The sequence below is a fragment of the Pan paniscus genome, chromosome 6, assembly GCF_029289425.2.
Source record: "Pan paniscus chromosome 6, NHGRI_mPanPan1-v2.0_pri, whole genome shotgun sequence".
Lineage (NCBI taxonomy): Eukaryota > Metazoa > Chordata > Mammalia > Primates > Hominidae > Pan > Pan paniscus.
This window is the reverse complement of record NC_073255.2, coordinates 138520911-138809268: the sequence shown is the minus strand read 5'-3', so window position 1 is coordinate 138809268 and position 288358 is coordinate 138520911.

The window sequence follows — 288358 nt, the reverse complement described above, 5'->3', positions numbered from 1 at the left end:
AAAGAGGACCCACTTCACCATTTTGGGACCATTTGCAGGGGAGGCAAAATTGTGAGCTACACACTTAAAGAGGTGATAACCATAAGTTTGCAGGAAAAAAAAATTGGAGAAGAGAAGGATAACACTATCCTACGGTTTCTTCTGAAAATGGACGAAGGGAACAGCATTTCCATTTGGAAATTCTCTCCTGGCATTTCAATATTTATGGATTCTGAATTCTGAGAAAAATCAGTTGAGAAATTAGGAAAATGGGAAGGAACATTCTAATTTTCCTGTGAAAATTACAGCTTAATAGTCAGTATAGAGAACTTACTGGCTTGAAGAAATGCACTGACTTCAAGTCAAGCAAGATGAGGAAGCACTCACATGTGGAGATGAAAGTTAAGGTGAACAGGACAGGAGCAGTAAAGGAGCCTCAGTCAGACTTTCTTGTATCTGTTGCTGTGTTACAAGTGTGTGTTCATGGCCTTGTCCACTGCTAACAGTGAACCATTTCTGCAAATAAATATTAATGTGTTCATAGGCATAGTATATGTTTTACAAATCCTATGAGAGGTTTTCTAAGCAATGCCAAGTTTTAGAAACAAAATATGCCCTTAAATCGGCCATTTTGACAGTTGCTTCTTTCTAGTGGTATTCATCTTGCCAGGAGATCAGAATGTTATGTTATTTAAATGGTATTGGAGGGGATGATTGATGCCTTGTTTAACAATGTCATGTAAACAACGATTAAAGCATTAAGTATTTGTGGTGTTACCTTTCAATCTTCAAAGGACTTTTCTTTAGCATTTATTTTGTGATAGTATTCATTTCTTTTTAATGTTTTCTCTATTAATGCTATTGGATTTTATGATCTTGTTACAATATGTTGGCTCATAATAATAATAAATCATCATTTGTTATCAAATCTTTTTGAGACAGAAGACTACTAAAACTTTTCATATAATCCTGTTACAGAAAAAAACGACTATTTGCTTGTTATTATAGTCACTTATTATTTTTCAAAAACTTGTAAGTGAAGTGTTATGAAAATCATATGAATTTGGGAATTCCCAAGCATTCTCAGAAATTCTATTTCCTTGTTCCCAAATCCCAATGATTAATATCTGCCAGGAGTCGGAAAACAGTGAAAGGAAGTAACATCCTATGTTGGATACCTGGTAGGGTTAGTGAAGAAACGTTATTGCTGAGCTCTGTGTTACACTCACGAATGATGCCATTGAGGAAGTCACGCTTGTTGAAAGGAACGCAGATACACAAAGAGTTTTGCTGCTGTCTGTTGGATAAGAACCCCCTGGTCGATTTCAGCTCCTACTGCAAGTTACAAAAATCAATCCAATGATAAATGAAAAGTGCCCAGTGTGCTGGGAAATAACTTATTTTTTGACTTCAGAGGAAATTTTAGAAACAGTGCCAAGTGAAAAGTAAAAACAAACTATGAAGACGTTCATCAATTTCCCTCTGAAGCTGACAGCCGTATTTTAGCAGATGGAACTCCTACTATTAGCCCAACTCTTGGGTTGAAACAGTGTGTCCAGGAAACCCTATGTTAAAATGCAATGTGTTGGGGATATTGTTCCTCTATTTGCTTGAGTTAATTTTCAAATTAGTGTACTCTTGCTTAGCTGTGCTCTGAGGGAATGAACAAAAGATTGGTAAACTCTGATGGAGAATACTGGTCAGGCAGGGCACATAGAATCCCTGGGGATGGTGGTTCCTGACAAATGGGGGAGGAGGACCTGAGCCAGGCTTGGACTGGGCTGGAGGAACATGAAGATGGGATCTACTCACAACCCCCAAAACTGAGGGGTCCTGGTAACACATTATTTCACCCTCAGCCATGCAAATTCATTATTTTTATGGATAAAATAGCTTTAAAAAACTAATTTACATTGAAATATTAAAATATTTCTATAGAGATTAGAAATATTTATATAGAGGTTATTGGGAATCCCCTCCTAAAGCCCAAACATAAAAACTACCAAAAAAAAAATTCCGTGTAGGCTAAGATTGCAAATGACTGATGGAATGTCATTTAAATTAAACATGGAAAATATATTTCCTCTTTAATAAAGATATAAATTCTATTCTTTTTAGGAGCCTTCAGAAATGAAATTCAACTATTAAAAATGGTATAGAGAAGCCTTTAGAAAAGAAACTTTTCTTTTGCTGTATTATATATTAAAGAACTTTGAAGAGAATAGTTCTAAAGTGTTTAATAATCGATTACACTGATGTTTCTAGGTATTGTGAGGAACACCTAGAAATTAAATCTTCATCTTTGGCAGATCAGAGGCCTATTATTTTTAGGTAAAACAATTAAAATCTGCTTTTAATAAATCACAAATTTTGCAAGTTAGCCATTAATAGTAAGTGCTTTTCAAAGTTTGGCCCAATACATGAAAAAGCCCGAAAAACATACCTGCATTAGTTTTGCCCACCACCTTCTTATGCTGGCCTCAGGAGATTTATTAACAGCATCCAGTATTTTAGGTAGGCTGGATGTGGTGGCTCATGCATGTAATCCCAGCACTTTGGGAGGCTGAGGTGGGAGGATGGCTTGAAACCAGGAGTTCAAGACCAGCCTGGTCAACCTAGTGAGCCCCTCAGTCTCTCTGAAAAGAAAAAAAAATTTAGGTATCCTGTGGCTACCTCCAAAAACAAACTCCAGAGGAACTGAATTTTTTTTTTTTTTCATGTGTTGGGATAATGGCTTCATTTGCAGTTACTTACGAAGAATTTAAGGGTCAGTAAAAATATTTTTTCATCCTTAATAATATGAATTGTCTAATTTGTGTGTGATATAATGCTAGATATTGTACCAAAAGTGTTACATAGACGTAATCCATGCCCATTTTCAAAGATAATACTAATATAGAGAATAAGAATCATTATTATTGTAGTAATTATTATTTTAGTAATAGTAGTAATAATCAAAACAATTACATCAAACACTTATTAAACCCTTATTATGTGATAGATACTGTGTAAGCAATTTCCACATATTAGCTCCTTAAATATGATCACTAACCCCATGAGGTAGGTAGCATTATGTCCATTTTATAGATGCAGAAACTGAGCTTTGAAGAGGGAAAGCAACTTGCCCAAGGCCATGCAGGCAGTCACTTATAAGGGTGGGGAGCGAGAAGTTGAAGTCTGAGATGTAAGTTCACAGACACGAGTACACAAACACGTACAAGATACTCGTATGACATGTGGGGTTGCTTGAAATATGGAATTGACTTTCCCCAGCACAAGAAAGTGTTTGGACAGATTTCAAAGGGATCTACCACTTCCTTAGAGGACTGCCCTACGACATTTTTCCATGTGCTTTTCTGCCTCTTGTCCTATACTTTTGGCATTTCTTCTGCTCTTAGAGGCAATGAGTCAACAGCATATTTTTAGCACCTCCTGTGTGCATAGAAGTGGCCCCTGACTCAATGGGAGTGTATAACTACCATGGGCCAAATCAGTGTGCTTTCCTGTTAGCCAGGGGATTATAGAAGAACACGCTCCCCTGATTCCAACAGAACTTGCTGCCACTCTGATGTCTTCATTGTAAGACCTCTAAATGAATGTTCAAGAAATTCATGTTAAAGGCACGTGTCATATGTGTAACTTGTAAACATTTGTGTACTTGTCTCTGTGTCCTTACACCTCAGGCTTCAACTCTTGTTTTTACCTTTATCAATGACTACCTGTGTGCTGTGTGGCTTTGGACCAATTGCTCACCCCCTCTAAAGCTCAGTTTCTGCATCTGTAAAATGGATATAATGCCATATATACATAGATATAGATATACATACACCAATATATATACACACATATATATTTGTGTATATACATATATATATATATATAATATACAAACTGAAATATATAGTTATATAAATATTTCAGTTTAAGTTTCAAAAATCACTGGAGGGTATTTTTATAATACCCTTCAGCAATTTTACCTGCTGCCTTTGCACATTCTGGTGAATTTCTAAATGGAAGTCTGATAGAGATTAATCTTTTAATGCATCATAAATAAAAAAGAAAATCACAGAATGATGTAGCTGGAGAGGACCCTGGGGATCTAGTATTTCATGAAAGATTAATGTCCTTGATCTGTTTGTAAGTGTTTTGGAAAAATCTTCCATGGTCAAATAAAACTTGGCAATGTTGGATTAAAGTTAAATAGGTTTCTTTTTTCCTGAAGAACTTCATAGTCTGTAATATGCTAATATGTTTTGTGAATCTACAAGGAATGAAGTGTTTCAATGCTTATTTTACCCAGATTCTCATTTTGGGACAGGCTGGTCAAGCTGAGTCAGCTAGTATATTCTCTAGATGGAGATGATGGCTGATGCCTTTTTGAGAGTAAGAGAGTCCCCAGAGGAAGCAAGGGTATACCAGTTGCTCCATTTCATGCCAAGGATCCTCAGTCTTTAGAGGCTCAGAGAAGGCTGAAAGGCTACTCTAGGCTATCAGGGCTACCATTCATTGTGACCCATGCTACAGAGAAGCTTTGAGCTCAGTGCAAAGGAGTGACCAGCCCTTGAGAATCAGGAAAATTTATTTATTCCTGACCTAGTCCACTGAGGACATACAAGGAATGGGGCAGGAGAGTGTCACCAGCTATGGTTACAAGCTAGTCTGATTCTCTTTCATTAAGAAAACTGGTCCCTGTGAGTTTAGATTGGGAAGCACCAGGTTAAAAAAATTTTAGGCCAGGAGTGGTGGCCACTGTACTCCAGCCTGGGTGACAGAGTGAGAATCTGTCTTAAAAAAAAAAAAAAAGTTAAGTGATGTCTTCTGTTGAGGACCTCTCAGAACTTTTAATATGAAAGTGTGCATTGTGAAGAATGGGAATAGAGTGTACAGGAGTTTTAAAAGCTACTTGGTCATGAACCTCTTGCTTTGTGCAGATTGGAGGGGCACTAACATTCTGAGGAAAATATTTTGGGAAACATTGATCTAATCCAAACTTCTCATTTTACCAGCAAACAACTGTGGGGCCCTCTAAGTTTCCTTTCTCCATCATTGTGACAAATTCATTGGAATTAATTCAATTAAACCTGGGGTCAGCTTTGAAGAGATTTATTTAGCAGGTAAATCTGTTTTGTACATTTTGAGGGAGTTCTGAGTTTCCATAGTCAAAAACCACAGATCAATTTAACCAACCTTTATGGAATATCACCTATGGCCCAAAGACCCTTTAGCTACAGTGATGGTCTACAAAAATATAAACTGTAATTCTTGCAATACAGGAGATTAGTAATAATGGTAAATATAATGATGATGACACCATGAATAGCTAACATTTATTGAATGCCTTTCTATTAGTCAGGCACTTTACTAAGTATTTTAATCCTCCCAACAATTTATGAGGTAGGGATTATAATAATTCCCATCTTATAGTGAGGACACTGAGGTTAGGAAATTATCCTAGCCTAAATGTTAAGTATAAGCATGAATAGAAAGGTGTTATCAGCCTATAAGACATTCCTTTATGAGTGATACAAAGTCCTATATAAATTCAGAGAAAAGAAAAGTGGTTTTAGAAATCCTTGATCAGTGAGTGTGAAGCATGTGGTGGCCCGGTTACTGTTTGGTTGCCCATCTGTCCTCCCTCTGGGGATCAGCACCCCCTTACTTTGGAAGAATTGTTCTCCTTTTCACTGTAAGGTTCTTTCTGGCTATGCGATGGGGCACATTGCCTCAAACTAGCCCTGTTCCAGTCTTTGAGAACCTTGAAATTGGAACCAAGGGAAGAGGATTGCCTCTTGAATGGTAATTCTCTAAAATCTAGTCTGAGGTGCTGGTGCCTAATCCCTGGGTCTGTGGAAGGAGCTGGGCTGTGAGAGGGGAGAATGATGTTGATGTCAAGAGAGAGGCAGGTGCTAGGAGCAGAGAGATGGAGGCCTGGAGGGTTTCTGGGCTTCTCTGAGGCTTAGGGTTTAGATCATTGTCTTCATTACTGGAACAAAGGATTTACCATACCTGCTCTTCTGGGAATGAAACTGTCCTGCTTTGCAAAATAAAGTGTCATTAGAAAGAGATCTTAAAAACCCCACACCATAGACAGGTGCACAGATCCGTAGAAGTGTTAAAGTTCTGTGTGTTGGATGCTAAGCCAAGACTCTTAAGTATGTTCTAAAGAGAAACTGGTGTGTGTAGGCTGTGCACTCCCAGGGAGATAAAAAGTTAGGAACTTTATGGGTTGGGCTTGGTGGCTCCCACCTGTAATCCCAGAACTGTGGGAGGCTAAAGTGGGCAGATTGATTGAGCTGAGGAGTTCGAGACCAGCCTAGGCAACATGGTGAAACCCCATGTCTACAAAAACTACAAAAATTAGCTGGGCGTGGTGGCATGTACCTGTAGGCGGGAGGATCGCTTGAGCCCAAGAGGGAGAGGGTGCAGTGAGCCATGATTGTGCCACTGCACTCCACCTGGGTGACAGGAACTTTATGGGGAATGGGATCTTGGAGACTGAGTAGAGACTAGAGGAAAAAAGAAAAAACTACCTCCCCAACTGGCCACACTATTCTTTTAAAAAATGTTAATTGACAAATTAAAATTGTATGTATTTACGGAGGTATAATGTGATGATATGATATATGTATACACTGTGGAATAATTAAATCCAGAGAATTAATAGATTCATCACCTCAAAACCTATCTTTTTTGTGGTGAGAACATTTGAAATTTATTGTCTTAGCAATTTTGAAATACACAATACTTCATTGTAAACTACAGTCACCATGCTGTGCTGTAGATCTCAACAAAATGTATTCTTCCTGTCTCAACTAAAACATTGTACTCTTTGACAACATTTCCCCATTCCTCTCACCCCCTCCAAAACACCCATTCTTTATGTTGAAGAGAATGGCTAAAAAGTCCCAGCAGGTTTCAACTGACGGCTTCAGTGGTTGTCCCATCACACTTCAATATTATTAATAGAAAGGAGAGGGGCAATACATAATTCGGACAGGCGGAAAGTACCATTGTAACCACTTTCCTGACTTCACAGAAAAAGTCCTCTTGTTTTCATCTGTAAAATGGGAACTGCGTGAATACCATTCTTCTTTTCTTCAGCCTCCAAAGAAAAAACAGATGCAAAGCCTTTTATCAATTGCAAAACAGTATACAATGTGTGTTATTACTCACAGTTGTCTTACTGTGACCAAACACTTTATAAGCCTGTGGCAAGTCAGGCTTACTCTCAGGAAGTGGACAATATTTGGGGAAGGAGAAGCAGCAGGATCTTTCAGGACAGTAGCCTTGGTGGGTCCAAAAATTCCTTGAGCGAAATGGGAGACAAAACTTTCTTCCTGCTTTGGGGTTTATCCTGTTAGTCTTTTCTCTGTTCACTCCTATTTTCTATGGAGAATTTCCTGGTTTTGGAGTTTGGGTGTGTTTTATAGAGAGGAGGCAGAACATCTTTAGCTCCAGCAGAATGAAAGGATACATGCAAAGGAACCTAGCACAGTATGTGGTACCCTGTTCCCCTTTAACTTGGCTTTATTCATTCACTCCTGGTAGGGCATTAATAAGGGATTTAGCCCCCTCCTATTGAAAACGATTAATTCAAGGAGGAGTTCAGGCAGTGTGGACAGATACAGTGTAGGCCAAGCCTGTTTCTAAGGCAGGAGCTGGGTAGGGAGGGTGAGAAGGGCGAGAAGAATAGGGAAATATGTGTCGTCTGTGTTGCTGCTGTTGCAAACACCACAACAAACAAACAAGTGAAAAAAAAAAAAAAAAGAATTTTCCATACCGGAAAGTGTGCTGTTTTGGAGGAGGCTGGGGAAAGTGTGGATGGCTTGAGTGGGTCCTGTTGGATTGAAGTCTGACAGTGGTGATTCCCTTCAACAAATGGTCGGGGTGGGAGGGTACACACACACACACACACACACACACACCCCACACGCAGCGCCCAGCCTCCGATTTCAGCGCTGGCAGGAGATAACCATTCTTAGCTCGCCTTTCCAGGGTTATTTTTGGCTGAGGCTGTTCGCTGATGGCAAAAGGTTTCAGCCCCCTCCCAAATCCCTCCCCGTGCTTGTTCTAAAGAGAAACTGGTGCGAGTAGGCAGCACACTCCTAGGGAGACAGGGAGACGGGCCTGGCGCCGGAGAGGAACCCGAACTCTGACCAAAGTCTCGCCGCCCGCCGGCTGTTTTCTGGCGGAGGGTGTGCCCCGGAGGGCGGCGATCGCGTGTGAAGGCTGGGGCCAGGCGCGGGTGCAGGCATCACCGGGGTCGGGCTAGCAGGCCCTGGAATCAGGCTTTTGGGACACCCCGAAAGTGAGTCCAACTTGGGGAGAAACTGAGGGCACCTCGGGCGGTCTGGCAGCAGAGAAGGTGGGAGGGAGAAAACTTTACAGGAAGGCAGAAGCAATCTCCGCCGAGGGAGTCAGCGAGCGGCCGCGCGGAGAGGAGGGGCGGGCGGTCCCCAGGTGGGCGGGCGCAGGGCGCCGACCTGCCGGAGAGGGGGCCCGGGCGTGAGGCGGAGTCCTGGCGTGCGGCCAGGCTGGCGGAGGCCCCTGGCAGCCTGCAGATTCCCTCTGGCCCCGGGAGCCACAGTAGGAACGGCCAGGAGGCGCCACGGAGGGGGGCCCCATCCCGGTGCTGACAGTGCACACCGCGCCCTACGAGGACCGGCGGCCGGCCGGCGGCGGGGGTCTGTGGTGACCTACCGGCTTCTTCGAGGGCCAGCGCAACTACCTGCCCAACTTCATCCAGAGCGTGCTGTCGTCCATCGACCTGCGTGACCGTCGGTGCTGCACCACGGTGATGGGCAGCGACGGCAGGTACTTTAGCAGGACGGCCATCGAGATCGTGGTGCAGATGGCCGCGGCCAATGGGGTGAGTGTCCGGATGCCCTTCGCTTCCCACCATGCCGCCGCCATGCCCTCTCCTAGCCCTTGTCCCCATGCTGCCTCTGGGCCCAGCTGGGAGGCCCCTGCCCCGGCTTTGCTTCCTCACTCCCGCGTCCTCACCCTCCAGCGCCCCACTCCCGCCGTGCTCGCAGCCTCCCCGGCGCACCCCGGACACTGGGTTCTATTAGTACCCACCACCCCCAAAAGTCTTGAGGGGTGTCCGTCGTTCCTGGAGCCACTCCGGGCGCCCTGGACTCTTCTCCGACTCTGCACACATCCCGCACCTGCTCATTTTTCTTTCGGACATTCTCTTACCCGGCCCTGTAGATTCCAAGACAGCTCCCAGTTTTCCATATTGTTCCCAACGCGTTCACTGCCCACAGTCCCCACACAAACTTCTTTCCCAGGCTCACAACATAGTCCCTCTGCCCCGTGCCCTTTTTGCAATAATCTGCCAGTCCCCTAAGTCTTAGCTCTGCCTATTTAACAGTAGTGGTGTCTCAGAACACACACACACACACACACACACACACACACACACACGATCCCTGACATATTTGGCAAGAGTAGGCCCTGAAGGTTTTTAATATTTTGGTTTTTTAACCCAGTGGAATTACTGAATGATTTATTTAATTAGGGTAGGGATGGAGTGGATCCATTTGTTTGATGCTAAACAGCCTGAGCTCGCAGTTCCCAGGGGGCATATCTCTAAATGGTCTGAAACGAGATTTGCAGTGGTTTTCTTAATGCAATTCCCAACTTCTCTCCAAATGCCTTTTGACATTTGACAACATTTCATGCCTCTTCCCCTTTCGCTTTTCATCCTTGTTTTCTCTCCCTTCTCCCACGACCTCGGTAGTCTTCTGCAATCCAGATTCTCAGACTTCGGGTTTTTCTCCCTCTGCCCCTTTCCTCTCTGTCCTATAACTAGAAGCACCTTTTGGCATAGACCCGTATCCCAGTTTCCTCTTTCCCAGGTCCAGCAGTATCTCAAGGACATCTACAAGAGGGATACCTAACTTCAGGGGTCTCTGAATGATATGTGGGAAACATCGTCTAAAAAAGTAATTTTATCCTTATTCATGCAACCAGACCCACACTCATAGAACTTTTCTTTAAGAGGAGTGTCTTGCAGATGTATAAATGAGTGTTAACATCTTTAAAAGCGAAACTGCACAATTCCCTGGCATTTGAATTCCCTCCTTCCTTCCCAACCCTCTCCTTTTCATTTTCTCATTTATTATTAAAAACATTTTTAAAGGATCTCCATGCTTCATATTTATCTACTATAATTCCTCCTTCTCGGTGTTGCAGGGATGGGGAAAGAGGATTTTTTAAAAAACACAATAAAAAGCAATTGGGAGAAACAGGGCCAATGGTGTTGGGGTGGGTAGTGGAATTGTGATTTTTGACTCCAGTAGACAATGATGCTGGATATATGGGGTTTGATTTCTCTCTGGCTCCTCACTTGAGATTGATGAAGTTTGGCTAGAATCAGGGAGTTGAAGAGAGGTTGACAAATGGTCTTTCACTCTTCTCTGACAGGCTGTTCCTGTGGAGTGATGGAGAATAATGAGCCTTGGGAGAGCTATGGGAGCTCTCATACTCCTTCCCGAGCCAATTTTTTAGGGAGTGAGAGAAACATGGCCTGTCCAATACTTGTTGTGGGTCAAGATATTTTTGAAGCTACGGTTGTTGATTTGCATGGGAAAATTATTATGTCTTATTATTTCTTGTCCCACTTTACCATAAGGGCTCCTCAGCTTCTTACTTCAATGGGTCTTCCATGACACACACACTTTATTAACTCTAAGAGTGGAATTTATTTTAACAGATAATTAGCATAGGTCAATATATGCTGAAAATAGAGTCAAATTAAACCTACTAGCTGTTATAAAGGACAGATGACAAAATCCACATAGAAGCATTGACTCTTAAATAATCTGAAAGTACTACTTCTAAGAGGGGCGGGCATGGGTGAAGGGAATGGTGGACATGTTTCAGAATTTCAAATGCCAACTTTAACCAATCGTTTCCTCATTTTGTTCACCTTCTTGGGGGCTTATGCTAAAGTGAAGTGAATAGCCATAAGGCTGGCTTCAGGAGAAAGGTGGCCTAAAAGAACTGGATAATTATAAGCAAAATTGGTCTCGAATGATTGAAAATTGATGAGAATGTGCTTGTCTCCTGATTTGGCATCCTGAGTTAGACTCAGGAATACTGAACATGGATCCCAAAGGCTTTGGTCTTTTTTGATATCCTATTGGATAATCATAAGCAGGCTAGAAAAATAGGAAACTAGAATTTATTCTCTTTGAACTGACAAATCTGACCAGTGGGCTGCATTCTCTATATCTGAAAAATCTTGGTTTTGATTGAAAAATTAATTTTACAAAGCAATTTTCTTTTTTTCAATTAAATTTCATTTTTTTTTTGACTCAGGGTCTCACTTTGTTGCCCAGGCTGGAGTGCAATGGTACAGTCTTGGCTCACTGTAGCCTTGACCTCCCCAGATTCAGGTGATCTTCCCACCTCAGCCTCCTGAGTAGCTGGGGCTATAGGTGCACGCCACTATGCACAGCTGATTTTTGTGTTTTTACTACTCATAGGGTTTCTCTGTTGCCCAGTCTAGTCTCAAACTCCTGATCTCAAGAGATCTGCCTGCCTTGGCCTCCTAAAGTGTCATGAACCACCATGCCCAGCCTACAAAGCAATGTTCTAGGAAAAACTACAGTTACTCTTTGATTATGTAATTGCTGGAGAAGAAAAGCATGGCATTTCTAAAATGATGAACTATATTACTTATATTTTAATATCTCATAAAGTTTGAAATAGACATTTCAAACATAAACATGTATAAACATTTTTATAAATTATAAAATCAAAAACATTTTACAATTATTTTATTATAAAATTATTATAGAATCAAAAACATTATAAATTTAAACAACTTTTTTTAGAAATTTATTTTGGGATTTCCCATGGAGTGATGGAGAATAATGAGCCTTGGGAGAGCTATGGCAGCTCTCATACTCCTTCCTGGGCCAACTTTTTTAGGAAATGGGAGAAATATACCCTGTTCAATGTTTATTGTGGGTCAGGATATTTTTGAAGCTATAGTTGTTGATTTGCTTCAAACTTTAAAAAAAATTATTATAAAATTATGGGATGTAAAAAAATTTATTATAAAACTTTGAAATTTTCAAACTTTCAGAAAAGCAGAGAGATGAGATTAATGGCACTCACAGGCAAGCATAGAACATAGATTGTAAACATTTTGCTATATTTGTGTCATGACTATTTTTTGCTTGTGTTTGAAAGTATATTAAAGAAAATGATATTTTACCCCTAAATTCTTTAGTACAGATTTCTAAAAAAATAAGAACATTTTCCTGTATAGTTACAAAATCATCTTTTCAAACAAAATAAAAAATGGCTTTTTTATATCATTTATTACCCAGTCCACATTCAGATTTCCTCAATTATTATGAAATGTCCTTTTATTTTTTGAGACAAAGTCTTGCTCTTTCACACAGCCTGAAGTGCAGTGAAACAATCATAGCTCATTGCAGCCTCACACTCCTGGGCTCAAGTGATCTTCCTGCCTCAGCTTCCTGAGTAGCTAGGACTAGAGGTGCACACCACCATGCCCAGCTAATTTATTGTTTTTGTAGAGATGGAGGTCTTACTACGTTGCCCAGGCTGGTCTCAAACTCCTGGCCTCAAGTGATCCTTCCAGCTTGGTCTCCCTGAAATATCTTTTGTGGCTGGTTTGTTCAAATTAGTTTCTTCTAATCCAGGGATACACATTGCATTTGCTTATTTAGCTCAAGATTTTTTAACCTGGAAATTACCCATACTCTTTGTTTATGTATTTATTTAGTGAAATTGACTTGTTGAAAAACTAGTCAGTTGTCCTGTAGAATATTTCCCCTTCTGGAATTTTCTGGTTGCTTTTTATGGTGTCATTTAACTTTTCACTCTGTTTTTTCCTGGTTAACTGGAAGTTAGTTCTAAAGGCTTTTAGGCCTGCTATAACAAAATACCAAAAACTGGATGACTTATAAAAACAGAAATTTATTTCTCACAGTCCTAGAGGCTAGCAAGTTTAAAATCAAGGAGCATGTGGTTTTGATATCTGGTTAGGACCAACTTTCTGGTTCATAGATTGGCCTTCTTGCTGGGCCCTCACATAGTTGGAGAGACTAGCTAGCTCTCTGGGGCCTCTTTTATAAGGGCACTAATTCCAATCATGAAGCCTCTGTCCTTATGATCTAATGACCCCCTAAAGGCCCCACCTTTTAATACCAGCACCTTTGGGGTTAGGATGTGAACATATTAATTTGGGGAAGACATACACGTTCAGCCCATTGCAAGGTTTAGTTAGATTCAGGTTCAACTTCTTTTTTTAAAGACTATTTCATAGGCAATAATGTGTATTCACATCCCATCATTAGTGATGGTGAGATGATCGCAAGGTTAGGGTGATCACTGCCTCTCTCCTCTGCTATATTCCCCCTTGGGTCAAGCCAGTAGTCTGTGACGTGAACTTTGTACCATGTGTATATTCAGTTATATTCTGTATCAATAGTTACTTGATTGTTTTAGCATTTATTAATGATCCTTGCTTGAGTTGATTATTTCATTAGGGGTTTCAAAATGGTGAATTTCTAATTCTCTAATTCTATCTACATGTTTTAGCTGGCATTTTTCTATAAGCAGACCATTTTCTTCACAACTGGGTTATTTGGCTACCCTGAAACATAGTTCCTTCCGGGAAGGCAGAACATATGTTTATTTCTGTCTTTTAAAAATTACTGGTGTTTGGAGTGAAGATTAGGTGAGCTAACTACCTCCACAGGTGACAAATGAATTTTGTCTCACTTTTGCTTTTTTGAATATCACTGTGGCTGCTTGGATTTTTATATTTAATTTGAATGGATTAGGGAATAAATGAGAAGATAGGTTTTATCTGTTTCTGTAGTTTTTATGTGGCTGTGTGAACTTACTTTTAAAAATTCCCAGAAATATTTTAATTCCCCTTTAAAGATATAAACTATGTCATACTATAAAGCAAAAGAAAAACCAATCATGTGAAGAGTAAATAGTATCGTTTAAACGAATTGTGGTTAAGCTTAGTTTGTAACTCATTAGTTTTTTATTTTCTTTCTACTTTTATCTGCTTCAGAGCCTCTTCAGTGGTTTAGATCTTCTACGTGTCAAATTATTCTAATCTCTTAAAAAGTTTAAGAGCTAAAATACAACACAATGACTACAGGAGTGCCCTTGTCCTTTTCTGGGTAGGTACACCTAAGGCAACTTCTTTTTCTCTTCTTTGTTCTCTTCTTCTTTCTTATTCTTAAATCATCTTCAATATTGGACAGATGACAGCACTATGCCTGCCTCAAGATGTTTCTGACTTTTTCTTTTTCTTTTTTTTTTTTTTTTTTTGAGATGGAGTCTTTCTCTGTCACCCAGGCTAGAGTGCAGTGGCACAATCTTGGCTCACTACAACTTCTGTCTCCTGGGTTCCAGTGATTCTCCCAACTCAGCCTCCTGTGTAGCTGGGGTTACAGGCATGCACCACCACGCCTAGCTAATTTTTTGTATTTTTACCAGAGACGGGGTTTCACCATGTTGGCCAGGCTGGTCTTGAACTCCTGACCTCAAGGGATCTGCCTGCCTTGGCCTCCCGAAGTGCTGGGATTACACGTGTGAGCCACTGCACCCGGCCGTTTCTGACTTTTTCTAAAGTCTTCTTTCTCTGGAGATGACATTATATAATAGCACTGTTCAATAGAAGTTTCTTTGATGATGGAACTGTTCTATAATCTGCATTGTCCCAGCCACTAGCCATATGTGACTACTGTAACACTTGAAATGTGGCTAGAGCAACTGAAGAACTGAATTTTGCATTTTACTGAATTTTAATTAATTAAAATAGAAATGCAAATAACCATAAGTGGTTAGTAGCTACCATACTGGACAGCAAAGATCTATAATTCAGCATTTAAAATCGATTTTGTTTTGTTTTCAAAAATGGAGTCAGACTGTTACAACCCAAAAGAACTGTAGGTTAAATTAAGGTAAATCCCCAAATACTACATACACATTTGGGAAATCCAAACCAGATTTTTTCATGTGATAACCACACCCTCTTTTGACTTTAGCCTTGGAGGTAATGGAGTATGGCAGAAAAAACCCTGTATCAGCAGCTGGAAGACTCACCTTCTTTTCCTAGCTCTGCCATATATTGACCAAAAGAGTCAAAGTCCATTCAGATGGTTGAAGGGCCTTGGAATTTTGTTTTTGGTTTTCACAGACAAGTTGGAGGGCAGATGCGTTAGCCTCTTGAAATACCCAGAAACCACTTGTTTCCTCATCTAAAAATCAGGTATGACAGGATCATTTAATTATCCTGGAAATCAGATGAAGCACTGCATATGAAAGCACTTTGTAACATCGATAGCACTGGGAAATGTAAAGACCTTTTACTGAAATATAAAGGTGTATGGTCAACTGAATATATCTCAGATAGTTAGGATTTGACTGTATATATTGAATATAACCTGTAGTGGGCCCCTTGGTAAACAGCTTACAGTTTTGTTGCAAGTTTTAGCCAAGAGAAAATTTATTTGTTGACTAGTCATGCCCTTTATTGGCCACATGATGAGCAGCCAAGATATTAACACACAGTGCACCTTGCAGAATTCAAGAATGTCTCAGTGTCTTGTGAACTAGGAAGCTGAAATGCAGTGGTATGCAGAAGGCTGGCTCAGTAGGAGCCTTGGGAGTGTCCTCCAGATAGATGTTTGTGCAGGTTGTGTTTGATTCCAGTTGGCCATGAAAAGCTGGTTGCTCTAAAGAATGAGAATATACTTGGTTTTGCATTTACTAGAACTATCTGGGGAACAAATCTTGGGGTGGAAGAAAGAAGGGAGGGAGGGAAAGCTGTGCTTCAATACCTAGGGCTTCTTTCCTGGAATGGATCTGAGAATCTGGGATTGGGTGGCTAATATCTCATCTCTAGAAGGGAGAAAGAACTGGGTGGTGATGGCTTTGTATTTTCTATTGGAGTTCACTAGAGAATAGGTGAATGGAATGGGCTGCTATGATCCAGACATTAGGGAGGACAGGTTTGTGATACATTAGAAAACTTGAATGAGCCCTTCTATGATTCTCTCTTCCCTCTTTCTGCTTCCCGTTCTTAATCACCATCCGCAGGTTGTGGAATTAGCAAATCTATTATGTGAGCAATAGCAAACTTACAGGAGCCCTTGGCTCCATCTATCTCCCTGTTTGTGTCAGTTCCTTCTGGATGCTTTTAGTCTGTGGTCTTCATTCACTCTTTTTCTGGGGAAGTAAAAGGAGTGGGACAGATTATGAGAACAGCTGGGTACTCCCAGTTGTTGGGGTGGTTATTTTAAGCTTTGTTTAATGTGTCCAGAGACCCAGATGGCATTTTCAACTAAGCTGCTTTATTAAATCTTGTGATAAAGCATAGTGATGTTTATTGAAAAGGCAGACACGCATCAGCAACATTATGCGTGAAACTTGCTCTAAGAATTTTCTATAAAACATCTGTTCTCTTTGAGCCTTTTGTGAACTCTGGAAGTTTGCTAGTTTCTATACAGACTTGAGGACAAGAAGTTGGAACCCACTTTTGGAGATGTCCAAGCATAGGTATTGGAATCATTAATCCTAACCCTCTCAGTTTTAAGGCCCCGGATACCCTTCTGTTAGACAACAGTAACATGAGCAAGCACTGTAATAACCTTTAAACAAGATTATTTGGAAATAATGGACAAGAAAAATTAGTATAAATTGTTTGGGGATTTTAAAATTAAAGATAAAAAGCTAGGGCTTCAATGACCTGTGCCAGCCTATAGCCATAAGAGTCAATTTGCAAACACTCAAGATTTGGCCAATATGCCTCTACTACTTCTACTTAACACAGTCAAAGGGAAATTTTTAGAGTCTTTCATCTGATTTGACTCTCTTAGTTACGAATAAGAGGATATCTAGAATATATATGTGACTTGTTAAAATGAAAATCCACCTTCTCTGAGTCTTCAAATATCTTTCATATCTTACATTTTTTAGTCACATCAACTTTTGAAGTCATGTCCGTAGTTGTATGAAAAGAAAAATTTCAGGAACATTCAACCTCAAAAGTTCTTTTTCTTAGTCTGAAGTCGTAGAAGCATTTGACTTTTACTTTCTCTTTTTAAGTTGGTACTAGTAGGTATTTTGTATAAATATAATATTTAATTATTGCCTTTGTATTCTTTTTCTCTAGTAAACATCCTGGTTTTTAGCTATCAATATGTAGTTTTACATTTAGGGATTTCTAATGGAAAGAGAAAGGAATCTGAAATCAGAGGACGAGAGTTTATTCTACTTGACCAAACACATACACAATACTGGAAGGAGAGTTTTACAACAAATATTTAATATCCATGACATGTAAAACGTTTTTTGAAATCAAGAAAATTCAAACAATTCAATACAAATATCATCAATAATAACACATGAGCAGGTGGCCAACCTTATTAATAACCAGAGAAATATAAATTAAAACAATCCATCAACTTGTAAAAAAGATGAAATTACCCAGAGTTGGTGTAGGTGATGGAAAATTGTCATGTTTGTATACTGTTCATAGAAGTTAAATTGACATAACTTTTTGGTCAGGCAATTTGGAAGTATATATCTAAATTAATAGAGTAGTTTTCTAATAACCTGGGAATCTCTTAATCTAAGAATCTTTACTGTAGATTTTTCTAGAACAAATGTACAAACATCTGTGTACAAGGGTACTCACTGCAGCATTTTGCTAAGGAAAAACTCAGAAAAAATCTATATGTTCAACAGAGAACAGGTACATAATTTATGACACAACTGCACAATATACACCCCTAAAATAAAGGATATAAATTTATATGTAGTATGAAAAAGATGTGAATGATAGCTTGTTGGTGAAAAACAGCAATGACTGGAATATTGTGTGTAACGTAATCCTGCTTTTCTGTATATAATGTAGGCATAGAAAATAGGATTGAAAGGACATAGTCTAGTCAACAGTGTATATAGCTTGGGTGGAGGGGGTGTATAATGGGGAAGGAGAGTCCCTTTTCCTATCTATTCCATATCCATCTCTGGATTTAAAAGATCATACATGCATATGCATTACCTTCAAAATTAAAATGATAAAGACAAAAGGAGAAGCTTTGGATTTGAATCATGATACTACTGTTTGCAACTTCTATGACCGTGGGGTAGTCGCCTAGCCTCCTGGGGTTTATTTCCTCATTTATAAAAATAGGGAAAGTAATAATACTTGTCTACATATCTTCTAGGGTTGTTGGGAGGATTGAATGTGATAATGGGTTACAGCATTATGAATTATTTATTCATATAACACAATTATTATAAAAATAGTTTGCTCTGATTAAAATAAAAGAAGGACGAGATCGTGTGTGTTTTTCAGTCCCAGTAGCTTTACTAACCAGAAAGCACCTGCTGATGTGGTGATCACAGTTGCTTTGGTGCAGCTTCCTCTTGACTTTTGGCAATTCTCCACGCTGCTAGCTAAGGCTGAGGTGGCGACTGTGGAAGGTGTGATCTCCTACCCCTCCCAGCACACATTTGCGTGCATACTCACACTCATGCACACACAAACACACACATGCACACTCTATCACAGTACATGAGGTGGCAGCAGCTGCTCCGGCATAGACTTTCACACAACATAAAGGGCTTTTTTGGTGTGGTCTGTGCATTATTTCCTGTTAAGCATGAGCTGAGTCAGTGCCATGCTTTTCCATCTGAAACCTTTCTGAGGCTCAGGCTGTGTTAAGAGCAAACCCTCTCCCCTCCATGCCCACCCCATGGCCCTCTACTGAAGCCAGATCATAATCTGCTCATTTCATGAGGATTTTCAAACCGAATGGACTGGGCCATGTGAGAGATCACTGAAAGGAACAGACCAAGCAGAGGCTAAGAGACTCCACGCTAATCTGCTGAGTCATCTGAAAATGCACAGCTGTGGCAGCTCACGGTGCTTTAAAGTACTTTGGCAGGATGTTTGTTCAGGGGGCCTGTTCCTGCAGCCCTGCTGAATGTTTGGTTAGGAGGCATAATCATTTTTTGGACAGGATCTCCCAAATGTAAGGTGATAGATGCTAATGTGGAATATAATACAGAAGATACAGCTTGGATGTCATAAATAACAATAAATTGTTTAATCTTGCTGAGTTGTAAATCTATGATTGCCAGAGGTCTTTAGTTCACTGGAACATAGTATGGGGGCAGGGGCACTTAGCAAATAGGCAGTTATTATTTTCCAACCAGACAGAAACTGGTCTGATGAAATTTATCTAAAAAGGCATACACATGTATTTTAATTAATTGTGACAATTACTCAGAGAAAACACATGGCCCTAAAGAGGCTGAGGGTTTTTTGTTCTACCTATAAATGTATATGTATATTCACCTATATTCTCCCTATGTATAAGTAAGAGAATGAGATTTTGTTTTGGGGATATATATTTATACGTATCTATACAGACAGATATACACATACTTAATTTCTGTGTACCTGTTAAGGTGCGGTGACAGATGGAAAGTATTTTTAAGCATTTAGATAGCTTATTCTATAGCATATGTGTGCATATAGCCTCCCCATAAAGCTTTGTCTCTTTTCTGGATATATTTAACAAGAGGCTAGAACAGAGTCCAAAATGTCAGAAATGTTTGAACATTCCATAGAAATGAAGGAGGTGTTTCCAAATGACCTATGTTTCTATGGCAATAAATAGAACTTGTGCTGCGTTGGATGGGTCAGGAGTAAGGAATATAAACAGTGTAAGTATGGCTATTCCAGGCAGAAATCTACCTTGTAAGAGCAGGTTTGTGCAGTGAGCTTGACAACATTGATCAGTTAGCAGTCTGGTTCAGTACAACATTGATAAGGTAGCAAGACGGTTCGGCAGTGCCAGTCGGAGACACAGATGGGGACAATCAAAGAAGATGCAGGTCAGGACAAGGATGCAGACATGTACCTGTCACTACCATGGACTTCAGCAGCTTCTTAGTGAGCAGGTTCATGATCAAAGAAGAAAGACATCGTTGATATGTAAGCATGTTACAATTAATTTGCTGTTTAGTTACTAGCAAACTACATCCAGTTTTTAGTTTTTAGGGTTTTTTTTCTTTTTTCTTTTTTGAAACAGGTTCTTGTTCTGCCATCCAGGTTGGAGTGCAGTCGTTATCCAAGCTAACTGCAGCCTTAAAATCCTGGGCTCCGTAGATCCTCCCACCTCAGCCTCCTAAGAAGCTGGGACTACAGGTGCACACGACCATGGCCAGCTAATATTTCTAATTTTTTTGTAGAGATGAGGCCTTGCTGTATTGCCCAGGCTGCTCATGAGCTCCTGGCAGTGTAGATATTTCCATGTTTATACAGATGATGGTGTAGATATTTCCATGTTTATACAGATGAGTGTGTAGATATTTCCATGTTTTTAAAGATGGCGGTGTAGATATTTCCATGTTTATAGAGATGGCGGTGTAGATATTTCCAGGTTTATACAGATAGCGGTGTAGATATTTCCACGTTTTTAAAGATAACGGTGTAGATATTTCCATTTTTATACAGGTAGCGTAGTAGATATTTCCATGTTTACACAGATGGCGGTGTAGATATTTCCATGTTTATTGAGATAGCGGTGTAGACATTTCCATGTTTATACAGATAGTGGTGTAGATATTTCCATGTTTATAGAGATAGCGGTGTAGATATTTCCATATTTATACATATAGCGGTGTAGATATTTCCATGTTTATACTGATAGCGGTGTAGGAATTTCCATCTTTATAGTGATAGCGGTGTAGATATTTTCATGTTTATACAGATAGCGGTGTAGGTATTTCCATGCTAATACAGATAGCGGTGTAGATATTTCCATGTTTATACAGATGGCTGTGTAGATATTTCCATGTTTATACAGATGGCAGTGTAGATATTTCCATGTTTATGCAGATGGTGGTGTTGATATTTCCGTGTTTACAGAGATAGCGGTGTAGATATTTCCATCTTTGCACAGTTTGCGGTGTAGGTATTTCCATCTTTACACAGATAGTGGTGTAGATATTTCCGAGTTTACAAAGATAGCTGTGTAGATATTTCCATGTTTACACAGATGGCATTGTAGATATTTCCATGTTTACACAGAAAGCGTTGTAGATACTTCCATGTTTATACAGATAGCGGTGTAGGTATTTCCATGTTTATACAGATAGCGGTGTAGATATTTCCATGTTCATAGAGATAGCAATGTAGATATTTCCATGTTTATACAGATGTCTGTGTAGATATTTCATGTGTATACAGATGGTATTGTAGGTATATCCATGTTTATACAGAAGGTGTTGTAGATATTTCCATGTTTATTCAGATGACTGTGTAGATATTTCCATGTTTTGACAGATGGCAGTGTAGATATTTTCATGTTTATAGAGATGGCGGTGTAGATTTTCCATGTATATAGAGATAGTAGTGTAGATATTTCCATGTTTATACAGACCGCAGTGTAGATATTTCCATGTTTATAGAGATAGCAGTGTAGATATTTCCATGTTTGTACAGATGGCGGTGTTGATGTTTCCATCTATACACAGATTGCCGTGTAGGTATTTCCATGTGTATACAGATGGCATTGTAGATATTTCCATGTTTATACAGATGGTGGTGTAGATATTTCCATGTTTACACAGATGACTGTATAGGTATTTCCATGTTTATACAGATGGCGGTGTATATATTTCCATGTTTATAGAGATAGCGGTGTAGATACTTCCATGTTTGTACAGACCGCGGTTTACATATTTCCATGTTTATACAGATAGCGGTGCAGATATTTCCATGTTTGTACAGATGGTGGTGTTGATATTTCCATCTATACACAGATCACCGTGTCGATATTTCCATGTTAATACAGATGGCGGCGCAGATATTTCCATGGATATGTAGATGGCGGTGTAGATATTTCCATGTTTATACAGATAGCGGTGTAGTTATTTCCATGTTTATATAGATAGCGGTGTAGATATTTCCATGTATATACACATGGTTGTGTAGACATTTCCATATTTATACAGATGGCGGTGTAGATATTTCCATGTTTATACAGATAACTTTGTATATCCATGTTTATACAGATGGCGGTGTAGATATTTCGATGTTTATAGAGATAGCAGTGGAGATATTTCCATGTTTATACAGATAGCGGTGTAGATATTTCCTTGTTTATACAGATAGAATTGAAGATATTTCCATGTTTTTACAGATAGCAGTGTAGATATTTCCACTTATATAGAGATAGCGGTTTAGATATTTCATATTTATACAGATAGCGGTGTAGATATTTCCATGTTTATACAGATTGCGGTGTAGATATATCCATGTTTATACAGATGGCTATGCAGATATCTCCATATTTATACAGGGGGCTTTGTAGATATTTCTATGTTTATACAGATGGCAGTGTAGATATTTCCATGTTCCTACACATGACTGAGTAGGTATTTCCATGTTTATACAGATGGCTTTGTAAATATTTCCATGTCTATAGAGATAGCGCTGCAGATATTTCCATGTTTATAGAGATAGCGGTGTATATATTTCCATGTTTATACAGATCGTGGTGTAGATATTTCCATGTTTATACAGATACCGGTGTAGATATTTCCATGTTTATAAAGACTGCCGTGTATATATTTCCATGTTTATAGAGATAGCAGTGTAGATATTTCCAAGTTTGTACAGATGGCGTTGTTGATGTTTCCATCTATACACAGATTGCCTTGTAGGTATTTCCATGTGTATACAGATGGCATTGTAGATATTTCCATGTTATACAGATGGTGGTGTAGATATTTCCATGTTTACACAGAAGACAGTATAGGTATTTCCATGTTTATACAGATGGCGGTGTAGATATTTCCATGTTTATAGAGATAGCGGTGTAGATATATCCATATTTATACAGATAATGGTGTAGAAATTTCCATGTTTATACAGATAGCGGTGTAAATATTTCCATGTTTATACAAGTCACGGTGTAGATATTTCCTTGTTTATACAAATAGCGGTGTAGTTATTTCCATGTTTATACAGATAGTGGTGTAGATATTTCCATGTATATACAGATGGCTGTGTAGATATTTCCACGTTTATACAGATGGCTTTGTAGATATTTCCATGTTTATATAGATGACATTGTAGGTGTTTCCATGTTTATACAGATGGCGGTGTAGATATTTCCATGTTTATAGAGATAGCTGTGTAGATATTTCCATGTATATACAGATCGCGGTATAGATATTTCCATGTTTATACAGATAGCGGTGTAGAAATTTCCATGTTTATAGAGATAGCGGTGTAGTTATTTCCATGTTTATAGACATAGCGGTGTAGATATTTCCATGTTTATATAGATGGCGTTGTAGATATTTCTATGTTTATATCGATAGCGGTGTTGGTATTTCCACATTTATACAGATAGCGATGTAGATATTTCCATGTTTATACAGCTCGCGGTGCAGATATTTATATCTTTATACAGATGGCATTGTAGATATTTCCTTATTCACACAGATGGCGGTGTAGGTGTTTCCATGTTTATACAGATGGCGGAGTAGTTATTTCCATGTTTATAGAGATGGCAGTGTAGATATTTTCATGTTTATAGAGATGGCGGTGTATATATTTCCATGTTTATAGAGATAGCAAAGTAGATATTTACATGTGTATACAGATGGCATTGTAGATACTTCCATGTTTATACAGATGATGGTGTAGATATTTCCATGTTTACACAGATGACTGTATAGGTATTTCCTTGTTTATACAGATGGCGGTGTAGATATTTCCATGTTTATAGAGACAGCGGTGAAGATATTTCCATATTTATACAAATAACGGTGTAGAAATTTCCATGTTTATACAGATAGCGGTGTAAATATTTCCATGTTTATACAGATCACGGTGTAGATATTCCCATGTTTATAGAGATAGCGGAGTAGATATTTCCATGTTTATACAGATAGTGGTGTAGATATTTCCATGTTTATACCTACCGCGGTGTAGATATTTCCATGTTTATACAGATAATTTTGTAAGTATTTCCATGTTTATACAGATGGCGGTGTAGTTATTTCGATGTTTATAGAGATAGCAGTGGAGATATTTCCATGTTTATACAGATGGCGGTGTGGATATTTCCATGTTTATACAGATAGAATTGAAGATATTTCCATGTTTATACAGATAGCAGTGGAGATATTTCCACTTTTATAGAGATAGCGGTTTAGATATTTCATATTTATACAGATAGTGGTGTAGATATTTCCATGTTTATACAGATTGCGGTGTGGATATTTCCAAGTTTATACAGATGCCTATGCAGATATCTCCATATTTATACAGAGGGTTGTGTAGATATATCTATGTGTATACAGATGGCAGTGTAGATATTTCCATGTTCCTACAAATGACTGTGTAGGTATTTCCATGTTTATACAGATGGCTTTGTAGATATTTCCATGTTTAAAGAGATAGCGGTGCAGATATTTCCATGTTTATACAGATAGCGGTGTATATAATTCCATGTTTATACAGATCGAGGTGTAGATATTTCCATGTTTATACAGATGGTGGTGTAGATATTTCCATGTTTACACAGATGACTCTATAGGTATTTCCATGTTTATACAGATGGTGGTGTAGATATTTCCATGTTTATAGAGATAACGGTGTAGATATTTCCATGTGTATACAGATGGCATTGTAGATATTTCCATGTTTATACACATGACTCTATAGTTATTTCCATGTTTTTACAGATGGCAGTGCAGATATTTCCATGTTTATAGAGATTGCGGTGTAGATATTTCCATGTTTGTACAGATGGCGGTGTTGATATTTCCATCTATACACAGATGGCCGTGTAGATATTTCCATGTGTATACAGATGGCGGCATAGATATTTCCATGGGCATGCAGATGGCAGTGTAGATATTTCCATGTTTATACAGATAGCGGTGTAGGTATTTCCATGTTTACACAGATGGTGGTATAGATATTTCCGTGTTTATACACATGGCAGAGTAGATACTTCCATTTTTATGGAGATGGCAGTGTAGATATTTTCATGTTTATAGAGATGGCGGTGTAGATATTTCCATATTTATAGAGATAGCGGTGTAGATATTTCCATCTTTCTACAGATGGCAGTGTAGATATTTCCATGTTTATACAGATGGCCGTGTAGATATTTCCATATTTATACAGATGTCTGTGTAGAAATTTCCATATTTATACAGATGTCTGTGTAGATATTTCCATGTGTATACAGATGGTATTTTAGGTATTTCCATGTATATACAGATGGTGGTGTAGATATTTCCGTGTTTATTCAGATGACTGTGTGGATATTTCCATGTTTTTACAGAAGGCAGTGTAGATATTTCAATGTTTATAGAGATGGCGCTGTAGATATTACCATGTTTATACAGATAACGGTGGAGATATTTCCATGTTTATACAGAGAGTAGTGGAGATATTTCCATGTTTATACACATAGCGGTGTACATATTTCCATGTTTATAGAGACAGCGGTGTAGGTATTTCCATGTTTATACAGATAGCGATGCAGATATTTCCGTTTATACAGATGACTATGCAGATAATTCCATATTTATACAGAGGGCCGTGTAGATATTTCTATGTTTATACAGATGGCAGTGTAGATATTTCCATGTTCCTACACATGACTGTGTAGGAATTTCCATGTTTATACAGATGGCTTTGTAGATATTTCCATGTTTATAGAGACAGCGGTGCAGATATTTCCATGTTTATACACATAGCGGTGTATATATTTCCACGTTTATACAGATCGTGGTGTAGATATTTCCATGTTTATAAAGATATCGGTGTAGATATTTCCATGTTTATATAGACCGCAGTGTAGATATTTCCATGTTTCTAGAGATAGCAGTGTAGATATTTCCATGTTTGTACAGATGGCGGTGTTGATGTTTCCATCTATACACAGATTGCCGTGTAGGTATTTCCATGTGTATACTGATGGCATTGTAGATATTTCCATGTTTATACAGATGGTGGTGTAGATATTTCCATGTTTACACAGATGACTGTATAGGTATTTCCATGTTTATACAGATGGCGGTGTAGATATTTCCAAGTTTATAGAGATAGCGGTGTAGATATTTCCATATTTATACAGATAACGGTGTAGAAGTTTCCATGTTTATGAAGATAGCGGTGTAAATATTTCCATGTTTATACAGATCACGGTGTAGACATTTCCATGTTTATAGAGATGACGGTGTAGATATTTCCATGTTTATACAGACAGTGCTGTAGATATTTCCATGTTTATACAGACCGCGGTGTAGATATTTACATGTTTATACAGATAGCGGTGCAGATATTTCCATGTTTGTACAGATGGCGGTGTTGATATTTCCATCTATACACAGATGACCGTGTAGATATTTCCATGTTTATACAGATGGCGGCGCAGATATTTCCATGGATATGTAGATGGCGGTGTAGATATTTCCATGTTTATACAGATAGCGGTGTAGTTATTTCCATGTTTATATAGATAGAGGTGTAGATATTTCCATGTATGTACACATGGCTGTGTAGATATTTCCATGTTTATACAGATGGTGGTGTAGATATTTCCATGTTTATACAGATAACTTTGTAAGTATTTCCATGTTTATACAGATGGCGGTGTAGATATTTCGATATTTATAGAGATAGCAGTGGAGATATTTCCATGTTTATACAGACAGCGGTGTAGATATTTCAATGTTTATACTGATCGTGGTGTAGATATTTCCATGTTTATAGGGATGGCGGTGTAGATATTTCCATGTTTATACAGATAGGGGTGTGGATATTTCCATGTTTATAGAGATTGCGGTGTAGATATTTTGATGTTTATACAGATTGCGGTGTAGATATTTCCTTGTTTATACAAATAGCGGTGTAGTTATTTCCATGTTTATACAGATAGCGGTGTAGTTATTTCCACGTATATACAGATGGCTGTGTAGATATTTCCATGTTTATGCAGTTCGCTGTGTAGATATTTCCATGTTTATACAGATTACTTTGTAGGTATTTCCATGTTTATACAGATGGCGGTGTAGATATTTCCATGTTTATGGAGATAGCTTTGCAGATATTTCCATGTTTATACAGATTGCGGTGTAGATATTTCCATGTTTATACAGATCTCGGTGTAGATATTTCCATGTTTATACAGATCGTGGTGTAGATATTTCCATGTTTATACAGATAGCGGTGTAGATATTTCCATGTTTTCACAGATATCTGTGTAGATATTTCCATGTTTACACAGATTGCGGTGTAGATATTTCCATCTTTCTACAGATGGCATTGTAGATATTTCCATGTTTATACAGATAGCGGTGTAGATATTTCCATGTTTATACTGATCGTGGTGTAGATATTTCCATGTTTATAGAGACGGCGGTGTAGATATTACCATGTTCGTAGAGATAGCAGTGTTGATTTTTCCATGTTTATAGAGATAGCGGTGTGGATATTTCCATGTTTATACAGATAGGGGTGTAAATATTTCCATGTTTATACAGATGACAGTGTAGATATTTCCATGTATATACAGATGGCTGTGTAGATATTTCCATGTTTATACAGACGGCTGTGTAGATATTTCCATGTTTATACAGATGACTTTGTAGGTATTTCCATGTTTATGCAGATGGCGGTGTAGATTTTCCATGTTTATAGTGATAGCTGTGTAGATATTTCCAAGTTTATACAGATAGCGGTGTAGATATTTCCATGTTTATGCAGATCGCGGTGTAGATATTTCCATGTTTATACAGATCGCGGTGTAGTTATTTCCATGTTTATAGAGATAGCGGTGTAGATATTTCCATGTTTCTACAGATATCGGTGTAGATATTTCCATGTTTACACAGATTGCGGTGTAGATATTTCCATGTTTATATAGATGGTGGTGTAGATATTACGATGTTTATACAGATAGAGGTGTAGATATTTCCATGTTTACAGAGATCGTGGTGAAGATATTTCCATGTTTGTACAGATCGCGGTGTAGATATTTCCATGTTCATACAGATCGCGGTGTAGATATTTCCATGTTTTTACAGTTAGCGGTGTAGATATTTCCATGTTTATAGAGATAGCGGTGTAGGTATTTCCATGCTTATAGACATAGCGTTGTAGATATTTCCATGTTTATATAGATGGCGTTGTAGATATTTCCATGTTCATACCGACAGCGGTGTTGGTATTTCCACGTTTATACAGATAGCGATGTAGATATTTCCATGTTTATACAGCTCGCGGTGCAGATATTTATATCTTTATACAGATGGCATTGTAGATATTTCCTTATTCACACAGATGGCGGTGTAGATGTTTCCATGTTTCTACAGATGGCAGAGTAGTTAGTTCCATGTTGATGGAGATGGCAGTGTAGATATTTTCATGTTTATAGAGATGGCGGTGTAGATATTTCCATGTTTATAGAGATAGCAGTGTAGATATTTACATGTTTATACAGATGGCATTGTAGATATTTCCATGTTTATACAGATGACTGTATACGTATTTCCATGTTTTTACAGATGGCAGTGCAGATATTTCCATGTTTATAGAGATAGCGGTGTAGATATTTCCATGTTTCTACAGATGGCGGTGTTGATATTTCCATCTATACACAGATGGCCGTGTAGATATTTCCATGTTTATATAGATGGCGGCGTAGATATTTCCATGGACATGCAGATGGCGGTGTGGATATTTCCATGTTTAAAGAGATAGCGGTGTAGATATTTCCATGTTTACACAGATAGTGGTGTAGATATTTCCGTGTTTATACACGTGGCAGAGTAGATACTTCCATCTTTATGGAGATGGCAGTGTAGATATTTTCATGTTTATAGAGATGGCGGTGTAGACATTTCCATATTTATAGAGATAGCGGTGTAGATATTTCCATCTTTCTACAGATGGCAGTGTAGATATTTCCATGTTTATACAGATGGCGGTGTAGGTATTTCCATATTTATACAGATGTCTGTGTAGATATTTCCAGGTGTATACAGATGGTATTGTAGGTATTTCCATGTTTATACAGATGGTGTTGAAGATATTTCCATCTTTATTCAGATGACTGTGTAGATATTTCCATGTTTTTACAGATGGCAGTGTAGATATTTCAATGTTTATAGAGATGGCCCTGTAGATATTTCCATGTTTATACAGATAACGGTGGAGATATTTCCATGTTTATACAGAGAGCAGTGGAGATATTTCCATGTTTATACACATAGCGGTGTACATATTTCCATGTTTATAGAGACAGCGGTGTAGGTATTTCCATGTTTATACAGATAGCAGTGCAGATATTTCCATGTTTACACAGATGCCTATGCAGATATTTCCATATTTATACAGAGGGCTATGTAGATATTTCTATGTTTATACAGAAGGCAGTGTAGATATTTTAATGTTCCTACACATGACTGTGTAGGTATTTCCATGTTTACACAGATGTCTTTGTAGATATTTCCATGTTTATGGAGATACCGGTGCAGAAATTTCCATGTTTATACAGATAGCGGTGTATATATTTCCATGTTTATACAGATCATGGTGTAGATATTTCCATGTTCATACAGATACCGGTGTAGATATTTCCATGTTTATACAGACCGCAGTGTAGATATTTCCATGTTTATAGAGATAGCAGTGTAGATATTTCCATGTTTGTATAGATGGCGGTGTTGATGTTTCCATCTATACACAGATTGCCGTGTAGGTATTTCCATGTGTATACAGATGGCATTGAAGATATTTCCATGTTTATACAGATAGTAGTGTAGATATTTCCATGTTTACACAGATGACTCTATAGGTATTTCCATGTTTATACAGATGGCGGTGTGGATATTTCCATGCTTATAGAGAGAGCGGTGTAGATATTTCCATATTTCTACAGAGAACGGTGTAGAAATTTCCATGTTTATACAGATAGCAGTGTAAATATTTCCATGTTTATACAGATCACGGTGTAGATATTTCCATGTTTATAGAGATAGCCGTGTAGATATTTCCATGTTTATACAGATAGCGGTGTAGATATTTCTATGTTTATACAGACAGCTGTGTAGATATTTATATGTTTATACAGATAGCGGTGCAGATATTTCCATGTTTGTATAGATGGCGGTGTTGATATTTCCATCTATACACAGAAAACCGTGTATATATTTCCATGTTTATGCAGATGGCAGCACAGATATTTCCATGGATATGTAGATGGCGGTGTAGATATTTCCATGTTTATACAGATAGCAGCGTAGATATTTCCATGTTTATATAGATAGTGGTGTAGATAGTTCAATGTATATACACATGGCTGTGTAGATATTTCCATGTTTTTACACATGGCGGTGCAGATATTTCCATGTTTATACAGATAAATTTGTAAGTATTTCCATGTTTATACAGATGGCGGTGTAGGTATTTCGATGTTTATAGAGATAGCAGTGGAGATATTTCCATGTTTATACAGATAGCGGTGTAGATATTTCCATGTTTATACTGATCGTGGTGTAGATATTTCCATGTTTATAGAGATGGCGGTGTAGATATTTCCATATTTATACAGATAGGGGTGTAGATATTTCCGTGTTTATAGAGATGGCGGTGTAGATATTTCCATGTTTTTACAGATGGCAGTGAAGGTATTTCCATGTTTATAAAGATAATGGGGTAGATATTTCCATGTTTAAACAGATGGCGGTGTAGATACATCCATGTTTCTGAAGATGGCGGTGTAGATATTTTCGTGTTTATACAGAAGGCTGTGTAGCTATTTCTATGTACATAGAGATTGCAGTGTAGATATTTCCATGTATATAGTGAAATCGGTGTAGGTATTTCCATGTTTATAGAGATAGTGGTGTGGATATTTCCATATTTATACAGATAGCGGTGTAGATATTTCCATGATTTCAGAGATAGCGGTGTAGATATTTCCCTCTTTGCACAGATTGCCGTGTAGATATTTCCATTTTTACAAAGATACCTGTGTAGATATTTCCAAGTTTACACAGATAGCTGTGTAGATATTTCCATGTTTACACAGATAGCGTTGAAGATATTTCCATGTTTATACAGATAGCGGTGTAGTTATTTCCACGTATATACAGATGGCTGTGTAGATATTTCCATGTTTATGCAGTTCGCTGTGTAGATATTTCCATGTTTATACAGATTACTTTGTAGGTATTTCCATGTTTATACAGATGGCGGTGTAGATATTTCCATGTTTATGGAGATAGCTTTGCAGATATTTCCATGTTTATACAGATTGCGGTGTAGATATTTCCATGTTTATACAGATCTCGGTGTAGATATTTCCATGTTTATACAGATCGTGGTGTAGATATTTCCATGTTTATACAGATAGCGGTGTAGATATTTCCATGTTTTCACAGATATCGGTGTAGATATTTCCATGTTTACACAGATTGCGGTGTAGATATTTCCATCTTTCTACAGATGGCATTGTAGATATTTCCATGTTTATACAGATAGCGGTGTAGATATTTCCATGTTTATACTGATCGTGGTGTAGATATTTCCATGTTTATAGAGACGGCGGTGTAGATATTACCATGTTCGTAGAGATAGCAGTGTTGATTTTTCCATGTTTATAGAGATAGCGGTGTGGATATTTCCATGTTTATACAGATAGGGGTGTAAATATTTCCATGTTTATACAGATGACAGTGTAGATATTTCCATGTATATACAGATGGCTGTGTAGATATTTCCATGTTTATACAGACGGCTGTGTAGATATTTCCATGTTTATACAGATGACTTTGTAGGTATTTCCATGTTTATGCAGATGGCGGTGTAGATTTTCCATGTTTATAGTGATAGCTGTGTAGATATTTCCAAGTTTATACAGATAGCGGTGTAGATATTTCCATGTTTATGCAGATCGCGGTGTAGATATTTCCATGTTTATACAGATCGCGGTGTAGTTATTTCCATGTTTATAGAGATAGCGGTGTAGATATTTCCATGTTTCTACAGATATCGGTGTAGATATTTCCATGTTTACACAGATTGCGGTGTAGATATTTCCATGTTTATATAGATGGTGGTGTAGATATTACGATGTTTATACAGATAGAGGTGTAGATATTTCCATGTTTACAGAGATCGTGGTGAAGATATTTCCATGTTTGTACAGATCGCGGTGTAGATATTTCCATGTTCATACAGATCGCGGTGTAGATATTTCCATGTTTTTACAGTTAGCGGTGTAGATATTTCCATGTTTATAGAGATAGCGGTGTAGGTATTTCCATGCTTATAGACATAGCGTTGTAGATATTTCCATGTTTATATAGATGGCGTTGTAGATATTTCCATGTTCATACCGACAGCGGTGTTGGTATTTCCACGTTTATACAGATAGCGATGTAGATATTTCCATGTTTATACAGCTCGCGGTGCAGATATTTATATCTTTATACAGATGGCATTGTAGATATTTCCTTATTCACACAGATGGCGGTGTAGATGTTTCCATGTTTCTACAGATGGCAGAGTAGTTAGTTCCATGTTGATGGAGATGGCAGTGTAGATATTTTCATGTTTATAGAGATGGCGGTGTAGATATTTCCATGTTTATAGAGATAGCAGTGTAGATATTTACATGTTTATACAGATGGCATTGTAGATATTTCCATGTTTATACAGATGACTGTATACGTATTTCCATGTTTTTACAGATGGCAGTGCAGATATTTCCATGTTTATAGAGATAGCGGTGTAGATATTTCCATGTTTCTACAGATGGCGGTGTTGATATTTCCATCTATACACAGATGGCCGTGTAGATATTTCCATGTTTATATAGATGGCGGCGTAGATATTTCCATGGACATGCAGATGGCGGTGTGGATATTTCCATGTTTAAAGAGATAGCGGTGTAGATATTTCCATGTTTACACAGATAGTGGTGTAGATATTTCCGTGTTTATACACGTGGCAGAGTAGATACTTCCATCTTTATGGAGATGGCAGTGTAGATATTTTCATGTTTATAGAGATGGCGGTGTAGACATTTCCATATTTATAGAGATAGCGGTGTAGATATTTCCATCTTTCTACAGATGGCAGTGTAGATATTTCCATGTTTATACAGATGGCGGTGTAGGTATTTCCATATTTATACAGATGTCTGTGTAGATATTTCCAGGTGTATACAGATGGTATTGTAGGTATTTCCATGTTTATACAGATGGTGTTGAAGATATTTCCATCTTTATTCAGATGACTGTGTAGATATTTCCATGTTTTTACAGATGGCAGTGTAGATATTTCAATGTTTATAGAGATGGCCCTGTAGATATTTCCATGTTTATACAGATAACGGTGGAGATATTTCCATGTTTATACAGAGAGCAGTGGAGATATTTCCATGTTTATACACATAGCGGTGTACATATTTCCATGTTTATAGAGACAGCGGTGTAGGTATTTCCATGTTTATACAGATAGCAGTGCAGATATTTCCATGTTTACACAGATGCCTATGCAGATATTTCCATATTTATACAGAGGGCTATGTAGATATTTCTATGTTTATACAGAAGGCAGTGTAGATATTTTAATGTTCCTACACATGACTGTGTAGGTATTTCCATGTTTACACAGATGTCTTTGTAGATATTTCCATGTTTATGGAGATACCGGTGCAGAAATTTCCATGTTTATACAGATAGCGGTGTATATATTTCCATGTTTATACAGATCATGGTGTAGATATTTCCATGTTCATACAGATACCGGTGTAGATATTTCCATGTTTATACAGACCGCAGTGTAGATATTTCCATGTTTATAGAGATAGCAGTGTAGATATTTCCATGTTTGTATAGATGGCGGTGTTGATGTTTCCATCTATACACAGATTGCCGTGTAGGTATTTCCATGTGTATACAGATGGCATTGAAGATATTTCCATGTTTATACAGATGGTAGTGTAGATATTTCCATGTTTACACAGATGACTCTATAGGTATTTCCATGTTTATACAGATGGCGGTGTGGATATTTCCATGCTTATAGAGAGAGCGGTGTAGATATTTCCATATTTCTACAGAGAACGGTGTAGAAATTTCCATGTTTATACAGATAGCAGTGTAAATATTTCCATGTTTATACAGATCACGGTGTAGATATTTCCATGTTTATAGAGATAGCGGTGTAGATATTTCCATGTTTATACAGATAGCGGTGTAGATATTTCTATGTTTATACAGACAGCTGTGTAGATATTTATATGTTTATACAGATAGCGGTGCAGATATTTCCATGTTTGTATAGATGGCGGTGTTGATATTTCCATCTATACACAGAAAACCGTGTAGATATTTCCATGTTTATGCAGATGGCAGCACAGATATTTCCATGGATATGTAGATGGCGGTGTAGATATTTCCATGTTTATACAGATAGCAGCGTAGATATTTCCATGTTTATATAGATAGTGGTGTAGATAGTTCAATGTATATACACATGGCTGTGTAGATATTTCCATGTTTTTACACATGGCGGTGCAGATATTTCCATGTTTATACAGATAAATTTGTAAGTATTTCCATGTTTATACAGATGGCGGTGTAGGTATTTCGATGTTTATAGAGATAGCAGTGGAGATATTTCCATGTTTATACAGATAGCGGTGTAGATATTTCCATGTTTATACTGATCGTGGTGTAGATATTTCCATGTTTATAGAGATGGCGGTGTAGATATTTCCATATTTATACAGATAGGGGTGTAGATATTTCCGTGTTTATAGAGATGGCGGTGTAGATATTTCCATGTTTTTACAGATGGCAGTGAAGGTATTTCCATGTTTATAAAGATAATGGGGTAGATATTTCCATGTTTAAACAGATGGCGGTGTAGATACATCCATGTTTCTGAAGATGGCGGTGTAGATATTTTCGTGTTTATACAGAAGGCTGTGTAGCTATTTCTATGTACATAGAGATTGCAGTGTAGATATTTCCATGTATATAGTGAAATCGGTGTAGGTATTTCCATGTTTATAGAGATAGTGGTGTGGATATTTCCATATTTATACAGATAGCGGTGTAGATATTTCCATGATTTCAGAGATAGCGGTGTAGATATTTCCCTCTTTGCACAGATTGCCGTGTAGATATTTCCATTTTTACAAAGATACCTGTGTAGATATTTCCAAGTTTACACAGATAGCTGTGTAGATATTTCCATGTTTACACAGATAGCGTTGAAGATATTTCCATGTTTATACAGATAGCGGTGTAGATATTTCCTTGTTTATAAAGATAGCAGTGTAGATATTTCCATGTTTATACAGATATTGATGGAGATATTTCCCTGTTTATACAGATAGCGATGTAGATATTTCCATGATTGTGGAGATTGTGGCGTTGATATTTCCATGTTTATAGAGATAGCGCTGTAAGTATTTCCTTGTTTATAGAGATAGTTGTGTAGATACATCCATGTTTATACAGATGCCTGTGTAGATATTTCCAAGTGTATACAGATGACTCTGTAGATATTTTTATGTTTACACAAATGGCGGTGTAGATATTTCCATATTTATACAGATAGCGGTGTAGATATTTCCATGTTTATACAGATAACGGTGTAGATATATCCTTGTTTATACAGATAGCGATGTAGATATTTCCATATTTATACAGATAGTGGCGTAGATATTTCCATGTTTACAGAGACAGTGGCGTAGATATTTCCATGTTTACAGAGATAGCAGTGTAGATATTTCCATCTTTACACAGATTGCGGTGTAGATATTTCCATCTTTACACAGATAGCGGTGTATATATTTTGATATATGTACAGATCGTGGTGTAGATATTTCCATCTTTCCACAGATGGCAGTTTAGATATTTCCATGTTTATATAGATGACAGTGTAGATATTTCCATGTTTATACAGATAGTGGTGTAGATATTTCCATGATTATAGAGATAGCTTTGTAGATATTTCCATTTTTTATACAGATCGTGGTGAAGGTATTTCCATGTTTATACAGATCGCGGTGTAGATATTTCCATGTTTATACAGATCGCGGTGTAGATATTTCCGTGTTTATACAGATGGCTGTGTAGATATTTCCATGTTTATACAGATGGCGGCGTATATATTTCCATGGACATGCAGATGGCGCTGTAGATATTTCCATGTTTATACAGATAGCGGTGTAGATATTTCCATGTTTACACAGATGGTGGTGTAGATATTTCCGTGTTTATACACATGGCGGAGAAGATACTTCAATCTTTATGGAGATGGCAGTGTAGATATTTCCATGTTTATAGAGATGGCGGTGTAGATATTTCCATATTTATAGAGATAGCGGTGTAGATATATCCATCTTTCTACAGATGGCAGTGTAGATATTTCCATGTTTATACAGATGGTGGGCTAGATATTTCCATATTTATGCAGATGTCTGTGTAGATATTTCCATGTGTATACAGATGGTATTGTAGGTATTTCCATGTTTATACAGATGGTGGTGAAGATATTTCCATGTTTATTCAGATGACTGTGTAGATATTCCCATGTGTATACAGATGGTTTTGTAGGTATTTCCATGTTTATACAGATGGTGGTGTAGATATTTCCATGTTTATTCAGATGACTGTGTAGATATTTCCATGTTTTTACAGATGACAGTGTGGATATTTCAATGTTTATAGAGAAGGAGCTGTAGATATTTACAGGTTTATACAGAGAGCAGTGGATATATTTCCATGTTTATACACATAGCGGTGTACATACTTCCATGTTTATAGAGACAGCGGTGTAGGCATTTCCATGTTTATACAGATAGCGGTACAGATATTTCCATGTTTATACAGATGCCTATGCAGATATCTCCATATTTACAGAGGGCTGTGTAGATATTTCTATGTTTATACAGATGGCAGTGGAGATATTTCCATGTTCCTACACATGACTGTGTAGGTATTTCCCTGTTTATACAAATGGCTTTGTAGATATTTCCATGTTTATAGAGATAGCTGTGTAGATATTTCCATGTTTATACAGATAGCAGTGTAGATATTTCCAAGTTTGTACAGATGGCGGAGTTGATGTTTCCATCTATAAACCGATTGCCGTGTAGGTATTTCCATGTGTATACAGATGGCATTGTAGATATTTCCATGTTTATACAGATGGTGGTGTAGATATTTCCATGTTTACACAGATGACTGTATAGGTATTTCCATGTTTATACAGATGGCGGTGTAGATATGTACATGTTTATAGAGATAGCGGCGTAGATATTTCCATATTTATACAGATAACGGTGTAGAAATTTCCATGTTTATACAGATAGCGGTGTAAATATTTCCATGTTTATACAAGTCACGGTGTAGATATTTCTTTGTTTATACAAATAGCGGTGTAGTTATTTCCATGTTTATACAGATAGCGGCGTAGATATTTCCATGTATATACAGATGGCTGTGTAGATATTTCCATGTTTATACAGATGGCTTTGCAGATATTTACATGTTTATTCACATGACTTTGTAGTTATTTCCATGTTTATACAGATGGCGGTGTAGATATTTCCATGTTTATAGAGATAGCTGTGTAGATATTTCCATGTTTATACAGATAGCTGTGTAGATATTTCCATGTTTATACAGATCACGTTGTACATATTTCCATGTTTATAAAGTTTGCGGTCTAGATACTTCCATGTTTATACAGATAGCGGTGTAGATATTTCCATGCTTATACAGACCGCAGTGTAGATATTTCCGTGTTTATAGAGATAGCAGTGTAGATATTTCCATGTTTGTACAGATGGCGGTGTTGATGTTTCCATCTATACACAGATTGCCGTGTAGGTATTTCCATGTGTATACAGATGGCATTTTAGATATTTCCATGTTTATACAGATGGTGGTATAGATATTTCCATGTTTACACAGATGACTGTATAAGTATTTCCTTGTTTATACAGATGGCGGTGTAGATATTTCCATATTTATACAGACAACAGTGTAGAAATTTCCATGTTTATACAGATAGCGGTTTAAATATTTCCATGTTTATACAGATCACGGTGTAGATATTTCCATGTTTATAGAGATAGCGGTGTAGATATTTCCATGTTTGTACAGATGGCGGTGTTGATATTTCCATCTATACACAGATGACCGTGTAGATATTTTCATGTTTATACAGATGGCGGCGCAGATATTTCCATGGATATGTAGATGGCGGTGTAGATATTTGCATGTTTATACAGATAGCGGTGCAGTTATTTCCATGTTTATATGGATAGTGGTGTAGATATTTCCATGTATATACACATGGCTGTGTAGATATTTCCATGTTTGTACAGATGGCGGTGTTGACATTTCCATCTATACACAGATGACCGTGTAGATATTTTCATGTTTATACAGATGGCGGCGCAGATATTTCCATTGATATGTAGATGGCGGTGTAGATATTTCCATGTTTATACAGATAGCGGTGCAGTTATTTCCATGTTTATATGGATAGCGGTGTAGATATTTCCATGTATATACACATGGCTGTGTAGATATTTCCATGTTTATACAGATAGCAGTGTAGATATTTCCATGTTTACAGATAGCGGTGGAGATATTTCCATTTTTATACAGATAGCGGTGGAGAAATTTCCATGTTTATACAGATGGCGGTGTAGATATTTCCAAGTTTATACAGATAGCGGTGTAGATATTTCCATGTTTATACAGATAGCGGTGTAGATATTTCCATGTATACAGATGGTGTAGGTATTTGCATGTTTATAGAGATAACAGTGTAGATATTTCCATGTTTATACAGATGGTTGTGTACATATTTTCATGTGTATTCAGATGGCAGTGTAGATATTTCCATGTTTTAAAAATTTAGGTGTAGATATTTCCATGTTTATACAGATGACTGTGTAAATATTTCCATGTTTTTACAGATGGCGGTGTAGACATTTCCATGTTCATAGAGATAGCGGTGTAAATATTTCCATATTTATACTGATAGCTGTGTAGCTATTTCCATGTTTATACAGGTAGAGGTGTAGATATTTCCATGTTTATGCAGATCTCGGTGTAGGTATTTCCATCTTTCAACAGATGACAGTGCAGATGTTTCTATGTTTATAGAGATGGCGGTGTAGATATTTCCATGTTTATACAGACGGCGGTGTAGTAATTTCCATGTTTATGCTGATGGCGGTGTAGATATTTCCATGTTTATAGAGATGGCGTTTTAGATATTTCTATGTTTATAGAGATAGCGGTGTATATAATTCCATGTTTATATAGATAGCGGTGTAGGTATTTCCATGTTTATACAGATAGCGGTGTAGATATTTCCATATTTATACAGACAGTGGTGTAGATATTTCCATGTTTATGCAATTGACTGTGTAGGTATTTCCATGTTTATACGGATGGCGGTGTAGATATTTCCATGTTTCTAGAGATAGCCAAGTAGATATTTCCATGTTTATACAGCAAGCAGTGTAAATATTTCCAGGTTTATAGAGATAGCGGTGTAGATATTTCGATATTTTAACAGATAGCGGTGTAGATATTTCCATGTTTATACAGATAACGGTGTAGACATTTCCATGTTTATACAGATTGCTGTGTAGGTATTTCCATGTTTATGGAGATACCGGTGTAGATATTTCCATGTTTATACAGATGGCTGTGTAGATATTTCCATGTGTATACAGATGGCAGTGTAGATATTTCCATGTTTATATACCTGTAGGTGTAGATTTTTCCATGTTTATAGAGATGACTGTGTAGGTATTTCCATGTTTGTACAGATGGCGGTGTAGATATTTCCATGTTTATGGATATAGCCATGTAGATATTTCCATGTTTATACAGATAGCAGTGCAGATATTTCTGAGATTATACAGAGAGCGTTGGAGATATTTCCATGTTTATACAGATGGCGGTGTAGACATTTCCATGTTTATACAGATGGCAGTGTAGATATTGCCATGTTTATATAGATAGTGTTGTAGATGTTTCCATGTTTATACAGATGACTGTGTAGTTATTTCCATGTTTATACAGATGGCGGTGTAGATATTTCCATGTTTATAGAGATAGCCATGTAGATATTTCCATGTTTATACAGATAGCTGTGTAGGCATTTCCATGTTTATAGAGATATCGTTGTAGATATTTCAATATTTATAGAGATAGCGGTGTAGATATTTCCATGTTTATACAGATAGCGGTGTAGATATTTCCATGTTTATACAGATTACGGGGAAGATATTTCCATGTTTAAAGAGATAGCGTAGTAGATATTTTGATATTTGTACAGATTGCGGTGTACATATTTTCATCTTTACTCAGATATTGGTGTACATATTTCCATGTTTACACTGATAGCTCTGTAGATATTTCCATGTTTACACAGACATTGTTGTAGATATTCCCATGTTTATACAGATAGCGGTGTAGATATTTCCATGTCTATAAAGATAGCAGTGTAGATATTTCCATGTTTACACAGATAGTGGTGTAGATATTTCCATGTTTATGCAATCGACTGTGTAGATATTTCCATGTTTATACAGATGGCGGTGTAGATATTTCCCTGTTTCTAGAGAGAGCCAAGTAGATATTTCCACGTTTATACAGCTAGCGGTGTAGATATTTCCATGTTTATAGAGATAGCGGTGTAGATATTTTCATATTTTTACAGATAGCAGTGTAGATACTTCCATGTTTATACAGATTGCGGTGTAGATATTTCCATGTTTATACAGATTGCGGTGTGGGTATTTCAAAGTTTATGGAGATAGCGGTATAGATATTTCCATGTTTATACAGATGGCTGTGTAGGTATTTCCATGTGTATACAGATGACGGTGTAGATATTTCCATGTTTATACACATGGAGATGTAGATATTTCCATGTTTTTACAGATGACTGTGTAGATATTTCCTTGTTTTTACAGACGGCGGTGTAGATATTTCCATGTTTATACAGATAGCGGTGTGGCTCTTTCGATGTTTATACAGATAGCTCTGTAGATATTTCCATGTTTATAGAGATGGCTGTGTAGATATTTCCATGTTTATACAGATGGCTGTGTAGATATTTCCATGTTTATACAGATGGCAGTGGAGATATTTCCATGTTTATACAGATAGTGGTGTAGATTTTTCCATGTTTATACAGATGAATGTGTAGGTATTTCCAAGTTTATACAGATAGCGGTGTAGATATTTCCATGTTTACAGAGATAGCGGTGTAGATATTTCCATGTTTACAGATATAGCGGTGTAGATATTTCCATATTTGCGTATATTGCGGTGTAGATATTTCCATTTTTACACAGATAGCGGTGTACATATTTCCATGGTTACACAGATAGCTGTGAAGATATTCCCATGTTTACACAGATAGTGATGTAGGTATTTCCGTGTTTATACAGGTAGCGGTGTAGATATTTCCATGTTTACAAAGATAACGGTGTAGATATTTCCATGTTTATACAGATAGTGGTGTAGATATTTTCATGTTTATGCAATCGACTGTGTAGGTATTTCCATGTTTGTACAGATGGCAGTGTAGATATTTCCATGTTTCTAGAGACAGCCAAGTAGATATTTCCATGTTTATACAGCTAGCGGTGTAGATATTTCCATGTTTATGGAGATAGCGGTGTAGATATTTCCATATTTTTACCGATAGCTGTGGAGATACTTCCATGTTTATACAGATAGTGGTGTAGATATTTCCATGTTTATACAGATTGCGGTGTAGGTATTTCCATGTTTATGGAGATAGCGGTGTAGATATTTCCGTGTTTATACAGATGGCTGTGTAGATATTTCCATGTGTATACAGATGGCAGTGTAGATATTTCCATGTTTATACACATGTAGGTGTAGATATTTCCATGTTTATACAGATGACTGTGTCGATATTTCCATGTTTTTACAGATGGCGGTGTATATATTTCCATGTTTATGCAGATAGAGGTGTGGCAATTTCCATGTTTATACAGATAGCAATGTAAATATTTCCATGTTTTTAGAGATGGCTGTGTAGATATTTCCATGATTATACAGATGTCTGTGTAGATATTTCCATGTTTATATAGATGGCAGTGTAGATATTTCCATGTTTATACAGATGGCTGTGTAGATATTTCCATGTTTATACAGATGGCTGTGTAGATATTTCCATGTTTATACAGATAGTGGTGTAGATTTTTCCATGTTTATAAAGATGGCTGTGTCGGTATTTCCATGTTTATACAGATGGCGGTGTAGATATTTCCATGTTTATGGAGATAGCCATGTAGATATTTCCATGTTTATGCAGATAGCAGTGAAGATATTTCCGTGTTTATACAGATAGCGGTGTAGATATTTGCATGGTTACAGATATAGCTGTGTAGATATTTCCATAATTGCGCATATTTCGGGGTAGATATTTCCATCTTTACACAGATAGAGGCGTACATATTTCCACGTTAACACAGATAGCTGTGAAGGTATTCCCATGTTTACACAGATAGTGTTGTAGATATTTCCATGTTTATACAGGTAGCTGTGTAGATATTTCCATGTTTACAAAGATAACGGTGTAGATATTTCCATGTTTATAGATATAGCGCTGGAGATATTTCCATGTTTATACAGATAGCGATGTAGATATTTCCATGTTTATACAGATGACTGTGTAGATATTTCCATGTTTTTCCAAATGGAGGGGTAGATATTTCCATGTTTATGCAGATAGCAGTGTGACTATTTCCATATTTATACAGATAGCTGTGTAGATACTTCCATGTTTATAGAGATGGCTGAATAGATATTTCCATGTTTATACAGACGGCTGTGTAGATATTTCCATGTTTATACCGATGGCGTTGTAGATGTTTCCATGTGTATACAGATAGTGGTGTCGATTTTTCCATGTTTATACAGATGACTGTGTAGGTATTTCCATGTTTATACAGATGGCGGTGTAGATATTTCCATGTTTACAGAGATAGCCATGGAGATATTTCCATGTTTATACAGATAGCAGTGCAGATATTTCCATGTTTATACAGATAGCGCTGCAGATATTTCCATGTTTACAGAGATGGCGGTGTAGATATTTCCATATTTGCGCATATTGCGGTGAAGATATTTCCATCTTTACACAGATAGCGGTGAAGATATTTCCATGTTTATACAGATAACGGTGTAGATATATCCTTGTTTATACAGATAGCGATGTAGATATTTCCATATTTATACAGATAGTGGCGTAGATATTTCCATGTTTACAGAGACAGTGGCGTAGATATTTCCATGTTTACAGAGATAGCAGTGTAGATATTTCCATCTTTACACAGATTGCGGTGTAGATATTTCCATCTTTACACAGATAGCGGTGTATATATTTTGATATATGTACAGATCGTGGTGTAGATATTTCCATCTTTCCACAGATGGCAGTTTAGATATTTCCATGTTTATATAGATGACAGTGTAGATATTTCCATGTTTATACAGATAGTGGTGTAGATATTTCCATGATTATAGAGATAGCTTTGTAGATATTTCCATCTTTATACAGATCGTGGTGAAGGTATTTCCATGTTTATACAGATCGCGGTGTAGATATTTCCATGTTTATACAGATCGCGGTGTAGATATTTCCGTGTTTATACAGATGGCTGTGTAGATATTTCCATGTTTATACAGATGGCGGCGTATATATTTCCATGGACATGCAGATGGCGCTGTAGATATTTCCATGTTTATACAGATAGCGGTGTAGATATTTCCATGTTTACACAGATGGTGGTGTAGATATTTCCGTGTTTATACACATGGCGGAGAAGATACTTCAATCTTTATGGAGATGGCAGTGTAGATATTTCCATGTTTATAGAGATGGCGGTGTAGATATTTCCATATTTATAGAGATAGCGGTGTAGATATATCCATCTTTCTACAGATGGCAGTGTAGATATTTCCATGTTTATACAGATGGTGGGCTAGATATTTCCATATTTATGCAGATGTCTGTGTAGATATTTCCATGTGTATACAGATGGTATTGTAGGTATTTCCATGTTTATACAGATGGTGGTGAAGATATTTCCATGTTTATTCAGATGACTGTGTAGATATTCCCATGTGTATACAGATGGTATTGTAGGTATTTCCATGTTTATACAGATGGTGGTGTAGATATTTCCATGTTTATTCAGATGACTGTGTAGATATTTCCATGTTTTTACAGATGACAGTGTGGATATTTCAATGTTTATAGAGAAGGAGCTGTAGATATTTACAGGTTTATACAGAGAGCAGTGGATATATTTCCATGTTTATACACATAGCGGTGTACATACTTCCATGTTTATAGAGACAGCGGTGTAGGCATTTCCATGTTTATACAGAGAGCGGTACAGATATTTCCATGTTTATACAGATGCCTATGCAGATATCTCCATATTTACAGAGGGCTGTGTAGATATTTCTATGTTTATACAGATGGCAGTGGAGATATTTCCATGTTCCTACACATGACTGTGTAGGTATTTCCCTGTTTATACAAATGGCTTTGTAGATATTTCCATGTTTATAGAGATAGCTGTGTAGATATTTCCATGTTTATACAGATAGCAGTGTAGATATTTCCAAGTTTGTACAGATGGCGGAGTTGATGTTTCCATCTATAAACCGATTGCCGTGTAGGTATTTCCATGTGTATACAGATGGCATTGTAGATATTTCCATGTTTATACAGATGGTGGTGTAGATATCTCCATGTTTACACAGATGACTGTATAGGTATTTCCATGTTTATACAGATGGCGGTGTAGATATGTACATGTTTATAGAGATAGCGGCGTAGATATTTCCATATTTATACAGATAACGGTGTAGAAATTTCCATGTTTATACAGATAGCGGTGTAAATATTTCCATGTTTATACAAGTCACGGTGTAGATATTTCTTTGTTTATACAAATAGCGGTGTAGTTATTTCCATGTTTATACAGATAGCGGCGTAGATATTTCCATGTATATACAGATGGCTGTGTAGATATTTCCATGTTTATACAGATGGCTTTGCAGATATTTACATGTTTATTCACATGACTTTGTAGTTATTTCCATGTTTATACAGATGGCGGTGTAGATATTTCCATGTTTATAGAGATAGCTGTGTAGATATTTCCATGTTTATACAGATAGCTGTGTAGATATTTCCATGTTTATACAGATCACGTTGTACATATTTCCATGTTTATAAAGTTTGCGGTCTAGATACTTCCATGTTTATACAGATAGCGGTGTAGATATTTCCATGCTTATACAGACCGCAGTGTAGATATTTCCGTGTTTATAGAGATAGCAGTGTAGATATTTCCATGTTTGTACAGATGGCGGTGTTGATGTTTCCATCTATACACAGATTGCCGTGTAGGTATTTCCATGTGTATACAGATGGCATTTTAGATATTTCCATGTTTATACAGATGGTGGTATAGATATTTCCATGTTTACACAGATGACTGTATAAGTATTTCCTTGTTTATACAGATGGCGGTGTAGATATTTCCATATTTATACAGACAACAGTGTAGAAATTTCCATGTTTATACAGATAGCGGTTTAAATATTTCCATGTTTATACAGATCACGGTGTAGATATTTCCATGTTTATAGAGATAGCGGTGTAGATATTTCCATGTTTGTACAGATGGCGGTGTTGATATTTCCATCTATACACAGATGACCGTGTAGATATTTTCATGTTTATACAGATGGCGGCGCAGATATTTCCATGGATATGTAGATGGCGGTGTAGATATTTGCATGTTTATACAGATAGCGGTGCAGTTATTTCCATGTTTATATGGATAGCGGTGTAGATATTTCCATGTATATACACATGGCTGTGTAGATATTTCCATGTTTGTACAGATGGCGGTGTTGACATTTCCATCTATACACAGATGACCGTGTAGATATTTTCATGTTTATACAGATGGCGGCGCAGATATTTCCATTGATATGTAGATGGCGGTGTAGATATTTCCATGTTTATACAGATAGCGGTGCAGTTATTTCCATGTTTATATGGATAGCGGTGTAGATATTTCCATGTATATACACATGGCTGTGTAGATATTTCCATGTTTATACAGATAGCAGTGTAGATATTTCCATGTTTACAGATAGCGGTGGAGATATTTCCATTTTTATACAGATAGCGGTGGAGAAATTTCCATGTTTATACAGATGGCGGTGTAGATATTTCCAAGTTTATACAGATAGCGGTGTAGATATTTCCATGTTTATACAGATAGCGGTGTAGATATTTCCATGTATACAGATGGTGGTGTAGGTATTTGCATGTTTATAGAGATAACAGTGTAGATATTTCCATGTTTATACAGATGGTTGTGTACATATTTTCATGTGTATTCAGATGGCAGTGTAGATATTTCCATGTTTTAAAAATTTAGGTGTAGATATTTCCATGTTTATACAGATGACTGTGTAAATATTTCCATGTTTTTACAGATGGCGGTGTAGACATTTCCATGTTCATAGAGATAGCGGTGTAAATATTTCCATATTTATACTGATAGCTGTGTAGCTATTTCCATGTTTATACAGGTAGAGGTGTAGATATTTCCATGTTTATGCAGATCTCGGTGTAGGTATTTCCATCTTTCAACAGATGACAGTGCAGATGTTTCTATGTTTATAGAGATGGCGGTGTAGATATTTCCATGTTTATACAGACGGCGGTGTAGTAATTTCCATGTTTATGCTGATGGCGGTGTAGATATTTCCATGTTTATAGAGATGGCGTTTTAGATATTTCTATGTTTATAGAGATAGCGGTGTATATAATTCCATGTTTATATAGATAGCGGTGTAGGTATTTCCATGTTTATACAGATAGCGGTGTAGATATTTCCATATTTATACAGACAGTGGTGTAGATATTTCCATGTTTATGCAATTGACTGTGTAGGTATTTCCATGTTTATACGGATGGCGGTGTAGATATTTCCATGTTTCTAGAGATAGCCAAGTAGATATTTCCATGTTTATACAGCAAGCAGTGTAAATATTTCCAGGTTTATAGAGATAGCGGTGTAGATATTTCGATATTTTAACAGATAGCGGTGTAGATATTTCCATGTTTATACAGATAACGGTGTAGACATTTCCATGTTTATACAGATTGCTGTGTAGGTATTTCCATGTTTATGGAGATACCGGTGTAGATATTTCCATGTTTATACAGATGGCTGTGTAGATATTTCCATGTGTATACAGATGGCAGTGTAGATATTTCCATGTTTATATACCTGTAGGTGTAGATTTTTCCATGTTTATAGAGATGACTGTGTAGGTATTTCCATGTTTGTACAGATGGCGGTGTAGATATTTCCATGTTTATGGATATAGCCATGTAGATATTTCCATGTTTATACAGATAGCAGTGCAGATATTTCTGAGATTATACAGAGAGCGTTGGAGATATTTCCATGTTTATACACATGGCGGTGTAGACATTTCCATGTTTATACAGATGGCAGTGTAGATATTGCCATGTTTATATAGATAGTGTTGTAGATGTTTCCATGTTTATACAGATGACTGTGTAGTTATTTCCATGTTTATACAGATGGCGGTGTAGATATTTCCATGTTTATAGAGATAGCCATGTAGATATTTCCATGTTTATACAGATAGCTGTGTAGGCATTTCCATGTTTATAGAGATATCGTTGTAGATATTTCAATATTTATAGAGATAGCGGTGTAGATATTTCCATGTTTATACAGATAGCGGTGTAGATATTTCCATGTTTATACAGATTACGGGGAAGATATTTCCATGTTTAAAGAGATAGCGTAGTAGATATTTTGATATTTGTACAGATTGCGGTGTACATATTTTCATCTTTACTCAGATATTGGTGTACATATTTCCATGTTTACACTGATAGCTCTGTAGATATTTCCATGTTTACACAGACATTGTTGTAGATATTCCCATGTTTATACAGATAGCGGTGTAGATATTTCCATGTCTATAAAGATAGCAGTGTAGATATTTCCATGTTTACACAGATAGTGGTGTAGATATTTCCATGTTTATGCAATCGACTGTGTAGATATTTCCATGTTTATACAGATGGCGGTGTAGATATTTCCCTGTTTCTAGAGAGAGCCAAGTAGATATTTCCACGTTTATACAGCTAGCGGTGTAGATATTTCCATGTTTATACAGATAGTGGTGTAGATACTTCCATGTTTATACAGATGGCGGTGTAGATACATCCTTGTTTCTGAAGATGGCGGTGTAGATATTTTCATGTTTATACAGATTGCGGTGTGGGTATTTCAAAGTTTATGGAGATAGCGGTATAGATATTTTCATGTTTATAGAGAAAGTGGTGTAGGTATTTCCATGTTTATACAGACGGCAGTGTAGTTATTTCCATGTTTATACAGATATCGGTGTAGATATTTCCAAGTTTACAGAGATAGCGGTGTAGCTATTTCTAACTTTGCAATGATTGCGGTGTAGGTATTGCCAAACTTACAGAGATAGCGGTTTAGATATTTCCAAGTTTACACAGATAGCTGTGTAGATATTTCCATGTTTACAGAGATAGCATTGTAGATATTTCCATGTTTATACAGATTGCGGTGTAGGTATTTCCATGTTTATACAGATTGCGGTGTAGAAATTTCCATGTTTGTACAGATGGCGGTGTAGATATTTCCTTGTTTAAACAGACAGCGGTGTAGATATTTCCATGTTTATACAGGAAGCAGTGTAGATATTTCCATGTTTACAGAGATAGCGGTGTAGATATTTCCATCTTTTCACAGATTGCTGTGTAGATATTTCCATTTTTACACAGATACCTGGGTAGATATTTCCAAGTTTACACAGATAGCTGTGTAGATATTTCCAAGTTTACACAGATAGCATTGAATATATTTCCATATTTCTACAGATAGCGGTGTAGGTATTTCCATGTTTATACAGATTGCGGTGTAGATATTTCCATGTATCTACAGATGGCGGTGTAGATATTTCCTTGTTTATTCAGATAGCGGTGTAGAAATTTCCATGTTTATACAGATGGTGGTGTAGATAGTTCCATGTTTATGGAGATGTCGGTGTAGATATTTTCATGTTTATATAGATGGCGGTGTAGATATTTCCATGTTTGTAGAGATTGTGGTGTTGATATTTCCATGTTTATAGAGATAGCGCAGTAGGTAATTCCTTGTTTATACAGATAGTTGTGTAAATACATCCATGTTTATACAGATGGCTGTGTATATATTTCCATGTGTATACAGATGACTCTGTAGATATTTGTATGTTTACACAAATGGCGGTGTAGATATTTAAATATTTATACAGAAAGCGGTGCAGATATTTCCATGTTTATACAGATAACGGTGTAGATATATCCATGTTTATACAGATAGCGATGTAGATATTTCCATGTTTATACAGATAGTGGTGTAGATATTTCCATGTTTACAGAGATAGCGGTGTAGATATTTTCATATTTATACAGATCGTGGTGTAGATATTTCCATCTTTCCACAGATGGCAGGTTAGATATTTCCATGTTTATACAGATGACAGTGTAGATATTTCCATGTTTAAACAGATAGCGAAGTAGATATTTCCATGTTCATGAAGATGGCGGTGTAGATATTTCCATGTTTATAGAGATGGCGGTGTAGATATTTCTATGTTTATAGAGATAGCGGTGTAGATATTTCTATGTGTATAGAGATGGCGGTGTAGGTATTTCCATGTTTATAGGGATAGTTGTGTAGATATTTCCATGTTTATACAGATAGCAGTGTAGGTATTTCCATGTTTATACAGATAGCGGTGTTGCTATTTCCATGTTTATACAACTAGCGTTGTAGATAATTCCATGTTTATACAACAAGCGTTGTAGATAATTCCATGTTTATACAGCTCGCGGTGTAGATATTTCCATCTTTATAGAGATGGCAGTGTAGATATTTCCATGTTTATGGAGATGGCGGTGTAGATATTTTCATGTTTGTACAGATAGCGGTGAAGATATTTCCATGTTTACACAGATAGCGGTGTAGATATTTCCAGGTTTATACAGATCGTGGTGTAGATATTTACGTGTTTATACAGATAGTGGTGTAGATATTAACATGTTTATGCAGACCGCAGTGTAGATATTTCCATGTTTACACACATAGCGTGATAGATATTTACATGTTTATACAGATTGCGGTGTAGATATGTCCATGATTATTCAGATAGCGATGTAGATATTTTCATGTTAACACAGATAGCGGTGGAGATATTTCCATGTTTATAGAGACTGCGGTATAGATATTTCCATGTTTATACAGATAGCGGTGTAGATATTTCCATGTTTACGGAGATAGCGGTGTAGATATTTCCATGTTTATACAGATGGCTGTGTAGATATTTCCATTTGTGTACAGATGGCATTGGAGATATTTCCATGTTTATACAGATGGCGCTGTAGATTTTTCCATGTTTATACAGATAGCAGTGTAGTTATTTCCATGTTTATACAGATAGCTGTGTAGATATTTCCATGTTTACAGAGATAGCGGTGTAGATATTTCCATCTTTGCACAGATTGCGTTGTAAGTATTGCCAAATTTACACAGATAGTGGTGTAGTTATTTCCATGTTTACACAGATAGCTGTGTAGGTATTTCCGTGTTTAAAGAGATGGCATTGTAGATATTTCCATGTTTATATAGATTGCAGTGTGGTTATTTCCATGTTGTTACTGATAGCGGTGTAGATATTTCCATGTTTATACAGGTAGCGGTGTAGAAATTCCCATGTTTATACAGATCGCTTTGTAGACATTTCCATCTTTCTACAGATGTCAGTGTAGATATTTCCAAGTTTATACAGATGGCAGTGTAGATATTTCCATGTTTATACAGATGTCTGTGTAGATATTTCTATGTTTATGCAGATGGTGGTGTAGATATTTCCATGTTTATAGGGATGGCGGTGTAGTTATTTCTATGTCTATAGAGATTGCGGTGTAAATATTTCCATGCTCATAGAAATGGTGGTGTAAGTATTTTCATGTTTATAGAGATAGCGGTGTAGATATTTCCAGGTTTATACAGAGAGCGGTGTAGATATTTCCACGTTTTACAGATAGTGGTGTAGATATTTCCATCTTTATACAGAGAGCGGTGCAGATATTTCCATGTTTACACAAATAGCCGTGTAGATATTTCTGTGTTTACACAGATAGAGTTGCAGATATTTCCATGTGTATAAAGATGGCGGTGTAGATACATCCATGTTTCTGAAGATGGCGGTGTAGATATTTTCATGTTTATAGAGATGGCGGTGTAGATATTTCCATGTATATAGAGATTGCAGTGTAGATATTTCCATGTTTATAGAGAAATCGGTGTAGGTATTTTCATGTTTATAGAGATAGCGGTGTGGATATTTCCATATTTATACAGATATCGGTGTAGTTATTTCCATGTTTATACAGATGGCGGTGTAGATATTTCCTTATTTATACAGATATCGGTGTAGACATTTCCATGTTTATACAGATAGCGGTGTGGCTATTTCCATTTTTATACAGATAGCGGTGTGGGTATTTCCATGTTTATACAGATAGCGGTATAGATATTTCCATGTTTATAGAGATGACGGTGTAGATATTTCCATATTTCTACAGATAGTGGTGTAGGTATTTCCATGTTTATACAGATGGTGTTTTAGATAATTCCTTGTTTATACAGATAGTGGTGTAGATATTTCCATGTTTATACAGATAGCGTTGTAGATATTTCCGTGTTTTCAGAGATAGCGGTGTAGATATTTCCCTCTTTGCACAATTTGCCGTGTTGATATTTCCATTTTTACACAGATACCTGTGTAGATATTTCCAAGTTTACACAGATAGCTGTGTAGATATTTCCATGTTTACACAGATAGCATTGTAGATATTTCCATGTTTATACAGATAGCGGTGTAGATATTTCCATGTTTATACAGATAGCAGTGTAGATATTTCCATGTTTATACAGATAGCGGTGGAGATATTTCCCTGTTTATACAGATAGCGATGTAGATATTTCCATGTTTATAGAAATAGCAGTGTAGATATTTCCATGTTTATACAGATGGGTGTGTAGATATTTCCATGTTTATAGAGATAGCGGTGTAGATATTTCCATCTTTATACAGATAGCGGTGTAGATATATCCATCTTTATACAGATAGCGGTGTAGAGATTTTCATGTTTACATAGATGGCGGTGTAGATATTTCCATGTTTGTAGAGACTGTGGTGTTGATATTTACATGTTTATAGAGATAGCGCTGTAGGTATTTCCTTGTTTATAGAGATAGTTGTGTAGATACATCCATGTTTCCAGACGGCTGTGTAGATATTTCTATGTGTATACAGATGACTCTGTAGATATTTGTATGTTTACTCAAATGGCGGTGTAGATATTTCCATATTTATACAGATAACGGTGGAGATATTTCCATGTTTATGCAGATAACGGTGTAGATATATCCATGTTTATACAGATAGCGATGTAGATATTTCCATGTTTATACAGATAGTGGCGTAGGTATTTCCATGTTTACAGAGATAGCGGTGTAGATATTTCCATCTTTGCACAGATTGCGGTGTAGATATTTCCATCTTTACACAGATAGCGTTGTAGATATTTTCATATTTATACAGATCGTGGTGTAGATATTTCCATCTTTCCACAGATGGCAGTTTAGATATTTCCATGTTTATACAGATAGCGGTGTAGATATTTCCATGTTTTTTCAGATATCGGTGTAGATATTTCCATGTTTACACAGATTGCGGTGTAGATATTGCCACATTTATATAGATGGCATTGTACATATTTCCATCTTTCTACAAATGGCAGTGTAGATATTTCCATGTTTATAGAGATGGCGGTGTAGATATTTCCATGTTTATATAGATGGCAGTGTAGATACTTTCTTGTTTATGTAGATGGCGTTGTAGATATCTCCATGTTTAAAGAGACGGCGGTGTATATATTTCCATGTTGGTGGAGATAGTAGTGTATACATTTCCATGTTTATAGAGATAGCGGTGTAGTTATTTCCATGTTTATAGAGATATCGGTGTTGATATTTCAATGTTTCTACATATAACTGTGTAGATATTTCCATGTTTGTACAGATGGCATTGTAGATATTTCCATGTTTATACAGATCACGGTGTAGATATTTCCATGTTTATACAGATAGCGGTGTGGATATTTCCATGTTTATACAGATATCGGTGTAGATATTTCCATGTTTACACAGATTGCGGTGTAGATATTTCCATCTTTCTACAGATGGCATTGTAAATATTTCCAAGTTTATATAGATGGTGGTGTAGATATTACCATCTTTATAGAGATAGCGGTGTAGATATTTCCATGTTTATACAGATCGCAGTGAAGATATTTCCATGTTTTTACAGATCGCGGTGTAGATATTTCCATGTTTATACAGATCGCAGTGTAGATATTTCCATGTTTATACAGACAGCAGTGTAGATATTACCATGTTTATACTGATAGCGGTGTAGTTATTTCCATGTTTATACAGATTGCGATGTAGATAATTCCATGTTTATAGAGATGGCAGTGGAGATATTTCCATGTTTATTTAGATAGCGGTGTAGATATATCCATGTTCATAGAGATAGCAGTGAGGATATTTCCGTGTATATACAGATATCAGTGTAGATATTTCCATTTTTATAGGGATAGCAGTTTAGATGTTTCATATTTATACAGATAGCGGTGTTGATATTTCCATGTTTATACAGATTGCGGTGTAGATATTTCCATGTTTATACAGATAGCGGTGTAGATATTTCCACGTTTATACAGATGGCGGTGTAGATATTTCCAATTTTCTACAAATGGCATTGTAGATATTTCCATGTTTATAGAGATGGCGGTGTAGATATTTCCATGTTTATACCGATAACTTTGTAAGTATTTCCATCTTTGTACAGATGGCGGTGTTGATAATTCCATCTCTACACAGATGACTGCGTAGATATTTCCATGTTTATATAGATGGCGGTGCAGATATTTCCATGTAGATGTAGATGGCGCTGGAGATATTTCCATGTTTATACAGATAGCGGTGTAGTTATTTCCATGTTTATATAGATAGCGGTGTAGATATTTCCATGTATATACACATTGCTGTGTAGATATTTCCATGTTTATACAGATGGCGGTGTAGATATTTCCATGTTTATACAAATAACTTTGTAATTTTTTCCATGTTTATACAGATGGCGGTGTAGATATTTCGATGTTTATAGAGATAGCAGTGGAGATATTTCCATGTTTATACAGATAGCGGTGTAGATATTTCCATGTTTATACTGATCGCGGTGTATATATTCCAATGTTTATACAGATGGCGGTGTAGATATTTCCATGTTCATAGTGATAGCGGTGTTGATTTTTCAATGTTTATAGAGATAGCGGTGTGGATATTTCCATGTTTATAGAGAGAGGGGTGTCGATATTTCCATGTTTATACAGATAGCAGTGTAGATATTACCATGTTTATACAGATAGCTGTGTTGATATTTCCATGTTTACACAGATGGCGATGTAGATAATTCCATCTTTATAGAGATGGTAGTGTAGATATTTCCATGTTTATTTAGATAGCGGTGTAGATATATCCATGTTCACAGAGATAGCAGTGAGGATATTTCAATGTTTATGCAGATAGCAGTGTAGATATTTCCATTTTTATAGAGATAGCGGTTTAGATATTTCATATTTATACAGATAGCGGTGTAGATATTTCCATGTTTATACAGATTGCTGTGTAGATATTTCCATGTATATACAAATAGCGGTGTAGATATTTCCACGTTTATACAGATGGTGGTGTAGATATTTCCATCTATCTACAAATGGCAGTGTAGATATTTCCATGTCTATAGAGATGGCGGTGTAGATATTTCCATGTTTATATAGATGGCAGTGCAGATATTTTCTTGTTTATGTAGATTGCGTTGTAGATATCTCCATGTTTAAAGAGATGGCAGTGTATATATTTCCATGTTGATGGAGATAGCGGTGTAGATATTTCCATGTTTATAGAGGTAACGGTGTAGTTATTTCCATGTTTTAGCGATAGCGGTGTAGATATTTCCATGTTTCTGCAGATAACTGTGTAGATATTTCCCTGTTTGTACAGATGGCATTGTAGATATTTCCATGTTTATAGAGATAGCGGTGTAGATATTTTCATGTTTATACAGATTGCAGTGGAGATATGTCCATGTTTATACAGATATCGGTGTAGTTATTTTCATGTTTATACAGATTTTAGTGGAGATATGTCCATGTTTATACGGATAGCAGTGGAGATATTTCCACGTTAATACACATAGCGGTGTAGATATTTCCATGTTTATACAGAAAGAGGTGTAGATATTTTCATGTTTATACAGATGGCTGTGCAGATATTTCCATGTTTATACAGAGTTCTCTGTAGATATTTCCATGTTTATATAGATGACAGTGTAGATATTTCCAGGTTTATACAGATGACTGTGTAGATATTTCCATGTTAATACAGATGACGGTGTAGATATTTCCATGTTTATGGAGATAACGGTGTAGATATTTCCATGTTTATAGAGATAGCGGTGCAGATATTTCCATGTTTGCGCAGATGGCGGTGTTGATATTTCCATCTCTACACAGATGACCGTGTAGATATTTCCATGTTTATACAGATGGCGGCGCAGATATTTCCATGGATATGTAAATGGCGGTGTAGATATTTCAATGTTTATACAGATAGCGGTGTAGTTATTTCCATGTTTATATAGATAGCGGTGTAGATATTTCCATGTATATACACATGACTGTGTAGATATTTCCATGTTTATACAGATGGCACTGTAGATATTTCCATGTTTATACAGGTAACTTTGTAAGTTTTTCCATGTTTATACAGATGGCGGTGTAGATATTTCGATGTTTATAGAGATAGCAGTGGAGATATTTCCATGTTTATACAGATAGCGGTGTAGATATTTCCATGTTTATACTGCTCGCGGTGTAGACATTCCCATGTTTATAGAGATGGCGGTGTAGTTATTTCCATGTTCATAGAGATAGCGGTGTTGATTTTTCCATGTTTATAGAGATAGCGGTGTGGATATTTCCATGTTTATACAGATAGGGTTGTAGATATTTCCATGTTTTCAGAGATAGCGGTGTAGATATTTCCCTCTTTGCACAGATTGCCGTTTAGATATTTCCATTTTTACACAGATACCTGTGTAGATATTTCCAAGTTTACACAGATAGCTGTGTAGATATTTCCATGTTTACACAGATAGTGTTGTAGATATTTCCATGTTTATACAGATAGCGGTGTAGATATTTCCATGTTTATACAGATAGCAGTGTAGATATTTCCATGTTTATACAGATAGCGGTGGAGATATTTCCCTGTTTATAGAGATAGCGGTGTAGGTATTTCCATCTTTATACAGATAGCGGTGTAGATATTTCCATCTTTATACAGATAGCGGTGTAGAGATTTTCATGTTTACATAGATGGCGGTGTAGATATTTCCATGTTTGTAGAGACTGTGGTGTTGATATTTACATGTTTATAGAGATAGCGCTGTAGGTATTTCCTTGTTTATAGAGATAGTTGTGTAGATACATCCATGTTTACAGATGGCTGTGTAGATATTTCTATGTGTATACAGATGACTCTGTAGATATTTGTATGTTTATACAAATGGCGGTGTAGATATTTCCATATTTATTCCGATAGCGGCGTAGATATTTCCATGTTTATACAGATAACGGTGTAGTTATATCCATGTTTATACAGATAGCAGTGTAGATATTTCCATGTTTATACAGATAGTGGCGTAGATATTTCCATGTTTACAGAGATAGCGGTGTAGATATTTCCATCTTTGCACAGATTGCGGTGCAGATATTTCCATCTTTACACAGTTAGCGTTGTAGATATTTTCATATTTATACAGATCGTGGTGTAGATATTTCCATCTTTCCACAGATGGCAGTTTAGATATTTCCATGTTTACACAGATAGCGGTGTAGATATTTCCATGTTTTTACAGATATCGGTGTAGATATTTCCATGTTTACACAGATTGCGCTGTAGATATTGCCACATTTATAAAGATGGCGGTGTAGATATTTCCATCTTTCTACAAATGGCAGTGTAGATATTTCCATGTTTATAGAGATGGTGGTGTAGATATTTCCATGTTTATATAGATGGCAGTGTAGATAATTTCTTGTTTATGTAGATGGCGTTGTAGATATCTCCATGTTTAAAGAGACGGCGGTGTATATATTTCCATGTTGGTGGAGATAGCAGTGTATATATTTCCATGTTCATAGAGATAGCGGTGTAGTTATTTCCATGTTTATAGAGATATTGGTGTAGATATTTCCATGTTTCTACATATAACTGTGTAGATATTTCCATGTTTGTACAGATGGCATTGTAGATATTTCCATGTTTATACAGATCGTGGTGTAGATATTTCCATGTTTATACAGATAGCGGTGTAGATATTTCCATGTTTTTACAGATATCGGTGTAGATATTTCCATGTTTACACAGATTGCCGTGTAGATATTTCCATCTTTCTACAGATGGCATTGTAGATATTTCCATGTTTATACAGATGGCGGTGTAGATATTTCCATGTTTATATAGATGGTGGTGTAGATATTTGCATGTTTATACAGTTAGTGGTGTAGATATTTCCATGTTTATACAGCTAGCAGTGTAGATATTTCCATTTTTATACAGATCGTGGTGTAGGTGTTTCCATGTTTATATAGATAGCGGTGTAGATATTTCCATGTTTATACAAGTAGCGGTGTACATATTTCCAAGTTTATACAGATCGCGGTGTAGACATTTCCATCTTTCCACAGATGGCAGTGTAGATATTTCTATGTTTATACAGAGGGAGGCATAGATATTTCCATGTTTACAAAGATGGCGGTGTAGATATTTCCATGTTTATGCAGATGGCGGTTTAGATATTATCATGTTTATAGAGATGGTGGTGTAGATATTTATATGTTTATAGAGATAGTGGTGTACATATTTCCATGTTTATAGAGATGGCGGTGTAGGTATTTCTAAGTTTATAGAGATAGTGGTGTAGATAATTCCATGTTTTTAGAGATGGCAGTGCAGATATTTCCATGTTTATAGAGATAGTGGTGTAGATATTTCCATGTTAAAACAGATAGTGGTTTAGATATTTCCATGATTATACAGATAGCTTTTTGGTATTTCCATGTTTATACAGATAGTGGTGTAGATATTTCCATGTTTATACTGCTCGCGGTGTAGATATTTCCATCTTTATACAGATGGCAGTGTAGATATGTCCATGTTTATACAGATAGCGGTTTAGATATTTCCATTTTTACACAGATGGTGGTGTAGATAGTTCCATCTTTATGGAGATACCGGTGTAGATATTTTCATGTTTATAAATATGTCAGTGTAGATATTTCCAGGTTTATAGAGATGGCGGTGTAGATATTTCCATGTTTATAGAGATAGCTGTGTAATTATTTCCATCTGTATAGAGATAGCAGTGTTGTTATTTCCATGTTTATTCAGATGGCTGTGTACATATTTCCATGTTTATATAGATGGCAGTCTAGATATTTCCTTGTTTTTAGAGATAGTGGTGTATACATTTCCATATTGATAGAGATAGCAGTGTAGATATTTCCATGTTTATTCAGAGGGCGGTATAGATATTTCCATGTTTATACAGATAGCGGTGTATTTATTTCCATGATTATACAGAGAGACTTATAGATATTTCCATGTTTATACAGATCGTGGTGTAGAAATTTCCACCTTTATACAGATAGTGGTGTTGGTATTTCCCTGTTTGTACAGATAGCAATGCAGATATTTCCATGTTTATGCAGCATGGGATGCAGATATTTCCATCTTTATACAGACGGCAGTGTATATATTTCCATGTTTACACAGATGGCGGTGTAGATAGTTCCATGATTATGGAGATGGCGGTGTAGATATTTTCATATTTATAGAGATGGCGGTGTAGATATTTCCATGTTTATAGAGTTTGTGGTGTAGATATTTCCATGTTTATACAGATTGCAGTGTAGTTATTTCCATGTGTATAGAGATAGCGTTGCAGATGTTTCCATGGTTATACTGATGGCTCTGTAGAAATTTCCATGTGTATACAGACGGCAGTGTAGATATTTCCATGTTTATAGAGAAGGTGGTGTAGATATTTCCATGTATATACAGATGATTGTGTAGATATTACCATGTTTATACAGATGGCAGTGTTGTTTTTTCCATGTTTATAGAGATGATTGTGTAGATATTTCCATGTATATACAGTTGACTGTGTAGATATTTCCATTTTTATACAGATAGCGGTGTAGGTATTTACATATTTAAACAGATATCGGTGGTGATATTTCCATGTTTACACAGAGAGCGATGTAGATATTTCCATTTTTATACAGATTGGATTGTAGGTATTTCCATGTTTATAGAGGTAGCGGTGTAGATATTTCCTTGTTTATACAGATGGCTGTGTAGATATTTCCATGTGTACACATCGCAGTGTAGATATTTCCATCTTTATGCAGATGGAGGTGTAGATATTTCCATGTTTATACAGATGGCGGTGCAGATATTTCCATGTTTATAGAGATGGCGGTGTAGATATTTCCATGTTTATAGAGATAGCGGTGTAGATATATCCATGTTCACAGAGATAGCGGTGAGGATATTTCCATGTTTATACAGATAGCAGTGTAGATATTTCCATTTTTATAGAGATAGCGGTTTAGATATTTCATATTTATCCAGATAGCGGTGTAGATACTTCCATGTTTATACAGATTGCGGTGTAGATATTTCCATGTTTATACAGATAGCGGTGTAGATATTTCCACGTTTATACAGATGGCGGTGTAGATATTTCCATCTTTCTACTAATGGCAATGTAGATATTTCCATGTTTATAGAGATTGCGGTGTAGATATTTCCATGTTTATAGAGATGGCTGTGTAGATATTTCCATGTTTATATAGATGGCAGTGTAGATATTTTCTTGTTTATGTAGATGGCGTTGTAGATAACTCCATGTTTAAAGAGATGGCGGTGTATATATTTCCAAGTTGATGGAGATAGCGGTGTAGATATTTACATGTTTATAGAGATAGCGGTGTAGTTATTTCCATGTTTATAGAGATAGCAGTGTAGATATTTCCCTGTTTCTACAGATGACTGTGTAGATATTTCCATGTTTGTACAGATGGCACTGTAGATATTTCCATGTTTATAGAGATAGCAGTGTAGATATTTTCATGTTTATACAGATTGCGGTGGAGATATGTCCATGTTTATACAGATAGCAATGGAGATATTTCCACGTTAATACTCATAGTGGTGTAGATATTTCCATGTTTACACAGATAGCGGTGTAGATATTTCCATGTTTATACAGATGGCTGTGCCGATATTTCCATGTTTATTCAGAGTTCTCTGTAGATATTTCCATGTTTATATAGATGACAGTGTAGATATTTCAAGGTTTATACAGTTGACTGTGTAGATATTTCCATGTTAATACAGACGGCGGTGAAGGTATTTACATGTTTATAGAGATAGCGGTGTAGATATTTCCATGTTTATAGATATAGCGGTGTAAATATTTCCATATTTATACAGATAGTGGTGTAGATATTTCCATGTTTTTACAGATAGCGGTGTAGGTATTTCAATCTTTATTCAGAGAGTGCTGTACATATTTCCATGTTCATACAGATCACTGTGTAGATATTTCCATGTTTATACAGATAACGTTGTAGATTTTTCCATCTTTATACAAACGGTGGTGTAGATATTTCCATGTTCCTACACTTGACTGTGTAGTTATTTCCATGTTTATACAGATGGCGGTGTAGATATTTCCATATTTATAGAGATAGCAGTGTAGATATTTCCAGGTTTATACAGATAGCAGTGTAAATATTTCCATGTTTGTACAGATCGTGGTGTAGATATTTCCATGTTTATACAGATACCGGTGTAGATATTTCCATGTTTATACAGACTGCAGTGTAGATATTTCTATGTTTATACAGATATCGGTGTAGATATTTCCATGTTTGTACAGATGGCGGTGTTGATATTTCCATCTGTAAACAGATTGCCGTGTAGATATTTCCATCTTTATACAGATGGCATTGTAGATATTTCCATGAATATGCAGATGGCGGTGTGGATATTTCCATATTTATAGAGATAGCGGTGTAGGTATTTCCATGTTTATAGACATAGAGGTGTAGATATTTCCGTGTTTATATAGATGGCGTTGTAGATATTTCCATGTTTATACCGATAGCGGTGTTGGTATTTCCACGTTTATACAGATAGCGATGTAGATATTTCCATGTTTATACAGATCGCGGTGCAGATATTTATATCTTTATACAGATGGCATTGTAGATATTTCGTTATTCACACAGATGGCGGTGTAGATGTTTCCATGTTTATACAGAGGGCGGAGTAGATAGTTCCATGTTTATGGAGATGGCAGTGTAGATATTTTCATGTTTATAGAGATGGCGGTGTAGATATTTCCATGTTTATTGAGATACCAGTGTAGATATTTACGTGTTTCTACAGATGGCTGTGTAGATATTTCCATGTGTATCCAGAAGGCATTGTAGATATTTCCATGTTTATACAGATGACTGTATAGGTATTTCCATGTTTTTACAGATGGCAGTGCAGATATTTCCATGTTTATAGAGATAGCGGTGTAGATATTTCCATGTTTGTACAGATGGCGGTGTTGATATTTCCATCTATACACAGATGGCTGTGGAGATATTTCCATGTTTACACAAATGGCGGTGTAGATATTTCCATGGATATGCAGATGGCGGTGTAGATATTTCCATGTTTATACAGATAGCGGTTTAGATATTTCCATATTTATACAGATAGCGGTGTAGATTTGTCCAGGTTTATACAGATAGCGGTGTAGATATTTCCATGTTTATAAAGATAGCAGTGTAGATATTTCCATGTTTATATAGATAGCTATGGAGATATTTCCCTGTTTATACAGATAGCGACGTAGATATTTCCATGTTTATACACAAAGCGGTGTAGATATTAACATGTTTATAGAGATAGCAGTGTAGATATTTCCATGTTTATACAGATTACTGTGTAGATGTTTCCATGCGTGTACAGATGGCGGTGTAGATATTTCCATGTATATACAGATGGCGCTGTAGATATTTCCATGTTTATACAGATTGCAGTGTAGATATTTCCATGTTTATCCAGATATCGGTGTAGATATTTCCATGTTTACAGAGATAGAGTTGTAGGTATTTCCATCTTTGCACAGATTGCGGTGTAGTTATTTCCACAGGTAGCTGTGTAGATATTTCCATGCTTACAGAGATAGCATTGAAGATATTTCCACGTTTATACAGATTGCGGTGTAGTTATTTCCATGTTGATACAGATAGCGGTGTAGATATTTCCGTGTTTATACAGGTAGCGGTGTAGAAATTCCCATGTTTATACAGATCGCTTTGTAGACTTTTCCATCTTTCTACAGATGTCAGTGTAGATACTTCCAAGTTTATACAGAAGGCAGTGTAGATATTTCTATGTTTATACAGATGTCTGTGTAGATATTTCCATGTTTATGCAGATGGCGGTGTAGATATTTCCATGTTTATTGAGATACCAGTGTAGATATTTACATGTTTATACAGATGGCTGTGTAGATATTTCCATGTGTATACAGAAGGCATTGTAGATATTTCCATGTTTACGCAGATGACTGTATAGGTATTTCCATGTTTATACAGATGACTGTGTAGGTATTTCCATGTTTATACAGATGGCGGTGTAGATATTTCCATGTTTATAAAGATAGCCATGTAGATATTTCCATGTTTATACAGATAGCGGTGTAGACATTTCCATGTTCATAGAGATTGCCTTGAAGTTTTTCCCTATTTATACAGATAGCGGTGTAGATATTTCTAAGTTTATACAGATAGCGGTGTTGATATTTCCATGTTTATACAGATAGCGGTGGAGATATTTCCATGGGTATACAGATAGCGGTGTAGGAATTTCCATGTTTATAGAGATAGCAGTGAGGTTATTTCCATGTTCATACAGATGGCATTGTAGGTATTTCCATGTTTATACAGATGACTGTGTAGTTAATTCCAACTTTATACAGATGGCGGTGTAGATATTTCCATGTTTATAGAGATAGCCATGTAGCTATTTCCATGTTTATGCAGATAGCGGTGTAGATATTTCCATGTTCACAGAGATAGAGGTGTAGTTATTTCCATATTTGCACAGATTGCCTTGTAGATATTATCATCTTCACAACATAGCGGTGTACATATTTCCATGTTTACACAGACAGCTGTGTAGATACTTCCATGCTTACACAGAGAGTGTTGTAGACATTTCCATGTTTATACAGATAGCGGTGGAGATATTTCCATGTTTATACAGATAGCGGTTGAGATATTTCCATGTTTATAGAGATGGCGGTTTGGTGTTTCCATGTTTATAGAGATAGCCGTGAAAATATTTCCATGTTTATACAGATGGCTGTGTAGATAATTCCATTGGTATGAGGATGGCAGTGTAGATATTTCCATGTTTACACAGATGGAGGTGAAGATATTTCCATGTTTATACAGAAGACTGTTTAGATATTTCCATGTCTTTACAGATGGTGGAGTAGATATTTCCATGTTTATACAGATAGCGGTGTGGCTATTTCCATGTTTATACAGATAGAGATGTAGATATTTCCATGTTTATTCAGATAGCGTTGTAGATATTTCCATGTTTATACAGATAGCGCTGTAGATATATCCATGTTTATAAAGACCGTGGTGTAGATATTTCCATGTGTATACAGATAGCGGTGTAGATATTTACATGTTTATACAGATAGCGGTGTAGATATTTCCATGTTTACAGAGATCGACGTGTAGATATTAACATGTTTACACAGATAGTGTTGTAGCTATTTCCATGTTTATACAGATAGCGGTGTAGATATTTCCTTGTTTATAAAGATAGCGGTGTAGATATTTCCATTTTTATACTGATAGCGGTGGAGATATTTCTATGTTTATACAGATAGTGCTGTAGATGTTTCCATGTTTATACAGATAGCGGTGTAGATATTTCCATGTTTATACAGATAGCGGTGTGGCTATTTCCAATTTCTACAGATGGCACTGTAGATATTTCCATGTTTATACAGATGGAGGTGTAGATATTTCCATGTATTTACATATGACTCTGTAGATATTTCCATGTTTTTACAGTTGGCGGTGTAGATATTTCCACGTTTATACAGACAGCGGTGTGGCTATTTCCATGTTTATACAAATAACGATGTAGATATTTCCATGTTTATAGAGATGGCAGTGTAGATATTTCCATGTTTATACAGATGGCGGTGTAGATATTTCCATGTTTATAGAGACAGCCATGTAGATATTTCCATGTTTATACAGATAGCGGTGAAGGTATTTCCATGTTTACACAGATAGCAGTGTGGACATTTCCATGTTTATACAGATAGCGGTGTAGATATTTCCATGTTTATACAGATAGCGGTGAAGATATTTCCATGTTTACACAGATAGCAGTGTGGACATTTCCATGTTTATACAGATAGCGGTGGAGATATTTCCATGTTTTTTCAGATAGCGGCGGAGATGTTTCCATGTTTATACAGATAACGGCGTGGGTGTTTCCATGTTTATAGAGATAGCGGTGAAGTTATTTCCAGGTTTATACAGATGGCATTGTAGATATTTCCAATTTTATCGGGATAGTGGTGTAGATATTTCCATGTTTATACAGATGACTATGTAGCTAATTCCAAGTTTATACAGATGGCGGTGTAGATATTTCCATGTTTACAGAGATAGCCATGTAGATATTTCCATGTTTATGCAGATAACGGTGTAGATATTTCCATGTTCACAGAGATAGAGGTGTAGATATTTCTATATTTGCACAGATTACTGTGTAGATAATATCATCTTCACAGAGATAGCGGTGTACATATTTCCATGTTTACACAGACAGCTGTGTAGATACTTCCATGCTTACACAGAGAGTGTTGTAGACATTTCCATGTTTATACAGATAGCGGTGGAGATATTTCCATGTTTATACAGATAGCGGTTGAGATATTTCCATGTTTATAGACATGGCCGTGTAGATATTTCCAAGTTTATACAGATAGCAGTGTAGATATTTCCATGTTTATGCAGATAGCGGTGTAGATATTTCCATGTGTATAAGGATGGCAGTGTAGATATTTCCATGTTTATACAGATGGAGGTGAAGGTATTTCCATGTTAATACAGATGACTGTGTAGATATTTCCATGTTTTTATTGATGGCGGAGTAGATATTTCCATGTTTATACAGATAGCGGTGTGGCTATTTCCATGTTTATACAGCTAGTGATGTAGATATTTCCATGTTTATACAGATAGCGGTGTAGATATTTCCAAATTTATACAGATAGCGGTGTAGATATATCCATGTTTATACAGACCGTGGTGTAGATATTTCCATGTTTATACAGATAGCAGTGTAGATATTTACATGTTCATACAGATAGCGGTGTAGATATTTCCATGTTTACAGAGATAGACGTGTAGATATTCCCATATTTGCACAGATTGCGGTGTAGATATTTCCATCTTCACACAAATAGCGGTGTACATATTTCCATGTTTACACAGACAGCTGACTAGATATTTCCATGTTTACACAGATAGTGTTGTAGCTATTTCCATGTTTATACAGATAGCGGTGTAGATATTTCTTTGTTTATAAAGATAGCGGTGTAGATATTTCCATGTTTATACAGATAGCGGTGGAGATATTTCCATGTTTGTACAGATAGCATTGTAGATATTTCCATGTTTATACAGATAGCGGTGTACATATTTCCATGTTGACACAGAGAGGTGTGTAGATATTTCCCTGTTTACACAGATATTGTTGTAGATATTCCCATGTTTATACAGATAGCGGTGTAGATAGTTCCATGTTTATAAAGATAGCGGTGTAGATATTTCCATGCTTATACAGATAGCGGTGTAGGTATTTCCATGTGTTTAGAGATGGCAGTGTAGATATTTCCACGTTTATACAGATGGCAGTGTAGATATTTCCATGTTTATACAGATAGTGGTGAAGATATTTCCATGTTTATACAGGTAGAGGTGTGGATATTTCCATGTTTATGAAGATCTCGGTGCAGATATTTCCATCTTTCTACAGATGACAGTGTAGATGTTTCTATGTTTATAGAGATGGCAGTGTAGATATTTCCATGTTTATATATATGGCGGTGTAGTTATTTCCATGTTTATGCTGATGGCGGTGTAGATATTTCCATGTTTATACAGATGTCGTTTTAGATATTTCTATGTTTATAGAGATAACGGTGTAGATAATTCCATGTTTATACACATAGCGATGTATTTATTTCCATATTTATACAGACAGCAGTGTAGATATTTCCATGTATATACAGATAGCGGTATAGATATTCCCATGTTTACAGAGATAGCGGTGTAGATATTTCCATATTTGCGCATATTGCGTAGAAGATATTTCCATCTTTACACAGATAGCAGTGTACATATTTCCATGTTTACACAGATAACTGTGAAGGTATTCCCATGTTTACACAGATAGTGTTGTAGATATTTCCATGTTTATACATGTATCGGTGTAGATATTTCTATATTTATAGAGATGGCGGTGTAGATATATCCATGTTTATACAGATGGCGGTGTAGACATTTCCATGTTTATAGAGATGGCGTTGTAGATATTTCCATATTTATACTGATAGCGGTGAAGTTATTTCCATGTTTATACTGATGGCGGTGTAGATATTTCCATGTTCATACAAATAGCGGTGGAGATATTTCCATGTTTATACAGATAGCGATGTAGATTTTCCCATGTTTATACAGATAGTGCTGTGTACATTTCCATGTGTATACAGATGGCAGTGTGGATATTTCCATGTTTTTACAGATGACCGTTTAGATATTTCCAAGTTTTTGCAGATGGCGGTGTAGATATTTCCATATTTATACAGATTTCGGTGTGGCTATTTCCATGTTCATACAGAAAGCGGTGTAGATATTTCCATTTTTATATAGATGGCTTTGTAGATATTTCCATGTTTATACAGATGGCAGTGTAGATATTTCCCTGTTTATACAGACGGTGGTGTAGATATTATCATGTTTATACAGATGACTCTGTAGTTATTTCCATGTTTATACAGAAGGCACTTTAGATATTTCCATGTTTACATAGAAAACCGTGTAGATATCTCCATGTTTATACAGATAGCGATGTAGAAATTTCCATGTTTATAGAGATAGCGCTGTAGATATTTCCATATTTATACAGATAGCGGTGTAGTTATTTCCATATTTCTACAGATAGCTGTATAGATGTTTCCATGTTTATTCAGATGTTGGTGTAGATATTTCCATGATTTCACAGATAGCGGTGTGCCTATTTCCATGTTTATACAGATGGCAGTGTATATATTTCCATGTTTTTACAGATAGTGGTGTAGATATATCCATGTTTATACTGATAGCGGTGTAGATATTTCCATGTTTATACAAATTGCGGTGTAGGTATTTCCATTTTTATAGAGATAGCGGTGTAGATATTTCAATGTTTATACAGATGACTGTTTAGGTATTTCCATGTTTTTACAGGCGGCGGTGTAGATATTTCCATGTTTATAGACATAGCCATGTAGATATTTCCATGTTTATACAGATAGCTGTGTAGACATTTCCATGTTTATAGAGATAGCGGTGTAGATATATCCATATTTATACAGAAAGCAGTGTAGATAATTCCATGTTTATACAGATTGCGGTGTAGTTAATTCCTTGTTTATATAGATAGCTGTGTAGATATTTCCAAGTTTATAGAGATAGCCATGAAGATATTTCCATGTTTATGCAGATAGCGGTGTAAACATTTCCATGTTTATAGAGATAGCGGTATATATATTTCCATATTTATACAGATAGCGGTGTAGATATTTCCATGTTTATACTGATAGCCATGTAGATATTTCCATGTATATACAGATAGCGTTGTAGATATTTCCATGTTTATACAGATAGCGGTTTAGATATTTCCATGTTTATACAGAAAGCGGTGTAGATATTTCCATGTTTATAAAGATAGTGGTGTAGATATATCCATGTTTATAGAGACATCGGTGGAGATATATCCCTGTTTATACATATAGCGATGAAGATATTTCCATGTTTATACAGATAGCTAGGTAGATATATCCATGTTTATACAGATAGCGGTGGAGATATTTCCAAGTTTATGCAGATGGCGGTGTAGATATTTCCAAGTTTATACAGATAGCGGTGTAGATATTTCCATGTTTATACAGATAGCAGTGTAGTTATTTCCATGTTTATACAGATTGCGGTGTAGATATTTGCAGATTTATAGAGATGGCGGTGTAGTTATTTCCATGTTTATACAGATAGCGCTGTAGACAATTCCATGTATATAGAGATAGCGGTGTAGATATTTCCATATTTATACAGATAGCGGTGTAGATATTTCCATATTTATACTGATAGCGGTGTAGATATTTCCATGTATATACAGATTGCGGTGTAGGTATTTCCTTGTTTATATAGATAGCTGTGTAGATATTTCCATGTTTATAGAGATTGTGGTGTAGATATTTCCATGTTTATAGAGATTACAGGGTAGGTATTTCCATGTGTATAGAGATAACGGTGCAGATGTTTCCATGTTTATACTGATGGCTCTGTAGTCATTTCTATGTGTATACAGACGGCAGTGTAGATATTTGCATGTTTATAGAGATGGTGGTGTAGAGATTTCCATGTATATACAGATGACTGGGTAGATATTTCCATGTTTACAGATGGCAGTGTAGATATTTCCATGTTTAAAGAGATGGTGGTGTAGATATTTCCATGTATATACAGTTGACTGTGTAGATATTTCCATTCTTATACAGATAGCGGTGTAGATATTTCCATATATAAACAGATAGCGGTGGTGATATTTCCATGTTTATACAACGAGCGATGTAGATATTTCCATGTTTATACAGATTGCTTTGTAGGTATTTCCATGTTTATAGAGGTAGCGGTGTAGATATTTCCATGTTTATAGAGATGGCTGTGTAGATATTTCCATGTGTGTACATTGCAGTGTAGATATTTCCATGTTTATGCAGCTGGATGTGTAGATATTTCCATGTTTATAGAGATAGAGGTGGAGATATTTCCATGTTTATACAGATGGATGTGTAGATATTTCCATGTGTATACACATGGCAGTGTAGATATTTCTATGTTTATAGAGATGGTGGTGTAGATATTTCCATGTTTATACACATGACTTTGTAGATATTTGTATGTTTATACAGATGGCAGTGTAGGTATTTCCATGTTTATAGAGATAACGGTGAAGAATTTCCATGTTTATACAGATAGCAGTGTAGATACTTCCATGTTGATGGAGATTGCGTTGTAGGTATTTCCATGTTTATAGAGATAGCGTTGTAGGTATTTCCATGTTTATAGAGTTAGCAGAGTAGATATTTCCATGTTTACACAGATGGCTGTGTAGGTATTTCCATGTTTATACAGATAGCGGTGTACATATTTCCATATTTATACAGAACGTGGTGTAGATATTTACATGTTTATACAGATAGCGGTGTAGGTATTAACATGTTTAAACAGACCGCGGTGTACATATTTCAATGTTTATACAGATAGCCGTGCAGATATTTCCATGTTTGTACTGATGGCGGTGTTGATATTTCCATGTTTAAACAGATGCCTTTGCAGATATTTCCATATTTATACAGAGGGCTGTGTATATATATCCATGTTTATACAGATAACGTTGTAGAGATTTCCATCTTTATACAAACGATGGTGTAGATATTTCCGTGTTCCTACACATGACTGTGTAGTTATTTCCATGTTTATACACATGGCGGTGTAGATATTTCCATATTTATAGAGATAGCAGTGTAGATATTTCCAAGTTTATACAGATAGTGGTGAAAATATTTCCATGTTTATACTGATCGTGGTGTACATATTTCCATGTTTATACAGATACCGGTGTAGATATTTCCATGTTTAAACAGACTGCAGTGTAGATATTTCTAAGTTTATACAGATAGCGGTGTAGATATTTCCATGTTTGTACAGATGGCGGTGTTGATATTTCCATCTGTACACAGATTGCTGTTTAGATATTTCCATCTTTATACAGATGGCAGTGCAGATATTTCCATGGATATGCAGATGGCGATGTAGATATTTTCATGTTTATAGAGATAGCGGTGTAGATATTTCCATGTTTGTAGACATAGTGGTGAAGTTATTTCCATGTTTATGTAGATGGCGTTGTAGATATTTCCATGTTTATACCGATAGCGGTGTTGGTATTTCCACGTTTATACAGATAGCGATGTAGATATTTCCATGTTTATACAGCTCGCGGTGCAGATATTTTTATCTTTATACAGATGGCATTGTAGATATTTCCTTATTCACACAAATGGCGGTGTAGGTGTTTCCATGTTTATACAGATGGCGGAGTTGATAGTTCCATGTTTATGGAGATGGCAGTGTAGATATTTTCATGTTTATACAGATGGCGGTGTAGATATTTCCATGTTTACAGAGATAGCGGTGTAGATATTTACATGTTTATACAGATGGCTGTGTAGATATTTCCATGTGTATACAGATGGCATTGTAGATATTTCCATCTTTATACAGATGGTGGTGTAGATACTCCCATGTTTATACAGATGACTGTATAGGTATTTCCATGTTTTTACAGATGGCAGTGTAGATATTTCCATGTTTATAGAGATAGCGGTGTAGATATTTCCATGTTTGTACAGATGGCAGTGTTGATATTTCCATCTATACACAGATGGCCGTGTAGATATTTCCAAGTTTATACAGATTTTGGCATAGATATTTCCATGGATATGCAGATGGCGGTGTAGATATTTCCATGTATATACAGATGTCTGTGTAGATATTTCCATGTTTATACAGACTGCGGTGTAGATATTTCCATGTTTATACAGATAACTTTGTAAGAATTTCCATGTTTATACAGATGGCGGTGTGCATATTTCCATGTTTATAGAGATAGCGGTGTAGGTATTTCCGTGTTTATGGAGATAGCGGTGTAGATATTTCCATGTTTACACAGATGGCTGTGTAGATATTTCCATGCTTAAACAGATGGTGTAGATATTTCCATGTTTATAGAGATGGCGTTGTAGATATATCCATGTTTATACAAATGACTGGGTAGATAATTCCATATTTTTAAAGATGGCAATGTAGATATTTCAATGTTTACAGAGATGGCGCTGTAGATATTTCCATGTTCATACAGATGGCGCTGTAGATATTTCCATTTTTATACAGATAGCGGAGTAGATATTTCCTTGTTTACAGAGATAGCAGAGTAGATATTTCCATCTTTGCACAGATTGCGGTGTAGATATTGCCAACTTTACACAGATAGCGGTGTAGGTATTTCCAAGTTTACACAGATAGCTGTGTAGATATTTACAGGTATACAGAGATAGCATTGTAGATATTTCCATGTTTATACAGATAGCGGTGTAGTTATTTCCACGTTGATACAGATAGCGGTGTAGATATTTCCAGGTTTATATAAATAGCGGTGAAGGTATTTCCACGTTTATACAGATAGCGATGTAGATATTTCCACGTTTATACAGATAGCGTTGAAGATATTTCCACATGTATACAGATAGCGGTTTAGATATTTCAACGTTTATACAGATAGATGTGTAGATATTTCCACGTTTTACAGATAGCTGTGTAGATACTTCCATGTTTACACAGATAGCGTTGTAAATATTTCCATGTTTACACAGATAGCGTTGTAGATATTTCCATGTTTACACAGATAGCGGTGTACATATTTCCAAGTTTACACAGATAGCTGTGTAGATATTTCCATGTTTACACAGATAGCGTTGTAGATATTTCCTTGTTTATACAGATAGCGGTTTAGGTATTTCCATATTGATACAGATACAGGTGTAGGTATTTCCATGTTTATACAGATAGCGGTGGAGATATTTCCATGTTTATATAGATAGCGGTGGAGATATTTCTATGTTTACACAGATAGCGGTGTAGATATTTCCTTGTTTACACAGATAGCGGTATAGATATTTCCATGTTTATTGAGACAGCGGTGAAGATATTTCCATGCTCATACAGATGGCTGTGTAGATATTTCCATGTATATAGATATAGTGGTGCAGATATTTCCATGTTTATAGAGATGCTGGTGTAGATATTTCCATGTTTATGCAGATGACTGGGTAGGTATTTGCATGTTTATACCGATGGCGGCGTAGATATTTCCATGTTTATAGAGATAACGGTGTAGATATTTCCATGTTTATGAAGATAGTGGTTTAGATATTTCCATGTTTATAGAGATTGCAGTGTAGATATTTCAGTATTTATACAGATAGCGGTGTAGATATTTCCATGTTTATACAAATGGTGGTGTAGATAATTCCATGTTTATACAGATGGCGGTGTAGATATTTCCTTGTTTATAAAGATAGCGGAGTACATATTTCCATGTTTATACAGATATTGGTGTAGATATTTCCAAGTTTATACAGAGAGCGGTGCAGATATTTCCAAGTTTTTGAGATAGTGGTGTAGATATTTCCATCTTTAAACAGATAGCGGTGCAGATATTTCCATGTTTACACAGATAGCCGTGTAGATATTTCGGTGTTTACAGAGATAGATTTGCAGATATTTCCATGTTTAAAAAGACAGCGGTGCAGATATTTCCATGTTTATACAGATAGCGGTGTCGGTAATTCCAAGTTTATAAAGATAGCGGTGTAGATATTTCCATGTTTATAGAGATGACTGTCTAGATATTTCCATGTATATACAGATTTCCCTGTAGATATTTGCATGTTTATACAGATGGTGGTGTAGTTATTTCCATGTTTATAGAGATAGCAGTGCAGATATTTCCATGTTTATTCAGAGAGAGGTGTAGATAATTCCATGTTTATACAGATAGCGGTGTTGGTATTTCCATATTTATACAGATAGCGGTGTAGATATTTTCATGTTTATACCGCTTGCAGTGCAGATATTTCCATCTTTATACAGATGGCAGTGAAGATATTTCCATCTTTATACAGATAGTGGTGTATATATTTCCATGTTTAAACAGATGGCGGTGTAGATACAGCCATGTTTCTGAAGATGGCGGTGTAGATATTTTCATGTTTACACAGATGGCAGTGTAGATATTTCCATTTTTACAGAGATTTCGGTGTAGATATTTCCATGTTTATAGTGTAAGTGGTGTAGGTATTTCCATGTTTATAGAGATAGCGGTGTAGTCATTTCCATATTTATACACGTAGCGCTGTATGTATTTCCATGTTTATACAGATGGCGGTGTAGATATTTCCATGTTTCTAAAGATGGCGGTGTAGGTATTTCCTTGTTTATACAGATAGCGGTGTAGATATTTCCATGTTTATACAGATAGCGGTGTAGATATTTCCATGTTTACAGAGATAGCGGTGTAGATATTTCCAACTTTGCACAGATTGCCGTGTAGATATTTCCATTTTTACACAGATACCTGTGTAGATATTTCCAAGTTTACACAGATAGCTGTGTAGGTATTTCCATGTTTACAGAGATAGCATTGTAGATATTTCCATGTTTATACAGATTGTGGTGTGGTTATTTCCATGTTGATACTGATAGCGGTGTAGATATTTCCATGTTTATACAGGTAGCGGTGTAGAAATTCCCATGTTTACACAGATCGCTTTGTAGACATTTCCATCTTTCTACAGATGTCAGTGTAAATATTTCCAAGTTTATACAGGTGGCAGTGTAGATATTTCCATGTTTATACAGATGTCTGTGTAGATATTTCTATGTTTATGCAGATGGCGGTGTAGATATTTCCATGTTTATAGGGATGGCGGTGTAGTTATTTCTATTTCTATAGAGATAGCGGTGTAAATATTTCCATGCTCATAGAGATGGTGGTGTAACCATTTTCATGTTTATAGAGATAGCGGTGTAGATATTTCCATGTTTATACAGATAACGGTGTTGGTATTTCCATGTTTATACAGATAGCGGTGTAGATATTTCCATGTTTATACAGCTCGCGGTGTAGATATTTCCCTCTTTATACAGATGGCAGTGTAGATATTTCCATGTGTATACAGATAGCGGTGTAGATATTTACATGTCTATAGAGGTAGCGGTGTAGGTATTTCCATATTTATACAGATTGCGGTGTAGATATTTCCAACTTTATACAGATGTCGGTGTAGATATTTCCATGTTTACACAGATAGCAGTGAAGATATTTCCATGTTTATACAGATAGTGGTGTAGATATTTCCATGTTTATACAGATGGCGGTGTAGATACATCCATGTTTCTGAAGATGGCGGTGTAGATATTTTCATGTTTATAGAGATGGCGGTGTAGATATTTCCATGTATATAGAGATTGCACTGTAGATAATTCCATGTTTATAGAGAAATCGGTGTAGGTATTTCCATGTTTATAGAGATAGCGGTGTGGATATTTCCTTATTTATACAGATAGCGGTGTAGTTATTTCCATGTTTATACAGATGGCGGTGTAGATATTTCCTTATTTATACAGATATCGGTGTAGATATTTCCAGGTTTATACAGAGAGCGGTGTAGATATTTCCACATTTTACAGATATTGGTGTAGATATTTCCATCTTTATACAGATAGCGGTGCCGATATTTCCATGTTTACACAAATAGCCGTGTAGATATTTCTGTGTTAACACAGATAGAGTTGCAGATATTTCCATGTTTATAAAGATAGCGGTGCAGACATTTCCATGTTTATACAGATAGCGGTGTGGCTATTTCCATGTTTATACAGATAGCGGTGTGGGTATTTCCATGTTTATACAGATAGCGGTTTAGATATTTCCATGTTTATAGTGATGACTGTCTATATATTTCCATGTTTATACAGCTTTCCGTGTAGATATTTCCATGTTTATACAGATGGTGGTGTAGATATTTCCATGTTTATACAGATGACTCTGAAGTTATTTCCATGTTTATACATATGTCAGTGAAGATATTTTCATGTTTATAGAGATAACGATGTAGATATTTCCATGCTTATACAGATAGCAGTGTAGACATTTCCATGTTTAGAGAGACAGCGTTGTAGATATTTCCATATTTATACAGATAGCTGTGTAGATCTTTCCAGGTTTATACAGATAGCGGTACAGATATTTCCATTTTTATACAGATAGCGGTGTAGATATTTCCATGTTTATAGAGATGGCGTTGTAGGTATTTCCATGTTTATAGAGATAGCGGTGAAGATATTTCCATGATTATACAACTCGCAGTGCAGATATTTCCAACTTTATACAGATGGCAGTGAAGATTTTTCCATGTTTATACAGATAGTGGTGTAGATATTTCGATCTTTATACAGATGGCGGTGAAGATACAGCCATGTTTCTGAAGATGGCGGTGTAGATATTTTCATGTTTATAGAGATGGCGGTGTAGATAATTCCATGTTTATAGAGATTGCGATGTAGATATTTCCACATTTATAGAGAAAGCGGTGTTGGTAATTCCATGTTTATAGTGATAGCGGTGTAGATATTTCCATATTTCTACAGATAGCGGTGTAGGTATTTCCATGTTTATACAGATGGCGGTGTAGATATTTCCTTCTTTATACAGATAGTGGTGTAGATATTTCCATATATATACAGATTTCGGTGTAGATATTTCCATCTTTATACAGATGGCGGTGTAGATATTGCCATGTTTATACAGATGGCAGTGAAGATATTTCCATATTTATACAGATAGTGGTGTAGATACTTCCATGTTTATACAGATGGCGGTGTAGATACATCCATGTTTCTGAAGATGGCGGTGTAGATATTTTCATGTTTATAGAGATGGAGGTGTAGATATTTCTATGTATATAGAGATAGCAGTGTAGATATTTTCATGTTTATAGAGAAAGTGGTGTAGGTATTTCCATGTTTATACAGATGGCAGTGTAGTTATTTCCATGTTTATACAGATATCGGTGTAGATATTTCCAAGTTTACAGAGATAGCGGTGTAGCTATTTCTAACTTTGCAATGATTGCGGTGTAGGTATTGCCAAACTTACAGAGATAGCGGTTTAGATATTTCCAAGTTTACACAGATAGCTGTGTAGATATTTCCATGTTTACAGAGATAGCATTGTAGATATTTCCATGTTTATACAGATTGCGGTGTAGGTATTTCCATGTTTATACAGATTGCGGTGTAGAAATTTCCATGTTTGTACAGATGGCGGTGTAGATATTTCCTTGTTTAAACAGACAGCGGTGTAGATATTTCCATGTTTATACAGGAAGCAGTGTAGATATTTCCATGTTTACAGAGATAGCGGTGTAGATATTTCCATCTTTTCACAGATTGCTGTGTAGATATTTCCATTTTTACACAGATACCTGGGTAGATATTTCCAAGTTTACACAGATAGCTGTGTAGATATTTCCAAGTTTACACAGATAGCATTGAATATATTTCCATATTTCTACAGATAGCGGTGTAGGTATTTCCATGTTTATACAGATTGCGGTGTAGATATTTCCATGTATCTACAGATGGCGGTGTAGATATTTCCTTGTTTATTCAGATAGCGGTGTAGAAATTTCCATGTTTATACAGATGGTGGTGTAGATAGTTCCATGTTTATGGAGATGTCGGTGTAGATATTTTCATGTTTATATAGATGGCGGTGTAGATATTTCCATGTTTGTAGAGATTGTAGTGTTGATATTTCCATGTTTATAGAGATAGCGCAGTAGGTATTTCCTTGTTTATACAGATAGTTGTGTAAATACATCCATGTTTATACAGATGGCTGTGTATATATTTCCATGTGTATACAGATGACTCTGTAGATATTTGTATGTTTACACAAATGGCGGTGTAGATATTTAAATATTTATACAGAAAGCGGTGCAGATATTTCCATGTTTATACAGATAACGGTGTAGATATATCCATGTTTATACAGATAGCGATGTAGATATTTCCATGTTTATACAGATAGTGGTGTAGATATTTCCATGTTTACAGAGATAGCGGTGTAGATATTTTCATATTTATACAGATCGTGGTGTAGATATTTCCATCTTTCCACAGATGGCAGGTTAGATATTTCCATGTTTATACAGATGACAGTGTAGATATTTCCATGTTTAAACAGATAGCGAAGTAGATATTTCCATGTTCATGAAGATGGCGGTGTAGATATTTCCATGTTTATAGAGATGGCGGTGTAGATATTTCTATGTTTATAGAGATAGCGGTGTAGATATTTCTATGTGTATAGAGATGGCGGTGTAGGTATTTCCATGTTTATAGGGATAGTTGTGTAGATATTTCCATGTTTATACAGATAGCAGTGTAGGTATTTCCATGTTTATACAGATAGCGGTGTTGCTATTTCCATGTTTATACAACTAGCGTTGTAGATAATTCCATGTTTATACAACTAGCGTTGTAGATAATTCCATGTTTATACAGCTCGCGGTGTAGATATTTCCATCTTTATAGAGATGGCAGTGTAGATATTTCCATGTTTATAGAGATAGCGGTGAAGATATTTCCATGTTTACACAGATAGCGGTGTAGATATTTCCAGGTTTATACAGATCGTGGTGTAGATATTTACGTGTTTATACAGATAGTGGTGTAGATATTAACATGTTTATGCAGACCGCAGTGTAGATATTTCCATGTTTACACACATAGCGTGATAGATATTTACATGTTTATACAGATTGCGGTGTAGATATGTCCATGATTATTCAGATAGCGATGTAGATATTTTCATGTTAACACAGATAGCGGTGGAGATATTTCCATGTTTATAGAGACTGCGGTATAGATATTTCCATGTTTATACAGATAGCGGTGTAGATATTTCCATGTTTACGGAGATAGCGGTGTAGATATTTCCATGTTTATACAGATGGCTGTGTAGATATTTCCATTTGTGTACAGATGGCATTGGAGATATTTCCATGTTTATACAGATGGCGCTGTAGATTTTTCCATGTTTATACAGATAGCAGTGTAGTTATTTCCATGTTTATACAGATAGCTGTGTAGATATTTCCATGTTTACAGAGATAGCGGTGTAGATATTTCCATCTTTGCACAGATTGCGTTGTAAGTATTGCCAAATTTACACAGATAGTGGTGTAGTTATTTCCATGTTTACACAGATAGCTGTGTAGGTATTTCCGTGTTTAAAGAGATGGCATTGTAGATATTTCCATGTTTATATAGATTGCAGTGTGGTTATTTCCATGTTGTTACTGATAGCGGTGTAGATATTTCCATGTTTATACAGGTAGCGGTGTAGAAATTCCCATGTTTATACAGATCGCTTTGTAGACATTTCCATCTTTCTACAGATGTCAGTGTAGATATTTCCAAGTTTATACAGATGGCAGTGTAGATATTTCCATGTTTATACAGATGTCTGTGTAGATATTTCTATGTTTATGCAGATGGTGGTGTAGATATTTCCATGTTTATAGGGATGGCGGTGTAGTTATTTCTATGTCTATAGAGATTGCGGTGTAAATATTTCCATGCTCATAGAAATGGTGGTGTAAGTATTTTCATGTTTATAGAGATAGCGGTGTAGATATTTCCAGGTTTATACAGAGAGCGGTGTAGATATTTCCACGTTTTACAGATAGTGGTGTAGATATTTCCATCTTTATACAGAGAGCGGTGCAGATATTTCCATGTTTACACAAATAGCCGTGTAGATATTTCTGTGTTTACACAGATAGAGTTGCAGATATTTCCATGTGTATAAAGATGGCGGTGTAGATACATCCATGTTTCTGAAGATGGCGGTGTAGATATTTTCATGTTTATAGAGATGGCGGTGTAGATATTTCCATGTATATAGAGATTGCAGTGTAGATATTTCCATGTTTATAGAGAAATCGGTGTAGGTATTTTCATGTTTATAGAGATAGCGGTGTGGATATTTCCATATTTATACAGATATCGGTGTAGTTATTTCCATGTTTATACAGATGGCGGTGTAGATATTTCCTTATTTATACAGATATCGGTGTAGACATTTCCATGTTTATACAGATAGCGGTGTGGCTATTTCCATTTTTATACAGATAGCGGTGTGGGTATTTCCATGTTTATACAGATAGCGGTATAGATATTTCCATGTTTATAGAGATGACGGTGTAGATATTTCCATATTTCTACAGATAGTGGTGTAGGTATTTCCATGTTTATACAGATGGTGTTTTAGATAATTCCTTGTTTATACAGATAGTGGTGTAGATATTTCCATGTTTATACAGATAGCGTTGTAGATATTTCCGTGTTTTCAGAGATAGCGGTGTAGATATTTCCCTCTTTGCACAATTTGCCGTGTTGATATTTCCATTTTTACACAGATACCTGTGTAGATATTTCCAAGTTTACACAGATAGCTGTGTAGATATTTCCATGTTTACACAGATAGCATTGTAGATATTTCCATGTTTATACAGATAGCGGTGTAGATATTTCCATGTTTATACAGATAGCAGTGTAGATATTTCCATGTTTATACAGATAGCGGTGGAGATATTTCCCTGTTTATACAGATAGCGATGTAGATATTTCCATGTTTATAGAAATAGCAGTGTAGATATTTCCATGTTTATACAGATGGCTGTGTAGATATTTCCATGTTTATAGAGATAGCGGTGTAGATATTTCCATCTTTATACAGATAGCGGTGTAGATATTTCCATCTTTATACAGATAGCGGTGTAGAGATTTTCATGTTTACATAGATGGCGGTGTAGATATTTCCATGTTTGTAGAGACTGTGGTGTTGATATTTACATGTTTATAGAGATAGCGCTGTAGGTATTTCCTTGTTTATAGAGATAGTTGTGTAGATACATCCATGTTTCCAGACGGCTGTGTAGATATTTCTATGTGTATACAGATGACTCTGTAGATATTTGTATGTTTACTCAAATGGCGGTGTAGATATTTCCATATTTATACAGATAACGGTGGAGATATTTCCATGTTTATGCAGATAACGGTGTAGATATATCCATGTTTATACAGATAGCGATGTAGATATTTCCATGTTTATACAGATAGTGGCGTAGGTATTTCCATGTTTACAGAGATAGCGATGTAGATATTTCCATCTTTGCACAGATTGCGGTGTAGATATTTCCATCTTTACACAGATAGCGTTGTAGATATTTTCATATTTATACAGATCGTGGTGTAGATATTTCCATCTTTCCACAGATGGCAGTTTAGATATTTCCATGTTTATACAGATAGCGGTGTAGATATTTCCATGTTTTTACAGATATCGGTGTAGATATTTCCATGTTTACACAGATTGCGGTGTAGATATTGCCACATTTATACAGATGGCATTGTAGATATTTCCATCTTTCTACAAATGGCAGTGTAGATATTTCCATGTTTATATAGATGGCAGTGTAGATACTTACTTGTTTATGTAGATGGCGTTGTAGATATCTCCATGTTTAAAGAGACGGCGGTGTATATATTTCCATGTTGGTGGAGATAGTAGTGTATACATTTCCATGTTTATAGAGATAGCGGTGTAGTTATTTCCATGTTTATAGAGATATCGGTGTTGATATTTCAATGTTTCTACATATAACTGTGTAGATATTTCCATGTTTGCACAGATGGCATTGTAGATATTTCCATGTTTATACAGATCACGGTGTAGATATTTCCATGTTTATACAGATAGCGGTGTGGATATTTCCATGTTTATACAGATATCGGTGTAGATATTTCCATGTTTACACAGATTGCGGTGTAGATATTTCCATCTTTCTACAGATGGCATTGTAAATATTTCCAAGTTTATATAGATGGTGGTGTAGATATTACCATCTTTATAGAGATAGCGGTGTAGATATTTCCATGTTTATACAGATCGCAGTGAAGATATTTCCATGTTTTTACAGATCGCGGTGTAGATATTTCCATGTTTATACAGATCGCAGTGTAGATATTTCCATGTTTATACAGATAGCAGTGTAGATATTGCCATGTTTATACTGATAGCGGTGTAGTTATTTCCATGTTTATACAGATTGCGATGTAGATAATTCCATGTTTATAGAGATGGCAGTGGAGATATTTCCATGTTTATTTAGATAGCGGTGTAGATATATCCATGTTCATAGAGATAGCAGTGAGGATATTTCCGTGTATATACAGATATCAGTGTAGATATTTCCATTTTTATAGGGATAGCAGTTTAGATGTTTCATATTTATACAGATAGCGGTGTTGATATTTCCATGTTTATACAGATTGCGGTGTAGATATTTCCATGTTTATACAGATAGCGGTGTAGATATTTCCACGTTTATACAGATGGCGGTGTAGATATTTCCATCTTTCTACAAATGGCAGTGTAGATATTTCCATGTTTATAGAGATGGCGGTGTAGATATTTCCATGTTTATACCGATAACTTTGTAAGTATTTCCATCTTTGTACAGATGGCGGTGTTGATAATTCCATCTCTACACAGATGACTGCGTAGATATTTCCATGTTTATATAGATGGCGGTGCAGATATTTCCATGTAGATGTAGATGGCGCTGGAGATATTTCCATGTTTATACAGATAGCGGTGTAGTTATTTCCATGTTTATATAGATAGCGGTGTAGATATTTCCATGTATATACACATTGCTGTGTAGATATTTCCATGCTTATACAGATGGCGGTGTAGATATTTCCATGTTTATACAAATAACTTTGTAATTTTTTCCATGTTTATACAGATGGCGGTGTAGATATTTCGATGTTTATAGAGATAGCAGTGGAGATATTTCCATGTTTATACAGATAGCGGTGTAGATATTTCCATGTTTATACTGATCGCGGTGTATATATTCCAATGTTTATACAGATGGCGGTGTAGATATTTCCATGTTCATAGTGATAGCGGTGTTGATTTTTCAATGTTTATAGAGATAGCGGTGTGGATATTTCCATGTTTATAGAGAGAGGGGTGTCGATATTTCCATGTTTATACAGATAGCAGTGTAGATATTACCATGTTTATACAGATAGCTGTGTTGATATTTCCATGTTTACACAGATGGCGATGTAGATAATTCCATCTTTATAGAGATGGTATTGTAGATATTTCCATGTTTATTTAGATAGCGGTGTAGATATATCCATGTTCACAGAGATAGCAGTGAGGATATTTCAATGTTTATGCAGATAGCAGTGTAGATATTTCCATTTTTATAGAGATAGCGGTTTAGATATTTCATATTCATCCAGATAGCGGTGTAGATACTTCCATGTTTATACAGATTGCGGTGTAGATATTTCCATGTTTATACAGATAGCGGTGTAGATATTTCCACGTTTATACAGATGGCGGTGTAGATATTTCCATCTTTCTACTAATGGCAATGTAGATATTTCCATGTTTATAGAGATTGCGGTGTAGATATTTCCATGTTTATAGAGATGGCTGTGTAGATATTTCCATGTTTATATAGATGGCAGTGTAGATATTTTCTTGTTTATGTAGATGGCGTTGTAGATAACTCCATGTTTAAAGAGATGGCGGTGTATATATTTCCAAGTTGATGGAGATAGCGGTGTAGATATTTACATGTTTATAGAGATAGCGGTGTAGTTATTTCCATGTTTATAGAGATAGCAGTGTAGATATTTCCCTATTTCTACAGATGACTGTGTAGATATTTCCATGTTTGTACAGATGGCACTGTAGATATTTCCATGTTTATAGAGATAGCAGTGTAGATATTTTCATGTTTATACAGATTGCGGTGGAGATATGTCCATGTTTATACAGATAGCAATGGAGATATTTCCACGTTAATACTCATAGTGGTGTAGATATTTCCATGTTTACACAGATAGCGGTGTAGATATTTCCATGTTTATACAGATGGCTGTGCCGATATTTCCATGTTTATTCAGAGTTCTCTGTAGATATTTCCATGTTTATATAGATGACAGTGTAGATATTTCAAGGTTTATACAGTTGACTGTGTAGATATTTCCATGTTAATACAGACGGCGGTGAAGGTATTTACATGTTTATAGAGATAGCGGTGTAGATATTTCCATGTTTATAGATATAGCGGTGTAAATATTTCCATATTTATACAGATAGTGGTGTAGATATTTCCATGTTTTTACAGATAGCGGTGTAGGTATTTCCATCTTTATTCAGAGAGTGCTGTACATATTTCCATGTTCATACAGATCACTGTGTAGATATTTCCATGTTTATACAGATAACGTTGTAGATTTTTCCATCTTTATACCAACGGTGGTGTAGATATTTCCATGTTCCTACACTTGACTGTGTAGTTATTTCCATGTTTATACAGATGGCGGTGTAGATATTTCCATATTTATAGAGATAGCAGTGTAGATATTTCCAGGTTTATACAGATAGCAGTGTAAATATTTCCATGTTTGTACAGATCGTGGTGTAGATATTTCCATGTTTATACAGATACCGGTGTAGATATTTCCATGTTTATACAGACTGCAGTGTAGATATTTCTATGTTTATACAGATATCGGTGTAGATATTTCCATGTTTGTACAGATGGCGGTGTTGATATTTCCATCTGTAAACAGATTGCCGTGTAGATATTTCCATCTTTATACAGATGGCATTGTAGATATTTCCATGAATATGCAGATGGCGGTGTGGATATTTCCATATTTATAGAGATAGCGGTGTAGGTATTTCCATGTTTATAGACATAGAGGTGTAGATATTTCCGTGTTTATATAGATGGCGTTGTAGATATTTCCATGTTTATACCGATAGCGGTGTTGGTATTTCCACGTTTATACAGATAGCGATGTAGATATTTCCATGTTTATACAGATAGCGGTGCAGATATTTATATCTTTATACAGATGGCATTGTAGATATTTCGTTATTCACACAGATGGCGGTGTAGATGTTTCCATGTTTATACAGAGGGCGGAGTAGATAGTTCCATGTTTATGGAGATGGCAGTGTAGATATTTTCATGTTTATAGAGATGGCGGTGTAGATATTTCCATGTTTATTGAGATACCAGTGTAGATATTTACGTGTTTCTACAGATGGCTGTGTAGATATTTCCATGTGTATACAGAAGGCATTGTAGATATTTCCATGTTTATACAGATGACTGTATAGGTATTTCCATGTTTTTACAGATGGCAGTGCGGATATTTCCATGTTTATAGAGATAGCGGTGTAGATATTTCCATGTTTGTACAGATGGCGGTGTTGATATTTCCATCTATACACAGATGGCTGTGGAGATATTTCCATGTTTACACAAATGGCGGTGTAGATATTTCCATGGATATGCAGATGGTGGTGTAGATATTTCCATGTTTATACAGATAGCGGTTTAGATATTTCCATATTTATACAGATAGCGGTGTAGATTTGTCCAGGTTTATACAGATAGCGGTGTAGATATTTCCATGTTTATACAGATAGCAGTGTAGATATTTCCATGTTTATATAGATAGCTATGGAGATATTTCCCTGTTTATACAGATAGCGACGTAGATATTTCCATGTTTATACACAAAGCGGTGTAGATATTAACATGTTTATAGAGATAGCAGTGTAGATATTTCCATGTTTATACAGATTACTGTGTAGATGTTTCCATGCGTGTACAGATGGCGGTGTAGATATTTCCATGTATATACAGATGGCGCTGTAGATATTTCCATGTTTATACAGATTGCAGTGTAGATATTTCCATGTTTATCCAGATATCGGTGTAGATATTTCCATGTTTACAGAGATAGAGTTGTAGGTATTTCCATCTTTGCACAGATTGCGGTGTAGTTATTTCCACAGATAGCTGTGTAGATATTTCCATGCTTACAGAGATAGCATTGAAGATATTTCCACGTTTATACAGATTGCGGTGTAGTTATTTCCATGTTGATACAGATAGCGGTGTAGATATTTCCGTGTTTATACAGGTAGCGGTGTAGAAATTCCCATGTTTATACAGATCGCTTTGTAGACTTTTCCATCTTTCTACAGATGTCAGTGTAGATACTTCCAAGTTTATACAGAAGGCAGTGTAGATATTTCTATGTTTATACAGATGTCTGTGTAGATATTTCCATGTTTATGCAGATGGCAGTGTAGATATTTCCATGTTTATTGAGATACCAGTGTAGATATTTACATGTTTATACAGATGGCTGTGTAGATATTTCCATGTGTATACAGAAGGCATTGTAGATATTTCCATGTTTATGCAGATGACTGTATAGGTATTTCCATGTTTATACAGATGACTGTGTAGGTATTTCCATGTTTATACAGATGGCGGTGTAGATATTTCCATGTTTATAAAGATAGCCATGTAGATATTTCCATGTTTATACAGATAGCGGTGTAGACATTTCCATGTTCATAGAGATTGCCTTGAAGTTTTTCCCTATTTATACAGATAGCGGTGTAGATATTTCTAAGTTTATACAGATAGCGGTGTTGATATTTCCATGTTTATACAGATAGCGGTGGAGATATTTCCATGGGTATACAGATAGCGGTGTAGGAATTTCCATGTTTATAGAGATAGCAGTGAGGTTATTTCCATGTTCATACAGATGGCATTGTAGGTATTTCCATGTTTATACAGATGACTGTGTAGTTAATTCCAACTTTATACAGATGGCGGTGTAGATATTTCCATGTTTATAGAGATAGCCATGTAGCTATTTCCATGTTTATGCAGATAGCGGTGTAGATATTTCCATGTTCACAGAGATAGAGGTGTAGTTATTTCCATATTTGCACAGATTGCCTTGTAGATATTATCATCTTCACAACATAGCGGTGTACATATTTCCATGTTTACACTGACAGCTGTGTAGATATATTCATGTTTGCACAGATAGTGTTGTAGACATTTCCATGTTTATACAGATAGCGGTGGAGATATTTCCATGTTTATACAGATAGCGGTTGAGATATTTCCATGTTTATAGAGATGGCGGTTTGGTGTTTCCATGTTTATAGAGATAGCCGTGAAAATATTTCCATGTTTATACAGATGGCTGTGTAGATAATTCCATTGGTATGAGGATGGCAGTGTAGATATTTCCATGTTTACACAGATGGAGGTGAAGATATTTCCATGTTTATACAGAAGACTGTTTAGATATTTCCATGTCTTTACAGATGGTGGAGTAGATATTTCCATGTTTATACAGATAGCGGTGTGGCTATTTCCATGTTTATACAGATAGAGATGTAGATATTTCCATGTTTATTCAGATAGCGTTGTAGATATTTCCATGTTTATACAGATAGCGCTGTAGATATATCCATGTTTATAAAGACCGTGGTGTAGATATTTCCATGTGTATACAGATAGCGGTGTAGATATTTACATGTTTATACAGATAGCGGTGTAGATATTTCCATGTTTACAGAGATCGACGTGTAGATATTAACATGTTTACACAGATAGTGTTGTAGCTATTTCCATGTTTATACAGATAGCGGTGTAGATATTTCCTTGTTTATAAAGATAGCGGTGTAGATATTTCCATTTTTATACTGATAGCGGTGGAGATATTTCTATGTTTATACAGATAGTGCTGTAGATGTTTCCATGTTTATACAGATAGCGGTGTAGATATTTCCATGTTTATACAGATAGCGGTGTGGCTATTTCCAATTTCTACAGATGGCACTGTAGATATTTCCATGTTTATACAGATGGAGGTGTAGATATTTCCATGTATTTACATATGACTCTGTAGATATTTCCATGTTTTTACAGTTGGCGGTGTAGATATTTCCACGTTTATACAGACAGCGGTGTGGCTATTTCCATGTTTATACAAATAACGATGTAGATATTTCCATGTTTATAGAGATGGCAGTGTAGATATTTCCATGTTTATACAGATGGCGGTGTAGATATTTCCATGTTTATAGAGACAGCCATGTAGATATTTCCATGTTTATACAGATAGCGGTGAAGATATTTCCATGTTTACACAGATAGCAGTGTGGACATTTCCATGTTTATACAGATAGCGGTGTAGATATTTCCATGTTTATACAGATAGCGGTGAAGATATTTCCATGTTTACACAGATAGCAGTGTGGACATTTCCATGTTTATACAGATAGCGGTGGAGATATTTCCATGTTTTTTCAGATAGCGGCGGAGATGTTTCCATGTTTATACAGATAACGGCGTGGGTGTTTCCATGTTTATAGAGATAGCGGTGAAGTTATTTCCAGGTTTATACAGATGGCATTGTAGATATTTCCAATTTTATCGGGATAGTGGTGTAGATATTTCCATGTTTATACAGATGACTATGTAGCTAATTCCAAGTTTATACAGATGGCGGTGTAGATATTTCCATGTTTACAGAGATAGCCATGTAGATATTTCCATGTTTATGCAGATAACGGTGTAGATATTTCCATGTTCACAGAGATAGAGGTGTAGATATTTCTATATTTGCACAGATTACTGTGTAGATAATATCATCTTCACAGAGATAGCGGTGTACATATTTCCATGTTTACACAGACAGCTGTGTAGATACTTCCATGCTTACACAGAGAGTGTTGTAGACATTTCCATGTTTATACAGATAGCGGTGGAGATATTTCCATGTTTATACAGATAGCGGTTGAGATATTTCCATGTTTATAGACATGGCCGTGTAGATATTTCCAAGTTTATACAGATAGCAGTGTAGATATTTCCATGTTTATGCAGATAGCGGTGTAGATATTTCCATGTGTATAAGGATGGCAGTGTAGATATTTCCATGTTTATACAGATGGAGGTGAAGGTATTTCCATGTTAATACAGATGACTGTGTAGATATTTCCATGTTTTTATTGATGGCGGAGTAGATATTTCCATGTTTATACAGATAGCGGTGTGGCTATTTCCATGTTTATACAGCTAGTGATGTAGATATTTCCATGTTTATACAGATAGCGGTGTAGATATTTCCAAATTTATACAGATAGCGGTGTAGATATATCCATGTTTATACAGACCGTGGTGTAGATATTTCCATGTTTATACAGATAGCAGTGTAGATATTTACATGTTCATACAGATAGCGGTGTAGATATTTCCATGTTTACAGAGATAGACGTGTAGATATTCCCATATTTGCACAGATTGCGGTGTAGATATTTCCATCTTCACACAAATAGCGGTGTACATATTTCCATGTTTACACAGACAGCTGACTAGATATTTCCATGTTTACACAGATAGTGTTGTAGCTATTTCCATGTTTATACAGATAGCGGTGTAGATATTTCTTTGTTTATAAAGATAGCGGTGTAGATATTTCCATGTTTATACAGATAGCGGTGGAGATATTTCCATGTTTGTACAGATAGCATTGTAGATATTTCCATGTTTATACAGATAGCGGTGTAGATATTTCCATGTTTATACAGATAGCGGTGTGGCTATTTCCACTTTATACAGATGGCAGTGTAGATATTTCCATGTTTATACAGATGGAGGTGTAGATATTTCCATGTTTATACAGATGACTCTGTGGATATTTCCATGTTTTTACAGTTGGCGGTGTAAATATTTCCATGTTTATACAGACAGCGGTGTGGCTATTTCCATGTTTATGCAAATAGCGATGTAGATATGTCCATGTTTATAGAGATGGCAGTGTAGATATTTCCATGTTTATAGAGATCGCAGTGTAGATATTTCCATGTTTATACAGATAGTGGTGTAGACATTTCCATGTATATAGAGATAGCGGTGAAGATATTTCCAAATTTACACAGATAGCGGCGTAGTTATTTCCAAGTTTATGCAGATAGCGGTGTAGATATTTCCATGTTTGTACAGACAGCGTTGTAGATATTTCCATGTTTATACAGATAGCGGTGTGGCTATTTCCATGTTTGTAGAGATAGCGATGTAGATATTTCCATGTTAATAGAGATGGCAGTGTAGATATTTCCATATTTATACAGGTAGCGGTGGAGATATTTCCATGTTTATGCAGATATCGTTGGAGATATTTCCATGTTTATACAAATAGCGGTGGAGATATTTATGTGTTTATACAGATGGTGGTGTAGATATTTCCAAGTTTTTGCAGATAGCGTTGGAGATATTTCCAAGTTTATAGAGATAACGGTGAAGATATTTCCATGTGGATACAGATAGCGGTGTAGATATTTCCATGTTTAAAGAGACAGCGGTGTAGATATTTCCATATTTATACAGATAGCGGTGTAGACATTTCCATGTTTATTCAGATGGCGGTGTAGACATTTCCATGTTTATACAGATAGCGGTGTAGCTATTTCCATTTTTATACAGATGGCAGTGTAGATATTTCCGTGTTTATAGAGATGGAGGTGTTGATATTTCCATGTTTATACAGATGGCTGTGTAGATATTTCCATGGTTACACAGATAATGCTGTAGATATTTCCATGTTAAATAGATGACGGTGTAGGTATTTCCATGTTTATACTGATGGCGGTGTAGATATTTCCATGTTTACACAGATAGCCATGTATACATTTCCGTGTTTATACAGATAGCGGTGTAGGCACTTCCATGTTTATAGAGACAGCGCTGTGGATATTTCCAGGTTTATATAGATAGCGGTTTAGATATTTCCATGTTTCTACATATAGCGGTGGAGTTATTTCCATGTTTACACAGATAGCTGTGGGGATATTTCCATGTTAATAGAGATCGCCGTGTAGATATTTACAAGTTTATACAGATAGCGGTGTAGATATTTACATATTTATACAGATAGCGGTGTAGATATTTCCATGTTTATACAGATTGCGGTGTAGGTATTTCCATGTGTATACAGATGACAGTGTAGATATTTCGATGCTCATACAGATGGAGGTGTAGATATTTCCATGTTTATACAGATGACTGTGTTGTTATATCCATGTTTATACAGATGGCGGTGTAGATATTTCCATGTATATAGAGATAGCCATATAGATATTTCCATGTTTATACAGATAGTGGTGTAGACATTTCCATGTTTATAGAGATATCGGTGATGCTATTTCCATGTTTATACAGATGGCATTGTAGATATTTCCATGTTTATACAGATAGTGGTGTAGATATTTTCATGTTTATACAGATGACTGTGTAGATAATTCCATGTTTATACAGATGGCGGTGTAGATATTTCCATGTTTATAGAGACAGCCATGTAGATATTTCCATGTTTATACAGATAGCGGTGAAGATATTTCCATGTTTACACAGATAGCAGTGTGGACATTTCCATGTTTATACAGATAGCGGTGTAGATATTTCCATGTTTATACAGATAGCGGTGAAGATATTTCCATGTTTACACAGATAGCAGTGTGGACATTTCCATGTTTATACAGATAGCGGTGGAGATATTTCCATGTTTTTTCAGATAGCGGCGGAGATGTTTCCATGTTTATACAGATAACGGCGTGGGTGTTTCCATGTTTATAGAGATAGCGGTGAAGTTATTTCCAGGTTTATACAGATGGCATTGTAGATATTTCCAATTTTATCGGGATAGTGGTGTAGATATTTCCATGTTTATACAGATGACTATGTAGCTAATTCCAAGTTTATACAGATGGCGGTGTAGATATTTCCATGTTTACAGAGATAGCCATGTAGATATTTCCATGTTTATGCAGATAACGGTGTAGATATTTCCATGTTCACAGAGATAGAGGTGTAGATATTTCTATATTTGCACAGATTACTGTGTAGATAATATCATCTTCACAGAGATAGCGGTGTACATATTTCCATGTTTACACAGACAGCTGTGTAGATACTTCCATGCTTACACAGAGAGTGTTGTAAACATTTCCATGTTTATACAGATAGCGGTGGAGATATTTCCATGTTTATACAGATAGCGGTTGAGATATTTCCATGTTTATAGACATGGCCGTGTAGATATTTCCAAGTTTATACAGATAGCAGTGTAGATATTTCCATGTTTATGCAGATAGCGGTGTAGATATTTCCATGTGTATAAGGATGGCAGTGTAGATATTTCCATGTTTATACAGATGGAGGTGAAGGTATTTCCATGTTAATACAGATGACTGTGTAGATATTTCCATGTTTTTATTGATGGCGGAGTAGATATTTCCATGTTTATACAGATAGCGGTGTGGCTATTTCCATGTTTATACAGCTAGTGATGTAGATATTTCCATGTTTATACAGATAGCGGTGTAGATATTTCCAAATTTATACAGATAGCGGTGTAGATATATCCATGTTTATACAGACCGTGGTGTAGATATTTCCATGTTTATACAGATAGCAGTGTAGATATTTACATGTTCATACAGATAGCGGTGTAGATATTTCCATGTTTACAGAGATAGACGTGTAGATATTCCCATATTTGCACAGATTGCGGTGTAGATATTTCCATCTTCACACAAATAGCGGTGTACATATTTCCATGTTTACACAGACAGCTGACTAGATATTTCCATGTTTACACAGATAGTGTTGTAGCTATTTCCATGTTTATACAGATAGCGGTGTAGATATTTCTTTGTTTATAAAGATAGCGGTGTAGATATTTCCATGTTTATACAGATAGCGGTGGAGATATTTCCATGTTTGTACAGATAGCATTGTAGATATTTCCATGTTTATACAGATAGCGGTGTAGATATTTCCATGTTTATACAGATAGCGGTGTGGCTATTTCCACTTTATACAGATGGCAGTGTAGATATTTCCATGTTTATACAGATGGAGGTGTAGATATTTCCATGTTTATACAGATGACTCTGTGGATATTTCCATGTTTTTACAGTTGGCGGTGTAAATATTTCCATGTTTATACAGACAGCGGTGTGGCTATTTCCATGTTTATGCAAATAGCGATGTAGATATGTCCATGTTTATAGAGATGGCAGTGTAGATATTTCCATGTTTATAGAGATCGCAGTGTAGATATTTCCATGTTTATACAGATAGTGGTGTAGACATTTCCATGTATATAGAGATAGCGGTGAAGATATTTCCAAATTTACACAGATAGCGGCGTAGTTATTTCCAAGTTTATGCAGATAGCGGTGTAGATATTTCCATGTTTGTACAGACAGCGTTGTAGATATTTCCATGTTTATACAGATAGCGGTGTGGCTATTTCCATGTTTGTAGAGATAGCGATGTAGATATTTCCATGTTAATAGAGATGGCAGTGTAGATATTTCCATATTTATACAGGTAGCGGTGGAGATATTTCCATGTTTATGCAGATATCGTTGGAGATATTTCCATGTTTATACAAATAGCGGTGGAGATATTTACGTGTTTATACAGATGGTGGTGTAGATATTTCCAAGTTTTTGCAGATAGCGTTGGAGATATTTCCAAGTTTATAGAGATAACGGTGAAGATATTTCCATGTGGATACAGATAGCGGTGTAGATATTTCCATGTTTAAAGAGACAGCGGTGTAGATATTTCCATATTTATACAGATAGCGGTGTAGACATTTCCATGTTTATTCAGATGGCGGTGTAGACATTTCCATGTTTATACAGATAGCGGTGTAGCTATTTCCATTTTTATACAGATGGCAGTGTAGATATTTCCGTGTTTATAGAGATGGAGGTGTTGATATTTCCATGTTTATACAGATGGCTGTGTAGATATTTCCATGGTTACACAGATAATGCTGTAGATATTTCCATGTTAAATAGATGACGGTGTAGGTATTTCCATGTTTATACTGATGGCGGTGTAGATATTTCCATGTTTACACAGATAGCCATGTATACATTTCCGTGTTTATACAGATAGCGGTGTAGGCACTTCCATGTTTATAGAGACAGCGCTGTGGATATTTCCAGGTTTATATAGATAGCGGTTTAGATATTTCCATGTTTCTACATATAGCGGTGGAGTTATTTCCATGTTTACACAGATAGCTGTGGGGATATTTCCATGTTAATAGAGATCGCCGTGTAGATATTTACAAGTTTATACAGATAGCGGTGTAGATATTTACATATTTATACAGATAGCGGTGTAGATATTTCCATGTTTATACAGATTGCGGTGTAGGTATTTCCATGTGTATACAGATGACAGTGTAGATATTTCGATGCTCATACAGATGGAGGTGTAGATATTTCCATGTTTATACAGATGACTGTGTTGTTATATCCATGTTTATACAGATGGCGGTGTAGATATTTCCATGTATATAGAGATAGCCATGTAGATATTTCCATGTTTATACAGATAGTGGTGTAGACATTTCCATGTTTATAGAGATATCGGTGATGCTATTTCCATGTTTATACAGATGGCATTGTAGATATTTCCATGTTTATACAGATAGTGGTGTAGATATTTTCATGTTTATACAGATGACTGTGTAGATAATTCCATGTTTATAAAGATGGCGGTGTAGATATTTCTATGTTTATAGAGTTAGCTATGAAGATATTTCCATGTTTATAAAGATAGCGGTGTAGATGTTTCCATGTTTACAGAGATAGAGGTGTACATATTTCCATATTTACACAGATTGCCATGTAGATATTTCCATTTTCACACAGATAGCCGTGTACATATTTTCATGTTTACACAGATAGCGGTGTAGATATTTCCATGTTTATAAAGATAGCGGTGTAGATATTTCCATGTTTATAAAGATAGCGGTGGAGATATTTCCATGTTTATACAGATAGCGGTGGAGATATTTCCATGTTTATACAGATAGCGCTGTAGATATTTCCATGTTTATACAGACAGCCGTGTAGATATTTCCATATTTATACAGATAGCGGTGTAGATATTTCCATGTTTATACAGATAGCGGTGTACGTACTTCCATGTTTATAGAGATAGCGGTGTAGATATTTCCATGTTTATACAGATAGCGGTGTAGGTATTTCCATGTTTATACAGACGGCATTGTAGGTATTTCCATTCTTATACAGATAGTGGTGTAGATATTTCCATGTCTATACAGATGACTGTGTAGATAATTCCATGTTTATAAAGATGGAGGTGTAGATATTTCCATGTTTATAGAGATAGCCATGTAGATATTTCCATGTTTCTACGGATAGCGGTGTAGATATTTCCATGTTTACAGAGATAGAGTTGAAGATATTTCCATATTTGCACAGATTGCCGTGTAGATATTTACATCTTCACACAGATAGCAGTGTACATACTTCCATGTTTACACAGACAGCTGTGTAGATATTTCCATGTTTACACGGATAGTGTTGTAGATATTTCCATGTTTATACAGATAGCGGTGGAGATATTTCCATGTTTATACAGATAGCGCTGTAGATATTTCCATGGTTATACAGACAGCGGTGTAGATATTTCCATGTTTATACAGATAGCGGTGTAGATACTTCCATGTTTATACAGATAGCGGTGGAGATATTTCCATGTTTATACAGATAGCGCTGTAGATATTTCCATGTTTATACAGACAGCGGTGTAGATATTTCCATGTTTATACAGATGGAGGTGTAGATTTCTCCATGTTTATACAGATAGCGGTGGAGATATTTCCCTGTTTATACAGATATCGGTGGAGATATTTCCATGTTTATACAGATAGTGGTGGAAATATTTACATGTTTATACAGATGGAGGTGTAGATATTTCCAAGTTTACGCAGATTGCGGTGGAGATTTTTCCATGTTTATAGAGATAGTGGTGTAGATATTTCCATGTAGATACAGATAGCGGTGTAGAGATTTCCATGTTTATAGAGATAGCTTTGTAGATATTTCCATATTTATACAGATAGCGGTGTAGATATTTCCATGTTTATTCAGATGGCAGTGTAGATATTTCCATGTTTATACAGATAGCGGTGTGGCTATTTCCATTTTTATACAGATGGCAGTGTAGGTATTTCCATGTTTATACAGATGGAGGTGTAGATATTTCCATGTTTATACAGATGACTGTGTTGATATTTCCATCTTTTTACAGATGGCGGTGTAGATATTTCCATGTTTATACAGATAGCGGTGTGCCTGTTTCCATGTTTATGCACATAGTGATGTAGATATTTCCATGTTTATAGAGATGGCTGTGTAGATATTTCCATGTTTATAGAGATGGCAGTGTTGATATTTCCATGTTTATACAGATAGTGGTGAGGATATTTCCATGTTTATACAGATGACTGTGTAGGTATTTCCATGTATCTACAGATGGCGGTTTAGATATTTCCATGTTTATACAGATAGCGGAGAGCCTGTTTCCCTATTTATACAGATAGCGGTGTAGATATTTCTAAGTTTATACAGATAGCGGTGTTGATATTTCCATGTTTATACAGATAGCGGTGGAGATATTTCCATGTTTATACAGATAGCGGTGCAGGTATTTCCATGTTTATAGAGATAGCGGTGATGTTATTTCCATGTTTATACAGATGGTATTGTAGATATTTCCATGTTTATACAGACAGTGGTGTAGATATATCCATGTTTATACACATGACTGTGTAGTTAATTCCACGTTTATAAAGATGGCGTTGTAGATATTTCAAAGTTTATAGAGATAGCCATGTAGATATTTCCATGTTTATACAGATAGCGGTGTACATATTTCCATGTTTACAGAGATAGAGGTGTAGATATTTCCATATTTGCACATATTGCCGTGTAGATATTTCCATCTTCACACAGATAGCGGTGTACATATTTCCATGTTTACACAGACAGCTGTGTAGATATTTCCATGTTTACACAGATAGTGTTGTAGATACTTCCATGTTTATACATATAGCGGTGTAGATATATCCATGTTTATACAGACCGTGGTGTAGATATTTCCATGTTCATACAGATAGTGGTGTAGATATTTTCATGTTTATACAGATAGCGGTGTAGGTATTTCCATGTTTACAGAGATAGAGGTGTAGATATTTCCATATTTGCCCAGATTGCGGTGTAGTTATTTCCATCTTCACACAGATAGCGTTGTACATATTTCCATGTTTACACAGAGAGCTGTGTAGATATTTCCATGTTTACACAGATAGTGTTGTAGATATTTACATTTTTATACAGATAGCGGTGCAGATATTTCCATGTTTATACAGATAGCGGTGTAGATATTTCCATGTTTATAAAGATAGCGGTGGAGATATTTCCATGTTTATACAGATATCGGCGGTGATATTTCCAAGTTTATGCAAATTGCGGTGGAGATATTACCATGTTTATAGAGATAGCGGTGTAGATATTTCCATGTGGATACAGAGAGCGGTGTAGTTATTTCCATGTTTATAGACATAGCGGTGTAGATATTTCCATATTTATGCAGATAGCGGTGTAGATATTTCCAATTTTATAGAGATAGTGGTGTAGATATTTCCATGTTTATACAGATGACAGTGTAGTTATTTCCATGTTTATACAGATGGCGGTGTAGATATTTCCATGTTTATAGAGATAGCCATGTAGATATTTCCATGTTTTTACAGATAGTGGTGTAGAAATTTCCATGTTTATAGAGATATTGGTGAATATATTTCCATATTTATACAGATAGCGGTGTAGAGATTTCCATGTTTATACAGAGAGTGGTGGAGATATTTCCATGTTTATACAGATAGCGGTGTAGCTATTTCCATGTTTGTAGAGATAGCGGTGAAGATATTTCCATGTTTATACAGATTGCGGTGTAGGTATTTCCATGTGTATACAGATGACAGTGTAGATATTTCGATGCTCATACAGATGGAGGTGTAGATATTTCCATGTTTATACAGATGACAGTGTTGTTATATCCATGTTTATACAGATGGCGGTGTAGATATTTCCATGTATATAGAGATAGCCATGTAGATATTTCCATGTTTATACAGATAGTGGTGTAGACATTTCCATGTTTATATAGATATTGGTGATGCTATTTCCATGTTTATACAGATGGCATTGTAGATATTTCCATGTTTATACAGATAGTGGTGTAGATATTTTCATGTTTATACAGATGACTGTGTAGATAATTCCATGTTTATAAAGTTGGCGGTGTAGATATTTCTATGTTTATAGAGTTAGCTATGAAGATATTTCCATGTTTATACAGATAGCGGTGTAGATGTTTCCATGTTTACAGAGATAGAGGTGTACATATTTCCGTACTTACACAGATTGCCATGTAGATATTTCCATTTTCACACAAATAGCCGTGTACATATTTTCATGTTTACACAGATAGCGGTGTAGATATTTCCATGTTTATAAAGATAGCGGTGTAGATATTTCCATGTTTATAAAGATAGCGGTGGAGATATTTCCATGTTTAGACAGATAGCGGTGGAGATATTTCCATGTTTATACAGATAGCGCTGTAGATATTTCCATGTTTATACAGACAGCCGTGTAGATATTTCCATATTTATACAGATAGCGGTGTAGATATTTCCATGTTTATACAGATAGCAGTGTACGTACTTCCATGTTTATATTGATAGCGGTGTAGATATTTCCATGTTTATACAGATAGCGGTGTAGGTATTTCCATGTTTATACAGATGGCATTGTAGGTATTTCCATTTTTATACAGATAGTGGTGTAGATATTTCCATGTCTATACAGATGACTGTGTAGATAATTCCATGTTTATAAAGATGGAGGTGTAGATATTTCCATGTTTATAGAGATAGCCATGTAGATATTTCCATGTTTCTACGGATAGCGGTGTAGATATTTCCATGTTTACAGAGATAGAGTTGAAGATATTTCCATATTTGCACAGATTGCCGTGTAGATATTTACATCTTCACACAGATAGCAGTGTACATACTTCCATGTTTACACAGACAGCTGTGTAGATATTTCCATGTTTACACGGATAGTGTTGTAGATATTTCCATGTTTATACAGATAGCGGTGGAGATATTTCCATGTTTATACAGATAGCGCTGTAGATATTTCCATGGTTATACAGACAGCGGTGTAGATATTTCCATGTTTATACAGATAGCGGTGTAGATACTTCCATGTTTATACAGATAGCGGTGGAGATATTTCCATGTTTATACAGATAGCGCTGTAGATATTTCCATGTTTACACAGACAGCGGTGTAGATATTTCCATGTTTATACAGATGGAGGTGTAGATTTCTCCATGTTTATACAGATAGCAGTGGAGATATTTCCCTGTTTATACAGATATCGGTGGAGATATTTCCATGTTTATACAGATAGTGGTGGAAATATTTACATGTTTATACAGATGGAGGTGTAGATATTTCCAAGTTTATGCAGATTGCGGTGGAGATTTTTCCATGTTTATAGAGATAGTGCTGTAGATATTTCCATGTAGATACAGATAGCAGTGTAGACATTTCCATGTTTACAGAGATAGCTTTGTAGATATTTCCATATTTATACAGATAGCGGTGTAGATATTTCCATGTTTATTCAGACGGCGGTGTAGATATTTCCATGTTTATACAGATAGCGGTGTGGCTATTTCTATTTTTATACAGATGGCAGTGTAGGTATTTCCATGTTTATACAGATGGAGTTGTAGATATTTCCATGTTTATACAGATGACTGTGTTGATATTTCCATCTTTTTACAGATGGCGGTGTAGATATTTCCATGTTTATACAGATAGCGGTGTGCCTGTTTCCATGTTTATGCACATAGTGATGTAGATATTTCCATGTTTATAGAGATGGCTGTGTAGATATTTCCATGTTTATAGAGATGGCAGTGTTGATATTTCCATGTTTATACAGATAGTGGTGAGGATATTTCCATGTTTATACAGATGACTGTGTAAGTATTTCCATGTATCTACAGATGGCGGTTTAGATATTTCCATGTTTATACAGATAGCGGAGAGCCTGTTTCCCTATTTATACAGATAGCGGTGTAGATATTTCTAAGTTTATACAGATAGCGGTGTTGATATTTCCATGTTTATACAGATAGCGGTGGAGATATTTCCATGTTTATACAGATAGCGGTGTAGGTATTTCCATGTTTATAGAGATAGCGGTGATGTTATTTCCATGTTTATACAGATGGTATTGTAGATATTTCCATGTTTATACAGACAGTGGTGTAGATATATCCATGTTTATACACATGACTGTGTAGTTAATTCCACGTTTATAAAGATGGCGTTGTAGATATTTCAAAGTTTATAGAGATAGCCATGTAGATATTTCCATGTTTATACAGATAGCGGTGTACATATTTCCATGTTTACAGAGATAGAGGTGTAGATATTTCCATATTTGCACATATTGCCGTGTAGGTATTTCCAACTTCACACAGATAGCGGTGTACATATTTCCATGTTTACACAGACAGCTGTGTAGATATTTCCATGTTTACACAGATAGTGTTGTGGATACTTCCATGTTTATACATATAGCGGTGTAGATATATCCATGTTTATACAGACCGTGGTGTAGATATTTCCATGTTCATACAGATAGTGGTGTAGATATTTTCATGTTTATACAGATAGCGGTGTAGGTATTTCCATGTTTACAGAGATAGAGGTGTAGATATTTCCATATTTGCCCAGATTGCGGTGTAGTTATTTCCATCTTCACACAGATAGCGTTGTACATATTTCCATGTTTACACAGAGAGCTGTGTAGATATTTCCATGTTTACACAGATAGTGTTGTAGATATTTACATTTTTATACAGATAGCGGTGCAGATATTTCCATGTTTATACAGATAGCGGTGTAGATATTTCCATGTTTATAAAGATAGCGGTGGAGATATTTCCATGTTTATACAGATATCGGCGGAGACATTTCCAAATTTATGCAAATTGCGGTGGAGATATTACCATCTTTATAGAGATAGCGGTGTAGATATTTGCATGTAGATACAGAGAGCGGTGTAGTTATTTCCATGTTTATAGACATAGCGGTGTAGATATTTCCATATTTATGCAGATAGCGGTGTAGATATTTCCAATTTTATAGAGATAGTGGTGTAGATATTTCCATGTTTATACAGATGCCAGTGTAGTTATTTCCATGTTTATACAGATGGCGGTGTAGATATTTCCAAGTTTATAGAGATAGCCATGTAGATATTTCCATGTTTTTACAGATAGTGGTGTAGAAATTTCCATGTTTATAGAGATATTGGTGAATATATTTCCATATTTATACAGATAGCGGTGTAGAGATTTCCATGTTTATACAGAGAGTGGTGGAGATATTTCCATGTTTATACAGATAGCGGTGTAGCTATTTCCATGTTTGTAGAGATAGCGGTGAAGATATTTCCATGTTTATACTGATGGCATTGTAGATATTTCCATGTTCATAGAGATAGTGGTGTAGATATTTCCATGTTTATACAGATGACTGTGTAGATAATTCCATCTTTAGACAGATGGCGGTGTAGATATTTCCATGTTTATAGAGATAGGCATGTAGATATTTCCATGTTTATACAGATAGTGGTGAAGACATTTCGAAGTTTATAGAGATATCGGTAAAGATATTTCCATATTTATACAGTTAGCGGTGTAGATATTTCCAAGTTTATACAGATTGCTTTGTAGATATTTCCATGTTTATACAGATAGCGGTGTAGATATTTCCATGTTTACAGAAATAGAGGAGATGATATTCCCATATTTGCACAGATTGCCATGCAGATATATCCATCTTCACACAGATAGCGGTGTACATATTTCCATGTTTACACAGACAGCTGTGTAGATATTTTCATGTTTACACAGATAGTGTTGTGGATATTTCCATGTTTATACAGATAGCGGTGTAGATATTTCCATGTTCATAAAGATAGCTGTGTATATATTTCCATGTTTATACAGATAGCAGTGGAGATATTTCAATGGTTATACAGATAGCGCTGTAGATAATTCCATGTTTATACAGACAGCGGTGTAGATATTTCCATGTTTATAGAGATAGCGGTGCAGATATTTCCATGTTTATACAGATAGCGGTGTACATTCTTCCATGTATATAGAGATAGCGGTGTAGATATTTACATGCTTATACAGATGGCTGTGTAGATATTTCCATGTTTATACAGATTGCAGTGAAGTTATTCCCATGTTTATACTGATGGAGGTATAGATATTTCCATGTTTAGACAGATGACTGTGTATATATTTCCAAGTTTATACAGATAGCGGTGTACATATAATCATGTTTATACAGATAGCGATGTAGATATATTCATGTTTATACAGATAGCGGTGTAGATATTTCCATGTTTACAGAGATAGAGGTGTGGAGATTTCCATATTTGCCCAGATTGCGGTGTAGATATTTCCATCTTCACACAGATAGCGTTGTACATGTTTCTATGTTTACACAGACAGCTGTGTAGATATTTCCATGTTTACGCAGATACTGTTGTAGATATTTCCATTTTTATAAAGATAGGGGTGCAGATATTTCCATGTTTATAAAGATAGCGGTGGAGATATTTGATGTTTATACAGATATCGGTGGAGATATTCCCAAGTTTATGCAGATTGCGGTGGAGATATTACCATGTTTCTAGAGATAGCGGTGTAGATATTTCCATGTAGATACAGATAGCGGTGTAGATATTTCCATGTTTATAGAGATAGCGGTGTAGATATTTCCATATTTATGCAGATAGCGGTGTAGATATTTCCATGTTTATTCAGATGGCGGTGTAGATATTTCCATGTTTATACAGACTGCGGTGTAGCTATTTCCATTTTTATACAGATGGCAGTGTATATATATCCATGTTTATACAGATGGAGGTTTAGATATTTCCATGTTTATACAGATGACTGTGTAGATATTTCCATGTTTATACAGATAGTGGTGTAGATATTTCCATGTTTATACAGATGACAGTGTAGTTATTTCCATGTTTATAGAGATGGCAGTGTAGATATTTCCATGTTTATAGAGATAGCCATGTAGATATTTCCATGTTTATACAGATAGTGGTGTAGACATTTCCATGTTTATAGAGATATCAGTGAAGATATTTCCATATTTATACAGATAGCGGTGTAGATATTTCCAAGTTTATACAGATAGCGGTGTAGATATTTCCATGTTTATACAGATAGCGGTGTAGTTATTTCCATGTTTATACAGAGAGTGGTGGAGATATTTCCATGTTTCTACAGATAGCGTTGTAGCTATTTCCATGTTTTTAGAGATAGCGGTGAAGATATTTCCATGTTTATACAGATGGCATTGTAGATATTTCCATGTTCATAGAGATAGTGGTGTAGATATTTCCATTTTTATTTAGATGACTGTGTAGTTAATTCCATGTTTATATAGATGGCGGTGTAGATATTTCCAAGTTTATAGAGATAGCCATGTGGATATTTCTATGTTTATACAGATAGCGGTGTAGATATTTCCATGTTTATACAGATAGCGGTGTAGATATTTACATGTTTATACACATAGCGGTGTAGATATTTCCATGTTTACAGAGATAGAGGTGTATATATATCCATATTTGCACAGATTGCTGTGTCGATATTTCAATCTTCACACAGATAGCGGTGTATATATTTCCATGTTTACACAGACAATTGTGTAGATATTTCCATGTTTCCGCAGATAGTGTTGTAGATATTTCCATGTTCATGCAGATAGCGGTATAGATATTTCCGTGTTTATAAAGATAGCGGAGTAGATACTTCCATGTTTATACAGATAGCGGTGGAGATATTTCCATTTTTAAACAGATAGCGCAGTAGATATTTCCATGTTTATACAGATAGCAGGGTAGATATTTCCATGTTTATACAGATAGCGGTGTAGATATTTCCATGTTAATACATACAGCATTGGAGATATTTCCATGTTTATACAGATATCCGTGTAGATATTTCCATGTTTATACAGATCGCGGTGTAGTTATTTCCATGTCTACAGTGATAGAGGAGTAGATATTTCCATATTTTCACAGATTGCCGTGTAGATATTTCCGTCTTCACACAGATAGCGGTGTACATATTTCCATGTATACACAGACAGCTGTGTAGATATTTCCATGTTTACACAGATAGTTTTGTGGATATTTCCATGTTTATAGAGATAGCGGTGTAGACATTTCCATGTTCATAAAGATAGCGGTGTAGATATTTCCATGTTTATACAGATAGCGGTGTAGATCTTTCCATGTTTATACAGATAGCGGTGTAGATATTTACATGTTTATACAGATAGCGGTGTAGATAGTTCCATGTTTACAGAGATAGAGGTGTATATATATCCATATTTGCACAGATTGCGGTGTCGATATTTCCATCTTCACACAGATAGCGGTGTATATATTTCCATGTTTACACAGACAGGTGTGTAGATATTTCCATGTTTACACAGATAGTGTTGTAGATAATTCCATGTTCATGCAGATAGCGGTATAGATATTTCCATGTTTATAAAGATAGCGGAGTAGATACTTCCATGTTTATTCAGATAGCGGTGGAGATATTTCCATTTTTAAACAGATAGCGCAGTAGATATTTCCATCTTTATACAGATAGCAGTGTAGATATTTCCATGTTTATACAGATAGCGGTGTAGATATTTCCATGTTTATACAGATAGCGGTGTAGATATTTCCATATTTATAAAGATAACAGTGTAGAAATTTCCATGTTTATACAGATAGCGGTGTACATATTTCCATGTTTACACAGACAGCTGTGTAGATATTTCCATGTTTACACAGATAGTGTTGTGGATATTTCCATGTTTATACAGATATCAGTGTAGATATTTCCATATTCATAAAGATAGCGGTGTATATATTTCCATGTTTATACAGATAGCGGTGGAGATATTTCCATGTTTATACAGATAGCGCTGTAGATATTTCCATGTTTATACAGACAGCGGTGTAGATATTTCCATGTTTATACAGATAGCGGTGTCGATATTTCCATGTTTATACAGATAGTGGTGTACGTACTTCCAAGTTTATAGAGATAGCGGAGTAGATATTTGCATGCTTATACAGATGGCTGTGTAGATATTTAAATGTTTAAACAGATTGCAGTGAATTTATTTCCATGTTTATACAGATGGAGGTGAAGTTATTTCCATGTATAGACAGATGACTGTGTAGATATTTCCAAGTTTATACAGATAGCGGTGTAAATATATCCATGTTTATACAGACCATGGTGTAGATATTTCCATGTTTATACAGATAGCGGTGAAGATATTTTCATGTTTATACAGATAGCGGTGTAGATATTTCCATGTTAAACAGAGATAGAGGTGTATATATTTCCATATTTGCCCAGATTGCGGTGTATATATTTCCATCTTCAAACAGATAGCGTTGTACATATTTTATGTTTACGCAGACAGCTGTGTAGATATTTCCATGTTTACACAGATAGTGTTGAAGATATTTCCATTTTTATATAGAGAGCGGTGGAGATAATTCCATGTTTATACAGATAACGGTGTAGATATTTCCATGTTTATAAAGATAGCGGTGGAGATATTTCCATGTTTATACAGATATCGGTGGAGATATTTCCATGTTTATGCAGATTGCGGTGGAGATATTACCATGTTTATAGAAATAGCGGTCTAGATATTTCCATGTAGATACAGATAGCGGTGTAGATATTTCCTTGTTTATAGAGATAGCGGTGTAGATATTTCCATATTTATGCAGATAGCGGTGTAGATATTTCCATGTTTTTTCAGATGGTGGTGTAGATATTTCCATGTTTATACAGATTTCGGTGTGGCTATTTCCATTTTTATACAGTTGGCAGCGTAGATATATCCATGTTTATACACATGGAGGTGTAGATATTTCCATGTTTATACAGATGACTCTGTAGATATTTCCATGTTTTTACAGATGGCGGTGTAGATATTTCCATGCTTTTACAGATAGTGGTGTGGCTATTTCCATGTTTATGCAGATAGCGATGTAGATATTTCCAAGTTTATAGAGATGTCTGTGTAGATATTTCCATGTTTACAGAGATGGCTGTGTAGATATTTCCATGTTTATACAGATAGTGGTGTAGATATTTCCTTGTTTATACAGATGACATTGAAGTTATTTCCAGGTTTATACAGATGGCGGTGTAGACATTTCCATGTTTATAGGGATAGCCACGTAGATATTTCCATGTTTATGCTGATAGTGGTGTAGACATTTCCATGTTGATATAGATATCGGTGAAGATATTTCCATGTTTATACAGATAGCGGGGTAGATATTTCCAAGTTTATACAGATAGCGGTGTAGGTATTTCCATGTTGATACAGAGAGTGGTGGAGATATTTCCATGTTTATACAGATATCGGTGTAGCTATTTCCATATTTACAGAGATAGCGGTGAAGATATTTCCATGTTTATACAGACGGCATTGTAGATATTTCCATGTTCATAGAGATAGTGGTGTAGATATTTCCATGTTTATACAGATGACTGTGTAGTTAATTCCATGTTTATACAGATGGCGGTGTAGGTATTTCCACATTTATAGAGATAGCCATGTGGTTATTTCCATGTTTATACAGATAGCGGTGTAGATATTTACATGTTTATACAGATAGCGGTGTAGATATATCCATGTTTATACAGACCGTGGTGTAGATATTTCCATGTTTATACAGATAGCGGTGTAGATATTTACATGTTTATACAGATAGCGGTGTAGGTATTTCCATGTTGACACAGAGAGTAGTGGAGATATTTCCATGTTTATACAGATATCGGTGTAGCTATTTCCATATTTATAGAGATAGCTCTGAAGATATTTCCATGTTTATACAGACGGCATTGTAGATATTTCCATGTTCATAGAGATAGTGGTGTAGATATTTCCATGTTTATACAGATGACTGTGTAGTTAATTCCATGTTTATACAGATGGCGGTGTAGATATTTCCACATTTATAGAGATAGCCGTGTAGTTATTTCCATGTTTATACAGATAGCGGTGGAGATATTTATATGTTAATACAGATAGCGGTGTAGATATATCCATGTTTATACAGACCGTGGTGTAGATATTTCCATGTTTATACAGATAGCGGTGTAGATATTTACATGTTTATACAGGTAGCGGTGTAGGTATTTCCATGATTACAGAGATAGAGGTGTAGTTATATCCATATTTGCACAGATTGCGGTGTCGATATTTCCATCTTCACACAGATAGCGGTGTATATATTTCCATGTTTACACAGACAGGTGTGTAGATATTTCCATGTTTACACAGATAGTTTTGTAGATATTTCCAAGTTCATGCAGATAGCGGTGTAGGTATTTCCATGTTTATAAAGATAGCGGAGGAGATACTTCCATGTTTATACAGATAGCGGTGGAGATATTTCCATTTTTATACACATAGCGCTGTAGATATTTCTATGTTTATACAGATAGCGGTGTAGATATTTCCATGTTAATACAGATAGCGTTGTAGATATTTCAATGTTTATACAGATAGCGGTGGAGATATTTCCATGTTTATACAGATATCGGTGCAGATATTTCCGTGTTTATACAGATAGCGGTGGAAATATTTACATGTTTATACAGATCGAGGTGTATGTATTTCCAACTTTATGCAGATTGCGATGGAGATATTTCCATGTTTATAGAGATAGCGGTGTAGATATTTCCATGTAGATACAGATAGCCGTGTAGATATTTCCATGTTAATAGAGATAGCTTTGTAGATATTTCCATATTTATAGAGATAGCGGTGTAGATGTTTCCACGTTTACTCAGTTGGCGGTGTAGATATTTCCATGTTTATACAGATATCGGTGTAGATATTTCCATGTTTACAGAGATAGAGGTGTAGATATTTCCATATTTACACAGATTGCCGTGTAGATATTTCCATCTTCACACAGATAGCGGAGTACATATTTTCATGTTTACACAGATAGTGTTGTAGATATTTCCATGTTTATACAGATAGCGGTGTAGATATTTCCATGTTTATAAAGATGGCGGTGTTGATATTTCCATGTGTAGACAGATAGCGGTGGAGATATTTCTAAGTTTATACAGATAGCGGTGTGGATATTTCCATGTTTATACAGATAGCGGTGGAGATATTTCCATGTTTATACAGATAGTGGTGTAGGTATTTCCATGTTTATAGAGATAGCGGTGATGTTATTTCCATGTTTACAGATGGCATTGTAGATATTTCCATGTTTATACAGATAGTGGTGTAGATATATCCATGTTTATACAGATGACTGTGTAGATAATTGCACGTTTATAAAGAAGGCGGTGTAGATATTTCAATGTTTATAGAGATAGCCATGTAGATATTTCCATGTTTATACATATAGCGGTGTACATATTTCCATGTTTACAGAGATAGAGGTGTAGATATTTCCATATTTGCACATATTGCCGTGTAGATATTTCCATCTTCACACAGAAAGTGGTGTACATATTTCCATGTTTACACAGACAGCTGTGTAGATATTTCCATGTTTACACAGATAGTGTTGTAGATATTTCCATGTTTATTCAGATAGCGGTGTAGATATATCCATGTATATACAGACCGTGGTGTAGATATTTCCATGTTTATACCGATAGTGGTGTAGATATTTTCTTGTTTATACAGATAGCGGTGTAGGTATTTCCATGTTTACAGAGATGGAGGAGTAGATATTTCCATGTGGATACAGATTGCGGTGTAGATATTTCCAATTTTATACAGATAGTGGTGTAGATATTTCCATGTTTATACAGATGACAGTGTAGATATTTCCATGTTTATACAGATGGCGGTGTAGATATTTCCATGTTTATAGAGATTCCCATGTAGATATTTCCATGTTTATATAGATAGTGGTGTAGACATTTCCATGTTTATAGAGATATCGGTGAAGATATTTCCATAGTTATAAAGATAGCGGTGTAGATATTTCCAAGTTTATACAGATAGCGGTGTAGATATTTCCATGTTTGTACAGATAGCGGTGTAGATATTTCCATGTTTACAGAAATAGAGGAGTAGATATTTCCATATTTGCACAGATTGCCATTTAGATATATCCATCTTCACACAGATAGCGGAGTACATATTTCCATGTTTACACAGACAGCTGTGTAGATATTTTCATGTTTACACAGATAGTGATGTGGATATTTCCATGTTTATACAGAGAGCGGTGTAGATAATTCCATGTTCATAAAGATAGCGGTGTAGATATTTCCATGTTTATGCAGATAGCGGTGGAGATATTTCAATGTTTATACAGATAGCGCTGTAGATATTTCCATGTTTATACAGACAGCGGTGTAGATATTTCCATGTTTATAGAGATAGCGGTGCAGATATTTCCATGTTTATACAGATAGCGGTGTACATATTTCCGTGTTTATAGAGATAGCGGAGTAGACATTTACATGCTTATACAGATGGCTGTGTGGATATTTCCATGTTTATACAGATTGCAGTGCAGTTATTTACATGTTTATACAGATGGAGGTGTAGATATTTCCATGTTTAGACAGATGACTGTGTATATATTTCCAAGTTTATACAGATAGCGGTGTACATATAATCATGTTTATACAGATAGCGATGTAGATATATTCATGTTTATACACATAGCGGTGTAGATATTTCCATGTTTACAGAGATAGAGTTGTAGAGATTTCCATATTTGCCCAGATTGCGGTGTAGATATTTCCATCTTCACACAGATAGCGTTGTACATATTTCCATGTTTACACAGACAGCTGTGTGGATATTTCCATGTTTACACAGATAGTGTTGTAGATATTTCCATTTTTATAAAGATAGGGGTGCAGATATTTCCATGTTTATAAAGATAGCGCTGGAGGTATTTGATGTTTATACAGATATCGATGGAGATATTCCCAAGTTTATGCAGATTGCGGTGGAGATATTACCATGTTTATAGAGATATCGGTGTAGATATTTCCATGTAGATACAGATAGCGGTGTAGATATTTCCATATTTATACAGCTAACAGCGTAGAAATTTCCATGTTTATACAGATAGCTGTGTAAATATTTCCATGTTTATACAGATCACGGTGTAGATATTTCCATGTTTATAGAGATAGCGGTGTAGATATTTCCATGTTTATATTGATAGCACTGTAGATATTTCCATGTTTATACAGACCGCGGTGTAGGTATTTCCATGTTTATACAGATAGCGGTGCAGATATTTCCATCTTTGTACAGAGGGCGGTGTTGTTATTTCCATCTATACAGAGATGACCGTGTAGATATTTCCATGTTTATACAGATGGCGGCACAGATATTTCCATGGATATGTAGATGGTGGTGTAGATATTTCCATATTTATACAGATAGCGGTGCAGTTATTTCCATGTTTATATAGATAGCGGAGTAGTTGTTTCCATGTATATACACATGGCTGTGTAGATATTTACATGTTTATACAGATGGCGGTGTAGATATTTCCATGTTTATACAGATGGCGGTGTAGATATTTCGATGTTTATAGAGATAGCAGTGGAGATATTTCCATGTTTATACAGATAGCGGTGTAGATATTTCCATGTTTATACTGATCGTGGTGTAGATGTTTCCATGTTTATAGAGATGGCGGTGTAGATATTTCCATGTTCGTAGAGATAGCGGTGTTGCTTTTTCCATGTTTATAGAGATAGCGGTGTGGATATTTCCATGTTTATACAGATAGGGGTGTAGATATTTCCATGTTTATAGAGATGGCGGTGTAGATATTTCCACGTTTATACAGATCACGGTGTAGATATTTCCTTGTTTATACAAATAGCGGTGTAGTTATTTCCATGTTTATACATATAGCTGTGTAGATATTTCCATGTATATACAGATGTCTGTGTAGATATTTCCATGTTTATACAGATGGCTGTGTAGATATTTCCATGTTTATACAGATGACTTTGTAGGTATTTCCATGTGTATACAGATGGCGGTGTAGATATTTCCATGTTTACAGAGATAGCTGTGTAGATATTTCCATGTTTATACAGATAGCGGTGTAGATGTTTCCATGTTTATACAGATCACGGTGTAGATATTTCCATGTTTATACACATCGCGGTGTAGATATTTTCATGTTTATACAGATCGCGGTGTAGATATTTCCACGTTTACACAGATTGCGGTGTAGATATTTCCATCTTTATACAGATGGCATTATAGATATTTCCATGTTTATACAGATGGCGGTGTAGATATTTCCATGTTTTTATAGATGGTGGTGAAGATATTACCATGTTTATACAGGTAGCGGTGTAGATATTTCCATGTTTATACAGATTGTGGTGAAGATATTTCCATGTTTATACAGATCGCGGTGTAGATATTTCCATGTTTATACAGATCGCGGTGTAGATATTTCCATGTTTATACAGATCGCGGTGTAGATATTTCCATGTTTATACAGATAGCGGTGTAGATATTTCCATGTTTATACAGATGGCGGTGTAGATATTTCCATGTTTATACAGATAGCGGTGTAGGTATTTCCATATTTATACAGATAACAGTGTAGACATTTCCATGTTTATACAGATAGCGGTGTAAATATTTCCATGTTTATACAGATCACGGTGTAGATATTTCCATGTTTATAGAGATAGCGGTGTAGATATTTCCATGTTTATACAGATAACGGTGTAGAAATTTCCATGTTTATACAGATAGCGGAGTAAATATTTCCATGTTTATAGAGATCACGGTGTAGATATTTCCATGTTTATAGAGATAGCGGTGTAGATATTTGCATGTTTATACAGATAGTGGTGTAGATATTTCCATCTCTATACAGACCGCGGTGTAGATATTTCCAAGGTTATACAGATAGCTGTGCAGATATTTCCATGTTTGTACAGATGGCGGCACAGATATTTCCATGGATATGTAGATGGTGGTGTAGATATTTCCATGTTTATACAGATAGCGGTGTAGTTATTTCCATGTTTATATGGATAGTGGTGTAGATATTTCCATGTATATACACATGGCTGTGTAGATATTTCCATGTTTATACAGATGGCGGTGGAGATATATCCATGTTTATACAGATAACTTTGTAAGTATTTCCATGTTTATACAGATAGCGGTGTAGTTGTTTCCATGTTTATACTGATCGTGGTGTAGATATTTCCATGTTTATAGAGATGGCGGTGTAGATATTTCCATGTTCATAGAGACAGCGGTGTTTATTTTTCCATGTTTATAGAGATAGCAGTGTGGATATTTCCATGTTTATACAGATAGGTGTGTAGATATTTCCATGTTTTTAGAGATGGCGGTGTAGATATTTCCATGTTTATACAGATCACGGTGTAGATATTTGCTTGTTTATACAAATAGCGGTGTAGATATTTCCATGTTTATACAGATCGTGGTGTAGATATTTCCATGTTTATACAGATAGCGGTGTAGATATTTCCATGTTTATACAGATAGTGGTGTAGATATTTCCATGTTCATAGAGATATCGTTGTAGGTATTTCCATGTTTATAGATTAGCGGTGTAGATATTTCCATGTTTATATAGATGGCGTTGTAGATATTTCCATGTTTATACCGACAGCGATGTTAGTATTTCCGCGTTTATACAGATAGCGATGTAGATATTTCCATGTTTATACAGCTCGCGGTGCAGATATTTATATCTTTATACAGATGGCATTGTAGATATTTCCTTATTCACACAGATGGCGGTGTAGATGTTTCCATGTTTATACAGATGGCTGAGTAGTTAGTTCCATGTTTATGGAGATGGCAGTGTAGATATTTTCATGTTTATAGAGATGGCGGTGTAGGTATTTCCATGTTTATAGAGATAGCAGTGTAGATATTTATATATATACAGATGGCTGTGTATATATTTCCATGTGTATTACAGATGGCATTGTAGATATTTCCATGTTTATACAGATGACTGTATACGTATTTCCATGTTTTTACAGATGGCAGTGCAGATATTTCCATGTTTATAGAGATAGAGGTGTAGATATTTCCATGTTTCTACAGATGGCGGTGTTGATATTTCCATCTATACACAGATGGCCGTGTAGATATTTCCATGTTTATACAGATGGCAGCGTAGATATTTCCATGGACATGCAGATGGCGTTGTAGATATTTCCATGTTTAAACAGATAGTGGTTTAGATATTTCCATGTTTACACAGATAGTGGTGTAGATATTTCCGTGTTTATACACATGGCAGAGTAGATACCTCCATCTTTATGGAGATGGCAGTGTAGATATTTTCATGTTTATGGAGATGGCAGTGTAGATATTTCCATATTTATAGAGATAGCGGTGTAGATATTAACATCTTTCTACAGATGGCAGTGTAGATATTTTCATGTTTATACAGATGGCGGTGTAGATATTTCCATATTTATACAGATGTCTGTGTAGATATTTCCATGTGTATACAGATGGTATTGTAGGTATTTCCATGTTTATACAGATGGAGGTGAAGATATTTCCATCTTTATTCAAATGACTGTGTAGATATTTCCATGTTTTTACAGATGGCAGTGGAGATATTTCCATGTTTATACACATAGCGGTGTACATATTTCCATGTTTATAGAGACAGCGGTGTAGTTATTTCCATGTTTATACAGATAGCGGTGCAGATATTTCCATGTTTACACAGATGCCTATGCAGATATTTCCATATTTATTCAGAGGGCTGTGTAGATATTTCTATGTTTATACAGAAGGCAATGTAGATATTTAAATGTTCCTACACATGACTGTGTAGGTATTTCCATGTTTATACAGATGTCTTTGTAGTTATTTCCATATTTATAGACATAGCGGTGCAGATATTTCCATGTTTATACAGATAGCGGTGTTTATATTTCCATGTTTATACAGATCATGGTGTAGATATCTCCATGTTTATACAGATACCGGTGTAGATATTTCCATGTTTATACAGACCGCAGTGTAGATATTTCCATGTTTATAGAGATAGCAGTGTAGATATTTCCAAGTTTGTACACATGGCGGTGTTGATGTTTCCAACTATACACAGATTGCCGTGTAGGTATTTCCATGTGTATACAGATGGCATTGAAGATATTTGCATGTTTATACAGATGGTGGTGTAGATATTTCCATGTTTACACAGATGACTGTATAGGTATTTCCATGTTTATACACATGGCGGTGTAGATATTTCCATGTTTATAGAGATAGCGGTGTAGATATTTCCATGTTTATACAGATCACGGTGTAGATATTTGCTTGTTTATACAGATAGCGGTGAAGTTATTTCCATGTTTATATAGATAGCGGTGTAGATATTTCCATGTATATACACATGGCTGTGTAGATATTTCCAAGTTTTTACAGATGGCGGTGTAGATATTTCCATGTTTATACAGATAACTTTGTAAGTATTTCCATGTTTATACAGATAGCGGTGTAGATATTTCCATGTTTATACTGATCGTGGTGTAGATATTTCCATGTTTATAGAGATGGCGGTGTAGATATTTCCATGTTCATAGAGATAGCGGTGTTGATTTTTCCATGTTTATAGAGATAGCAGTGTGGATATTTCCATGTTTATACAGATAGGGGTGTAGATATTTCCATGTTTATAGAGATGGCGGTGTAGGTATTTCCATGTTTATACAGATCGCGGTGTAGATATTTCCATGTTTATACAGATAGAGGTGTAGATATTTTCATGTTTATACAGATCGCGGTGTAGATATTTCCATGTTTATACAGATAGCAGTGTAGATATTTCCATGTTTTTACAGATATCGGTGTAGATATTTCCATGTTTACACAGATTGCGGGGTATATATTTCCATCTTTCTACAGATGGCATTGTAGATATTTCCATGTTTATACAGATCGCGGTATAGATATTTCCATGTTTATAGAGATAGCGGTGTAGATATTTCCATGTTTATACAGATCACGGTGTAGATATTTGCTTGTTTATACAGATGGCGGTGTAGTTATTTCCATGTTTATATAGATAGCGGTGTAGATATTTCCATGTATATACACATGGCTGTGTAGACATTTCCATGTTTTTACAGATGGCGGTGTAATTTCCATGTTTATACAGATAACTTTGTAAGTATTTCCATGTTTATACAGATGCTGGTGTAGATATTTCCATGTTTATAGAGATAGCAGTGGAGATATTTCCATGTTTATACTGATCGTGGTGTAGATATTTCCATGTTTATAGAGATGGCGGTGTAGATATTTCCATGTTCATAGAGATAGCGGTGTTGATTTTTCCATGTTTATAGAGATAGCGGTGTGGATATTTCCATGTTTATACAGATAGGGGTGTGGATATTTCCATGTTTATACAGATCACGGTGTAGATATTTCCTTGTTTATACAAATAACGGTGTAGTTATTTCCATGTTTATATAGATAGCGGTGCAAATATTTCCATGTATATACAGATGGCTGTGTAGATATTTCCTTGTTTATACAGATGGCTGTGTAGATATTTCCATGTTTATACAGATTACTTTGTAGGTATTTCCATGTTTATACAGATGGCGGTGTAGATATTTCCATGTTTATGGAGATAGCTTTGTAGATATTTCCAAGTTTATACAGATTGCGGTGTAGATATTTCCATGTTTATTCAGATCGTGGTGTAGATATTTCCATGTTTATACAGATCGCGGGGTAGATATTTCCATCTTTCTACAGATGGCATTGTAGATATTTCCATGTTTATATAGATGGCGGTGTAGATATTTCAATGTTTATATAGATCGTGGTGTAGATATTACCATGTTTATACAGATAGCGGTGTAGATATTTCCATGTATGTACAGATCGTGGTGAAGATATTTCCAAGTTTATAGAGATAGCGGTGTAGATATTTCCATGTTTATACAGATAGCGGTGTAGATATTTCCATGTTTATACAGACTGCGGTGTAGATATTTCCATGGTTATACAGATAGCGGTGCAGATATTTATATGTTTGTACAGATGGCGGTGTTCATATTTCCATCTATACACAGATGACCGTGTAGATATTTCCATGTTTATACAGACGGCGGCTCAGATATTTCCATGGATATGTAGATGGTCGTGTAGATATTTCCATGTTTATACAGATAGCCGAGTAGTTATTTCCATGTTTATATAGATAGCGTTGTTGATATTTCCATGTATATACACATGGCTGTGTAGATATTTCCATGTTTATACAGATGGCGGTGTAGATATTTCCATGTTTATACTGATCGTGGTGTAGATATTTCCATGTTTACAGAGATGGCGGTGTAGATATTTCCATGTTCATAGAGATAGCGGTGTTGATTTTTCCATGTTTACAGAGATAGCGGTGCGGATATTTCCATGTTTATACAGATAGGGGTGTAGATATTTCCAAGTTTATAGAGATGGCGGTGTAGATATTTCCATGTTTATACAGATCACGGTGTAGATATTTGCTTGTTTATACAAATAGCGGTGTAGTTATTTCCATGTTTATACAGATAGCGGTGTAGATATTTCCACGTATATACAGATGGCTGTGTAGATATTTCCATGTTTATACAGATGGCTGTGTAGATATTTCCATGTTTATACCCATTACTTTGTAGGAATTTCCATGTTTATACAGATGGCCGTGTAGATATTTCCATGTTTTTACAGATGTCGGTGCAGATATTTCCATGTTTACACTGATTGCGGTGTAGATATTTCCATCTTTCTACAGATGGCTTTGTAGATATTTCCATGTTTATACAGATGGCGGTGTAGATATTTCCATGTTTATATAGATGGTGGTGTAGATATTTCCATGTTTATACAGATAGCGGTGTAGATAATTCCATGTTTATAGAGATAGCGGTGTAGGTATTTCCATGTTTATAGACATAGCGGTGTAGATATTTCCATGTTTATATTGATGGCGTTGTAGATATTTCCATGTTTATACCGATAGCGGTGTTGGTATTTCCATGTTTATACAGATAGCGATGTAGATATTTCCATGTTTATACAGCTCGCGATGCAGATATTTATATCTTTATACAGATGGCATTGTAGATATTTCCTTATTCACACAGATGGCAGTGTAGATGTTTCCATGTTTGTAGAGATGGTGGAGTAGTTAGTTCCATGTTTATGGAGATGGCAGTGTAGATATTTCCATGTTTATTGAGATGGCAATGTAGATATTTCAATGTTTATAGAGATAGCAGTTTAGATATTTACATGTTTCTACAGATGGCTGTGTAGATTTCTCCATGTGTATACAGATGGCATTGTAGATATTTCCATGTTTATACAGATGACTGTATATGTATTTCCATGTTTTTACAGATGGCAGTGCAGATATTTCCATGTTTATGGAGATAGCGATGTAGATATTTCCATGTTTGTACAGATGGCAGTGTTGATATTTCCATGTATACACAGATGGCCGTGTAGATATTTCCATGTTTATACAGATGGCTCCGTAGATATTTCCATGGGCATGCAGATGGCGGTGTAGATATTTCCATGTTTATACAGATGGTATTGTAGGTATTTCCATGTTTATACAGATGGTGGTGTGGATATTTCCATGTTTGTACAGTTGGCGGTGTAGATATTTCTATGTTTTTACAGATGGCAGTGTAGATATTTCAATGTTTATAGAGACGGCGCTGTAGATATTTCCATGTTTATGCAGATAACGGTGAAGATATTTCCATGTTTATACAGAGAGCAGTGGAGATACTTCCATGTTTATACACATAGCGGTGTACATATTTCCATGTTTATAGAGACAGCGGTGTGGTTATTTCCATGTTTATACAGATAGCGGTGCAGATATTTCCATGTTTACACAGATGCCTATGCAGATATTTCCATATTTATACAGAGAGCTTTGTAGATATTTCTATGTTTATACAGATGGCAGTGTAGATATTTAAATGTTCCTACACATGACTGTGTAGGTATTTCCATGTTTATACAGATGTCTTTGTAGATATTTCCATGTTTATAGAGATAGCGGTGCAGATATTTCCATGTTTATACAGATAGCGGTGTATATATATCCATGTTTATACAGATAATGGTGAAGATATTTCCATGTTTATACAGATACCGGTGTAGATATTTCCATGTTTATACAGACCACAGTGTAGATATTTACAGGTTTATAGAGATAGCAGTGTAGATATTTCCATGTTTGTAAAGATGGCGGTGTTGATATTCCCATCTATACACAGATTGCCCTGTAGGTATTTCCATTTGTATACAGATGGCATTGAAGATATTTCCATGTTTATACAGATGGTGGTGTAGTTATTTCCATGTTTACACAGATGACTGTATAGGTATTTCGATGTTTATACAGATGGCGGTGTAGATATTTCCATGTTTATAGAGATAGCGGTGTAGATATTTCCATACTTATACAGATATCGGTGTAGAAATTTCCATGTTTATACAGATCGCGGTGTAAATATTTCCATGTTTATACAGATCACGGTGTAGATATTTCCATGTTTATAGAGATAGCGTTGTAGATATTTCCATGTTTATACAGATCGCGGTGTAGATATTTCCATGTTTATAGAGATAGCGGTGTAGATATTTCCATGTTTATACAGATCACGGTGTAGGTATTTGCTTGTTTATACAGATGGCGGTGTAGTTATTTCCATGTTTATATAGATAGCGGTGTAGATATTTCCATGTATATACACATGGCTGTGTAGACATTTCCAGGTTTTTACAGATGGCGGTGTAGATATTTCCATGTATATACAAATAACTTTGTAAGTATTTCCATGTTTATACAGATGGTGGTGTAGATATTTCGATGTTTATAGAGATAGCAGTGGAGATATTTCCATGTTTATACTGATCGTGGTGTAGATATTTCCATGTTTATAGAGATGGCGGTGTAGATATTTCCATGTTCATAGAGATAGCGGTGTTGATTTTTCCAAGTTTATAGAGATAGCGGTGTGGATTTTTCCATGCTTATACAGATGGCTGTGTAGATATTTCCATGTTTATACATATGACTTTGTAGCTATTTCCACGTTTATACAGATGGCGGTGTAGATATTTCCATGTTTATAGAGATAGCTGTGTAGATATTTCCATGTTTATACAGATAGCGGTTTAGATGTTTCCATGTTTATACAGATCGCTGTGTAGATATTTCCATGTTTATACAGATCGCGGTGAAGATATTTCCCTGTTTATACAGATAGCGGTGTAGATATTTCCATGTTTTTACAGATAGCGGTGTAGATATTTCCATGTTTACACAGATTGCGGTGTAGATATTTCCATCTTTCTACAGATGGCATTGTAGATATTTCCATGTTTATACAGATGGCGGTGTAGATATTTCCATGTTTATATAGATGGTGGTGTAGATATTACCATGTTTATACAGGTAGCGGTGTAGATATTTCCATGTTTATACAGATTGTGGTGAAGATATTTCCATGTTTATACAGATCACGGTGTAGATATTTCCATGTTTATACAGATCGCTGTGGAGATACTTCCATGTTTATACAGATAGTGGTGTAGATATTTCCATGTTTATACAGATTGCGGTGTAGGTATTTCCATGTTTATGGAGATAGCGGTGTAGATATTTCCGTGTTTATACAGATGGCTGTGTAGATATTTCCATGTGTATACAGATGGCAGTGTAGATATTTCCATGTTTATACACATGTAGGTGTAGATATTTCCATGTTTATACAGATGACTGTGTCGATATTTCCATGTTTTACAGATGGCGGTGTATATATTTCCATGTTTATGCAGATAGAGGTGTGGCAATTTCCATGTTTATACAGATAGCAATGTAAATATTTCCATGTTTTTAGAGATGGCTGTGTAGATATTTCCATGATTATACAGATGTCTGTGTAGATATTTCCATGTTTATACAGATGGCAGTGTAGATATTTCCATGTTTATACAGATGGCTGTGTAGATATTTCCATGTTTATACAGATGGCTGTGTAGATATTTCCATGTTTATACAGATAGTGGTGTAGATTTTTCCATGTTTATAAAGATGTCTGTGTCGGTATTTCCATGTTTATACAGATGGCGGTGTAGATATTTCCATGTTTATGGAGATAGCCATGTAGATATTTCCATGTTTATGCAGATAGCAGTGAAGATATTTCCGTGTTTATACAGATAGCGGTGTAGATATTTGCATGGTTACAGAGATAGCTGTGTAGATATTTCCATAATTGCGCATATTTCGGGGTAGATATTTCCATCTTTACACAGATAGAGGCGTACATATTTCCACGTTAACACAGATAGCTGTGAAGGTATTCCCATGTTTACACAGATAGTGTTGTAGATATTTCCATGTTTATACAGGTAGCTGTGTAGATATTTCCATGTTTACAAAGATAACGGTGTAGATATTTCCATGTTTATAGAGATAGCGCTGGAGATATTTCCATGTTTATACAGATAGCGATGTAGATATTTCCATGTTTATACAGATGACTGTTTAGATATTTCCATGTTTTTCCAAATGGAGGGGTAGATATTTCCATGTTTATGCAGATAGCAGTGTGAGTATTTCCATATTTATACAGATAGCTGTGTAGATACTTCCATGTTTATAGAGATGGCTGAATAGATATTTCCATGTTTATACAGACGGCTGTGTAGATATTTCCATGTTTATACCGATGGCGTTGTAGATGTTTCCATGTGTATACAGATAGTGGTGTCGATTTTTCCATGTTTATACAGATGACTGTGTAGGTATTTCCATGTTTATACAGATGGCGGTGTAGATATTTCCATGTTTACAGAGATAGCCATGGAGATATTTCCATGTTTATACAGATAGCAGTGCAGATATTTCCATGTTTATACAGATAGCGCTGCAGATATTTCCATGTTTACAGAGATGGCGGTGTAGATATTTCCATATTTGCGCATATTGCGGTGAAGATATTTCCATCTTTACACAGATAGCGGTGAAGATATTTCCATCTTTACAAAGATAGCGGTGTAGATATTTCAATGTTTACACAGATAACTGTGAAGATATTCCCATGTTTACACAGATAGTGTTGTAGATATTTCCATGTTTATACAGGTACCGGTGAAGATATTTCCATGTTTACAAAGATAGTGGTGTAGATATTTTCATGTTCATAGAGATAGCGCTGGGGATATTTCCATGTTTATTCAGATAGCAATGTAGATATTCCCATGTTTATACAGATAGCGGTGTAGATATTTCCATGTTTATACAGATAGAATTGGAGATATTTCCATGTTTATAGAGACTGCGTTTTAGGTATTTCAATACTTATAGAGATAGCAGAGTAGAAATTTCCATGTTTATACAGATAGCGGTGTAGATATTTCCATGTTTATACACATAACGGGGTAGATATTTCCATGTTTACAGATATAGCGGTGTAGATATTTTGATATTTGCACAGATTGTGGTGTACATGTTTTCATCTTTCACAGATAGCGGTGTACATATTTCCATGTTGACACAGAGAGGTGTGTAGATATTTCCCTGTTTACACAGATGTTGTTGTAGATATTCCCATGTTTATACAGATAGCGGTGTAGATATTTCCATGTTTATAAAGATAGCGGTGTAGATATTTCCATGCTTATACAGATAGCGGTGTAGGTATTTCCATGTGTTTAGAGATGGCAGTGTAGATATTTCCACGTTTATACAGATGGCAGTGTAGATATTTCCATGTTTATACAGATAGTGGTGAAGATATTTCCATGTTTATACAGGTAGAGGTGTGGATATTTCCATGTTTATGAAGATCTCGGTGCAGATATTTCCATCTTTCTACAGATGACAGTGTAGATGTTTCTATGTTTATAGAGATGGCAGTGTAGATATTTCCATGTTTATATATATGGCGGTGTAGTTATTTCCATGTTTATGCTGATGGCGGTGTAGATATTTCCATGTTTATACAGATGTCGTTTTAGATATTTCTATGTTTATAGAGATAGCGGTGTAGATAATTCCATGTTTATACACATAGCGATGTATTTATTTCCATATTTATACAGACAGCAGTGTAGAAATTTCCATGTATATACAGATAGCGGTATAGATATTCCCATGTTTACAGAGATAGCGGTGTAGATATTTCCATATTTGCGCATATTGCGTAGAAGATATTTCCATCTTTACACAGATAGCAGTGTACATATTTCCATGTTTACACAGATAACTGTGAAGGTATTCCCATGTTTACACAGATAGTGTTGTAGATATTTCCATGTTTATACATGTATCGGTGTAGATATTTCTATATTTATAGAGATGGCGGTGTAGATATATCCATGTTTATACAGATGGCGGTGTAGACATTTCCATGTTTATAGAGATGGCGTTGTAGATATTTCCATATTTATACTGATAGCGGTGAAGTTATTTCCATGTTTATACTGATGGCGGTGTAGATATTTCCATGTTCATACAGATAGCGGTGGAGATATTTCCATGTTTATACAGATAGCGATGTAGATTTTCCCATGTTTATACAGATAGTGCTGTGTACATTTCCATGTGTATACAGATGGCAGTGTGGATATTTCCATGTTTTTACAGATGACCGTTTAGATATTTCCAAGTTTTTGCAGATGGCGGTGTAGATATTTCATTGTTTATACAGATTTCGGTGTGGCTATTTCCATGTTCATACAGAAAGCGGTGTAGATATTTCCATTTTTATATAGATGGCTTTGTAGATATTTCCATGTTTATACAGAAGGCACTTTAGATATTTCCATGTTTACATAGAAAACCGTGTAGATATCTCCATGTTTATACAGATAGCGATGTAGAAATTTCCATGTTTATAGAGATAGCGCTGTAGATATTTCCATATTTATACAGATAGCGGTGTAGTTATTTCCATATTTCTACAGATAGCTGTATAGATGTTTCCATGTTTATTCAGATGTTGGTGTAGATATTTCCATGATTTCACAGATAGCGGTGTGCCTATTTCCATGTTTATACAGATGGCAGTGTATATATTTCCATGTTTTTACAGATAGTGGTGTAGATATATCCATGTTTATACTGATAGCGGTGTAGATATTTCCATGTTTATACAAATTGCGGTGTAGGTATTTCCATTTTTATAGAGATAGCGGTGTAGATATTTCAATGTTTATACAGATGACTGTTTAGGTATTTCCATGTTTTTACAGGCGGCGGTGTAGATATTTCCATGTTTATAGACATAGCCATGTAGATATTTCCATGTTTATACAGATAGCTGTGTAGACATTTCCATGTTTATAGAGATAGCGGTGTAGATATATCCATATTTATACAGAAAGCAGTGTAGATAATTCCATGTTTATACAGATTGCGGTGTAGTTAATTCCTTGTTTATATAGATAGCTGTGTAGATATTTCCAAGTTTATAGAGATAGCCATGAAGATATTTCCATGTTTATGCAGATAGCGGTGTAAACATTTCCATGTTTATAGAGATAGCGGTATATATATTTCCATATTTATACAGATAGCGGTGTAGATATTTCCATGTTTATACAGATAGCCGTGTAGATATTTCCATGTATATACAGATAGCGTTGTAGATATTTCCATGTTTATACAGATAGCGGTTTAGATATTTCCATGTTTATACAGAAAGCGGTGTAGATATTTCCATGTTTATAAAGATAATGGTGTAGATATATCCATGTTTATAGAGACAGCGGTGGAGATATATCCCTGTTTATACATATAGCGATGAAGATATTTCCATGTTTATACAGATAGCTAGGTAGATATATCCATGTTTATACAGATAGCGGTGGAGATATTTCCAAGTTTATGCAGATGGCGGTGTAGATATTTCCAAGTTTATACAGATAGCGGTGTAGATATTTCCATGTTTATACAGATAGCAGTGTAGTTATTTCCATGTTTATACAGATTGCGGTGTAGATATTTGCAGATTTATAGAGATGGCGGTGTAGTTATTTCCATGTTTATACAGATAGCGCTGTAGACAATTCCATGTATATAGAGATAGCGGTGTAGATATTTCCATATTTATACAGATAGCGGTGTAGATATTTCCATATTTATACTGATAGCGGTGTAGATATTTCCATGTATATACAGATTGCGATGTAGGTATTTCCTTGTTTATATAGATAGCTGTGTAGATATTTCCATGTTTATAGAGATTGTGGTGTAGATATTTCCATGTTTATAGAGATTACAGGGTAGGTATTTCCATGTGTATAGAGATAACGGTGCAGATGTTTCCATGTTTATACTGATGGCTCTGTAGTCATTTCTATGTGTATACAGACGGCAGTGTAGATATTTGCATGTTTATAGAGATGGTGGTGTAGAGATTTCCATGTATATACAGATGACTGGGTAGATATTTCCATGTTTACAGATGGCAGTGTAGATATTTCCATGTTTAAAGAGATGGTGGTGTAGATATTTCCATGTATATACAGTTGACTGTGTAGATATTTCCATTCTTATACAGATAGCGGTGTAGATATTTCCATATATAAACAGATAGCGGTGGTGATATTTCCATGTTTATACAACGAGCGATGTAGATATTTCCATGTTTATACAGATTGCTTTGTAGGTATTTCCATGTTTATAGAGGTAGCGGTGTAGATATTTCCATGTTTATAGAGATGGCTGTGTAGATATTTCCATGTGTGTACATTGCAGTGTAGATATTTCCATGTTTATGCAGCTGGATGTGTAGATATTTCCATGTTTATAGAGATAGAGGTGGAGATATTTCCATGTTTATACAGATGGATGTGTAGATATTTCCATGTGTATACACATGGCAGTGTAGATATTTCTATGTTTATAGAGATGGTGGTGTAGATATTTCCATGTTTATACACATGACTTTGTAGATATTTGTATGTTTATACAGATGGCAGTGTAGGTATTTCCATGTTTATAGAGATAACGGTGAAGAATTTCCATGTTTATACAGATAGCAGTGTAGATACTTCCATGTTGATGGAGATTGCGTTGTAGGTATTTCCATGTTTATAGAGATAGCGTTGTAGGTATTTCCATGTTTATAGAGTTAGCAGAGTAGATATTTCCATGTTTACACAGATGGCTGTGTAGGTATTTCCATGTTTATACAGATAGCGGTGTACATATTTCCATATTTATACAGAACGTGGTGTAGATATTTACATGTTTATACAGATAGCGGTGTAGGTATTAACATGTTTAAACAGACCGCGGTGTACATATTTCAATGTTTATACAGATAGCCGTGCAGATATTTCCATGTTTGTACTGATGGCGGTGTTGATATTTCCATGTTTAAACAGATGCCTTTGCAGATATTTCCATATTTATACAGAGGGCTGTGTATATATATCCATGTTTATACAGATAACGTTGTAGAGATTTCCATCTTTATACAAACGATGGTGTAGATATTTCCGTGTTCCTACACATGACTGTGTAGTTATTTCCATGTTTATACACATGGCGGTGTAGATATTTCCATATTTATAGAGATAGCAGTGTAGATATTTCCAAGTTTATACAGATAGTGGTGAAAATATTTCCATGTTTATACTGATCGTGGTGTACATATTTCCATGTTTATACAGATACCGGTGTAGATATTTCCATGTTTAAACAGACTGCAGTGTAGATATTTCTAAGTTTATACAGATAGCGGTGTAGATATTTCCATGTTTGTACAGATGGCGGTGTTGATATTTCCATCTGTACACAGATTGCTGTTTAGATATTTCCATCTTTATACAGATGGCAGTGCAGATATTTCCATGGATATGCAGATGGCGATGTAGATATTTTCATGTTTATAGAGATAGCGGTGTAGATATTTCCATGTTTGTAGACATAGTGGTGAAGTTATTTCCATGTTTATGTAGATGGCGTTGTAGATATTTCCATGTTTATACCGATAGCGGTGTTGGTATTTCCACGTTTATACAGATAGCGATGTAGATATTTCCATGTTTATACAGCTCGCGGTGCAGATATTTTTATCTTTATACAGATGGCATTGTAGATATTTCCTTATTCACACAAATGGCGGTGTAGGTGTTTCCATGTTTATACAGATGGCGGAGTTGATAGTTCCATGTTTATGGAGATGGCAGTGTAGATATTTTCATGTTTATACAGATGGCGGTGTAGATATTTCCATGTTTACAGAGATAGCAGTGTAGATATTTACATGTTTATACAGATGGCTGTGTAGATATTTCCATGTGTATACAGATGGCATTGTAGATATTTCCATCTTTATACAGATGGTGGTGTAGATACTCCCATGTTTATACAGATGACTGTATAGGTATTTCCATGTTTTTACAGATGGCAGTGTAGATATTTCCATGTTTATAGAGATAGCGGTGTGGATATTTCCATGTTTGTACAGATGGCAGTGTTGATATTTCCATCTATACACAGATGGCCGTGTAGATATTTCCAAGTTTATACAGATTTTGGCATAGATATTTCCATGGATATGCAGATGGCGGTGTAGATATTTCCATGTATATACAGATGTCTGTGTAGATATTTCCATGTTTATACAGACCGCGGTGTAGATATTTCCATGTTTATACAGATAACTTTGTAAGAATTTCCATGTTTATACAGATGGCGGTGTGCATATTTCCATGTTTATAGAGATAGCGGTGTAGGTATTTCCGTGTTTATGGAGATAGCGGTGTAGATATTTCCATGTTTACACAGATGGCTGTGTAGATATTTCCATGCTTAAACAGATGGTGTAGATATTTCCATGTTTATAGAGATGGCGTTGTAGATATATCCATGTTTATACAAATGACTGGGTAGATAATTCCATATTTTTAAAGATGGCAATGTAGATATTTCAATGTTTACAGAGATGGCGCTGTAGATATTTCCATGTTCATACAGATGGCGCTGTAGATATTTCCATTTTTATACAGATAGCGGAGTAGATATTTCCTTGTTTACAGAGATAGCAGAGTAGATATTTCCATCCTTGCACAGATTGCGGTGTAGATATTGCCAACTTTACACAGATAGCGGTGTAGGAATTTCCAAGTTTACACAGATAGCTGTGTAGTTATTTACAGGTATACAGAGATAGCATTGTAGATATTTCCATGTTTATACAGATAGCGGTGTAGTTATTTCCACGTTGATACAGATAGCGGTGTAGATATTTCCAGGTTTATATAAATAGCGGTGAAGGTATTTCCACGTTTATACAGATAGCGATGTAGATATTTCCACGTTTATACAGATAGCGTTGAAGATATTTCCACATTTATACAGATAGCGGTTTAGATATTTCAACGTTTATACAGATAGATGTGTAGATATTTCCACGTTTTACAGATAGCTGTGTAGATACTTCCATGTTTACACAGATAGCGTTGTAAATATTTCCATGTTTACACAGATAGCGTTGTAGATATTTCCATGTTTACACAGATAGCGGTGTACATATTTCCAAGTTTACACAGATAGCTGTGTAGATATTTCCATGTTTACACAGATAGCGTTGTAGATATTTCCTTGTTTATACAGATAGCGGTTTAGGTATTTCCATATTGATACAGATACAGGTGTAGGTATTTCCATGTTTATACAGATAGCGGTGGAGATATTTCCATGTTTATATAGATAGCGGTGGAGATATTTCTATGTTTACACAGATAGCGGTGTAGATATTTCCTTGTTTACACAGATAGCGGTATAGATATTTCCATGTTTATTGAGAAAGCGGTGAAGATATTTCCATGCTCATACAGATGGCTGTGTAGATATTTCCATGTATATAGATATAGTGGTGCAGATATTTCCATGTTTATAGAGATGCTGGTGTAGATATTTCCATGTTTATGCAGATGACTGGGTAGGTATTTGCATGTTTATACCGATGGCGGCGTAGATATTTCCATGTTTATAGAGATAACGGTGTAGATATTTCCATGTTTATGAAGATAGTGGTTTAGATATTTCCATGTTTATAGAGATTGCAGTGTAGATATTTCAGTATTTATACAGAGAGCGGTGTAGATATTTCCATGTTTATACAAATGGTGGTGTAGATAATTCCATGTTTATACAGATGGCGGTGTAGATATTTCCTTGTTTATAAAGATAGCGGAGTACATATTTCCATGTTTATACAGATATTAGTGTAGATATTTCCAAGTTTATACAGAGAGCGGTGCAGATATTTCCAAGTTTTTGAGATAGTGGTGTAGATATTTCCATCTTTAAACAGATAGCGGTGCAGATATTTCCATGTTTACACAGATAGCCGTGTAGATATTTCGGTGTTTACACAGATAGATTTGCAGATATTTCCATGTTTAAAAAGACAGCGGTGCAGATATTTCCATGTTTATACAGATAGCGGTGTCGGTAATTCCAAGTTTATAAAGATAGCGGTGTAGATATTTCCATGTTTATAGAGATGACTGTCTAGATATTTCCATGTATATACAGATTTCCCTGTAGATATTTGCATGTTTATACAGATGGTGGTGTAGGTATTTCCATGTTTATAGAGATAGCAGTGCAGATATTTCCATGTTTATTCAGAGAGAGGTGTAGATAATTCCATGTTTATACAGATAGCGGTGTTGGTATTTCCATATTTATACAGATAGCGGTGTAGATATTTTCATGTTTATACCGCTTGCAGGGCAGATATTTCCATCTTTATACAGATGGCAGTGAAGATATTTCCATCTTTATACAGATAGTGGTGTATATATTTCCATGTTTAAACAGATGGCGGTGTAGATACAGCCATGTTTCTGAAGATGGCGGTGTAGATATTTTCATGTTTACACAGATGGCAGTGTAGATATTTCCATTTTTACAGAGATTTCGGTGTAGATATTTCCATGTTTATAGTGCAAGTGGTGTAGGTATTTCCATGTTTATAGAGATAGCGGTGTAGTCATTTCCATATTTATACACATAGCGCTGTATGTATTTCCATGTTTATACAGATGGCGGTGTAGATATTTCCATGTTTCTAAAGATGGCGGTGTAGGTATTTCCTTGTTTATACAGATAGCGGTGTAGATATTTCCATGTTTATACAGATAGCGGTGTAGATATTTCCATGTTTACAGAGATAGCGGTGTAGATATTTCCAACTTTGCACGGATTGCCGTGTAGATATTTCCATTTTTACACAGATACCTGTGTAGATATTTCCAAGTTTACACAGATAGCTGTGTAGGTATTTCCATGTTTACAGAGATAGCATTGTAGATATTTCCATGTTTATACAGATTGTGGTGTGGTTATTTCCATGTTGATACTGATAGCGGTGTAGATATTTCCATGTTTATACAGGTAGCGGTGTAGAAATTCCCATGTTTATACAGATCGCTTTGTAGACATTTCCATCTTTCTACAGATGTCAGTGTAAATATTTCCAAGTTTATACAGGTGGCAGTGTAGATATTTCCATGTTTATACAGATGTCTGTGTAGATATTTCTATGTTTATGCAGATGGCGGTGTAGATATTTCCATGTTTATAGGGATGGCGGTGTAGTTATTTCTATTTCTATAGAGATAGCGGTGTAAATATTTCCATGCTCATAGAGATGGTGGTGTAACCATTTTCATGTTTATAGAGATAGCGGTGTAGATATTTCCTTATTTATACAGATATCGGTGTAGACATTTCCATGTTTATACAGATAGCGGTGTGGCTATTTCCATTTTTATACAGATAGCGGTGTGGGTATTTCCATGTTTATACAGATAGCGGTATAGATATTTCCATGTTTATAGAGATGACGGTGTAGATATTTCCATATTTCTACAGATAGTGGTGTAGGTATTTCCATGTTTATACAGATGGTGTTTTAGATAATTCCTTGTTTATACAGATAGTGGTGTAGATATTTCCATGTTTATACAGATAGCGTTGTAGATATTTCCGTGTTTTCAGAGATAGCGGTGTAGATATTTCCCTCTTTGCACAATTTGCCGTGTTGATATTTCCATTTTTACACAGATACCTGTGTAGATATTTCCAAGTTTACACAGATAGCTGTGTAGATATTTCCATGTTTACACAGATAGCATTGTAGATATTTCCATGTTTATACAGATAGCGGTGTAGATATTTCCATGTTTATACAGATAGCAGTGTAGATATTTCCATGTTTATACAGATAGCGGTGGAGATATTTCCCTGTTTATACAGATAGCGATGTAGATATTTCCATGTTTATAGAAATAGCAGTGTAGATATTTCCATGTTTATACAGATGGCTGTGTAGATATTTCCATGTTTATAGAGATAGCGGTGTAGATATTTCCATCTTTATACAGATAGCGGTGTAGATATTTCCATCTTTATACAGATAGCGGTGTAGAGATTTTCATGTTTACATAGATGGCGGTGTAGATATTTCCATGTTTCTAGAGACTGTGGTGTTGATATTTACATGTTTATAGAGATAGCGCTGTAGGTATTTCCTTGTTTATAGAGATAGTTGTGTAGATACATCCATGTTTCCAGACGGCTGTGTAGATATTTCTATGTGTATACAGATGACTCTGTAGATATTTGTATGTTTACTCAAATGGCGGTGTAGATATTTCCATATTTATACAGATAGCGGTGGAGATATTTCCATGTTTATGCAGATAACGGTGTAGATATATCCATGTTTATACAGATAGCGATGTAGATATTTCCATGTTTATACAGATAGTGGCGTAGATATTTCCATGTTTACAGAGATAGCGGTGTAGATATTTCCATCTTTGCACAGATTGCGGTGTAGATATTTCCATCTTTACACAGATAGCGTTGTAGATATTTTCATATTTATACAGATCGTGGTGTAGATATTTCCATCTTTCCACAGATGGCAGTTTAGATATTTCCATGTTTATACAGATAGCGGTGTAGATATTTCCATGTTTTTACAGATATCGGTGTAGATATTTCCATGTTTACACAGATTGCGGTGTAGATATTGCCACATTTATACAGATGGCATTATAGATATTTCCATCTTTCTACAAACGGCAGTGTAGATATTTCCATGTTTATAGAGATGGCGGTGTAGATATTTCCATGTTTATATAGATGGCAGTGTAGATACTTTCTTGTTTATGTAGATGGCGTTGTAGATATCTCCATGTTTAAAGAGACGGCGGTGTATATATTTCCATGTTGGTGGAGATAGTAGTGTATACATTTCCATGTTTATAGAGATAGCGGTGTAGTTATTTCCATGTTTATAGAGATATCGGTGTTGATATTTCAATGTTTCTACATATAACTGTGTAGATATTTCCATGTTTGTACAGATGGCATTGTAGATATTTCCATGTTTATACAGATCACGGTGTAGATATTTCCATGTTTATACAGATAGCGGTGTGGATATTTCCATGTTTATACAGATATCGGTGTAGATATTTCCATGTTTACACAGATTGCGGTGTAGATATTTCCATCTTTCTACAGATGGCATTGTAAATATTTCCAAGTTTATATAGATGGTGGTGTAGATATTACCATCTTTATAGAGATAGCGGTGTAGATATTTCCATGTTTATACAGATCGCAGTGAAGATATTTCCATGTTTTTACAGATCGCGGTGTAGATATTTCCATGTTTATACAGATCGCAGTGTAGATATTTCCATGTTTATACAGATAGCAGTGTAGATATTACCATGTTTATAATGATATCGGTGTAGTTATTTCCATGTTTATACAGATTGCGATGTAGATAATTCCATGTTTATAGAGATGGCAGTGGAGATATTTCCATGTTTATTTAGATAGCGGTGTAGATATATCCATGTTCATAGAGATAGCAGTGAGGATATTTCCGTGTATATACAGATATCAGTGTAGATATTTCCATTTTTATAGGGATAGCAGTTTAGATGTTTCATATTTATACAGATAGCGGTGTTGGTATTTCCATGTTTATACATATTGCGGTGTAGATATTTCCATGTTTATACAGATAGCGGTGTAGATATTTCCACGTTTATACAGATGGCGGTGTAGATATTTCCATCTTTCTACAAATGGCAGTGTAGATATTTCCATGTTTATAGAGATGGCGGTGTAGATATTTCCATGTTTATACCGATAACTTTGTAAGTATTTCCATCTTTGTACAGATGGCGGTGTTGATAATTCCATCTCTACACAGATGACTGCGTAGATATTTCCATGTTTATATAGATGGCGGTGCAGATATTTCCATGTAGATGTAGATGGCGCTGGAGATATTTCCATGTTTATACAGATAGCGGTGTAGTTATTTCCATGTTTATATAGATAGCGGTGTAGATATTTCCATGTATATACACATTGCTGTGTAGATATTTCCATGTTTATACAGATGGCGGTGTAGATATTTCCATGTTTATACAAATAACTTTGTAATTTTTTCCATGTTTATACAGATGGCGGTGTAGATATTTCGATGTTTATAGAGATAGCAGTGGAGATATTTCCATGTTTATACAGATAGCGGTGTAGATATTTCCATGTTTATACTGATCGCGGTGTATATATTCCAATGTTTATACAGATGGCGGTGTAGATATTTCCATGTTCATAGTGATAGCGGTGTTGATTTTTCCATGTTTATAGAGATAGCGGTGTGGATATTTCCATGTTTATAGAGAGAGAGGTGTCGATATTTCCATGTTTATACAGATAGCAGTGTAGATATTACCATGTTTATACAGATAGCTGTGTTGATATTTCCATGTTTACACAGATGGCGATGTAGATAATTCCATCTTTATAGAGATGGTAGTGTAGATATTTCCATGTTTATTTAGATAGCGGTGTAGATATATCCATGTTCACAGAGATAGCAGTGAGGATATTTCAATGTTTATGCAGATAGCAGTGTAGATATTTCCATTTTTATAGAGATAGCGGTTTAGATATTTCATATTTATACAGATAGCGGTGTAGATATTTCCATGTTTATACAGATTGCTGTGTAGATATTTCCATGTATATACAAATAGCGGTGTAGATATTTCCACGTTTATACAGATGGTGGTGTAGATATTTCCATCTTTCTACAAATGGCAGTGTAGATATTTCCATGTCTATAGAGATGGCGGTGTAGATATTTCCATGTTTATATAGATGGCAGTGCAGATATTTTCTTGTTTATGTAGATTGCGTTGTAGATATCTCCATGTTTAAAGAGATGGCAGTGTATATATTTCCATGTTGATGGAGATAGCGGTGTAGATATTTCCATGTTTATGGAGGTAACGGTGTAGTTATTTCCATGTTTTAGCGATAGCGGTGTAGATATTTCCATGTTTCTGCAGATAACTGTGTAGATATTTCCCTGTTTGTACAGATGGCATTGTAGATATTTCCATGTTTATAGAGATAGCGGTGTAGATATTTTCATGTTTATACAGATTGCAGTGGAGATATGTCCATGTTTATACAGATATCGGTGTAGTTATTTTCATGTTTATACAGATTTCAGTGGAGATATGTCCATGTTTATACGGATAGCAGTGGAGATATTTCCACGTTAATACACATAGCGGTGTAGATATTTCCATGTTTATACAGAAAGAGGTGTAGATATTTTCATGTTTATACAGATGGCTGTGCAGATATTTCCATGTTTATACAGAGTTCTCTGTAGATATTTCCATGTTTATATAGATGACAGTGTAGATATTTCCAGGTTTATACAGATGACTGTGTAGATATTTCCATGTTAATACAGATGACGGTGTAGATATTTCCATGTTTATGGAGATAACGGTGTAGATATTTCCATGTTTATAGAGATAGCGGTGCAGATATTTCCATGTTTGCGCAGATGGCGGTGTTGATATTTCCATCTCTACACAGATGACCGTGTAGATATTTCCATGTTTATACAGATGGCGGCGCAGATATTTCCATGGATATGTAAATGGCGGTGTAGATATTTCAATGTTTATACAGATAGCGGTGTAGTTATTTCCATGTTTATATAGATAGCGGTGTAGATATTTCCATGTATATACACATGACTGTGTAGATATTTCCATGTTTATACAGAAGGCACTGTAGATATTTCCATGTTTATACAGGTAACTTTGTAAGTTTTTCCATGTTTATACAGATGGCGGTGTAGATATTTCGATGTTTATAGAGATAGCAGTGGAGATATTTCCATGTTTATACAGATAGCGGTGTAGATATTTCCATGTTTATACTGCTCGCGGTGTAGACATTCCCATGTTTATAGAGATGGCGGTGTAGTTATTTCCATGTTCATAGAGATAGCGGTGTTGATTTTTACATGTTTATAGAGATAGCGGTGTGGATATTTCCATGTTTATACAGATAGGGTTGTAGATATTTCCATGTTTTCAGAGATAGCGGTGTAGATATTTCCCTCTTTGCACAGATTGCCGTTTAGATATTTCCATTTTTACACAGATACCTGTGTAGATATTTCCAAGTTTACACAGATAGCTGTGTAGATATTTCCATGTTTACACAGATAGTGTTGTAGATATTTCCATGTTTATACAGATAGCGGTGTAGATATTTCCATGTTTATACAGATAGCAGTGTAGATATTTCCATGTTTATACAGATAGCGGTGGAGATATTTCCCTGTTTATAGAGATAGCGGTGTAGGTATTTCCATCTTTATACAGATAGCGGTGTAGATATTTCCATCTTTATACAGATAGCGGTGTAGAGATTTTCATGTTTACATAGATGGCGGTGTAGATATTTCCATGTTTGTAGAGACTGTGGTGTTGATATTTACATGTTTATAGAGATAGCGCTGTAGGTATTTCCTTGTGTATAGAGATAGTTGTGTAGATACATCCATGTTTACAGATGGCTGTGTATATATTTCTATGTGTATACAGGTGACTCTGTAGATATTTGTATGTTTACACAAATGGCGGTGTAGATATTTCCATATTTATTCCGATAGCGGCGTAGATATTTCCATGTTTATACAGATAACGGTGTAGTTATATCCATGTTTATACAGATAGCAGTGTAGATATTTCCATGTTTATACAGATAGTGGCGTAGATATTTCCATGTTTACAGAGATAGCGGTGTAGATATTTCCATCTTTGCACAGATTGCGGTGCAGATATTTCCATCTTTACACAGATAGCGTTGTAGATATTTTCATATTTATACAGATCGTGGTGTAGATATTTCCATCTTTCCACAGATGGCAGTTTAGATATTTCCATGTTTACACAGATAGCGGTGTAGATATTTCCATGTTTTTACAGATATCGGTGTAGATATTTCCATGTTTACACAGATTGCGCTGTAGATATTGCCACATTTATACAGATGGCGGTGTAGATATTTCCATCTTTCTACAAATGGCAGTGTAGATATTTCCATGTTTATAGAGATGGTGGTGTAGATATTTCCATGTTTATATAGATGGCAGTGTAGATAATTTCTTGTTTATGTAGATGGCGTTGTAGATATCTCCATGTTTAAAGAGACGGCGGTGTATATATTTCCATGTTGGTGGAGATAGCAGTGTATATATTTCCATGTTCAAAGAGATAGCGGTGTAGTTATTTCCATGTTTATAGAGATATTGGTGTAGATATTTCCATGTTTCTACATATAACTGTGTAGATATTTCCATGTTTGTACAGATGGCATTGTAGATATTTCCATGTTTATACAGATCGTGGTGTAGATATTTCCATGTTTATACAGATAGCGGTGTAGATATTTCCATGTTTTTACAGATATCGGTGTAGATATTTCCATGTTTACACAGATTGCCGTGTAGATATTTCCATCTTTCTACAGATGGCATTGTAGATATTTCCATGTTTATACAGATGGCGGTGTAGATATTTCCATGTTTATATAGATGGTGGTGTAGATATTTGCATGTTTATACAGTTAGTGGTGTAGGTATTTCCATGTTTATACAGCTAGCAGTGTAGATATTTCCATTTTTATACAGATCGTGGTGTAGGTGTTTCCATGTTTATATAGATAGCGGTGTAGATATTTCCATGTTTATACAAGTAGCGGTGTACATATTTCCAAGTTTATACAGATCGCGGTGTAGACATTTCCATCTTTCCACAGATGGCAGTGTAGATATTTCTATGTTTATACAGAGGGAGGCATAGATATTTCCATGTTTACACAGATGGCGGTGTAGATATTTCCATGTTTATGCAGATGGCGGTTTAGATATTATCATGTTTATAGAGATGGTGGTGTAGATATTTATATGTTTATAGAGATAGTGGTGTACATATTTCCATGTTTATAGAGATGGCGGTGTAGGTATTTCTAAGTTTATAGAGATAGTGGTGTAGATAATTCCATGTTTTTAGAGATGGCAGTGCAGATATTTCCATGTTTATAGAGATAGTGGTGTAGATATTTCCATGTTAAAACAGATAGTGGTTTAGATATTTCCATGATTATACAGATAGCTTTTTGGTATTTCCATGTTTATACAGATAGTGGTGTAGATATTTCCATGTTTATACTGCTCGCGGTGTAGATATTTCCATCTTTATACAGATGGCAGTGTAGATATGTCCATGTTTATACAGATAGCGGTTTAGATATTTCCATTTTTACACAGATGGTGGTGTAGATAGTTCCATGTTTATGGAGATACCGGTGTAGATATTTTCATGTTTATAAATATGTCAGTGTAGATATTTCCAGGTTTATAGAGATGGCGGTGTAGATATTTCCATGTTTATAGAGATAGCTGTGTAATTATTTCCATCTGTATAAAGATAGCGGTGTTGTTATTTCCATGTTTATTCAGATGGCTGTGTACATATTTCCATGTTTATACAGATGGCAGTCTAGATATTTCCTTGTTTATAGAGATAGTGGTGTATACATTTCCATATTGATAGAGATAGCAGTGTAGATATTTCCATGTTTATTCAGAGGGCGGTATAGATATTTCCATGTTTATACAGATAGCGGTGTATTTATTTCCATGATTATACAGAGAGACTTATAGATATTTCCATGTTTATGCAGATCGTGGTGTAGAAATTTCCACCTTTATACAGATAGTGGTGTTGGTATTTCCCTGTTTGTACAGATAGCAATGCAGATATTTCCATGTTTATGCAGCACGGGATGCAGATATTTCCATCTTTATACAGACGGCAGTGTATATATTTCCATGTTTACACAGATGGCGGTGTAGATAGTTCCATGATTATGGAGATGGCGGTGTAGATATTTTCATATTTATAGAGATGGCGGTGTAGATATTTCCATGTTTATAGAGTTTGTGGTGTAGATATTTCCATGTTTATACAGATTGCAGTGTAGTTATTTCCATGTGTATAGAGATAGCGGTGCAGATGTTTCCATGGTTATACTGATGGCTCTGTAGAAATTTCCATGTGTATACAGACGGCAGTGTAGATATTTCCATGTTTATAGAGAAGGTGGTGTAGATATTTCCATGTATATACAGATGATTGTGTAGATATTACCATGTTTATACAGATGGCAGTGTTGTTTTTTCCATGTTTATAGAGATGATTGTGTAGATATTTCCATGTATATACAGTTGACTGTGTAGATATTTCCATTTTTATACAGATAGCGGTGTAGGTATTTACATATTTAAACAGATATCGGTGGTGATATTTCCATGTTTACACAGAGAGCGATGTAGATATTTCCATTTTTATACAGATTGCATTGTAGGTACTTCCATGTTTATAGAGGTAGCGGTGTAGATATTTCCATGTTTATACAGATGGCTGTGCAGATATTTCCATGTGTACACATCGCAGTGTAGATATTTCCATCTTTATGCAGATGGAGGTGTAGATATTTCCATGTTTATACAGATGGCGGTGCAGATATTTCCATGTTTATAGAGATGGCGGTGTAGATATTTCCATGTTTATAGAGATAGCGGTGTAGATATATCCATGTTCACAGAGATAGCGGTGAGGATATTTCCATGTTTATACAGATAGCAGTGTAGATATTTCCATTTTTATAGAGATAGCGGTTTAGATATTTCATATTTATCCAGATAGCGGTGTAGATACTTCCATGTTTATACAGATTGCGGTGTAGATATTTCCATGTTTATACAGATAGCGGTGTAGATATTTCCACGTTTATACAGATGGCGGTGTAGATATTTCCATCTTTCTACAAATGGCAATGTAGATATTTCCATGTTTATAGAGATTGCGGTGTAGATATTTCCATGTTTATAGAGATGGCTGTGTAGATATTTCCATGTTTATATAGATGGCAGTGTAGATATTTTCTTGTTTATGTAGATGGCGTTGTAGATAACTCCATGTTTAAAGAGATGGCGGTGTATATATTTCCAAGTTGATGGAGATAGCGGTGTAGATATTTACATGTTTATAGAGATAGCGGTGTAGTTATTTCCATGTTTATAGAGATAGCTGTGTAGATATTTCCCTATTTCTACAGATGACTGTGTAGATATTTCCATGTTTGTACAGATGGCACTGTAGATATTTCCATGTTTATAGAGATAGCAGTGTAGATATTTTCATGTTTATACAGATTGCGGTGGAGATATGTCCATGTTTATACAGATAGCAATGGAGATATTTCCACGTTAATACTCATAGTGGTGTAGATATTTCCATGTTTACACAGATAGCGGTGTAGATATTTCCATGTTTATACAGATGGCTGTGCCGATATTTCCATGTTTATTCAGAGTTCTCAGTAGATATTTCCATGTTTATATAGATGACAGTGTAGATATTTCAAGGTTTATACAGTTGACTGTGTAGATATTTCCATGTTAATACAGACGGCGGTGAAGGTATTTACATGTTTATAGAGATAGCGGTGTAGATATTTCCATGTTTATAGATATAGCGGTGTAAATATTTCCATATTTATACAGATAGTGGTGTAGATATTTCCATGTTTTTACAGATAGCGGTGTAGGTATTTCCATCTTTATTCAGAGAGTGCTGTACATATTTCCATGTTCATACAGATCACTGTGTAGATATTTCCATGTTTATACAGATAACGTTGTAGATTTTTCCATCTTTATACAAACGGTGGTGTAGATATTTCCATGTTCCTACACTTGACTGTGTAGTTATTTCCATGTTTATACAGATGGCGGTGTAGATATTTCCATATTTATAGAGATAGCAGTGTAGATATTTCCAGGTTTATACAGATAGCAGTGTAAATATTTCCATGTTTGTACAGATCGTGGTGTAGATATTTCCATGTTTATACAGATACCGGTGTAGATATTTCCATGTTTATACAGACTGCAGTGTAGATATTTCTATGTTTATACAGATATCGGTGTAGATATTTCCATGTTTGTACAGATGGCGGTGTTGATATTTCCATCTGTAAACAGATTGCCGTGTAGATATTTCCATCTTTATACAGATGGCATTGTAGATATTTCCATGAATATGCAGATGGCGGTGTGGATATTTCCATATTTATAGAGATAGCGGTGTAGGTATTTCCATGTTTATAGACATAGAGGTGTAGATATTTCCGTGTTTATATAGATGGCGTTGTAGATATTTCCATGTTTATACCGATAGCGGTGTTGGTATTTCCACGTTTATACAGATAGCGATGTAGATATTTCCATGTTTATACAGATCGCGGTGCAGATATTTATATCTTTATACAGATGGCATTGTAGATATTTCGTTATTCACACAGATGGCGGTGTAGATGTTTCCATGTTTATACAGAGGGCGGAGTAGATAGTTCCATGTTTATGGAGATGGCAGTGTAGATATTTTCATGTTTATAGAGATGGCGGTGTAGATATTTCCATGTTTATTGAGATACCAGTGTAGATATTTACGTGTTTCTACAGATGGCTGTGTAGATATTTCCATGTGTATACAGAAGGCATTGTAGATATTTCCATGTTTATACAGATGACTGTATAGGTATTTCCATGTTTTTACAGATGGCAGTGAAGATATTTCCATGTTTATAGAGATAGCGGTGTAGATATTTCCATGTTTGTACAGATGGCGGTGTTGATATTTCCATCTATACACAGATGGCTGTGGAGATATTTCCATGTTTACACAAATGGCGGTGTAGATATTTCCATGGATATGCAGATGGCGGTGTAGATATTTCCATGTTTATACAGATAGCGGTTTAGATATTTCCATATTTATACAGATAGCGGTGTAGATTTGTCCAGGTTTATACAGATAGCGGTGTAGATATTTTCATGTTTATACAGATAGCAGTGTAGATATTTCCATGTTTATACAGATAGCTATGGAGATATTTCCCTGTTTATTCAGATAGCGACGTAGATATTTCCATGTTTATACACAAAGCGGTGTAGATATTAACATGTTTATAGAGATAGCAGTGTAGATATTTCCATGTTTATACAGATTACTGTGTAGATGTTTCCATGCGTGTACAGATGGCGGTGTAGATATTTCCATGTATATACAGATGGCGCTGTAGATATTTCCATGTTTCTACAGATTGCAGTGTAGATATTTCCATGTTTATCCAGATATCGGTGTAGATATTTCCATGTTTACAGAGATAGAGTTGTAGGTATTTCCATCTTTGCACAGATTGCGTTGTAGGTATTGCCAAGTTTACACAGATAGCGATGTAGATATTTCCAAGTTTACACAGATAGCTGTGTAGATATTTCCATGCTTACAGAGATAGCATTGAAGATATTTCCACGTTTATACAGATTGCGGTGTAGTTATTTCCATGTTAATACAGATAGCGGTGTAGATATTTCCGTGTTTATACAGGTAGCGGTGTAGAAATTCCCATGTTTATACAGATCGCTTTGTAGACTTTTCCATCTTTCTACAGATGTCAGTGTAGATACTTCCAAGTTTATACAGAAGGCAGTGTAGATATTTCTATGTTTATACAGATGTCTGTGTAGATATTTCCATGTTTATGCAGATGGCGGTGTAGATATTTCCATGTTTATTGAGATACCAGTGTAGATATTTATATGTTTATACAGATGGCTGTGTAGATATTTCCATGTGTATACAGAAGGCATTGTAGATATTTCCATGTTTATGCAGATGACTGTATAGGTATTTCCATGTTTATACAGATGACTGTGTAGGTATTTCCATGTTTATACAGATGGCGGTGTAGATATTTCCATGTTTATAAAGATAGCCATGTAGATATTTCCATGTTTATACAGATAGCGGTGTAGACATTTCCATGTTCATAGAGATTGCCTTGAAGTTTTTCCCTATATATACAGATAGCGGTGTAGATATTTCTAAGTTTATACAGATAGCGGTGTTGATATTTCCATGTTTATACAGATAGCGGTGGAGATATTTCCATGGGTATACAGATAGCGGTGTAGGAATTTCCATGTTTATAGAGATAGCAGTGAGGTTATTTCCATGTTTATACAGATGGCATTGTAGATATTTCTATGTTTATACAGATGACTGTGTAGTTAATTCCAACTTGATACAGATGGCGGTGTAGATATTTCCATGTTTATAGAGATAGCCATGTAGCTATTTCCATGTTTATGCAGATAGCGGTGTAGATATTTCCATGTTCACAGAGATAGAGGTGTAGTTATTTCCATATTTGCACAGATTGCCTTGTAGATATTATCATCTTCACAACATAGCGGTGTACATATTTCCATGTTTACACTGACAGCTGTGTAGATATATTCATGTTTGCACCGATAGTGTTGTAGACATTTCCATGTTTATACAGATAGCGGTGGAGATATTTCCATGTTTATACAGATAGCGGTTGAGATATTTCCATGTTTATAGAGATGGCGGTTTGGTGTTTCCATGTTTATAGAGATAGCCGTGAAAATATTTCCATGTTTATACAGATGGCTGTGTAGATAATTCCATTGGTATGAGGATGGCAGTGTAGATATTTCCATGTTTACACAGATGGAGGTGAAGTTATTTCCATGTTTATACAGAAGACTCTTTAGATATTTCCATGTCTTTACAGATGGTGGAGTAGATATTTCCATGTTTATACAGATAGCGGTGTGGCTATTTCCATGTTTATACAGATAGAGATGTAGATATTTCCATGTTTATTCAGATAGCGTTGTAGATGTTTCCATGTTTATACAGATAGCGCTGTAGATATATCCATGTTTATAAAGACCGTGGTGTAGATATTTCCATGTGTATACAGATAGCGGTGTAGATATTTACATGTTTATACAGATAGCGGTGTAGATATTTCCATGTTTACAGAGATCGACGTGTAGATATTAACATGTTTACACAGATAGTGTTGTAGCTATTTCCATGTTTATACAGATAGCGGTGTAGATATTTCCTTGTTTATAAAGATAGCGGTGTAGATATTTCCATTTTTATACTGATAGCGGTGGAGATATTTCTATGTTTATACAGATAGCGCTGTAGATGTTTCCATGTTTATACAGATAGCGGTGTAGATATTTCCATGTTTATACAGATAGCGGTGTGGCTATTTCCAATTTCTACAGATGGCACTGTAGATATTTCCATGTTTATACAGATGGAGGTGTAGATATTTCCATGTATTTACATATGACTCTGTAGATATTTCCATGTTTTTACAGTTGGCGGTGTAGATATTTCCACGTTTATACAGACAGCGGTGTGGCTATTTCCATGTTTATACAAATAACGATGTAGATATTTCCATGTTTATAGAGATGGCAGTGTAGATATTTCCATGTTTATACAGATGGCGGTGTAGATATTTCCATGTTTATAGAGACAGCCATGTAGATATTTCCATGTTTATACAGATAGCGGTGAAGATATTTCCATGTTTACACAGATAGCAGTGTGGACATTTCCATGTTTATACAGATAGCGGTGTAGATATTTCCATGTTTATACAGATAGCGGTGAAGATATTTCCATGTTTACACAGATAGCAGTGTGGACATTTCCATGTTTATACAGATAGCGGTGGAGATATTTCCATGTTTTTTCAGATAGCGGCGGAGATGTTTCCATGTTTATACAGATAACGGCGTGGGTGTTTCCATGTTTATAGAGATAGCGGTGAAGTTATTTCCAGGTTTATACAGATGGCATTGTAGATATTTCCAATTTTATCGGGATAGTGGTGTAGATATTTCCATGTTTATACAGATGACTATGTAGCTAATTCCAAGTTTATACAGATGGCGGTGTAGATATTTCCATGTTTACAGAGATAGCCATGTAGATATTTCCATGTTTATGCAGATAACGGTGTAGATATTTCCATGTTCACAGAGATAGAGGTGTAGATATTTCTATATTTGCACAGATTACTGTGTAGATAATATCATCTTCACAGAGATAGCGGTGTACATATTTCCATGTTTACACAGACAGCTGTGTAGATACTTCCATGCTTACACAGAGAGTGTTGTAGACATTTCCATGTTTATACAGATAGCGGTGGAGATATTTCCATGTTTATACAGATAGCGGTTGAGATATTTCCATGTTTATAGACATGGCCGTGTAGATATTTCCAAGTTTATACAGATAGCAGTGTAGATATTTCCATGTTTATGCAGATAGCGGTGTAGATATTTCCATGTGTATAAGGATGGCAGTGTAGATATTTCCATGTTTATACAGATGGAGGTGAAGGTATTTCCATGTTAATACAGATGACTGTGTAGATATTTCCATGTTTTTATTGATGGCGGAGTAGATATTTCCATGTTTATACAGATAGCGGTGTGGCTATTTCCATGTTTATACAGCTAGTGATGTAGATATTTCCATGTTTATACAGATAGCGGTGTAGATATTTCCAAATTTATACAGATAGCGGTGTAGATATATCCATGTTTATACAGACCGTGGTGTAGATATTTCCATGTTTATACAGATAGCAGTGTAGATATTTACATGTTCATACAGATAGCGGTGTAGATATTTCCATGTTTACAGAGATAGACGTGTAGATATTCCCATATTTGCACAGATTGCGGTGTAGATATTTGCATCTTCACACAAATAGCGGTGTACATATTTCCATGTTTACACAGACAGCTGACTAGATATTTCCATGTTTACACAGATAGTGTTGTAGCTATTTCCATGTTTATACAGATAGCGGTGTAGATATTTCTTTGTTTATAAAGATAGCGGTGTAGATATTTCCATGTTTATACAGATAGCGGTGGAGATATTTCCATGTTTGTACAGATAGCATTGTAGATATTTCCATGTTTATACAGATAGCGGTGTAGATATTTCCATGTTTATACAGATAGCGGTGTGGCTATTTCCAATTTCTACAGATGGCACTGTACATATTTCCATGTTTATACAGATGGATGTGTAGATATTTCCATGTATTTACATATGACTCTGTAGATATTTCCATGTTTTTACAGTTGGCGGTGTAGATATTTCCACGTTTATACAGACAGCGGTGTGGCTATTTCCATGTTTATACAAATAACGATGTAGATATTTCCATGTTTATAGAGATGGCAGTGTAGATATTTCCATGTTTATACAGATGGCGGTGTAGATATTTCCATGTTTATAGAGACAGCCATGTAGATATTTCCATGTTTATACAGATAGCGGTGAAGATATTTCCATGTTTACACAGATAGCAGTGTGGACATTTCCATGTTTATACAGATAGCGGTGTAGATATTTCCATGTTTATACAGATAGCGGTGAAGATATTTCCATGTTTACACAGATAGCAGTGTGGACATTTCCATGTTTATACAGATAGCGGTGGAGATATTTCCATGTTTTTTCAGATAGCGGCGGAGATGTTTCCATGTTTATACAGATAACGGCGTGGGTGTTTCCATGTTTATAGAGATAGCGGTGAAGTTATTTCCAGGTTTATACAGATGGCATTGTAGATATTTCCAATTTTATCGGGATAGTGGTGTAGATATTTCCATGTTTATACAGATGACTATGTAGCTAATTCCAAGTTTATACAGATGGCGGTGTAGATATTTCCATGTTTACAGAGATAGCCATGTAGATATTTCCATGTTTATGCAGATAACGGTGTAGATATTTCCATGTTCACAGAGATAGAGGTGTAGATATTTCTATATTTGCACAGATTACTGTGTAGATAATATCATCTTCACAGAGATAGCGGTGTACATATTTCCATGTTTACACAGACAGCTGTGTAGATACTTCCATGCTTACACAGAGAGTGTTGTAGACATTTCCATGTTTATACAGATAGCGGTGGAGATATTTCCATGTTTATACAGATAGCGGTTGAGATATTTCCATGTTTATAGACATGGCCGTGTAGATATTTCCAAGTTTATACAGATAGCAGTGTAGATATTTCCATGTTTATGCAGATAGCGGTGTAGATATTTCCATGTGTATAAGGATGGCAGTGTAGATATTTCCATGTTTATACAGATGGAGGTGAAGGTATTTCCATGTTAATACAGATGACTGTGTAGATATTTCCATGTTTTTATTGATGGCGGAGTAGATATTTCCATGTTTATACAGATAGCGGTGTGGCTATTTCCATGTTTATACAGCTAGTGATGTAGATATTTCCATGTTTATACAGATAGCGGTGTAGATATTTCCAAATTTATACAGATAGCGGTGTAGATATATCCATGTTTATACAGACCGTGGTGTAGATATTTCCATGTTTATACAGATAGCAGTGTAGATATTTACATGTTCATACAGATAGCGGTGTAGATATTTCCATGTTTACAGAGATAGACGTGTAGATATTCCCATATTTGCACAGATTGCGGTGTAGATATTTGCATCTTCACACAAATAGCGGTGTACATATTTCCATGTTTACACAGACAGCTGACTAGATATTTCCATGTTTACACAGATAGTGTTGTAGCTATTTCCATGTTTATACAGATAGCGGTGTAGATATTTCTTTGTTTATAAAGATAGCGGTGTAGATATTTCCATGTTTATACAGATAGCGGTGGAGATATTTCCATGTTTGTACAGATAGCATTGTAGATATTTCCATGTTTATACAGATAGCGGTGTAGATATTTCCATGTTTATACAGATAGCGGTGTGGCTATTTCCACTTTATACAGATGGCAGTGTAGATATTTCCATGTTTATACAGATGGAGGTGTAGATATTTCCATGTTTATACAGATGACTCTGTGGATATTTCCATGTTTTTACAGTTGGCGGTGTAAATATTTCCATGTTTATACAGACAGCGGTGTGGCTATTTCCATGTTTATGCAAATAGCGATGTAGATATGTCCATGTTTATAGAGATGGCAGTGTAGATATTTCCATGTTTATAGAGATCGCAGTGTAGATATTTCCATGTTTATACAGATAGTGGTGTAGACATTTCCATGTATATAGAGATAGCGGTGAAGATATTTCCAAATTTACACAGATAGCGGCGTAGTTATTTCCAAGTTTATGCAGATAGCGGTGTAGATATTTCCATGTTTGTACAGACAGCGTTGTAGATGTTTCCATGTTTATACAGATAGCGGTGTGGCTATTTCCATGTTTGTAGAGATAGCGATGTAGATATTTCCATGTTAATAGAGATGGCAGTGTAGATATTTCCATATTTATACAGGTAGCGGTGGAGATATTTCCATGTTTATGCAGATATCGTTGGAGATATTTCCATGTTTATACAAATAGCGGTGGAGATATTTACGTGTTTATACAGATGGTGGTGTAGATATTTCCAAGTTTTTGCAGATAGCGTTGGAGATATTTCCAAGTTTATAGAGATAACGGTGAAGATATTTCCATGTGGATACAGATAGCGGTGTAGATATTTCCATGTTTAAAGAGACAGCGGTGTAGATATTTCCATATTTATACAGATAGCAGTGTAGACATTTCCATGTTTATTCAGATGGCGGTGTAGACATTTCCATGTTTATACAGATAGCGGTGTAGCTATTTCCATTTTTATACAGATGGCAGTGTAGATATTTCCGTGTTTATAGAGATGGAGGTGTTGATATTTCCATGGTTACACAGATAATGCTGTAGATATTTCCATGTTAAATAGATGACGGTGTAGGTATTTCCATGTTTATACTGATGGCGGTGTAGATATTTCCATGTTTACACAGATAGCCATGTATACATTTCCGTGTTTATACAGATAGCGGTGTAGGCATTTCCATGTTTATAGAGACAGCGCTGTGGATATTTCCAGGTTTATATAGATAGCGGTTTAGATATTTCCATGTTTCTACATATAGCGGTGGAGTTATTTCCATGTTTATACAGATAGCTGTGGGGATATTTCCATGTTAATAGAGATCGCCGTGTAGATATTTACAAGTTTATACAGATAGCGGTGTAGATATTTACATATTTATACAGATAGCGGTGTAGATATTTCCATGTTTACACAGATTGCGGTGTAGGTATTTCCATGTGTATACAGATGACAGTGTAGATATTTCGATGCTCATACAGATGGAGGTGTAGATATTTCCATGTTTATACAGATGACAGTGTTGTTATATCCATGTTTATACAGATGGCGGTGTAGATATTTCCATGTATATAGAGATAGCCATGTAGATATTTCCATGTTTATACAGATAGTGGTGTAGACATTTCCATGTTTATAGAGATATCGGTGATGCTATTTCCATGTTTATACAGATGGCATTGTAGATATTTCCATGTTTATACAGATAGTGGTGTAGATATTTTCATGTTTATACAGATGACTGTGTAGATAATTCCATGTTTATAAAGATGGCGGTGTAGATATTTCTATGTTTATAGAGTTAGCTATGAAGATATTTCCATGTTTATACAGATAGCGGTGTAGATGTTTCCATGTTTACAGAGATAGAGGTGTACATATTTCCATATTTACACAGATTGCCATGTAGATATTTCCATTTTCACACAGATAGCCGTGTACATATTTTCATGTTTACACAGATAGCGGTGTAGATATTTCCATGTTTATAAATATAGCGGTGTAGATATTTCCATGTTTATAAAGATAACGGTGGAGATATTTCCATGTTTATACAGATAGCGGTGGAGATATTTCCATGTTTATACAGATAGCGCTGTAGATATTTCCATGTTTATACAGACAGCCGTGTAGATATTTCCATATTTATACAGATAGCGGTGTAGATATTTCCATGTTTATACAGATAGCGGTGTACGTACTTCCATGTTTATAGAGATAGCGGTGTAGATATTTCCATGTTTATACAGATAGCGGTGTAGGTATTTCCATGTTTATACAGACGACATTGTAGGTATTTCCATTTTTATACAGATAGTGGTGTAGATATTTCCATGTCTATACAGATGACTGTGTAGATAATTCCATGTTTATAAAGATGGAGGTGTAGATATTTCCATGTTTATAGAGATAGCCATGTAGATATTTCCATGTTTCTACGGATAGCGGTGTAGATATTTCCTTGTTTACAGAGATAGAGTTGAAGATATTTCCATATTTGCACAGATTGCCGTGTAGATATTTACATCTTCACACAGATAGCAGTGTACATACTTCCATGTTTACACAGACAGCTGTGTAGATATTTCCATGTTTACACGGATAGTGTTGTAGATATTTCCATGTTTATAAAGATAGCGGTGGAGATATTTCGATGTTTATACAGATAGCGCTGTAGATATTTCCATGGTTATACAGACAGCGGTGTAGATATTTCCATGTTTATACAGATAGCGGTGTAGATACTTCCATGTTTATACAGATAGCGGTGGAGATATTTCCATGTTTATACAGATAGCGCTGTAGATATTTCCATGTTTATACAGACAGCGGTGTAGATATTTCCATGTTTATACAGATGGAGGTGTAGATTTCTCCATGTTTATACAGATAGCGGTGGAGATATTTCCCTGTTTATACAGATATCGGTGGAGATATTTCCATGTTTATACAGATAGTGGTGGAAATATTTACATGTTTATACAGATGGAGGTGTAGATATTTCCAAGTTTATGCAGATTGCGGTGGAGGTTTTTCCATGTTTATAGAGATAGTGGTGTAGATATTTCCATGTAGATACAGATAGCGGTGTAGACATTTCCATGTTTATAGAGATAGCTTTGTAGATATTTCCATATTTATACAGATAGCGGTGTAGATATTTCCATGTTTATTCAGATGGCGGTGTAGATATTTCCATGTTTATACAGATAGCGGTGTGGCTATTTCCATTTTTATACAGATGGCAGTGTAGGTATTTCCATGTTTATACAGATGGAGGTGTAGATATTTCCATGTTTATACAGATGACTGTGTTGATATTTCCATCTTTTTACAGATGGCGGTGTAGATATTTCCATGTTTATACAGATAGCGGTGTGCCTGTTTCCATGTTTATGCACATAGTGATGTAGATATTTCCATGTTTATAGAGATGGCTGTGTAGATATTTCCATGTTTATAGAGATGGCAGTGTTGATATTTCCATGTTTATACAGATAGTGGTGAGTATATTTCCATGTTTATACAGATGACTGTGTAGGTATTTCCATGTATCTACAGATGGTGGTTTAGATATTTCCATGTTTATACAGATAGCGGAGAGCCTGTTTCCCTGTTTATACAGATAGCGGTGTAGATATTTCTAAGTTTATACAGATAGCGGTGTTGATATTTCCATGTTTATACAGATAGCGGTGGAGATATTTCCATGTTTATACAGATAGCGGTGCAGGTATTTCCATGTTTATAGAGATAGCGGTGATGTTATTTCCATGTTTATACAGATGGTATTGTAGATATTTCCATGTTTATACAGACAGTGGTGTAGATATATCCATGTTTATACACATGACTGTGTAGTTAATTCCACGTTTATAAAGATGGCGTTGTAGATATTTCAAAGTTTATAGAGATAGCCATGTAGATATTTCCATGTTTATACAGATAGCGGTGTACATATTTCCATGTTTACAGAGATAGAGGTGTAGATATTTCCATATTTGCACATATTGCCGTGTAGGTATTTCCATCTTCACACAGATAGCGGTGTACATATTTCCATGTTTACACAGACAGCTGTGTAGATATTTCCATGTTTACACAGATAGTGTTGTGGATACTTCCATGTTTATACATATAGCGGTGTAGATATATCCATGTTTATACAGACCGTGGTGTAGATATTTCCAGGTTCATACAGATAGTGGTGTAGATATTTTCATGTTTGTACAGATAGCGGTGTAGGTATTTCCATGTTTACAGAGATAGAGGTGTAGATATTTCCATATTTGCCCAGATTGCAGTGTAGTTATTTCCATCTTCACACAGATAGCGTTGTACATATTTCCATGTTTACACAGAGAGCTGTGTAGATATTTCCATGTTTACACAGATAGTGTTGTAGATATTTACATTTTTATACAGATAGCGGTGCAGATATTTCCATGTTTATACAGGTAGCGGTGTAGATATTTCCATGTTTATATAGATAGCGGTGGAGATATTTCCATGTTTATACAGATATCGGCGGAGATATTTCCAAGTTTATGCAAATTGCGGTGGAGATATTACCATCTTTATAGAGATAGCGGTGTAGATATTTCCATGTAGATACAGAGAGCGGTGTAGTTATTTCCATGTTTATAGACATAGCGGTGTAGATATTTCCATATTTATGCAGATAGCGGTGTAGATATTTCCAATTTTATAGAGATAGTGGTGTAGATATTTCCATGTTTATACAGATGACAGTGTAGTTATTTCCATGTTTATACAGATGGCGGTGTAGATATTTCCATGTTTATAGAGATAGCCATGTAGATATTTCCATGTTTTTACAGATAGTGGTGTAGAAATTTCGATGTTTATAGAGATATTGGTGAATATATTTCCATATTTATACAGATAGCGGTGTAGAGATTTCCATGTTTATACAGAGAGTGGTGGAGATATTTCCATGTTTATACAGATAGCGGTGTAGCTATTTCCATGTTTGTAGAGATAGCGGTGAAGATATTTCCATGTTTATACAGATGGCATTGTAGATATTTCCATGTTCATAGAGATAGTGGTGTAGATATTTCCATGTTTATACAGATGACTGTGTAGATAATTCCATCTTTAGACAGATGGCGGTGTAGATATTTCCATGTTTATAGAGATAGGCATGTAGATATTTCCATGTTTATACAGATAGTGGTGAAGACATTTCCAAGTTTATAGAGATATCGGTAAAGATATTTCCATATTTATACAGTTAGCGGTGTAGATATTTCCAAGTTTATACAGATAGCTTTGTAGATATTTCCATGTTTATACAGATAGCGGTGTAGATATTTCCATGTTTACAGAAATAGAGGAGTAGATATTCCCATATTTGCACAGATTGCCATGCAGATATATCCATCTTCACACAGATAGCGGTGTACATATTTCCATGTTTACACAGACAGCTGTGTAGATATTTTCATGTTTACACAGATAGTGTTGTGGATATTTCCATGTTTATACAGATAGCGGTGTAGATATTTCCATGTTCATAAAGATAGCTGTGTATATATTTCCATGTTTATACAGATAGCGGTGGAGATATTTCAATGGTTATACAGATAGCGCTGTAGATAATTCCATGTTTATACAGACAGCGGTGTAGATATTTCCATGTTTATAGAGATAGCGGTGCAGATATTTCCATGTTTATACAGATAGCGGTGTAGGTATTTCCATGTTGATACAGAGAGTGGTGGAGATATTTCCATGTTTATACAGATATCGGTGTAGCTATTTCCATATTTACAGAGATAGCGGTGAAGATATTTCCATGTTTATACAGACGGCATTGTAGATATTTCCATGTTCATAGAGATAGTGGTGTAGATATTTCCATGTTTATACAGATGACTGTGTAGTTAATTCCATGTTTATACAGATGGCGGTGTAGGTATTTCCACATTTATAGAGATAGCCATGTGGTTATTTCCATGTTTATACAGATAGCGGTGTAGATATTTACATGTTTATACAGATAGCGGTGTAGATATATCCATGTTTATACAGACCGTGGTGTAGATATTTCCATGTTTATACAGAAAGCGGTGTAGATATTTACGTGTTTATACAGATAGCGGTGTAGGTATTTCCAAGTTGATACAGAGAGTAGTGAAGATATTTCCATGTTTATACAGATATCAGTGTAGCTATTTCCATATTTATAGAGATAGCTGTGAAGATATTTCCATGTTTATACAGACGGCATTGTAGATATTTCCATGTTCATAGAGATAGTGGTGTAGATATTTCCATGTTTATACAGATGACTGTGTAGTTAATTCCATGTTTATACAGATGGCGGTGTAGATATTTCCACATTTATAGAGATAGCCGTGTAGTTATTTCCATGTTTATACAGATAGCGGTGGAGATATTTATATGTTAATACAGACAGCGGTGTAGATATATCCATGTTTATACAGACCGTGGTGTAGATATTTCCATGTTTATACAGATAGCGGTGTAGATATTTACATGTTTATACAGGTAGCGGTGTAGGTATTTCCATGATTACAGAGATAGAGGTGTAGTTATATCCATATTTGCACAGATTGCGGTGTCGATATTTCCATCTTCACACAGATAGCGGTGTATATATTTCCATGTTTACACAGACAGGTGTGTAGATATTTCCATGTTTACACAGATAGTTTTGTAGATATTTCCAAGTTCATGCAGATAGCGGTGTAGGTATTTCCATGTTTATAAAGATAGCGGAGGAGATACTTCCATGTTTATACAGATAGCGGTGGAGATATTTCCATTTTTATACACATAGCGCTGTAGATATTTCTATGTTTATACAGATAGCGGTGTAGATATTTCCATGTTTACACAGATAGTGTTGTAGATATTTCCATGTTTATTCAGATAGCGGTGTAGATATATCCATGTATATACAGACCGTGGTGTAGATATTTCCATGTTTATACCGATAGTGGTGTAGATATTTTCTTGTTTATACAGATAGCGGTGTAGGTATTTCCATGTTTACAGAGATGGAGGAGTAGATATTTCCATGTGGATACAGATTGCGGTGTAGATATTTCCAATTTTATACAGATAGTGGTGTAGATATTTCCATGTTTATACAGATGACAGTGTAGATATTTCCATGTTTATACAGATGGCGGTGTAGATATTTCCATGTTTATAGAGATTCCCATGTAGATATTTCCATGTTTATATAGATAGTGGTGTAGACATTTCCATGTTTATAGAGATATCGGTGAAGATATTTCCATATTTATAAAGATAGCGGTGTAGATATTTCCAAGTTTATACAGATAGCGATGTAGATATTTCCATGTTTGTACAGATAGCGGTGTAGATATTTCCATGTTTACAGAAATAGAGGAGTAGATATTTCCATATTTGCACAGATTGCCATTTAGATATATCCATCTTCACACAGATAGCGGAGTACATATTTCCATGTTTACACAGACAGCTGTGTAGATATTTTCATGTTTACACAGATAGTGATGTGGATATTTCCATGTTTATACAGAGAGCGGTGTAGATAATTCCATGTTCATAAAGATAGCGGTGTAGATATTTCCATGTTTATGCAGATAGCGGTGGAGATATTTCAATGTTTATACAGATAGCGCTGTAGATATTTCCATGTTTATACAGACAGCGGTGTAGATATTTCCATGTTTATAGAGATAGCGGTGCAGATATTTCCATGTTTATACAGATAGCGGTGTACATACTTCCATGTTTATAGAGATAGCGGAGTAGACATTTACATGCTTATACAGATGGCTGTGTGGATATTTCCATGTTTATACAGATTGCAGTGCAGTTATTTACATGTTTATACAGATGGAGGTGTAGATATTTCCATGTTTAGACAGATGACTGTGTATATATTTCCAAGTTTATACAGATAGCGGTGTACATATAATCATGTTTATACAGATAGCGATGTAGATATATTCATGTTTATACACATAGCGGTGTAGATATTTCCATGTTTACAGAGATAGAGTTGTAGAGATTTCCATATTTGCCCAGATTGCGGTGTAGATATTTCCATCTTCACACAGATAGCGTTGTACATATTTCCATGTTTACAGAGATAGAGGTGTAGATATTTCCATATTTGCACATATTGCCGTGTAGGTATTTCCATCTTCACACAGATAGCGGTGTACATATTTCCATGTTTACACAGACAGCTGTGTAGATATTTCCATGTTTACACAGATAGTGTTGTGGATACTTCCATGTTTATACATATAGCGGTGTAGATATATCCATGTTTATACAGACCGTGGTGTAGATATTTCCAGGTTCATACAGATAGTGGTGTAGATATTTTCATGTTTATACAGATAGCGGTGTAGGTATTTCCATGTTTACAGAGATAGAGTTGTAGATATTTCCATATTTGCCCAGATTGCGGTGTAGTTATTTCCATCTTCACACAGATAGCGTTGTACATATTTCCATGTTTACACAGAGAGCTGTGTAGATATTTCCATGTTTACACAGATAGTGTTGTAGATATTTACATTTTTATACAGATAGCGGTGCAGATATTTCCATGTTTATACAGATAGCGGTGTAGATATTTCCATGTTTATATAGATAGCGGTGGAGATATTTCCATGTTTATACAGATATCGGCGGAGATATTTCCAAGTTTATGCAAATTGCGGTGGAGATATTACCATCTTTATAGAGATAGCGGTGTAGATATTTCCATGTAGATACAGAGAGCGGTGTAGTTATTTCCATGTTTATAGACATAGCGGTGTAGATATTTCCATATTTATGCAGATAGCGGTGCAGATATTTCCAATTTTATAGAGATAGTGGTGTAGATATTTCCATGTTTATACAGATGACAGTGTAGTTATTTCCATGTTTATACAGATGGCGGTGTAGATATTTCCATGTTTATAGAGATAGCCATGTAGATATTTCCATGTTTTTACAGATAGTGGTGTAGAAATTTCGATGTTTATAGAGATATTGGTGAATATATTTCCATATTTATACAGATAGCGGTGTAGAGATTTCCATGTTTATACAGAGAGTGGTGGAGATATTTCCATGTTTATACAGATAGCGGTGTAGCTATTTCCATGTTTGTAGAGATAGCGGTGAAGATATTTCCATGTTTATACAGATGGCATTGTAGATATTTCCATGTTCATAGAGATAGTGGTGTAGATATTTCCATGTTTATACAGATGACTGTGTAGATAATTCCATCTTTAGACAGATGGCGGTGTAGATATTTCCATGTTTATAGAGATAGGCATGTAGATATTTCCATGTTTATACAGATAGTGGTGAAGACATTTCCAAGTTTATAGAGATATCGGTAAAGATATTTCCATATTTATACAGTTAGCGGTGTAGATATTTCCAAGTTTATACAGATAGCTTTGTAGATATTTCCATGTTTATACAGATAGCGGTGTAGATATTTCCATGTTTACAGAAATAGAGGAGTAGATATTCCCATATTTGCACAGATTGCCATGCAGATATATCCATCTTCACACAGATAGCGGTGTACATATTTCCATGTTTACACAGACAGCTGTGTAGATATTTTCATGTTTACACAGATAGTGTTGTGGATATTTCCATGTTTATACAGATAGCGGTGTAGATATTTCCATGTTCATAAAGATAGCTGTGTATATATTTCCATGTTTATACAGATAGCGGTGGAGATATTTCAATGGTTATACAGATAGCGCTGTAGATAATTCCATGTTTATACAGACAGCGGTGTAGATATTTCCATGTTTATAGAGATAGCGGTGCAGATATTTCCATGTTTATACAGATAGCGGTGTAGGTATTTCCATGTTGATACAGAGAGTGGTGGAGATATTTCCATGTTTATACAGATATCGGTGTAGCTATTTCCATATTTACAGAGATAGCGGTGAAGATATTTCCATGTTTATACAGACGGCATTGTAGATATTTCCATGTTCATAGAGATAGTGGTGTAGATATTTCCATGTTTATACAGATGACTGTGTAGTTAATTCCATGTTTATACAGATGGCGGTGTAGGTATTTCCACATTTATAGAGATAGCCATGTGGTTATTTCCATGTTTATACAGATAGCGGTGTAGATATTTACATGTTTATACAGATAGCGGTGTAGATATATCCATGTTTATACAGACCGTGGTGTAGATATTTCCATGTTTATACAGAAAGCGGTGTAGATATTTACGTGTTTATACAGATAGCGGTGTAGGTATTTCCAAGTTGATACAGAGAGTAGTGAAGATATTTCCATGTTTATACAGATATCAGTGTAGCTATTTCCATATTTATAGAGATAGCTGTGAAGATATTTCCATGTTTATACAGACGGCATTGTAGATATTTCCATGTTCATAGAGATAGTGGTGTAGATATTTCCATGTTTATACAGATGACTGTGTAGTTAATTCCATGTTTATACAGATGGCGGTGTAGATATTTCCACATTTATAGAGATAGCCGTGTAGTTATTTCCATGTTTATACAGATAGCGGTGGAGATATTTATATGTTAATACAGACAGCGGTGTAGATATATCCATGTTTATACAGACCGTGGTGTAGATATTTCCATGTTTATACAGATAGCGGTGTAGATATTTACATGTTTATACAGGTAGCGGTGTAGGTATTTCCATGATTACAGAGATAGAGGTGTAGTTATATCCATATTTGCACAGATTGCGGTGTCGATATTTCCATCTTCACACAGATAGCGGTGTATATATTTCCATGTTTACACAGACAGGTGTGTAGATATTTCCATGTTTACACAGATAGTTTTGTAGATATTTCCAAGTTCATGCAGATAGCGGTGTAGGTATTTCCATGTTTATAAAGATAGCGGAGGAGATACTTCCATGTTTATACAGATAGCGGTGGAGATATTTCCATTTTTATACACATAGCGCTGTAGATATTTCTATGTTTATACAGATAGCGGTGTAGATATTTCCATGTTTACACAGATAGTGTTGTAGATATTTCCATGTTTATTCAGATAGCGGTGTAGATATATCCATGTATATACAGACCGTGGTGTAGATATTTCCATGTTTATACCGATAGTGGTGTAGATATTTTCTTGTTTATACAGATAGCGGTGTAGGTATTTCCATGTTTACAGAGATGGAGGAGTAGATATTTCCATGTGGATACAGATTGCGGTGTAGATATTTCCAATTTTATACAGATAGTGGTGTAGATATTTCCATGTTTATACAGATGACAGTGTAGATATTTCCATGTTTATACAGATGGCGGTGTAGATATTTCCATGTTTATAGAGATTCCCATGTAGATATTTCCATGTTTATATAGATAGTGGTGTAGACATTTCCATGTTTATAGAGATATCGGTGAAGATATTTCCATATTTATAAAGATAGCGGTGTAGATATTTCCAAGTTTATACAGATAGCGATGTAGATATTTCCATGTTTGTACAGATAGCGGTGTAGATATTTCCATGTTTACAGAAATAGAGGAGTAGATATTTCCATATTTGCACAGATTGCCATTTAGATATATCCATCTTCACACAGATAGCGGAGTACATATTTCCATGTTTACACAGACAGCTGTGTAGATATTTTCATGTTTACACAGATAGTGATGTGGATATTTCCATGTTTATACAGAGAGCGGTGTAGATAATTCCATGTTCATAAAGATAGCGGTGTAGATATTTCCATGTTTATGCAGATAGCGGTGGAGATATTTCAATGTTTATACAGATAGCGCTGTAGATATTTCCATGTTTATACAGACAGCGGTGTAGATATTTCCATGTTTATAGAGATAGCGGTGCAGATATTTCCATGTTTATACAGATAGCGGTGTACATACTTCCATGTTTATAGAGATAGCGGAGTAGACATTTACATGCTTATACAGATGGCTGTGTGGATATTTCCATGTTTATACAGATTGCAGTGCAGTTATTTACATGTTTATACAGATGGAGGTGTAGATATTTCCATGTTTAGACAGATGACTGTGTATATATTTCCAAGTTTATACAGATAGCGGTGTACATATAATCATGTTTATACAGATAGCGATGTAGATATATTCATGTTTATACACATAGCGGTGTAGATATTTCCATGTTTACAGAGATAGAGTTGTAGAGATTTCCATATTTGCCCAGATTGCGGTGTAGATATTTCCATCTTCACACAGATAGCGTTGTACATATTTCCATGTTTACAGAGATAGAGGTGTAGATATTTCCATATTTGCACATATTGCCGTGTAGGTATTTCCATCTTCACACAGATAGCGGTGTACATATTTCCATGTTTACACAGACAGCTGTGTAGATATTTCCATGTTTACACAGATAGTGTTGTGGATACTTCCATGTTTATACATATAGCGGTGTAGATATATCCATGTTTATACAGACCGTGGTGTAGATATTTCCAGGTTCATACAGATAGTGGTGTAGATATTTTCATGTTTATACAGATAGCGGTGTAGGTATTTCCATGTTTACAGAGATAGAGTTGTAGATATTTCCATATTTGCCCAGATTGCGGTGTAGTTATTTCCATCTTCACACAGATAGCGTTGTACATATTTCCATGTTTACACAGAGAGCTGTGTAGATATTTCCATGTTTACACAGATAGTGTTGTAGATATTTACATTTTTATACAGATAGCGGTGCAGATATTTCCATGTTTATACAGATAGCGGTGTAGATATTTCCATGTTTATATAGATAGCGGTGGAGATATTTCCATGTTTATACAGATATCGGCGGAGATATTTCCAAGTTTATGCAAATTGCGGTGGAGATATTACCATCTTTATAGAGATAGCGGTGTAGATATTTCCATGTAGATACAGAGAGCGGTGTAGTTATTTCCATGTTTATAGACATAGCGGTGTAGATATTTCCATATTTATGCAGATAGCGGTGCAGATATTTCCAATTTTATAGAGATAGTGGTGTAGATATTTCCATGTTTATACAGATGACAGTGTAGTTATTTCCATGTTTATACAGATGGCGGTGTAGATATTTCCATGTTTATAGAGATAGCCATGTAGATATTTCCATGTTTTTACAGATAGTGGTGTAGAAATTTCGATGTTTATAGAGATATTGGTGAATATATTTCCATATTTATACAGATAGCGGTGTAGAGATTTCCATGTTTATACAGAGAGTGGTGGAGATATTTCCATGTTTATACAGATAGCGGTGTAGCTATTTCCATGTTTGTAGAGATAGCGGTGAAGATATTTCCATGTTTATACAGATGGCATTGTAGATATTTCCATGTTCATAGAGATAGTGGTGTAGATATTTCCATGTTTATACAGATGACTGTGTAGATAATTCCATCTTTAGACAGATGGCGGTGTAGATATTTCCATGTTTATAGAGATAGGCATGTAGATATTTCCATGTTTATACAGATAGTGGTGAAGACATTTCCAAGTTTATAGAGATATCGGTAAAGATATTTCCATATTTATACAGTTAGCGGTGTAGATATTTCCAAGTTTATACAGATAGCTTTGTAGATATTTCCATGTTTATACAGATAGCGGTGTAGATATTTCCATGTTTACAGAAATAGAGGAGTAGATATTCCCATATTTGCACAGATTGCCATGCAGATATATCCATCTTCACACAGATAGCGGTGTATATATTTCCATGTTTACACAGACAGCTGTGTAGATATTTTCATGTTTACACAGATAGTGTTGTGGATATTTCCATGTTTATACAGATAGCGGTGTAGATATTTCCATGTTCATAAAGATAGCTGTGTATATATTTCCATGTTTATACAGATAGCGGTGGAGATATTTCAATGGTTATACAGATAGCGCTGTAGATAATTCCATGTTTATACAGACAGCGGTGTAGATATTTCCATGTTTATAGAGATAGCGGTGCAGATATTTCCATGTTTATACAGATAGCGGTGTAGGTATTTCCATGTTGATACAGAGAGTGGTGGAGATATTTCCATGTTTATACAGATATCGGTGTAGCTATTTCCATATTTACAGAGATAGCGGTGAAGATATTTCCATGTTTATACAGACGGCATTGTAGATATTTCCATGTTCATAGAGATAGTGGTGTAGATATTTCCATGTTTATACAGATGACTGTGTAGTTAATTCCATGTTTATACAGATGGCGGTGTAGGTATTTCCACATTTATAGAGATAGCCATGTGGTTATTTCCATGTTTATACAGATAGCGGTGTAGATATTTACATGTTTATACAGATAGCGGTGTAGATATATCCATGTTTATACAGACCGTGGTGTAGATATTTCCATGTTTATACAGAAAGCGGTGTAGATATTTACATGTTTATACAGATAGCGGTGTAGGTATTTCCAAGTTGATACAGAGAGTAGTGGAGATATTTCCATGTTTATACAGATATCGGTGTAGCTATTTCCATATTTATAGAGATAGCTGTGAAGATATTTCCATGTTTATACAGACGGCATTGTAGATATTTCCATGTTCATAGAGATAGTGGTGTAGATATTTCCATGTTTATACAGATGACTGTGTAGTTAATTCCATGTTTATACAGATGGCGGTGTAGATATTTCCACATTTATAGAGATAGCCGTGTAGTTATTTCCATGTTTATACAGATAGCGGTGGAGATATTTATATGTTAATACAGACAGCGGTGTAGATATATCCATGTTTATACAGACCGTGGTGTAGATATTTCCATGTTTATACAGATAGCGGTGTAGATATTTACATGTTTATACAGGTAGCGGTGTAGGTATTTCCATGATTACAGAGATAGAGGTGTAGTTATATCCATATTTGCACAGATTGCGGTGTCGATATTTCCATCTTCACACAGATAGCGGTGTATATATTTCCATGTTTACACAGACAGGTGTGTAGATATTTCCATGTTTACACAGATAGTTTTGTAGATATTTCCAAGTTCATGCAGATAGCGGTGTAGGTATTTCCATGTTTATAAAGATAGCGGAGGAGATACTTCCATGTTTATACAGATAGCGGTGGAGATATTTCCATTTTTATACACATAGCGCTGTAGATATTTCTATGTTTATACAGATAGCGGTGTGGATATTTCCATGTTAATACAGATAGCGTTGTAGATATTTCAATGTTTATACAGATAGCGGTGGAGATATTTCCATGTTTATACAGATATCGGTGCAGATATTTCCGTGTTTATACAGATAGCGGTGGAAATATTTACATGTTTATACAGATGGAGGTGTATGTATTTCCAACTTTATGCAGATTGCGATGGAGATATTTCCATGTTTATAGAGATAGCGGTGTAGATATTTCCATGTAGATACAGATAGCCGTGTAGATATTTCCATGTTAATAGAGATAGCTTTGTAGATATTTCCATATTTATAGAGATAGCGGTGTAGATGTTTCCACGTTTACTCAGTTGGCGGTGTAGATATTTCCATGTTTATACAGATATCGGTGTAGATATTTCCATGTTTACAGAGATAGAGGTGTAGATATTTCCATATTTACACAGATTGCCGTGTAGATATTTCCATCTTCACACAGATAGCGGAGTACATATTTTCATGTTTACACAGATAGTGTTGTAGATATTTCCATGTTTATACAGATAGCGGTGTAGATATTTCCATGTTTATAAAGATGGCGGTGTTGATATTTCCATGTTTAGACAGATAGCGGTGGAGATATTTCTAAGTTTATACAGATAGCGGTGTGGATATTTCCATGTTTATACAGATAGCGGTGGAGATATTTCCATGTTTATACAGATAGCGGTGTAGGTATTTCCATGTTTATAGAGATAGCGGTGATGTTATTTCCATGTTTACAGATGGCATTGTAGATATTTCCATGTTTATACAGATAGTGGTGTAGATATATCCATGTTTATACAGATGACTGTGTAGATAATTGCACGTTTATAAAGAAGGCGGTGTAGATATTTCAATGTTTATAGAGATAGCCATGTAGATATTTCCATGTTTATACATATAGCGGTGTACATATTTCCATGTTTACAGAGATAGAGGTGTAGATATTTCCATATTTGCACATATTGCCGTGTAGATATTTCCATCTTCACACAGAAAGTGGTGTACATATTTCCATGTTTACACAGACAGCTGTGTAGATATTTCCATGTTTACACAGATAGTGTTGTAGATATTTCCATGTTTATTCAGATAGCGGTGTAGATATATCCATGTATATACAGACCGTGGTGTAGATATTTCCATGTTTATACCGATAGTGGTGTAGATATTTTCTTGTTTATACAGATAGCGGTGTAGGTATTTCCATGTTTACAGAGATGGAGGAGTAGATATTTCCATGTGGATACAGATTGCGGTGTAGATATTTCCAATTTTATACAGATAGTGGTGTAGATATTTCCATGTTTATACAGATGACAGTGTAGATATTTCCATGTTTATACAGATGGCGGTGTAGATATTTCCATGTTTATAGAGATTCCCATGTAGATATTTCCATGTTTATATAGATAGTGGTGTAGACATTTCCATGTTTATAGAGATATCGGTGAAGATATTTCCATATTTATAAAGATAGCGGTGTAGATATTTCCAAGTTTATACAGATAGCGGTGTAGATATTTCCATGTTTGTACAGATAGCGGTGTAGATATTTCCATGTTTACAGAAATAGAGGAGTAGATATTTCCATATTTGCACAGATTGCCATTTAGATATATCCATCTTCACACAGATAGCGGAGTACATATTTCCATGTTTACACAGACAGCTGTGTAGATATTTTCATGTTTACACAGATAGTGATGTGGATATTTCCATGTTTATACAGAGAGCGGTGTAGATAATTCCATGTTCATAAAGATAGCGGTGTAGATATTTCCATGTTTATGCAGATAGCGGTGGAGATATTTCAATGTTTATACAGATAGCGCTGTAGATATTTCCATGTTTATACAGACAGCGGTGTAGATATTTCCATGTTTATAGAGATAGCGGTGCAGATATTTCCATGTTTATACAGATAGCGGTGTACATACTTCCATGTTTATAGAGATAGCGGAGTAGACATTTACATGCTTATACAGATGGCTGTGTGGATATTTCCATGTTTATACAGATTGCAGTGCAGTTATTTACATGTTTATACAGATGGAGGTGTAGATATTTCCATGTTTAGACAGATGACTGTGTATATATTTCCAAGTTTATACAGATAGCGGTGTACATATAATCATGTTTATACAGATAGCGATGTAGATATATTCATGTTTATACACATAGCGGTGTAGATATTTCCATGTTTACAGAGATAGAGTTGTAGAGATTTCCATATTTGCCCAGATTGCGGTGTAGATATTTCCATCTTCACACAGATAGCGTTGTACATATTTCCATGTTTACAGAGATAGAGGTGTAGATATTTCCATATTTGCACATATTGCCGTGTAGGTATTTCCATCTTCACACAGATAGCGGTGTACATATTTCCATGTTTACACAGACAGCTGTGTAGATATTTCCATGTTTACACAGATAGTGTTGTGGATACTTCCATGTTTATACATATAGCGGTGTAGATATATCCATGTTTATACAGACCGTGGTGTAGATATTTCCAGGTTCATACAGATAGTGGTGTAGATATTTTCATGTTTATACAGATAGCGGTGTAGGTATTTCCATGTTTACAGAGATAGAGTTGTAGATATTTCCATATTTGCCCAGATTGCGGTGTAGTTATTTCCATCTTCACACAGATAGCGTTGTACATATTTCCATGTTTACACAGAGAGCTGTGTAGATATTTCCATGTTTACACAGATAGTGTTGTAGATATTTACATTTTTATACAGATAGCGGTGCAGATATTTCCATGTTTATACAGATAGCGGTGTAGATATTTCCATGTTTATATAGATAGCGGTGGAGATATTTCCATGTTTATACAGATATCGGCGGAGATATTTCCAAGTTTATGCAAATTGCGGTGGAGATATTACCATCTTTATAGAGATAGCGGTGTAGATATTTCCATGTAGATACAGAGAGCGGTGTAGTTATTTCCATGTTTATAGACATAGCGGTGTAGATATTTCCATATTTATGCAGATAGCGGTGCAGATATTTCCAATTTTATAGAGATAGTGGTGTAGATATTTCCATGTTTATACAGATGACAGTGTAGTTATTTCCATGTTTATACAGATGGCGGTGTAGATATTTCCATGTTTATAGAGATAGCCATGTAGATATTTCCATGTTTTTACAGATAGTGGTGTAGAAATTTCGATGTTTATAGAGATATTGGTGAATATATTTCCATATTTATACAGATAGCGGTGTAGAGATTTCCATGTTTATACAGAGAGTGGTGGAGATATTTCCATGTTTATACAGATAGCGGTGTAGCTATTTCCATGTTTGTAGAGATAGCGGTGAAGATATTTCCATGTTTATACAGATGGCATTGTAGATATTTCCATGTTCATAGAGATAGTGGTGTAGATATTTCCATGTTTATACAGATGACTGTGTAGATAATTCCATCTTTAGACAGATGGCGGTGTAGATATTTCCATGTTTATAGAGATAGGCATGTAGATATTTCCATGTTTATACAGATAGTGGTGAAGACATTTCCAAGTTTATAGAGATATCGGTAAAGATATTTCCATATTTATACAGTTAGCGGTGTAGATATTTCCAAGTTTATACAGATAGCTTTGTAGATATTTCCATGTTTATACAGATAGCGGTGTAGATATTTCCATGTTTACAGAAATAGAGGAGTAGATATTCCCATATTTGCACAGATTGCCATGCAGATATATCCATCTTCACACAGATAGCGGTGTACATATTTCCATGTTTACACAGACAGCTGTGTAGATATTTTCATGTTTACACAGATAGTGTTGTGGATATTTCCATGTTTATACAGATAGCGGTGTAGATATTTCCATGTTCATAAAGATAGCTGTGTATATATTTCCATGTTTATACAGATAGCGGTGGAGATATTTCAATGGTTATACAGATAGCGCTGTAGATAATTCCATGTTTATACAGACAGCGGTGTAGATATTTCCATGTTTATAGAGATAGCGGTGCAGATATTTCCATGTTTATACAGATAGCGGTGTAGGTATTTCCATGTTGATACAGAGAGTGGTGGAGATATTTCCATGTTTATACAGATATCGGTGTAGCTATTTCCATATTTACAGAGATAGCGGTGAAGATATTTCCATGTTTATACAGACGGCATTGTAGATATTTCCATGTTCATAGAGATAGTGGTGTAGATATTTCCATGTTTATACAGATGACTGTGTAGTTAATTCCATGTTTATACAGATGGCGGTGTAGGTATTTCCACATTTATAGAGATAGCCATGTGGTTATTTCCATGTTTATACAGATAGCGGTGTAGATATTTACATGTTTATACAGATAGCGGTGTAGATATATCCATGTTTATACAGACCGTGGTGTAGATATTTCCATGTTTATACAGAAAGCGGTGTAGATATTTACATGTTTATACAGATAGCGGTGTAGGTATTTCCAAGTTGATACAGAGAGTAGTGGAGATATTTCCATGTTTATACAGATATCGGTGTAGCTATTTCCATATTTATAGAGATAGCTGTGAAGATATTTCCATGTTTATACAGACGGCATTGTAGATATTTCCATGTTCATAGAGATAGTGGTGTAGATATTTCCATGTTTATACAGATGACTGTGTAGTTAATTCCATGTTTATACAGATGGCGGTGTAGATATTTCCACATTTATAGAGATAGCCGTGTAGTTATTTCCATGTTTATACAGATAGCGGTGGAGATATTTATATGTTAATACAGACAGCGGTGTAGATATATCCATGTTTATACAGACCGTGGTGTAGATATTTCCATGTTTATACAGATAGCGGTGTAGATATTTACATGTTTATACAGGTAGCGGTGTAGGTATTTCCATGATTACAGAGATAGAGGTGTAGTTATATCCATATTTGCACAGATTGCGGTGTCGATATTTCCATCTTCACACAGATAGCGGTGTATATATTTCCATGTTTACACAGACAGGTGTGTAGATATTTCCATGTTTACACAGATAGTTTTGTAGATATTTCCAAGTTCATGCAGATAGCGGTGTAGGTATTTCCATGTTTATAAAGATAGCGGAGGAGATACTTCCATGTTTATACAGATAGCGGTGGAGATATTTCCATTTTTATACACATAGCGCTGTAGATATTTCTATGTTTATACAGATAGCGGTGTGGATATTTCCATGTTAATACAGATAGCGTTGTAGATATTTCAATGTTTATACAGATAGCGGTGGAGATATTTCCATGTTTATACAGATATCGGTGCAGATATTTCCGTGTTTATACAGATAGCGGTGGAAATATTTACATGTTTATACAGATGGAGGTGTATGTATTTCCAACTTTATGCAGATTGCGATGGAGATATTTCCATGTTTATAGAGATAGCGGTGTAGATATTTCCATGTAGATACAGATAGCCGTGTAGATATTTCCATGTTAATAGAGATAGCTTTGTAGATATTTCCATATTTATAGAGATAGCGGTGTAGATGTTTCCACGTTTACTCAGTTGGCGGTGTAGATATTTCCATGTTTATACAGATATCGGTGTAGATATTTCCATGTTTACAGAGATAGAGGTGTAGATATTTCCATATTTACACAGATTGCCGTGTAGATATTTCCATCTTCACACAGATAGCGGAGTACATATTTTCATGTTTACACAGATAGTGTTGTAGATATTTCCATGTTTATACAGATAGCGGTGTAGATATTTCCATGTTTATAAAGATGGCGGTGTTGATATTTCCATGTTTAGACAGATAGCGGTGGAGATATTTCTAAGTTTATACAGATAGCGGTGTGGATATTTCCATGTTTATACAGATAGCGGTGGAGATATTTCCATGTTTATACAGATAGCGGTGTAGGTATTTCCATGTTTATAGAGATAGCGGTGATGTTATTTCCATGTTTACAGATGGCATTGTAGATATTTCCATGTTTATACAGATAGTGGTGTAGATATATCCATGTTTATACAGATGACTGTGTAGATAATTGCACGTTTATAAAGAAGGCGGTGTAGATATTTCAATGTTTATAGAGATAGCCATGTAGATATTTCCATGTTTATACATATAGCGGTGTACATATTTCCATGTTTACAGAGATAGAGGTGTAGATATTTCCATATTTGCACATATTGCCGTGTAGATATTTCCATCTTCACACAGAAAGTGGTGTACATATTTCCATGTTTACACAGACAGCTGTGTAGATATTTCCATGTTTACACAGATAGTGTTGTAGATATTTCCATGTTTATTCAGATAGCGGTGTAGATATATCCATGTATATACAGACCGTGGTGTAGATATTTCCATGTTTATACCGATAGTGGTGTAGATATTTTCTTGTTTATACAGATAGCGGTGTAGGTATTTCCATGTTTACAGAGATGGAGGAGTAGATATTTCCATGTGGATACAGATTGCGGTGTAGATATTTCCAATTTTATACAGATAGTTGTGTAGATATTTCCATGTTTATACAGATGACAGTGTAGATATTTCCATGTTTATACAGATGGCGGTGTAGATATTTCCATGTTTATAGAGATTCCCATGTAGATATTTCCATGTTTATATAGATAGTGGTGTAGACATTTCCATGTTTATAGAGATATCGGTGAAGATATTTCCATATTTATAAAGATAGCGGTGTAGATATTTCCAAGTTTATACAGATAGCGGTGTAGATATTTCCATGTTTGTACAGATAGCGGTGTAGATATTTCCATGTTTACAGAAATAGAGGAGTAGATATTTCCATATTTGCACAGATTGCCATTTAGATATATCCATCTTCACACAGATAGCGGAGTACATATTTCCATGTTTACACAGACAGCTGTGTAGATATTTTCATGTTTACACAGATAGTGATGTGGATATTTCCATGTTTATACAGAGAGCGGTGTAGATAATTCCATGTTCATAAAGATAGCGGTGTAGATATTTCCATGTTTATGCAGATAGCGGTGGAGATATTTCAATGTTTATACAGATAGCGCTGTAGATATTTCCATGTTTATACAGACAGCGGTGTAGATATTTCCATGTTTATAGAGATAGCGGTGCAGATATTTCCATGTTTATACAGATAGCGGTGTACATACTTCCATGTTTATAGAGATAGCGGAGTAGACATTTACATGCTTATACAGATGGCTGTGTGGATATTTCCATGTTTATACAGATTGCAGTGCAGTTATTTACATGTTTATACAGATGGAGGTGTAGATATTTCCATGTTTAGACAGATGACTGTGTATATATTTCCAAGTTTATACAGATAGCGGTGTACATATAATCATGTTTATACAGATAGCGATGTAGATATATTCATGTTTATACACATAGCGGTGTAGATATTTCCATGTTTACAGAGATAGAGTTGTAGAGATTTCCATATTTGCCCAGATTGCGGTGTAGATATTTCCATCTTCACACAGATAGCGTTGTACATATTTCCATGTTTACACAGACAGCTGTGTGGATATTTCCATGTTTACACAGATAGTGTTGTAGATATTTCCATTTTTATAAAGATAGGGGTGCAGATATTTCCACGTTTATAAAGATAGCCCTGGAGGTATTTGATGTTTATACAGATATCGATGGAGATATTCCCAAGTTTATGCAGATTGCGGTGGAGATATTACCATGTTTATAGAGATATCGGTGTAGATATTTCCATGTAGATACAGATAGCGGTGTAGATATTTCCATATTTATACAGCTAACAGTGTAGAAATTTCCATGTTTATACAGATAGCTGTGTAAATATTTCCATGTTTATACAGATCACGGTGTAGATATTTCCATGTTTATAGAGATAGCGGTGTAGATATTTCCATGTTTATATTGATAGCACTGTAGATATTTCCATGTTTATACAGACCGCGGTGTAGGTATTTCCATGTTTATACAGATAGCGGTGCAGATATTTCCATCTTTCTACAGAGGGCGGTGTTGTTATTTCCATCTATACAGAGATGACCGTGTAGATATTTCCATGTTTATACAGATGGCGGCACAGATATTTCCATGGATATGTAGATGGTGGTGTAGATATTTCCATATTTATACAGCTAGCGGTGCAGTTATTTCCATGTTTATATAGATAGCGGAGTAGTTGTTTCCATGTATATACACATGGCTGTGTATATATTTCCATGTTTATACAGATGGCGGTGTAGATATTTCCATGTTTATACAGATGGCGGTGTAGATATTTCGATGTTTATAGAGATAGCAGTGGAGATATTTCCATGTTTATACAGATAGCGGTGTAGATATTTCCATGTTTATACTGATCGTGGTGTAGATATTTCCATGTTTATAGAGATGGCGGTGTAGATATTTCCATGTTCGTAGAGATAGCGGTGTTGATTTTTCCATGTTTATAGAGATAGCGGTGTGGATATTTCCATGTTTATACAGATAGGGGTGTAGATATTTCCATGTTTATACAGATGGCGGTGTAGATATTTCCATGTTTATACAGATCACGGTGTAGATATTTCCTTGTTTATACAAATAGCAGTGTAGTTATTTCCATGTTTATACATATAGCTGTGTAGATATTTCCATGTATATACAGATGTCTGTGTAGATATTTCCATGTTTATACAGATGGCTGTGTAGATATTTCCATGTTTATACAGATGACTTTGTAGGTATTTCCATGTGTATACAGATGGCGGTGTAGATATTTCCATGTTTACAGAGATAGCTGTGTAGATATTTCCATGTTTATACAGATAGCGGTGTAGATGTTTCCATGTTTATACAGATCACGGTGTAGATATTTCCATGTTTATACACATCGCGGTGTAGATATTTTCATGTTTATACAGATCGCGGTGTAGATATTTCCACGTTTACACAGATTGCGGTGTAGATATTTCCATCTTTATACAGATGGCATTATAGATATTTCCATGTTTATACAGATGGCGGTGTAGATATTTCCATGTTTTTATAGATGGTGGTGAAGATATTACCATGTTTATACAGGTAGCGGTGTAGATATTTCCATGTTTATACAGATTGTGGTGAAGATATTTCCATGTTTATACAGATCGCGGTGTAGATATTTCCATGTTTATACAGATCGCGGTGTAGATATTTCCATGTTTATACAGATCGTGGTGTAGATATTTCCATGTTTATACAGATAGCGGTGTAGATATTTCCATGTTTATACAGATGGCGGTGTAGATATTTCCATGTTTATACAGATAGCGGTGTAGGTATTTCCATATTTATACAGATAACAGTGTAGACATTTCCATGTTTATACAGATAGCGGTGTAAATATTTCCATGTTTATACAGATCACGGTGTAGATATTTCCATGTTTATAGAGATAGCGGTGTAGATATTTCCATGTTTATACAGATAACGGTGTAGAAATTTCCATGTTTATACAGATAGCGGAGTAAATATTTCCATGTTTATAGAGATCACGGTGTAGATATTTCCATGTTTATAGAGATAGCGGTGTAGATATTTGCATGTTTATACAGATAGCGGTGTAGATATTTCCATCTCTATACAGACCGCGGTGTAGATATTTCCAAGGTTATACAGATAGCTGTGTAGATATTTCCATGTTTGTACAGATGGCGGCACAGATATTTCCATGGATATGTAGATGGTGGTGTAGATATTTCCATGTTTATACAGATAGCGGTGTAGTTATTTCCATGTTTATATGGATAGTGGTGTAGATATTTCCATGTATATACACATGGCTGTGTAGATATTTCCATGTTTATACAGATGGCGGTGGAGATATATCCATGTTTATACAGATAACTTTGTAAGTATTTCCATGTTTATACAGATAGCGGTGTAGGTGTTTCCATGTTTATACTGATCGTGGTGTAGATATTTCCATGTTTATAGAGATGGCGATGTAGATATTTCCATGTTCATAGAGATAGCGGTGTTTATTTTTCCATGTTTATAGAGATAGCAGTGTGGATATTTCCATGTTTATACAGATAGGTGTGTAGATATTTCCATGTTTTTAGAGATGGCGGTGTAGATATTTCCATGTTTATACAGATCACGGTGTAGATATTTGCTTGTTTATAGAAATAGCGGTGTAGATATTTCCATGTTTATACAGATCGTGGTGTAGATATTTCCAAGTTTATACAGATAGCGGTGTAGATATTTCCATGTTTATACAGATAGCGGTGTAGATATTTCCATGTTCATAGAGATATCGTTGTAGGTATTTCCATGTTTATAGATTAGCGGTGTAGATATTTCCATGTTTATATAGATGGCGTTGTAGATATTTCCATGTTTATACCGACAGCGATGTTAGTATTTCCGCGTTTATACAGATATCGATGTAGATATTTCCATGTTTATACAGCTCGCGGTGCAGATATTTATATCTTTATACAGATGGCATTGTAGATATTTCCTTATTCACACAGATGGCGGTGTAGATGTTTCCATGTTTATACAGATGGCTGAGTAGTTAGTTCCATCTTTATGGAGATGGCAGTGTAGATATTTTCATGTTTATAGAGATGGCGGTGTAGGTATTTCCATGTTTATAGAGATAGCAGTGTAGATATTTACATATATATACAGATGGCTGTGTATATATTTCCATGTGTATTACAGATGGCATTGTAGATATTTCCATGTTTATACAGATGACTGTATACGTATTTCCATGTTTTTACAGATGGCAGTGCAGATATTTCCATGTTTATAGAGATAGAGGTGTAGATATTTCCATGTTTCTACAGATGGCGGTGTTGATATTTCCATCTATACACAGATGGCCGTGTAGATATTTCCATGTTTATACAGATGGCAGCGTAGATATTTCCATGGACATGCAGATGGCGTTGTAGATATTTCCATGTTTAAACAGATAGTGGTTTAGATATTTCCATGTTTACACAGATAGTGGTGTAGATATTTCCGTGTTTATACACATGGCAGAGTAGATACCTCCATCTTTATGGAGATGGCAGTGTAGATATTTTCATGTTTATGGAGATGGCAGTGTAGATATTTCCATATTTATAGAGATAGCGGTGTAGATATTAACATCTTTCTACAGATGGCAGTGTAGATATTTTCATGTTTATACAGATGGCGGTGTAGATATTTCCATATTTATACAGATGTCTGTGTAGATATTTCCATGTGTATACAGATGGTATTGTAGGTATTTCCATGTTTATACAGATGGTGGTGAAGATATTTCCATCTTTATTCAAATGACTGTGTAGATATTTCCATGTTTTTACAGATGGCAGTGGAGATATTTCCATGTTTATACACATAGCGGTGTACATATTTCCATGTTTATAGAGACAGCGGTGTAGTTATTTCCATGTTTATACAGATAGCGGTGCAGATATTTCCATGTTTACACAGATGCCTATGCAGATATTTCCATATTTATTCAGAGGGCTGTGTAGATATTTCTATGTTTATACAGAAGGCAATGTAGATATTTAAATGTTCCTACACATGACTGTGTAGGTATTTCCATGTTTATACAGATGTCTTTGTAGTTATTTCCATATTTATAGAGATAGCGGTGCAGATATTTCCATGTTTATACAGATAGTGGTGTTTATATTTCCATGTTTATACAGATAACGGTGTAGATATTTCCATGTTTATACAGATACCGGTGTAGATATTTCCATGTTTATACAGACCGCAGTGTAGATATTTCCATGTTTATAGAGATAGCAGTGTAGATATTTCCAAGTTTGTACACATGGCGGTGTTGATGTTTCCAACTATACACAGATTGCCGTGTAGGTATTTCCATGTGTATACAGATGGCATTGAAGATATTTGCATGTTTATACAGATGGTGGTGTAGATATTTCCATGTTTACACAGATGACTGTATAGGTATTTCCATGTTTATACAGATGGCGGTGTAGATATTTCCATGTTTATAGAGATAGCGGTGTAGATATTTCCATGTTTATACAGATCACGGTGTAGATATTTGCTTGTTTATACAGATAGCGGTGAAGTTATTTCCATGTTTATATAGATAGCGGTGTAGATATTTCCATGTATATACACATGGCTGTGTAATATTTCCAAGTTTTTACAGATGGCGGTGTAGATATTTCCATGTTTATACAGATAACTTTGTAAGTATTTCCATGTTTATACAGATGGCGGTGTAGACATTTCGATGTTTATAGAGATAGCAGTGGAGATATTTCCGTGTTTATACAGATAGCGGTGTAGATATTTCCATGTTTATACTGATCGTGTTGTAGATATTTCCATGTTTATAGAGATGGCGGTGTAGATATTTCCATGTTCATAGAGATAGCGGTGTTGATTTTTCCATGTTTATAGAGATAGCAGAGTGGATATTTCCATGTTTATACAGATAGGGGTGTAGATATTTCCATGTTTATAGAGATGGCGGTGTAGGTATTTCCATGTTTATACAGATCGCGGTGTAGATATTTCCATGTTTATACAGATAGAGGTGTAGATATTTTCATGTTTATACAGATCGCGGTGTAGATATTTCCATGTTTATACAGATAGCAGTGTAGATATTTCCATGTTTTTACAGATATCGGTGTAGATATTTCCATGTTTACACAGATTGCGGGGTATATATTTCCATCTTTCTACAGATGGCATTGTAGATATTTCCATGTTTATACAGATCGCGGTATAGATATTTCCATGTTTATAGAGATAGCGGTGTAGATATTTCCATGTTTATACAGGTAGCGGTGTAGATATTTGCTTGTTTATACAGATGGCGGTGTAGTTATTTCCATGTTTATATAGATAGCGGTGTAGATATTTCCATGTATATACACATGGCTGTGTAGACATTTCCATGTTTTTACAGATGGCGGTGTAATTTCCATGTTTATATAGATAACTTTGTAAGTATTTCCATGTTTATACAGATGCTGGTGTAGATATTTCCATGTTTATAGAGATAGCAGTGGAGATATTTCCATGTTTATACTGATCGTGGTGTAGATATTTCCATGTTTATAGAGATGGCGGTGTAGATATTTCCATGTTCATAGAGATAGCGGTGTTGATTTTTCCATGTTTATAGAGATAGCGGTGTGGATATTTCCATGTTTATACAGATAGGGGTGTGGATATTTCCATGTTTATACAGATCACGGTGTAGATATTTCCTTGTTTATACAAATAACGGTGTAGTTATTTCCATGTTTATATAGATAGCGGTGCAAATATTTCCATGTATATACAGATGGCTGTGTAGATATTTCCTTGTTTATACAGATGGCTGTGTAGATATTTCCATGTTTATACATATGACTTTGTAGGTATTTCCAGGTTTATACAGATGGCGGTGTAGTTATTTCCATGTTTATAGAGATAGCTGTGTAGATATTTCCATGTTTATACAGATAGCGGTTTAGATGTTTCCATGTTTATACAGATCGCTGTGTAGATATTTCCATGTTTATACAGATCGCGGTGAAGGTATTTCCATGTTTATACAGATAGCGGTGTAGATATTTCCATGTTTATACAGATGGCGGTGTAGATATTTCGATGTTTATAGAGATAGCAGTGGAGATATTTCCATGTTTATACAGATAGCGGTGTAGATATTTCCATGTTTATACTGATCGTGGTGTAGATATTTCCATGTTTATAGAGATGGCGGTGTAGATATTTCCATGTTCATAGAGATAGCGGTGTTGATTTTTCCATGTTTATAGAGATAGCGGTGTGGATATTTCCATGTTTATACAGATAGGGGTGTAGATATTTCCATGTTTATAGAGATGGCGGTGTAGATATTTCCATGTTTATACAGATCACGGTGTAGATATTTCCTTGTTTATACAAATAGCGGTGTAGTTATTTCCATGTTTATACATATAGCTGTGTAGATATTTCCATGTATAGACAGATGTCTGTGTAGATATCTCCATGTTTAAACAGATGGCTGTGTGGATATTTCCATGTTTATACAGATGACTTTGTAGGTATTTCCATGTGTATACAGATGGCGGTGTAGATATTTCCATGTTTACAGAGATAGCTGTGTAGATATTTCCATGTTTATACAGATAGCGGTGTAGATGTTTCCATGTTTATACAGATCACGGTGTAGATATTTCCATGTTTATACAGATCGCGGTGTAGTTATTTTCATGTTTATACAGATCGCGGTGTAGATATTTCCACATTTACACAGATTGCGGTGTAGATATTTCCATCTTTATACAGATGGCATTATAGATATTTCCATGTTTATACAGATGGCGGTGTAGATATTTCCATGTTTTTATAGATGGTGGTGAAGATATTACCATGTTTATACAGGTAGCGGTGTAGATATTTCCATGTTTATACAGATTGTGGTGAAGATATTTCCATGTTTATACAGATCGCGGTGTAGATATTTCCATGTTTATACAGATCGCGGTGTAGATATTTCCATGTTTATACAGATAGCGGTGTAGATATTTCCATGTTTATGCAGATAGCGGTGTAGATATTTCCATGTTTATACAGATGGCGGTGTAGATATTTCCATGTTTATACAGATAGCGGTGTAGATATTTCCATATTTATACAGATAACAGTGTAGACATTTCCATGTTTATACAGATAGCGGTGCAAATATTTCCATGTTTATACAGATCACGGTGTAGATATTTCCATGTTTATAGAGATAGCGGTGTAGATATTTCCATGTTTATACAGATAACGGTGTAGAAATTTCCATGTTTATACAGATAGCGGAGTAAATATTTCCATGTTTATAGAGATCACGGTGTAGATATTTCCATGTTTATAGAGATAGCGTTGTAGATATTTGCATGTTTATACAGATAGCCGTGTAGATATTTCCATCTCTATACAGACCGCGGTGTAGATATTTCCAAGGTTATACAGATAGCTGTGCAGATATTTCCATGTTTGTACAGATGGCGGCACAGATATTTCCATGGATATTTAGATGGTGGTGTAGATATTTCCATGTTTATACAGATAGCGGTGTAGTTATTTCCATGTTTATATAGATAGTGGTGTAGATATTTCCATGTATATACACATGGCTGTGTAGATATTTCCATGTTTATACAGATGGCGGTGTAGATATATCCATGTTTATACAGATAACTTTGTAAGTATTTCCATGTTTATACAGATAGCGGTGTAGGTGTTTCCATGTTTATACTGATCGTGGTGTAGATATTTCCATGTTTATAGAGATGGCAGTGTAGATATTTCCATGTTCATAGAGATAGCGGTGTTTATTTTTCCATGTTTATAGAGATAGCAGTGTGGATATTTCCACGTTTATACAAATAGGTGTGTAGATATTTCCATGTTTTTAGAGATGGCGGTGTAGATATTTCCATGTTTATACAGATCACGGTGTAGATATTTGCTTGTTTATACATATAGCGGTGTAGATATTTCCATGTTTATACAGATAGCGGTGTAGATATTTCCATGTTTATACAGATAGCGGTGTAGATATTTCCATGTTCATACAGATATCGTTGTAGGCATTTCCATGTTTATAGATTAGCGGTGTAGATATTTCCATGTTTATATAGATGGCGTTGTAGATATTTCCATGTTTATACCGACAGCGATGTTAGTATTTCCACGTTTATACAGATAGCGATGTAGATATTTCCATGTTTATACAGCTCGCGGTGCAGATATTTATATCTTTATACAGATGGCATTGTAGATATTTCCTTATTCACACAGATGGCGGTGTAGATGTTTCCATGTTTATACAGATGGCTGAGTAGTTAGTTCCATGTTTATGGAGATGGCAGTGTAGATATTTTCATGTTTATAGAGATGGCGGTGTAGGTATTTCCATGTTTATAGAGATAGCAGTGTAGATATTTACATATATATACAGATGGCTGTGTATATATTTCCATGTGTATTACAGATGGCATTGTAGATATTTCCATGTTTATACAGATGACTGTATACGTATTTCCATGTTTTTACAGATGGCAGTGCAGATATTTCCATGTTTATAGAGATAGAGGTGTAGATATTTCCATGTTTCTACAGATGGCGGTGTTGATATTTCCATCTATACACAGATGGCCGTGTAGATATTTCCATGTTTATACAGATGGCAGCGTAGATATTTCCATGGACATGCAGATGGCGTTGTAGATATTTCCATGTTTAAACAGATAGTGGTTTAGATATTTCCATGTTTACACAGATAGTGGTGTAGATATTTCCGTGTTTATACACATGGCAGAGTAGATACCTCCATCTTTATGGAGATGGCAGTGTAGATATTTTCATGTTTATGGAGATGGCAGTGTAGATATTTCCATATTTATAGAGATAGCGGTGTAGATATTAACATCTTTCTACAGATGGCAGTGTAGATATTTTCATGTTTATACAGATGGCGGTGTAGATATTTCCATATTTATACAGATGTCTGTGTAGATATTTCCATGTGTATACAGATGGTATTGTAGGTATTTCCATGTTTATACAGATGGTGGTGAAGATATTTCCATCTTTATTCAAATGACTGTGTAGATATTTCCATGTTTTTACAGATGGCAGTGGAGATAGTTCCATGTTTATACACATAGCGGTGTACATATTTCCATGTTTATAGAGACAGCGGTGTAGTTATTTCCATGTTTATACAGATAGCGGTGCAGATATTTCCATGTTTACACAGATGCCTATGCAGATATTTCCATATTTATTCAGAGGGCTGTGTAGATATTTCTATGTTTATACAGAAGGCAATGTAGATATTTAAATGTTCCTACACATGACTGTGTAGGTATTTCCATGTTTATACAGATGTCTTTGTAGTTATTTCCATATTTATAGAGATAGCGGTGCAGATATTTCCATGTTTATACAGATAGCGGTGTTTATATTTCCATGTTTATACAGATCATGGTGTAGATATTTCCATGTTTATACAGATACCGGTGTAGATATTTCCATGTTTATACAGACCGCAGTGTAGATATTTCCATGTTTATAGAGATAGCAGTGTAGATATTTCCATGTTTGTACACATGGCGGTGTTGATGTTTCCAACTATACACAGATTGCCGTGTAGGTATTTCCATGTGTATACAGATGGCATTGAAGATATTTGCATGTTTATACAGATGGTGGTGTAGATATTTCCATGTTTACACAGATGACTGTATAGGTATTTCCATGTTTATACAGATGGCGGTGTAGATATTTCCATGTTTATAGAGATAGCGGTGTAGATATTTCCATGTTTATACAGATCACGGTGTAGATATTTGCTTGTTTATACAGATAGCGGTGAAGTTATTTCCATGTTTATATAGATAGCGGTGTAGATATTTCCATGTATATACACATGGCTGTTTAGATATTTCCATGTTTTTACAGATGGCGGTGTAGATATTTCCATGTTTATACAGATAACTTTGTAAGTATTTCCACGTTTATACAGATGGCGGTGTAGATATTTCTATGTTTATAGAGATAGCAGTGGAGATATTTCCATGTTTATACAGATAGCGGTGTAGATATTTCCATGTTTATACTGATCGTGGTGTAGATATTTCCATGTTTATAGAGATGGCGGTGTAGATATTTCCATGTTCATAGAGATAGCGGTGTTGATTTTTCCATGTTTATAGAGATAGCAGTGTGGGTATTTCCATGTTTATACAGATAGGGGTGTAGATATTTCCATGTTTATAGAGATGGCGGTGTAGGTATTTCCATGTTTATACAGATCGCGGTGTAGATATTTCCATGTTTATACAGATAGAGGTGTAGATATTTTCATGTTTATACAGATCGCGGTGTAGATATTTCCATGTTTATACAGATAGCGTTGTAGATATTTCCATGTTTTTACAGATATCGGTGTAGATATTTCCATGTTTACACAGATTGCGGGGTATATATTTCCATCTTTCTACAGATGGCATTGTAGATATTTCCATGTTTATACAGGTCACGGTATAGATAGTTCCATGTTTATAGAGATAGCGGTGTAGATATTTCCATATTTATACAGATCACGGTGTAGATATTTGCTTGTTTATACAGATGGCGGTGTAGTTATTTCCATGTTTATATAGATAGCGGTGTAGATATTTCCATGTATATACACATGGCTGTGTAGACATTTCCATGTTTATACAGATCTTGGGGTAGATATTTCCATCTTTCTACAGATGGCATTGTAGATATTTCCATGTTTATATAGATGGCGGTGTAGATATTTCAATGTTTATATAGATCGTGGTGTAGATATTACCATGTTTATACAGATAGCGGTGTAGATATTTCCATGTATATACAGATCGTGGTGAAGATATTTCCAAGTTTATAGAGATAGCGGTGTAGATATTTCCATGTTTATACAGATAGCGGTGTAGATATTTCCATGTTTATACAGACTGCGGTGTAGATATTTCCATGGTTATACAGATAGCGGTGCAGATATTTATATGTTTGTACAGATGGCGGTGTTCATATTTCCATCTATACACAGATGACCGTGTAGATATTTCCATGTTTATACAGACGGCGGCTCAGATATTTCCATGGATATGTAGATGGTCGTGTAGATATTTCCATGTTTATACAGATAGCCGAGTAGTTATTTCCATGTTTATATAGATAGCGTTGTTGATATTTCCATGTATATACACATGGCTGTGTAGATATTTCCATGTTTATACAGATGGCGGTGTAGATATTTCCATGTTTATACACATAACTTTGTAAGTATTTCCATGTTTATACAGATGGCGGTGTAGATATTTCCATGTTTATACTGATCGTGGTGTAGATATTTCCATGTTTACAGAGATGGCGGTGTAGATATTTCCATATTCATAGAGATAGCGGTGTTGATTTTTCCATGTTTACAGAGATAGCGTTGTGGATATTTCCATGTTTGTACAGATAGGGGTGTAGATATTTCCAAGTTTATAGAGATGGCGGTGTAGATATTTCCATGTTTATACAGATCACGGTGTAGATATTTGCTTGTTTATACAAATAGCGGTGTAGTTATTTCCATGTTTATACAGATAGCGGTGTAGATATTTCCACGTATATACAGATGGCTGTGTAGATATTTCCATGTTTATACAGGTGGCTGTGTAGATATTTCCATGTTTATCCAGATTACTTTGTAGGAATTTCCATGTTTATACAGATGGCCGTGTAGATATTTCCATGTTTTTACAGATATCGGTGCAGATATTTCCATGTTTACACTGATTGCGGTGTAGATATTTCCATCTTTCTACAGATGGCTTTGTAGATATTTCCATGTTTATACAGATGGCGGTGTAGATATTTCCATGTTTATATAGATGGTGGTGTAGATATTTCCATGTTTATACAGATAGCGGTGTAGATATTTCCATGTTTATAGAGATAGCGGTGTAGGTATTTCCATGTTTATAGACATAGCGGTGTAGATATTTCCATGTTTATATTGATGGCGTTGTAGATATTTCCATGTTTATACCGATAGCGGTGTTGGTATTTCCATGTTTATACAGATAGCGATGTAGATATTTCCATGTTTATACAGCTCGCGATGCAGATATTTATATCTTTATACAGATGGCATTGTAGATATTTCCTTATTCACACAGATGGCAGTGTAGATGTTTCCATGTTTGTACAGATGGTGGAGTAGTTAGTTCCATGTTTATGGAGATGGCAGTGTAGATATTTCCATGTTTATTGAGATGGTAATGTAGATATTTCAATGTTTATAGAGATAGCAGTTTAGATATTTACATGTTTCTACAGATGGCTGTGTAGATTTCTCCATGTGTATACAGATGGCATTGTAGATATTTCCATGTTTATACAGATGACTGTATATGTATTTCCATGTTTTTACAGATGGCAGTGCAGATATTTCCATGTTTATAGAGATAGCGATGTAGATATTTCCATGTTTGTACAGATGGCAGTGTTGATATTTCCATGTATACAGAGATGGCCGTGTAGATATTTCCATGTTTATACAGATGGCTCCGTAGATATTTCCATGGGCATGCAGATGGCGGTGTAGATATTTCCATGTTTATACAGATGGTATTGTAGGTATTTCCATGTTTATACAGATGGTGGTGTGGATATTTCCATGTTTGTACAGTTGGCGGTGTAGATATTTCTATGTTTTTACAGATGGCAGTGTAGATATTTCAATGTTTATAGAGATGGCGCTGTAGATATTTCCATGTTTATACAGATAACGGTGAAGATATTTCCATGTTTATACAGAGAGCAGTGGAGATACTTCCATGTTTATACACGTAGCGGTGTACATATTTCCATGTTTATAGAGACAGCGGTGTGGTTATTTCCATGTTTATACAGATAGCGGTGCAGATATTTCCATGTTTACACAGATGCCTATGCAGATATTTCCATATTTATACAGAGGGCTTTGTAGATATTTCTATGTTTATACAGATGGCAGTGTAGATATTTAAATGTTCCTACACATGACTGTGTAGGTATTTCCATGTTTATACAGATGTCTTTGTAGATATTTCCATGTTTATAGAGATAGCGGTGCAGATATATCCATGTTTATACAGATAGCGGTGTATATATATCCATGTTTATACAGATAATGGTGAAGATATTTCCATGTTTATACAGATACCGGTGTAGATATTTCCATGTTTATACAGACCACAGTGTAGATATTTACAGGTTTATAGAGATAGCAGTGTAGATATTTCCATGTTTGTACAGATGGCGGTGTTGATGTTCCCATCTATACACAGATTGCCCTGTAGGTATTTCCATTTGTATACAGATGGCATTGAAGATATTTCCATGTTTATACAGATGGTGGTGTAGTTATTTCCATGTTTACACAGATGACTGTATAGGTATTTCGATGTTTATACAGATGGCGGTGTAGATATTTCCATGTTTATAGAGATAGCGGTGTAGATATTTCCATACTTATACAGATATCGGTGTAGAAATTTCCATGCTTATACAGATCGCGGTGTAAATATTTCCATGTTTATACAGATCACGGTGTAGATATTTCCATGTTTATAGAGATAGCGGTGTAGATATTTCCATGTTTATACAGATCGCGGTGTAGATATTTCCATGTTTATAGAGATAGCGGTGTAGATATTTCCATGTTTATACAGATCACAGTGTAGGTATTTGCTTGTTTATACAGATGGCGGTGTAGTTATTTCCATGTTTATATAGATAGCGGTGTAGATATTTCCATGTATATACACATGGCTGTGTAGACATTTCCAGGTTTTTACAGATGGCGGTGTAGATATTTCCATGTATATACAAATAACTTTGTAAGTATTTCCATGTTTATACAGATGGTGGTGTAGATATTTCGATGTTTATAGAGATAGCAGTGGAGATATTTCCATGTTTATACTGATCGTGGTGTAGATATTTCCATGTTTATAGAGATGGCGGTGTAGATATTTCCATGTTCATAGAGATAGCGGTGTTGATTTTTCCAAGTTTATAGAGATAGCGGTGTGGATTTTTCCATGCTTATACAGATGGCTGTGTAGATATTTCCATGTTTATACATATGACTTTGTAGCTATTTCCACGTTTATACAGATGGCGGTGTAGATGTTTCCACGTTTATACAGATCGCTGTGTAGATATTTCCATGTTTATACAGATCGCGGTGAAGATATTTCCCTGTTTATACAGATAGCGGTGTAGATATTTCCATGTTTTTACAGATAGCGGTGTAGATATTTCCATGTTTACACAGATTGCGGTGTAGATATTTCCATCTTTCTACAGATGGCATTGTAGATATTTCCATGTTTATACAGATGGCGGTGTAGATATTTCCATGTTTATATAGATGGTGGTGTAGATATTACCATGTTTATACAGGTAGCGTTGTAGATATTTCCATGTTTATACAGATTGTGGTGAAGATATTTCCATGTTTATACAGATCACGGTGTAGATATTTCCATGTTTATACAGATCGCTGTGTAGATATTTCCATGTTTATACAGATAGCGGTGTAGATATTTCCATGTTTATACAGATAGCGGTGTAGATATTTCCATATTTATACAGATAACGGTGTAGAAATTTCCATGTTTATACAGATAGCGGTGTAAATATTTCCATGTTTATACAGATCACGGTGTAGATATTTCCATGTTTATAGAGATAGCGGTGCAGATATATCCATGTTTATACAGATAGCGGTGTATATATATCCATGTTTATACAGATAATGGTGAAGATATTTCCATGTTTATGCAGATAGCGGCGTAGATATTTCCATGTTTATACAGACCACGGTGGAGATATTTCCATAGTTATACATATAGCGGTGGAGATATTTCCATGTTTGTACAGATGGCGGTGTTGATATTTCCATCTATACACAGATGACCGTGTAGATATTTCCATGTTTATACAGATGGCGGCGCAGATATTTCCATGGATATGTAGATGGTGGTGTAGATATTGCCATGTTTATACAGATAGCGGTGTAGTTATTTCCATGTTTATATAGATAGTGGTGTAGATATTTCCATGAATATACACATTGCTGTGTAGATATTTCCATGTTTATACAGATGGCGGTGTAGATATTTCTATGTTTATACAGATAACTTTGTAAGTATTTCCATGTTTATACAGATGGCGGTGTAGTTATTTCAATGTTTATATAGATAGCAGTGGAGATATTTCCATGTTTATACAGATAGCGGTGTAGATGTTTCCATGTTTATACTGATCGTGGTGTAGATATTTCCAAGTTTATAGAGATGGCAGTGTAGATACTTCCATGTTCATAGAGATAGCGGTGTTGATTTTTCCATGTTTATAGAGATAGCGGTGTGGATATTTCCATGTTTATACAGATAGGGGTGTAGATATTTCCATGTTTATAGAGATGGCGGTGTAGATATTTCCATGTTTATACAGATCACGGTGTAGTTATTTGCTTGTTTATACAAATAGCGGTGTAGTTATTTCCATGTTTATTCAGATAGCGGTGTAGATATTTCCATGTGTATACAGATGGCTGTGTAGATATTTCCATGTTTATATTGATGGCTGTGTAAATATTTCCATGTTTATACAGATGGCGGTGTAGATATTTCCATGTTTATGCAGATAGCGGTGTAGATATTTCCATGTTTATACAGATCGCGGTGTAGATATTTCCATGTTTATACAGATAGCGGTGCAGATATTTCCATGTTTATAGAGATAGCTGTGTAGATATTTCCATGTTTTTACAGATATCGGTGTAGATATTTCCATGTTTACACAGATTGCGTGGTAGATATTTCCATCTTTCTACAGATGGCATTGTAGATATTTCCATGTTTATATAGATGGCGGTGTAGATATTTCCATGTTTATATAGATGGTGGTGTAGATATTACCATGTTTATACAGATAGCGGTGTAGATATTTCCACGTATATACAGATGGCTGTGAAGATATTTCCATGTTTATACAGATGGCTGTGTAGATATTTCCATGTTTATACAGATTACTTTGTAGGTATTTCCATGTTTATACAGATGGCGGTGTAGATATTTCCATGTTTATGGAGATAGCTTTGTAGATATTTCCATGTTTATACAGATTGCGGTGTAGATGTTTACATGTTTATACAGATTGCAGTGTAGATATTTCCATGTTTATACAGATCGCGGTGTAGATATTTCCATGTTTATACAGATAGCGGTGTAGATATTTCCATGTTTTTACAGATACCGGTGTAGATATTTCCATGTTTACTCAGATTGCGGTGTAGATATTTCCATCTTTCTACAGATGGCATTGTAGATATTTCCATGTTTATACAGTTGGCGGTGTAGATATTTCCATGCTTATATAGATGGTGGTGTAGATATTTCCATGTTTATACAGATAGCGGTGAAGGTATTTCCATATTTATACAGATAACGGTGTAGAAATTTCCATGTTTATACAGATAGCGGTGTAAATATTTCCATGTTTATACAGATCACGGTGTAGATATTTCCATGTTTATAGAGATAGCGGTGTAGATATTTCCATGTTTATACAGACTGCGGTGTAGATATTTCCATGGTTATACAGATAGCGGTGCAGATATTTCCATGTTTGTACAGATGGCGGTGTTGATATTTCCATCTATACACAGATGACCGTGTAGATATTTCCATGTTTATACTGATGGCGGCGCAGATATGTCCATGGATATGTAGATGGTGGTGTATATATTTCCATGTTTATACAGATAGCAGTGAAGTTATTTCCATGTTTATATAGATAGTGGTGTAGATATTTCCATGTATATACACACGGCTGTGTAGATATTTCCATGTTTACACAGATGGCGGTGTAGATATTTCCATGTTTATACAGATAACTTTGTAAGTATTTCCATGTTTATACACATGGCGGTGTAGATATTTCGATGTTTATAGAGATAGCAGTGGAGATATTTCCATGTTTATACAGATAGCGGTGTAGATATTTCCAGGTTTATACTGATCGTGGTGTAGATATTTCCATGTTTACAGAGTTGGCAGTGTAGATATTTCCATGTTCATAGAGATAGCGGTGTTGATTTTTCTATGTTAACAGGGATAGCCGTGTGGATATTTCCATGTTTATACAGATAGGGGTGTAGATATTTCCATGTTTATAGTGATGGCGGTGTAGATATTTCCATGTTTATACAGATCACGGTGTAGATATTTACTTGTTTATACAAATAGCGGTGTAGTTATTTCCATGTTTATACAGATAGCGGTGTAGGTATTTCCACGTATATACAGATGGCTGTGTAGATATTTCCATGTTTATACAGATGGCTGTGTAGATATTTCCATGTTTATACAGATTACTTTGTAGGTATTTCCATGTTTATACAGATGGCGGTGTAGATATTTCCACGTTTATAGTGATAGCTCTGTAGATATTTCCTTGTTTATACAGACTGCGGTGTAGATATTTCCATGTTTATACAGATCGCGGTGTAGATATTTCCATGTTTATACAGATCGCGGTGTAAATATTTCCATGTTTGTACAGATAGCGGTGAAGATATTTCCATGTTTTTACAGATATCGGTGTAGATATTTCCATGTTTACACAGATTGTGGTGTAGATATTTCCATCTTTCTACAGATGACATTGTAGATATTTCCATGTTTATACAGATGGCGGTGTAGATATTTCCATGTTTATATAGATGGTGGTGTAGATATTTCCATGTTTATACAGATAGCGGTGTAGATATTTCATGTTTATAGAGATAGCGGTGTAGGTATTTCCATGTTTATACACATAGCTGTGTAGATATTTCCATGTTTATATAGATGGCGTTGTAGATATTTCCATGTTTATACCGATAGCGGTGTTGGTATTTCCATGTTTATACAGATAGCGATGTGGATATTTCCATGTTTATACAGCTCGCGATGCAGATATTTATATCTTTATACAGATGGCATTGTAGATATTTCCTTATTCACACAGATGGCGGTGTAGATGTTTCCATGTTTATACAGATGGCGGAGTAGTTAGTTCCATGTTTATGGAGATGGCAGTGTAGATATTTCCAGGTTTATTGAGATGGCGGTGTAGATATTTCAGTGTTTATAGAGATAGCAGTGTAGATATTTACATGTTTCTACAGATGGCTGTGTGGATATTTCCATGTGTATACAGATGGCATTATAGATATTTCCATGTTTATACAGATGACTGTATACGTATTTCCATGTTTTTACTGATGGCAGTGCAGATATTTCCATGTTTATAGAGATAGCGATGTAGATATTTCCATGTTTGTACAGATGGCGGTGTTGATATTTCCATGTATACACAGATGGCCGTGTAGATATTTCCATGTTTATACAGATGGCGGCGTAGATATTTCCAAGGGCATGCAGATGGCGGTTTAGATATTTCCATGTTTATACAGATAGCGGTGTAGGTATTTCCATGTTTACACAGATTGTGGTGAAGATATTTCCGTGTTTATACACATGGCGGAGTAGATAATTCCATCTTTATAGAGATGGCAGTGTAGATATTTTCATGTTTATAGAGATGGCGGTGTAGATATTTCCATATTTATAGAGATAGCGGTGTAGATATTTCCATGTGTATACAGATGGTATTGTTGGTATTTCCATGTTTATACAGATGGTGGTGTAGATATTTCCATGTTTATACAGTTGGCGGTGTAGATATTTCCATATTTTTACAGATGGCAGTGTAGATATTTCAGTGTTTATAGAGATGGCGCTGTAGATATTTCCATGTTTATACAGATAACGGTGGAGATATTTCCATTTTTATACAGAGAGCAGTGGAGATATTTCCATGTTTATACACATAGCGGTGTACATATTTCCATGTTTATAGAGACAGCGGTGTAGTTATTTCCATTTTTATACAGATAGCGGTGCAGATATTTCCATGTTTACACAGATGCCTATGCAGATATTTCCATATTTATACAGAGGGCTTTGTAGATATTTCTATGTTTATACAGATGGCAGTGTAGATATTTAAATGTTCCTACACATGACTGTGTAGGTATTTCGATGTTTATACAGATGTCTTTGTAGATATTTCCATGTTTATAAAGATAGCGGTGCAGATATTTCCATGTTTATACAGATAGCGGTGTATATATTTCCATGTTTATACAGATCATGGTGTAGATATTTCCATGTTTATACAGATACTGGTGTAGATATTTCCATGTTTACAGTCCGCAGTGTAGATAATTCCATGCTTATAGAGATAGCAGTGTAGATATTTCCATGTTTGTACAGATGGCGGTGTTGATGTTCCCATCTATACACAGATTGAGGTGTAGGTATTTCCATGTGTATACAGATGGCATTGAAGATATTTCCATGTTTATACAGATGGTGGTGTAGATATTTCCATGTTTACACAGATGACTGTATAGGTATTTTGATGTTTATACAGATGGCGGTGTAGATATTTCCATGTTTATATAGATGGTGGTGTAGATATTTCCATGTTTATACAGATAGCGGTGTAGATATTTCCATGTTTATAGAGATAGCGGTGTAGGTATTTCCATGTTTATAGACATAGCGGTGTAGATATTTCCATGTTTATATAGACGGCGTTGTAGATATTTCCATGTTTATACCGATAGCGGTGTTGTTATTTCCATGTTTATACAGATAGCGATGTAGATATTTCCATGTTTATACAACTCGCGATGCATATATTTATATCTTTATACAGATGGCATTGTAGATATTTCCTTATTCACACAGATGGCAGTGTAGATGTTTCCATCTTTATACAGATGGCTGTGTAGATATTTCCATGTGTATACAGATGACATTGTAGATATTTCCATGATTATACAGATGACTGTATACGTATTTCCATGTTTTTACAGATGGCAGTGCAGATATTTCCATGTTTATAGACATAGCGATGTAGATATTTCCATGTTTGTACAGATGGCGGTGTAGATATTTCCATGTTTATACAGATTACTTTGTAGGAATTTCCATGTTTATACAGATGGCCGTGTAGATATTTCCATGTTTTTACAGATATCGGTGCAGATATTTCCATGTTTACACTGATTGCGGTGTAGATATTTCCATCTTTCTACAGATGGCTTTGTAGATATTTCCATGTTTATACAGATGGCGGTGTAGATATTTCCATGTTTATATAGATGGTGGTGTAGATATTTCCATGTTTATACAGATAGCGGTGTAGATATTTCCATGTTTATAGAGATAGCGGTGTAGGTATTTCCATGTTTATAGACATAGCGGTGTAGATATTTCCATGTTTATATTGATGGCGTTGTAGATATTTCCATGTTTATACTGATAGCGGTGTTGGTATTTCCATGTTTATACAGATAGCGATGTAGATATTTCCATGTTTATACAGCTCGCGATGCAGATATTTATATCTTTATACAGATGGCATTGTAGATATTTCCTTATTCACACAGATGGCAGTGTAGATGTTTCCATGTTTGTACAGATGGTGGAGTAGTTAGTTCCATGTTTATGGAGATGGCAGTGTAGATATTTCCATGTTTATTGAGATGGTAATGTAGATATTTCAATGTTTATAGAGATAGCAGTTTAGATATTTACATGTTTCTACAGATGGCTGTGTAGATTTCTCCATGTGTATACAGATGGCATTGTAGATATTTCCATGTTTATACAGATGACTGTATATGTATTTCCATGTTTTTACAGATGGCAGTGCAGATATTTCCATGTTTATAGAGATAGCGATGTAGATATTTCCATGTTTGTACAGATGGCAGTGTTGATATTTCCATGTATACAGAGATGGCCGTGTAGATATTTCCATGTTTATACAGATGGCTCCGTAGATATTTCCATGGGCATGCAGATGGCGGTGTAGATATTTCCATGTTTTTACAGATGGTATTGTAGGTATTTCCATGTTTATACAGATGGTGGTGTGGATATTTCCATGTTTGTACAGTTGGCGGTGTAGATATTTCTATGTTTTTACAGATGGCAGTGTAGATATTTCAATGTTTATAGAGATGGCGCTGTAGATATTTCCATGTTTATACAGATAACGGTGAAGATATTTCCATGTTTATACAGAGAGCAGTGGAGATACTTCCATGTTTATACACATAGTGGTGTACATATTTCCATGTTTATAGAGACAGCGGTGTGGTTATTTCCATGTTTATACAGATAGCGGTGCAGATATTTCCATGTTTACACAGATGCCTATGCAGATATTTCCATATTTATACAGAGGGCTTTGTAGATATTTCTATGTTTATACAGATGGCAGTGTAGATATTTAAATGTTCCTACACATGACTGTGTAGGTATTTCCATGTTTATACAGATGTCTTTGTAGATATTTCCATGTTTATAGAGATAGCGGTGCAGATATTTCCATGTTTATACAGATAGCGGTGTATATATATCCATGTTTATACAGATAATGGTGAAGATATTTCCATGTTTATACAGATACCGGTGTAGATATTTCCATGTTTATACAGACCACAGTGTAGATATTTACAGGTTTATAGAGATAGCAGTGTAGATATTTCCATGTTTGTACAGATGGCGGTGTTGATGTTCCCATCTATACACAGATTGCCCTGTAGGTATTTCCATTTGTATACAGATGGCATTGAAGATATTTCCATGTTTATACAGATGGTGGTGTAGTTATTTCCATGTTTACACAGATGACTGTATAGGTATTTCGATGTTTATACAGATGGCGGTGTAGATATTTCCATGTTTATAGAGATAGCGGTGTAGATATTTCCATACTTATACAGATATCGGTGTAGAAATTTCCATGCTTATACAGATCGCGGTGTAAATATTTCCATGTTTATACAGATCACGGTGTAGATATTTCCATGTTTATAGAGATAGCGGTGTAGATATTTCCATGTTTATACAGATCGCGGTGTAGATATTTCCATGTTTATAGAGATAGCGGTGTAGATATTTCCATGTTTATACAGATCACAGTGTAGGTATTTGCTTGTTTATACAGATGGCGGTGTAGTTATTTCCATGTTTATATAGATAGCGGTGTAGATATTTCCATGTATATACACATGGCTGTGTAGACATTTCCAGGTTTTTACAGATGGCGGTGTAGATATTTCCATGTATATACAAATAACTTTGTAAGTATTTCCATGTTTATACAGATGGTGGTGTAGATATTTCGATGTTTATAGAGATAGCAGTGGAGATATTTCCATGTTTATACTGATCGTGGTGTAGATATTTCCATGTTTATAGAGATGGCGGTGTAGATATTTCCATGTTCATAGAGATAGCGGTGTTGATTTTTCCAAGTTTATAGAGATAGCGGTGTGGATTTTTCCATGCTTATACAGATGGCTGTGTAGATATTTCCATGTTTATACATATGACTTTGTAGCTATTTCCACGTTTATACAGATGGCGGTGTAGATATTTCCATGTTTATAGAGATAGCTGTGTAGATATTTCCATGTTTATACAGATAGCGGTTTAGATGTTTCCACGTTTATACAGATCGCTGTGTAGATATTTCCATGTTTATACAGATCGCGGTGAAGATATTTCCCTGTTTATACAGATAGCGGTGTAGATATTTCCATGTTTTTACAGATAGCGGTGTAGATATTTCCATGTTTACACAGATTGCGGTGTAGATATTTCCATCTTTCTACAGATGGCATTGTAGATATTTCCATGTTTATACAGATGGCGGTGTAGATATTTCCATGTTTATATAGATGGTGGTGTAGATATTACCATGTTTATACAGGTAGCGTTGTAGATATTTCCATGTTTATACAGATTGTGGTGAAGATATTTCCATGTTTATACAGATCACGGTGTAGATATTTCCATGTTTATACAGATCGCTGTGTAGATATTTCCATGTTTATACAGATAGCGGTGTAGATATTTCCATGTTTATACAGATAGCGGTGTAGATATTTCCATATTTATACAGATAACGGTGTAGAAATTTCCATGTTTATACAGATAGCGGTGTAAATATTTCCATGTTTATACAGATCACGGTGTAGATATTTCCATGTTTATAGAGATAGCGGTGTAGATATTTCCATGTTTATGCAGATAGCGGCGTAGATATTTCCATGTTTATACAGACCACGGTGGAGATATTTCCATAGTTATACATATAGCGGTGGAGATATTTCCATGTTTGTACAGATGGCGGTGTTGATATTTCCATCTATACACAGATGACCGTGTAGATATTTCCATGTTTATACAGATGGCGGCGCAGATATTTCCATGGATATGTAGATGGTGGTGTAGATATTGCCATGTTTATACAGATAGCGGTGTAGTTATTTCCATGTTTATATAGATAGTGGTGTAGATATTTCCATGTATATACACATTGCTGTGTAGATATTTCCATGTTTATACAGATGGCGGTGTAGATATTTCTATGTTTATACAGATAACTTTGTAAGTATTTCCATGTTTATACAGATGGCGGTGTAGTTATTTCAATGTTTATATAGATAGCAGTGGAGATATTTCCATGTTTATACAGATAGCGGTGTAGATGTTTCCATGTTTATACTGATCGTGGTGTAGATATTTCCAAGTTTATAGAGATGGCAGTGTAGATACTTCCATGTTCATAGAGATAGCGGTGTTGATTTTTCCATGTTTATAGAGATAGCGGTGTGGATATTTCCATGTTTATACAGATAGGGGTGTAGATATTTCCATGTTTATAGAGATGGCGGTGTAGATATTTCCATGTTTATACAGATCACGGTGTAGTTATTTGCTTGTTTATACAAATAGCGGTGTAGTTATTTCCATGTTTATTCAGATAGCGGTGTAGAAATTTCCATGTGTATACAGATGGCTGTGTAGATATTTCCATGTTTATATTGATGGCTGTGTAAATATTTCCATGTTTATACAGATGGCGGTGTAGATATTTCCATGTTTATGCAGATAGCGGTGTAGATATTTCCATGTTTATACAGATCGCGGTGTAGATATTTCCATGTTTATACAGATAGCGGTGCAGATATTTCCATGTTTATAGAGATAGCTGTGTAGATATTTCCATGTTTTTACAGATATCGGTGTAGATATTTCCATGTTTACACAGATTGCGTGGTAGATATTTCCATCTTTCTACAGATGGCATTGTAGATATTTCCATGTTTATATAGATGGCGGTGTAGATATTTCCATGTTTATATAGATGGTGGTGTAGATATTACCATGTTTATACAGATAGCGGTGTAGATATTTCCACGTATATACAGATGGCTGTGTAGATATTTCCATGTTTATACAGATGGCTGTGTAGATATTTCCATGTTTATACAGATTACTTTGTAGGTATTTCCATGTTTATACAGATGGCGGTGTAGATATTTCCATGTTTATGGAGATAGCTTTGTAGATATTTCCATGTTTATACAGATTGCGGTGTAGATGTTTACATGTTTATACAGATTGCGGTGTAGATATTTCCATGTTTATACAGATCGCGGTGTAGATATTTCCATGTTTATACAGATAGCGGTGTAGATATTTCCATGTTTTTACAGATACCGGTGTAGATATTTCCATGTTTACTCAGATTGCGGTGTAGATATTTCCATCTTTCTACAGATGGCATTGTAGATATTTCCATGTTTATACAGTTGGCGGTGTAGATATTTCCATGCTTATATAGATGGTGGTGTAGATATTTCCATGTTTATACAGATAGCGGTGAAGGTATTTCCATATTTATACAGATAACGGTGTAGAAATTTCCATGTTTATACAGATAGCGGTGTAAATATTTCCATGTTTATACAGATCACGGTGTAGATATTTCCATGTTTATAGAGATAGCGGTGTAGATATTTCCATGTTTATACAGACTGCGGTGTAGATATTTCCATGGTTATACAGATAGCGGTGCAGATATTTCCATGTTTGTACAGATGGCGGTGTTGATATTTCCATCTATACACAGATGACCGTGTAGATATTTCCATGTTTATACTGATGGCGGCGCAGATATGTCCATGGATATGTAGATGGTGGTGTATATATTTCCATGTTTATACAGATAGCAGTGAAGTTATTTCCATGTTTATATAGATAGTGGTGTAGATATTTCCATGTATATACACACGGCTGTGTAGATATTTCCATGTTTACACAGATGGCGGTGTAGATATTTCCATGTTTATACAGATAACTTTGTAAGTATTTCCATGTTTATACAGATGGCGGTGTAGATATTTCGATGTTTATAGAGATAGCAGTGGAGATATTTCCATGTTTATACAGATAGCGGTGTAGATATTTCCAGGTTTATACTGATCGTGGTGTAGATATTTCCATGTTTACAGAGTTGGCAGTGTAGATATTTCCATGTTCATAGAGATAGCGGTGTTGATTTTTCTATGTTAACAGGGATAGCCGTGTGGATATTTCCATGTTTATACAGATAGGGGTGTAGATATTTCCATGTTTATAGTGATGGCGGTGTAGATATTTCCATGTTTATACAGATTACTTTGTAGGTATTTCCATGTTTATACAGATGGCGGTGTAGATATTTCCACGTTTATGGTGATAGCTCTGTAGATATTTCCTTGTTTATACAGACTGCGGTGTAGATATTTCCATGTTTATACAGATGGCTGTGTAGATATTTCCATGTTTATACAGATTACTTTGTAGGTATTTCCATGTTTATACAGATGGCGGTGTAGATATTTCCACGTTTATGGTGATAGCTCTGTAGATATTTCCTTGTTTATACAGACTGCGGTGTAGATATTTCCATGTTTATACAGATCGCGGTGTAGATATTTCCATGTTTATACAGATCGCGGTGTAAATATTTCCATGTTTGTACAGATAGCGGTGAAGATATTTCCATGTTTTTACAGATATCGGTGTAGATATTTCCATGTTTACACAGATTGTGGTGTATATATTTCCATCTTTCTACAGATGACATTGTAGATGTTTCCATGTTTATACAGATGGCGGTGTAGATATTTCCATGTTTATATAGATGGTGGTGTAGATATTTCCATGTTTATACAGATAGCGGTGTAGATATTTCATGTTTATAGAGATAGCGGTGTAGGTATTTCCATGTTTATACACATAGCTGTGTAGATATTTCCATGTTTATATAGATGGCGTTGTAGATATTTCCATGTTTATACCGATAGCGGTGTTGGTATTTCCATGTTTATACAGATAGCGATGTGGATATTTCCATGTTTATACAGCTCGCGATGCAGATATTTATATCTTTATACAGATGGCATTGTAGATATTTCCTTATTCACACAGATGGCGGTGTAGATGTTTCCATGTTTATACAGATGGCGGAGTAGTTAGTTCCATGTTTATGGAGATGGCAGTGTAGATATTTCCAGGTTTATTGAGATGGCGGTGTAGATATTTCAGTGTTTATAGAGATAGCAGTGTAGATATTTACATGTTTCTACAGATGGCTGTGTGGATATTTCCATGTGTATACAGATGGCATTATAGATATTTCCATGTTTATACAGATGACTGTATACGTATTTCCATGTTTTTACTGATGGCAGTGCAGATATTTCCATGTTTATAGAGATAGCGATGTAGATATTTCCATGTTTGTACAGGTGGCGGTGTTGATATTTCCATGTATACACAGATGGCCGTGTAGATATTTCCATGTTTATACAGATGGCGGCGTAGATATTTCCAAGGGCATGCAGATGGCGGTTTAGATATTTCCATGTTTATACAGATAGCGGTGTAGGTATTTCCATGTTTACACAGATTGTGGTGAAGATATTTCCGTGTTTATACACATGGCGGAGTAGATAATTCCATCTTTATAGAGATGGCAGTGTAGATATTTTCATGTTTATAGAGATGGCGGTGTAGATATTTCCATATTTATAGAGATAGCGGTGTAGATATTTCCATGTGTATACAGATGGTATTGTTGGTATTTCCATGTTTATACAGATGGTGGTGTAGATATTTCCATGTTTATACAGTTGGCGGTGTAGATATTTCCATATTTTTACAGATGGCAGTGTAGATATTTCAGTGTTTATAGAGATGGCGCTGTAGATATTTCCATGTTTATACAGATAACGGTGGAGATATTTCCATTTTTATACAGAGAGCAGTGGAGATATTTCCATGTTTATACACATAGCGGTGTACATATTTCCATGTTTATAGAGACAGCGGTGTAGTTATTTCCATTTTTATACAGATAGCGGTGCAGATATTTCCATGTTTACACAGATGCCTATGCAGATATTTCCATATTTATACAGAGGGCTTTGTAGATATTTCTATGTTTATACAGATGGCAGTGTAGATATTTAAATGTTCCTACACATGACTGTGTAGGTATTTCAATGTTTATACAGATGTCTTTGTAGATATTTCCATGTTTATAAAGATAGCGGTGCAGATATTTCCATGTTTATACAGATAGCGGTGTATATATTTCCATGTTTATACAGATCATGGTGTAGATATTTCCATGTTTATACAGATACCGGTGTAGATATTTCCATGTTTACAGTCCGCAGTGTAGATAATTCCATGCTTATAGAGATAGCAGTGTAGATATTTCCATGTTTGTACAGATGGCGGTGTTGATGTTCCCATCTATACACAGATTGAGGTGTAGGTATTTCCATGTATATACAGATGGCATTGAAGATATTTCCATGTTTATACAGATGGTGGTGTAGATATTTCCATGTTTACACAGATGACTGTATAGGTATTTTGATGTTTATACAGATGGCGGTGTAGATATTTCCATGTTTATATAGATGGTGGTGTAGATATTTCCATGTTTATACAGATAGCGGTGTAGATATTTCCATGTTTATAGAGATAGCGGTGTAGGTATTTCCATGTTTATAGACATAGCGGTGTAGGTATTTCCATGTTTATATAGACGGCGTTGTAGATATTTCCATGTTTATACCGATAGCGGTGTTGTTATTTCCATGTTTATACAGATAGCGATGTAGATATTTCCATGTTTATACAGCTCGCGATGCATATATTTATATCTTTATACAGATGGCATTGTAGATATTTCCTTATTCACACAGATGGCAGTGTAGATGTTTCCATCTTTATACAGATGGCTGTGTAGATATTTCCATGTGTATACAGATGGCATTGTAGATATTTCCATGATTATACAGATGACTGTATACGTATTTCCATGTTTTTACAGATGGCAGTGCAGATATTTCCATGTTTATAGACATAGCGATGTAGATATTTCCATGTTTGTACAGATGGCGGTGTAGATATTTCCATGTTTATAGAGATAGCCATGTTGATATTTCCGTGTTTATACTGATGGCAGTGTAGATATTTCCATGTTTATAGAGATAGCGTTGTAGGTATTTCCATATTTATACAGATAGCGGTGTAGATATTTCCATGTTTATATAGATGGTGGTGTAGATTTTTCCATGTTTATAGAGATGGAGGTGTATAAATGGATACAGCGGTGTAGATATTTCCATGTTTTTAGAGACAGCGGTGTAGATATTTCCATGTTTATTCACATAGCAGTGTAGATATTTCCATGTTTATAGAGACAGCGGTGTAGATATTTGCATGTTTATACACATAGCAGTGTAGATATTTCCATGTTTTTAGAGACAGCGGTGTAGAGATTTCCATGTTTATACACATAGCAGTGTAGATATATCCATGTTTATACAGACAGCGGTGTAGATATTTCTATTTTTATAGAGATAGCGGTGTAGATATTTTCAGGTTTATACAGACAGTGGTGTAGATATTTCCATGTTTATAGAGATAGCGGTGTAGATATATTCACGTTTATTCAGATAGCGGTGTAAATATTTCCATGTTTATAGAGAGAGTGGTGTGAATATTTCCATGTTTATACAGACAGCGGTGTAGTTATTTCCATGGTTATAGAGATAGCGGTGGGGATATTTCCATGTTTATACAGAAAGCGGTGTAGATATTTCCATGTTCATGTAGATAGCGGTGTAGATATTTCCGTGTTTAAACAGATATCGGGGTAGATATTTCCATGTTTATACAGATATCGTTGGAGATATTTCAATGTTTATATAGATAGCTCTGTAGATATTTTCTTTTTTATACAGATAACGGTGAAGGTATTTCCATGTTTACACACACAGTGGTGTGGCTATTTCCATGTTTATACAGATAGCAGTGTAGATATTTCCATGTTTATAGAGATGGCTGTGTAGATATTTCCATCTTTATTCAGATGGCTGTGTAGATATTTCCATGTTTCTACAGATGACTGTGTAGATATTTCCGTATTTATGCAGATAGTGCTGTAGATATTTCAATGTTTATACAGATAGCGCTGTAGATATTTCCATGTTTATACAGATAGCGGTGTAGATATTACCATAATTGCACAGATTGCGGTGTAGGTATTTCCATCTTTTCACAGATAGCGGTGTAGATATTTCCATGTTTATGTAGAGGGAGGTGTAGATATTTCCATGTTTATAGAGACGGCTGTGTAGATATTTCCATGATTATCCTTATGGCAGTGTAGATATTTCCATGTTTATACAGATTGTGGTGTAGATATTTCCGTGTTTATACAGATGACTGTGAAGGTATTTCCGTGTTTATACAGATGGCGGTGTAGATAATTCCATGTTTATAGAGATAGCCAAGTAGATATTTCCAAGTTTATGCAGATAACGGTGTAGACATTTCCAAGTTTATAGAGATAGCGGTGTAGATATTTCCATATTTATGCAGATAGCGCTGTAGATATTTCCATGTTTATACAGATAGCGATGTAGTTATTTCCATAATTGCACAGACTGCAGTGTAGATATTTCCAACTTTACATGGATGGTGGTGTACAGATTTCCATGTTTACACAGATAGCTGTGTAGATATTTGCATGTTTACTCAGATAGTGTCGTAGATAATTCCATGTTTATACAGATAGAGGTGTAGATATTCCCATGTTTATAAAGATAGCGGTGTAGATATTTGCATGTTTATAGAGATAGCGGTGGCGATATTTCCATGTTTATGCAAATAGTGATGTAGATATTTCCATGTTTATACAGATAGCGGTGTAGATATTTCCATGTTTATACAGATATCGGTGTAGATATTTCCACGTTTATACAGATAGCGGTGTAGATATTTCCATGTTTATACAGATAGCTGTGGAGATACTTCCATGTTTATACAGATAGCGGTGTTGGTATTTCCATGTTTATACAGATAGCGGTGTAGATATTTCCATGTTTACACAGATAACGGTTTAAATGTTTACACATTTACAGAGATAGCGTTGTAGATATTTCCATGTTTATACAGAAATTGGAGTAGATATTTCCACGTTTACAGAGATAGCAGTGTAGATATTTCCACGTTTATACAGTTAGCGGTGTAGATATTCCCGTGTTTATAAAGATAGCGGTGTAAATATTTCCACGTTTATAGAGATAGCGGTGTAGATATTTCCATGTTTATACAGACGGCGGTGTAGATATTTCTACGTTTATACTCATAGCGGTGTATATATTTCCACATTTATAGAGATAGCGGTGTAGATATTTCCAAGTTTATACATATAGCGGTGTAAATATTTCCATGTTTTCAGAGACACCCGTGTAGATATTTCCACGTTTATAGAGGTAGCGGTGTAGATATTTCCATGTTTATAGAGACAGCGGTGTAGATATTTCCACATTTATAGAGATAGCCGTATAGAGATTTCCAAGTTTATGGAGACAACGGTGTAGGTATTTGCATGTTTATAGATACAGCGGTGTAGATATTTCCATGTTTTTAGAGACACTGGTGTAGATATTTCCATGTTTACACACATAGCAGTGTAGATATTTCCATGTTTATAGAGACAGCGGTGTAGATATTTGCATGTTTATACAGATATCGCTGTAGTTATTTCCATGTTTATACAGACAGAGGTGTAGATATTTCTATGTTTATAGAGATAGCGGTGTAGATATTTTCAGATTTATACAGACAGTGGTGTTGATATTTCCATGTTTATAGATATAGCCGTGTAGATATATCCACGTTTATACAGATAGCGGTGTAAATATTTCCATGTTTATACAGATAGTGATGTAAATATTTCCATGTTTATACAGATAGCGGTGTAGATATTTCCATGTTTACAGAGATAGCGGTGGGGATATTTCAATGTTTATACCAAAAACAGTGTATTTATTTCCATGTTTATGTAGATAGCGGTGTAGATATTTCCATGTTTAAACAGATATCGGTGTAGATATTTCCATGTTTATACAGATACCATTGGAGATATTTCAATGTTTATACGGATAGCTCTGTAGATATTTCCTTGTTTATACAGATAACGGTGAAGATTTATACAGACAGTGGTGTGGCTATTTCCATGTTTATACAGATAGCAGTGTAGATATTTCCATGTTTATACAGATGTCTGTGTAGATATTTCCATGTTTATACAGATGTCTGTGTAGATATTTCCATGTTTATAGAGATGAGTGTGTAGGTATTTCCATGTTTATACCGATGTCTGTGTAGATATTTCCATGTTTATAGAGATAGCCATGAAGATATTTCCATGTTTACACAGATAGGGGTGTAGACATTTCCATGTTTATAGAGATAGTGGTGGAGATATTTACATGTTTATACAGATAGCGGTGGAGATATATCCATGTTTATACAGACTGCGGTGTACATATTTCCAGGTTTTACAGATAGCGGTACAGATATTTCCATTTTTATACAGATAGCGGTGGAGGTATTTCCATGTTTATAGAGATAGCGGTGCAGATATTTCCATATTTATACAGATAGCGGTGTAGATATTTCCATGTTTATTCAGATGTAGGTGTAGATATTTCCCTGTTTATACAGATGGCGGCATAGATATTTCCATGTTTATACAGATAGCGGTGTAGATATTTCCATCTTTATACAGATAGCGGTGTAGATATTTCCATGTTTACACAGACAGCAGTGTAGATATCTCCATCTTTGCACAGATTTCGGTGTAGATATTTCCAGGTTTACACAGATCTTCGTTTAGATATTTCCGTCTTTGCACAGATTGCGGCGTTGATATTTCCATCTTTTCACAGATAGCGGTGTAGATATTTCCATGTTTATACAGATGGAGGTGTAGATATTTCCATGTTTATACACATAGCATTGTAGATATTTCCATGTTTATACACACAGCGGTGTAGATATTTCTACGTTTATAGAGATAGCGGTGTAGATATTTTCAGGTTTATACAGACAGTGGTGTAGATATTTCCATGTTTATAGAGATAGCGGTGTAGATATATCCACGTTTATACAAATAGCGGTGTAAATATTTCCATGTTTATACAGATAGTGGTGTAAATATTTCCATGTTTATACAGATAGCGGTGTAGATATTTCCATGTTTATAGAGATAGCGGTGGGGATATTTCCATGTTTATACAAAAAGCGGTGTAGTTATTTCCATGTTTATGTAGATAGCGGTGTAGATATTTCCATGTTTAAACAGATATCGGTGTAGATATTTCCATGTTTATACAGATATCGTTGGAGATATTTCAGTGTTTATACAGATAGCTCTGTAGATATTTCCTTGTTTATACAGATAACGGTGAAGGTATTTCCATGTTTACACAGACTGTGGTGTGGTTATTTCCATGTTTATGCAGATAGCAGTGTAGATATTTCCATGTTTATAGCGATGGCTGTGTAGATATTTCCATGTTTATACAGAGGTCTGTGTAGATATTTCCATGTTTCTAGAGATAGCCATGAAGATATGTCCATGTTTACACAGATAGGTTTGTAGACATTTCCATTTTTATAGAGATAGTGTTGGAGATATTTCCATGTTCATACACATAGCGGTGGAGATATATCCATGTTTATACAGACTGCGGTGTATATATTTCCAGGTTTTACAGATAGCGGTACAGATATTTCCATTTTTATACAGATAGCGGTGGAGATATTTCCATGTTTATAAAGATAGCGGTGTAGATATTTCCATATTTATACAGATAGCGGTGTAGATATTTCCATGTTTATTAGGATGTAGGTGTAGATATTTCCCTGTTTATACAGATGGCGGCGTAGATATTTCCATGTTTATACAGATAGCGGTGTAGATATTTGAATGTTTATTCAGATGTAGGTGTAGATATTTCCATGTTTACACAGAGATCGGTGTAGCTATTTCCATCTTTGCACAGATTGCGGTGTAGATATTTCCAGGTTTACACAGATAGTCGTGTAGATATTTCCATCTTTGCACAGATTGCCATGTAGATATTTCCAGCTTTTCACAGATAGCGGTGTAGATATTTCCATGTTTATACAGATGGAGGTGTAGATATTTCCATGTTTATAGAGATGGCTGTGTGGATATTTCCATTATTATGCTGATGGCAGTGTAGATATTTACATGTTTATACAGATAGTGGTGTAGATATTTCCGTGTTTATACAGATGACTGTGAAGGTATTTCCGTGTTTATACAGATGGCGGTGTAGATAATTCCATGTTAATAGAGATAGCCAAGAAGATATTTCCAAGTTTATGCAGATAACGATGTAGACATTTCCAAGTTTATAGAGATAGCGTTGTAGATATTTCCATATTTATGCAGATAGCGCTGTAGATATTTCCATGTTTATACAGATAGCGGTGTAGATATTTCCATGTTTATACAGATAGCGGTGTAGATAATTCCATAATTGCACAGATGGCGGTGTAGATATTTCCATCTTTACACGGATGGTGGTGTACAGATTTCCATGTTTACACAGATAGCTGTGTAGATATTTCAATGTTTACACAGATAGTGTTGTAGATAATTCCATGTTTATACAGATAGCGGTGTAGATATTTTCAGGTTTATACAGACAGTTGTGTAGATATTTCCGTGTTTATAGAGATATCGGTGTAGATATATCCACGTTTATACAGATAGCGGTGTAAATATTTCCATGTTTATACAGATAGTGGTGTAAATACTTCCATGTTTATAGAGATAGCGGTGCAGATATTTCCATGTTTATAGTGATAGCGGTGGGGATATTTTCATGTTTATACAGAAAGCGGTGTAGATATTTCCATGTTCATGTAGATAGCGGTGTAGATATTTCCATGTTTAAACAGATATCGGTGTAGATATTTCCATGTTTATACAGATATCGTTGGAGATATTTCAATGTTTATACAGAAAGCTCTGTAGATATTTCCTTGTTTATACAGATAACGGTGAAGTTATTTCCATGTTTATACAGACAGTGGTGTGGCTATTTCCATGTTTATACAGATAACAGTGTAGATATTTCCATGTTTATAGAGATGGATGTGTATATATTTCCATGTTTATACAGATGTCTGTGTAGATATTTCCATATTTATACAGATGACTGTGTAGATATTTCCATGTTCATACAGATGACTGTGTAGATATTTCCATGTTCATACTGATGTCTGTGTAGATATTTCCATGTTTATAGAGATAGCCATGAAGTTATTTCCATGTTTACATAGATAGGGGTGTAGACATTTCCATGTTTATAGAGATAGTGGCGGAGATATTTCCATTTTTATACAGATAGCGGTGGAGATATATCCATATTTATACAGACTGCGGTGTATATATTTCCAGGTTTTACAGATAGCGGTACAGACATTTCCATTTTTATACAGATAGCGGTGGTGATATTTCCATGTTTATAGAGATAGCAGTGTAGATATTTCCATATTTATACAGATAGCGGTGTAGATATTTCCATGTTTATTCAGATGTAGGTGTAGATATTTCCCTGTTTATACAGATGGCGGCGTAGATATTTCCATGTTTATACAGATAGCGGTGTAGATATTTCCATGTTTACACAGATAGAGGTGTAGATATTTCCTTGTTTACACAGAGAGCGGTGTAGCTATTTCCATCTTTGCACAGATTGCGGTGTAGATATTTCCAGGTTTACACAGATAGTCGTGTAGATATTTCCATCTTTGCACAGATTGCGGTGTAGATATTTCCATCTTTTCACTGATAGCGGTGTGGATATTTCCATGTTTATACAGATGGAGGTGTAGATATTTCCATGTTTATAGAGACGGCTGTGTAGATATTTCCATGATTATCCTGATGGCAGTGTAGATATTTCCATGTTTATACAGATAGTGGTGTTGATATTTCCGTGTTTAAACAGATGACTGTGAAGTTATTTCCGTGTTTATACTGATGGCGGTGTAGATAATTCCATGTTTATAGTGATAGCCAAGTAGATATTTCCAAGTTTATGCAGATAACGGTGTAGACATTTCCAAGTTTATAGAGTTAGCGGTGTAGATATTTCCATATTTATGCAGATAGCGCTGTAGATATTTCCATGTTTATACAGATAGCGGTGTAGATATTTCCATGTTTTTACAGATAGCGTTGTAGATATTTCCATATTTGCACAGAGTGCGGGGTAGATATTTCCATCTTTACACGGATGGTGGTGTACAGATTTCCATGTTTACACAGATAGCTGTGTAGATATTTCCTTGTTTACACAGATAGAGTTGTAGATAATTCCATGTTCATACAGATGGAAGTGTTGATATTCCCACGTTTATAAAGATACCGGTGTAGATATTTCCATGTTTATAGAGATAGCGGTGGAGATATTTCCCGGTTTATACAGATAGTGATGTAGATATTTCCATGTTTATACAGATAGCGGTGTAGATATTTCCATGTTTATACAGTTAGCGGTGTAGATATTTCCATGTTTATACAGATAGCGGTGTAGCTATTTCCATGTTTATACAGATAGCAGTGGAGATAGTTCCATGTTTATACAGATAGCGGTGTTGGTATTTCCATGTTTATACAGATAGCGGTGTAGATATTTCCATGTTTATAGAGATAGCAGTGGAGATACTTCCATGTTTATACAGATAGCGTTGTAAATATTTCCATGTTCATAGAGATAGCAGTGTAAATATATCCATGTTTACACAGATAACGGTTTCAATGTTTACACATTTACAGAGATAGCGGTGTAGATATTTCCATGTTTATACAGAAATTGGGGTAGATATTTCCACGTTTACAGAGATAGCAGTGTAGATATTTCCACGTTTATACAGGTAGCGGTGTAGATATTCCCACGTTTATAGAGATAGCGGTGTAGATATTTCCAAGTTTACACATATAGTGGTGTAGATATTTCCATGTTTACAGACACCGGTGTAGATATTTCCACGTTTATAGAGATAGCGGTGTAGATATTTCCATGTTTATAGAGACAGCGGTGTAGATATTTCCACATTTATAGAGATAGCCGTGTAGAGATTTCCAAGTTTATGTAGACAACGGTGTAGATATTTGCATGTTTATAGATACAGCGGTGTAGATATTTCCTTATTTTTAGAGACAGCGGTGTAGATATTTCCATGTTTATACACATAGCAGTGTAGATATTTCCATGTTTATAGAGACAGCGGTGTAGATATTTGCATGTTTATACAGATATCGCTGTAGTTATTTCCATGTTTATACAGACAGCGGTGTAGATATTTCTATGTTTATAGAGATAGCGGTGTAGATATTTTCAGGTTTATACAGACAGTGGTGTAGATATTTCCATGTTTATAGAGATAGCGGTGTAGATATATCCACGTTTATACAGATAGCTGTGTAAATATTTCCAAGTTTATACAGATAGTGGTGTAAATATTTCCATGTTTATAAAGATAGCGGTGTGGATATTTCCATGTTTATAGAGATAGCGGTGTGGATATTTCCATGTTTATTCAGAAAGCGGTGAAGATATTTCCATGTTCATGTAGATAGCGGTGTAGATATTTCCATGTTTAAACAGATATCGGTGTAGGTATTTCCATGTTTATACAGATATCGTTGGAGATATTTCAATATTTATACAGATAGCTCTGTAGATATTTCCTTGTTTATACAGATAATGGTGAAGGTATTTCCATGTTTACACAGACAGTGGTGTGGCTATTTCCATGTTTATACAGATAGCAGTGTAGATATTTCCATGTTTATAGAGATGGCTTTGTGGATATTTCCATGTTTATACAGATGGCTGTTTAGATATTTCCATGTTTATACAGGTGACTGTGTAGATATTTCCATGTTTATTCTGATGACCGTGTAGGTATTTCCATGTTTATACAGATGTCTGTGTAGATATTTCCATGTTTATAGAGATAGCCATGAAGATATTTCCATGTTTACACAGATAGGGGTGTAGACATTTCCATGTTTATAGAGATAGTGGTGGAGATATTTCCATGTTTATACAGATAGCGGTGGAGATATATCCATGTTTATACAGACTGCGGTGTATATATTTCCAGGTTTTACTGATAGCGGTACAGATATTTCCATTTTTATACAGATAGCGGTGGAGATATTTCCATGTTTATAGAGATAGCGGTGTAGATATTTCCATATTTATACAGATAGCGGTGTAGATATTTCCATGTTTATTCAGATATAGGTGTAGATATTTCCCTGTTTATACAGATGGCGGCGTAGATATTTCCATGTTTATACAGATAGCGGTTTAGATATTTCCATGTTTATACAGACAGCGGTGTAGATATTTCCATGTTTACACAGAGAGCCGTGTAGCTATTTCCATCTTTGCACAGATTGCGGTGTAGATATTTCCAGGTTTACAAAGATAGTCATGTAGATATTTCCATCTTTGCACAGATTGCGGTGTAGATATTTCCATCTTTTCACAGACAGCGGTGTAGATATTTCCATGTTTATACAGATGGAGGTGTAGATATTTCCATGTTTATAGAGACGGCTGTGTAGATATTTCCATGATTATCCTGATGGCAATGTAGATATTTCCATGTTTATACAGATAGTCGTGTAGATATTTCCGTGTTTATACAGATGACTGTGAAGATATTTCCGTGTTTATACAGATGGCGGTGTAGATAATTCCATGTTTATAGAGATAGCCAAGTAGATATTTCCAAGTTTATGCAGATAACGGTGTAGACATTTCCAAGTTTATAGAGATAACGGTGTAGATATTTCCATATTTATGCAGATAGCGCTTTAGATATTTACAAGTTTATACAGATAGCAGTGTAGATATTTCCATGTTTATACAGATAGCGGTGTAGATATTTCCATAATTGCACAGAGTGCGGTGTAGATATTTCCATCTTTACACGGATGGTGGTGTACAGATTTCCATGTTTACACAGATAGCTGTGTAGATATATCCATGTTTTCACAGATAGTGTTGTAGATAATTCCATGTTTATACAGATAGAGGTGTAGATATTCCCATGTTTATAAAGATAGCGGTGTAGATATTTCCATGTTTACAGAGATAGCGGTGGAGATATTTCCAGGTTTATACAGATAGCGATGTAGATATTTCCATGTTTATACAGATAGCGGTGTAGATATTTCCATGTTTATACAGATAGCGGTGTAGTTATTTCCATGTTTATACAGATAGTGGTGTAGCTATTTGCATGTTTATACAGATAGCAGTGGAGATACTTCCATGTTTATACAGATAGCGGTGTTGGTATTTCCATGTTTATACAGATAGCGGTGTAGATATTTCCATATTTATACAGATAGCAGTGGAGATACTTCCATGTTTATACAGATAGCGTTGTAAATATTTCCATATTCATAGAGATAGCAGTGTAAATATTTCCATGTTTGCACAGATAACGGTTTAAATGTTTACACATTTACACAGATAGCGGTGTAGATATTTCTATGTTTATACAGAAATTGGAGTAGATATTTCCACGTTTACAGAGATAGCAGTGTAGATATTTCCACGTTTATACAGATAGCGGTGTAGATATTCCCATGTTTATAGAGATATTGGTGTAGATATTTCCAAGTTTATACATATAGCGGTGTAGATATTTCCATGTTTAAAGAGACTCCGGTGTAGATTTTTCCACGTTTATACAGATAGCGGTGTAGATATTTCCATGTTTATAGGGAAAGCGGTGTAAGTATTTCCACACTTATAGAGATAGCCGTGTAGAGCTTTCCAAGTTTATGTAGACAACGGTGTAGATATTTGCATGTTTATACACATAACAGTGTAGATATTTCCATGTTTATACAGATAGTGGTGTAGACATTTCCATGTTTACAGACATAGCGGTGTAGATATTTCCATATTTATACAGATAGCGGTGTAGATACTACCATGTTTTTAGAGACAGCGGTGTAGATATTTCCATGTTTATACACATAGCAGTGTAGATATTTCCATGTTTATACAGATAGTGGTGTAGACATTTCCATGTTTACAGACATAGCGGTGTAGATATTTCCATATTTATACAGATAGCGGTGTAGATATTTCCATGTTTCTACAGATAGCGCTGTAGATATTTCCATGTTTATAGAGATAGCGGTGAAGTTATTTCCATGTTTATAGTGATAGTGGTGTAGATATTTCCATGTTTATACATATAGCGGTGTAGATATTTCCATGTTTATAAAGGTAGCGGTATAGAAATTTCCATGTTTATAGAGATCGCGGTGTATATATTTCCATCTTTCTACAGAAGGTAGTGTAGATATTTACAAGTTTTACAGATAGGGTTGTAGACATTTCCATGTTTATACAGCTGGCATTGTAGATATTTCCATGTTTATACAGATAGCGGTGTAGATATTTCCATATTTATACAGTTGTCAGTGTAGGTATTCCCATCTTTATACAGATAGTGGTGTAGATATTTCCATGTTTATAGAGACAGCGGTGTAGATAGTTCCATGTTTTTGGAGATGGCGGTGTAGATATTTTCATGTTTATAGAGGTGGCGGTGTAGATATTTCCATGTTTATAGAGATGGCGGTGTAGATATTTACAAGTTTATAGAGACTGCGGTGTTGATGTTTCCATGTTTATAGAGATGGCGGTGTAGATATTTCCATGTTTATAGAGATTGCGGTCTAGATATTTCCATGTTTATAGAGATAGCGGTGTAGTTATTTCCATGTTTATAGAGATAGCAGTGTAGATATTTCCATATTTATACAGATAGCGGTGCAGATATTTCCATGTTTATACAGATTGTGGTGTAGATATTTACATGTTTATACAGATGGCCGTGTAGATATTTCCTTGATTATACTGATAGCAGTGTTGATATTTCCATGTTTATACAGATGGCAGTGTAGATATTTCCATGTTTATAGAGATAGTGGTGTAGATATTTCCATGTTTATACAGATGACTGTGTAGGTACTTCCATGTTCATACAGATGTCAGTATAGATATTTTCAGGTTTATAGAGATAGCGATGTAGATATTTCCATGTTTCTACAGATAGCGGTGTAGATATTTCCGTGTTTATAGAGATGGCGGTAAAGTTATTTCAATGTTTACAGTTATAGTGGTGTAGATATTTCCATGTTTATACAGATTACGGTGTAGATATTTCCATCTTTCTACTGATGGCAGTCTTGATATTTCCATGTTTATAGAGACGGTGGTGTAGATATTTCCATGTTCATACAGATGACTGTGTAGATATTTGCATGTTTATATAGATGGCGGTGTAGATATTTCCATGTTTATAGAGATAGAGGTGTAGGTATTTCCATGTTTATACAGATAGCGGTGTTGTTATTTCCATGTTTATACAGAGAGCAGTGTAGATATTTCCATGTTTATAGAGATAGCGGTGGAGGTATTTCCTTGTTTATACATATCGTGGTGTAGATATTTCCGTGTTCATACAGATAGCAGTGTAGGTATTTCCATGTTTATACAGATAGCGGTGAAGATATTTCCACGTTTATACAGATGGCGGTGTAGATATTTCCACGTTTATATAGAGAGCGTTGTACATATTCCCATGTTTATACAGATGGCAATGTAGATACTTCCATGTTTATGCAGATAGAGGTGGAGATATTTCCATGTTTCTACAGATGATTGTGTAGATATTTGCATGTTTATAAAGATGGCAATGTGGATATTTCCATGTTTATACAGATAACGCTGTAGATATTTCCATGTTTATTAGAGATAGTGGTGTATATATTTCCATATTTATACACATAGCGGTGTAGATATTTCCATGTTTATTCAGATGGCGGTGTAGATATTTCCATGTTTATACAGATGGCGGTGTAGGTATTTCCATGTGTATACATATGGCTGTGTAGACATTTCTATGTTTTTACAGATAGCGATGTAGATATTTCCATGTTTACTGAGATAGAGGTGTAGATATTTCCATCTTTGCACAGATTGCGGTGTAGATATTGCCATCTTTATAAAGATATCGGTGTAGATATTTCCAAGTTTACACAGATACCTGTGTAGATATTTCCATGTTTACACAGATATCGTTGTAGATATTTCCATGTTTATACAGATATCCGTGTAGATAATTCCAGGTTTATACAGATAGCGGTGTAGAGTTTTCCACGTTTATACAGATAGCGGTGGAGATATTTCCACGTTTATACAGATAGCGATGTAGATATTTCCAAGTTTATACAGATAGCGTTTTAGATATTTCCACGTTGATACAGATAGCGGTGTAGGTATTTCCACGTTTACAGATAGCGGTGAAGATATTTCCATCTTTTTTTGGATAGCGGTGCAGATATTTCCTTGTTTATACAGATAGTGTTGTAGATATTTTCATGTTTATACAGATCGTGGTGTAGATATTTCCATGTTTATAAAGGTAGCGGTATAGAAATTTCCATGTTTATACAGATTGCGGTGTAGATATTTCCATCTTTCTACAAAAGGCAGTGTAGATATTTACATGTTTTTACAGATAGCGGTGTAGACTTTTCCATGTTTATACAGTTGGAAGTGTAGATATTTCCATGTTTATGCAGACGGCGGTGTATATATTTCCATATTTATAGAAATGACGGTGCAGATATTTCTATGTTTATAAAGATAGCGGTGAAGATATTTCCACGTTTCAACAGTTAGCGGTGTAGATATTTCCATGTTTATACAGATAGCTGTGTAGATATTTCCATATTTATACAGTTGGCAGTGTAGGTGTTTCCATCTTTATACAGATAGTGGTGTAGATATTTCCGTTTATACAGACAGCGGTGTAGATAGATCCATGTTTTTGGAGATGGCGGTGTAGATATTTTCATGTTTATAGAGATGGCGGTGTAGATATTTCCATGTTTATAGAGATGGCGGTGTAGATATTTCCAAGTTTATAGAGATTGCGGTGTAGATATTCCCATGTTCATAGAGATAGCGCTGTAGGTATTTCCATGTTTATAGAGATTGTGGTTTAGATATTTCCATGTTTATAGAGATAGCGGTGTAGGTATTTCCATGTTTATGGAGATGGCGGTGTAGATATTTCTATGTTTATAGATATAGCGGTGTAGATATTTCCATGTTTATAGAGATGGTGGTTTAATTATTTCCATGTTCATAGAGATAGCGGTGTAGATATTTCCATGATTATACATATAGCGGTGTAGATATTTCCATGTTTATACAGATAGCGGTGTAGGTATTTCCATGTTTATAGAGACGGCGTTGCTGACAGTTCCATGTTTATGCAGATGGCGGTGTAGATATTTCATGTTTATAGAGATAGCGGTGTAGGTATTTCCAAGTTTATACAGAAGGCTGTGTAGATATTTCCATGTGTATAGAGATGGCAGTGTAGATATTTCCACGTTTATAGAGATGGTGGTGTAGATATTTCCAGGTTTATACTGAGGACTGTGTAGATATTTCCATGTTTATACAGATGGTGGTGTAGATATTTCCATGTTTATAGAGATAGCGGTGTAGATATTTCCATGTTTGTACAGATAGCGGTGTAGATATTTCCATGTTTGTAGAGATAGCGGTGTAGATATTTCCATATTTATACAGATAGCGGTATAGATAATTCCATGTTTATACAGTTGACGGTGGATATATTTCGATGTTTATAGAGATGACGGTGTAGATATTTCCATGTTTATACCAATGGCGGTGTAGATATTTCCATGTTTATACAGATAGCGATGCAGATGTTTCCATGTTTACACAGATAGCGGTATAGATATTTCCGTTTTTACACAGATGGTGGTGTAGATATTTCCATGTTTATGGAGATGGTGGTGTAGTTATATTCATGTTTATAGAGATGGCGGTGTAGACATGTCCATCTTTATAGAGATTGCGGTGTAGATATTTCAATGTTTATACAGGTAGAGGTGTAGCTATTTCCATGTGTAGAGAGATAGCGGTGCAGATGTTTCCATATTTATACTGATGACCGTGTAGATATTTCCATGTTTATACAGATGGCAGGGTAGATACTTCCATGTTTATAGAGATGATGATGTAGATATTTCCATGTTTATACAGATTGCGGTGTAGATATCTCCCTGTTGATACAGATGACGGTGTAGATAATTCCATGTTTATACAGGTGGCGGTGTAGGTACTTCCATGTTTATGCAGATGGCGGTGTAGATATTTCCATGTTTATAGAGATGGCGGTGAAGATATTTGTATATTTATAGAGATAGCGGTGTAGATATTTCCATGTTTATAGAGATGGCGGTGTAGTTATTTCCATGTTCATAGAGATAGCGGTGTAGTTATTTCCATGATTATACAGATACCGGTGTAGATATTTCCATGTTTATACAGATAGCGGTGTAGGTATTTCGATGTTTATACAGCTCGCGGTGTAGATATTTCCATGTGTATACAGATGTCAGTGTAGATATTTCCATGTTTATAGAGATGGTGGTGAAGATATTTCCATGTTTATACAGAGGACTGTGTAGATATTTCCATGTTTGTACAGATAGCGGTGTAGATATTTCCATGTTTATAGAGAGAGCGGTGTAGGTATATCCATATTTATACTGATAGCGGTGTAGATATTTAAATTTTTATACAGGCGTGTGTGTAGATATTTCCATGTTTATAGAGATGGCAGTGTAGATATTTCCATGTTTATACAGATAGCGGTGTAGATATTTCCATGTTTATACAGATAGCGGTGTAGATATTTCCATGTTTACACAGATAGCCGTGTAGATATTTCCATTTTTACACAGATGGTGGTCTAGATAGTTCCATGTTTATGGAGATGGCGGAGTAGATATTTTCATGTTTATAGAGATGGCGGTGTAGATATTTCCATACTTATAGAGATAGCGGTGTCGTTATTTCTATGTTTATACAGGTAAAGATGTAGGTATTTCCATGTGTATAGAGATAGCGGTGCAGTTGTTTCCATATTTATACTGATGTCTGTGTTGATATTTCCATGTGTATACAGATGGCAGGGTAGACACTTCCATGTTTATAGAGATGGTGGTGTAGATATTTCCATGTTTATACAGATGACTGTGTAGATATTTCCATGTTTATACAGATGGCGGTGTAGATATTTCCATGTTTCTAGAGATAGCGGTGCAGCTATTTCCATGTTTATGGAGATAGCGGTGCAGCTATTTCCATGTTTATAGAGATAGCGATGTATATATTTCCATGTTTGCACAGATTGCGGTATATATATTTCCATCTTTAAACGGATATCGGTGTAGATATTTCCATGTTTACACAGATAGCTGTGTAGATATTTCCATGTTTACACAGGTAGCGTTGAAGATATTTCCGTCTTTATACAGGTAGAGGTGTATATGTTTCCATGTTTATACAGACTGCGGTGTGGCTATTTCCATGTTCATACAGATAGAGGTGTAGATATTTCCAAGTTTATATAGATGGCTTTGTAGATATTTCCATGTTTATATAAATGGCAGTGTAGTTATTTCCATGTTTATACAGATGGTGGTGTAGATACTTCCATGTTTATACAGATGACTCTGTAGATATTTCCATGTTTATACAGAAGGCCGTTTAGATATTTCCATGTTTATATAGATAACCGTGTAGATATCTCCATGTTTATACAGATAGCGGTGTAGACATTTCCATGTTTATAGAGATAGCGGTGTAGATATTTCCATATTTATACAGATAGCGGTGTAGTTATTTCCATATTTTTACAGATAGCTGTGTAGACGTTTCCATGTTTGTTCAGATGGTGGTGTAGATATTTCCATGATTATACAGATAGTGTTGTGGCTATTTCCATGTTTATACAGATAGCAGTGTAGATATTTCCATGTTTATAGAGATAGCGTTGTAGATATTTCCATATTTATACAGAGAGCGTGCAGATATTTCCATGTTTATAGGAATAGCGGTGTAGATATTTCCATCTTTGCACAGATTGCGGTGCAGATATTTCCATCTTTACACAGGTAGCTGTGTAGATAATTCCATGTTTATACAGGTAGCGGTGTAGATATTTCCATCTTTATACAGATCGCGGTTTAGAGATTTCCATCTTTCTACAGATGGCAGTGTATATATTTCTACGTTTATACAGTTGGCGGTGTAGATATATCCATGTTTATAGAGATAGCGTTGTAAATATTTCTATATTTATACAGAGAGCGGTGTTGATATTTCCATGTTTATTCAGATGGCGGTGTAGATATTTCCAAGTTTATACAGATGGCGGTGTAGATATTTCCATGTTTGTGCAGATAGAGGTGTAGATATTTCCATGTTTATACAGATAGCGTTGTATATATTACCATGTTTACACAGATAGCGGTGTAGGTATTTCCATGTTTATTCAGATAACAGTGTAGGTATTTCCATGTTTAAAGAGATAGCGGTGTAGACATTTCCATGTTTATAGAGATAGCGGTGTAGATATTTCCATGTTTATACAGTTAGCGGTGGAGATATTTCCATGTTTATACAGATAGCGATGTAGATATTACCATGTTTTTACAGATAGTGCTGTAGGTATTTCCATGTGTATACAGATGGCAGTGTAGATATTTCCATGTTTATACAGATGGAGGTGTACATATTTCCATGTTTTTACAGATGGCAGTGTAGATATTTCCATGTTTTTACAGGTGGCGGTGTAGGTACTTCCATGTTTATACAGATTGCGGTGTGGCTATTTCCATGTTTATACAGATAGCGGTGTAGATATTTCCATCTTTATACAGATCATGGTGTAGGTATTTCCATGTTTATACAGATAGAGGTGTAGATATTTCCATGTTTACACAGATCGCGGTGTAGACATTTCCAACTTTCTAGAGATGGCAGTGTAGATATTTCTATGTTTATACAGATGGCGGTGTAGATAATTCCCTGTTTATAGAGATGGTGGTGTAAATATTTCTGTTTATAGAGATAGCGGTGTAGATATTTCCATGTTTACACAGATGGTGTTGTTGATAGTTCCATGTTAATTGAGATGGCGGTGTAGATATTTTCATGTTCATAGGGATTGTGGTGTAGATATTTCCATGTTTATACAGATGGCTGTGTAGATATTTCCATGTGTATACAGATGGCAGTGTAGGTATTTCCATGTTTATAGAGACGTTGGTGTAGATATTTCCATGTTTATACAGATGACTGTGAATATATTTCCATATTTATACCGATGGCGGTGTAGATATTTCCATGTTTATAGAGATAGTGGTGTAGATATTTCCATGTGTATACAGATAGCGGTGCAGATAATTCCATGTTTATAGACATAGCATTGTAGATATTTCCATATTTATACAGATAGCGGTGTAGATATTTCCAAGTTTATTCAGATGGCGGTGTGGATATTTCCATGATTATACAGATGGCGGTGTAGATATTTCCCTGTTTATACAGATAGCGGTGTAGATATTTCCATGTTTATAGAGATATCTTTTTAATTATTTCCACGTTTATACAGATAGCGGTGTAATTATTTCCATGTTTATAGAGATAGCGGTGTAGATATTTTCAGGTTTATACAGATAGCGGTGTAGATATTTCCACATTTATACTTATAGCGGTGTAGATATTTCCAGGTTTATAGAGATAGCGGTGTAGATGTTCCCACGTTTATGGAGATAGCGGTGTAGATATTTCCATGTTTATAGACCTAGCGGTGTAGATATTTCCACGTTTATAGATATAGCGGTGTAGATATTTCCATGTTTCTAGAGACAGCGGTGTAGATATTTCCATGTTTATAGAGAGAGTGGTGTAGATATTTCCGTGTTTATAGAGACAGTGATGTACATATTTGCATGTTTATAGACATAGCGTTGTAGATATTTCCATGTTTATAGAGACAGTGGTGTAGATATTTCCATGTTTATACTGATAGAGGTGTAGATATTTCCATGTTTATAGAGACAGCGGTGTAGATATTTCCATGTTTATACTGATAGCGGTGTAGATATTTCCATGTTTATACAGATAGCGGTGTAGATATTTCCATGTTTATAGAGATAGCTTTTTACATATTTCCATGTTTATACAGATAGCGGTGTAAATATTTCCGTGTTTATAGAGATATCGGTGTAGATATTTCCATGTTTATAGATACGGCGGTGTAAATAATTCCATGTTTATATAGATAGCGTTGTAAATGTTTACAAATTTTCAGAAATAGCGATGTAGATATTTCCACTTTTATACAGAAAGTGGTGTAGATATTTCCACGTTTCCAGAGATTTTATGAAAAGTTATTTTATGAAGATGAAACAAGTCATTGGGGTACCTACCTCATGGCATTTTTTACATTGAGAGTGTTAAAAATACCCCTACCCTAACCAAAACCCTGACAAATAGAGCCAGGGAAGGCCATGCAAAAAAGGATTCTTGGGCTTGTATGCCTGATAACAAGAACTTATCACAGAAGACTGCAAAAAACACAATCTTGCACAAAGCCCATTGCAACTTTGCACACAACAATGCTTCTGAAGGATATTTGCCCAACAACTGCCTGTCCAACCTGGGCCTGGCATCACCTTTGTTATTGATCTTTGTAGCCAAGGATAATCATTTCCAAATGATCATATAATCTTCCTCATTTTTTCTTTTGTCTTCCTTTACCTCCGTGAATATGCATATAGTTTACTCTGGCTTGCCTGTTTCTATTGCAAGGCTCTGTTTCCAAACGAATATCTTTTTCTTGTGGAGAGCCTCTCTCTGTTTGTTATTTAGGTTGATAAGAGAAATGGGAACATTTGAGAACTCAGGTAAAAGGCCTTAGTCTACAGTGAAACTTTTTTGCACCCTTAGATGCTTACTTCCACTACAACTTGCAGGTGGGCCTTGAAAAGTTCTTGGAATAAGTTTGAGCTTTGGTCTTCTCCGATTCATTTAGCATAGATTCTCAAAATGTGGTCCCTGGACCCACAGCATCAGCATCACCTGGAGATTGTTAGAAATGCAAATCATCGGGCCTCATTCCAGACCCTCAGCTGGAAACTCTAGGGGCATGGCCAGACCCTCTGTAGCTGAACAAGCCATCCAGGTGGTTTTGATGCAGCTAAAGTTCTGGAACAACTAATGTAGCCCCATTTGCAAAACTTGGCTCTACAGGCCTCCCTAGCTGGTAAGCTGCTACCATTTTTTGTTTGTTTGTTTGTTTGTTTTGATACAGGGTCTTGCTCTGTTGACCAGACCGTGACCTCCTGGGTTCAAGCGAGGACTCAGCCTCCTGAGTAGCCGGGACTACAGGTATGTGCCACCACCATGCCCAACTACTTTTTGTATTTTTTTTTTTTTGTAGGGATGGGGTTTTAGCCCAGGCTAGTCTCAAACTCCTGGACTCAAGCAATCTGCCCACTTTGGCCTCACAAAGTGCTGGGATTATAGGCATGAGCCACTGTGCCCAGCCCTGCCAGCTTTGTATAAGCTGAGGAGTTTTTAAAAATACCTAGACTCAGGGCAAACCCCAGACACTTAAGTCAGATTCTCTGGGAGGTGAAGCCCAGGCACTGGTATTTTTAAATTCTCTACAGATGGTTCTAATGTGCTGCTAAGGTAGAGAACCGCTGATCTAGACCAGGCCTTTTCAAACTTAATGTGCACGTGAATTACCTGGACCTTGTTAAAATGCAGATTCAGTCTGCATAGGCCTGGGGTGGAGCCTGAGCTTCTGCATTTTTAACAAGTTTCTAGAGGATGCTGTTGCATCTGGGCTGCTAACTACACTTGGAGATAGGAGGTTCTGGAGAGCAGAGGAAAGAGCATGAACCATAACCTAGGGGCTGGTAGTCCTGATTTCTGAGCCAAGGTTTGCCTTTATGTGGCTGGCAACTTGCTTGGACTCCTACCTCAATTCTTTGGGCCCAAGGTTTGTCCTGCCTCAGAAGGATGTCAAGAAAATTGAGTGAGTAATGCAGAATTGTTTCTTAAAGTGTGTGCAGATGCTCCATGAATTTAGAGAGTATGTGGATGCACATTAGTAAATTTTAATAGTTGTGACCATGTTGATATGAGTACTTAGAACAAATAATAATGGCTTTTGATGTATAGTAGTAAGAAAGCTTCCTTTTAAAAGGCATGTATTTAAGTTTCTAAAGTGGGGCTATTTAAAAATATATGAAATAAATAATAGTAGAGGTAATTGACAGATCAAAATTAGGAAGGCAGGATGAGGATGACTCAAGTTTGGGAAATGCTGAGAAAGCAGATGCCCAAGGGCTATGAAAACTTAAAAAAATAGGTAGCACTTGATTTTGATTGGCTGAATGAGATGATGTGTTTGATCATTTATGGGGTTGGCATTTGGCAACATGCACTGGGTGGCTGGGATCACTGTTTATTAAGAAATATTTGAGTCTCTACTTTGCACTAGATACTCTTTTAGTCTCTTGGAAAAGGGATTGGGGGGCAGGCAGGATAAAAACAAATCATTTATGCCCACAAGAAAATTGCAGGAAGATAAAAGTCATGAAATAAACTCTATGCTTCTAATTTAATATTTTTTTATAGATTATGAGAAAAAAGTTTTGCTCACTATCAGCTAGGAAAGCTGTCTTAGCACAACCATTCATTCTTGCACAAATCAAAATCAAGACGAGCCAGATTTAATTTAATATTTTTTCACAGATTATGAGAAAAAAGTTCTAATTCAATTTTTTATAGATTATGAGAAAAAAGTTTCGCTCTCTATCAGCTAGGAAAGCTGTCTTAGCACAACCATTCATTCTTGCACAAATCAAAATCAAGATGAGCCAGAAGGCTCCATTCTGACAGCTTCTAATGGAGAAGCTACATTTACTGGACATGGGAAAAGTTGCTGGGCTCTAAGGACTGTGCTCATTTCTTGAACTAGATAAATGGTCTTGGTGTAGCATAATACCAAAACTTCTTGTCGCAGCCCGTAAGGACAGAACTCAATCAGCCTGAAAAGGAAGTCAGTGACTCCGACTCAACACAGGAATGTTCTGTGATTCCTAAAGAAGGATGTAGGAGTGTGGCACAATTCAACCACAGTCTGTGGCCCTGTGCCTCTGCCTTGACATGAGTGGGATTTCCCAGCTGGTCATTTTCTTCTTATCTAAGACATTGGGAACAAATTACTTGACCTCCTCTGGGCTTCAGTACTCCCACTCATCAAATTAGAGGACTGGGCAGTCGCTAGGCTCTCTTTAGGCATCATATTTTAGTTTCTGTGATTTTAAATTTGAGAAGGGGTGTCTCAGGGAGAATACATAGGGGAGGGGGAAAGGCTTATTAAAAGTGTAGTTAGACACTGAATGTTTGAGAATTGCATTTTGTAATAATACCTTTACCTAATCAGGACTGACAATCTTACCTGATGACAGCACCTGGAGGAATGGCTGCATTCAAAAATAAAAATGAAATAAAACAAGACCTTATTTGAACTTAGCAATAATGCTGATTCCTCTTTTTGATTTGAGGAGGCTATAGCTGTTGTAAATGCTTGAATTGGGTCTGCCCAGGCAAAACAGAGTCAAGAGTCCATGTCGGATGAATTTTAACAATGTAGACAATAGAAAGGGTTGCTTAAACTGCCCCTCTTTTACCAAAACACATTTACAAATGAAAGAACAACACTTCCATTTTTTAAAAACATTTTTTGAGATGAAGTCTTGCTTTGTCACCCGGAGTGGAGTGCAGTGGTGCGATCTTGGCTCACTGCAAACTTTGCCTCCCGGGTTCAAGTGATTCTCCTGCCTCATCCTCCCGAGTAGCTGGGACTACAGGCGCCCACCACCATTCCTAGCTAATTTTTGTATTTTTAGTAGAGACAGGGTTTCACCATGTTGGCCAGGCTGGTCTCGAACTCCTGACCCCAGGTGATCTGCCGACCTCGGCCTCTGAAAGTGCTGGGATTACAGGCGTGAGCCAACAGGCGTGGCCAAAAAATTTCCATTTTTAATTGCAGGGTCTGGGGAATTAAAATGCATCCGTAATTTCTTGCATCTCTCCGCTCGGGCTTGCATGAATGCAGAGGGATGGGGAGGACTTCTTGAGGCAAGCATCCCCCTCTTGTCGCCTGCCATCTAGAGAGAGAGGGCTGTGATTTATCTCACTTTAATCAGGAAGGACCCGATGTGTGGATGGAGAGGTCTGACGGCTTTGTTGCTCCATGTGGGAAAGAAACGGACAGAGTGAATTTGTGTATGATCCCTAAGGAGAAAGCGTCTTTGTGCTCTATTTCATTTTGACCTGGAGCCCCTGAAAGCAAGCTAGTTACAAGTTGAAATAGGCCATTTCTAAAGTGTGATTTTGTTTGTGTATGAGCCTTGATTACAAAGGGGAAAAAAACCCGCTTAATTTACATACACCACATGTAGCGCAGGATCCCCTAGGCTGTCTTTTCAGGTATCAGGAAACTTTGATGAAAGTCACTTGCCTCATCTAGGACTCATTTGATATTGTTTAGCAGAGCCTGATATTAACATTTCCTTCCAACTGTTTACTGGAATCTGTGTGTTCCCTTCAAGTGATGCATACTAGGTGCACAGGCTTCCTGCCACTATCATCCTAATCTTTCCGTGCAGACAGGAGCAGAGGGGAGAGCGCTGAGCCAGGCCCCAGCTTGCTTTTCTTTCCTGACACAGCCCGGCTCCGCTGCAGTTCTCAGCTCTTGCTCTAGGTGGTGCTGTTTGACCATTTTCTTCATGTGACCCTCCACTCGGTAATATAAATTCATTCGGAGGATGACCTGATATCAAAAAATTCCTTTTGATTAGTAGAATCAACTTGTTCCTTCACACGATACTCTTCCCACTGAGACACATGGAGACAATTCTGACTCCAGGTTTGCAACCTTGAGATTTCTCTCAGATGCAATAAAAAAAAAAACAAAAAAGCATTTTGAGTGGCACAGTGATGCCTAGTGCATGATCATGTTTGTCTGCTCAAACATTAAAGGGAAACTTGTGAGTTTGAGGATGCCCAGCAGCACGACAGCTGCCAATGTAAATGAGCCGTATAGAGAGAGAGGGGGCGGGAGGGGACTACAAACTTCAGAATATGAGCTGTTCGTTTATAAGTTAAAAAAAAAAAGTCAAAAGGGAGCCCAGGATGGTGCAAGAAAGAGGAGAAAGGAAGATTTTCCTTGCAGCTAATCAGGAGACTTCATAAGGGCTGATTACATGAGTGGAAGCCTTAAGTTCTTTTTTTTAAAAAATGTGAAAGTTTGCATGCATGTATGTATGTATGTACGTAGGTATAGCTTCGTGTATTACCATTATTATTGCAATCAGCAAATGGATTTACTTCCTTTATCTCATGGGCTCCTTCCCACTCACTTCTGGCAGCACATTTTCCTTTCTCCTTCATCCCAGAACATCAAAGAACAGATGCGCTTCCTAACCCTTGCTCCAGGGGACTTTATACATTGTAAACAGTGCACCTCTAACGTGGTTCACCGCTTAGAGAACGTGTGTCCCATTTTAAAACTGTGACTCCTTTATATTTTGCAGTGCTTCTTTTAATAAGAGACATTGGACTGGTGACTTATTTTTCACGGAGGAGTGAGCTTAATGGTTGAAAGTAATCGATAAACTTGTTTTTCCTCTGATGCCATCAGCCAAGATCCTATGGCAATAGTAAGAGGATGACACTGGGCTGGCACCCCCTCCATAACATATTTGGACCATGTTTTCCCCCCAGAATGCACATGCAATAGCTTTGGTTTGGTAAGAGAGAGATGGTGTACTTGGTTTCCTTCTGTCACACTTTTGGTGAAATGAATTAGACTTTTAAATCAGGAAATTCAGTGAGATGAGTTAGATTTTTACACAAGAGCAGTGGAGGACTTCCAGCTGGTTGGGCGAATGATATGGAAATATCTTGCTAAATCAGGGTCTGGTGGAATGCTGCTCCCCTTGCAGGCTCCTCTTCACAGGGAGCAATCTGTGGGTTGCTTATAGAACAGAGCGAGCAGGAGGCATAGCATGGTCTTGCTCAGGGGAAGACCTGGTGTTCAGATGTTTGTCATTAGGAACTGGGTGTGGGCTTTTTCAAGTTAAACTGAAGCAGCAGTTCTATTAGGAAGAGCCTCCCAGATCAGCATCTTCTGTTTCTGGATACTCTCCCTTTGAAAAGGCAGATTTCAGCAAAAAGCTTTGCTAATGGTGAAATTGCACAACTGAAACCCTATGGGAGCAATGGGAAAGATGGAGAAAGAGGTGGTTATATCATGTACTTCAACAGTTTATTTAGAGGCTGTTGACGTTAGAATAACAAGCCAAGACAAACAAAAATACTCATTTTGGATGAAAATATTGTCTTTTCATGTTATTATAGATAGCTGAGTCCTAAGACTTCTACAGAAACACATTTTCCTAATGAGTGGCTGATTTTTCTGGTTGTGCAAGTAATGTCCAAATTATTGTACAAATTTTTGGCTCAGGAGCAAACATTGTATTGCATATTGAGCTAATCACTTGCCCTTTCTAAGGTAAGCCCTTACCTCTGCTTTCCTTCATCTTGTCATTTCTGTTTGTTGGATACAGGTTTCCTGTTGGTTCTTTCTGTTGGCTCTGATGTAACATGAATGAAGTTCTTAACATCCTTTCAGACATAAACACAACTTAGCTCATTGTTTCTGAGTTCATATAGAGGTTTTATTGCCCCTGAGACTTTCGTGTCAGACAGCTGGATGTTGCTGTGTTCAAGACTCTATCTGTTGATTTTGTATCCTACAACTTTACTGATTTCACCTATCAGTTCAGTTCTAACAGTTTTCAAATTTTATTTATTTGTTTTTGTTTTTTAAATATTGTATGTTTCATTTTAGAGTCAGGAGGGTAGATGTACAGGTTTCTTAAACAGGTATATTGCATGGTGCTGAGGTTTGGGCTTCTAATGATCCCACCACCCAAGCAGTGAGCATAGTAATCGATAGGTAGTTTTTCAACCCTTGCTCCCACCATCCTTCCCTCCCACCTTTGGAGTCCCCCAGTGTCTATTGTTCCCTGCTTTGTGTTGAGTTCTAACCTTTATTTAGTGAAGTTTGTAGGGTTTTCTATATATAACAAGATCATGCCGTCAGTAGAGACAGTTTCACTTCTTCCTTTCCTATTAGGATGCCTTTTATTTCTTTCTTTTGCCTAATTACCCTGAGAAGTGGTGTCTGTGGGCATCCTTGTCTTGTTCCTGATGGTAGAGGAAAAGTTTCAACTTTTCACCATTGATCATGGTGTTAGCTATGGGTTTGTCATATATGGCCTTTATTTTGTTGGGATACAGTCCCTCAATATGTGATCTGTTTGGTGTTTTTTTTTTCACCATGAAAGGGTTTCGAATTTTGTCAAAAACTTTTTCTATATCTATTGTGATGGCCATATAGTTTCTATCCTTTATTTTTCTAATATGGTATATTATATGTATTGATTTGCTTATGTTGAACCATGACATGATCATGGTGAATGATTCTTTCAATGTGCTATTGAATTTGGTTTGCTAGGATTTTTGTTGAGGATTTTTGCATCTATGTAGATCAAGGCTATTGGCCTGTCATTTTCCTTTCTTGTAGTGTTCTTGTCTGGCTTTGGAATCAGGGTAATGCTGGCCCTGTAAGATGAGTTTGGAAGTATTCCCTCCACTTCAGCTTTTTGGAAGAGTTTGAGAAGGACTGGTATTAGTTCTTCTTAAAATATTTGGTAGAATTAATCTGGGAAGCCATCTGGTTTTGGGTTTTTCATTGATAGGAGACATTTTCTTACGGATTCAACCTCCTTGCTTGCTATTAGTCTGTTCAGATTTTTAAATTTCTTCATGAGTCAATCTTGGTAGGTTTTATGTGTCTGGGAATTTATCCATTTCTTCTAGATGATCCAATTAGTTAGTGTGTAATTATACCTAGCAGTTTCTTAGGATCCTTTGTATTTCTGTGATATTGGCTATGATGTTTCATCTTTCATTTCTGATTTTATGCTCTATTGAAAACATGAGGCATAGCAGGTAGGGGGCACTGGTCAGGACTTGGGGTATAAACTGGCAGATGTTAAGGTGGGTGATTCTGGTTAGCTCAGAAACTCCGAAGTCCCGTGTGGAAGAATTAACTGCCTGTACTCACCTAGTAATGTATATCCTTGGTCTAAAAAGATCCAGCTGAGAATGTTGGATGAAGGGACCAAATCAATATTCATCATTATATTGAAAACAAGTCAGATTGGCTGTGGTCTTTTGACAGCAGGTCAGTGGCTAAGTCTATTTGAACAAAGTTAGGGGAGGTTCAAGGGAGAATCCTGAGATCGGTATTCTTTGTTCCATACAAACTTGCCTTTCAGTTTCTTCTCCCCATGCCTCCAGGATGTCCCTGCACAGCCCGTAGGGCCCCCTCCTTCAGTACCTTGCCTTACGAAGGGGAGAAAATGAGTTTTCCAATGTTAGCATATATTTAGCCTTCCAAAATTTTCTATTTCTATTTTAGGGGAGCTCTAGGAAAACAGCAGATTACTCTAAATCCCCAGGTAAAAATCTGAAATGGTGGAATTTCATATGACCAGGAGACATATTTTGGGGCAAGTGGGCTTTTCACAATCACTTGGACATGAAGGCATCTGCTTCTTCTATGCCTAAAATAGTCCTTCAATTTAGTAGTTTAATTCCTCTTCCTCTTTTTCAAATTTCAAGACAATACATGTAGTGACTGAACAATTTGGATCCAAGTTTCACTATTTAACTGCCAGTGTGACCTTGGGCGAGTCACTTAATCTTTTCAAGGCTCAATTTCATCATGTAAAGTAGAAGTACAAACAATCCCTGACTTAGAATATTTTGACTTATGATTTTTCAACTTTAAGATAGTTTGAAAGCAATACACATTCAGCAGAAGCTGTACTTTGAGTACTCATACAACCATTCTGTTTTCCACTTTCAGTACAGTATTCATTATATTACATGAGATATTCAAAGCCCACTTTATTATAAAATGGGCTTTCTGTTAGATGATTTTGCCTAACTGTAGGTTAATGTGAGTGTTTAAGGTAGGCCGAGCTAAGCTATGATGTTTAGTAGGTTAAGTGTATTAAATGCATTTTCAGCTTACAATATTTTCATAAGTTTATTGGAATATAACCCCATTGTAAATTGAGGGGTATTTGTAATAATGATATCTCTTCAAGGAGACTTTGTGAGCCTCTCATAGGAAAATGCATACACAGATGCATATAAATATATAATCTTTCTTTTCCATACATATGATATTCTTTAAGGATATTCAAAAATCTGGAAACAGTTGCCTCCAGGGAGATAAATGGTAGTGGGTTGGGAAACTTTTAACTGTATACGCTTTTGTACCTTTTGCATTTTGAATCAGATGAATGTATAATCTACATAAAATATTAAGATTGAAACATCACCGAATAACTTATCAGGAGTTTGGTGAACATAAGGGAAGGCCTCCTATGGTGGCTGTATTTTATTCAGTGTTGGTCACTGTTGGGCACTTCATAGAGCTTATTTCATTTCATCCTTACAAGCGCCGTAGGAGGAAGGGGCCCCAGAGGGATTCATGGTTAGAATAGCAGAGTAGGAGCATTTGGCAGCTATATTCTGTGTAGGTGATAACTTTAAAGATATTTCTGTTATAAAATGTTTCAAACATACAAAAAATATAGAGAAGCAGTTTTCTATAGTTATTAAATATTCTTAATGGGTAGTCACAGAAATTATCATCCAAAGTGGGATATTCTTGAGAGAAAAAGGAGGTTCTATTTATAATTATGGTGGGATAACAAACTTAAGAGGAACAGCTCTGGACAAACTGGGTTGTATGGTTCCTGGAAAACAAGGATTACTGTAAATGTGAGTCCCGCCTTGTGCTTCTCTCTGTCCCACCAAGAAAATATGATCTTGATACAGATGTTCATTGTGTCAAGGCAACCATGGCAACCATGATCTAGATACACTGTTCAAGTTTTATGCTGATCCTACATATATATGTCTCAGGATCTTTCCAGAGTTTCCTTTGAGTGCTTCTAAATTTTGCATAAATGGTATGTTGTCCCTTGTCTCTTTTTAAAACCAGTAAGCCATTTTCCCTTCTTTTCCTGGAAAATTAAAGGAACAAAGACCAGGAAATAACAATGTATTAGCTAAGGTTCTGTTGATTGAAAGCAACAGAACCTAATTCTGGCTAGCTTAAACCATGCTAGGATTTAATGAAGAATACTGCAGAATCTTAGATATCTTATGACTGGGAAAGAGGAGGTTCAGGCAGTTCCTGGGATGTCAGCAACAGGTAGCTGTCAATTAACTGCCCCCACACCACCCACTGCTGCCGTCATCAATATAGCACACCACGATGGCTCCCAGCCTCTGTACGTCTGGGTTCCGGTGTTCAAATTCTAGAGACAGCAAGAGAAATCCCATTGAGTCAGGGATCCTTCCCTGGGTTACACTCCCTGCATATGGTCAGAAATGCAGGATTATGTACTAAAGACACAGCTAAAGAGGACCCACTTCACTGTTTTGGGACCATTTGCAGGGGAGGCAAAATTGTGAGCTACTCACTTAAAGAGGTGATAACCATAAGTTTGCAGGAAAAAAAAATTGGAGAAGAGAAGGATAACACTATCCTACGGTTTCTTCTGAAAATGGACGAAGGGAACAGCATTTCCATTTGGAAATTCTCTCCTGGCATTTCAATATTTATGGATTCTGAATTCTGAGAAAAATCAGTTGAGAAATTAGGAAAATGGGAAGGAACATTCTAATTTTCCTGTGAAAATTACAGCTTAATAGTCAGTATAGAGAACTTACTGGCTTGAAGAAATGCACTGACTTCAAGTCAAGCAAGATGAGGAAGCACTGACATGTGGAGATGAAAGTTAAGGTGAACAGGACAGGAGCAGTAAAGGAGCCTCAGTCAGACTTTCTTGTATCTGTTGCTGTGTTACAAGTGTGTGTTCATGGCCTTGTCCACTGCTAACAGTGAACCATTTCTGCAAATAAATATTAATGTGTTCCTAGGCATAGTATATGTTTTACAAATCCTATGAGAGGTTTTCTAAGAAATGCCAAGTTTTAGAAACAAAATATGCCCTTAAATCGGCAATTTTGACAGTTGCTTCTTTCTAGTGCTATTCATCTTGCCAGGAGATCAGAATGTTATGTTATTTAAATGGTATTGGAGGGGATGATTGATGCCTTGTACAACAATGTCATGTAAACAACGATTAAAGCATTAAGTATTTGTGGTGTTACCTTTCAATCTTTAAAGGACTTTTCTTTAGCATTTATTTTGTGATAACATTCATTTCTTTTTAATGTTTTCTCTATTAATGCTATTGGATTTTATAATCTTGTTACAATATGTTGGCTCATAATAATAATAAATCATCATTTGTTATCATATCTCTTTAAAACAGAAGACTACTAAAACTTTTCATATAATCCTGTTACAGAAAAAAACGACTATTTGCTTGTTATTATAGTCATTTATTATTTTTCAAAAACTTGTAAGTGAAGTGTTATGAAAATCATATGAATTTGGGAATTCCCAAGCATTCTCAGAAATTCTATTTCCTTGTTCCCAAATCCCAATGATTAATATCTGCCAGGAGTCGGAAAACAGTGAAAGGAAGTAACATCCTATGTTGGATACCTGGTAGGGTTAGTGAAGAAACGTTATTGCTGAGCTCTGTGTTACGCTCACGAATGATGCCATTGAGGAAGTCACGCTTGTTGAAAGGAACGCAGATACACAAAGAGTTTTGCTGCTGTCTGTTGGATAAGAACCCCCTGGTCGATTTCAGCTCCTACTGCAAGTTACAAAAATCAATCCAATGATAAATGAAAAGTGCCCAGTGTGCTGGGAAATAACTTATTTTTTGGCTTCAGAGGAAATTTTAGAAACAGTGTCAAGTGAAATGTAAAAACAAACTACCAAGACGTTCATGAATTTCCCTCTGAAGCTGACAGCCGTATTTTAGCAGATGGAACTCCTACTATTAGCCCAACTCTTGGGTTGAAACAGTGTGTCCAGGAAACCCTATGTTAAGATGCAATGTGTTGGGGATATTGTTCCTCTATTTGCTTGAGTTAATTTTCAAATTAGTGTACTCTTGCTTAGCTGTGCTCTGAGGGAATGAACAAAAGATTGGTAAACTCTGATGGAGAACACTGGTCAGGCAGGGCACATAGAATCCCTGGGGATGGTGGTTCCTGGCAAATGGGGGAGGAGGACCTGAGCCAGGCTTGGGCTGGGCTGGAGGAACATGAAGATGGGATCTACTCACAACCCCCAAAACTGAGGGGTCCTGGTAACATATTATTTCACCCTCAGCCATGCAAATTCATTATTTTTATGGATAAAATAGTTTTAATAAACTAATTTACATTGAAATGTTAAAATATTTATATAGAGATTAGAAATATTTATATAGAGATTATTGGGAATCCCCTCCTAAAGCCAAACATAAAAACTACCAAAAAAAAAATTCTGTGTAGGCTAAGATTGCAAATGACTGATGGAATGTCATTTAAATTAAACATGGAAAATATATTTCCTCTTTAATAAAGATCTAAATTCTATTCTTTTTAGGAGCCTTCAGAAATGAAATTCAACTATTAAAAAAAGTATAGAGAAGCCTTTAGAAAAGAAACTTTTCTTTTGCTGTATTATATATTAAAGAACTTTGATGAGAATAGTTCTAAAGTGTTTAATAATCGATTCCACTGATGTTTCTAGGTATTGTGGGGAACACCTAGAAATTAAATCTTCATCTTTGGCAGATCAGAGGCCTATTATTTTTAGGTAAAACAATTAAAATCTGCTTTTAATAAATCACAAATTTTGCAAGTTAGCCATTAATAGTAAGTGCTTTTCAAAGTTTGGCCCAATACATGAAAAAGCCAGAAAAACATACCTGCATTAGTTTTGCCCATCACCTTCTTATGCTGGCCTCAGGAGATTTATTAACAGCATTCAATATTTGAGGTAGGCTGGATGTGGTGGCTCATGCATGTAATCCCAGCACTTTGGGAGGCTGAGGTGGGAGGATGGCTTGAGACCAGGAGTTCAAGACCAGCCTGGTCAACCTAGTGAGCCCCTCGGTCTCTCTGAAAAGAAAAAAAATTTAGGTATCCTGTGGCTACCTCCAAAAACAAACTCCAGAGGAACTGAATTTTCTTTTTTATTTCATGTGTTGGGATAATGGCTTCTTTTGCAGTTACTTACGAAGAATTGAAGGGTCAGTAAAAATATTTTTTCATCCTTAATAACATGAATTCTCTAATTTGTGTGTGATATAATGCTAGATATTGTGCCAAAAGTGTTACATAGACATAATCCATGCCCATTTTCAAAGATAATACTAATATAGAGAATAAGAATCATTATTATTGTAGTAATTATTATTTTAGTAATAGTAGTAATAATCAAAACAATTACATCAAACACTTATTAAACCCTTATTATGTGATAGGTACTGTGTAAGCAATTTCCACATATTAGCTCCTTAAATGTGATCACTAACCCCATGAGGTAGGTAGCATTATGTCCATTTTATAGATGCAGAAACTGAGCTTTGAAGAGGGAAAGCAACTTGCCCAAGGCCATGCAGGCAGTCATTGATAAGGGTGGGGAGCGAGAAGTTGAAGTCTGAGATGTAAGTTCACAGACACGAGTACACAAACACGTACAAGATACTCGTATGACATGTGGGGTTGCTTGAAATATGGAATTGACTTTCCCCAGCACAAGAAAGTGTTTGGACAGATTTCAAAGGGATCTAAAACCTCCTTAGAGGACTGCCCTACGACATTTTTCCGTGTGCTTTTCTGCCTCTTGTCCTATAATTTTGGCATTTCTTCTGCTCTTAGAGGCAATGAGTCAACAGCATATTTTTAGCACCTCCTGTGTGCATAGAAGTGGCCCCTGACTCAATGGGAGTGTATAACTACCATGGGCCAAATCAGTGTGCTTTCCTGTTAGCCAGGGGATTATAGAAGAACACCCTCCCCTGATTCCAACAGAACTTGCTGCCACTCTGATGTCTTCATTGTAAGGCCTCTAAATGAATGTTCAAGAAATTCATGTTAAAGGCACGTGTCATATGTGTAACTTGTAAACATTTGTGTACTTGTCTCTGTGTCCTTACACCTCAGGCTTCAACTCTTGTTTTTACCTTTATCAATGACTACCTGTGTGCTGTGTGGCTTTGGACCAATTGCTCACCCCCTCTAAAGCTCAGTTTCTGCATCTGTAAAATGGATATAATGCCATATATACATAGATATAGATATACATACACCAATATATATACACACATATATATGTGTGTATACATATATATACACACATATATATGTGTGTATACATATATATACACACATATATATGTGTGTATATACATACATATATATGTGTGTATATACATATATATATAATATACAAACTGAAATATATAGTTATATAAATATTTCAGTTTAAGTTTCAAAAATCACTGGAGGGTATTTTTATAATACCCTTCAGCAATTTTACCTGCTGCCTTTGCACATTCTGGTGAATTTCTAAATGGAAGTCTGATAGAGATTAATCTTTTAATGCATCATAAATAAAAAAGAAAATCACAGAATGATGTAGCTGGAGAGGACCCTGGGGATCTAGTGTTTCATGAAAGATTAATGTCCTTGATCTGTTTGTAAGTGTTTTGGAAAAATCTTCCATGGTCAAATAAAACTTGGCAATGTTGGATTAAAGTTAAATAGGTTTTTTTTTCCTGCAGAACTTCATAGTCTTTAATATGCTAATATGTTTTTTTGAATCTACAAGGAATGAAGTGTTTCAATGCTTATTTTACCCAGATTCTCATTTTGGGACAGGCTGGTCAAGCTGAGTCAGATAGTATATTCTCTAGATGGAGATGATGGCTGATTCCTTTTTGAGAGCAAGAGAGTCCCCAGGGGAAGCAAGGGTATATCAGTTGCTCCATTTCATGCCAAGGATCCTCAGTCTTTAGAGGCTCAGAGAAGGCTGAAAGGCTACTCTAGGCTATCAGGGCTACCATTCATTGTGACCCATGCTACAGAGAAGCTTTGAGCTCAGTGCAAAGGAGTGACCAGCCCTTGAGAATCAGGAAAATTTATTTATTCCTGACCTAGTCCACTGAGGACATACAAGGAATGGGGCAGGGGAGTGTCACCAGCTATGGTTACAAGCTAGTCTGATTCTCTTTCATTAAGAAATCTGGTCCCTGTGAGTTTAGATTGGGAAGCACCAGGTTAAAAAAATTTTAGGCCAGGAGTGATGGCCACTGTACTCCAGCCTGGGTGACAGAGTGAGAATCTGTCTTAAAAAAAAAAAAAAGTTAAGTGATGTCTTCTGTTGAGGACCTCTCAGAACTTTTAATATGAAAGTGTGCATTGTGAAGAATGGGAGTAGAGTGTACAGGAGTTTTAAAAGCTACTTGGTCATGAAACTCTTGCTTTGTGCAGGATTCGAGGGGCACTAACATTCTGAGGAAAATATTTTGGGAAACATTGATCTAATCCAAACTTCTCATTTTACCAGCAAACAACTGTGGGGCCCTCTAAGTTTCCTTTCTCCATCATTGTGACAAATTCATTGGAATTAATTCAATTAAACCTGGGGTCAGCTTTGAAGAGATTTATTTAGCAGGTAAGTCTGTTTTGTACATTTTGAGGGAGTTCTGAGTTTCCATAGTCAAAAACCACAGATCAATTTAACCAACCTTTATGGAATATCACCTATGGCCCAAAGACCCTTTAGCTACAGTGATGGTCTACAAAAATATAAACTGTAATTCTTGCAATACAGGAGATTAGTAATAATGGTAAATATAATGATGATGACACCATGAATAGCTAACATTTATTGAATGCCTTTCTATTAGTCAGGCACTTTACTAAGTATTTTAATTCTCCCAACAATTTATGAGGTAGGGATTATAATAATTCCCATCTTATAGTGAGGACACTGAGGTTAGGAAATTATCCTAGCCTAAATGTTAAGTATAAGCATGAATAGAAAGGTGTTATCAGCCTATAAGACATTCCTTTATGAGTGATACAAAGTCCTATGTAAATTCAGAGAAAAGAAAAGTGGTTTTAGAAATCCTTGATCAGTGAGTGTGAAGCATGTGGTGGCCCGGTTACTGTTTGGTTGCCCATCTGTCCTCCCTCTGGGATCAGCACCCCCTTACTTTGGAAGAATTATTTTCCTTTTCACTGTAAGGTTTTTTCTGGCTATGCGATGGGGCACATTGCCTCAAACTAGCCCTGTTCCAGTCTTTGAGAACCTTGAAATTGGAACCAAGGGAAGAGGATTGCCTCTTGAATGGTAATTCTCTAAAATCTAGTCTGAGGTGCTGGTGCCTAATCCCTGGGTCTGTGGAAGGAGCTGGGCTGTGAGAGGGGAGAATGATGTTGATGTCAAGAGAGAGGCAGGTGCTAGGAGCAGAGAAATGGAGGCCTGGAGGGTTTCTGGGCTTCTCTGAGGCTTAGGGTTTGGATCATTGTCTTCGTTACTGGAACAAAGGATTTACCATACCTGCTCTTCTGGGAATGAAACTGTCCTGCTTTGCAAAATAAAGTGTCATTAGAAAGAGATCTTAAAAACCCCACACCATAGACAGGTGCACAGATCCGTAGAAGTGTTAAAGTTCTGTCTGTTGGATGCTAAGCCAAGACTCTTAAGTATGTTCTAAAGAGAAACTGGTGTGTGTAGGCTGTGCACTCCCAGGGAGATAAAAAGTTAGGAACTTTATGGGTTGGGCTTGGTGGCTCCCACCTGTAATCCCAGCACTGTGGGAGGCTAAAGTGGGCAGATTGATTGAGCTGAGGACTTCGAGACCAGCCTAGGCAACATGGTGAAACCCCATGTCTACAAAAACTACAAAAATTAGCTGGGCGTGGTGGCATGTACCTGTAGGCGGGAGGATCGCTTGAGCCCAAGAGGGAGAGGGTGCAGTGAGCCATGATTGTGCCACTGCACTCCACCTGGGTGACAGGAACTTTATGGGGAATGGGATCTTGGAGACTGAGTAGAGACTAGAGGAAAAAAAAAAAAAGCTACCTCCCCAACTGGCCACACTATTCTTTTAAAAAATGTTAATTGACAAATTAAAATTGTATGTATTTACGGAGGTATAATGTGATGTTATGATATATGTATACATTGTGGAATAATTAAATCCAGAGAATTAGTAGATTCATCACCTCAAAACCTATCTTTTTTGTGGTGAGAACATTTGAAATTTATTGTCTTAGCAATTTTGAAATACACAATACTTCGTTGTTAACTACAGTCACCATGCTGTGCTGTAGATCTCAACAAAATGTATTCTTCCTGTCTCAACTAAAACATTGTACTCTTTGACAACATTTCCCCATTCCTCTCACCCCCTCCAAAAACACCCATTCTTTATGTTGAAGAGAATGGCTAAAAAGTCCCAGCAGGTTTCAACTGACGGCTTCAGTGGTTGTCCCATCACACTTCAATGTTATTAATAGAAAGGGGAGGGGCAATACATAATTTGGACAGGCGGAAAGTACCACTGTAACCACTTTCCTGACTTCACAGAAAAAGTCCTCTTGTTTTCATCTGTAAAATGGGAACTGCGTGAATACCATTCTTCTTTTCTTCAGCCTCCAAAGAAAAAACAGATGCAAAGCCTTTTATCAATTGCAAAACAGTATACAATGTGTGTTATTACTCACAGTTGTCTTACTGTGACCAAACACTTTATAAGCCTGTGGCAAGTCAGCCTTACTCTCAGGAAGTGGACAATATTTGGGGAAGGAGAAGCAGCAGGATCTTTCAGGACAGTAGCCTTGGTGGGTCCAAAAATTCCTTGAGCGAAATGGGAGACAAAACTTTCTTCCTGCTTTGGGGTTTATCCTGTTAGTCTTTTCTCTCTTCACTCCTATTTTCTATGGAGAATTTCCTGGTTTTGGAGTTTGGGTGCATTTTATGGAGAGGAGGCAGAACATCTTTAGCTCCAGCAGAATGAAAGGATACATGCAAAGGAACCTAGCACAGTATGTGGTACCCAGTTCCCCTTTAACTTGGCTTTATTCATTCACTCCTGGTAGGGCATTAATAAGGGATTTAGCCCCCTCCTATTGAAAGCGATTAATTCAGGGAAGAGTTCAGGCAGTGTGGACAGATACAGTGTAGGCCAAGCCTGTTTCTAAGGCAGGAGCTGGGTAGGGAGGGTGAGAAGGGCGAGAAGAATAGGGAAATATGTGTCGTCTGTGTTGCTGCTGTTGCAACCACCAAAACAAACAAACAAGTGAAAAAAAAAAAAAAAAAAAAAGAATTGTCCATACCGGAAAGTGTGCTGTTTTGGAGGAGGCTGGGGAAAGTGTGGATGGCTCGAGTGGGTCCTGTTGGATTGAAGTCTGACAGTGGTGATTCCCTTCAACAAATGGTCGGGGTGGGAGGGTACACACACACATACACACACACACACACACACCACACGCAGCACCAAGCCTCCGATTTCAGTGCTGGCAGGAGATAACCATTCTTAGCTCGCCTTTCCAGGGTTATTTTTGGCTGAGGCTGTTCGCTGATGGCAAAAGGTTCAGCCCCCTCCCAAATCCCTCCCCAAGCTTGTTCTAAAGAGAAACTGGTGCATGTAGGCTGCGCACTCCCAGGGAGACAGGGAGACGGGCCTGGCGCCGGAGAGGAACCCGGACTCTGCCCAAAGTCTCGCCGCCCGCCGGCTGTTTTCTGGCGGAGGGTGTGCCCCGGAGGGCGGCGATCGCGCGTGAAGGCTGGGGCCAGGCGCGGGTGCAGGCGTCACCGGGGTCGGGTTAGCAGGCCCTGGAATCAGGCTTTTGGGACACCCCGAAAGTGAGTCCAACTTGGGGAGAAACTGAGGACACCTCGGGCGGTCTGGCAGCGGAGAAGGTGGGCGGGAGAAAACTTTACAGGAAGGCAGAAGCAATCTCCACCGAGGGAGTCAGCGAGCGGCCGCGTGGAGAGGAGGGGCGGGCGGTCCCCAGGCGGGCGGGCGCAGGGCGCAGGGTGCCGACCTGCCGGAGAGGGGGCCCGGGCGCGAGGCGGAGTCCCGGCACGCGGCCAGGCTGGTGGAGGCCCCAGGCAGGCTGCAGATTCCCTCCGGCCCCGGGAGCCACAGCAGGACCGGCCAGGAGGCACCACGGTGGGGAGCCCCATCCCGGTGCTGATAGTGCCCACCGTGCCCTACGAGGACTCGCGGTGGGCCGGCGGCGGGGTTCTGCGGCGACCTACCGGCCTCTTCGAGGGCCAGCACAACTACCTGCCCAAATTCATCCAGAGCGTGCTATCGTCCATTGACCTGCGCGACGGTCGGGGCTGCACCACGGTGGTGGGCAGCGACGGCAGGTACTTTAGCAGGACGGCCATCGAGATCGTGGGGCAGATGGCCGCGGCCAACGGGGTGAGTGTCCGGATGCCCCTCGCTTCCCGCAGCGCTGCCGCCATGCCCTCTCCTAGTCCTTGTCCCCCTGCTGCCTCCAGGCCCAGCTGGGATGCCCCTGCCCGGCCCAGGCTTTGCTTCCTCACTCCCGCGTCCTCACCCTCCAGCGCCCCACTCCCACCGTGCTTGCAGCCTCCCCGGCGCACCCCGGACACTGAGTTCTATTAGTACCCACCGCCCCCAAAAGCCTTGAGGGGTGTCCGTCGTTCCTGGAGCCACTCCGGGCGCCCTGGACTCTTCTCCGACTCTGCACACATCCCGCACCTGCTCATTTTTCTTTCGGACATTCTCTTACCTGGCCCTGTAGATTCCAAGGCAGCTCCCAGTTTTCCATATTGTTCCCAACGCGCTCACTGCCCACAGTCCCCACACAAACTTCTTTCCCAGGCTCACAACATAGTCCCTCTGCCCTGTGCCCTTTTTGCCATAATCTGCCAGTCCCCTAAGTCTTAGCTCTGCCTATTTAACAGTAGTGGTGTCTCAGAACACACACACACACACACACACACACACACACACACACACGATCCCTGACATATTTGGCAAGAGTAGGCCCTGAAGGTTTTTAATATTTTGGTTATTTAACCCAGTGGAATTACTGAATGATTTATTTAATTAGGGTAGGGATGGAGTGGATCCATTTGTTTGATGTTAAACAGCCTGAGCTCGCAGTTCCCAGGGGGCATATCTCTAAATGGTCTGTAACGAGATTTGCAGTGGTTTTCTTAATGCAATTCCCAACTTCTCTCCAAATCCCTTTTGACATTTGACAACATTTCATGCCTCTTCCCCTTTCGCTTTTCATCCTTGTTTTCTCTCCCTTCTCCCACGACCTCGGTAGTCTTCTGCTATCCAGATTCTCAGACTTCGGGTTTTTCTCCCTCTGCCCCTTTCCTCTCTGTCCTATAACTAGAAGCACCTTTTGGCATAGACCCGTATCCCAGTTTCCTCTTTCCCAGGTCCAGCAGCATCTCAAGGACATCTACAAGAGGGATACCTAACTTCAGGGATCTCTGAATGATATGTGGGAAACATCGTCTAAAAAAGTAATTTTATCCTTATTCATGCAACCAGACCCACACTCATAGAACTTTTCTTTAAGGGGAGTGTCTTGCAGATGTATAAATGAGTGTTAAGATCTTTAAAAGCGAAACTGAACAATTCCCTGGCATTTGAATTCCCTCCTTCCTTCCCAACCCTCTCCTTTTCATTTTCTCATTTATTATTAAAAACATTTTTAAAGGATCTCCATGCTTCATATTTATCTACTATAATTCCTCCTTCTCGGTGTTGCAGGGATGGGGAAAGAGGATTTTTTAAAAAACACAATAAAAAGCAATTGGGAGAAACAGGGCCAATGGTGTTGGGGTGGGTAGTGGAATTGTGATTTTTGACTCCAGTAGACAATGATGCTGGATATATGGGGTTTGATTTCTCTCTGGCTCCTCACTTGAGATTGATGAAGTTTGGCTAGAATCAGGGAGTTGAAGAGAGGTTGACAAATGGTCTTTCACTCTTCTCTGACAGGCTGTTCCTGTGGAGTGATGGAGAATAATGAGCCTTGGGAGAGCTATGGGAGCTCTCATACTCCTTCCCGAGCCAATTTTTTAGGGAGTGAGAGAAACATGGCCTGTCCAATACTTGTTGTGGGTCAAGATATTTTTGAAGCTACGGTTGTTGATTTGCATGGGAAAATTATTATGTCTTATTATTTCTTGTCCCACTTTACCATAAGGGCTCCTCAGCTTCTTACTTCAATGGGTCTTCCATGACACACACACTTTATTAACTCTAAGAGTGGAATTTATTTTAACAGATAATTAGCATAGGTCAATATATGCTGAAAATAGAGTCAAATTAAACCTACTAGCTGTTATAAAGGACAGATGACAAAATCCACATAGAAGCATCGACTCTTAAATAATCTGAAAGTACTACTTCTAAGAGGGGCGGGCATGGGTGAAGGGAATGGTGGACATGTTTCAGAATTTCAAATGCCAACTTTAACCAATCGTTTCCTCATTTTGTTCACCTTCTTGGGGGCTTATGCTAAAGTGAAGTGAATAGCCATAAGGCTGGCTTCAGGAGAAAGGTGGTCTAAAAGAACTGGATAATTATAAGCAAAATTGGTCTCGAATGATTGAAAATTGATGAGAATGTGCTTGTCTCCTGATTTGGCATCCTGAGTTAGACTCAGGAATACTGAACATGGATCCCAAAGGCTTTGGTCTTTTTTGATATCCTATTGGATAATCATAAGCAGGCTAGAAAAATAGGAAACTAGAATTTATTCTCTTTGAACTGACAAATCTGACCAGTGGGCTGCATTCTCTATATCTGAAAAATCTTGGTTTTGATTGAAAAATTAATTTTACAAAGCAATTTTCTTTTTTTCAATTAAATTTCATTTTTTTTTGACACAGGGTCTCACTTTGTTGCCCAGGCTGGAGTGCAATGGTACAGTCTTGGCTCACTGTAGCCTTGACCTCCCCAGATTCAGGTGATCTTCCCACCTCAGCCTCCTGAGTAGCTGGGGCTATAGGTGCACGCCACTACGCACAGCTGATTTTTGTGTTTTTACTACTCATAGGGTTTCTCTGTGTTGCCCAGTCTAGTCTCAAACTCCTGATCTCAAGAGATCTGCCTGCCTTGGCCTCCTAAACTGTCATGAACCACCATGCCCAGCCTACAAAGCAATGTTCTAGGAAAAACTACAGTTACTCTTTGATTATGTAATTGCTGGAGAAGAAAAGCATGGCATTTCTAAAATGATGAACTATATTACTTATATTTTAATATCTCATAAAGTTTGAAATAGACATTTCAAACATAAACATGTATAAAAATTTTTATAAATTATAAAATCAAAAACATTTTACAATTATTTTATTATAAAATTATTATAGAATCAAAAACATTATAAATTTAAACAACTTTTTAAAAAATTTATTTTGGGATTTCCCATGGAGTGATGGAGAATAATGAGCCTTGGGAGAGCTATGGCAGCTCTCATACTCCTTCCTGGGCCAACTTTTTTAGGAAATGGGAGAAATATACCCTGTTCAATGTTTATTGTGGGTCAGGATATTTTTGAAGCTATAGTTGTTGATTTGCTTCAAACTTTAAAAAAATTATTATAAAATTATGGGATGTAAAAAATTTATTATAAAACTTTGAAATTTTCAAACTTTCAGAAAAGCAGAGAGATGAGATTAATGGCACTCACAGGCAAGCATAGAACATAGATTGTAAACATTTTGCTATATTTGTGTCATCACTATTTTTTGCTTGTGTTTGAAAGTATATTAAAGAAAATGATATTTTACCCCTAAATTCTTTAGTACAGATTTCTAAAAAAATAAGAACATTTTCCTGTATAGTTACAAAATCATCTTTTCAAACAAAATAAAAAATGGCTTTTTTATATCATTTATTACCCAGTCCACATTCAGATTTCCTCAATTATTATGAAATGTCCTTTCATTTTTTGAGACAAAGTCTTGCTCTTTCACACAGCCTGAAGTGCAGTGAAACAATCATAGCTCATTGCAGCCTCAAACTCCTGGACTCAAGTGATCTTCCTGCCTCAGCTTCCTGAGTAGCTAGGACTAGAGGTGCACACCACCATGCCCAGCTAATTTATTGTTTTTGTAGAGATGGAGGTCTTACTACGTTGCCCAGGCTGGTCTCAAACTCCTGGCCTCAAGTGATCCTTCCAGCTTGGTCTCCCTGAAATATCTTTTGTGGCTGGTTTGTTCAAATTAGTTTCTTCTAATCAAGGGATACACATTGCATTTGATTATTTAGCTCAAGACTTTTTTAACCTGGAAAATACCCATACTCTTTGTTTATGTATTTATTTAGTGAAATTGACTTGTTGAAAAACTAGTCAGTTGTCCTGTAGAATATTTCCCCTTCTGGAATTTTCTGGTTGCTTTTTATGGTGTCATTTAACTTTTCACTCTGTTTTTTCCTGGTTAACTGGAAGTTAGTTCTAAAGGCTTTTAGGCCTGCTATAACAAAATACCAAAAACTGGATGACTTATAAAGAACAGAAATTTATTTCTCACAGTCCTAGAGGCTAGCAAGTTTAAAATCAAGGAGCATGTGGTTTTGATATCTGGTTAGGACCAACTTTCTGGTTCATAGATTGGCCTTCTTGCTGGGCCCTCACATAGTGGGAGAGACTAGCTAGCTCTCTGGGGCCTCTTTTATAAGGGCACTAATTCCAATCATGAAGCCTCTGTCCTTATGATCTAATGACCCCCTAAAAGCCCCACCTTTTAATACCAGCACCTTTGGGGTTAGGATGTCAACATATTAATTTGGGGAAGACATACACGTTCAGCCCATTGCAAGGTTTAGTTAGATTCAGGTTCAACTTCTTTTTTTAAAGACTATTTCATAGGCAATAATGTGTATTCACATCCCATCATTAGTGATGGTGAGATGATCGCAAGGTTAGGGTGATCACTGCCTCTCTCCTCTGCTATATTCCCCCTTGGGTCAAGCCAGTAGTCTGTGACGTGAACTTTGTACCATGTGTATATTCAGTTATATTCTGTATCAATAGTTACTTGATTGTTTTAGCATTTATTAATGATCCTTGCTTGAGTTGATTATTTCATTAGGGGTTTCAAAATGGTGAATTTCTAATTCTCTAATTCTATCTACATGTTTTAGCTGGCATTTTTCTATAAGCAGACCATTTTCTTCACAACTGGGTTATTTGGCTACCCTGAAACATAGTTCCTTCCGGGAAGGCAGAACATATGTTTATTTCTGTCTTTTAAAAATTACTGGTGTTTGGAGTGAAGATTAGGTGAGCTAACTACCTCCACAGGTGACAAATGAATTTTGTTTTGTCTCACTTTTGCTTTTTTGAATATCACTGTGGCTGCTTGGATTTTTATATTTAATTTGAATGGATTAGGGAATAAATGAGAAGATAGGTTTTATCTGTTTCTGTAGTTTTTATGTGGCTGTGTGAACTTACTTTTAAAAATTCCCAGAAATATTTTAATTACCCTTTAAAGATATAAACTATGTCATACTATAAAGCAAAAGAAAAACCAATCATTTGAAGAGTAAATAGTATCGTTTAAACAAATTGTGGTTAAGCTTAGTTTGTAACTAATTAGTTTTTTATTTTCTTTCTACTTTTATCTGCTTCAGAGCCTCTTCAGTGGTTTAGATCTTCTATGTGTCAAATTATTCTAATCTCTTAAAAAGTTTAAGAGCTAAAATACAACACAATGACTACAGGAATGCCCTTGTCCTTTTCTGGGTAGGTACACCTAAGGCAACTTCTTTTTCTCTTCTTTGTTCTCTTCTTCTTTCTTATTCTTAAATCATCTTCAATATTGGACAGATGACAGCACTATGCCTGCCTCAAGATGTTTCTGACTTTTTCTTTTTCTTTTTTTTTTTTTTTTTGAGATGGAGTGTTGCTCTGTCACCCAGGCTAGAGTGCAGTGGCACAATCTTGGCTCACTACAACTTCTGTCTCCTGGGTTCCAGTGATTCTCCCAACTCAGCCTCCTGAGTAGCTGTGGTTACAGGCATGCACCACCACGCCTAGCTAATTTTTTGTATTTTTACCAGAGACGGGGTTTCACCATGTTGGCCAGGCTGGTCTTGAACTCCTGACCTCAAGGGATCTGCCTGCCTTGGCCTCCCAAAGTGCTGGGATTACACGGGTGAGCCACTGCACCCGGCCGTTTCTGACTTTTTCTAAAGTCTTCTTTCTCTGGAGATGACATTATATAATAGCACTGTTCAATAGAAGTTTCTTTGATGATGGAACTGTTCTATAATCTGCATTGTCCCAGCCACTAGCCATATGTGACTACTGTAACACTTGAAATGTGGCTAGAGCAACTGAAGAACTGAATTTTGCATTTTACTGAATTTTAATTAATTAAAATAGAAATGCAAATAACCATAAGTGGTTAGTAGCTACCATACTGGACAGCAAAGATCTATAATTCAGCATTTAAAATCGATTTTGTTTTGTTTTCAAAAATGGAGTCAGACTGTTACAACCCAAAAGAACTGTAGGTTAAATTAAGGTAAATCCCCAAATACTACATACACATTTGGGAAATCCAAACCAGATTTTTTCATGTGATAACCACACCCTCTTTTGACTTTAGCCTTGGAGGTAATGGAGTATGGCAGAAAAAACCCTGTATCAGCAGCTGGAAGACTCACCTTCTTTTCCTAGCTCTGCCATATATTGACCAAAAGAGTCAAAATCCATTCAGATGGTTGAAGGGCCTTGGAATTTTGTTTTTGGTTTTCACATACAAGTTGGAGGGCAGATGCGTTAGCCTCTTGAAATACCCAGAAACCACTTGTTTCCTCATCTAAAAATCAGGTATGACAGGATCATTTAATTATCCTGGAAATCAGATGAAGCACTGCATATGAAAGCACTTTGTAACATCGATAGCACTGGGAAATGTAAAGACCTTTTACTGAAATATAAAGGTGTATGGTCAACTGAATATATCTCAGATAGTTAGGATTTGACTGTATATATTGAATATAACCTGTAGTGGGCCCCTTGGTAAACAGCTTACAGTTTTGTTGCAAGTTTTAGCCAAGAGAAAATTTATTTGTTGACTAGTCATGCCCTTTATTGGCCACATGATGAGCAGTCAAGATATTAACACACAGTGCACCTTGCAGAATTCAAGAATGTCTCAGTGTCTTGTGAACTAGGAAGCTGAAATGCAGTGGTATGCAGAAGGCTGGCTCAGTAGGAGCCTTGGGAGTGTCCTCCAGATAGATGTTTGTGCAGGTTGTGTTTATTCCAGTTGGCCATGAAAAGCTGGTTGCTCTAAAGAATGAGAATATACTTGGTTTTGCATTTACTAGAACTATCTGGGGAACAAATCTTGGGGTGGAAGAAAGAAGGGAGGGAGGGAAAGCTGTGCTTCAATACCTAGGGCTTCTTTCCTGGAATGGATCTGAGAATCTGGGATTGGGTGGCTAATATCTCATCTCTAGAAGGGAGAAAGAACTGGGTGGTGATGGCTTTGTATTTTCTATTGGAGTTCACTAGAGAATAGGTGAATGGAATGGGCTGCTATGATCCAGACATTAGGGAGGACAGGTTTGTGATACATTAGAAAACTTGAATGAGCCCTTCTATGATTCTCTCTTCCCTCTTTCTGCTTCCCGTTCTTAATCACCATCCGCAGGTTGTGGAATTAGCAAATCTATTATGTGAGCAATAGCAAACTTACAGGAGCCCTTGGCTCCATCTATCTCCCTGTTTGTGTCAGTTCCTTCTGGATGCTTTTAGTCTGTGGTCTTCATTCACTCTTTTTCTGGGGAAGTAAAAGGAGTGGGACAGATTATGAGAACAGCTGGGTCCTCCCAGTTGCTGGGGTGGTTATTTTAAGCTTTGTTTAATGTGTCCAGAGACCCAGATGGCATTTTTAACTAAGCTGCTTTATTAAATCTTGTGATAAAGCATAGTGATGTTCATTGAAAAGGCAGACACGCATCAGCAACATTATGCGTGAAACTTGCTCTAAGAATTTTCTATAAAACATCTGTTCTCTTTGAGCCTTTTGTGAACTCTGGAAGTTTGCTAGTTTCTATACAGACTTGAGGACAAGAAGTTGGAACCCACTTTTGGAGATGTCCAAGCATAGGTATTGGAATCATTAATCCTAACCCTCTCAGTTTTAAGGCCCCGGATACCCTTCTGTTAGACAACAGTAACATGAGCAAGCACTGTAATAACCTTTAAACAAGATTATTTGGAAATAATGGACAAGAAAAATTAGTATAAATTGTTTGGGGATTTTAAAATTAAAGATAAAAAGCTAGGGCTTCAATGACCTGTGCCAGCCTATAGCCTTAAGAGTCAATTTGCAAACACTCAAGATTTGGCCAATATGCCTCTACTACTTCTACTTAACACAGTCAAAGGGAAATTTTTAGAGTCTTTCATCTGATTTGACTCTCTTAGTTACGAATAAGAGGATATCTAGAATATATATGTGACTTGTTAAAATGAAAATCCACCTTCTCTGAGTCTTCAAATATCTTTCATATCTTACATTTTTTAGTCACATCAACTTTTGAAGTCATGTCCGTAGTTGTATGAAAAGAAAAATTTCAGGAACATTCAACCTCAAAAGTTCTTTTTCTTAGTCTGAAGTCGTAGAAGCATTTGACTTTTACTTTCTCTTTTTAAGTTGGTACTAGTAGGTATTTTGTATAAATATAATATTTAATTATTGCCTTTGTATTCTTTTTCTCCAGTAAACATCCTGGTTTTTAGCTATCAATATGTAGTTTTACATTTAGGGATTTCTAATGGAAAGAGAAAGGAATCTGAAATCAGAGGACGAGAGTTTATTCTACTTGACCAAACACATACACAATACTGGAAGGAGAGTTTTACAACAAATATTTAATATCTATGACATGTAAAACGTTTTTTGAAATCAAGAAAATTCAAACAATTCAATACAAATATCATCAATAATAACACATGAACAGTTGGCCAACCTTATTAATAACCAGAGAAATATAAATTAAAACAATCCACCAACTTGTAAAAAAGATGAAATTACCCAGAGTTGGTGTAGGTGATGGAAAATTGTCATGTTTGTATACTGTTCATAGAAGTTAAATTGACATAACTTTTTGGTCAGGCAATTTGGAAGTATATATCTAAATTAATAGAGTAGTTTTCTAATAACCTGGGAATCTCTTAATCTAAGAATCTTTGCTGTAGATTTTTCTAGAACAAATGTACAAACATCTGTGTACAAGGGTACTCACTGCAGCATTTTGCTAAGGAAAAACTCAGAAAAAATCTATATGTTCAACAGAGAACAGGTACATAATTTATGACACAACTGCACAATATACACCACTAAAATAAAGGATATAAATGTATATGTAGTATGAAAAAGATGTGAATGATAGCTTGTTGGTGAAAAACAGCAATGACTGGAATATTGTGTGTAACGTAATCCTGCTTTTCTGTATATAATGTAGGCATAGAAAATAGGATTGAAAGGACATAGTCTAGTCAACAGTGTATATAGCTTGGGTGGAGGGGGTGTATAATGGGGAAGGAGAGTCCCTTTTCCTATCTATTCCATATCCATCTCTGGATTTAAAAGATCATACATGCATATGCATTACCTTCAAAATTAAAATGATAAAGACAAAAGGAGAAGCTTTGGATTTGAATCATGATACTACTGTTTGCAACTTCTATGACCGTGGGGAAGTCGCCTAGCCTCCTGGGGTTTATTTCCTCATTTATAAAAATAGGGAAAGTAATAATACTTGTCTACATATCTTCTAGGGTTGTTGGGAGGATTGAATGTGATAATGGGTTACAGCATTATGAATTATTTATTCATATAACACAATTATTATAAAAATAGTTTGCTCTGATTAAAATAAAAGAAGGACGAGATCGTGTGTGTTTTTCAGTCCCAGTAGCTTTACTAACCAGAAAGCGCCTGCTGATGTGGTGATCACAGTTGCTTTGGTGCATCTTCCTCTTGACTTTTGGCAATTCTCCACGCTGCTAGCTAAGGCTGAGGTGGCGACTGTGGAAGGTGTGATCTCCTCCCCCTCCCAGCACACATTTGTGTGCATACTCACACTCACGCACACACAAACACACACATGCACACTGTATCACAGTACATGAGGTGGCAGCAGCTGCTCCGGCATAGACTTTCACACAACATAAAGGGCTTTTTTGGTGTGGTCTGTGCATTATTTCCTGTTAAGCATGAGCTGAGTCAGTGCCATGCTTTTCCATCTGAAACCTTTCTGAGGCTCAGGCTGTGTTAAGAGCAAACCCTCTCCCCTCCATGCCCACTCCATGGCCCTCTACTGAAGCCAGATCATAATCTGCTCATTTCATGAGGATTTTCAAACCGAATGGACTGGGCCATGTGAGAGATCACTGAAAGGGACACACCAAGCAGAGGCTAAGAGACTCCACGCTAATCTGCTGAGTCATCTGAAAATGCACAGCTGTGGGAGCTCACGGTGCTTTAAAGTACTTTGGCAGGATGTTTGTTCAGGGGTCCTGTTCCTGCAGCCCTGCTGAATGTTTGGTTAGGAGGCATAATCATTTTTTGGACAGGATCTCCCAAATGTAAAGTGATAGATGCTAATGTGGAATATAATACAGAAGATACAGCTTGGATGTCATAAATAACAATAAATTGTTTAATCTTGCTGAGTTGTAAATATATGATTGCCAGAGGTCTTTAGTTCACTGGAACATAGTATGGGGGCAGGGGCACTTAGCAAATAGGCAGTTATTATTTTCCAACCAGACAGAAACTGGTCTGATGAAATTTATCTAAAAAGGCATACACATGTATTGTAATTAATTGTGACAATTACTCAGAGAAAACACATGGCCCTAAAGAGGCTGAGGGTTTTTTTGTTCTACCTATAAATGTATATGTATATTCACCTATATTCTACCTATGTATAAGTAAGAGAATGAGTTTTTGTTTTGGGGATATATATTTATACGTATCTATACAGACAGATATACACATACTTAATTTCTGTGTATCTATTAAGGTGCGGTGACAGATGGAAAGTATTTTTAAGCATTTAGATAGCTAATTCTATAGCATATGTGTGCATATAGCCCCCCCATAAAGCTTTGTCTCCTTTCTGGATATATTTAACAAGAGGCTAGAACAGAGTCCAAAATGTCAGAAATGTTTGAACATTCCATAGAAATGAAGGAGGTGTTTCCAAATGACCTATGTTTCTATGGCAATAAATAGAACTTGTGCTGCGTTGGATGGGTCAGGAGTAAGGAATATAAACAGTGTAAGTATGGCTATTCCAGGCAGAAATCTACCTTGTAAGAACAGCTTTGTGCAGTGAGCTCGACAACATTGATCAGTTAGCAGTCCGGTTCAGTACAACATTGATCAGGTAGCAAGACGGTTCGGCAGTGCCAGTCGGAGACACAGATGGGGACAATCAAAGAAGATGCAGGTCAGGACAAGGATGCAGACATGTACCTGTCACTACCATGGACTTCAGCAGGTTCTTAGTGAGCAGGTTTATGATCAAAGAAGAAAGACATCGTTGATATGTAAACAAGTTACAATTAATTTGCTGTTTAGTTACTAGCAAACTACATCCCGTTTTTAGTTTTTAGGTTTTTTTTTCTTTTTTCTTTTTTGAAACAGGTTCTTGTTCTGTCATCCAGGCTGGAGTGCAGTCGTTATCCAAGCTCACTGCAGCCTTAAATTCCTGGGCTCCGTGGATCCTCCCACCTCAGCCTCCCAAGAAGCTGGGACTACAGGTGCACACCACCATGGCCAGCTAATTTTTCTTATTTTTTTGTAGAGATGAGGCCTTGCTGTATTGCGCAGGCTGCTCTTGAGCTCCTGGCAGTGTAGATATTTCCATGTTTATACATATGATGGTGTAGATATTTCCATGTTTATACAGATGAGTGTGTAGATATTTCCATGTTTTTAAAGATGGCGGTGTAGATATTTCCATGTTTATAGAGATAGCGGTGTAGATATTTCCATGTTTATAGAGACAGAGGTGTAGATATTTCCATGTTTATACAGATAGCAGTGTAGGTATTTCCATGTTTATACAGATCGCGGTGTAGATATTTCCATGTTTTTAAAGATAGCGGTGCAGATGTTTCCATTTTTATACAGGTAGCGGTGTAGATATTTCCATGTTTATACAGATGGCGGTGTAGATATTTCCATGTTTATTGAGATAGCGGTGTAGACATTTCCATGTTTATACAGATAGTGGTGAAGATATTTCCATGTTTATAGAGATAGCGGTGTAGATATTTCCATATTTATACATATAGCAGTGTAGAAATTTTCATGTTTATACAGATAGCGGTGTAGGTATTTCCATGTTTATACACATACCGGTGTAGATATTTCCATGTTAATACAGATGGCTGTGTAGATATTTCCATGTTTATAGAGATGGCTGTGTAGATATTTCCATGTTTATACAGATGGCAGTGTAGATATTTCCATGTTTATGCAGATGGTGGTGTTGATATTTCTGTGTTTACAGAGATAGCGGTGTAGATATTTCCATCTTATCACAGATTGCGGTGTAGGTATTTCCATCTTTACACAGATAGTGGTGTAGATATTACCCAGTTTACACAGATAGCTGTGTAGATATTTCCATGTTTACACAGATAGCATTGTAGATATTTCCATGTTTACACAGATAGCGTTGTAGATATTTCCATGTCTATACAGATAGCGGTGTAGGTATTTCCATGATTATACAGATAGCGTTGCAGATATTTCCATGTTTATATAGATAGCGGTGTAGATATTTCCATATTTATAGAGATAGCGGTGAGATATTTCCATGTTTATACAGATAGTGATATAGATATTTCCATGTTTATACAGATAGCCATGTAGATATTTCCATGTTTATAGAGATAGCGGTGTAGATATTTCCATGTTTATACAGATGGCTGTGTAGATATTTCCATGTGTATAGAGATGGCAGTCTTGATATTTCCATGTTTATAGAGATGGTAGTGTAGATATTTCCATGTTTATACAGATGACTGTGTAGATATTTGCATGTTTATACAGATGGCGGTGTAGATATTTCCATCTTTATAGAGATAGCGGTGTACATATTTCCATGTTTATACAGATAGCGGTGTAGATATTTCCATGTTTATAGAGATAGCGGTGTAGATAATTCCATGTTTATAGAGATAACGGTGTAGATATTTCCGTGTTTATACAGAGAGTGATGCAGATATTTCCATGTTTACACAGATAGCATTGCAGATATTTCCATGTTTATACAGATGTCGGTGCAGATTTTTCCATGTTTATGCAGACGGCGGGGTAGAAATTTCCATGGTTTTGCCGATGGCAGTGTAGATATTTCCAAGTTTATAGACATGGTGGTATAGATGTTTCCATGTTTATAGAGATGGCGGTGTAGGTATTTCCAAGTTTATAGTGATAGTGGTGTAGATATTTCCATGTTGAAGCAGATAGCAGTGTAGATATTTCCATGTTTATTTGGATAGCGTTGTTGATATTTCCATGGTTATAGGGATACAGGTGTAGATGTTTCCATATTTATACAGATAGTGGTTTAGGTATTTCCATGTTTACACAGATGGCAGTATAGATATTTCCATGTTTATACAGATGGTGGTGTAGATATTTCCATGTTTATACAGATGACTGTGTAGATATTTCCATGTTTATAGAGATAGCGGTGTAGATATTTCCATGTTTAAACAGATAACGGTGTAGCTACATCCATGTTTATACAGATCGACGTGTAGTTATTTCCATGTTTATACACATAGCAGTGTAGATATTTCCATGTTTACAGATAGCGGTGGAGATATTTCCATTTTTATACAGATAGCGGTGGAGAAATTTCCATGTTTATACACATGGCGGTGTAGATATTTCCAAGTTTATACAGATAGCGGTGAAGATATTTCCATGTTTATACAGATAGCGGTGTAGATATTTCCATGTATACAGACGGCGGTGTAGGTATTTGCATGTTTTACAAATGGAGGTGTAGATATTTCCATGTTTATACAGATGACTGTGTAAATATTTCCATGTTTTTACAGATGGCGGTGTAATTTCCATGTTCATAGAGATAGCGGTGTAAATATTTCCATATTTATACTGATAGCTGTGTAGCTATTTCCATGTTTACACAGGTAGAGGTGTAGATATTTCCATGTTTATGCAGATCTCGTTGTAGGTATTTCCATCTTTCAACAGATGACAGTGTAGATGTTTCTATGTTTATAGAGATGGCGGTGTAGATATTTCCATGTTTATACAGACGGCGGTGTAGTTATTTCCATGTTTATGCTGATGGCGGTGTAGATATTTCCATTTTTATAGAGATGGCGTTTTAGATATTTCTATGTTTATAGAGATAGCGGTGTAGATAATTCCATGTTTATATAGATAGCGGTGTAGGTATTTCCATGTTTATACAGATAGCGGTGTAGATATTTCCATGTTTATACAGACAGTGGTGTAGATATTTCCATGTTTATGCAATTGACTGTGTAGGTATTTCCATGTTTATACAGATGGCGGTGTAGATATTTCCATGTTTCTAGAGATAGCCAAGTAGATATTTCCATGTTTATACAGCTAGCAGTGTAAATATTTCCAGGTTTATAGAGATAGCGGTGTAGATATTTCCATATTTTAACAGATAGCGGTGTAGATATTTCCATATTTGTACAGATAGCGGTGTAGACATTTCCATGTTTATACAGATTGCGGTGTAGGTAATTCCATGTTTATACAGATGGCTGTGTAGATATTTCCATGTGTATACAGATGGCAGTGTAGATATTTCCATGTTTATACACTTGTAGGTGTAGATTTTTCCATGTTTATAAAGATGACTGTGTAGGTATTTCCATGTTTATACAGATGGCGGTGTAGATATTTCCATGTTTATGGATATAGCCATGTAGATATTTCCATGTTTATAGAGATAGCAGTGCAGATATTTCTGAGATTATACAGATAGCGTTGGAGATATTTCCATGTTTATACAGATGGCAGTGGAGATATTTCCATGTTTATGCAGATAGTGGTGTAGATTTTTCCATGTTTATACAGATGAATGTGTAGGTATTTCCAAGTTTATACAGATAGCGGTGTAGATATTTCCATGTTTACAGAGATAGCGGTGTAGATATTTCCATGTTTACAGGTATACCGGTGTAGATATTTCCATATTTGCGCATATTGCGGTGTAGTTATTTCCATCTTTACACAGATAGCGGTGTACATATTTCCATGGTTACACAGATAGCTGTGAAGATATTCCTATGTTTACACAGATAGTGATGTAGGTATTTCCGTGTTTATACAGGTAGCGGTGTAGATATTTCCATGTTTACAAAGATAACGGTGTAGATATTTCCATGTTTATACAGATAGTGGTGTAGATATTTCCATGTTTATGCAATCGACTGTGTAGGTATTTCCATGTTTGTACAGATGGCAGTGTAGATATTTCCATGTTTCTAGAGATAGCCAAGTAGATATTTCCACATTTATACAGCTAGCGGTGTAGATATTTCCATGTTCATACAGATACTGGTGCAGATATTTTCATGTTTATACTGACAGTTGTGTAGATATTTCTATGTTTATACAGATAGTGGTGTAGATATTTCCATGTTTACACAGATAGCGGTGTAGATATCTCCATGTTTACAGAGATGGCGGTGAAGATAATTCCATATTTGCACAGATTGCGGTGTAGATATTTCCATCTTTACACAGATAGCAGTGTACATATTTCCATGTTTACACAGATAGCTGTGTAGATATTTCCATGTTTACACAGATAGTGTTGTAGCTATTTCCATGTTTATACAGATAGCGTTGTAGATATTTCCATGTTTATACAGATAGCGGTGGAGATTTTTCCATGTTTATACAGATGGCCATGGAGATATTTCCCTGTTTATACAGATGGCGGTGTAGATATTTCCTAGTTTATAAAGATAGCGGTGTAGATATTTCCATGTTTATACAGATAGTGGTGTAGATATTTGCATGTTTATACAGGTAGAGGTGTAGATATTTCCATGTTTGTACAGCTCGCGGTGTAGATATTTCCATGTTTATGCAGACGGCGGTGTAGATATTTCCATGTTTATAGAGATGGCGGTGTAGATATTTCTATGTTTATAGAGATAGCGGTGTAGATAATTCCATGTTAATAGAGATGGTGGTGTTGGTATTTCCATGTTTATAAAGATAGTGGAGTAGATATTTGCATGTTTATTCAGATAGCGGTGTAGATATTTCCATGCTTATAAAGATAGTGATGTTGATATTTCCATGTTTATACACATAGCGGTATAGACATTTCCATGTTTATTCTCCTCGCAGTGCAGGTATTTCCATGTTTACACAGATGGCAGTGTAGATATTTCCATGTTTATGCAGATAGTGGTGTAGATATTTCCATGTTTATACAGATAGCAGTGTAGTTATTTCCATGTTTATGCAGATAGCGGTTTAGATATTTCCATGTTTATAGAGATAGCGGTGTAAATATTTCCATGTTTGCACAGATTGCGGTGCAGATATTTCCATCTTTACACAAATAGCGGTGTAGATATTTCCATGTTTACACAGATAGCTGTGTAGACATTTCCCTGTTTACACAGATAGCGTTGTAGATATTTTCATGTTTATACTGATAGCGGTGTAGATATTTCCATGACTATACAGATAGCTGTGTAGATGTCACCATGTTTATAGAGTTGATTGTGTAGGTACTTCCATGTTTATACAAATTGCGGTGTAGATATTTCCATGTTTTACAGATGGCGGTGTAGACATTTCCATGTATATACAGATAGCGGTGTGGATATTTCCATGTTTATAGAGACAGCGGTGTAGATATTACCATGTTTACACAGATAGTGGTTTAGTTATTTCCATCTATGCACAGATTGCGATGTAGATATTTCCATCTTTACAAAGATAGCGGTTTAGATGTTTCCTTTTTTACATAGATTGCGGTGTAGATATTTCCATTTTTACCCAGATATTGGTGTTGATGTTTCCATGTTTATACAGATAACTGTGTAGTTATTTCCATGTTTATACAGATGGCAGTGTAGATATTTCTATGTTTATAGAGATGGCGGTGCAGATATTTTCATGTTTATACAGATGGCGGCGTAGATATTTCCATGTTTATAGAGATGGCCATGTAGATAATTCCATGTTTATACAGATAGCGGTGAAGGCATTTTCATGTTTACAGAGATAGCGGTGTAGATATTTCCATGTTCATAAAGATGGTGGTGTAGTTATTTCCATGTTTATAGAGATAGCGGTATAGATATTTCCATATTTATACAGATAGCGTTGTAGATATTTCCACGTTTATAGAGATAGAGGTGTTGGTATATCCATGATTATACAGATAGCGTTGTAGATATTTCGATGTTTATACAGCTCGCGGTGTAGGTATTTCCATCTTTATAGAGATGTCGTTGTAGATATTTCCATGTTTATGCAGATTGCGGTATAGGTTTTCCTTGTTTGTAGAGATAGCGGTGTAGATATTTCCATGTTTATACAGATGAGTGTGTAGTATTTTCCATGTGTATTCAGATGGCAGTGTAGATATTTCCATGTTTATACAGAGGTAGGTGTAGATATTTCCATGTTTATAGACATGGCTGTGAGGATATTTCCATGTTTATACAGATGGCAGTGTAGATATTTCCACGTTTATACAGATAGTGGTGTAGATATTTCCATGTTTATACGGATGACTGTGTAGGTATTTCCATGTATATACAGAAGGCAGTGTAGATATTTCCATCGGTGTCGATATTTCCATATTTATAGAGATAGGGGTGTAGGTATTTCCATGTGTATACAGATAGCGGTGCAGATGTTTCCAAGTTTATACTGATGGCTGTGTAGATATTTCCACGTGTATACACATGGTCATGTAGATATTTCCATGTCTATATAGATGGTGTTGTAAATATTTCCATGTATATACAGATGACTGTGTAGATATTTCCATGTTTCTACAGATGGCGGTGTAGATATTTCCATGATTATAGAGATAGCAGTGTAGATATTTCCATGTTTATACAGATAGCGGTGAAGATATTTCCATGTTTATAGAGACAGCATTGTATATATTTCCATCTTTGCACAGATTGTGGAGCAGATATTTCCATCTTTTCACAGATAGCGGTGTAGGTATTTCCATGTTTGCACAGATAGCTTTGTAGACATTTCCATGTTTAAACAGATAGCGGTGTAGATAATTCCATGTTTATAGATATAGCTGTGTAGATGTTTCAATGTTTATACAGATACGGTGGAGTTATTTCCTTGTTTATACAGATAGCGGTGTAGATATTTCCATGCTTATAGATACCGGTGTAGATATTTCCATGCTTATAGTGTTATCGGTGTAGATATTTCCATGTTTATTCAGATGGTGGTGTAGATATTTCCACGTTTTTACACATGACCGTGAAGATATTTTAAAGTTTATACAGATAGCAGTGTAGATATTTCCATGTTTATACAGAAAGTGGTGTAGATATTACCATGTTTACACAGATAGCGGTGTAGATATTTAAATCTTTTCACAGATTGTGGTGTAGAAATTTCCTACTTTACAAAGATAGCGGTGTAGATATTTCTATCTTTGAACAGATTGCAGTGTAGATATTTCCATCTTTACACAGATAGCAGTGTAGATATTTCAATGTTTACACAGATAGCGGAGTAGATATTTCCATGTTTATACAGAAAGCGGTGGAGATATTTCCATGTTTATACAGATCGTGGTGTAGATATTTCCATGTTTATACAGATAGCAGTGGAGATAATTCCATGTTTATACAGATAGCAGTGGAGATATTACCAAGTTTAAACTGATGGCGGTGTAGGTATTTCCATGTTTTCACAGATGGCGCTGTAGATATTTCCATGTTTATACAGATGACTGTGTTGTTATTTCCATGTTTATACAGAAGGCGGTTTAGGTATTTCCATATTTATAGAGTTAGCCTTGTAGATATTTCCATGTTTATACAGATAGTGGTGTAGACATTTCCATGTTTATAGAGATAGCGGTGTAGATATTTCCATATTTATACAGATCTCAGTGTAGATATATGCATGTTTATGCAGTTAGCGGTGTAGATATTTCCATGTTTATACAGATAGCAGTGTAGATATTTCCATTTTTATACAGATCGTGGTGTAGGTGTTTCCATGTTTATACAGATTGCAGTGTAGATATTTCCATGTTTATACAAGTAGCGGTGTAGATATTTCCAAGTTTATACAGATCGCGGTGTAGACATTTCCATCATTCCACAGATGGCATTGTAGATATTTCTATGTTTATACAGACGGCGGCATAGATATTCCCATGTTTATACAGATGGCGGTGTAGATATTTCCATGTTTATGCAGATGGCGGTGTAGATATTTCCATGTTTATGGAAATGGCGGTGTAGATATTTATATGTTTGTAGAGATAGTGGTGTAGATATTTCAATGTTTATAGAGATGGCGGTGTACGTATTTCTATGTTAATAGAGATAGTGGTGTAGATAATTCCATGTTTATAGAGATGGCAGTGCAGGTATTTCCATGTTTATACAGACATTGGTGTAGATATTTCCATGTTTATACAGATAGCGGTATACATATTTCCATGTTGATACAGATAGCAGTGTTGGTATTTCCATGTTATACAGATAGCGGTGTAGATATTTCCACGTTTACACTGCTCGCGGTGTAGATATTTCCATCTTTATACAGATAGCAGTGAAGATATGTCCATGTTTATACAGATTGCGGTTTAGATATTTCCATTTTACACAGATGGTGGTGTATATAGTTCCATGTTTATGGAGATGGCGGTGTAGATATTTTCATTTTTATAAATATGTCAGTGTAGATACTTCCAGGTTTATAGAGATGGCTGTGTAGATATTTCCATGTTTATACAGATGGCGGCAAAGATATTTACATGTTTATTGAGATAGCGGTGTATATATTTCCATATTTATAGAGATAGCAGTGTAGATATTTCCATGTTTATTCAGAGGGCGGTATAGATATTTCCATGTTTATACAGACAGCGGTGTATTTATTTCCATGTTTATACAGAGAGACTTGTAGATATTTCCATGTTTATAGAGATCGTGGTGTTGATATTTTCACGCTTATACAGATAGTGGTGTTGGTATTTCCCTGTTTATGCAGATAGCAGTGTAGATATTTCCATGTTTATACAGCTCAAGGTGCAGATATTTCCATCTTTATACAGACGGCAGTGTAGTTATTTCCATGTTTACACAGATGGCGGTGTAGATAGTTCCATGTTTATGAAGATGGCGGTGTAGATATTTTCATGTTTAGAGAGATGGCGGTGTAGATATTTCCATGTTTATAGAGATTGTGGTGTAGATATTTCCATGTTTATAGAGATTGCAGTGAAGGTATTTCCATGTGTATAGAGATAGCGGTGCAGATATTTCCATGTTTATAGAGATGGTGGTGTACATATTTCCATGTATATACAGATGACTGTGTAGATATATCCATGTTTACAGATGGCAGTGTAGATATTTCCATGTTTATAGAGATGGTGGTGTAGATATTTCCATGTATATACAGTTAAATGTGTAGATATTTCCACTTTTATACAGATAGCGGTGTAGATATTTCCATATATAAACAGAAAGCGGTGGTGATATTTCCATGTTTATACAGAGAGCGATGTAGATATTTCCATGTTTATACAGATTGCTTTGTAGGTATTTCCATGTTTATAGAGGTAGCGGTGTAGATATTTCCATGTTTACAGATGGCTGTGTAGATATTTCCATGTGTATACATATGTCAATGTAGATATTTCAATGTTTATAGAGATGGTGGTGTAGATATTTCCATGTATATAAACATGACTTTTTAGATATTTGTATGTTTATACAGATGGCAGTGTAAATATTTCCATGTTTATAGAGATAACAGTGAAGAATTTCCATGTTTATACAGATAGCAGTGTAGATATTTCCATGTTTATGGAGATAGCGGTGTAGATATTTCCATATTTACACAGATAGCGGTTTAGATATTTCCATGTTTATAAATAGTCCGGTGTAGATATTTCCCTGTTTATATAGATGGCGGTGTAGATATTTCCATGTTTATACAGATAGCGGCGTAGATATTTCCATGTTTATACAGATAGCGGTGTAGATATTTCCATGTTTACAGAGATAGCGGTGTAGATATTTCCATCTTTGCACAGATTGCGGTGTTAATATTTCCATCTTTACACAGATAACGGTGTAGATATTTCCAAGTTTACACAGATAGCTGTGTAGTTATTTCCATGTTTACACAGATAGTGTTGTAGATATTTCCATGTTTATAGAGATAGCCGTGTAGATATTTCCATATTTATTCAGATAGCGGTGTAGATATTTCCATGTTTATACAGATAGCGGTGTAGATATTTCCATCTTAGAACACATTGCGGTGTATATCTTTCCAACTTTACACAGATTGCTGTGTAGATATTTCCAAGTTTACACAGATAGCTGTGTAGATATTTCCATGTTTACACAGATAGCGTTGTAGATGTTTCCACGTTTATACACATAAGAGTGTAGATATTTCCAGGTTTATAGAGATAGCGGTGTAGATATTTCCATATTTATGGAAATGGCGGTGTAGATATTTCCATGTTTATACAGATAGCGGTGTAGATATTTCCATGTTTATAGAGATAGCGATGTTGACATTTCCATGTTTATACAGATAGCGGTGTAGATATTTCCATGTTTATACAGATAGTGGGGTAGATATTTCCATGTTTATACAGATAGCGGTGTACATATTTCCATGAGTATGCAGATAGCGGTGTAGATATTTCCATGTGTATACGGATGGCAGTGTAGATATTTCCATTTGTATACAGGTGGAGGTGTAGATATTTCCATGTTTATACAGATGACTGTGAAGATATTTCCATGTTTTTACCGATGGTGGTGTAGATATTTCCATGTTTATACAGATAGTGTTGTAGATATTTGCATGTTTATACAGATGGCTGTGTAGGTATTTCCATGTTTATACAGATGGTGGTGTAGATATTTCCATGTTTGTAGAGATAGCCATGTAGATATTTCTATGTTTATACAGATAGCGGTGTAGACATTTCCATGTTTATAGAGATAGCAGCGTATATATTTCCACATTTATACAGATAGCGGTGTACATATTTTCTTGTTTATACAGGTAGCGGTGGAGATATTTCCATGTTTATACAGATAGCGGTGTAGATATTTCCATGTTTACACGGATAACGTTGCAGATATTTACATGTTTATACAGATAGCGGTGTACATATTTCCATGTTTATACAGATAATGGCTTAGATGTTTCCATGTTTATACAGATACCAGTGGAGATATTTCCATATTTATACCGATAGCGGTGTATATATTTCCATGTTTATAGAGATAGCGGTGTGGATAATACCATATTTATCCAGATAGCGGTGTAGAGAGTTCCATGTTTATTCAGATGACGGTGTAGATATTTCCATGTTTATACAGATGGCGGTGTAGATATAAACATGTTTATACTGATAGCGGTGTAGATATTTCCATGTTTAAACAGACAGGGGTGTAGATATTTCCATGTTTAAACAGATAGCGGTGTAGATATTTCCATGTTTATACAGATAGCGTTGTAGATATTTCCATGTTTATACAGATCGTGGTGTCGATATTTCCATGTTTGTACAGATAGCGGTGTAGATATTTCCATGTTTATAGAGATGGCTTTGTAGATAATTCCATGTTTATACAGATGGCAGTGTAAATATTTCCATGTTTAGACATATAGTGGTGTAGATATATCCATGTTTATTCAGATGACTGTTTAGTTATTTCCATGTTTTTACAGATGTCGGTTCAGATATTTCCATGTTTATAAAGCTAGCGGTGTAGACATTTCCATGTTCATAGAGATAGCGGTGTAGATATTTCCATATTTATACAGATAGCTGTGTAGATATTTCCATGTTTATACAGACAGAGGTGTAGATATTTCCATCTTTATGCAGATGTCGGCGTAGATATTTCCAACTTTCTACATATGGCAGTGTAGATATTTCAATGTTTATAGAGATGGCAGTGTTGATAATTCCATGTTGATACAGAAGGCGGTGAAGTTATTTCCATGTTTATGCTGATGGCGGTGTAGATATTTTGAGGTTTGTAGAGATAGCGTTGTAGATAATTCCATGTTTATAGAGATGGCGGTGTAGGTATTTCCATATTTAAAGAGATAGTGGTGTAGATATTTCTATGTTTATACTGATAGAGCTGTAGATATTTCCATGTTTATACAGATAGTTGTGTTGGTAATTCCATGTTTATACAGATAGCAGTGTGCAAATTTCCATGTTGCCACAGATGCCAGTGTAGATTCTTCCATGTTTATAGAGATGGCGGTGTAGATATTTCCATGTTTATACAGATTGCTGTGTAGATATTTCCATGTTTATAGAGATTGCGGTGTAGATGTTTCCATGTTTATGCAGATAGCGGTGGAGATATTTCCATGTTTATACAGTTCGTGGTGTAGATATTTCCATGTTTATGGAGATAGCGGTGTAGATATTTCCATATTTATACAGATAGCAGTGTAGATATTTCCAAGTTTATTCAGATGGTGTTGTAGATATTTCCACGTTTATACAGATGGTTGTGTAGATATATCTATGTTTATACTGATACTGGTGTAGATATTTCCACGTTTATACAGATAGTGTTGTAGATATTTCCTTGTTTATACAGACAGCGGTTTAGATATCTCCATGTTTACAGAGATAGCAGTGTAGATATTTCCGTATTTGCCCAGAATGCGGTGTAGATATTTCCATCTTTACACAGATAGCGGTGTACCTATTTCCATGTTTACACAGATAGCTGTGTAGATATTTCCATGTTTACACAGATAGTGTTGTAGATATTTCCATGTTTATGCAGATATTGTTTTAGATATTTCCATGTTTATACAGATAGCGGTGGAGATCTTTCCATGTTTATACAGATGGCCGTGGATATATTTCCATCTTTATACAGATGGCGGTGTAGATATTTCCAAGTTTATACACATAGCAGTGTAGATATTTCCATGTTTATACAGATAGCGGTGTAGATATTTGCATGTTTCTACAGGTAGAGGTGTAGATATTTCCATGTTTATACAGATCGTGGTGTAGATATTTCCATGTTTATGCAGATGGTGGTGTAGATATTTCCATGTATATTGAGATGGCGGTGTAGATATTTCTATTTTTATAGAGATAGCGGTGTAGATAATTCCATGTTTATAGAGATGGTGGTGTAGGTATTTCCATGTTTATAGAAATAGTGGTGTAGATATTTCCATGTTTATTCAGATAGCGATGTAGATATTTCTATGTTTATACAGATACTGGTGTTGATATTTCCATGTTTATACACATAGCGGTGTAGACATTTCCATGTTTATTCAGCTCGTGGTGTAGATATTTCCATGTTTATACAGATGTCATTGTAGGTTTTTCCATGTATATGCAGATAGCGGTGTAGATACTTCCATTATATACAGAGAGAGGTGTAGATATTTCCATTTTTATACAGATCGTGCTGTATACGTTTCCATGTTTATGCAGATAGCGGTGTAGATATTTCCATGTTTAAACAGATAGCTGTGTAGATATTTCCATGTTTATACAGATAGTGTTGTAGATATTTCCATGTTTATACAGACAGCGGTGTAGATATTTACATGTTTATGCAGATAGCCGTGTAGATGTTTCCATGTTTATACAGATCGCGGTGTAAATATTTCCATGTTTATGAAGATGGCGGTGTAGATATTTCCATGTTTATAGAGATGGCGGTGTAGATATTTCTATGTTTATAGAGATAGCTGTGTAGATAATTCCATGTTTATAGAGATGGTGGTGTAGGTATTTCCATGTTTATTCAGATAGCGGTGTACATATTTCCATGCTTATACAGATAGTGGTGTTGATTTTCCATGTTTATACACATAGCGGTGTAGACATTTCCATGTTTATTCAGCTCGCGGTGCAGGTATTTCCATGTTTATACAGATGGCAGTGTAGGTATTTCGATGTTGATGCAGATAGCGGCGTAGTTATTTCCATGTTTATACAGATAGCAGTTTAGATCTTTCCATGTTTATAGACATAGCGGTGTAGTTATTTCCATGTGTATTCAGATAGCGGTGCAGATGTTTCCAAGTTTATACTAATGGCTGTGTAGATATTTCCATGTGTATGCACATGGTAGTGTAGATATTTCCATGTTTATAGAGATGGTGGTGTAGATATTTCCATGTATACACAGATGACTGTGTAGATATTTCCATGTTTATACAGATGGCGGTGTAGATATTTCCATGTTTATACAGATAGCGGTGTAGATATTTCCATGTTTATACAGATGAGTGTGTAGATATTTCCATGTTTTTAAAGATGGCGGTGTAGATATTTCCATGTTTATAGAGATAGCGGTGTAGATATTTCCATGTTTATAGAGACAGAGGTGTAGATATTTCCATGTTTATACAGATAGCAGTGTAGGTATTTCCATGTTTATACAGATCGCGGTGTAGATATTTCCATGTTTTTAAAGATAGCGGTGCAGATGTTTCCATTTTTATACAGGTAGCGGTGTAGATATTTCCATGTTTATACAGATGGCGGTGTAGATATTTCCATGTTTATTGAGATAGCGGTGTAGACATTTCCATGTTTATACAGATAGTGGTGAAGATATTTCCATGTTTATAGAGATAGCGGTGTAGATATTTCCATATTTATACATATAGCAGTGTAGAAATTTTCATGTTTATACAGATAGCGGTGTAGGTATTTCCATGTTTATACACATACCGGTGTAGATATTTCCATGTTAATACAGATGGCTGTGTAGATATTTCCATGTTTATAGAGATGGCTGTGTAGATATTTCCATGTTTATACAGATGGCAGTGTAGATATTTCCATGTTTATGCAGATGGTGGTGTTGATATTTCTGTGTTTACAGAGATAGCGGTGTAGATATTTCCATCTTATCACAGATTGCGGTGTAGGTATTTCCATCTTTACACAGATAGTGGTGTAGATATTACCCAGTTTACACAGATAGCTGTGTAGATATTTCCATGTTTACACAGATAGCATTGTAGATATTTCCATGTTTACACAGATAGCGTTGTAGATATTTCCATGTCTATACAGATAGCGGTGTAGGTATTTCCATGATTATACAGATAGCGTTGCAGATATTTCCATGTTTATATAGATAGCGGTGTAGATATTTCCATATTTATAGAGATAGCGGTGAGATATTTCCATGTTTATACAGATAGTGATATAGATATTTCCATGTTTATACAGATAGCCATGTAGATATTTCCATGTTTATAGAGATAGCGGTGTAGATATTTCCATGTTTATACAGATGGCTGTGTAGATATTTCCATGTGTATAGAGATGGCAGTCTTGATATTTCCATGTTTATAGAGATGGTAGTGTAGATATTTCCATGTTTATACAGATGACTGTGTAGATATTTGCATGTTTATACAGATGGCGGTGTAGATATTTCCATCTTTATAGAGATAGCGGTGTACATATTTCCATGTTTATACAGATAGCGGTGTAGATATTTCCATGTTTATAGAGATAGCGGTGTAGATAATTCCATGTTTATAGAGATAACGGTGTAGATATTTCCGTGTTTATACAGAGAGTGATGCAGATATTTCCATGTTTACACAGATAGCATTGCAGATATTTCCATGTTTATACAGATGTCGGTGCAGATTTTTCCATGTTTATGCAGACGGCGGGGTAGAAATTTCCATGGTTTTGCCGATGGCAGTGTAGATATTTCCAAGTTTATAGACATGGTGGTATAGATGTTTCCATGTTTATAGAGATGGCGGTGTAGGTATTTCCAAGTTTATAGTGATAGTGGTGTAGATATTTCCATGTTGAAGCAGATAGCAGTGTAGATATTTCCATGTTTATTTGGATAGCGTTGTTGATATTTCCATGGTTATAGGGATACAGGTGTAGATGTTTCCATATTTATACAGATAGTGGTTTAGGTATTTCCATGTTTACACAGATGGCAGTATAGATATTTCCATGTTTATACAGATGGTGGTGTAGATATTTCCATGTTTATACAGATGACTGTGTAGATATTTCCATGTTTATAGAGATAGCGGTGTAGATATTTCCATGTTTAAACAGATAACGGTGTAGCTACATCCATGTTTATACAGATCGACGTGTAGTTATTTCCATGTTTATACACATAGCAGTGTAGATATTTCCATGTTTACAGATAGCGGTGGAGATATTTCCATTTTTATACAGATAGCGGTGGAGAAATTTCCATGTTTATACACATGGCGGTGTAGATATTTCCAAGTTTATACAGATAGCGGTGAAGATATTTCCATGTTTATACAGATAGCGGTGTAGATATTTCCATGTATACAGACGGCGGTGTAGGTATTTGCATGTTTTACAAATGGAGGTGTAGATATTTCCATGTTTATACAGATGACTGTGTAAATATTTCCATGTTTTTACAGATGGCGGTGTAATTTCCATGTTCATAGAGATAGCGGTGTAAATATTTCCATATTTATACTGATAGCTGTGTAGCTATTTCCATGTTTACACAGGTAGAGGTGTAGATATTTCCATGTTTATGCAGATCTCGTTGTAGGTATTTCCATCTTTCAACAGATGACAGTGTAGATGTTTCTATGTTTATAGAGATGGCGGTGTAGATATTTCCATGTTTATACAGACGGCGGTGTAGTTATTTCCATGTTTATGCTGATGGCGGTGTAGATATTTCCATTTTTATAGAGATGGCGTTTTAGATATTTCTATGTTTATAGAGATAGCGGTGTAGATAATTCCATGTTTATATAGATAGCGGTGTAGGTATTTCCATGTTTATACAGATAGCGGTGTAGATATTTCCATGTTTATACAGACAGTGGTGTAGATATTTCCATGTTTATGCAATTGACTGTGTAGGTATTTCCATGTTTATACAGATGGCGGTGTAGATATTTCCATGTTTCTAGAGATAGCCAAGTAGATATTTCCATGTTTATACAGCTAGCAGTGTAAATATTTCCAGGTTTATAGAGATAGCGGTGTAGATATTTCCATATTTTAACAGATAGCGGTGTAGATATTTCCATATTTGTACAGATAGCGGTGTAGACATTTCCATGTTTATACAGATTGCGGTGTAGGTAATTCCATGTTTATACAGATGGCTGTGTAGATATTTCCATGTGTATACAGATGGCAGTGTAGATATTTCCATGTTTATACACTTGTAGGTGTAGATTTTTCCATGTTTATAAAGATGACTGTGTAGGTATTTCCATGTTTATACAGATGGCGGTGTAGATATTTCCATGTTTATGGATATAGCCATGTAGATATTTCCATGTTTATAGAGATAGCAGTGCAGATATTTCTGAGATTATACAGATAGCGTTGGAGATATTTCCATGTTTATACAGATGGCAGTGGAGATATTTCCATGTTTATGCAGATAGTGGTGTAGATTTTTCCATGTTTATACAGATGAATGTGTAGGTATTTCCAAGTTTATACAGATAGCGGTGTAGATATTTCCATGTTTACAGAGATAGCGGTGTAGATATTTCCATGTTTACAGGTATACCGGTGTAGATATTTCCATATTTGCGCATATTGCGGTGTAGTTATTTCCATCTTTACACAGATAGCGGTGTACATATTTCCATGGTTACACAGATAGCTGTGAAGATATTCCTATGTTTACACAGATAGTGATGTAGGTATTTCCGTGTTTATACAGGTAGCGGTGTAGATATTTCCATGTTTACAAAGATAACGGTGTAGATATTTCCATGTTTATACAGATAGTGGTGTAGATATTTCCATGTTTATGCAATCGACTGTGTAGGTATTTCCATGTTTGTACAGATGGCAGTGTAGATATTTCCATGTTTCTAGAGATAGCCAAGTAGATATTTCCACATTTATACAGCTAGCGGTGTAGATATTTCCATGTTCATACAGATACTGGTGCAGATATTTTCATGTTTATACTGACAGTTGTGTAGATATTTCTATGTTTATACAGATAGTGGTGTAGATATTTCCATGTTTACACAGATAGCGGTGTAGATATCTCCATGTTTACAGAGATGGCGGTGAAGATAATTCCATATTTGCACAGATTGCGGTGTAGATATTTCCATCTTTACACAGATAGCAGTGTACATATTTCCATGTTTACACAGATAGCTGTGTAGATATTTCCATGTTTACACAGATAGTGTTGTAGCTATTTCCATGTTTATACAGATAGCGTTGTAGATATTTCCATGTTTATACAGATAGCGGTGGAGATTTTTCCATGTTTATACAGATGGCCATGGAGATATTTCCCTGTTTATACAGATGGCGGTGTAGATATTTCCTAGTTTATAAAGATAGCGGTGTAGATATTTCCATGTTTATACAGATAGTGGTGTAGATATTTGCATGTTTATACAGGTAGAGGTGTAGATATTTCCATGTTTGTACAGCTCGCGGTGTAGATATTTCCATGTTTATGCAGACGGCGGTGTAGATATTTCCATGTTTATAGAGATGGCGGTGTAGATATTTCTATGTTTATAGAGATAGCGGTGTAGATAATTCCATGTTAATAGAGATGGTGGTGTTGGTATTTCCATGTTTATAAAGATAGTGGAGTAGATATTTGCATGTTTATTCAGATAGCGGTGTAGATATTTCCATGCTTATAAAGATAGTGATGTTGATATTTCCATGTTTATACACATAGCGGTATAGACATTTCCATGTTTATTCTCCTCGCAGTGCAGGTATTTCCATGTTTACACAGATGGCAGTGTAGATATTTCCATGTTTATGCAGATAGTGGTGTAGATATTTCCATGTTTATACAGATAGCAGTGTAGTTATTTCCATGTTTATGCAGATAGCGGTTTAGATATTTCCATGTTTATAGAGATAGCGGTGTAAATATTTCCATGTTTGCACAGATTGCGGTGCAGATATTTCCATCTTTACACAAATAGCGGTGTAGATATTTCCATGTTTACACAGATAGCTGTGTAGACATTTCCCTGTTTACACAGATAGCGTTGTAGATATTTTCATGTTTATACTGATAGCGGTGTAGATATTTCCATGACTATACAGATAGCTGTGTAGATGTCACCATGTTTATAGAGTTGATTGTGTAGGTACTTCCATGTTTATACAAATTGCGGTGTAGATATTTCCATGTTTTACAGATGGCGGTGTAGACATTTCCATGTATATACAGATAGCGGTGTGGATATTTCCATGTTTATAGAGACAGCGGTGTAGATATTACCATGTTTACACAGATAGTGGTTTAGTTATTTCCATCTATGCACAGATTGCGATGTAGATATTTCCATCTTTACAAAGATAGCGGTTTAGATGTTTCCTTTTTTACATAGATTGCGGTGTAGATATTTCCATTTTTACCCAGATATTGGTGTTGATGTTTCCATGTTTATACAGATAACTGTGTAGTTATTTCCATGTTTATACAGATGGCAGTGTAGATATTTCTATGTTTATAGAGATGGCGGTGCAGATATTTTCATGTTTATACAGATGGCGGCGTAGATATTTCCATGTTTATAGAGATGGCCATGTAGATAATTCCATGTTTATACAGATAGCGGTGAAGGCATTTTCATGTTTACAGAGATAGCGGTGTAGATATTTCCATGTTCATAAAGATGGTGGTGTAGTTATTTCCATGTTTATAGAGATAGCGGTATAGATATTTCCATATTTATACAGATAGCGTTGTAGATATTTCCACGTTTATAGAGATAGAGGTGTTGGTATATCCATGATTATACAGATAGCGTTGTAGATATTTCGATGTTTATACAGCTCGCGGTGTAGGTATTTCCATCTTTATAGAGATGTCGTTGTAGATATTTCCATGTTTATGCAGATTGCGGTATAGGTTTTCCTTGTTTGTAGAGATAGCGGTGTAGATATTTCCATGTTTATACAGATGAGTGTGTAGTATTTTCCATGTGTATTCAGATGGCAGTGTAGATATTTCCATGTTTATACAGAGGTAGGTGTAGATATTTCCATGTTTATAGACATGGCTGTGAGGATATTTCCATGTTTATACAGATGGCAGTGTAGATATTTCCACGTTTATACAGATAGTGGTGTAGATATTTCCATGTTTATACGGATGACTGTGTAGGTATTTCCATGTATATACAGAAGGCAGTGTAGATATTTCCATCGGTGTCGATATTTCCATATTTATAGAGATAGGGGTGTAGGTATTTCCATGTGTATACAGATAGCGGTGCAGATGTTTCCAAGTTTATACTGATGGCTGTGTAGATATTTCCACGTGTATACACATGGTCATGTAGATATTTCCATGTCTATATAGATGGTGTTGTAAATATTTCCATGTATATACAGATGACTGTGTAGATATTTCCATGTTTCTACAGATGGCGGTGTAGATATTTCCATGATTATAGAGATAGCAGTGTAGATATTTCCATGTTTATACAGATAGCGGTGAAGATATTTCCATGTTTATAGAGACAGCATTGTATATATTTCCATCTTTGCACAGATTGTGGAGCAGATATTTCCATCTTTTCACAGATAGCGGTGTAGGTATTTCCATGTTTGCACAGATAGCTTTGTAGACATTTCCATGTTTAAACAGATAGCGGTGTAGATAATTCCATGTTTATAGATATAGCTGTGTAGATGTTTCAATGTTTATACAGATACGGTGGAGTTATTTCCTTGTTTATACAGATAGCGGTGTAGATATTTCCATGCTTATAGATACCGGTGTAGATATTTCCATGCTTATAGTGTTATCGGTGTAGATATTTCCATGTTTATTCAGATGGTGGTGTAGATATTTCCACGTTTTTACACATGACCGTGAAGATATTTTAAAGTTTATACAGATAGCAGTGTAGATATTTCCATGTTTATACAGAAAGTGGTGTAGATATTACCATGTTTACACAGATAGCGGTGTAGATATTTAAATCTTTTCACAGATTGTGGTGTAGAAATTTCCTACTTTACAAAGATAGCGGTGTAGATATTTCTATCTTTGAACAGATTGCAGTGTAGATATTTCCATCTTTACACAGATAGCAGTGTAGATATTTCAATGTTTACACAGATAGCGGAGTAGATATTTCCATGTTTATACAGAAAGCGGTGGAGATATTTCCATGTTTATACAGATCGTGGTGTAGATATTTCCATGTTTATACAGATAGCAGTGGAGATAATTCCATGTTTATACAGATAGCAGTGGAGATATTACCAAGTTTAAACTGATGGCGGTGTAGGTATTTCCATGTTTTCACAGATGGCGCTGTAGATATTTCCATGTTTATACAGATGACTGTGTTGTTATTTCCATGTTTATACAGAAGGCGGTTTAGGTATTTCCATATTTATAGAGTTAGCCTTGTAGATATTTCCATGTTTATACAGATAGTGGTGTAGACATTTCCATGTTTATAGAGATAGCGGTGTAGATATTTCCATATTTATACAGATCTCAGTGTAGATATATGCATGTTTATGCAGTTAGCGGTGTAGATATTTCCATGTTTATACAGATAGCAGTGTAGATATTTCCATTTTTATACAGATCGTGGTGTAGGTGTTTCCATGTTTATACAGATTGCAGTGTAGATATTTCCATGTTTATACAAGTAGCGGTGTAGATATTTCCAAGTTTATACAGATCGCGGTGTAGACATTTCCATCATTCCACAGATGGCATTGTAGATATTTCTATGTTTATACAGACGGCGGCATAGATATTCCCATGTTTATACAGATGGCGGTGTAGATATTTCCATGTTTATGCAGATGGCGGTGTAGATATTTCCATGTTTATGGAAATGGCGGTGTAGATATTTATATGTTTGTAGAGATAGTGGTGTAGATATTTCAATGTTTATAGAGATGGCGGTGTACGTATTTCTATGTTAATAGAGATAGTGGTGTAGATAATTCCATGTTTATAGAGATGGCAGTGCAGGTATTTCCATGTTTATACAGACATTGGTGTAGATATTTCCATGTTTATACAGATAGCGGTATACATATTTCCATGTTGATACAGATAGCAGTGTTGGTATTTCCATGTTATACAGATAGCGGTGTAGATATTTCCACGTTTACACTGCTCGCGGTGTAGATATTTCCATCTTTATACAGATAGCAGTGAAGATATGTCCATGTTTATACAGATTGCGGTTTAGATATTTCCATTTTACACAGATGGTGGTGTATATAGTTCCATGTTTATGGAGATGGCGGTGTAGATATTTTCATTTTTATAAATATGTCAGTGTAGATACTTCCAGGTTTATAGAGATGGCTGTGTAGATATTTCCATGTTTATACAGATGGCGGCAAAGATATTTACATGTTTATTGAGATAGCGGTGTATATATTTCCATATTTATAGAGATAGCAGTGTAGATATTTCCATGTTTATTCAGAGGGCGGTATAGATATTTCCATGTTTATACAGACAGCGGTGTATTTATTTCCATGTTTATACAGAGAGACTTGTAGATATTTCCATGTTTATAGAGATCGTGGTGTTGATATTTTCACGCTTATACAGATAGTGGTGTTGGTATTTCCCTGTTTATGCAGATAGCAGTGTAGATATTTCCATGTTTATACAGCTCAAGGTGCAGATATTTCCATCTTTATACAGACGGCAGTGTAGTTATTTCCATGTTTACACAGATGGCGGTGTAGATAGTTCCATGTTTATGAAGATGGCGGTGTAGATATTTTCATGTTTAGAGAGATGGCGGTGTAGATATTTCCATGTTTATAGAGATTGTGGTGTAGATATTTCCATGTTTATAGAGATTGCAGTGAAGGTATTTCCATGTGTATAGAGATAGCGGTGCAGATATTTCCATGTTTATAGAGATGGTGGTGTACATATTTCCATGTATATACAGATGACTGTGTAGATATATCCATGTTTACAGATGGCAGTGTAGATATTTCCATGTTTATAGAGATGGTGGTGTAGATATTTCCATGTATATACAGTTAAATGTGTAGATATTTCCACTTTTATACAGATAGCGGTGTAGATATTTCCATATATAAACAGAAAGCGGTGGTGATATTTCCATGTTTATACAGAGAGCGATGTAGATATTTCCATGTTTATACAGATTGCTTTGTAGGTATTTCCATGTTTATAGAGGTAGCGGTGTAGATATTTCCATGTTTACAGATGGCTGTGTAGATATTTCCATGTGTATACATATGTCAATGTAGATATTTCAATGTTTATAGAGATGGTGGTGTAGATATTTCCATGTATATAAACATGACTTTTTAGATATTTGTATGTTTATACAGATGGCAGTGTAAATATTTCCATGTTTATAGAGATAACAGTGAAGAATTTCCATGTTTATACAGATAGCAGTGTAGATATTTCCATGTTTATGGAGATAGCGGTGTAGATATTTCCATATTTACACAGATAGCGGTTTAGATATTTCCATGTTTATAAATAGTCCGGTGTAGATATTTCCCTGTTTATATAGATGGCGGTGTAGATATTTCCATGTTTATACAGATAGCGGCGTAGATATTTCCATGTTTATACAGATAGCGGTGTAGATATTTCCATGTTTACAGAGATAGCGGTGTAGATATTTCCATCTTTGCACAGATTGCGGTGTTAATATTTCCATCTTTACACAGATAACGGTGTAGATATTTCCAAGTTTACACAGATAGCTGTGTAGTTATTTCCATGTTTACACAGATAGTGTTGTAGATATTTCCATGTTTATAGAGATAGCCGTGTAGATATTTCCATATTTATTCAGATAGCGGTGTAGATATTTCCATGTTTATACAGATAGCGGTGTAGATATTTCCATCTTAGAACACATTGCGGTGTATATCTTTCCAACTTTACACAGATTGCTGTGTAGATATTTCCAAGTTTACACAGATAGCTGTGTAGATATTTCCATGTTTACACAGATAGCGTTGTAGATGTTTCCACGTTTATACACATAAGAGTGTAGATATTTCCAGGTTTATAGAGATAGCGGTGTAGATATTTCCATATTTATGGAAATGGCGGTGTAGATATTTCCATGTTTATACAGATAGCGGTGTAGATATTTCCATGTTTATAGAGATAGCGATGTTGACATTTCCATGTTTATACAGATAGCGGTGTAGATATTTCCATGTTTATACAGATAGTGGGGTAGATATTTCCATGTTTATACAGATAGCGGTGTACATATTTCCATGAGTATGCAGATAGCGGTGTAGATATTTCCATGTGTATACGGATGGCAGTGTAGATATTTCCATTTGTATACAGGTGGAGGTGTAGATATTTCCATGTTTATACAGATGACTGTGAAGATATTTCCATGTTTTTACCGATGGTGGTGTAGATATTTCCATGTTTATACAGATAGTGTTGTAGATATTTGCATGTTTATACAGATGGCTGTGTAGGTATTTCCATGTTTATACAGATGGTGGTGTAGATATTTCCATGTTTGTAGAGATAGCCATGTAGATATTTCTATGTTTATACAGATAGCGGTGTAGACATTTCCATGTTTATAGAGATAGCAGCGTATATATTTCCACATTTATACAGATAGCGGTGTACATATTTTCTTGTTTATACAGGTAGCGGTGGAGATATTTCCATGTTTATACAGATAGCGGTGTAGATATTTCCATGTTTACACGGATAACGTTGCAGATATTTACATGTTTATACAGATAGCGGTGTACATATTTCCATGTTTATACAGATAATGGCTTAGATGTTTCCATGTTTATACAGATACCAGTGGAGATATTTCCATATTTATACCGATAGCGGTGTATATATTTCCATGTTTATAGAGATAGCGGTGTGGATAATACCATATTTATCCAGATAGCGGTGTAGAGAGTTCCATGTTTATTCAGATGACGGTGTAGATATTTCCATGTTTATACAGATGGCGGTGTAGATATAAACATGTTTATACTGATAGCGGTGTAGATATTTCCATGTTTAAACAGACAGGGGTGTAGATATTTCCATGTTTAAACAGATAGCGGTGTAGATATTTCCATGTTTATACAGATAGCGTTGTAGATATTTCCATGTTTATACAGATCGTGGTGTCGATATTTCCATGTTTGTACAGATAGCGGTGTAGATATTTCCATGTTTATAGAGATGGCTTTGTAGATAATTCCATGTTTATACAGATGGCAGTGTAAATATTTCCATGTTTAGACATATAGTGGTGTAGATATATCCATGTTTATTCAGATGACTGTTTAGTTATTTCCATGTTTTTACAGATGTCGGTTCAGATATTTCCATGTTTATAAAGCTAGCGGTGTAGACATTTCCATGTTCATAGAGATAGCGGTGTAGATATTTCCATATTTATACAGATAGCTGTGTAGATATTTCCATGTTTATACAGACAGAGGTGTAGATATTTCCATCTTTATGCAGATGTCGGCGTAGATATTTCCAACTTTCTACATATGGCAGTGTAGATATTTCAATGTTTATAGAGATGGCAGTGTTGATAATTCCATGTTGATACAGAAGGCGGTGAAGTTATTTCCATGTTTATGCTGATGGCGGTGTAGATATTTTGAGGTTTGTAGAGATAGCGTTGTAGATAATTCCATGTTTATAGAGATGGCGGTGTAGGTATTTCCATATTTAAAGAGATAGTGGTGTAGATATTTCTATGTTTATACTGATAGAGCTGTAGATATTTCCATGTTTATACAGATAGTTGTGTTGGTAATTCCATGTTTATACAGATAGCAGTGTGCAAATTTCCATGTTGCCACAGATGCCAGTGTAGATTCTTCCATGTTTATAGAGATGGCGGTGTAGATATTTCCATGTTTATACAGATTGCTGTGTAGATATTTCCATGTTTATAGAGATTGCGGTGTAGATGTTTCCATGTTTATGCAGATAGCGGTGGAGATATTTCCATGTTTATACAGTTCGTGGTGTAGATATTTCCATGTTTATGGAGATAGCGGTGTAGATATTTCCATATTTATACAGATAGCAGTGTAGATATTTCCAAGTTTATTCAGATGGTGTTGTAGATATTTCCACGTTTATACAGATGGTTGTGTAGATATATCTATGTTTATACTGATACTGGTGTAGATATTTCCACGTTTATACAGATAGTGTTGTAGATATTTCCTTGTTTATACAGACAGCGGTTTAGATATCTCCATGTTTACAGAGATAGCAGTGTAGATATTTCCGTATTTGCCCAGAATGCGGTGTAGATATTTCCATCTTTACACAGATAGCGGTGTACCTATTTCCATGTTTACACAGATAGCTGTGTAGATATTTCCATGTTTACACAGATAGTGTTGTAGATATTTCCATGTTTATGCAGATATTGTTTTAGATATTTCCATGTTTATACAGATAGCGGTGGAGATCTTTCCATGTTTATACAGATGGCCGTGGATATATTTCCATCTTTATACAGATGGCGGTGTAGATATTTCCAAGTTTATACACATAGCAGTGTAGATATTTCCATGTTTATACAGATAGCGGTGTAGATATTTGCATGTTTCTACAGGTAGAGGTGTAGATATTTCCATGTTTATACAGATCGTGGTGTAGATATTTCCATGTTTATGCAGATGGTGGTGTAGATATTTCCATGTATATTGAGATGGCGGTGTAGATATTTCTATTTTTATAGAGATAGCGGTGTAGATAATTCCATGTTTATAGAGATGGTGGTGTAGGTATTTCCATGTTTATAGAAATAGTGGTGTAGATATTTCCATGTTTATTCAGATAGCGATGTAGATATTTCTATGTTTATACAGATACTGGTGTTGATATTTCCATGTTTATACACATAGCGGTGTAGACATTTCCATGTTTATTCAGCTCGTGGTGTAGATATTTCCATGTTTATACAGATGTCATTGTAGGTTTTTCCATGTATATGCAGATAGCGGTGTAGATACTTCCATTATATACAGAGAGAGGTGTAGATATTTCCATTTTTATACAGATCGTGCTGTATACGTTTCCATGTTTATGCAGATAGCGGTGTAGATATTTCCATGTTTAAACAGATAGCTGTGTAGATATTTCCATGTTTATACAGATAGTGTTGTAGATATTTCCATGTTTATACAGACAGCGGTGTAGATATTTACATGTTTATGCAGATAGCCGTGTAGATGTTTCCATGTTTATACAGATCGCGGTGTAAATATTTCCATGTTTATGAAGATGGCGGTGTAGATATTTCCATGTTTATAGAGATGGCGGTGTAGATATTTCTATGTTTATAGAGATAGCTGTGTAGATAATTCCATGTTTATAGAGATGGTGTAGTAGGTATTTCCATGTTTATTCAGATAGCGGTGTACATATTTCCATGCTTATACAGATAGTGGTGTTGATTTTCCATGTTTATACACATAGCGGTGTAGACATTTCCATGTTTATTCAGCTCGCGGTGCAGGTATTTCCATGTTTATACAGATGGCAGTGTAGGTATTTCGATGTTGATGCAGATAGCGGCGTAGTTATTTCCATGTTTATACAGATAGCAGTTTAGATCTTTCCATGTTTATAGACATAGCGGTGTAGTTATTTCCATGTGTATTCAGATAGCGGTGCAGATGTTTCCAAGTTTATACTAATGGCTGTGTAGATATTTCCATGTGTATGCACATGGTAGTGTAGATATTTCCATGTTTATAGAGATGGTGGTGTAGATATTTCCATGTATACACAGATGACTGTGTAGATATTTCCATGTTTATACAGATGGCGGTGTAGATATTTCCATGTTTATACAGATAGCGGTGTAGATATTTCCATGTTTATACAGATACCGGTGCAGATATTTCCATGTTTACAGAGATAGCAGTGTAAATATTTCTATGTTTGCAAAGATTGCGTTGCAGATATTTCCATCTTTGCAAAAATAGCGGTGTAGATATTTCCATGTTTACACAGATAGCTGTGTAGACATTTGCATGTTTACACAGATAGCGTTGTAGATATTTCCATGTTTATACTGATAGTGGTGTAGATATTTCCTTGACTATACAGATAGCTGTGTACCTGTCTCCAGGTTTATACAGATGATTGTGTAGGTATTTCCATGTTAATAAAGATTTCGGTGTAGATATTTCCATGTTTTTACAGATGGCGGTGTAGATATTTCCATGTATATACAGAGAGCGGTGTGGATATTTCCATGTTTATACAGACAGTGGTGTAGATATTACCATGTTTACACAGATAGCAGTTTAGATATTTCCATCTTTGCACAGATTGCGGTGTAGATATTTCCATCTTTACAAAGATAGCGGTGTAGATATTTCCATGTTTACACAGATTGCGGTGTGGATATTTCCATGTTTATACAGATAGTGGTGTAGATATTTCCATGTTTATTCAGATAACTGTGTAGGTATTACCATGTTTATAGAGAGGACAGTGAAGATGTTTCTATGTTTATACTGACGGCGGTGATGTTACTTTCATGTTTATGCAGATGGCGGTGTAGATATTTCCATTTTCATACAGATCGTGGTGTATATGTTTCCATGTTTATATATATAGCGGCGTAAATATTTCCATGATTACACAGATAGTTTTGTAGATATTTCCATGTTTATACAGACAGCGGTGTAGATATTTCCATGTTTATACAGATAGCGGTGTAGATGTTTCCATGTTTATACAGATTGCGGTGGAGATATTTCCATGTTTATACAGATCGTGGTGTAGATATTTCCATGTTCATGGTGATAGTGGTGTAGATATTTCCATATTTATACAGATAGTGGTGTAGATATTTCCATGTTTATTCAGATGGCGGTGTAGATATTTCCATGTTTATACAGATGGTATAGATATTTCCATGTTTATACTGACAGTGGTGTAGATATTTCTAAGTTTATAAAGATAACGGTGCAGATATTTCCATGTTTATAGAGATAGCGGTGTAAATATTTCCATGTTTGCACAGATTGCGGTGCAGATATTTCCATCTTTACACAAATAGCGGTGTAGATATTTCCATGTTTACACAGATAGCTGTGTAGATGTCACCATGTTTATACAGATGATTGTGTAGTTATTTCCATGTTTTACAGATTTCGGTGTAGATTTTACCATGTTTATACAGATAGCGGTGTGGATATTTCCATGCTTATAGAGACAGCGGTGTAGATATTACCATGTTTACACAGATAGCCGTTTAGTTATTTCCATCTTTGCACAGATTGCAATGTAGGTATTTCCATCTTTACAAAGATAGCGGTGTAGATATTTCCTTTTTTACACAGATTGCGGTGCAGATATTTCCCTGTTTACACAGATAGTGGTGTAGAAGTTTCCATGTTTATACAGATAACTGTGTAGGTATTTCCATGTTTATACTGACAAGTGTAGGTATTTGTACGTTTATGCAGATGGCGGTGCAGATATATTCATGTTTATACAGATGGCGCTGTAGATATTTCCAGGTTCATGCAGATGGCGGTGTAGATATTTCCATGTTTTTGGAGATGGCGGTGTAGATATTTCTATGTTTATACAAATAGTGGTGTAGATATTTCCATGTGTATAAAGATGGCAGTGTACATATTTCCATGTTTATAGAAATAGCTTTGAAGATATTTCCATGTTTATACAGATAGTGGTGTAGATATTTCCACGTTTATAGAGATAGTGGTGTTGGTATGTCCATGTTTATACGGATAGTGGTGTAGATATTTCCATGTATATACAGCTCGCGGTGTTGATATTTCCATCTTTATACAGATGGAAGTGTAGGTATTTACATGTTTATGCAGATAGCCGTGTAGATATTTCCATGTTTATACAGATAAAGGTGTAGATATTTCCATGTTTATACAGATGACTGTGTAGATATTTCCATGTTTTCACAGATGGTGGTGTAGATATTTCCATGTTTATACAGAGGGCAGTGCAGATATTTACATCTTTATAGAGATAGCGGTGAAGATATTTCCATTTTTGCACAGATTGCGGTGTAGGTATTTCCATCTTTAGATAGATAGCGCTGTAGATATTTCCATGTTTACACAGATAGCTGTGTAGGTATTTCCATGTTTATACAGATCGCGGTGTAGACATTTCCATGTATCCACAGATGGCAGTGTAGATATTTCTAAGTTTATACAGATGGCGGCATAGATATTTCCATGTTTATACAGATGGCTGTGTAGATATTTCTATGTTTATAGAGATACCGGTGTAGATAATTCCATGTTTATAGAGATGGCGGTGTAGGTATTTCAATGTTCATAGACATATTGGTGTAGGTATTTCCATGTTTATACAGATAGCGGTGTAGAGATTTCCATGTTTATACAGCTCGTGGTGTAGATATTTCCATTTTATGCAGATGGCAGTGTAGATATTTCCATGTTTATAGAGATAGCGGTTAAGTTATTTCCATTTTTACACAGATGGTGGAGTAGATAGTTCCATGTTTATGGAGATGGCTGTGTAGATATTTTCATGTTTATAAAGATGGCGGTGTAGATATTTCCAGGCTCATATAGATGGCGGTGTAGATATTTCCATGTTTATAGAGATAGCTGTGTAATTATTTCCATGTGTATAGGGAAAGCGGTGTAGGTATTTCCAACTTTATACAGATGGCTGTGTAGATATTTCCACGTTTATACAGATGGCAGTCTAGCTATTTCCAGGTTTATAGAGATGCTGGTGCAGATATTTCCATGTTTATACAGATGACTGTGTAGATATTTCCATGTTTATACAGATGGCGGTGTAGATATTTCCATGTTTACAGAGATAGCGGTCTATATATTCCCATATTTACACTGATAGCGGTGTAAATATTTCCATGTTTATTCAGATGGCAGTGTAGATATTTCCATGTTTATACAGATAGCGGTGTGGCTATTTCTACATTTATACAGATAGCGGTGCAGATATATCCATGTTTATACAGATGTCTTTGAAGATAATTCCATGTTTATACAGATGGCATTGTAGGTATTTCCATGTTTATACAGATAGTGGTGTAGATAGTTCCATGTTCATACAGATGACTGGGTAGGTATTTCCATGTTAATACAGATGGCGGCGTAGATATTTCCATGTTTATAGAAATGTCCATGTAGATAATTCCATGTTTTTAAAGATAGCGGTGAAGACATTTTCACGTTTATAGAGATAGCGGTGTAGATATTTCCATGTTCATAAAGATGGCGGTGTAGGTATTTCCATGTTTATAGAGATAGCGGTATAGATACTTCCATATTTATACAGATAGCGGTGTAGATATTTCCACGTTTATAGAGATAGTCGTGTTGGTATGTCCATGTATATACAGATAGCGTTGTAGATATTTCCATGTTTGTACAGCTTGCGGTGTAGGTATTTCCATCTTTATAGAGATGTCAGTGTAGGTATTTCCATGTTTATGCAGATAGCGGTGTAGATATATCCATGTTTATGCAGATAGCGGTATAGGTTTTCCATGTTTATAGAGATAGCGGTGTAGATATTTCCATGTTTAAACAGATGACTGTGTAGACTTTTCCATGTGTATTCAGATGGCAGTGTAGATATTTCCATATTTATACAGATATCGGTGTCTATATTTCCATGTTTATAGGGAAAGCGGTGTAGATATTTCCATGTTTATAGAGATGGCTATGAGGATATTTCCATGTTTATACAGATGGCAGTGTAGATATTTCCATGTTTATACAGACAGTGGTGTAGATATTTCCATGTTTATACAGATGACTGTGTAGATATTTCCATGTATATACAGAAGGCAGTGAAGATATTTCCAAGTTCATACAGATAGCCATGTAGATATTTCCATATTTGTACAGATAGCTGTGTAGACATTTCCATGTTTATAGAGATAGCGGTGTGGATATTTCCATATTTATTCAGATAGCGGTGTAGATATCTCCATGTTTATACAGGAAGTAGAGTAGATATCTCCATGTTTATACAGATCACGGTGTAGATATTTCCATCTTTCTACAGATGGCAGTGTAGATATTTCTACGTTTATACAGATGGCGGTGCAGATATTTCCATTTTTACACAGATCGCGGTGTAGATGTTTCCATGTTTATGCAGATGGCGGTGCAGATATTTCCATGTTTACTGAGATTGCGTTGTAGATATTTCTATGTTTATAGAGATGGTGGTGTAGGTAATTCCATGTTTATAGAGATGGCGGTGTAGGTATTTCCATGTTTATAGAGATAGTGGGGTAGATATTTCCATTTTTACAGTCAGCGCTGTAGATATTTCCAAGTTTATACAGATAGTGGTGTTGGTATTACCATGTTTATACACATAGCTGTGTAGATATTTCCATGTTTATACAGCTCACGGCGTAGATATTTCCATCTTTATATAGATGTCAGTGTAGTAATTTCCATGTTTATGCAGATAGTGGTGTAGATATTTCCATTTTTATACAGATAGCGGTGTAGTTATTTCCATGTTTATAGAGATAGGTGTGTAGGTATTTCCATGTGTATACAGATATTGGTGCAGATGTTTCCAAGTTTATACTGATGACTGTGTAGATATTTCCACGTGTATACACATCGTCATGTAGATATTTCCATGCCTATAGAAATGGTGTTGTAGATATTTCCATGTATACACAGATGACTGTGTAGATGTTTCCATGTTTCTACAGATGGCGGTGTAGATATTTCCATGATTATGGAGATAGCGGTGTAGATATTTCCATGTTTATACAGATAGCTTTGAAGATATTTCCATGGTTATAAAGATAGTGTTGTATATATTTCCATCTTTGCACAGATTGTGGAGCAGATATTTCCATCTTTACACAGATAGCGGTGTAGATATTTCCATGTTTACACAGATAGAGTTGTAGACATTTCCATGTTTAAACAGATAGCGGTGTAGATAATTCCATGTTTATAGATATAGCTGTGCAGATCTTTCAATGTTTATACAGACAGCGGTGGAGTTATTTCCTTGTTTATACAGATAGCGGTGTAGATATTTCCATGCTTATAGAGATACCGGTGTAGATAGTTCCATGTATATAGTGTTAGCGGTGTAGATATTTCCATGTTTATTCAGATGGTGGTGTAGATATTTCCACGTTTTTACAGATGGAAGTGTAGATATTTCCTACTTTACAAAGATAGCGGAGTAGATATTTCCATGTTTAACAGATAGCGTTGTAGATATTTGCATGTTTATACAAATAGCTGTGTAGATATTTCCATGTTTATAGTGATAGCGGTGTACATGTTTCCATGTTTATACAGAAAGCGGTGGAGATATTTCCATGTTTATACAGATCCTGGTGTAGATATTTCCATGTTTATACAGATAGCAGTGGAGATAATTCCATGTTTACAGATAGCGGTGGAGATATTAACATGTTTATACTGATGGCGGTGTAGGTATTTCCATGTTTTCTCAGATGGCGCTGTAGATATTTCCATGTTTATACTGATGACTGTGTTGTTATTTCCATGTTTATACAGAAGGCGGTTTAGGTATTTCCATATTTATAGAGTTAGCCTTGTAGATATTTCCATGTTTATACAGATAGTGTTGTAGACATTTCCATCTTCATAGAGATAGCGGTGTAGATATTTCCATATTTATACAGATCTCGGTGTAGATATTTCCATGTTTCTACAGTTAGCGGTGAAGATATCTCCATGTTTATACAGATAGCTGTGTAGATATTTCCTTTTTTATACAGATCGTGGTGTAGATATTTCCATGTTTATACAGATAGCTGTGTAGATATTTCCATGTTTATCTAAGTAGCGGTGCAGATATTTCCAAGTTTATACAGATCGCGGTGTAGACATTTCCATCTTTCCACAGATGGCAGTGTAGATATTTCTATGTTTATACAGATGGCGGCATAGATATTTCCATGTTTATACAGATGGCGCTGAAGATATTTCCATGTTAATGCAGATGGCGGTGTAGATATTTCCATGTTCATAGAAATGACGGTGTAGATATTTATATGTTTGTAGAGATAGTGGTGTAGATATTTCCATGTTTATAGACATGGCGGAGTAGGTATTTCTTTGTTTATAGAGATATTGGTGTAGATAATTCCATGTTTATAGAGATGGCAGTGCAGGTATTTCCATGTTTATAGAGATAGTGGTGTAGATATTTCCATGTTTATACAGATAGCGGTATAAATATTTCCATGTTTATACAGATAGCAGTGTTGGTATTTCCATGTTTATACAGATAGCGGTGAATTTATTGCCATGTTTATACAGAGAGACTTGTAGATATTTCCATGTTTATACAGATCATGGTGTTGATATTTCCACGATTATACAGATAGTGGTGTTGGTATTTCCCTGTTTATACAGATAGCAGTGTAGATATTTCCATATTTATACAGCTCGCGGTGCAGATATTTCCATCTTTATACAGACGGCAGTGTAGATATTTCCATGTTTACACAGATGGCGGTGTAGATAGTTCCATGTTTATGGAGATGGCGGTGAAGATATTTTCATGTTTATAGAGATGGCGGTGTAGATATTACCATGTTTATAGAGATTGTGGTGTAGATATTTCCATGTTTATACAGATTACAGGGTAGGTATTTCCATGTGTATAGAGATAACGGTGCAGAAGTTTCCATGTTTATACTGATGGCTCTGTAGTCATTTCTATGTGTATACAGACGGCAGTGTAGATATTTCCATGTTTATGGAGATGGTGGTGTAGATATTTCCATGTATATACAGATGACTGTGTAGATATTTCCATGTTTACAGATGGCAGTGTAGATATTTCCATGTTTAAAGAGATGGTGGTGTAGATATTTCCATGTATATACAGTTGACTGTGTAGATATTTCCATTTTTATACAGATAGCGGTGTAGATATTTCCATATATAAACAGATAGCGGTGGTGATATTTCCATGTTTATACAGAGAGCGATGTAGATATTTCCATGTTTATACAGATTGCCTTGTAGGTATTTCCATGTTTATAGAGGTAGCGGTGTAGATATTTCCATGTTTATACAGATGGCTTTGTAGATATTTCCATGTGTGTACATGGCAGTGTAGATATTTCCATGTTTATGCAGATGGATGTGTAGATATTTCCATGTTTATAGAGATAGAGGTGGAGATATTTCCATGTTTATACAGATGGATGTGTAGATATTTCCATGTGTATACACATGGCAGTGTAGATATTTCTATGTTTATAGAGATGGTGGTGTAGATATTTCCATGTTTATACACATGACTTTGTAGATATTTGTATGTTTATACAGATGGCAGTGTAGGTATTTCCATGTTTATAGAGATAACGGTGAAGAATTTCCATGTTTATACAGATAGCAGTGTAGATACTTCCATGTTGATGGAGATTGCGTTGTAGGTATTTCCATGTTTATAGAGATAGCGTTGTAGGTATTTCCATGTTTATAGAGTTAGCAGAGTAGATATTTCCATGTTTACACAGATGGCTGTGTAGTTATTTCCATGTTTATACAGATAGCGGTGTACATATTTCCATATTTATACAGAACGTGGTGTAGATATTTACATGTTTATACAGATAGCGGTGTAGCTATTAACATGTTTATACAGACCGCGGTGTAGATATTTCAATGTTTATACAGATAGCCGTGCAGATATTTCCATGTTTGTACTGATGGCGGTGTTGATATTTCCATGTTTAAACAGATGCCTTTGCAGATATATCCATATTTATACAGAGGGCTGTGTACATATATCCATGTTTATACAGATAACGTTGTAGATATTTCCATCTTTATACAAACGATGGTGTAGATATTTCCGTGTTCCTACACATGACTGAGTAGTTATTTCCATGTTTATACAGATGGCAGTGTAGATTTTTCCATATTTACAGAGATAGCAGTGTAGATATTTCCAAGTTTATACAGATAGCGGTGAAAATATTTCCATGTTTATACTGATCGTGGTGTACATATTTCCATGTTTATACAGATACCGGTGTAGATATTTCCATGTTTAAACGGACTGCAGTGTAGATATTTCTAAGTTTATACAGATAGCGGTGTAGATATTTCCATGTTTGTACAGATGGCGGTGTTGATATTTCCATCTGTACACAGATTGCTGTTTAGATATTTCTATCTTTATACAGATGGCAGTGCAGATATTTCCATGGATATGCAGATGGCGATGTAGATATTTTCATGTTTATAGAGATAGCGGTGTAGATATTTCCAGGTTTGTAGACATAGTGGTGAAGATATTTCCATGTTTATGTAGATGGCGTTGCAGATATTTCCATGTTTATACCGATAGCGGTGTTGGTATTTCCACGTTTATACAGATAGCGATGTAGATATTTCCATGTTTATACAGCTCGCGGTGCAGATATTTTTATCTTTATACAGATGGCATTGTAGATATTTCCTTATTCACACAAATGGCGGTGTAGGTGTTTCCATGTTTATACAGATGGCGGAGTAGATAGTTCCATGTTTACGGAGATGGCAGTGTAGATATTTACATGTTTATACAGATGGCTGTGTAGATATTTCCATGTGTATACAGATGGCATTGTAGATATTTCCATGTTTATACAGATGGTGGTGTAGATACTCCCATGTTTATACAGATGACTGTATAGGTATTTCCATGTTTTTACAGATTGCAGTGTAGATATTTCCATGTATATAGAGATAGCGGTGTAGATATTTCCATGTTTGTACAGATGGCAGTGTTGATATTTCCATCTATACACAGATGGCCGTGTAGATATTTCCAAGTTTATACAGATGGCGGCATAGATATTTCCATGGATATGCAGATGGCGGTTTAGATATTTCCATGTATATACAGATGTCTGTGTAGATATTTCCATGTTTATACAGACCGCGGTGTAGATATTTCCATGTTTATACAGATAACTTTGTAAGTATTTCCATGTTTATACAGATGGCTGTGTGCATATTTCCATGTTTATAGAGATAGCGGTGTAGGTATTTCCGTGTTTATGGAGATAGCCGTGTAGATTTTCCATGTTTACACAGATGGCTGCGTAGATATTTCCATGTGAATACAGATCGCATTGTAGATATTTCCATGTTTATAGAGATGGCGTTGTAGATATTTCCATGTTTATACAGATGACTGGGTAGATAATTCCATATTTTTAAAGATGGCAATGTAGATATTTCAATGTTTACAGAGATGGCGCTGTAGATATTTCCATGTTCATACAGATGGCGCTGTAGATATTTCCCTGTTTATACAGATAGCGGAGTAGATATTTCCTTGTTTACAGAGATAGCAGAGTAGATATTTCCATCTTTGCACAGATTGCGGTGTAGATATTGCCAACTTTACACAGATAGCGGTGTAGGTATTTCCAAGTTTACACAGATAGCTGTGTAGATATTTCCAGGTATACAGAGATAGCATTGTAGATATTTCCATGTTTATACAGATAGCGGTGTAGTTATTTCCACGTTGATACAGATAGCGTTGTAGATATTTCTAGGTTTATAGAAATAGCGGTGAAGTTATTTCCACGTTTATGCAGATAGCGATGTAGATATTTCCACGTTTATACAGATAGCGTTGAAGATATTTCCACATTTATACAGATAGCGGTTTAGATATTTCAACGTTTATACAGATAGCTGTGTAGATATTTCCACGTTTTACAGATAGCTGTGTAGATACTTCCATGTTTACACAGATAGCGTTGTAAATATTTCCATGTTTACACAGATAGCGTTGTAGATATTTCCATGTTTACACAGATAGCGGTGTACATATTTCCAAGTTTACACAGATAGCTGTTTAGATATTTCCATGTTTACAGAGATAGCGTTGTAGATATTTCATTGTTTATACAGATAGCGGTTTAGGTATTTCCATATTGATACAGATACAGGTGTAGGTATTTCCATGTTTATACAGATAGCGGTGGAGATAATTCCATGTTTATATAGATAGCGGTGGAGATATTTCTATGTTTATACAGATAGCGGTGTAGATATTTCCTTGTTTACACAGATAGCGGTATAGATATTTCCATGTTTATTGAGACAGCGGTGAAGATATTTCCATGCTCATACAGATGGCTGTGTAGATATTTCCATGTATATAGATATAGTGGTGCAGATATTTCCATGTTTATAGAGATGCTGGTGTAGATATTTCCATGTTTATGCAGATGACTCGGTAGGTATTTGCATGTTTATACCGATGGCGGCGTAGATATTTCCATGTTTATAGAGATAACAGTGTAGATATTTCCATGTTTATGAAGATAGTGGTTTAGATATTTCCATGTTTATAGAGATTGCAGTGTAGATATTTCAGTATTTATACAGATAGCGGTGTAGATATTTCCATGTTTATACAAATGGTGGTGTAGATATTTCCATGTTTATACAGATGGCGGTGTAGGTATTTCCTTGTTTATAAAGATAGCGGTGTACATATTTCCATGTTTATACAGATATTGGTGCAGATATTTCCAAGTTTTTCAGATAGCGGTGTACATATTTCCATGTTTATACAGATAGCGGTGCAGATATTTCCATGTTTACACAGATACCCGTGTAGATATTTCGATGTTTACACTGATAGATTTGCAGATATTTCCATGTTTAAAAAGATAGCGGTGCAGATATTTCCATGTTTATACAGATAGCGGTGTCGGTATTTCCAAGTTTATAAAGATAGCGGGGTAGATATTTCCATGTTTATAGAGATGACTGTCTAGATATTTCCACGTATATACAGATTTCCCTGTAGATATTTGCATGTTTATACAGATGGTGGTGTAGGTATTTCCATGTTTATAGAGATAGCACTGCAGATATTTCCATGTTTATTCAGATAGAGGTGTAGATAATTCCATGTTTATACAGATAGCGGTGTTTTTATTTCCATGTTTATACAGATAGCGGTGTAGATATTTTCATGTTTATACCGCTCGCAGTGCAGATATTTCCATCTTTATACAGATGGCAGTGAAGATATTTCCATCTTTATAGAGATAGTGGTGTATATATTTCCATGTTTAAACAGATGGCGGTGTAGATACAGCCATGTTTCTGAAGATGGTGGTGTAGATATTTTCATGTTTACACAGATGGCAGTGTAGATATTTACATGTTTACAGAGATTTCGGTGTAGATATTTCCATGTTTATAGTGCAAGTGGTGTAGGTATTTCCATGTTTATAGAGATAGCGGTGTAGTCATATCCATATTTATACAGGTAGCGCTGTATGTATTTCCATTTTTATACAGATGGCGGTGTAGATATTTCCATGTTTCTATAGATGGCGGTGTAGGTATTTCCTTCTTTATACAGATAGCGGTGTAGATATTTCCATGTTTAAACAGATAGCGGTGTAGATATTTCCATGTTTACAGAGAGAGCGGTGTAGATATTTCCAACTTTGCACAGATTGCTGTGTAGATATTTCCATTTTTAAACAGATTGCTGTGTAGATATTTCCATGGTTACACAGATAGCGTTGTAGATATTTCCATGTTTATACAGATAGCGGTGTAGATATTTCCATGTATATACAGATAGCAGTGTAGATATTTTCACGTTTTACAGATAGCTGTGTAGATATTTCCCTGTTTACACAGATAGCTTTGGAAATATTTCCATGTTTACACAGATAGCTTTGTAGATATTTCCATGCTTACACAGATTGCGGTGTAGATATCTCCAAGTTTACACAGATAGCTGTGTAGATATTTCCTTGTTTACACAGGTAGCGTTGTAGATATTTCATTGTATATAGAGATAGCGGTGTAGGTATTTCCATGTTGATAAAGATACCGGTGTAGGTATTTCCGTGTTTATAAAGATAGCGGTGGAGATATTTCCATGTTTATACAGATAGCGGTGTAAAAATTTTCATTTTTATGCAGATAGCGGTGTAGATATTTACAAGTTTACACAGATAGCGGTGTAGATATTTCCATGTTTATAGAGATAGCAGTGTAGATATTTCCATGTTTATAAAGATGGCTCGGTAGATATTTCCATGTGTATACAGATGGGGGTGTAGATATTTCCATGTTTATACAGATGGCGCTGTAGATATTTCCATGTTTATACAGATGGCAGTGTAGATATTTCCATGTTTATACAGATAGCGCTGTAGATATTTCTATGTGTATAGAGATGGCGGTGTAGGTATTTCCATGTTTATAGAGATGTGTAGATATTTCCATGTTTATACAGATAGCAGTGTAGGTATTTCCATGTTTAGACAGATAGCGGTGTTGGTATTTCCATGTTTATACAACTAGCGTTGTAGATATTTCCATGTTTATACAGCTCGCGGTGTAGATATTTCCATCTTTATAGAGATGGCAGTGTAGATATTTCCATGTTTATAGAGATGACGGTGTAGATATTTTCATGTTTGCACAGATAGCGGTGAAGGTATTTCCATGTTTACACAGATAGCGGTGTAGATATTTCCAGGTTTATACAGATCGTGGTGTAGATATTTACATGTTTATACAGATAGTGGTGTGGATATTAACATGTTTATACAGACCGCGGTGTAGATATTTCCATGTTTACACACATAGCGTGATAGATATTTACATGTTTATGCAGATTGCGGTGTAGATATGTCCATGATTATTCAGATAGCGGTGTGGATATTTTCATGTTTATACAGATAGGGGTGGAGATATTTCCATGTTTATAGAGACTGCAGTATAGATATTTCCATGTTTATACAGATAGCGGTGTAGATATTTCCATGTTTACGGAGATAGCGGTGTAGATATTTCCATTTTTGCACAGATTGCTGTGTAGATATTTCCATTTTTACACAGATAGCTGGGTAGATATTTCCAAGTTTACACAGATAGCTGTGTAGATATTTCCAAGTTTACACAGATAGCATTGTACATATTTCAATGTTTATACAGGTAGCGGTGTAGATATTTCCATGTTTACAGACATAGCGGTGTAGATATTTCCATGTTTATACAGATAGCGGTGGAGATATTTCCCTGTTTATACAGATAGCGATGTAGATATTTCCATGTTTATACAGACAGCGGTGTAGATATTTCCATGTTTATAGAGATAGCGGTGTAGATATTTCCATGTTTATACAGATGGCTGTGTAGATATTTCCATGTGTGTACAGATGGCAGTGTAGATATTTCCATGTGTATACAGATGGCGCTGTAGATATTTCCATATTTATACAGAAGGCCGTGTAGATATTCCCATCTTTACACAGATAGCGGTGTAGATATTTCCATGTTTACAGAGATAGCGGTGTAGATATTTCCATCTTTGCACAGATTGCGGTGTAAGTATTGCCAAATTTACACAGATAGCGGTGTAGATATTTCCAAGTTTACACAGATAGCTGTGTAGGTATTTCCATGTTTACAGAGATAGCATTGTAGATATTTCCATGTTAATACAGATTGCGTTGTGGTTATTTCCATGTTGATACTGATAGCGGTGTAGATATTTCCATGTTTATACAGGTAGCGGTGTAGAAATTCCCATGTTTATACAGATCGCTTTGTAGACATTTCCATCTTTCTACAGATGTCAGTGTAGATATTTCCAAGTTTATACAGATGGCAGTGTAGATATTTCCATGTTTATACAGATGTCTGTGTAGATATTTCTATGTTTATGCAGATGGCGGTGTAGATATTTCCATGTTTATACAGCTCGCGGTGTAGATATTTCCCTCTTTATACAGATGGCAGTGTAGATATTTCCATGTGTATACAGACAGCGGTGTAGATATTTACATGTCTATAGAAGTAGCGGTGTAGGTATTTCCATATTTATACAGATTGCAGTGTAGATATTTCCATCTTTATACAGATGGTGGTGTAGATATTTCCATGTTTATACAGATAGCAGTGAATATATTTCCATGTTTATACAGATAGTGGTGTAGATATTTCCAT